The sequence below is a fragment of the Lissotriton vulgaris genome, chromosome 1_1 (assembly GCF_964263255.1).
Source record: "Lissotriton vulgaris chromosome 1_1, aLisVul1.2, whole genome shotgun sequence".
Lineage (NCBI taxonomy): Eukaryota > Metazoa > Chordata > Amphibia > Caudata > Salamandridae > Lissotriton > Lissotriton vulgaris.
Genome location: NC_141685.1, coordinates 210,690,909 through 210,972,644, shown reverse-complemented (window position 1 = coordinate 210,972,644; position 281,736 = coordinate 210,690,909). Strand labels below are relative to the sequence as shown.

The 281,736-nt window shown below is 47.5% G+C and overlaps 1 protein-coding gene across 2 annotated transcripts; it reads right to left on the bottom strand.

Annotated features, from left to right (window-relative positions):
* Nucleotides 1-56,311: 56,311 nt before the first annotated feature.
* On the bottom strand, nt 56,312-252,577 carry RNF20 (ring finger protein 20). 2 transcript variants are annotated; one of them, XM_086952191.1, is made up of 20 exons: nt 252,455-252,577; nt 248,187-248,321; nt 246,869-247,036; nt 246,549-246,699; nt 241,427-241,612; nt 239,371-239,489; nt 238,818-238,964; nt 237,572-237,649; nt 209,748-209,867; nt 206,113-206,292; nt 205,668-205,803; nt 204,825-204,946; nt 189,031-189,374; nt 155,422-155,539; nt 113,324-113,473; nt 111,369-111,581; nt 101,372-101,497; nt 63,803-63,943; nt 63,306-63,407; nt 56,312-61,263 (listed from the first exon to the last, which is right to left on the bottom strand). In XM_086952191.1, exons 2-20 carry the CDS (start codon nt 248,313-248,315, stop codon nt 61,087-61,089), a joined length of 2,907 nt encoding a protein of 968 aa, XP_086808317.1. In that variant the 5' UTR covers nt 248,316-248,321; nt 252,455-252,577; the 3' UTR covers nt 56,312-61,086. The 2 variants fall into 2 exon arrangements, with proteins under 2 accessions (XP_086808317.1, XP_086808318.1); XM_086952192.1 differs by having other exon boundaries at nt 248,187-248,316; nt 252,455-252,536.
* Nucleotides 252,578-281,736: the final 29,159 nt, after the last annotated feature.

Below are 281,736 nucleotides of genomic sequence, written 5' to 3'. Positions count from 1 at the left end.
AACGCCCCCAAATCGCGTTTTCGCAAGAAAGCGTGATTGACAGCCTCTGTCTCCCAATGGCTAGCCTCCATTTATGGAGCTAGCCAATTGGAAACAGAGGCGGTCCAAACATCCCTACTGAAAACAAAAGTTTTCGATCTGGGAGGGGCACTGCGTGCCCCTCGCCAGGTCGAAACCTAAAAACTGCTCACAGGTGCCACTGCACACAAGCCATGGCGTGCACCGAAAAAAAATGACTCGGAACCCTCGCATTTTGGCTCGGCTCTGAAAGTTTGGCCCCCAGTAGGGTCCTCAGCATCCCTTTCATTGGAGACCAGAACATCCCACTGTTCAGTCTCAGCACTAAAAAATAGACTTGTTCTTTCGGAATCAAACCTTCCTCCATCAAAGAGAAAGCTTCCTCAACCAAAATGCTTTGTTTTCGGTCTGAAATCTCCCTCCGTACCAATCCTCGAGCAATTTCACCAAAAGCTCGATCCAAACAAAAATCACTTCAAATTCAGCCTAGGACAAAAAAAATTATGGTATAGCTACCAAAACAACAAACTCCTAAAAAGCAGTTTTTTTTTTTTTTTTAAAACAGATTTTATTGTGTGAACTCACATGTTATGTACATCTCTGTCACCCAAAGACAAATGCCAGCATCACTGTATCAGCTGTATCTGTAGTCACATTTATAACAATGAATATCCATTACCACCTCCCCTCCAAAAGAGATAGTACCACAGGATGTAATTAAACATGCAACCCCCCACCCTCTCCCCCCTCCCGCACCCTCCCTGCGTGCAAGCTCACCCACCTGTCGCATAACATAGGAAAACATTATCATGCCATGTATAATCCATACCAACTGCCACTGTTCATAGTCCGTGTCCTCATGTCGTCAGGAGGATGTCCTCCTCGGGTGGTGGGTCTAGGTCCAGACCCCGGTAGTCTGCCCACCGTTTCCAGATTTTGAAATGCTTCTGGGGACAGCCCCTCACTTTGGAATACTGTTTGTTCTAGGCCCATGCAGAAATCCATTCCATTCTTCCAAGCTGCGAGTGATGGGGCCTGGGGGCCTTCCATGCTCTCACAATATCCCGTTTGGCCAATGTAAGTCCTAACAACATTAAGTGGTGTTTATACCCGTTTCCCCCGACCCCAGCCATGACATGCAGCAGTGCAAGTTTGGGGTCCCTCTGTATCTTCCAAGCTAAGACCTCATCTAGGCAATGATGGACCACATCCCAGAACCTTCGCAACGATGTGCAGTCCCAAACCGTGTGTAGTAACGTACCAACTTCTAGCCCACAGCGAAGGCAGTCAGGGGACGCTACTAGTCCCGTCTTCCACAGCCGCTGTCTGGTGTAATATGTGCGGTGCAGGTATCTGAACTGGACTAGTCGGAGGCGCGTGGATATGGCCGCTCCTCTGGGGCTTTTGAGGGCCTCAACCAATCCTCCTCGTCCAAGTCCCCGACGTCCCGCTCCCAGTGGGCCCTAAGGCCACCCAAATCTGAGGAGCAATGCCACACCAATGTCTGATAGATACGCGAAAGTTTTTTGTCTGGTAGGTCGCCCATGAAGATTTTCGCTTCGATGGGACTGAATTCAGGGACCTGCTCCAGGCCAACCAGGGAGGGTGCCAGGGTATGGCGGAATTGGAGATATTTATAGAACTGGGTGCGGGGCATCCCGAAGTCCTCCTGTAGGTTCACGAAGAATTTTAAGAGTATCGCCAGACAAAACGTCGCCCAGGGTGGAAATGCCAATGGCGTCCCAGCCCCTGAAGCCTGTCAAGGCATCTGCGGGAGCCTTCCATTGCGCCAGAGGGGGGTCTCCAGTGTAAGGACATTCCGCCAACCCGTCCGCCGCAATGCCTGCCTCCACACGTGGAAAACCTGCGTGGCTGATGGGTGGGACCTCCGAAGGGTGCAGCATACAACAGCGTATGCACGGACGCCGAACCCATTAAGTGTCTCAACGGCGTACCACCAGTCATTTAAAACCAGAAGATGCGGCGCCTGATAATACGAAAGCACGTCCGACGTGGCCAGGCCACCGGAGTAGGTTGACCGAAAACACATCCGTAGAGCCACCCGAGCCACGCCCCCTTCCCACAAAAATACGCTCAGATTTGAGTTAAGCTGTCGGAACCAGCGGGGGGAAGCACATGGGGATGATTCTGTAGCTGGTACACCAGGTGTGGCAGCGCCACTATTTTAAAAATTGCAGACCGACCGAGAATAGATAACGGCATCCGCGCCCAGACCTTCTTGTCCTCTCGTACCCGATCCCACACTGGAGTGATGTTGCGCTCCCGGGATATAGCAGCATCTTCGGATAAGAAGACTTCCAGTTACTTCACCCCATCCGTCGCCAACCGAAGGCCTTATGCCCAGTCCCCAACGCTCTGCCGGTCACCCAGCAGCCAAAGCGTGGATTTGCCCGGATTCATGTACAGGCCGGAGGTCTCACCAAAGACCTGCAAAATGCGCAGCAGTCGCGGCTCGGAATGGTCCAGGGCAGTGAGAAAAACAGGACATCATCAGCATACAACGCTATTTTGTCGGTAAGACCGGGCATGAGTTGAGCATCGATGCGAACCCATGCCGCGAGAGGCTCCTGGACCGGGAACGAGCGAGATACAGCGCCTCCGACATGCACCGATGCCGTAAGACCAGTATTCAGCAAGTGGACATACGCCAGGAAGCGTGGGCCGAGATTCAGGCGGCTCAGCACGGCAAAGAGATACGTCCAGCTGAGGGAATCGAATGCCCTGTCCATATCTGCCAGGAACAGCGCGGCCGGCTCGCCCAATCCACTCCAAGCTGATACCGCCACCTGAGCCTGTCTGATGTTGTGGCGGGTCGCCCGCTGCGGCATAAACCCGGCCTGATCCGGATGTATCAAGTCTGTAATATGCGGCTTGAGCCTGGTGGCAAAGGCCTTCGCCAAGATTTTGGCTTCGGTATTTAGGAGTGATATTGGGAGGTAGGACGCATGACTCTCCGGGGGTCTCCCAGGCTTCAGAAACAATCCTGTGGGAGTGACCCACTCTCGCATGATTCTTCAATGACCGGCCGAAGAAGCAGACCCAGCTGAACCAAAAACCTCTGGAAGAATTCACTGGGGAATCCATTGGGACCCGGCGCCTTGCCCGGGTTTAGTTCGCCCAGGGCGGCACCCAACTCCTCGTCGGTCAGAGGCTGATCCAGCAGGTCCCTAACCTCATCCGAGACGGCTTTCGGTGGGAGATCCCCGATAAAGCACTGAACAAGATCCGCCTCCAAACACTCACGGGGGCCATATAGGGACTCGTAATACCCGGCGAACTCTCCACAATCTCCACTGGATCTAACAAGGGCTCCCCCTCAGGTGGTAACGGCTGGGCATGCATGATTCCCTGACAAAGATGGTGCAGCATTTTGCAGGACTTGTCGCCCCACTTGTAGACCCTACTGCGGGTAGCCAACCAGGCCTGCCTCGCCTCGTCCATCAAAACCGAAGCGTGTTGTTTTGGTCCGCTAGCACCAGCTGACGCTGTGCCGGCCCGCCATCCACCTCTCGGGCTCTGCGCTCCAGTGCCTCCAGCTCTGCCTCCCGTCTCACCAAGCCCCTCCGTCTCTCCCTTCGGGCCGCCGCGCACCAGGATATGTCCACTCCACGCAAGGTAGGCTTCAGGGCCTCCCAGAGAGTGGTCGGGGAGTGAACTGACCCCACATTCGCAGACAGGTAGTGGTCTATTTCAACCGTAAGGTGCGCTTTATTATCGTCCTGGTTCAAGTGCCAGGCCGAAATCCGCCATTGAAACTGCTGCTTAGCCGGGCCCACACGAAGTGCCGCAAGCACCGGCGAGTGATCTGACAGGGCCCGCGGTAAAATTTCCACCGAGGCTATGCAGGAGGCACACCCCCTAGGGATAAGAATGTAGTCCAACCTGGAAAACGAGTCTTGCGCCACCGAGAAGTATGTATAGTCCCGTTGCGCCCCATCTTTGTATCGCCAAGCCTCTAGCCAGTCCAGCTCTGTGATTAACGCTGACAATCTGGTGGTGGGTCCCTCACTACCCTGATCCTGACCCGCTGCACCCCTCCGCCACCTATCAAGCTTTTGTCTACAACATCGTTCCAGTCCCCCCCACAACAGACAGGGAGTCAGGCACCTCAACCCACAGGGATATGATCTTTTCAACCAGTGACCACTGAAGTGGCGGAGGGGCATAGATGCTACCAAAAGTCACTCTTTCTCCACATATCTCCCCCTGCACCACCACGTATCTACCTTGTGTGTCTGTCCAGGCGCGCTTATGAATGTATGGTACCCTGCGATGTATAAGGATCGCCACCCCCGCGAGCCTCTCGTAAAGCCGGAGTGAAATGTCTGTGTATAACCTGAACGCTGCAGGCATAGTGCTTTGGTGCTTAGCAAATGGGTTTCCTGCAACAGAAGAACATCCACGCCCACCCTTTTGGCATACTGAAACACAGCACCCCGCTTAACTTTGTCCAGCATCCCTCTCACATTCCAGCTCATGACTCGTAGTGAACCGGGGCCTACCCGCCCTCCCTCCCTAACAGTGGACATTTGGGCAGTATAACGAGTATAGTACTAGAAGTACCAGCATCCAGCCAGCATGGTACATGGCAAACAGCAGACAACAGAGCGCGCGCAAGCTAGGCCCCCCCAACATCCCACGAACACCCCTCCCCCCATCTTCCTCCCACCCCGCACCACCCAAACATGGAAGCACCTGTCGCGGACGGATGGCGGCCAAGCTCCCAACGGGGGAGCAAACACCTCCTCCTCCAATGGATCCCCCAGTAACAACCCATAAGAACTAGGCCGTCACTCCCACCCTCCCATACTGAACAGGACGGACTCCCAGCCTAAATCATCATTGCACCTACCTGGGCTTCCTTTAACAGCACATAGATTAGTCAACGTTCATGTCTCTCTGTCATCAAGGCACTTCTGGCTGCTGATCCTGTGTCGGGTCGGCCTGACTTGCGGCCGAGCCTGAGCGTGAACTCCCGCCTGAACGCGATCCCCTGCCTCGCTGACGCTGACTCCGTAGACTCTCCCTGGCAAAGCCACTCGAGAAAGAGTCCGATTCTACTTCCCTGGCGGTGTTAAGCCGAATTTTGACCGTCTCATCAGTCCACTGAAACACTTCTTATGATATGTCAAAGAATAGTGTGCGGGATTTGTAGACAACCCGCAGCCACGCTGGGTAGAGTAGCGCAAAAAGCAGTTGAGTTTTGAGGAGGCTTTGGACATTCTTGTTCAACCCCTAAAGAAGAAAAGAAAGGATGGTGAAACTAGTAGATTGCACATTGCCATTCCTCCTTCACCTGTGCCATAATCAACACCTCTACCCCCGCACTCACCACAGTTGTCTGAGGCTGGTAATATGTCTCCTCAGTCAACAGTAGACGAGGATCTAGACATCACAGATGGCACACAAGCAGGAGATCTTCGGGGAGAATATAATATTGTTCCTCATGTTGACACTGATCCTGATTTATATCCTAGCCGTCCATCACCACCCGATGATGCATCTGCTTATCAGGATCTTATAGCCAGAGCAGCTATTTTCCTTCAGGTACCTTTATATTAGGACTCAATAGAGGATAATGTTTTCTTTGTAACTTTATCTAGTACACAAAGAGGGGCACAAAACCACTTTGAAAAGGTATGCTACTTCATGAAGATGAAATTTTCAAACAACCAGTTAAAGGAAGAGTAATTACTCCTTGCAATCATATAAAATACAAACCCCCACCTTCAGACCCCATGTTATTAGATGTCAATTTACTCCTGACTCTTTAGTAGTATCTAATGCTAGGAAAATTCCCAAGCAACTGGAGAGGCACCACCACCAGAAAAAGAATCCAAACTCATGAATGCTTCTGGTAAAAGAGATGCAGCACAAGCAGCTAATCATTGGCGTAATCTAATAGACAAGCATTACTGCAAAGGTACGACAGGGCCTAGTGGGACGAAACGGAGGGCCTTCTCCAACATCTCCAAGAGGAGCACCGAAAAAGAGGTTAATGAAGGCAAACTTATCACCAACAACCCTTAAGTATGCATTAGATGCAGCCGAAACTGCTGCTAGGACTATAAATACTAATGTCCTAATGAATGAATGAATGAATGAATGAATGAATGAATGAATGAATGAATGAATGAAATGGCATTTTTAACGCGCAACTATGCCCATTGGGCGTCAAGGCGCCTAACTCAAATAACTAGCTGTCAGCAATCAGGATCAGTGCTTACTGGTATGCTGTAATGAAAAACCACGTTTTCAACGCTTTCCTAAAGAGGTCAAGTGAAGGCAATGATTTGATCTCAAGGGGAAGTGTGTTCCACATCTGGGGTGCAAGAATGGAAAAGGCCTTGCTCCCCCAGCTAGCCTTCTTAGCACGAGGGATTACCAGTTGGTTAAGCTCCCTCGAGCGTAAGCATCTGTTCGGGACATACCTAGTGAGTAAGGATCCAAGGGCATCTGCCGGACCTGCCATCAGGGCACTGTATGTGAGGCAAAGAAGTTTAAACATAATCCTTGAGGGAATAGGGAGCCAATGGAGATTCTTCCTCGCCAAGGTCATAGAGGACAGCCAAGGCAGGGCAAGGGCAAAACGCGCCGCCGCATTTTGTACAACCTGCAGGCGCTGCAGAAGGCCCTTGTTGGCCCCGGCGTAGAGAGAATTACAACAGTCGAGCCTTGAGCCAACAAGAGCGATCACAACCTGCTTACGTGCCTGTGGGGAAAGATAGTGGACAATTCTTTTCAGAGTCCTGATGACACCTCAACAGGTGGCCACTGTCCTATTGACCTGGAGTTCCATAGAAAGCCGGGTGTCAAAGATGACACCAAGGTTCCTGGCAGATTGTGTAGGAGTGGGGCAGATGCCTAAAGATGGAGGCCACCACTCACCTGACCACATGCCCTGGTCTTTGCCGAAGACCAGGACCTCTGTCTTGTCCCCGTTCAACTTTAGGGAGTTGGAAATCATCCACTCTGCAACAAGTTGCATGCAGGACCTAAAGTTTGACACAGCAAAAAGGCATGCATGGTTAAGGGTGTCAGGTTTAAAACCTAAGGTACAACAGACTGTACTGAACCTCCCATTTGACAAGGAACATCTCCTTGGCCCCCAGGTAGACACAGAAATGAAAAATGACAGAGGTAGCAAAACCAATGGAAGCTCTACAAACAAACACCTATAGAAGTTTCTTTTGTATGCCCAATTTTAAACGAAGGGCAAGAAACAGCTTCCACAGATACCACTGGTTCACAATATAAAAATCAAGGACAAACCTCAACAACTAAGACCTTCTACAGAGTTAACAATTTGAAAGGAAGAGGCAGAGGGAAAATACACGTTCCTCAAATACCAACAATCAATAATGATTCCTTTACCTTTCTCCCACAGCACCAAACACCAGATGGGGGTCGTATTCAACAATTTCTCCAAAACTGGAATTCAATTACAACAGACCAATGGGTCTTAGACTTTATCCAACATGGTTATTGTCTGGAACTCCTAAGAACTGCTCCACATATTCCACCTCGCAAACACAATCTATCTATGCGACACCAAATCCTTCTGCAACAAGAAACAACAGCTCTGTTGCAAAAAGGAGCAATAGAACCAGTTTCACCCCAATTTCACAGGACAGGGGTATATTCACTATACTTCCTTATTCCCTAAAAGAATGCATCTCTCAGGCCCATTCTAGATCTCAGACCACAAAATCATTACATAATATCAGAACATTTCCATATGGTCACTCTTCAAGAAATCATCCCTTGATTACAAAAAGCAGACACCGTGGTAACCTTAGATCTAAAGGACACTTATTTGCATATACCAACTCATCATGCACACCAAAGAGTCCTCAGATTTCTATTTCAGGGAAATCATTATCAGTTCAAAGGTCTTCCCTTTGGAATCACTACAGCACCAAGAGTATTCTCAAAGTGCTTAGCAGTTGTGGCAGCACATCTGCGCAGGGAAAACATTCATGTCTTCACTGTGAACCTACGAAAATCTCACCTACAGCCAGCTGCTACTCAAGCGTTTCTAGGGTCCACACTCAACACAAATTAAGCATTAGCATCCCCAAACACAGAAAAAATGCAATATACTAGCTTTAATTCAACAATTTCAAACAAGAACTCATATTCGAGCCAAAACATTTCTCAGGCTTCTGGGCATGATGGCCTCTTGTATTTACATAGTCCCACATGCCCGACTCAACATGAGACCTCTACAACAAAGTCTCTCCCAGCAATAGACTCAGTCACTGGGTCAACTTCACGATCTAGTGTTGGTAAACAGCTGCACGTATCTCTGTCTGCAATGGTGGAAACCACAAAATGTATCCAAATGGTGGCCGTTTCAAGACCCAGTTCCACAAATAACTTTAACAGATGCATCTGTAACAGGATGGTGAGCACATCTCCAACACCTTACTATTCAGGGTCTATGGTATTCCAAACAAAAGAATCTCCATATCAATCACCTATCTAGCGAATAAATCTTAATTCACCTACAACACAAAGTTATATGAACAACAATGTATTCTTTACAAAAACATGGGGGGGGGGACACACTCTCTTCATTTATCTCACTTAGCTCAGAAAATAGGGAAGTTAAAAATACACCACAACATTCATCTGTTAGCAGAACATGTTCCAGGGACAAGCAATAAGTTCACTTATGGGAAATTTACCCTAAAGTTCTTCAACCATACTTTTGCAAGTGGGTATTTCTAGAGATAGACCTGTTTGCAACAAAAGAAAACACAAAATGTCCACATTTTGCAAGCAGATATCGCCACCATCAGTCCAAAGGCAATTCTGTATGAATGAACTGGTCAGGGATATTTGCATATGCTTTTCCACCTCTCCCACTACTTAAATTAGTGATCAGGAAACTCAGGCAAAACATCGCTCATCATGATGCTAATAGATCCCACATTGGCTCGACAACAATGGTTTTCAACTTTCATGGAACTGTCTCTAGTCCCACATGAGAAGCTTCACCTCAACCCAGACCTTCTCATGCAGAACCATTGAACATAAAGACATTTCAATCCCAAAGAAATGAGTCTTGCAATTTGGCTCTTGGAGTCTTAGAGATAGGATATTTAAATTTGCCTCAAGACTGTTTAAATATTCTTAAAGAAGCTCATAAACTAACTACAAGGCAATGTTAAGCAGCAAAATGGAAATGTTTTGTTATATTCTGTCAAACAAAACTTTAATCCATTTGAAGCTAAGGTACAAACACAAATTTTATACCTAATGTATTTACAACTTGCTGGATTCGCATATATTTCTATAAGATTACATCTTACAGCTATTGCTGCATATCTCCAGAATAGACAACAATATCAGTGTTTAATCCCAAGCTCACCTGATTTATTCTGGATGTGGAGTTTTTTTTACATGTAGTTTGGGTATCCAACGGCAACTTTCGGTGGAGCTGGTGATTTTTGGTTGTCAAGGAAGTCCGGCCAGTGTTTGGTCGGAGGCCGAAGAAAGGTTCATTTTTATATGTATGTCTATTTTTCGTTAATGTATTACATCTTTATGGCTGGATGCCATTGGCAATCCAGACTGTTGTCTATATATCACCTTGAGAAGTCCTTGTATAAAACGAAGGGTGTTAGAAGGAAAATGTATGGGATGAAATTGTGGTCTCCTATAGCAAATTGGATATGAATTTATGAAGTTGAAGTTAGATAATAAGATGTGATCATTTTTTGCTAAATATATAAAAGAATCATGTTGGTGGAATTGGTATAACTGTAAGATCTATGGGGAATGCTTGTATTTATTTGTGATCTGTCTGATCTGTCTGTCTGCTGATAATAAAATCTCAATAAAAATAAAAAAAATAAAAATATCAGTGTTTAAAATTCCTGTTATAAAAGCTTTAATGGAAAGACCTAAAAGGATAATTCCCCCTAGACTTCGACCTGCCCCAGCGTGGAATCTAAACATTTGCCTAACACGATTAATGGGTCCTCCTTTTGAACCATTACATTCTTGTCAGTTGTATTATCTTTCATGGACCTTGCTTTTTAAATTGATATTACTTCTCTTTGAAGATTCAGTGAAATTCAGGCATTAACCCTAAAACAATTACAGAAAGATAGGGTAGTGCTTAGAACTAACCATAATGTCTACCAAAAGAAGTTTCCATATTAATCAATACAATGATTTACCTGTGTTTTTACCACAACCTGACACAGTTGCAGAAAGGGTATTACACACTTTAGATATAAAAATTGCATTAATGTAATACATTGACAGAAATAAATCATTTAGATAAACTAAACAATTGTTTGTTGCCTTTGTACCTCCTCGTTTAGGGAAAGCAATTAACCCCTTCAGCGCTGATGACAAAGCCAGCTCGTCATGGGTGTTACCTGCCCTGCGCTTATGACGAGCTGGCTTTGTCATGAACAATGGTAAATCTGCAAATCCAGCATGCAGCGGGAAAACCCCTAGCAGCCAAGGAGTTAATAAATCAGACATTTCAATATGGATAGTTAAATGCATACAGCCATGCTATGAAATGGCTAAACTACTTTTACTGTTACGCCAAAAGCACACTCCACTTGAAAAATTGGAGCTTCTATGGCTTTTTTAGGGAACATTCCTATTGCTGATATTTGTAAAGCAGCAACAGGGTCTACTCCACACACCTTCACAAGACATTATTGTGTGGATGTATTGCATGCCAACAAGCCAATGTTGGTCAGGCAGTAATAAAGACTCTTTTTCAGACAACTGCAACCTCCACAGGTTAACCACATGGCTGCTGCAGGGATTTTTGCCCTGTGCTGCAGATTCTGCATTCCCATTGTTCATGACGAGCTCAGCTCGTCATCAGCACAGCTCCACTGTGCCTCATGACGAGCTGAGCTCGTCATGAGCATGGAAAGGGTTAACCACTGCCTAGAGAGAGGGACTGCTTTACAGTCTATGCAAAGAATGTGTATCTACGGCACACATGCCTCGAACCGATTATATTACTTACCCTATAAACATCTGTTCTTGGCATACAGTGCTGTAGATTCACATGCACCATCCCTCCTCCCTAAATTCTTGTGTAGGTTGCAGTTCGTATACTTTATCTCAATGTTTACATGCACAGCATTCTTTACATTCTCACCTACCCACGGCAAAACAATCTGAAGATGGCGTCGATGATCATGTGCAGTATTCCCAAGAGGATTCACACAGCCTCTTGTCTCGAAGAAAACTTCTTGGAACAAAAACGTGTAATCATATGAGCCCAACACTAGATGGCAGACTTATACAAAGCATCTGAATCTCTATAGCACTACATTCCGAAAACAGATGCTTACAGGGTAAGTAAAATAATCCTTACTGGTTAAAAACAAAAAAAAAACAGAGAAATAAAGTTAGCAGATTCTATGAAATCTTTTGACTATTTAAGAACATTAACTAAAGGATCATGCTATCAAACCATTTTAGAACAAATATTCGAGCAAATATTCGAGCTACATTGCGGTGTGTTGGAGGTGTTAGAGTTCACAGTTGGGGAGATCTTGCTACTTGGGTTATCCTCCAGGCCAACTCCAAAACCCTCCCCCACTGACCCACCCAAACAGATGCCCACCCCTGATTGCAGCAGTAGGCCTTCTAGGCTGGTCTTGACTTTACCGTGGCACTTTTTGAGAGTCGAGCCATATCCAGTAGTTGCAGCTTGTCGAAGTGCTTCATGACTCTTTGGCACTTTATATTTCAGTGCAACTCATCATCATCAAACCTTACTCGTTTTTTTCAGATAAAACCATAAAAGCCATTTAAACATCAATAAAACTCCACGCTTGTACAAAATAACTCAACAGTGTGAACGTTTTAAAATGATTACAATATGATATGATAATGATTAAAAAAACACTGACAGAATTAATCACAGCTTGACCTGAGCCTAATGGCAGCCCTTAAAAAACTAAGAGTGTACAATGCAGTATCCTTCAGTTTGAATTACTATCGCAGAAACTAAGAAGGATGGCAAAGATAAATAGTAAACCTAAGAACCTCCCACGTCCTCCACCTTTATTGCTATCCTTAAATAAGGAAGTAAATAAACTCGTTAGGCAACAATACCTAAACAGAACCAGAGAAAACGAACTAAACTTAGCCCTACTCAAAAGAAGAAGGAACAGATTAAAAAATAAACTAAAGAAAGAAAAAGAAGATAAGTTATGGATACAGTTAAGAGAGGCATCTGTCAATAATAACTCTAGAGACTTCTGGTCTGTAATAGGAAAAGGATGCGGAGCGAGAACTCTCCCTACTCCAGTTTCTATTGCAGAGGAAGTATGGATGGCATTTATCTCTAATCTTTACGCTTCCAATGGAGTGGAGGATAATAATTTGGAATTTATCCTGAATAAAGATGATAACATAGATCTTCCTACTGAAGAATCTATAGCAGCTGTAATAAGAAGTATGCGCTCTTCCGGAGCCATGGGCCCGGACGAATTGCCCATGACTATGATAAAGCAGGATGTTACTTTATGGAGTAAGATATTACTCCCACTGTTTCAGACATGTTTTATTACTAAATTAGTCCCCAATTCTTGGAGGGGTAGTATTCTGATTCCCATATTCAAAAAGGGAGAACGGGATAACCCTAAGAACTATCGCTTAATTGCACTTTTAGATTCAATAGGAAAAATCTTCGCAAAATGTGTTTTATTATTAATTATGAAATGGATAGATGTAAATGATATTTTACCTATGCAGCAAACTGGCTTTCGTAAAGAGCATGGAACCCTGGACAATTTAACTGCCTTACAGGTGCTTGTAGACAAATATGTCCGAGTTCGAGGAGGCGGAATATATGTGGCATTCATTGATTTTTCAACCGCGTTTGATAAGGTAGATCGGTCAATGTTATGGAAAAAACTTGCCACAATGGGTATGCCAGCATATTTACTAGAATTGGTAAAGTCCCTTCACACCAACACATGGTGTAAGCTGTTACTAGGTGGGGAAAGGGGACTTTCCCAATCAATCCCTTCCCCGAATGGATTAAAACAAGGATGCATATTAGCCCCTATACTGTTCTCCCTATATACAGCTGACCTACCGTCCCAAATAACATCCAGTGGAGGACTAGCCCCAAAAATCGGGGGAGTACCGATATCTGTTCTAATGTATGCAGACGATATACTTGTTCTTGACCTAACTCCGAAGGGCCTGTCAAATCGCCTGCATGCATTAACACTTTTCGCAGAAACACACTTTATGAAGATCAATGCTACTAAAAGCAAGATTATGTGTATTTTCGGTAAGAAAAAATGCAGGTCTGCAAACTACAACTGGATACTAGGAGGACAGAAATTAGAGGTCGTTAAAACCTACACCTTTTTAGGGAAAATAATTACAGCAAACACAAGTGAGACTGCCCACATAGAGCACAATTCTCGTAAAGCATTGTCACATGGGATGGGATTGTGCTCTTTGTACAATGCTACAGGGAAGAGACACTTCACATTATTCCTTGATGTATTCAAAGCTAAGATACCTGCCACTCTCCTTTATGGGATTGAATTAGTGGATATAAAACACTGGGGATTTGTGTCGAAAACAGAAGGAAAGATCTTAAGGAAAATATCATCACTAAATACGGCCTGCTCTGACAGTTCATGCAGGCTAGAATTTGGTTTGAGAAGTGGTTGGGTGCAGGGGTTGATTGCCCTTGTAAGATGGGTAGCCTGTCTGGTTAGAGGAAAAAATGGTTCCCTTAGAGAAGCGATTAAAAGAGAACTTTTGGGGGATCTCAATGACTTCTCTCTATTGGTAAAAAACTTTAGAATGGCTGTTGGTCTACTAGAGTTGGATGCAAACACCTTGTTCTTATTAGACCCTGTTGAACTTAAGATGAAATTAAAAAATGCATCCTGGGAACTATGTTACAAAGTAGATAGGATAGCCCAATCAAGGAAAAAAGACAGACAATCTTTGTTAAATACATACTTGTTTAAACAGCCCCAACAATATCTCATCTGGAACATCCCTCACAGAATCAGAAGGTTATGGTTTTTATTGAGACAAGATCTGCTTCCTTTAAAGTCTCTTCACGCAAAATGGTACGGTGTGTCTCCCGTATGTAATTTCTGTCATAATGGTGTACAGAATCGTAATCATGTTTTGTTTGTATGCAAGGTATTGCGTCCTTTTCGCCTCAAATGGCTGAAACCAATTTGTCTACAGCTAGGAATTTTAAATGTAAATACTTTTCTCCATGCACTTTATAGCCCCCCTAACGAAATGTTTTGCTACAGAATTTTTAACTTTTTAAAAAGTTTTTTAGATATTTATTGATAATGCACGGGGAATTGCTGGGGACTGCTAGACTAATGATTGTATGTGTCACATCGCTTTTTCTAGACTGTATGGTTTTACTTTGTTGTTTCCTTTATGTGATGTATACTGTGTGTTTTATTTTATGTGGCCCTCACTGAGAGCCAAAACATAATAAACTTTGACTTTGACTTTGACTTTGCAGTATCATTGGATAAAAGTTGTAAAAAAATTAAAGCGGGTCTCACCCTCCTAAAACCAGCTTTTTAAAAATAGGAATAATAAAAGACTTTCTGGGTTGCCTCATAAAAACTGCAAAACATTAAAAAGTGCATCATGTCCTGAGGAGACCAATCATCGCAGCCACAGGGCATGAGGCACTGACCTCTATGGGTGCCACGCAGTTGGGCCAACAGGCAATGAAAAAGGTCGAGCCTAAATCTGGTAAGCAAAAAAACTATCATGATTGCTTTCGATCCCCAAAAGTTATGGTTCAGTGGCTTGTACAGTTTTGAATCCAATGCACATAGGTACACTTGGCTTACTCAGCTCTATTGCTTCTCTATCACAATGACGCCTACTAAAATAAAAAATAAAAACTCTCTTGCCCAGGTAAATTCCTTCTTGCATATGCCCTCTGGGTTATCCAATAAATCCATCCTTCCCAGGCTTTGGAGGCCACCTCTTACATACTTTAGCCAGCTGATGCGATTAACATTGTCAAGGGACAGACAATCCTTTAAAATATCCTTGCCAAGGACAGTGCAACTCACTTTCAGCAGAGTTGCCGTCTGGCTCAATAACAGGGTGTTTTTGTGCGGCTACTGCTAGTAAGACACGTCTGTGACCCAGACCACCTGCTCTATACCTTGGTGAGGGGCACACTCCCCGTCACAGTAATGTTGATGGGTTAGACCCCTTGAAGTCCTCACTTCTTCTGAGTAGTGTCTTCTTGCAAGGGCACATCCCATACCCCTCCTGAGCAGTCAGCCATATCTCTCAGTCGAGATCTGATGAGGCTACCCCTCGCGCAGAATGGTCAGATGTTCCCTAGGTTCTGGTCCTAAACATGGAAAGGGGAGTTACCAATCAGCGCCACGTCACTGGAGCCCAAAGTATTCCCCTAGTCATCACTGATGTGGGACCCCAGGCTCCAGGTGAGAAAATATTGGGATTTACAATGACTGGAGATTTCTGTTCCATCTTTATACCCAAGTTGCAGACAGACTTTGTGCATTCTAGTAGTTTAGTTCTGTGACCAGTTTGGGGCAGTTCAGTATCTTTGCTATTGCCTTGCAGACTGGTGCAGTCATGGTCTTTGTCAAAAGTGTGAGCAGGGAGGTGAGAGACAGCATGGAGTCCTCTTACAGGAGAAACCACAACTTAGGGGGCTAAATATATGCAAGCTATACCACTGAGCTATCTGTTAACCAGCAGGGTAGGGATGGGCTGTTGAGGGGTGGCGAGGACAACAAAGGGCAGGGGAGAAATCCTTAACATCCAAACAACCTGCTGCATCCTCTTCTAAATGCTCCTCAATCAGACAAGATTCTCCAAGTCACATCAACTTTCTTGGCTCTCTCCCTCTATCTTAAGGGCCACTGGATTTGGCCCTTTTAGCTAGGGTAAAATACACCACAAATACTTCATGCACAAACATAGAGCTCGTCTTGCACATGGATGGTTAAAGGACCTGGGTGTAGTGAGTTGCAGACAACTGAAAAACTGGGGGATGCTGATAATTGCTCTTTCTAGCAGGTAACAGGTAAACTAAAGAGGTACCCTGCTTGCTAGGTATTGCTGCCACCACTGCGGACCTCAACACACTGCATCATGCTATGAAGTACCCGTGGCGGGGGGAACACAGCGGTACAGAGGGGCCATTCTCCACCCCCAACTGAGGGACTGTCGAGATTTGGGCAACAGTTCTCCTGTGTTCGATAGACGGCGGAGGAGGCGGAAAGGTAACGGATCCAGCTGAGCAGTGAATGGGAAGAGAACTTCCTGGAATCACTGAAGTACAGTCGCAAGATTAGCTGGACCGAACTCTGGCCCCATCTGCTTGTCCAAGAACTCCATGGAACTTGAACCACTAGAGGTGGTGCCATATAACACATTCCTTAGCTGTATAGTTGATAGTCTTACACCAAGAGGATCTTCTTCTTCAGTCTACTTTAACGCCTTCACTGCACGTGTCGCGAGTACTACCTCGGTAGTGCTGTGCACGTCTGTTGGCCGACGCCCGCACCGTGGCGGAATTTGCACCGTGGTAAAGCGGTTAAGAAAAAACATGAAAATGACAGTCCACCTGCTCCCTGAGGTTCTTTCTCTTCATCATCCAAGAAAGCTTATACCACTCATTCATCCTTCGCTAAAGGACAATCCCTCCAAAATCAGCATCACAAGAATTTTTCTTTTAATAGATGACACTTGTATCGATTTTAAGGGTATGGCAGGGAGACTGGTATATCCTGAATCGTGCTTCATAAAAAGGTTGAAGAGGATATGGCTTTGTACATTATGTTCAAGTGAGCAAGGAAATCTTTGTAGATGAGACCTTTATCAACAGTAATGTGGTTACAAGACTGATGTCGACAAGGGTAGAGTTGTACCTGGCCTTTTGGTTAAGATGTCTTTGATGGCGGAAGAGGCTTCTGCGTCACTGGCAGTGGTTTGGAACAGCTGATGGAGCTGCATTAGATTCTGTCAATAGAATAGTCAAAGAGGTATCTTTCAGGGTCTCGGTAACCGTTACAGAGGGCTCTGAAGCCAACCGAGCAATACTTCATTGGTGGTGGGAGACCACCGTAAACAGATTCCTGACCTATAGAGGCAGCTTGAGCATCAAACACTGAACTCCTTCCATATCACAGAAGGTTTTTGCAGAGCAAACTGTCACAATTCTGATTAACACGATCTTGGAGAGAGGCAATATAAATTGACTAACATTGAGATTGTGAACAAAAAAATCATCTTTGTCCCGCAATTTATGTAGGTCTTCAAGATGGACTAGAGATGCATGGAATGAATCTTTGTGAAGACTGAAACCGCCAAACTCTCCCTGGACTCTGCCTACCAGAAAGAAGGAAGAAGTGGAGATGAAGTATATGAAAGAAGCAACCCTGAAGCCCGCTGGAAAAGCAAGAGAATAATATAGCCAACTGCTGAGGCCTATAGCGATTATTAAAGGACATGAACCTGAGTTAAAGGTCCAAGCCACAGGTGAGGGCTTTTTACGAGGTAGAGGGCCTTTAACGACCTGTGTAGCCCAATGTAGAAGGGATATAAGGCTATTAGAACATTCCGCCCACTAAGGATAGAAATGTTCTAAATTAAAAAGGGAGGAACACGAAGACAAACATTGGAAGGCTGGAGCGCCGGGCTTATACCAGCCATTATAAGCCCAGAGCTACTCCATTGTCTTCAAGAGAGCTCTCAACATTCCAATCTTCTACTATAGCCTAATAGCCCGCCGTAGGGGGCTATACCGGCTATTAAAGGCCCGCTCCCGTGTTAAAGGCCCGAGCCGAAGGCGAGGGACTTTAACAAGGGACTGGGACTTTAATAGCCGGTATAGCCCTGCTACGAAGGGCTATAATGCTATTAGAACATTCTGCCAATAGAGGGCAGAATGTTCTAACAAATAAAACAAAGGCCTCTCGAAGCTCGAGGGGATATAAATCCCCTCGAGCTCCGAGTGGCCTTTGGAAAACATTGGAATGTTGCTCTGCAGGCCTTTACCGGCCCGTAGAAACAGGGAGCACTCCATTGTCTACAATGGAGCTCCCAACATTCCAGTGTTCTACTATAGCCTTATAACCCACCATAGCAGGCTAAACCAGCTATTAAAGGCCCGCTCCCGCGTTAAAGGCCCGAGCCGAAGGCAAGGGACTTTTATAGCCTTATAGCCATGCTTTCGAAGGGCTAAAAGGCTATTAGAACATTCTGCCACTAGAGGGCAGAATGTTCTAACAAATAAAACAAAGGCCTCTCGAAGCTCGAGGGGATTTAAATCGAGGTAGAGGGCCTTTAACGACCTGTGTAGCCCAATGTAGAAGGGATATAAGGCTATTAGAACATTCCGCCCACTAAGGATAGAAATGTTCTAAATTAAAAAGGGAGGAACACGAAGACAAACATTGGAAGGCTGGAGCGCCGGGCTTATACCAGCCATTATAAGCCCAGAGCTACTCCATTGTCTTCAAGAGAGCTCTCAACATTCCAATCTTCTACTATAGCCTAATAGCCCGCCGTAGGGGGCTATACCGGCTATTAAAGGCCCGCTCCCGTGTTAAAGGCCCGAGCCGAAGGCGAGGGACTTTAACAAGGGACTGGGACTTTAATAGCCGGTATAGCCCTGCTACGAAGGGCTATAATGCTATTAGAACATTCTGCCAATAGAGGGCAGAATGTTCTAACAAATAAAACAAAGGCCTCTCGAAGCTCGAGGGGATATAAATCCCCTCGAGCTCCGAGTGGCCTTTGGAAAACATTGGAATGTTGCTCTGCAGGCCTTTACCGGCCCGTAGAAACAGGGAGCACTCCATTGTCTACAATGGAGCTCCCAACATTCCAGTGTTCTACTATAGCCTTATAACCCACCATAGCAGGCTAAACCAGCTATTAAAGGCCCGCTCCCGCGTTAAAGGCCCGAGCCGAAGGCAAGGGACTTTTATAGCCTTATAGCCATGCTTTCGAAGGGCTAAAAGGCTATTAGAACATTCTGCCACTAGAGGGCAGAATGTTCTAACAAATAAAACAAAGGCCTCTCGAAGCTCGAGGGGATTTAAATCCCCTCGAGCTCCGAGAGGCCTTTGTAAAGTAGGGAGCACTCCATTGTCTACAATGGAGCTCCCAACATTCCAATGTTCTAATATTTTATCTGAAATAGAAAATCTTTAGGTGGAGCTCTAGAGAAATCCCTTTCACTTGACAAGGTTCAGTAAAAAAATCAGAGCTTTTGAAAGCCTATGTGGATTAAAGGGGGGGGAGGGGGTTGCGGTCTAGGGTGGTGCAGAGCCCCTCCCTCTCAGTGGCCAGAGTTTAGGTCACACAAAAAGGATAATAGGATGTACAGAGGCTATGTTAAATGATAGTTAAAACTGCTGTTAATATGTGTATGTTATCACTGCATTAACGTTTGCTAGTGATGATCCTTCACCCTGATGATGGTGGGTAAAACAAGCATGTGGATCTATTAAGCTTCCAGTGTTGGAGAAAGACTGATGCTTATGATCTGTGTGTGGGGGGTGCTGACTATCTTGGTGCTGGATGCAGTGTAGGTGATTCTACTTTAGCCGTTTAACACCGCCCCGATCTCCTGACCTCAAGTTCCCAGTCCATTTTTATTCCAAGTCTCGAGAGCCTCTCATCAGATCAATAAGTTGGAAGCTTATTAATTTTCATCCCTGGGATTGAATTAGTGGATATAAAACACTGGGGATTTGTGTCGAAAACAGAAGGAAAGATCTTAAGGAAAATATCATCACTAAATACGGCCTGCTCTGACAGTTCATGCAGGCTAGAATTTGGTTTGAGAAGTGGTTGGGTGCAGGGGTTGATTGCCCTTGTAAGATGGGTAGCCTGTCTGGTTAGAGGAAAAAATGGTTCCCTTAGAGAAGCGATTAAAAGAGAACTTTTGGGGGATCTCAATGACTTCTCTCTATTGGTAAAAAACTTTAGAATGGCTGTTGGTCTACTAGAGTTGGATGCAAACACCTTGTTCTTATTAGACCCTGTTGAACTTAAGATGAAATTAAAAAATGCATCCTGGGAACTATGTTACAAAGTAGATAGGATAGCCCAATCAAGGAAAAAAGACAGACAATCTTTGTTAAATACATACTTGTTTAAACAGCCCCAACAATATCTCATCTGGAACATCCCTCACAGAATCAGAAGGTTATGGTTTTTATTGAGACAAGATCTGCTTCCTTTAAAGTCTCTTCACGCAAAATGGTACGGTGTGTCTCCCGTATGTAATTTCTGTCATAATGGTGTACAGAATCGTAATCATGTTTTGTTTGTATGCAAGGTATTGCGTCCTTTTCGCCTCAAATGGCTGAAACCAATTTGTCTACAGCTAGGAATTTTAAATGTAAATACTTTTCTCCATGCACTTTATAGCCCCCCTAACGAAATGTTTTGCTACAGAATTTTTAACTTTTTAAAAAGTTTTTTAGATATTTATTGATAATGCACGGGGAATTGCTGGGGACTGCTAGACTAATGATTGTATGTGTCACATCGCTTTTTCTAGACTGTATGGTTTTACTTTGTTGTTTCCTTTATGTGATGTATACTGTGTGTTTTATTTTATGTGGCCCTCACTGAGAGCCAAAACATAATAAACTTTGACTTTGACTTTGACTTTGCAGTATCATTGGATAAAAGTTGTAAAAAAATTAAAGCGGGTCTCACCCTCCTAAAACCAGCTTTTTAAAAATAGGAATAATAAAAGACTTTCTGGGTTGCCTCATAAAAACTGCAAAACATTAAAAAGTGCATCATGTCCTGAGGAGACCAATCATCGCAGCCACAGGGCATGAGGCACTGACCTCTATGGGTGCCACGCAGTTGGGCCAACAGGCAATGAAAAAGGTCGAGCCTAAATCTGGTAAGCAAAAAAACTATCATGATTGCTTTCGATCCCCAAAAGTTATGGTTCAGTGGCTTGTACAGTTTTGAATCCAATGCACATAGGTACACTTGGCTTACTCAGCTCTATTGCTTCTCTATCACAATGACGCCTACTAAAATAAAAAATAAAAACTCTCTTGCCCAGGTAAATTCCTTCTTGCATATGCCCTCTGGGTTATCCAATAAATCCATCCTTCCCAGGCTTTGGAGGCCACCTCTTACATACTTTAGCCAGCTGATGCGATTAACATTGTCAAGGGACAGACAATCCTTTAAAATATCCTTGCCAAGGACAGTGCAACTCACTTTCAGCAGAGTTGCCGTCTGGCTCAATAACAGGGTGTTTTTGTGCGGCTACTGCTAGTAAGACACGTCTGTGACCCAGACCACCTGCTCTATACCTTGGTGAGGGGCACACTCCCCGTCACAGTAATGTTGATGGGTTAGACCCCTTGAAGTCCTCACTTCTTCTGAGTAGTGTCTTCTTGCAAGGGCACATCCCATACCCCTCCTGAGCAGTCAGCCATATCTCTCAGTCGAGATCTGATGAGGCTACCCCTCGCGCAGAATGGTCAGATGTTCCCTAGGTTCTGGTCCTAAACATGGAAAGGGGAGTTACCAATCAGCGCCACGTCACTGGAGCCCAAAGTATTCCCCTAGTCATCACTGATGTGGGACCCCAGGCTCCAGGTGAGAAAATATTGGGATTTACAATGACTGGAGATTTCTGTTCCATCTTTATACCCAAGTTGCAGACAGACTTTGTGCATTCTAGTAGTTTAGTTCTGTGACCAGTTTGGGGCAGTTCAGTATCTTTGCTATTGCCTTGCAGACTGGTGCAGTCATGGTCTTTGTCAAAAGTGTGAGCAGGGAGGTGAGAGACAGCATGGAGTCCTCTTACAGGAGAAACCACAACTTAGGGGGCTAAATATATGCAAGCTATACCACTGAGCTATCTGTTAACCAGCAGGGTAGGGATGGGCTGTTGAGGGGTGGCGAGGACAACAAAGGGCAGGGGAGAAATCCTTAACATCCAAACAACCTGCTGCATCCTCTTCTAAATGCTCCTCAATCAGACAAGATTCTCCAAGTCACATCAACTTTCTTGGCTCTCTCCCTCTATCTTAAGGGCCACTGGATTTGGCCCTTTTAGCTAGGGTAAAATACACCACAAATACTTCATGCACAAACATAGAGCTCGTCTTGCACATGGATGGTTAAAGGACCTGGGTGTAGTGAGTTGCAGACAACTGAAAAACTGGGGGATGCTGATAATTGCTCTTTCTAGCAGGTAACAGGTAAACTAAAGAGGTACCCTGCTTGCTAGGTATTGCTGCCACCACTGCGGACCTCAACACACTGCATCATGCTATGAAGTACCCGTGGCGGGGGGAACACAGCGGTACAGAGGGGCCATTCTCCACCCCCAACTGAGGGACTGTCGAGATTTGGGCAACAGTTCTCCTGTGTTCGATAGACGGCGGAGGAGGCGGAAAGGTAACGGATCCAGCTGAGCAGTGAATGGGAAGAGAACTTCCTGGAATCACTGAAGTACAGTCGCAAGATTAGCTGGACCGAACTCTGGCCCCATCTGCTTGTCCAAGAACTCCATGGAACTTGAACCACTAGAGGTGGTGCCATATAACACATTCCTTAGCTGTATAGTTGATAGTCTTACACCAAGAGGATCTTCTTCTTCAGTCTACTTTAACGCCTTCACTGCACGTGTCGCGAGTACTACCTCGGTAGTGCTGTGCACGTCTGTTGGCCGACGCCCGCACCGTGGCGGAATTTGCACCGTGGTAAAGCGGTTAAGAAAAAACATGAAAATGACAGTCCACCTGCTCCCTGAGGTTCTTTCTCTTCATCATCCAAGAAAGCTTATACCACTCATTCATCCTTCGCTAAAGGACAATCCCTCCAAAATCAGCATCACAAGAATTTTTCTTTTAATAGATGACACTTGTATCGATTTTAAGGGTATGGCAGGGAGACTGGTATATCCTGAATCGTGCTTCATAAAAAGGTTGAAGAGGATATGGCTTTGTACATTATGTTCAAGTGAGCAAGGAAATCTTTGTAGATGAGACCTTTATCAACAGTAATGTGGTTACAAGACTGATGTCGACAAGGGTAGAGTTGTACCTGGCCTTTTGGTTAAGATGTCTTTGATGGCGGAAGAGGCTTCTGCGTCACTGGCAGTGGTTTGGAACAGCTGATGGAGCTGCATTAGATTCTGTCAATAGAATAGTCAAAGAGGTATCTTTCAGGGTCTCGGTAACCGTTACAGAGGGCTCTGAAGCCAACCGAGCAATACTTCATTGGTGGTGGGAGACCACCGTAAACAGATTCCTGACCTATAGAGGCAGCTTGAGCATCAAACACTGAACTCCTTCCATATCACAGAAGGTTTTTGCAGAGCAAACTGTCACAATTCTGATTAACACGATCTTGGAGAGAGGCAATATAAATTGACTAACATTGAGATTGTGAACAAAAAAATCATCTTTGTCCCGCAATTTATGTAGGTCTTCAAGATGGACTAGAGATGCATGGAATGAATCTTTGTGAAGACTGAAACCGCCAAACTCTCCCTGGACTCTGCCTACCAGAAAGAAGGAAGAAGTGGAGATGAAGTATATGAAAGAAGCAACCCTGAAGCCCGCTGGAAAAGCAAGAGAATAATATAGCCAACTGCTGAGGCCTATAGCGATTATTAAAGGACATGAACCTGAGTTAAAGGTCCAAGCCACAGGTGAGGGCTTTTTACGAGGTAGAGGGCCTTTAACGACCTGTGTAGCCCAATGTAGAAGGGATATAAGGCTATTAGAACATTCCGCCCACTAAGGATAGAAATGTTCTAAATTAAAAAGGGAGGAACACGAAGACAAACATTGGAAGGCTGGAGCGCCGGGCTTATACCAGCCATTATAAGCCCAGAGCTACTCCATTGTCTTCAAGAGAGCTCTCAACATTCCAATCTTCTACTATAGCCTAATAGCCCGCCGTAGGGGGCTATACCGGCTATTAAAGGCCCGCTCCCGTGTTAAAGGCCCGAGCCGAAGGCGAGGGACTTTAACAAGGGACTGGGACTTTAATAGCCGGTATAGCCCTGCTACGAAGGGCTATAATGCTATTAGAACATTCTGCCAATAGAGGGCAGAATGTTCTAACAAATAAAACAAAGGCCTCTCGAAGCTCGAGGGGATATAAATCCCCTCGAGCTCCGAGTGGCCTTTGGAAAACATTGGAATGTTGCTCTGCAGGCCTTTACCGGCCCGTAGAAACAGGGAGCACTCCATTGTCTACAATGGAGCTCCCAACATTCCAGTGTTCTACTATAGCCTTATAACCCACCATAGCAGGCTAAACCAGCTATTAAAGGCCCGCTCCCGCGTTAAAGGCCCGAGCCGAAGGCAAGGGACTTTTATAGCCTTATAGCCATGCTTTCGAAGGGCTAAAAGGCTATTAGAACATTCTGCCACTAGAGGGCAGAATGTTCTAACAAATAAAACAAAGGCCTCTCGAAGCTCGAGGGGATTTAAATCGAGGTAGAGGGCCTTTAACGACCTGTGTAGCCCAATGTAGAAGGGATATAAGGCTATTAGAACATTCCGCCCACTAAGGATAGAAATGTTCTAAATTAAAAAGGGAGGAACACGAAGACAAACATTGGAAGGCTGGAGCGCCGGGCTTATACCAGCCATTATAAGCCCAGAGCTACTCCATTGTCTTCAAGAGAGCTCTCAACATTCCAATCTTCTACTATAGCCTAATAGCCCGCCGTAGGGGGCTATACCGGCTATTAAAGGCCCGCTCCCGTGTTAAAGGCCCGAGCCGAAGGCGAGGGACTTTAACAAGGGACTGGGACTTTAATAGCCGGTATAGCCCTGCTACGAAGGGCTATAATGCTATTAGAACATTCTGCCAATAGAGGGCAGAATGTTCTAACAAATAAAACAAAGGCCTCTCGAAGCTCGAGGGGATATAAATCCCCTCGAGCTCCGAGTGGCCTTTGGAAAACATTGGAATGTTGCTCTGCAGGCCTTTACCGGCCCGTAGAAACAGGGAGCACTCCATTGTCTACAATGGAGCTCCCAACATTCCAGTGTTCTACTATAGCCTTATAACCCACCATAGCAGGCTAAACCAGCTATTAAAGGCCCGCTCCCGCGTTAAAGGCCCGAGCCGAAGGCAAGGGACTTTTATAGCCTTATAGCCATGCTTTCGAAGGGCTAAAAGGCTATTAGAACATTCTGCCACTAGAGGGCAGAATGTTCTAACAAATAAAACAAAGGCCTCTCGAAGCTCGAGGGGATTTAAATCCCCTCGAGCTCCGAGAGGCCTTTGTAAAGTAGGGAGCACTCCATTGTCTACAATGGAGCTCCCAACATTCCAATGTTCTAATATTTTATCTGAAATAGAAAATCTTTAGGTGGAGCTCTAGAGAAATCCCTTTCACTTGACAAGGTTCAGTAAAAAAATCAGAGCTTTTGAAAGCCTATGTGGATTAAAGGGGGGGGAGGGGGTTGCGGTCTAGGGTGGTGCAGAGCCCCTCCCTCTCAGTGGCCAGAGTTTAGGTCACACAAAAAGGATAATAGGATGTACAGAGGCTATGTTAAATGATAGTTAAAACTGCTGTTAATATGTGTATGTTATCACTGCATTAACGTTTGCTAGTGATGATCCTTCACCCTGATGATGGTGGGTAAAACAAGCATGTGGATCTATTAAGCTTCCAGTGTTGGAGAAAGACTGATGCTTATGATCTGTGTGTGGGGGGTGCTGACTATCTTGGTGCTGGATGCAGTGTAGGTGATTCTACTTTAGCCGTTTAACACCGCCCCGATCTCCTGACCTCAAGTTCCCAGTCCATTTTTATTCCAAGTCTCGAGAGCCTCTCATCAGATCAATAAGTTGGAAGCTTATTAATTTTCATCCCTCGGGGGAGTGGGCGGGATCAGTGAGGAATCTGCAGGTAGAAAGAGTAACCACATTAAGATCATTACCAAAGGGCAGTAACTAGTTCTTCTGATGGATACTTTTACCTGCAGATTTCTTTCCTTTTTAATAGATACCATAGCACTTCTTTCTTCCAAGACGGAAAATTCAGACTGGATATCCTGCAGCATGGCGTCAGTGAAACAGCTATCCCTTCTCACTTCTGAAACTAAGCAATAGAGCTTCGCAAAAGTGTGAAGTGAAGTTCCTGTTGAGCAAACCTCTGCCACAGGAACTCCTCTGCCAAGTGCTATGGTTGAAGCCTTCCCTCTGGTGGAATGCGTTGTTCCTTCTTAATAAGGGTATAACAGATTTTAATGCAGAGGATGGTCCATTGTGATAAAAATCTGGACCCTCTTGCTGCCTATACCTCACAGAGCTGGTTGTCAGACCTGAACTCTAGTCCAGTCGATGTAAAAACTGACTGCACTACGAGGATCCAGCAAATGCGATGATCTCTTCTGCTCGTTGGTGGGAGGAGTCGACGAAAAAAGGTAGAAAGAGTAATAGACTGCCCCATATCAAAACAGGTCATCATCTTGGGCAGGGAATTTGCATTAGCACTCAGGTCCCTTTTTTGCAGGTAAAAGCACATAATTGGTGGAAGAAAACTCATTGTTTTCACCGCGCTGACACATCGTGCTGAAGGGATGGCCAGTAAAGACAGGTATGAGGCTTAAATATATGAACTGAGTAGAGGTTCACACAGTACCCTACATGCATCTATAATCTTAGAACCAAATAAGGGGAGTAACAAATGGTGAAGGAGGAATCTTGCAGGTAAGCACCTTCAAAATCTTGCAACAATCGGAGATTTTAACCAAAGATGGATGATCAGGAAGACAAATTAATGCAGAAAAGGCTGTATTGAACTCTATCACAACCCTACTGGACCAGATAAAGAGAGAAATGTAACACATCTGACACGTGTGCCTTCAAGTGGGTCTGCATTCTCCTTTCAATCAATCAGGACATTTATTAGGCACGCTACATACCTGTAAGGGTCTCAAGGCACTGGGGGGCGGAGGGGAGGGGTGCTGCTACTGATCGAAGAGCCAGGTTTTGAGAAGTCTTCTGAAGGCCAGTAGATCTTGGGTCTGCCGTAGGTTGGTTGGGACGGTGTTCCAGGTCTTGGCGGCGAGGTGGGAGAAGGATCTGCCGGCGGCGGTTGTTCTTTGGATGCGGGGGAACGGTGGCGAGGGTGAGGCCGGCGGAACGGAGCTTGAGAGTAGGGATGTAGAAGCGGAGTTGTCTGTTGAGGTACGCTGGGCCAGCGTTGTGGAGGGCCTTGTGTGCGTGGATGAGGAGCTTGAAGGTTATCCTCTTATTGAGCCAATGAGGGTCTCTCAGGTGGAGGGTGATGTGGCTGCGGCGGGGGATGTCGAGGATCAGTCATGCTGAGGCATTCTGGATGCTTTGTAGCCATCTCAGGAACTTGTTTGACGCCCCTGCGTAGAGGGCGTTTCCATAGTCGAGCCTGCTGGAGACGAGGGCCTGGGTGACTGTTCATCTCGTTTCAGTGGGGATCCACTTGAAGATCCTGCTGAGCATTCGTAGGGTGGAGTCGTGGATGACCCCCAGGTTGCTTGGGTGGTCGGTGGATGTCAGGGCTGTTCCCAGTGATGTCGGCCACCAGGAGTCGTCCCAGGATGAAGGGGTGGAGCAGAGGATGAGGACCTCTGTCTTGTCTGAGTTCAGCTTCATTCGGCTGTTCTTCATCCATTCGGCAATGGCCTTCATTCCTTCGTGGAGGTTGGTTTTGGTGGTGTTAGGGTCTTTGAGGAGGGAGATGATCAGCGGGGTGTCGTCGGCGTAGGAGATGATGTTGAGGTCGTGCTGTCAGGCGACGTGGGCGAGGGGTGCCATGTAAATGTTAAACAGCGTTGGTTTGAGGGAAGAGCCCTGGGGTACGCCGCAAATAATCTCGGTGGCGGTGGAGCGGAAGGGTGGGAGGCGGACGCTCGGAGTTCTGCCGGAGAGGAAGGATGTGGTCCAGTCCAGGGCCTTCTCTTGGTTCCCGGCGTCGTGCAGACATGTTCATAGTGTGCGGTGGCAGACCGTCTCGAAGGCGGCTGACAGGTCCAGGAGGAACAGGGCTTTTGCACATCAGACAACAGAACGGTTCCACCATTTGACGTAAACAGACTTCGTGGAGGAGTGACAAGCTGACAGGATCACATCCAATCTCAGGCAGCAGGCGAAAGAAGCTCAGGCATCCCAAGTCATTCTACAGACATGAAGGTGTAGGCTTTGTCGGTTGTGGTGCAGAACATGCCCCTCCGACTGTGGGAGATGTGTGGGAGATCTACTGCAAGAGATCACTGAAGTAGAGTACACAGGAAGAGTGCAGGTGCTCTGCATATCATACCCTCTTACCCAGTCAGGAGCGATCAGAACAGAGTCTCCACCAGATATGGTAGTACTGAAGGAAAGCAACTTGTTAATCTGATAGAGACTTCTAGTCGTGGTCACTTCTCTTCCTTGGAGTGTTGTGGTGGAGCATAAAAAGTAGGCAAGGTGATGGACTGGCCTACATGAAAAGGAGTGACGACCTTCGGCCAGAAGGAAGCTCTAGTGCGTAGAACCAGCTTGTCTGGATAGATGTTCAGATATGGAGGCTTGGATGTCAAAGCCTGAAGCTTGCTGACCCTCCAGGCAGAGGCCAACAGGAAGGCCGTCTTGATGGTAAGGAGCCTGAGATAACAGTTGTGCAATGGCTCAAAGGGAGCGCACATCAGTTAGGACTAGATTATGGTCCAATTGAGGCATGATGAAAGGCAAAGGTGGAAATGTGTGCCCAAAGCAGAGCCCTACTGGGAAAGAGAAAGGATAAAGAGAAGGACCTGAGAGAGGGGAGCAGAAAGAGGCTAAACCTGTTTCTCTGCACACAGTGGCACATACTTGCCTCAACATCAGGCATACACAGTCTTGGTGGAGGGTTGTCTGGCTGCCAAGATAGCATTGCAGACTTCAGGCGGAAGGTCGAAAGCTGCCAACTGATGTTGCTCAAACTCAACGCATGGAGGCGGAGCATTGCCAAATTCGGGTTGAGAACACTGCTGCTGACAAATGATCCTCCCAAAGAATCAGCCTAACTGGAGAGCTGATGGCCATGATCAACAGCTCAAGATATCAAACTCTCTGATACCATTCTAGAGCCACAAGGATGACTTGGGCCCGGTTGTTTCTGATCTTCTTGAGATCTCTGGGCAGGACTGATATTGGCAGAAAGGTGAACAGAAGGTTCCACTCGAGATGAAAAGCGTCTACGAGCGAGAGCTGCCTTGGAAAATCCAGCGCTCAGAACTGCTGATATTGCTCGTTCTTGGCGGTAGTGAACAGACCTGACCAAGGATCTCCTCACTGCTGAAAGAGAACTTGCACCACCTCCAGATAGAGACTCCATTTGTAATCCGCTAGGCATCTTCAGCTGAATTTATCCACTGTGACATTCAGACAGCCCACAAGGTGTAGAACCACCAGGGACATGCCCTGATGTACCAGCCATGTCCAGAAATGCAAGTCCTCTTGGCAAGGGGTCCACGACACAACCCCACCCTGTTTGTTACAGTACCACATAAAGATCGTGATGTCTGTGAACACCGGCACTAGCCAGTTTAACTCAAAGAAAATCCCGATATGTCTCTGCGATGAGTGATCCCGCAAACCCTTTGTAGGAAGCTGGCTCTGTATATACTATACCTAAATAAGGTTTAGTGTGCACAGCGTCCAGTGGAACACGAACGGTAAGCAGAGGTAAATTTAGATAGCACATCGCTCTCTATTTTTGGTAGTGTGGTCTAGCAGTAAGGCTTTATCAGAGGACAGTGTTAAGCATTTGTTGTACACAGTCAGCAAATGAATTCACACTCAAAGACTGAACTTCAGACCAATTGTTTTTTTTTGTTGGTTTTTTTTTTGTTCCTCATCTCAACCATGGCTTAGTCCGTCAGTACCGTGGACAGGGAAAAATGGAATGTGAGAAGTAAACATGCTGTCTCAGTCCAAGACTGGTTGGGGTGTAATCGTAATACGAATCCGTCAAAACCCTACAGCGATGTCATTCTCCCAAGTGATCTCTGCCCCTTGTGTACCGTTTGACAGATAATTGCCATTAACCAGATTCCACCGTTGCTATTACCACAAGTTCGCCTTAGAGAAAGGGCAAGGGTGTTAAAGCGAAGAGAGTGTGTCATGGCTTCGTAATCATTGGAACTGGGGGGGAAAAAACAACAACAACAAAACGCAGCTCAAGTTATTGGGACCAGTCGAGTTTCAACCAAAAAGCTCTTTTGTCAGGTTTTCCAACCCTGGAAAGATCCATTTTTGATATTTGTAGCATGGAGGAACACCAGTCATGTAACGACGGAGGAGAAACCTCTTTCCACCACTTGCAGATTTCACGACGAGCCACCAGCATTGAGTAGAACAAAAGGTTGTTATTTGGACTACGCTTTTTGTCAACTACTCCAAAAATGACTAGCCGGAGATCTATAGTCACAGTGGAGCCGATTGAAGATGTTAATTTATTGCCTATTGATTGCCAATAAGATGTTAAATGTGGGCAATCGTAGAACATATGCGCGTCTGAGGCTGCCACTTGGCCGCAACGGGCGCAGGCCACTGGTTCGCCTATTGAAAATTTGGACAACCTCTGAGGTGAATAATAAGCCCTGTGAAGGGTATAAAGGTGGTTTCTACGAAGCCAAGCAGGTTTGACAATATCCCAGAGAACATTGCAGGAGGTTAACCATAGTTCAGCTTCAACTAGGTGTGTCTCCTGGAGTATAATGACCTGCGCATCCAAAGCACGCATATATTGTAAAAATCGTGTTAGATCTAGATTTGGTGCGCAGGCCATTAACATTCCAGGAGAGAATCTTAATGGTACTCATAGTTAATATATCTAGTGAGGCTGGACCCTGCTAACTTACACCTCTTGGTACTACTTGAAGATGCAAAATCCGTCCATTTTTCACATATGAAATTGTCAACCGCCAATTTGGAGATGAGAAACTTTTTGTATTTATTTACCCTAACCCTCACCCACGTGAAGCCCATAACCCCCCCCACCCCCCCCCCCTCCCGAGGAACCCTTGATTGACCAACCGGAACAGGTCCGGTTTGTGATACCCCTGACCCTATCTAGGCTCAGGCGAAGCGTTAGTAACTATAGTGTTGAGGACTAGGCTAATCTAACTAGAGTTAAGCCTGTTGTGGCCACACTAAAAATTAATTGAGTTGCATTGAATTATAACTCTACAAAGGTTTTAGAAGTTTATGGGTATATGTATTCCCGTTGTATTTTTACTTTTTATCTCTTTTTTTTTTAAGTCCTTTTTTTTTCTACTTTCTTCTTTTATCTTTTTTCTACTCTTTTATTAGGGAGGTTTATATCAACCTAAAGTTATAATATATTCATTCATACATAAGCTATGTAGGCAACAGTAGAAGGGACCCCCAAATTTTTCAGTTTAGGTCTAGCCTATCGTCAACTTTTAGAAGTGCCGATGCTCATCAGTAGCTCATCTGCAGCCTGAACTGTACGAACATTGAACATTTTGTTGTTGAGCATGATCTTCAGTGCCGTAGGAAAACTTAGCTGAACAGACGCCCCAAAGTTCCTAAAGGCCTCCATTCTCCTACCCAATTCCCACTGTCTATCAAGGGTTGCCCTTGACAGATCTGATCGTATTTGGAAAGAAAAAGCCCCTCCAGTCAGGGATTTTTGTTTGAGGGCTAAGTTAAGAATGTGATCCTTCAATAGAAAAGTGTGAAAGTTCACCAGGATCTTCGGGGGCTTGGTCCGCTGCGGATTCCGCCTAAGGGATCCCTGTGAATCTGCTGAATGTCTGCATTCAGTTCCTCCTCTGTATGCATTAAGTTTAGAGATGTTTTAAGGAGTTGGATGATATATGACTTGATGTCAGCTCCTTCACTTTCTTCTGGTACATTCAAGATGCGAATATTACAGCGCCTCGCATTATTTTCCAGGACCTCCATTCTATCAGCCAGTGTGATGTCCTCTCTTTTGAGTTTCGCTATTTCCTCCTTGGCACTTTCTAATTCTAGAGACATTGCCACAGTTGTTTCTTCCAATGCCCCTGTTCTTGAAAAAGCCCGTCTATTTTGTTATCTAATGATTCACAGTATGTCCTGATCTCTTTCTGAATTTTGGATGACTCCTCAAAACTACGTTTGATATCAGCCGACAAATTAGAAAACATAGTTAGTACTGAGGAGAGATCTGGGGGTATAACACAGGCAGTAGTGCTGGCAAGTAATTGTGTATCAGGACTAGGGGAAGGGCTGTGAGCTGGTTGCAGCTGAATATTCGGATTCACATTTAAGGAGGCCTCAAATTGTAGTTGATAATTATCTAACTCTACTGGCTCAAGACATGTGTCCGATTCCGAACCGGTATGCTTGCCGGGGAGGCTACAGTCTTCCACTTCCATGATACTAGCTGATACCGCCGGTATCAAGACAGGCTTGTTAAGACTTGAAGGGCTGTTGCTGCTATTAATACGCTGCTCAATTAGTGCCTCTAAGGAAAGGATAGTTGGATCTACTAGTGTAATGTCTGCCGGTGTAATATCTGTAGATAAGCATCCCTTCTCACCAGGTTGACTCTCAATGTGTAGCTCCCCTTCCATGTTTTGGGTACAAGAGACTGAAGAGGCCACACAACTAGATATAGCTGAGCTAGAACTTGTGTCTGAAGATACACAAGCAGGGGGGGGGGGGAACTACTCTGCACAAGGTTCAAAACCTGAGGTATAGCCTTAAAATAAGATCGCAAAGAGGGTGTTATCTTTGAACCAGAATCCAAAACTGATTTTACTACCTTGTTTTTTTTTAGGCTCGTTTAGGTTTGACCTCTGAGGAGAGGTAGGAAGAGGGTTTGGATGGCGTTTTAATGGTGCTGCTGGCACTACTGCTGGTGTTAGCAAGTCTTGCGCTGATTGGGTTAATTGGTTTGGGTCCCGCAGCAAATTTGGCCTGATCCCCTCCCCCCCCATCTCCTGCGTAATTTCCAGAGCTGAGGCACCAAACGAGTTCAGATTCCCACAATTGGTCTTCTCCCCCTGGTTATGATGTAAGTTCGAGTTTTTAGTGGCCCTTTTTCCTCTGCGCCCCTTATTGGTGACTGCTGGGGCCAATTTTGAGGTGAACTCTGGTTGGTTTGAGTTGTAACTTGTGAGGGAATATGGATTTTTAACCAAACTAGTCTTCTGCTTTACGGACCCTGCACCCAGTTTTAGCCCTTCCTCAAGCCCAACGAATCCCTCTTCAAATCCCTCTTCAAGCGTCTCTTCTAGTGCCCTCAGAGACCGAGTAACCACTACCCTCCCCTCTCCTTGGCTCCCATTCACCTTATTCACTGTTGGCCTGGGTTTTTCGAAATCCACTGCCGCCGCCATTTCTGTTACTGAAGCCAAAGCTGACGCCGAGGTAAATATGGCTGTGCCTCCGGATGCCGCCTCGCAACCTTTCCTGCCCGCAACCTCGGAGTGAATATTTCTGCAGAGGGAGCGCACTTGCCTCCCGCGACGGAGCTCCAGGGCGGCCCGGTGCCACTTCCACGGGACCACCGGCGTCCAAATCCGTATCTGCTGTGGGAACAGAACCGGCAACGAAACACTTGGGAGAGCAGACGCCGAGTCAGCCTGAAACACGCCCCTGAGAACGCGCATAGAAAACGAAAGGAGACCGGATCAGATGGTCTGACGATCGGAGAAAACTCTTCGTTTCGGTGAGAAAGGGGTATTTTCGCAAATAGAGTGTACCCAGAGATAGCAAAACTGCTAAAAATGCTGATGCTCGAAGGAAGCCCTCATTTGCAAGAGAGAAAACACAAACGCTCCCCTAAAGCCCAGAGCGGGGTACAGCGGCAGCTAGCCTGCTGCCGCCATGTTCCTCTGCACGGAGCCCCTCAACACAGTCTCCCCAGACCAATTGTTTTTGTATACAAATATTCTTAGTTATTTTATTTTCTAGAACCAAGCAACCCTGGCACAGGTAAGCAATAAGTACTTTACAGTAGTAATGCAATTGAAAAACAGTTGGAATGATCATTGTACATGCACTTTGGTTTGATTTACAGTATGGATGCAGAGAAATGCAATACTTAGTAAATGCAGTACATAGACTTGAATAGGCCTTTTCAGTAAAATAGCAGGTAAGTAACTTTTGAGATTACTAAGATTACACAGAGTAGTATACCTAGATACTACTCTGGGACATTTCCTAAAAAACTATTTCTTTAATTCTTAAAACTCTGCACTTAGAAACTTTTCACAGAAAACAGTCAATGTTATCCTATAGAGGAAAGGAAAATGTTACTTACCCAGTATGCATCTGTTCTTGGCATATAGACCTGTAGAGACATATGCTTTAGCATACATCACCATCTGGTGTTGGGTCCGGATGTTCATACTTTGTTTTTGTTCGATGAAGTCTTTGCAGTCACAAGGTAGGTGACTCCTCCTTTCGGTGATAGTGCGCATGGGCATCGACTCCATCCCCAGATTGTTTTGCCGTAAGGGTAATGATGGAGTTAGCAAGAGTAGAAAGAGATGTCTATGTATGATGTATCTAAGTAAGATAATACTGCAACAGATATAGGTACCCGAGGATGCGGGTGGGCGCATATGGCGCTACAGCTCTATATGCAAAGAACAGATGCATACTGGGTAAGTAGCATTTTCCGTTCAAGACATATGAGCTGTACATCATATGCTTTAGCATAGACTGTACAGCAGTTACTCCCAAGCGGTGGCTAACCTGCATCTGTTGCAGTGGTCTGGAATAGTGTTCATAAAACACCCTGGCCCACACTAGCTTGTTGTCTCGCTTACACACCTACACGGTAGTGTTTTGTGAATGTGTGTTGCGTAGACCATGTTGCAGCTTTGCAAATATCATCTACGGGTATGTTCAAAGAATGCCATGGAAGCCCCTAGTTTGTGTGTAGAGTGTGCTCTAAGGGGAATTGTTAATCTGTGTTTAGCTTTAATGTAGCATATTTGTATGCAATTAACTATTCACTGTGCAATACCGGCTTTTGATATAGGTTTGCCTTTATGTGGTGGTGACAAAGCAACTAAGAGTTGTTTGGTTTTCCTAAAAGATTGAGTTCTTTCAATGTAATAAACTAATGCTCTTTTAATATCCAATGTGTGAAGAGCACGTTCAACCACTGAGTCTGTTTGGGGTAAAAACATTGGTAACTCAACAGACTGGTTGAGATGAAAGGCAGAAACAACTTTGGATAAATATTTGGAGTTAGTCCAAAGAACCAGTTTATTTTAGTGAATTTGTAAACATGGTTCTTGTATGGTTAGTGCCTGGAGCTCACGAATTCTCCTAAGGGATGTGATGGCTATAAGGAAGGCTACCCTCCATGTCAGAAATTGTAGCTCACATTTGTGCAACGGCTCAAATGGTGGGCCCATGAGTCTTGTAAGGTTCCACACAGGAGAAGGTGGAAGTCTAGGAGGAATGATTCTTTTGAGTCCTTCCATAAAGGGTTTGATAGCAGGTACACGAAACAAGCACAAGTGTTTTCTGTTTTGTAGGTAAGCCGCTATTGCAGCAAGATGCAGTTTTATTGATGTAAATGCTAAGTTAGCCCGTTGTAGGTGTAACAGATAGCAAATGATGTTTTGAATTGAAGCATCAAATGGATTGATTTGATTGTTATTACAATAAATGATAAATTGTTTCTATTTTGCTGCATAGCATACTCTTGTGGTAGGGCGTCTAGCCTCTTTAATGACGATTTCGGGTGCCAGATCGCAAGGTTGAGTTAACTGGGATCTGGATGCCTTATGTCTCCATGGTTCTGAGTGGGAAGCTTGGGGGAAAAGTGTAGTTTTTGATGGGGAACTACTGATAGTTCCAACAGGGTTGTGAACCAGGGTTGTCGAGCCCATGTGGGAGCAACTGGGATCATTGTGAGGGAATGTTGCTTGAGCTTCCAAATATCCCTGACCAATTGATCCATAGCGCATCGCCTTTGGACAATGGGTGTGGATACCTGGACGCGAACTTTGGGCATTTTGTCTTGAGGTGTGTAGCGAACAAATCTAACTCTGGGTAGCCCCACATTTGAAAAAATGGGAGAAGAACTTGAGGGTGTAGTTTCCATTTGTGGATCTGTTGTCTTTGACGACTGAGCAGATCCGCCATTTGATAGTTTACTCCTGGGAGATGTTCTACAAGGGAATATATTTTTGGAGGTATGGCCCATCTCCATATGCTTTGAGCTAGGAATGAAAGCAGTAGATAGTGTGTCCCCCTGTTTTTGTATGTAGTACATTGCTGTCATGTTGTCTGTACGAACTAGGACAGCTATGTCTACTAGATGTATCTCAAAAGCTGCTGTTAGCCCTATCTGTGGAACCGGGTAAACGAAAGGCCGCCCCTTGGAATGGTTTTGTGTATTCCACCACTGCAAGGAGCGGTGAGTGTGGCCGTCCACCAACACCAGATCGGTTAAATGACCTTGAGCCTGGTTCCACTGACATGCTAAGCATTCCTGTAGGGGACGCATTTGGAGTCTTGCTTAAGGAATAATTAGAATGCAAGACGCTATCATTCTGATCAACTGCATAAACACACGGATTGTTAGTGAGTGCTGCAGTTGAAATTGTGAGATTAGGGTCTGCATTTTGCGTATTTTGACTGGGTTGGGGTACGCTAGAGCTTTGCAAGTGTCTATTGTGGCTCCTAGGTACGCTTGCGTGTTGAAGGGTTGAAGATGAGACTAGGTGAGGTTGACAGTGAAAACCAAGTCGTGAAGCAGCTGAAATGTTTTGTGAGTGTGGTGTATGCAGCTGTGTTACGACTTGGCATTTATTAGCCAGTCGACTAAGTAAGGGAAGACGTGAATGTGTTGTCTTCTTAAATGTGCTGCGACTACTGCTAGACACTTGGTGAAGACTCTTGATGCTGTAGTTACCCCGAATGTGAGGACCTTGATTTAGAAATGTTTTGCGTCCACCAAGAATCTGAGCTATTTCCTGTGAGCTGGGTGAACGGGAATATGGAAGTAGGCGTCCTTTAAATCTAGAGTGGAAAGGAAGTCGCCTTACTGAAGCAATGGGAGCACCTGTTGAAGGGTGATCATGTGGAAGTTGTCCGATTGAATGTAGGGATTTAGTTGTCTGAAGTCCAGTATGGGCCTGAGGGAGCCGTCCTTTTTCAGAATCAAAAAAGTATAGGGAGTATACTCCCGTCCTTTGATGATGTGATGGAACCTGTACTATTGCATGTTTGTCTAACAGAGAGAGGACCTCTTGTTTTATCAGGGTGAGGTATTCTGGAGTTGTTGCACGCTGTCTCAGTAGGATTGTTGGTGGAGTACTAGTAAGTTCCAGACAATAACCATGTTGGATAATCTGTATTACCCACTTGTCTGAGGTGATTGACTCCCAGACAGGTAGGAACTGTGAGAGACATCCCCTGACAGGAGTGGAATGATCGGGGTAGTGGAGGGAAGTCACTGTTTATTGGCAGGGGAAGTGCAGGTGGAGTTACCTCTGCCTCTTCCCTTGTTATTATTTCCTCTGTAACCTCCTCAAAAATAGCCTCTGAAGGAGTTAGATTGGTTGTTCCCTTTGTAAGAGGAGGAGGGATTTTCTGACAGCAGTGTTTTTGTGCCAGCCCTGTAAAAGGAGAGACAAAAGCAACCCCTACTAGAAGGTAATTGTAGGGCTCCCATGGCTTTAGCAGTTTTGGTGTCTTTCTTCAATTTTTTCTTGTGAAGTATCTACTGTTGGCCCGAATGCTCTTTATCAAAGGGGTGATTAAGTATGGAGGATTGTACCTCATGCTTGAATCCAGAAATTTGAAGCCAAGCGTGTCTTCGCAACAGAATGCTAGTGTTGATAGCACGAGAAGCTGTGTCTGCTGCATCTAGGGCGCATTTTATGTAAGTGTTGGTGATGAGATTGCCTTCTTGAATGAGGTCGTTACCCTTATTTTTATATTCCTCTGGCAAACGTTGCATGAGTTTTTCTAATTCATCATAACAGGACCCTGTCGTAGCGTGCTAACAGAGCCTGAGCATTGGCAATGCACCAGTAATTGGCGGCCTGTGAAGCTACTCTCTTGCCAGAGGCATCAATAAGTTTTGACTCCTTATCAGAAGAAGGTGCGTCGCTTGTAGTTAGAAAGTTAGCTCTCTTGCTGGTGTTAGAAACAACAAGAAAGTCCAACGGTAACTGTCCTTTTATGTATACAGGGTCTTTAGGAGCGGGCTTGTATTTTTTATCCACCTAGGTGTCAGTATCCTGGCTCTAACTGGGTCTTTGAATAACTCATCGGTATGTTTTAACATGCCCTTCAGCATGGGTAGAGGGTTAGTAAACCTTTGCGAGTGCGTGAACGTTTCTACCAGGAAATCCTCTTCTAGAGGATCTGTATGTAGTTGCACTAGGTGATATTGGGCAGCCCTGCTGATAAGTTGTGTAAAGCCAATGTTGTCATCAGGTAGGGAAGGTCTGGAGGGATACAGGTCAGGGTCATTAGGATGACCTGGATCCTTATCATAATCACCTCATGGATCAGTGTCATGTGGTATGTCCGGATCTTCTGGGGTGTGATAATCGTTATCCCCATTCCCGTCCCCATCCCCAAAATCGTCATCCTTGAGTCAGGTGACATTGGAGGTGGTGAATTTGAAGGTGTAATGTGTATGGGAGGAGGAGAGATGGTATATAAGGGGGAGAAGGGTTAGTACCCATATCTCTTTTTTTCTTCGTAGGTATAGGGACATCCTGTGGGAGGTCTAAATTCCGTTTTTTAGGAAGAGTAGCCAGAAGGTGTCCTATTTTTAGATCAATACTAAGCCTTTTTTGTTTTAGTTCCAGAGGTGTGTCTTTGGATAGAAGTTCCTCGGAAGGAGTATCTGTTCCCTTAGGAGTGGATTTCGGCATCGAAGATTTGGGCTCAGTGTCTTTGGGTGCAAGTGTTTTGAATCCAAATGCTTAGTTTTAGCCAGTTTAGGCTGTGGAGTCTTTGGAGTGGTATGTTTAGACTCTAAACTTTTCGGCACGGAGGGAGTCCACTCCGGGCTTTTACGTGTGGAGTGTTTTGGCTCCGAGACTTTAGGCGATTTTGTTTCCGAGTCCCTTGTTTTGAAGGGCTTCAGCTCTGAGGTATTCGGTGTCGAAGGTCTCTTCGGTGCCGACAGTGTGGGAAGTGGCACCGGTTTCTCTTTATGTTTCGGTGTCGAAGGTGTTGGTTCGGCACCGGAATGGGGCTGGCTTGAGCCCGAGCCGGAAGGCTTGTGTTTATGTTTCATAGCCAGGCTGGAGGGCGGGGCATCAAACTTTTTCTTGGTGTCGACCGGTGCCCGAGGACAAGGGTGACACCAGAGCCTGATCTTTGGTTTGAGTGGGCACATGGGGATCTGTACTCTAGGTACATTGCCCCAGAGTGACGTTCACATCTTCCTCCGTTTCGGAGTCAGCTTCGGACATGGAGACCAGTTCTTCTTCTTCGGCTTCTGCAACAGGACAGTGTTCTTGTTGTTGACATGCTTCGCAGGATTTTTCTTTGTGTTCCGGGAATAAGCACAGGTTACAGACCTCGTGCAAGTCAGTGCATGGAAACTTAGCATGACACCCGGGACATAGCTTGAACAGTCAGTTCCATCAACTGCTGGAGTGGTCAGCACAGGTAGGCCCGCCTCGAAATTCCCGATCGAAGGTTTTCACAGTGTAGGCGATACGCGTGGAATGGGAAAGAGCAATCGAAAGACAATACCGTTGAGGGTAGAGGATTGCTAGTCGAAGGGGTTCGAAAACGATACCAAACCGGAGCGCAGCAATACACATCCGAACCCGATGACAGAAGAAAACAATCTGGGGATGAAGTCAATGCCCATGCGCACTATCACGGAAAGGAGGAGTCACCTACTTCGTGACTGCAAAAACTTCTTCGAACAAAAATAAAAAGTGCAAACATCCGGACCCAACACCAGATGGCGAGCTTTGCTAAAGCATATGATCTACAGCTTATATGCCTCGAACATAGTGTTATCGGTTTTGAGGTAAGTATTTGGTAGTGGGAGTTGAGGCTCTGGGGGGTAGACTCTGGGGTACCCCAGGGTCAAGGATGCACTCTTGTTACACCCTCAGCAGCACTAGGGCGGCCGGGTACAGAGTGGTGGGACCCAATGTTATTCAATGGGGGACAGGGGGACTCCAGTTGCTGGCAAGAAGGCCACTTGGGTGTGGGAGCACAGTTCCTGGACTTTAGCTCAGGGCAAATGGGGAAACAAATTAGCACCCAAGGTGCACCGTCAGCGGCACTAGGGCGGCCGGGTGCAGGTTTGCAAACGCACTGCAGGCTTGGGGACAAAGGTTTTCTGGGTGCGACCACCACTTCGAGAGGTAAGTTGGGAAGTTAGGGATTGGTTAGGCACCGTCAGTTTGGGCACACAAGGCCGTGGGGTGTCGATGCAGGGGTGCCTTTTGGAGTCGGATCTTCTTACCAGCTCCTGGCCGCGGTTAGAGGGTCCTTCTGCATTTAGACTGCCGGCATCGTCTGGAGGTTTGAGACAGGTAAGGGGTCGCCAGATCTCAGGTCAGGTTCGCCAGGGTGACCTCCTCGTGGTGTTTGCCCACTCGAGCTCGGGCCGTGGACTGCAGGTGCAGTGGCCAGAAGTTGCAGATGAACAGATCCAGTGTTCACAGGAGACAAAGTCTTTGTAGTTGAAGGCAGGCAGGTCCTCTGGGGTTTTCGAGGTTGCTGGCTGCAGGACACACCGGAATTTCACCGGAGCAGGTTCGGGGTGGAGCCAGGCCGGTAGGGCTGGGGCCAAGTGAGTGGGAGTTTTCCTCTTGTTAGCTGTTGCATGGCTGTTCGGTCCTTCTTCTTCTTGTAGTTTCTTCTTCTCTGAGGAAGCATGGTTCAGGGGTGCCCCTAAATACTTAATTTTAGAGGTGTTACAGGTAGGTAAAAGGCAGGGACCAATGGGTCCAATCCCTGGGGTGGGTAAACCCCCTATTATGCCACCCTCCAGTGGGAGAGGGGCATGAGCCTATCCCTGGTTGGCTGAGTCCCCCCATCTTTAAAATGGCGTGAACTGAGAGTTGTGCTTCATCTCGCCTCCCCCACCTGATTGGTGGAATTAGCAAAGGTGAGCACACCTCTCTTCCTCACTTGTTTTTCCTGCCGGTTCTCCCGCCCAAAGTGAGGGTCAGAACCAGTGGGGACCAGTTGCTGAGAAGCTCACAAAGACGGCAAGCCTTTGAAGCTTCCCCTTCATGAACCCTGCCCATCTTTGGGGAGGAGGCTTGGCACTTCGTTTCAGGATGTGCATTATTTCAGGCACCAGAGAGCAACAGGCTCTCGACCCGGGCTCCTGAAACATGTCTGGTGGTTGCAGCTCAAAGCAGCCACTCAGCCAGGAAACTAGTGGTAGGTTAGTTTTCAGGGGGCATCTCTAAGATGCCCTCTGTGCATTTTCCATTAAATCTCCCACTGGCATCAGTGTGGGTTTAATGTGCTGAGAAATTTGATACCAAACTTCTCTGTTTTCAGGGTAGCCATTATGGTGCGGTGGAGTTCGTAATGACAAACTCCCAGCACAATGTTATGTTATGGTAAAATAGATTTATAGAGCGCACAGCTACTCTGTAGAGTATCCCGGTGCTGAGACAGAAAAAAGCAGATGCAGGGTGGAGAGAAAACAAAACCCAAGGGTGAACGGTTATATTGCTTGTTGGAACAACCAGGTTAATGGAAGCACTGCACTTACAATGTCGAAGAATGGACTTAGACACTGTAGGGGACATAACTCATGCACCTGTACCCTCACCACTGGTATAGTGCACCCAGCTAGAGGAGTGACTGACCTATGCCAGGGCAGTGGGTTGTAGGTATGGCACACAGAGATTTGTGCCATGTCGACTCTTCACTTTGTTCTGCACCAAAGCACGCAGTCTGCAAAGTCAGTGTATGAGTGTAATGGTACAGGACCTCTAAGGGTGGCAGCATAAGTGCTGCAGCCCTTAGAGGCATTCTCTGGTCACCGTGCCCTGGATACCTTTGTACCATTTACCAGGGGCTGACCTGTGGCCAAAGTTGCCAATTGGGGTTAGGATTCAATGCAGTTTTAGGGGAAGAACATAGGCCATGGGTACCTGATTAGTAGGAGCCCAGAGCACACTCAGTCAAAGTACATCAGTAATTCAGCAAAAAGTGGGGGCAACCATGCAGAAAGAGAGCACCTTCTCACACCCTTCTCCATTTTACTTTTTTTGTGGGTTTTACAATTTTTATGTTAGGATGTGTGTGTTCCCCCTTCTGAGAGGTACCTCAGTCTCCAGACACATCCGGCTCTTCGATACTTGCAGTCCCTACCAGATCTTAAGGTTTGTTTTGGAGTAGTCACATTCCTTAAATATGGATTATAGCATAGGTGATAGCTGATGTTTTATTCTGACTGATGCTCTGGTTTGTGTACCATGGCTCCTTGTTTTTTATTTTTAGGTCTCGCCTAGACGAAAGCAAAAGCGAAGCTTTTGCTGTCTATGCGAGACAACTTATGTTGCCGCTTTTCTGGGAATATTGTGGACATCAGACTGTGACGAGCCTGTCCTCCTGGAGATTGCAGCTCGTGAGCGCGCACGTCGCTATTCGCATTCACACAAAGGCTCCCGCACGCATGCGCACATACACACACTGCATACACACACACGCACCCCCCTTTAACAGACACACGCGCAGACAGACACACGCACGCACAGACACACTACAACAGACACACGCGCACACCCCACCCCCACTCACCTCTCCTCCTCCGCAACAGTCTCTTCTCTTTGCGCCGCGATGGGGGCGGGACTTCCGGTTGGGGCCGCGCTGCGATTGGCCGGCTGCCCAACCGCTTCCGGGTCGTCGCAGGCAGCGCGGCGGCCCAGCGGGAACTTGTTTGCTTAGCTGTCCTTCCAAGCTGTGTACGGTCTCTCCTGCCTCTCGTCCTCCTTTGCATCTTGAAAGAGTCCCCTGAGACCGCTGCTTTGCTGGCGATATTCCCAGGCCTCAAACGAGCAAATGTGGCATTTCACACTGAAGCAGTTTCTTTTTTCGATAACCAACCCCTGCCCTCCTGAATGGCAGGAGATGGCCAGCTGCTCAAGCGCCATCTCTTCCCCCTGGCAGCCTGTGTCCCACGGAACCCCACCCCAGTCGCCCAGAGTGTCCCAAGTCTGCGCTCTATTAATTTGAGGACAGGCAATATTGTGACCATAGCGAGGAAGGATATTCTCTCTGGGACCGGTCCAACGAGAGGGGTCTCTGGGCTCTGAGAGCACGGTACGTACTACCTGTTTACAGACTTCTCACTAGAAAGTAAATATTGCACAGTGCACATCAGACAGCATAGTACAGAGTGGGCCACAGAGTACCCAATGGATAGCATAATATGGGGACACCTGAGTGCTCGAGCATACACCATTCATTACCCTGAGCCGCCATAGCATCAAGGGGCGGGCATGTCATTGCCTCCTTTTTTTATTTATTTTTTTCCCAATACTGCACAACCTCAGCAAAAAAAAAATTGTTGCCAATGCTGTACAGCCTCGTTAAACAACATTGTCGAAATGGTGAGAACAGTTGACCTTACCAATGCTTGTTTGTATTAGAAAGCTGACAGCAGCATGAAGAACCGCTCTTAGAGGGGGCAAGTGTGTTTTGTAGGAGGCCTTTGAGGAGAGCTTAACTACAGTCTAATCAAGAAATCAACGTAGCCTGAACTGCTAGGTTTAGATAATGTGCAGAGTGAGACATTTTTAAGCTTTTGAGTCTTGAAATATTGCAGACTTGGCGTTTAGCTCGATTGTGTCCCTCGGTGCATAAGCTGGCAGTAGAAAGTCACCCACGGATTCACAATGGTAGCTATTTTGGTTGTATCACTAGCATTTGTAATGGTTTTGAACCAATATTGTTTAATTGTCCTGTCATATTATAGAGCAAGGAGAAGAAATGTAGGGCCTGATGTACTATTCCCATTTGCGAACTTGATGTACTAGCGGGTTTGCGAAGGGGGGTCCAATTTGTGATGGGACCTGTGTACTAATAGTCAGCATTGCACATTGTCCATTCACAGTGTTTTAAAATAACCTGCCTGATTAATATGGAAATGTTTGCAGCAGGCTTAGAGCCCACTGTAATATTTGCCATGCTGTGAACATGTGGTCTGCATGCTATATAGGGATCTCGGTCACAAATCCAGGGCTCCACTGTCATATCTTGTTACTGTTTGAATCGGTCACCTACAGGTTTTACACATGTTCTACAGAAGGCAATTTACCCTCCAAGAAGTTTTAAGACGATTCAAACATTTTACCGGAATTTCCACTCCGATCTCTGCAGCAAGTGCTTTGAACAGATGAGTTTTCTTGCCAGAGTCATACTCCAAGAGTTGAGGTTTACACATACACCTCAGAAGCCGGTGCCTTGTCTTCCTAAAACATGTTACCATTGGTACAGAACTGTCAGACTGGGGTAACAACTGGTTTGCAGAAAAAACAAACACTAGCAAAGTCCGTAGGTCTGGCTTGACGAGCATGCAATGCATTAATATTTATTTGCTATATATTTCCTTCAAACATGAAGTATGCATAAAATTGTCTAACACATACAAATCAATGAAGTAACCCAACAGTCCCGTCACACCACACCTGGCCTTCTTTGAGGTGGCTGTGCACATCTGATCAGGCACACTTCTATCACTCAGGGTTCAGGACAGCCAAGGGATTAAGTAGTCTGAGCCATTGCCCCATGTTGTACGCTTTGGTGTGTGGAAACAAAACATGAATGACAGCTGCATAAGCCAATGATTGAAGACAGATTATCCAAAGCCCCTATGTGTATGTGTTTTCATTATGAATTTTTCTGAAAACAGAAGGCTGACGAGACAGCTAAAACAGCCCATAGGGCACACTTAAAAATTGCTTGTTTGCATTGATATATGTTAAAAAATAGTTCAACAGATGGGTGCTTCTCTTCCAGGATTTTTCTTTAATCAGAAATGACAATACTATATGTTCTATATGTTGGGTGCAATATATAAACAAGCATTGGCATAGCCAATAGGTCTCACTTTTGGGACCTTATAAGTATTTAGTTATGCAGCACAATATCCTTGGTTCAACAGCATCAACTATTGCATGGCTAAGCACTTATAAGGTCCCAAAGGCGAGACCTATTGGCTATGCCAATGCTTGTTTATTTAATGACTTGTGTTTTTAATACTCTGAACGCCCACTATATTTATGATCTCTTAACCTTGATGATGGGGATGACCTGCACTAGCCATCTCTTGATGGAGTGTAGCAAGGCTTTCAATGACAGCCAGATTGCTATCTCTGAATGTTGATGTGGATTCCGGATTCTGCCAGAGACCAGAGGCCTCGGATGTCTACCTCTCCCAGATAGCTGCCCCATCCCGGGATTGATGTATCTGTCACCATTGTCAGATCCGTTTGGGGAAGGGAAAGGGGCCTGCCGCTAATCAAATCGCAGTTTGTTAACCACCACTGCAGATCATTTTCAGTTCTCCCATGATATGGTCATGTGGGAGAGTTTCACTGATGCTGACCCACAGGAACTGCAGGTCCCACAGCAGAGCCTGCATATGCCATCGGGAATGTGTCACAAGCAGGATGCAGGAGGCCATGAGGCTCTGCAGTCTCAAAGCGAGTCTGACCAAAATCCAAGATAAAGGCTGAAATATGGGTATCATAGCCTGAATATCCTGGAATTGCCGCTCAGAAGGATAGGCCCGAAACTGCACCATTTCCAGAACAGCTCTGATGAAAGGGAGCGTCTAAGACGGAGTCAGGTGTGACTTTGAAACGTTGATAATGAACCCGAAGAAGTGCAAGAGGTCCGCCATAGTCTGAAGGTGGGAAACGACAGCCTGGGGAGAGACAGCTTTCAACAGTGAGTCATAGAGACAGGGGCAGGCTGGCACTCCTAATCTATGCAGACAAGCTGCAACCACCACCATCAACTTGGTGATCACCTACAGGCTCCTGTAAGGCCAAAAGGGAGCACAGCAAACTGAAAAAGCTCATGGCCAACTGTGAACTGCAGGCAACACCTGTGGACAGGCAGGATAGGAATGTGGAAGTATGCATCCTATAAGTCCAATACTACCTCCCAGTCTCCGGGGCCAGGGGTGACAGGACTTGCATGAGCGTGAGCATTTTGAACTTCTCCTTTTTGATGAGGAAATAATTGAGGCGGTGGTGGTCTAGGATAGGACACAGGCCTCTGTCCTTCTTGGGCAACTGAAATTTGTGGGAATATCAACCACAACCTACTTCTAACACCGGCACCCTCTCTATGGCTCTCTTGGCTAAGAGAGCAGTCATTTCCTGGCGGAGTAAGGAGATATGGTACTCAGTTATGTTATTTTATTATAACTTTTATATAGCGCACGGCTACTCAAAAAGAGTGTCCCGGCGCTCTTAGTAAGGCAGGCTGCAACACAATAACATAACTCAGTTAAAAAAGAAAAAGAACGGAAGGGAAGATAGCAGATAAAAGAAAGCGGCCTACTGGGTAAACAACCAGGTTTTGAGACCTTTTCTAAAGGCAAGTAGGCTGGTGGCACCCCGAAGAGAGAGCGGCAAAGAGTTCCACAGCTGTGGGGCCAGAAGTCCAAAGGAACAACCTCCCAGGCGGGCTCTCTCCACTCGCGGGACAACCGCCAGGCGCAAGGATTCCGACCTCAGAGAGCGCGACGGATGATAAAAGACAAGTCTCTTTTGGAGGTACTTTGCTCCCACCGCATGGAGGGCCTTATAGGCCAAAGTCAGAGCCTTAAAGGCGATCCGTTTGTGGATTGGAAGCCAATGCAAAGTCTGCAGCAGACCCGCAGCATTGGCACGTCTATTCAGACCAAAAATGGCTCTCGCAGCAGCGTTCTGCACCACTTGGAGCCGCTGAAGCAGATTCTTGACCACACAGGACTTTGAGCCTTTTTTACTAGAAAGACACCGCACCATACTCTCTCGGCTCCCGTGGAACCCTGCCATCCAGGCATCTCTTTCCCCGCCATTGTTGGTTTCGCCATTGTTGGTTTCTCCATCGATAGGACACTTTACTCTTCCTAGAGCGGTAAGAGAGTCATACGAAGCTTACAATTTGTGATTCTAGGTCTCCTTATTAAACTCCCCCGTTGAGACTTATTACCACCTCTATATCCACAGATTGACTGGCCACCTCCCCCAACAACTCTCTGTCCTGGACCACCGACAGCTAATTAGGTGGTAAGTTGTCTTCCACACCAACTCCCCTTCTTAGCAGCTCAATAGAGTATGGCTGCGCTGCAGCGCCCCGCCCTATTAGCACCACTTAGTCCCGTCTGGAGTGTTCTGAATCCATGTTCTACACCGTTCTTGTCGCTTCATAGAGTTCCATTAATACTGGGGTCCCGCTGAGTTTTAGAGATTCGAAAATGTGCTACTAGCTTAAAGATACTTACAAATGTGTCTATCTGTCATGCAATTAACATCTGTGCAATTTTCTTTGTTTAAAAGAAACACTGTTGTTCTCTTTCTTTGCTCAGCTGCCCGAGGCCCTGATGAGAATCTCCAATGAACTTAAGGAGATTCGAAACGCGTAGGCCCATCATCCTACTGGTCTGCCAATTGATCTAAGAGTACACTATTGTATAGATCTCTTGCCATTTATTGCACACTATCTATTGATGTTTAATTTGTTAAGATTCCTTGAAATTGTAAAAACTTTTGATAGTGTTCTATTTTTCAATACAATTTGCAAACAGTGTGTATATACTAAGGCAGCACCAGTTTTTGTTTCCCTGTTGTAAATAATGTACATATGGTATGTGTGAGAGTAGTTTGCATGTCTTGAATGTATGGTGAAAGTGATATGATTGTAGTATCGAATGGTGGTTCGTCCCTGATTAATTGCATTCTCTTGTGTCAGTTTTGCATTCTTGTTTTTCCTCCAATGTTTCTTTCTCAAATGTAAAAATGGTTTTTATAAAATATTATTGAGCATATAATAAAATTGCGACTAAGAAGCATTCCCTTTTCTGAATTTGATTTTCAGTTTGTGGAGGATTTTTCATAGTTCTAAGTTATTGTTATCAGCACTGGCATCCTCCTCTTGTTGTTTATGAAGCAGATACTCTGGCAGGCCCAGGTAAAGAGCATTCGCATAATCTAACCTGGAGCCGATCAGAGCCTGCACCGTCAGCTTCCTATGCTCCTTGGACAAAAGGGGAAGAAACCTCCGCAGCATCCTGAGGAGGCCGAAGCAGGTGCCCGACACCCCGAGGATCTGGGATTTCAGCGTTAGCCCCTTGTCCATCTTGACCCCCAAGTTCTTAGCGATTTGGGAAGAACAAGACGGAGGGAACATATTGATGGGCCACCAGACCTGCCAATCTGGCTCTGTGTCACACCCAAAGAATAGTACCTCAGACTTGTCGGAATTGCACTTGAGGCTGTTCAGTTGGAACCATTGAAAAACAGCCCCAAGGCAATCCCGGATACTCTCCCCGTCAAAGTCTCCTCCTCTCTTACACGAGAAGAGGAGCTGGGTATCGTCTGCGTAGGATACGATCTGGGCCCCAAATGACTCCGCCAACGCCGCCAAAGGGGTCATGAAGATGTTAAAAAGGGTCGGGCTCAAAATAGAGCCCTGTGGGACACCGACTCCCAGAGGCGGCATCACGGCGGAATCTGGCGAGGCCCAGACCGTTTGCCGGCGGCCAGCTAGAAAGGAGGAAAACCAGCTGAGCACCGTCCCCCGCAGACCTATCTCATGAAGTCTTACGAGAAGGCCGTCATGGGGGACGGTGTCGAAAGCCGCCGACAAATCCAGCATCACCAGCATGGCTTTGCCCCCAGAGTCCAGAACCCCTTTAATGGTTTCTGATACCTCAAGGAGCGCAGTCTCTGTGCTGAGATGAGGACGAAAGCCCGACTGGGTGGTGTGCAAGATCTCATTTGTCTCAAGAAAATTGGAGAGCACCGCCTGAACGTGCTTTTCCACAATTTTCGTGAGAGCCGGCAACAGAGAGATAGGCCTATAGTTAACAGGGGCCTTCGGATCTAAACCAGGCTTCTTAAGCAGCGGGATTACCATCGCCTGCTTCCAGGCCTGCGGAACCACTCCCTGGCTCAACGAGAGATTCAATAGCGGGTTCGCCAGCGGATTAACTCAGTCAGCCTGTCGTAAGCAGGTGGCATGGGTGGAGGGAGTGGAGTCACAAAGGAGAAGGAGTAGCCCCTTTGAACAATCTGAAGAACCCAGCGGTCTGATGTTATTGAACTCCAGTGGGGCAGATGATGGAGTATTCTGCCTCCTACTGAGTGTTGATGATAGTATGAGGGCAAACTAAAGGGGTTTAGAGGCTACAGCTGCCGGGAGTGTGGCTGATCAACCCATGAGGTCTGTGAGTACCAAGTCCTCAGTCAGAGGCTGGAAATCTTGTGCACTGTGGTGGCTGGGCAGGTAATGACATGGCAAGAAGCCTCTTCCATGGTTGTGAAAGGCAGACTATGGTTAGCGAGGGGCCATGGAAGGGCTCAAGGACCAGGCATAGCCCTGTTGTCCTTGAAGCGCTCATGTACTGAATCCACCTGGACTCCGAAGAGATGAGAGCCATCAAAGGTCATGTCTGTAAGTGATGCTTGGACATCCCTGGAAAAACAAGTTGTTCTCAGCCACCTACGAAGAAACCGATCTGCCCAGCGAGTTGGTCATGTCCAGACCACAGCGGATCGTGAACTTGACTGCATCTGCAATAGCTTGGGAGAGTAGAACCTGGGCTTTCTCTGGGACCATGGGCAGCACCTACGCAACCGAATCCCACAGTGAATGGGATTGATGGCCCAAAAGGGACACAGTGCTCTTGGACTGCTGTGCCAGGCTGGTGAAAGAAAAAATATTCTTTCCTGAGTCGTCTAGCCTCTTGGATTCCATATCCGGTGGAGTGGTAAGGAAAGTGCCAAGATTTACACGGTAGGTGGATGCTTGGACAACCAAGTTCTCCGGGGTACGGTGTTAAGTGAGGAAATTGGAGTTTCCTAAGGCGGGGCTGTGGGCAAACGTCCTGTTCACAGGACACCCATGACTGTGTCATTAAATGTAAGAAGTGGTTCTGAGGGGGTCACTCCCAGCAGAAGCACCTCGTACCTCTGTCAAGACATTAGTCTTGACTGACACTGAAGGTAAGTTAAGGTCCAGGACCTCAGCTGCCCCTATCACCACCATAGCGAAAGAGGCTCCCTCCTCCATAGCCAAGGTAGTAGAGACCATGCCAGTATCTTGATAGGTGTCAAGTCCACTGGTGTCCACCAAATCCTCACACCAGTCCATCTTTTTGTCTAGAGGCTTATATTCTTCAGGGTCCAGAGACCACTTCCAATCGTCCCCAAGTCCCAGCCCATAGGGATACAGCTCGGGCTCTGGCAGTCGGTGAAGGCGTTGGATGGCGCTCCTCCAGCTCCATGTCAGAGTCTGGATGAGAATAGGGACGGTGCCGGAACTGCCGGGAGCGCCAGCATCAAAACCGCAATGGGGAACTGTCAAGGTGGTATGACTGGCTCTAGTCCTCAATTGCAATGGTTCACCAAATGGGTAGCGGGGCGGCTCCGATACCCAGACGGGGTGCAGCTACTGGACCCGGACCTTGACCGGCTATCCCGGGTATTGCTCAACTTACCACTGCGCAGGGAGGCGCTCACCACTGACGTGTGGGTGCTTTGGCGGTGTTGGCTTCGCCTGGCTAGGAGAATGAAGAACCGGAGGCTTTATGCACCTGAAATTCCGCTAACTATGTGTGTGGCACTCCCACATGGGGGCGATTGGGGAGGACTACAGACCTGGGAGGAACTGGGACTCATGACGCTGGGAGACCTCTATGAAGATAACAACCTCCTACCATTTGCAGAACTTCGCGCGCGGCATGATCTTCCACAAGAGGACTTCTTGTTACATGCAGCTCTCACATCTGCCGTCAGAAAACACTGGGGGTCGGGCTTGACAGAACCTACCACTTCACTGGCTTGTCAGTATGTGGTGATGGCAGCGGGTACCATCAAAGCAGTGTCCTGCCTTTACAGGAGAATCACAGAGGACCTGCGCCCTCCTCTGACAGTATTACGCCAGAAATGGGAGGAAGATTTGGGGGACCCTATAGCCGATAAAGCATGGGAAAATGCGCTTGAGAGACCCTGGAAATGCTGCCGTAATGCTTGGTTCCAATTGATACAGTTCTATGTCCTTCACCGGGCATATCTTACGCCTGCTAAGCTGAACAAATATTTCGGGGGGAGGCGGCTTGCCCGAGGTGCCGACAGGAGGGAGCGGGTTTCCTCCATATGTTCTGGTCCTGTCCGAACCTGATGAGCTTCTGGCAGGAAGTACTGGATTCACTGGCGCAAATAGTGGATAGAGAGATAGAGCGGACACCAGAGGTAGGCCTGCTACATCTTTTCCCCCATACGGCCAAGACCAAGGTCACCAGCAAATTCATGGACCTAGGATTGATTCTAGCGAAGCGCGAGCTTACCTCCAATTGGAAAGCAGCGAGGGGACCTGCGATAGAGCACTGGCGCAAAGAATTTAGCAAATGGGCGGCATGCGAAGGCAGTTGTAGGCTGGGGATGGCAAGGCGCACAAGCAATGAGAAGTCCTTGGAGAATTTTAGAGGTTGGATGGCACTGTTAGAAGACTTGAGACAACTGGGGGTGGAGATAAATGAGGAGACAGATGCAAGGGAGGGGACCATCGTGGCTTCATAGGGAACAAGCACTGAGGGCCCCTAGCTATTGATATATCCCGACCGCTGCCATGACACACACTCCCACGAGCAGGGCGAGGGAGGTGAACACACCTTACAATATTAAGCCTAGGAGGGTAGATGATTTACTATGGTTTACTCACACTGTGGCATGCCGGGGGGTGGGGGTGGGAGTAGGGGGGGCTGAGGGACAATTCGAACCAAGTTGGGTGGTGGGGGGCGGGGGGGGGATTATTCTAAGATAAGGAATCCGTGGCTAGAAGTCTCTATCAGATGCATCTGTTACAGACTGGGTGGTTGGTTTCCTTTGCTCATCTATAATTTCTAGCGGTCATCTGGGAGAGCTCCCCAAAATATTGCTGAATACTGTCCTTGTACACAAGTTCTATAGGACTGTCTCTCCCTACCGTACAAGTTGCTTACCTTCGGTAACGATGTATCTGGTAGAGATGTTGTCTAACTGCAAATTTCTTAACTTAGAACATCCCCAGGCGTCAGACTGGATCTGGAATTTTTTTTACAGCAGCACGTCTGCTCGCCGGCACCACATGACCCTGCCTTGATGTTGTCCACGTACGTGACATCAGCGAGGTCATATAAGTCCCTCCTGGCGCGCTGACGTCAGTTTTCTTCAGAGAAACTTTTCCGCAGCACAAAGTGGAGCCACCAAAAAAAACTGTGAAAGTAGGCGAACAGTGTGCGAGGGATGAAAAATCCATGCATAAAGGAGGAGGATGGTGGAAGACACCATCGCAAAAGACAGAATTAGACACTGCCTACATATGAGTGAAAAAGCCAAGCGAAAGAGCCCCGCAAGCCAAGCAAAGACCCTTCCCTGAGTGCAACAAGAGAAGAGCATCTCAACAGACAGAAATAGACTGATATTACCATGTAGAACTGTGCCGTCCAGAAAGAATGGAGCACAGAAAAAACAGCACTCCACCCTAGGAATGTATGAAAAGACTGGCCCTTTTCCTATAATAATGGAGGTTGGAAAGAGAGCACAACCGACCACTAAAGAGGACGACCAAGAGGAGACCAGGACTCTGAGTCAATAGAAAAGGCGGAAAGAAAGGAATGAAACTGGAGAGGAAAACGAATCTCCTAGTGAATCAAGGGCACCATATTACAGGATAGAAGCCCCTCAGCAGAAGTCAAATGTATTTGGAAACTCTCAGAGGGGTGGAACAATCTGAACTCCCTTGAGATAACCCAATGGCAACTGAAGATGCTAGTGGAGACACCACTCGACAAGGTCCTCGAGGCTGGGTGGGCGTTAAGAAATCTCCGGCTAGACAACGTCTCTACCAGATACATCGTTACCTAAGGGAAGTAACTTGTACATCTGATAGAGACATCTAGCCGCAGATTCCTTAACTTAGAATAGATCACACAGCCATACCCCAAAGGGGAGGTGGGTCTGCGACAGAACAACAGAAAGCGCCAAGCTTCTGATCCGGCAACAGAGTGGCGGATAATGGGGGAGGCTGTGGCGGAACAGCCAGACAGCAATCCAAGAAGCTTGGAAGAGCAGAAATAACAGGATGGCAGACATCCTAAAAATGCCAGAATGGCACTACACCATACCCGTATAAAAATGACAGGTAGAATAGCAAGAGCCATATACCAGAACAAAGAAAGAGAGAAAGAGAGAGAGAGAGAGGGGAAGAAGGCCCACTCTCTGCTCAATGGCGCATAATGAGTACACTGACCGAAGGTCGAAAAGAACCTGAAGAGATGCAACCAGAGCCTAACAGACTAGCCTATAGAAGGAAGGTTGAAGGAGTTGGTGCCAAGAGCCCAAAGCCAAGTGCTAGAAACTGAGCAATGTGTTAAGAATAACAGGCGGGTCAAGAAACACGCCAAGTGCACACCTAAACCCAAAAAAGGGGAAATAGGGGCAAATAGCAACAATTTTAAACCTGCTGAAGCAGGTAGAAGCAGGCAAACGGCAATAGAGACCTTAAAGTGGCTTACACAAGAAGCATAAGAATGCCCGACCGGGCAGTATGAAGCCAAAGTGAGAAACAACCCACAATATAGACTTGCAGGTAGTAGTCCATGACCGCTGCCATCAGAAGAGCTGACCCGCAGGCGCAGCTTTAACAATAGTAGGTGATAATTTAGAAAAAAGGGCATATCCGAAGGAAGTGGCCAAAAATACCAAGGTAACGAATCGTGGGAAGAGTCTCAGAATCTGAGACCAAACACTCCCAGAAAAGACACGTACAGTGTCGAACACCAAAAAGGGAGCGTTTGTTAAATTGGGAAATCACCCCAGCAAGTGGAAGCAAAAGGGACACTATGGGCAACTTGCAACAACTCAGAAAAGCTACCACACACATAGAGATATTGGTCCAGACCTCGCAGCCTCGAAAAGATGTGGCGACGTAGGCAGAGGAATACAAAGGCATCCGGCATGTATACATAAATGTATAAATATATAAATATGTAGAGACAGAACTAGCCAGAAGCATGAACATGTCCATACCGGATTATACTTAATACAGTAAGGGCCGGTAGGAGCCGTTTTTGAAGAGGAGACTATGAAACATACCAAGAAGGTGGATGACCATAACGTAAGAAGATGGCAACAGGGAAAAACATAGAACACCATACAACGGACCACCAACCGTCGCATGGAGCCCACAGGATTTCCAGGCCCAGGTGAGATACGCAGAGCCATATAGTAGCATACCAGTACCCCACATGGAGTATGCACACCACAAACAACGGGAACACCTCTTAGGGCAATAACATGAGTTCTGAGCTGTATGACATTACCGAGCTAAACCACCGGCTCAATACCACAGTCAGAAGACCAGACACAGCAACCTGTGGAACACGGCCACAGCAGGCCAACAGACAGCTCAAAGCAAAACGCATCCAAGGGATGCCAATAAAAGGGTTATCACCCTTGACCACAGAAAAAAGAAGAACGTAAGGCTCACTGCCCATGTTAAACACAGAGCGCTTCTAAAGGATGCTAAATTAAAAAGTACCCCACGGAAGACAGGCCTAAGAAGACCTAAGTGGATAGACGAGAGCCCGCAAGGACCGGATGAACCGTCGATTCGGCGTGAGCATCAAACAGCAAAACCCCATCAAAGGGTAAGTCAACCAGTCGCTCCCGCATATTTTCAGGGAAGACACTATCTCGCAACCAAGCATGACGCCAAAGGGCAGAAGCGACTCCACATTCCCAGATCCACGGTGAAGGACCTCAAGCAAGGGGTCCACAGACATGTGGGCAGAAGGGGGTTGCCTGTTTAAAATGCGAGTGGCCAATGAGACCACTCTCAAAAAAGTTGCACCAGCCTCGGTATCCCTCCGCGGAGGGGACAACAACTCATCAGTCCCAAGACATTGAGGGTACGACCAATGCCCAACGGAAGAGAGCCCCATTGAAGAATGAGGATCCTGACGGGGCTCCTGGGGAGGCAAAGAGCCTGCCGGATCTGGAAGCTCCTGAGGAGGCTCCACAAATTCCAAAGGGGCACTGGCAACAATACCGCCGGCGATGCCAGTCGTGAGGGTGGCGCCGAACTCTCTCCATAGGTCTAGAGAAGAGTCCACAACCCGGCTTCGACACTGTGGCAAAACGACATGTGCCAGCGCAGATCATGCCTCGTCAGTCGCCGACTCTGCTGCATCCGGCGTTGAGTCGGCACCATAACTATGACAAGCTCCCCGACTGCGAGTCAGTCAGAGATCCCACAAGAAGCGGAGGCCCATGGAGACCCCCCAAGAACGGGAGGGGACCCAAGGAAGGCCTGCAAAGCTGTGGCCTTCCATTAGGGCCCGAGTCGCCCCCATACCTGGAAAGGGCGGTAAGTGGAGGGCGACTGTCGGGAGTGCACGTCCGGAATGTTCCGGGAACCAGTGCCCCTGACAACAGAAGAAAGTGAGGTTGAAGACCTCGGCGACAAGCGCCTCGACTTACCAAGTGGCATTTGACAGCAGAACCGGACAGTAGAGGGACCTGCCAGAGATGATGAGGCCGGGGGCGAGACGACTCCAACCAGGACAGCCATGCCGAGAGAAGCTTCATACGGCGCTCCCGCCAAGACTTCGGTTTCAGGTGTTGGCAGGAGTCGCAGTCTGCGGTGTCATGGTGCTTGCCCAGACACTGCTCACTCTGGATCCGCGTTGCACACAGAAAAGAAGGGAACTGATTTCAGCGCGCCGGGAGGGACTTATCTGACCTCGCTAACGTCGCGTATGTAGACGACGTCAGGGCGGGGTCGTGTGGCGCTGTCCCCCAGCGCGCAGAGGTGCTGCTGCAAAAAAAATCCGGATCCAGTCTGACGGCGGGAGATATTCTAAGTTAAGGAATCTGCGGCTAGATGTCTCTATCAGATTCTTTACTTAAGACCCCCTGGAATTATAATAGATCAGTGCAAAGCCAGGTAGTGATCGACATGTGCCACAGGGGGCAATTGCTGTCCCTGTGGAAGGAAATCAAAACGAGACAGAGCGAGGGACAAGGGCTAGAACAATAACACAGAGGAATAAATTGTTCAAAATCAAGTATTTATTCTGCAGTGTCACATAGTACAAAAAATACAAAACTCAAAATATAGCTGTTCAATGTATGGTCAATGGTCACATAACTGAGTTCAGTAAGCCAAGACATTTTGAGGTTGCCACCTTTTACCTTGTCTTCTAAGTTTTCTAGAAGCTCCCAAACATCTACTCCGTCCCTGCAACTCCTACAATCACTGAAAAGTCCAATCAGGCACACATGCACACCCCAGTACAGCTCCTGCAAGCAGTAACCAATCCACCCACAAGCACAAACAACAAAGCCTCACCACTCTATACAACTCCTTCAGGCAATGACCAACAAGCAGGTCTCAAGTCCATGTCACAAAGCTCATCTCCTACGTGTGTCAGAGAAGTTTTAACACAGATGATGACTGACTCAACCTCTATCGAGCAAACAGATGCAAGGGAGAAAGAAGGGAGTGTATCCTTCAAGTATATCCTACTATTTGGTCCTATCTAGAGATCGCTATAGGGGGATTACAATGCAATCCCAAGGTCTCTGTATGGGGATAAATCCTTGGGTTGAAAGTTAATTTTGTATTTACATCGAAGTTCTGGTCTTGTAGTGCTCTTCACTGCCTGCTTGCACAGTGAGTTTGTAAGTAAAGCAAGAACACAACAATTCAGAGCAGTCACACGCGCCACCCCTACATTCTCTTCTGCTGCATGTTACTTTTAGCGTTCTTGGGTGCTCTGCAGCTCAAAAGGACATTGATGCCTACACAAGGTTTCCTTGAACTTGAATGATCAGCACCAAACTAATTCAAATTGAGGTCCAATAAAGAAGTGCCTGGGAAGGCAGTTAATTTGGAATGATCAGGTTTTGATACTATCTGGCTTAGGACTAACTGTAGTATATCAAGTATCCACACTGACTCATGTGGTGAATATCTGAGGCATCCCCAGCACATACTTCTTCTAATCTTTACCTCTAACTTAAAATAATGCCCTATATGTGTTCCTCAAATAAAGGTACTTTTTCGTAACAGGAGATGCAACTGCTGGAACAAACAGCAAGGGTCTACAGAAGTGGAATGAGGTAAATAGTGAAGAGCCCTGTTCATATATAGGTTCTATCAGCTCACCTATATGTAAAATGACTTTCGATTCACATCTGGGCTGCGGTCATCAAGAGTATACAGATATTTTGATCAGTATCCAACTAGCAAGTAATTACCCACTGGATTACAATCTGGGTAGATGGTAAACAAACAGAATAAGAGTTGTGGATCTTGAAGCATCCATTCTGGACAAGGTCTTGAATAGTAGACACATTTTGCATTACACCAAAAGCAGATCACCATCTTCAAGAATCAAACTTTCATTTGAAAACATACTAAAAACTAAATTTAGTGGTGGGCAGCACATTCGGCAGATGGTGGTTATCCTGGTGGCACAAACTCCCCTGGACCCATCATTCAGAACACCAGTGTGTAGAGGTAAGTCTGTGACAATATACTGGAGGAGGCCGGGAGACTTAAAATAAAATCAGTGCCCTTAATATGCTGGGAACCACTGCCCAGCAGTCATGTGAAGGCGAATTTAGGGTAATTTAGGGTACAAATATGTGAGCACATCTGCTACAGAAAATTGGTAATACTAGGTTGTCTGCCAAAAACGTTCACTGACAACAGGATCTTACAATGGAAGAATCAGATATTCTGGTGGAGAAACGTTCCCCCAGATTGACTGTAAATTTTAAATATGCTGAATGGAATATCTGCTCATCAAACTCGAAACCAAGCACAAAGTCTTACCCTAAAATTTAGTGTCATATAGAGGAACCAAACAGAAGAGTAAGTAAACATTTACTTGTGGGTACAGGCTGTAGTTTCAAATATTCTACTGCTGATGTCTGATTAATGAGGATGGAAGGTAGAGGTGTATATCCAGCTTCTTGTGCACCCTGAGCTGGATTTTAGAGCGCACTAATAAGGTCATTTGTTTGTTTTCATACCCAGATCAAACTAAACAAAATCATCCTACACAAGATCGGGTAAGAGCCAGGACGTTTTGTTGCATGTAGTCCATTGTGATAAAAAATATAACCATTTCACAACACTTTTCTGCATTAGGGACTGTTATTTTCTGGCTAAACGAGATTTCTGATACAAAGCAACAGAGTTTCAAATTTATCAGTGGATGGTAAAAGGTAAAACAGCTTTATGGAAGTCAGTGAATACTTTCTATAATCATCACCACTGCCTGGACTTGCATCACAGAATATTCCTCTTGGTGTAGAATGGGCGATGGAGATACATACTTTAAGTGAAAAAAATTATACATCTTCTGTAATGTTACTGACATTTCCCAAAAACTGGTTCTTCAGCTCCCTCCCTTCTTCCTCTCTGCTTCGGGATGGTCATGTGGAGGGCAGTATGCGTAAGTTAGCTGTTTGGCGCCGATATATTTATCATGATTAAGGGTTTTGTAATCTTCACTTGTGAATCAGGACAACACTTAGATTAGGCATATATTAAATAGATAATACTGCATATTCTGTAACAAAAATAGCTCCCACTCTCTTTTCTGTGGAGGAATACAAGCCTGATGAGATAGGCATCGAGCATAAACCTAGACACACATGAATTAGATATAACATTCAATTAGTGTAGACATATGTAGTACATAATACAAGCCAACAAATACAGAGATGATCTCTTGGTGAGTTTGAATATGATCAGCCTTTAAAGTAATGAAAAACCAGCCGACGCATGTTTCGTCGCATTTGGAACAATCTTTCTGCGACTTTCTCAGGGCTGTATTCAACGGTATAAGATCGATGGGCTGCTGCTCAGCCGGTGATAATTCCGACCCGGCCGGGCCCGGGACAAACTGGTCAGCAAACTGGTACTAGACAAGCCATTCGGAGGATTCGTATTGTGTAGTCTAATATGCTTGTAAGCGCATGGCAATCTGAAAATAACCAATGATATTGATTGGGTGAACTGGAGAAAGTTTGTGGTAGAGCTGATACAAGTATGGTGGTTGGTCTCGGTGGGCGCCGTGGGGGAGACATTGAAGAAAGAGTCATGAAAATTAAAGACTGATCATATTCAAACTCACCAAGAGATCATCTCGGTATTTGTTGGCTTGTATTATGTACTACATATGTCTACACTAATTGACTGTTATATCTAATTTATGTGTGCCTAGGTTTATGCTCGAATCCTGTATTGTGAGGGTTTGTTTTCCCTCACTCAATTGGGGGTCTTATCCCCTCACCTAGTTGCACCATATATCGACATCTTTCCTTTAGAACTATTGCATCCACTATAAGCAGAGCGCCTCCCTGGTCACTAAAAAAACCTTTTTCTTGACTAGTATCTGATGAGATAGGCAAATGGCAATGCACTGAATTCATGGCTTTCTTTCTGGGTCAAAGTGGCAAACATCAGTGTTTCCTGTGGTACAAATATTCTCTTCTAGAATGAGATGACATTCTAAAGGAGTTAAAACCCCATATTGGTGGCACCTGTCAGGGCCTCAGCAGTTGTCCACCTGCCTTCTCGCTGCTTCGTGACATGAACTGCCTCAGTTTCTATTTCCTACTTTTCCCTCTTTGTCACTGATTGAACTAGATGACATATGTCCACATCAGTTCCTGTATTAAAGCCATGACTGTCTTTAACAGTCAGTTATTTTTCCCCACACCAGTGGAGCCAAGAGGGTGAGAGGCTGGCTTATGGCAAGCAAGGAAGTTAATGGATTTGGGCAACGAAGATGGTGGACAGAAACCTTAGCCCCAAGAGAAAACAAAAGGGTGTTTGGGAAAAGCATGGATGAGCTGTACTCACGCACGCTAGGGACCAAAAGAAGAAAATGGACTGAAGTAAGGAAGTCGGCATGCATGGTACGTTGGTGGGTGAAGGCATGGCCTTCAGTGCAGTCAGGAACCAAAATGATTAACTGTTGCTTCACAGGGAGAAGTTTAGCCTGCTTTTCCAAAACGGTTGTCGTAAGAACCCATAAATGTGGACTGAAAATGCAAGACCCCTGGTATTTAACTTGGTCTCATAAAAAGGGCTGAATCCAGTAAAAAAAATATTACGCCACTGACCCAACCGCCCGTTCTCCCTTAAAGAATAAATGTAAAGGTATATCCAGCTCCACAATAATTGGATTATTAGTCTCATGTACCAAGATGGTTTTACCCACAGCCTTAGTGACCCTGTTCTAATTTCTCTTTCACATGACCTGGGGATTCAAGCACCCTAGGGATTGGATGCAGGCATGCCACTGTTATACAAAACAACTCACTTAATGTCACTCTTCTAAGTCCACCTCATTTGGCAGGTGCCCGTCTGCTTCCGGTAGTTAAGAACAACACATTTATTAGATGATAGCACAGATGTAAACAAAAAGAAATCCAGTCAGAACGGTCTTGGATGTTGTATGGGCCAGATGCCAGGTTTTTGTGCTCTTTGAATTTTAGGGCACCTCCCTTGGAGGCAAGTTATAAAATCAAGGATAAACAGAAAAAAATATTCCAGTTCCTCCAGTGCCATGCTTTTGAATCCCACATAGGATTGGCATGGGCAGGAAAATATTAGGAGTCATAAAACTGGGCCACCAATGCAGAGTCCCTGCCCTTAGGATGTGGGGCTTTGCAGAGGTGTCGCGCCATGGACTATGGCAGGCAAACATTTGGATGAAACCGAGTTTGAAGCGTTTTCCGCTGGTTTGAAGAGTGAAAAGGATGTCCTGGCAGTTATCTATTGGTGTTTATAGCACCATAATCAGCCAATGTAGATGCGGTGGAAGTCGTTGGCTCCAAAAGCAGCGTTGCACTTGGGGCATTTGCGCTGGCGGGTGTCGTAGCGCGTCTTGACACACTCAAAGCAGAAGACATGGAAACACTTGGTCAGGACAGCATCCATCTTGCGCATGTTACAGCAAGGACAGGTTAGGCGGGCCTGTGAGGAAGACAAGGGTACGAGTGAGAAGACATGGAAGTAAAAATAGAAAGAGGAGCTAGAGAGAAGAGAACAGAATGCGGGAGAGAGGCATAACCATGAGGGAGGAGAATCAAAGCGACTGAGTGAGCTGGGATAGGTGGGGGAAAAATAAACAAAAAACATAACAGAGGCAAAATGAGGATTTGTGAAATGGGGTACAAGGCAGACAACATATTAAGAGGGACAGAGCGATGAGTGAGAAAGGGAGACAATATATGAGATACAAAACTGTGAGGGCAGAGAAGTGTGGGGAAACATGGGAGAGACTAGGGCAAAATGGGGAAAAAGACAGTAGAAAAGACAACTGTGATATGGGTAGAGGTAGAAAGAACAATGTTAAGAGTGTAATCAATGAACAGATCTTCCTCCATAAACCGTGACAATCTACCAAATAGCCTACTGTGACCATGGTCTCCAAGTGAATGGGCCACAGTAAGTAAAATTAGAATTAAATGGAACATGCCCATGTCTTCTGCTGCACAACCATGAGCTCCACGAAAATTGCTGCGCTGACTACTGCTGGCAATTTCAAATTAAAACAAAATAAACAACACATATAAAAATCTGATCAGTTTGAAGCTAACCGGTTGGACAGTAAGTTAGCAATAGGCTCTCTTTTCTCATTAGACCGTAAACATGGCAGCTTCCAGTGTGAGGGAGCCTCACTATCTCCATTACATTGTCTGCCATACAGTTGGTTAACTATCCTTCAGTGCACAACTCCAAGGTGAATATCTGGAGCTCGATATTTTCATGTCCACAATCAGAATGCGCTCCATGAACAAGATTTGTAAATGCCATGATTCAGCAATGATCCAAAGCAAAACAGTAATCAAGGGACACTTTTAACCTGATGCTCAGACCTGTGCATCTCACTCCTCAGCTGAGTCTCAGAATATGCGCATGCAAGTTCTACCCTGTATGTTATCACTTTCAATGACACTGTAGACTGATTCGGTTCTCTGGCATTGCTTTGCCCAATGTACAGGGACAGGCTCAGAGCTCCTGAGTTTTTATCAGGAAAGTGAACATCTGAACGGGTATAAAATTCATGGGGCCAAGACTGGAGGATGAAGAGAGCGAGAACACACAGGACAGAAATGAGTAAGGTGAAGATGATAATGAATGGAGGCTAGGTTACTTACACGTTACTACAATTCTCCAGCTTTGGTATCTTTCATAGATTTGCTGAGTATGATTCACAGGTTGACAATGGTGAATCTATCAAGGATCCAATGCTGGAGAAACAAGATAGACCAAAGGGTGGGGGTGCAGAGGAGTGGCTGCAAGAAGGTCCAAGAAAGAAAAGCAGACCATAATGTAATCGAAAGGGTAAGAGAAATGATTGAGAACAAGGTCAGGCGTGAGGGACATCAAGCGAAGTTTGTGTGAGAGAAGATCAGAGAGGTACAAGGAAGAATGCAAAATGAGAACGAAGGAAGTGAGAGTAAAATAAATAAGTGGAGAGGATAAAGGGCAATAATGTAGAGAGGGCTCATCAATGGCAGCACGCTGAGAAAATAAGTGAGGGAAACATACGTGGTACAATGAATTAAAGAAGATAGCAAAGAAGACAACAGTACAGAGACAGGCATGAGTGAAAGCTAGTCAAGTACAGAACAGCAAGAGCTAAAACACAGACAGAGAAGAGGGGAAAGAGTGAAAAAAGGAGAGAGAGAATATCAAACAGGCACCAGTAAAAACCAAGAGACACTTTGGGGTCTGAGAGAAGGGGGGGCGAGTTAAAGAAGGCAGAGTAGAAAAGGTCTACAAGAGGCCTCCAGGATTGGGAGAGAAGCCACAATGAAACAAGAGGGATTGGAATGAATTCAAGTGGATACGAACATAAAGGCAGCCAAAGAGGCGGACTATCACTAAAATATAGACCAGGCTAGAAAGGGAGCAGAGACAGGAACCGAAGTTGCACTGAAAAGACTGCACAGTCTGTGGCGTGCCTAGTTCTAAAAAGGCAATATGTATCAAAGGGCCCTTATAATCACCTTGTATTCTTTGATCTCCTCCATCAAAATCTCGTCACATTTTGGTCCTGTATCTGGCTTCTTGGTGGTCTCAAGCTTTCGCCGTAGACGCGAGATATCCTCCTGCAAGAGAAGTGCACAGTTACAGCGGAAACCGCAGGGAATAGGGGTGATGCATGGTAGGAGTGGTGACGGGGTCCTGAATTCAACACTCTGGTTCATTACATGCGGGATGAGGGAGGAAAGATCAAGCATATCAGGGATCAAAGAGTTGGAAAGAAGGGGGAAGACAGAAGCACAAGTGAGGAATTAAATAAGATACTTAATGAAGTTTGTGGGAACCAATTGTACTACACCCATAATCCCAAGAGGGTTGACAACAGTGCACAAAAGCAACAAATGGAATGAGGGAGAGACCTGCAGCAGCTTTACAAAGATGTGCCCAACTGTGGTCCCCATTTACCTGAAAGAGTGAAGGAAAAGCAAGCAAGGAGAACTAAAGATGTCCGTTCACAAACCTGCGCACGCTTGTAGTTGAAGGTGTCTTTCTCCTTTGAGACACTGTTTTCAACTATCTCCTCGCGGATACTGCGAAGTTTCTTCTGTAGGGTTTCCAACTGAGCCTTCAGCTCATCTGCCTGCTGGTTGGCCTCCATCGCCTAATGGGCACAAAGGAAAGAGAATGGGTGAAGAGCGTAAACAGGAGAATGCAGAAATAAAGCAGACTGGCAAGGGGCAGAGAAAGCAAATGGGTCAAAGCAGAGAAGTCTGAAAAATGTGAGGGTTCAAGACAGGAAAAAGTGAAAGATGGGATGCGAAAGGGAGATACAGAAAACGAGAGAGTAGTGAATATGAGTTAAGAAAGAGAACAGGAAGAAGGGAATTACAAATACGCATTGGCATAGCCATTAGGTCTTGCTTTTTGGATCTATTGGCATTGCAATACAGTAGACATCAAGCAGCTGCCATTTTGTTTTGTTTTTAATAATCGGTGCAAGGTGGCAGTTGCCGCTACTTGGGGTAGTAAACAAGAAAAAAACAAGCACTGGCAAAGCCAATAGGGCTTGCCTATTTGCTTTGGCAATGTGTTCTGGCCATGCTATACACCAGTGTGGCTGACTGTTGGCTAAAAGTTTGTGGTGTGGAGTGTCCTAGAGTGGTTGGGGGCTGGGGAGTAGAGTGTCGTAGACTGAATTTGTTGGAGAAGAGTGCCGTAGAGTGGAATAGGGGAATAGAGTGTCAGAGTTGAGTAGAGAAGAGTAAAGTTCAGTGGGTCTGAGCAGAGAGTGTTGTAGAGTGCAGTGGGTTGGAATACTATGGAATGGGTTGCAGTGGAGTGAGTTAGTGGGGTAGATTGGACTGGAGTAGATTGGGGGGCATTGGATTGGGGTAGAGTGTGTCGGAATGAGTCGTTTGGATTGGAGTGAGTGGACTGCAGTAGCGTAACAAAATGTGAGTGGGCCTCCCTGCAGGAGATGCTGGAGGGGCTCCTCAAAATCACATCAGTAGGGGCTTTCCTCCAGTATGTGTAGGACTGGGGGCCCGCACCGCAGGGAATGGGGGGGGGCTTTGTTACGTCCCTGGTGGACTGGATGGGGTGGATTAGATTAGAGTGGGGTGGATTGGGGAGGGGTGGGTGGGTCTGGGTTGGGGTGGGAAGGGATGGACTGGAGGGGGTGGAATGGAGTGGGTGGAATGGAGTGGGGTGGATTGGGATGCAGTGGGTGGACTCTATTGTATTCAGGTGAGGTGAACTGGAGTGGGGTGGATTGAATTGATGTGGATTGAATTGTGATGGGGTGGACTGGAGTGGGGTAGATTGGATTGTTGTGGGGTTGAATGGATTGGATTGAATTGGGGTGTGGTGAGGTGGATTGGCATGGAGTGGGTTGTGGTGGATTGGGTTGGGGTGAGGTGGACTAGACTGAGGTCCAATGGGTGTTCTGGATTGGAGTGCAGGGAGATGGACTGGAGTGGGGTGAAATGGAGTGGGGTGGCTTTCTTCCACTGCCACGGCTCTATCATGCTCAGCAAGCAGGGTCTGTAAATGAGCCTGTGTAGGTTTAGACCCCATGGCAACATTCCATGCTGTGCAGAGGCCCTTAAGTGGGGTCAGCTAATTTGTAGGGACCCAGTTTAAGCGCCTTGCACCTGATCAGTTGGGACATTTTCAGTAAATTAGCCAGACTGTACTCTTCCAGGGCAAACTATCTAGGATACTTTTAAAATTCTAATACAATTGGCCTGGGGAATTAAACAAGGCCCTAACAGTTCAAGTTTAGAAATTTGGAAAAATCGACAAAAATTAAGAAAAAACATTTTAACTGATGTGAATTGTGTATTTACTTCATGGAGTCACCTAGTGACCAAGTGGTATCAGCAAATGCAAATGTATCCCACAGCAGAACCACCAACTTAGGAATCTGGCTCTTTATATGGTGGACCTAAACGAGGTACACTGTAAAGACTCCAGGCAAACTTTATTTTTTTTAAAAAGCCCAAAATGTTAACACTAAAGAGGGTCCTGGGAACAAGGGGGCACAGCCGGTTCATCAGCAGCCGGGCTGGAGCGCTCGTGTGCAGAGTAGCAAAGGTTGGCTAGGTTCTATGCATCCTAGGGTCTTGCGATCATCTGTCTCGCCCATTGAGTGTGCAAAGGTCAGGACTGCCAGGCCACTCTGGAAGTGGTTCTGTGAGGAGCCAATGTCCCTCAATGGCTACCCAGTGTTGGTGCTGTCAGAGTCCCAACTGGACTTAAACTGGCCTTGGCTGCTGCAGGGGACCGGGTATTGGCCCTGTGTGACTCCGGTTGGTTCTGGTGTCCTTTCACTCGTTGAGGCGAACAGATCTGACCTATAGGAGAACAGGTACCTCTTTCTGGGAGGGTGCTATGTCAGGCTGGCCTGGCGGCTTCAACTCAGTGAACTGGACTTTGCTTCTTCGGTGCCTGCGTACTGCAGGGGGGTAGCTCCTCCACTCCAAGGGAAACTGCTGCAAATTTGGCGGGGCTGGCAGTCTACCAGGGTTCTTTCTGCAGGACGAGTCATGATTGTCAATAATGGTGCAGGTAGACAGGGTTTCGCGCTCAAGTCCACTGCAGTCTTCAGTTCTCATTGTCTCTCAGCTCCTCTTTGTCCTCTTCGTCTGGATCAGTCGTATCGGATTTCTAGGCATCAGGGGTGCTTCCTATATACTCAATTTTGGGGTTTTAAGGGAAGTGACAGGCAGTAGCCAATGGGCTACTTACCTTTAGCGTGTCAACACTCTCTATATGACCACTTCATGTTGTCATTACCCTGACCCAGAGAGGCTAAATCTACTAAAACCAAGATGGTAAAATTCCAAATATTGTGTTCACATCAAGCAGCCCACCTTAGGGGTGGAACTAGCCTGATGGAGGAACACTCTAATTTTCCCACCTGTCCTAGTTTCAAATAGTCCCGGGGCAGGGGGTGGCATTTCCCCTGTCTCTGGAAGCCTTGGGTCGCATATTTAAGGCGCAAGAGGCCTTTGAAGACTCCTGCCTTGATATGCTGATCAATTAGCCATATTGCTTGGAGGAGGTGACAACACCTCCATCCAGAGAAGTGCAAATGCTACTTACCAGTATGCATCTGTTCTTGGCATGTAGGGCTGCTGACATTCATATCTGTGCATAGACCGCCACCTAGTGTTGGGTCCGGATGATTGCACATTGTTGTCCTGGAAGAGTCTTCGAAGTATCACGAGATAGGTGGCTCCTCCCCTGGACTACAGTGCGCATGGGCATCGCCTCCATCCCCAGATTGTTTTTAGCCATTGGCAGAGATGGAGTGAAGAAAGTGAGTGATGACCATGCTATGAGCATATGTGTTTGTATGAATAAATACTGCAGCTGCTACAGGCGCCGGGGAGGAGGGCGGGCGATATGAATGTCAGCAGCCCTACATGCCAAGAACAGATGCATACTGGTAAGTAGCATTTGCAGTTCGAGGCATGTGGGCTGCTGAATTCATATCTGTGCATAGAATACATAGCAGTCCCTCCATTAACGGCGGCCGCCCGTGCCAGCTGCAGCAGTCTGAAAAAGCGTTTTTAGAACAGCCTGACCAACAGCTGCCTGCTGTTTGGAATGCACGTCTACACAGTAGTGCTTAGTGAAAGTATGTGTGGTAGACCATGTGGCTGCTCTACAGATATCTTCTAAGGGAATGTTACCTAGGAAAGCCATAGAGGCCCCTAACTTCCTAGTGGAGTGGGCCCTCGGTGGGATAGTGAGAGTGCGCTTAGCTTTAGCGTAGCAGATCTGAATGCACTTTACTATCCATCTAGCAATCCCTGCCTTGGAGATAGTGTTTCCCTTGTGTTGTGTGGCAAAAGCAACAAAAAGCTGTTTGGTTTTGCGGAAATCTTTAGTCCTGTCCACATAGTACATCAAGGCCCTTTTCACATCAAGGGTGTGGAGCATGCGCTCCGCCAGCGTCTCTGGGTTTTGGAAAAACACCGGCAATTCAATTGTTTGGTTTATGTGGAATTGTGAGACCACTTTGGGTAAGAATTTAGGGTTAGTGCGGAGCACCACCCTGTTAGCATGTACTTGGAAAAATGGTTCTTGGATGGTGAGTGCCTGCAACTCACTAACCCTCCGTAGCGATGTAATTGCTACTAAGAAAGCCACCTTCCAAGTCAGAAACTGAAGCTCACAAGAGTGCAGTGGCTCAAAAGGAGGACCCATTAGCCTTGTAAGAACCACGTTGAGGTTCCATTCCGGAGCTGGTGGAGTCCTTGGTGGAATGACCCTTTTGAGTCCTTCCAGAAAGGCCTTGATAGCAGGGACCTTAAAGAGTGACAGGTGCTGCCTATTCAGGAGGTATGCTGCCATAGCAGACAGGTGAATGCGGATGGAAGAGTACGCTAGATTACATCGATACAGGTGAAAAAGGTAACAGATGATGTTTTGAATGGAAGCATCTAGCGGGTCAATGTCGTGGTTCACACAGTAGATGACAAACCTCTTCCATTTAGCCGCATAACAAGCTCTAGTAGTGGGCTTCCTTGCCTCCCGAATGATGTCCATGCAATCGGGAGGGAGATTGAGGTAGCCAAACTCTAGGACTTCAGGAGCCAGATCGCCAGGTTGAGCTGTTGCGGATCTGGGTGCTGAATGTCGCCATGGCTCTGCGTCAGAAGGCTGGGAGTGAGATGAAGCCTTTGATGCGGTACCACAGAGAGTTCCAGAAACGTGGTGTACCACGGTTGGCGAGCCCACGTTGGAGCAACCAGGATGAGCGTCATCGAGTGTTGCCTGAGCTTGCGTGCCACCAGCGGTATCAGAGGTGCTGGGGGAAAAGCGTACACAAATCTGCCTGACCAGTTCATCCACATCGCATTGCCCTGTGATTGGGGGTGTGGGAACCTGGCGGCGAAGCTTTGGCATTTTGCGTTCTCCTTTGTGGCGAATAGGTCTATCTCTGGATGACCCCACATTTGGAAGTACGGTTGGAGTACCGATGGATGTATCTCCCACTCGTGCATTTGATGGCTGTGCCTGCTGAGGAGGTCCGCCATCTGATTGTCCTTGCCCGGGAGGTGCTCTGCCATGAGGAAGATGTTCCTCTGAATGGCCCACTTCCACATGCTCTGAGCCAGATGAGACAGCTGTGGAGTGTGTGTGCCCCCCTGTTTCTGGATGTAGTACATGGCCGTCATGTTGTCCGTCCGGATCAACACAACCTTGTTGCACAGATGTACTTTGAACGCCTTTAAGGCCATGAAGATTGCCATCAGTTCCAACACATTGATGTGCATCTTCCTCTGCTGTAGTGTCCATAGTCCCTGCACAGTGTAATGGAGTACATGCGCTCCCCATCCCTGGAGAGAGGCGTCCGTCGTCAGGATAATCTGTGGGACAGGCTCTTGGAATGGTCGGCCTTTGCAAAGGTTTTGTGGATTCCACCAATGCAGAGAGTTGTATGCCCGACCGCTCACCAACACTAGGTCTGTCAGTTGCCCATGAGCCTGAGTCCACTGACGTGCTAGGCACTCCTGAAGCGGACGCATATGTAGTCTCGCGTGCGGGACAACGGAGATGCAGGAGGCCATCATGCCTATCAACTGCATGAACACCTTCGCTGGAAGCGAGTGTTGGGGTCTGAACCGTTGGATCAGCGCCTGGATACTGGCGATTCTCACTGAATTTGGCTGCGCAGTGGCCGCCAGAGTGTTGATCGTTGCGCCCAGATACTGTCGCACGTGGGCGGGCTGGAGATGGGACTTGGGGTAGTTCAGTGAGAAACCCAGATCGTGCAGGAGATGAATGGTGCGTGACACATGGTCTACGCACTGCTGTTCCGTCCTTGCCTGAATGAGCCAGTCGTCCAGGTAAGGAAAGACGTGGACGTTTTGGCGACGGAGATGCGCCGCCACAGTAGCTAGGCACTTCGTAAATACCCTTGGTGCCGTGGTGACACCGAACGGCAGGACCTTGAACTGGTAATGCTGGTCTAAGAGCGTGAATCTGAGATACTTCCTGTGGGAAGGATGCAGGGGGATATGAAAATAGGCATCTTTCAGATCCAGTGTAGCCAGAAAATCCCCCTGCTGGAGCAGGGGAAGCACTTGCTGCAACGTGAGCATATGGAAGTGCTCCGAGAGTATGTACCAGTTTAGGGGCCTGAGGTCCAGGATAGGTCTGAGGGATCCGTCCTTCTTGGGAATTAGGAAATAGAGGGAGTAAACCCCTGTTCCCCGCTCTCGCAATGGAACGAGCTCTATTGCCCCTTTTTGCAGCATAACTAGAACTTCCTGCTGCAACAAGGTCAAATGCTCGCCTGACATAGGACGGCTTTTTGGGGGTATGTCTGGTGGAATGGAAGTAAGCTCTAGACAGTACCCGTACTGGATAAGGGACCTCACCCACCTGTCCGTGGTGATGTTCTTCCACGCCGGCAGGAACTGCTGAAGTCTCCCCCCAACCGGTGTTGCATGGTCGGGGGGCAGTGACAAGACGTCACTGCTTGTTGGTGGTGGTGGACCTGGAGCCATTGTTTCCACGTCCCCTGCCTTTGGTATTATTGCCTCTGTAACCACCTCTACCCTTGTTGTTATACGAGGGCTGGGTGTTACCTTTGTAGTATTGTGCGGACTGGGATGCCTGTCCCCGGGAGGTGCCTTTTGAATTTGAACGGCGAAAGGAACCACCCCGAAACTGCTGACTTTGCAAAGCCCCCATCGACTTTGCAGTTTCGGTATCCTTTTTCATTTTTTCTAGTGAGGCATCCACCTCAGGGCCAAACAGATGGTCAGGATTCACTGTTTGACCTAAAATAGTGGTTTGGATGTCGGGCTTGAACCCCGAAATACGAAGCCAGGCATGACGTCTAAGTAACACACTTGTATTGATGGCTCTAGAGGCTGTATCTGCCACGTCTAGAGCACATTTGATGGATGCATTTGTAATGAGTTTACCCTCCTGAATGAGCATCTCTCCTGCCTCCTTGTATTGGTCAGGCAAGTGTTGCAGAATGGCCTCTAATGTGTCATAATGGGCCCTATCATAACGTGCAAGCAGGGCTTGGGTGTTAGATATTCTCCAGATGTTAGCTGCCTGTGCAGCAATGCGTTTGCCCGAGGCCTCAAAGATCTTGGACTCTTTGTCGGGGGGAGGAGCGTCACCAGTAGTTTGAGAATTCGCCCTTTACCGAGCGTTGGAAACAACCAAGGAGTCCAATGGAAAGTGTCCCTTGATATAAGTGGGATCCGTGGGTGCCGCTTTATATTTCCTGTCGATGCGAGGGTTGACCACCCGCGCCCGGGTGGGCTCTTTGAAAACCTCCGGTGCATGTTTAAGCACCCCTTTAAGCATCGGTAGCGTTTTGACCTGCTTTTCGGCTACCGAGAAGGTGTCGAATAAGAAGTCCGCATCCACGGGGTCTGAGTGCAGCTCGACGTCGTGGTTCGCCGCAGCTCTCTCTATCAAAGCATTGAAGGCCGCCGAGTCCTCTGTCGGGGACGTCTTGGCGGTGAAAAGTTGAGTGACCTGACCCGACTGCGGGTCATCTGTGTCGCCTCCTGCGGCCCAAGGCACATGCTCCTCCTCCGGATCCGAGTACGCAGGATAGTTGTACTCGGCATCTTCCTCGTCCGCATCGGGGGAATGCGTCGGCGAGTGTTCCAAGGCCTGTGGGGACACAGGTTCCACCAGAGCCGAAGAGTCCGCAGAGTACTTTTTATTCTTGAGCGGGATCTTAAAAGGTTCCAACGCCGGCTCCGACGTGATCTTTCGTTTGAGGAGCGACAGTTTCCCGGTGTTGGCGTCGATAATGACCTCACGACGCTCTTCTACCGCAAGCGGTTGGAGCCGAAGCTTCGACACCACCAAGGCAGCTTTCGGCGTTAACACCTCCCCTGAATGTCCGCCCTGTTTCGGCGCGAAGGCCTTCGGCGCCGACTTGGGTGGAAGGATGAAACGAATAGGCGTTTTCTCTTTAGTAGGCTTAGGCGTGAGCGTAGGCACTACAGTGTCCTGATTGGGAACCACTGTGGTCTTTCGGATCCGCTGTAAGGATTCCTCCACTTTCTTTGTAAAGGGTGCCGAGGGTTGCACCTGCTCGAGCGACCCCTCATCTTCGAGAGCCTGATCGCCGGTAGGCTTCTTCTTCGGGGCCGACGCCCCATGCCTAGGCGCGTCGTCGCCCTGACGCTTCTTCGAAACCGTCTTCGGGTCCCCGACCCCTTTCGGCGCCGACGCGGTGGCGTCGGAGACCTTCGCCTTTGGCGTCGACCCCGAGGGCTTCGGGTCGGCCATCTTGGCGTGGCTCTTCAAGTCGGCCATTTTGGATTTCTTGGAAGTTGACGCCTCCAGAACCTTCTTCACCAACGCAACTTTCAGTTTCGGTTTCGCATCCGAGGGTGCGTGACCAGTTGGTTTCACTTTTGTTTTCTTCGACAGAAGTGATGGCTTAGAAATGTCCGTGACCGGGCCCGGAGGCGGGGACGTAGGACTGACAGGCAGATCCTGGGTAAGGCCCGAAGGCGATCCCTCGACCTGGGCCGTATGAAGGGGAATAACCCCTGAGTCTGATTGGGGATGCTCCTCCTCTGAGCTATCTCCCATCGTGGCACAAGCCTGATCGTCGTCCCCTACCTCGTCGGAGACTTCGTCAAGGTCCGCGTCACCCGCGTTGTAGTTGTCCTCCTCGGACGCGGGGCCAGAGTCCGACTCTCGCACGTCGTCTTCTCCCTCGACAGATTCCTGAAAAATGTCATCTGGTGGGGGCGCCGAAGCCGACAATTGAGCCTGGAGCCGATTGGCCCGGCAAATCTTTAAAGTCTTCTTGCTTCGGAACTTCGAACACGCCATGCAGGTGTCTTCGCGGTGATCCGGCGACAAGCAGGTATTGCACACAGGGTGCACGTCGAGGTGTGAATATTTGGAGTGACACAGCGGACACTTTTTGAATGGAGTCCGCTCCATAGCAAAAGTTGTAGTGTAGGCCCGTCCGCGCCGAAGGCACGTGGAAGGGCAGCTAGAGATAGGAGCTGAGAGTCAGAAAGAAACCCGTACGCAACTATACCGACGCCCAGCCTAAAGACCTTTTGGTCTCGAGTAGAAGTTGAACAACTATCGGTTCCGACAGAGGGAACCGAAACACATCCGAACCCAATGGCGGAAAAAAACAATCTGGGGATGGAGGCGATGCCCATGCGCACTGTAGTCCAGGGGAGGAGCCACCTATCTCGTGATACTTCGAAGACTCTTCCAGGACAACAATGTGCAATCATCCGGTCCCAACACTAGGTGGCGGTCTATGCACAGATATGAATTCAGCAGCCCACATGCCTCGAACTTACAGTTTCTGCCCTCAGAGAGCACGGGCTCTCACCTGCAGGGGTCAAAACCCTATCTGTGGGGCAGGCTGGTCTACACCAGTCAGCCAGTACAGTTGTAGTCGGTAGAGTTTCAGGGGGGAACCTCTAAGGTGCCCTCTGGGTGCATGTATTAATAAATCCATCACTGGAATCAGTGTGGGTTTATTAATATGAAATGTTTGATGCCGAACATCTCTAGTTTCAGCGAAGCCATCACGTAGCTGGGGAACTCTTCAGCACCAATGTCCAGCACATGTTCTCAAAATGGCTTCCCGGTTCACTTGTGATACCTATGAATCAACTCAGACATCACATAACCATATTTTCTCATGCAGATATGTCCACACACGTAGTATAGTGCACCCTGCCTTAGGACTGTAAAGCATGCTGTAGGGGTGACTTACCTATATTGCATGCAGTGTTTTGCAGGCCCGGCACAAAGGGATATGGGCCATGTCGTGTTTTAACTTTTCTAAGCACAATGGGACCCAGCCTGCAATGGCAGGTTGCTCTTTAGTCTCCTTGACCAAGGTACCAGAGGCACCATTTACTAGATACTTACAGGAGGTGCCAGAGTAATTGCCAATTGTACAGTTTTAAAGAAAGATCTGGCCGTGGGGACCTGCATAGGAGGAACCAAGTACACTTCTATCTAAATTGCATCAGATACCAATGAAAAAGGGGGAGGGGGTTGTGAGAAAGTGCCATCTCTCTTGCATTAGTATGCCCCCACTTTTTTCTGAACTGCTAATGTGCTTTGACCGAGTGTGCCCTAGGCTCCTGCCAACCAGGTACCCATGGCCTGTGTTCCTTCCCTAAAGCTGTGTTGAAACTAAAAACCCAATTGGCATCTCTGGCACACCTGTCAGCCCCAAGTAAATGATACCCTAGTTACACAGGGCATGGTGACCAGAGAAGACCCCCCAAGGGCTGCAGTACTTATTGTGCCACCCTTAGGGGCCCTGTACCCTGACACCCACAAACTGAATTTGCAGGCTGAGTGTCTGAGTGCAGAACTAAACAAAGAGTCGACATGGCACACATCCCTGTGTCCCATGCCCACAAACCCACTGCCCTGGCATCCATCAGTCACCCCTCTAGCTGGGTGCCCTATGCCAGTGGGGTGGGTACAGGTGCATGAGCCATGTGCCCCTACAGTACCCAGGGCCATTCATGGGCAATATAATTGTGTGATGCCATTAAGAGTATATGGTGCTGGGAGGTCGTCATTACGAACTCCACAGCACCATACTGGCTACACTGAAAACTGACAAGTTTGGTATCAAACTTCTCAGCACATTAAACTCATACTGATGCCAGTGTGGGATTTAATGTAAAATGCACCACAGAGGGCCATCACCTACAATCCACGTCTGGACTGAGTGGCTGCCCAGGCTGCCACACAGCAGACATGTTGCTGTACCTCTGGGTGGAGAGCCCCCCGCTCTCCTGGGCCTGCAACAATGCACATCCTGGGCGAGGTGCTAGGTCTCCTCCTCCAGATGGGCAGGGGGAAGCTTCAAAGGCATGCCGCCTTTGTGAGCTTCTCCAGGCCACTTGCTGTACTCAGAAACTGGCCCCCACCAGTTCTAAACCCCATTCTGGCGGGAAGACTGGTGGGAAACCCTACGTCAGGAAGGGGGGTGTGCCAGTCTGTGCCAACTTCACCCCTCAGGTGGGAAAGGCGAGGTGAAGCACAACCCCGGCCATCTTGACGATGGGGAGACCTGCCCAATCACAGCTAGGCTCCTGCCCCCTCCCACAGGAGAGGAGCAGGTTAGGGGGTGTACCCACCCAAGGAGAGGGACCTATTGGTCCCTGCCCTTGCCCTACCTGTACCGCCCCTAAACTATTTAGGGGCACCCGGAACCTTTCTTCCTCAGATCCCGATAAGAAAAGAAGAAACAAGATCAAGAAGAAGAAAACCTGCTGTGCGGCTGCTCACAACAGGGCGACACCAACTGACTTGGTCCCAGCCCTACCGGCCTGTTGATCCTGGAACCTGCTCCTGCTTAATCCCGGCGACTCCTGCGGACAGCAACCTTGGGACTCCCGGAGGACCTGCCTTCCTTGACCCAATTAAAGATTGGGACTCTCATAAGCAGAGGCTCTGCTTCAACAACCAATCCCCTGGTGCCAGCCAGGAAGCTCAAGACCTATCCACTCTGCACCCGCCGAGCCCGGCCCATGCCCAAGTGATCCAAGACCACGAGGACGTCCCCCCGGCGACTGGGACCCAAAGTCCAGTGTCAAAGACCCTCCTCGATGAACCAGACGCGCCTTCAGCCTCAGAACCAGGGACCCCTCCAACCGTGACCAGCTGAGGATAAGATTTCCCGACACCCAAAGACACCCCTGCATCAGGCGCCCTGCAGCTCTCTGTGCCTTCCTTTGGGGTACCTACCTCTTCTCCAGGATCCCTACTTACTTCTCGAAGTGGTGGAGCCACCTGAAGAATCACCGTCCCAGAGTCTGCAGCCTTTGTTCCCTCTTAACCTTTCCCATTGAATAACATTGAGCTGAGCGCCCGACGGCTCAAAAGCACCCTGCACCCAGCCGCCAGAGTGCCCCTGGCCATGCAACCTTTGCCCTATCCTACTTCCCCATTTGCCCTGAGCAAGACACCAGGAGCCCAGCTCCCACAGCCGCGTGGCCTGCTAGCCGGCAGCCACCAACCGAAGGCCACCTGCCCCTCATTGGCTAACATTGGGCCTAACTACCTCTGCACCAGGCTGCCCCTGTGCCGCTGAGGGTGAACCAACTGTACCTACCTGACCCCGGGGGACCCCTGAGTCTATGCCCAGAAGCTTAATTTCACCAGTAGAGTACTCACCTGGACACCGGTAACGAATATGCTACTTACCAGTATGCATCTGTTCTTGGCATGTAGGGCTGCTGACATTCATATCTGTGCATAGATCGCCGCCTAGTGTTGGGTCCGGATGATTGCACATTGTTGTCCTGGAAGAGTCTTCGAAGTATCACGAGATAGGTGGCTCCTCCCCTGGACTACAGTGCGCATGGGCATCCTCTCCATCCTCAGATAGTTTTTCGCCATTGTGGCAGAGATGGAGTGTAATACAGTGAGTGATGTCCATGCTAGATAGTAATTCTGAATGCTACAGCTGCTACAGGCGCCGGGGAGGAGGGTGGGCGATATGAATGTCAGCAACCCTACATGCCAAGAACAGATGCATACTGGTAAGTAGCATATTCGGTTCGAGGCATGTGGACTGCTGAATTCATATCTGTGCATAGATTACATAGCAGTCCCTCCTGTTAGCGGCGGCTGCCCGTGCCAGCTGCAGCAGTCTGAAAAAGAGTTTTGAGAACAGACTGTCCTACAGCTGCTTGCTGTTTAGAATGCACATCTACGCAGTAGTGTTTCGTAAATGTATGTGTGGTGGACCAAGTGGCTGCCTTACATATCTCTTCTAAAGGAATATTCCCCAGGAAAGCCATGGACGCTCCTAACTTACGTGTGGAGTGTGCTCGTGGTGGAATGGTTAGTGTGCGTTTAGCCTTAGCATAGCAAATCTGTATACATTTAACAATCCACCGGGCTATCCCTGCTTTGGAAATGGGGTTGCCTTTGTGTTGTGGAGAAAAGGCAACAAAAAGCTGTTTTGTTTTTCTGAAAAACCTTTGTTCTGTCTATATAGAACATTAGAGCCCTTTTGACCTCTAACGTGTGCAGGGATCTCTCCGCGACATGTTCCGGATTAGGAAAGAAAACTGGCAGTTCTATGGTTTGGTTCATGTGGAACTGCAAAATCACTTTAGGCATAAATGTAGGGTTGGTGCGTAATACCACCCTATTTGCGTGGACCTGGATGAGTGGCTCTTGAATGGTTAGTGCCTGGAGTTCAGTAACTCACCTCAGTGAGGTAATGGCCACTAGGAAAGCAACTTTCCAGGTCAGAAATTGAATCTCACAAGGGTGTAGAGGCTCAAAAGGTGGTCCCATCAATGTGGTGAGGACCACATTCAGGTTCCAGACTGGTGACGGTGGGTGTCTGGGGGGGATCACTCTATTAAGTCCTTCCAGAAAAGTTTTAATGGCATGCACTCTGAATAATGAGAGGTGCTGCCTGTTCTGAAGATAGGCTGCTATGGCGGATAAATGTATACGAGTGGAACTGTACGCTAGATTACATCTGTATAAATGCAACAAATAACAGATGATGTTTTGAATAGATGCATCCAGTAGGTTAATGTCATTGTTGGTACAATATATGACAAACCTTTTCCATTTAGCCGCATAGCATGCTCTGGTTGTGGGCCGTCTTGCCTCCTTGATGATATTCATACATTCTGGCGGCAAGTTGATGTAGCCAAATTCTAGGACTTCAGGAGCCAAATCGCCAGGTTGAGCTGTTGCGGATCTGGATGCTGAATGTCTCCATGGCTCTGCGTCAAAAGCCTGGGTGTGAGGCGTAGCCGTTGATGCGGTACCACGGATAGTTCTAGAAACGTGGTGTACCATGGTTAGCGTGCCCACATTGGAGCAACCAGGATGAGAGTCATCGAGTGTTGACGTAGTTTGCGTTCCAACCAGCGGTATCAAAGGTGCTGAGGGAAAAGCGTACGCAAATTTGCCTGACCAGTTCATCCATATCGCATTGCCATGCGACTGTGGGTGTGGGAACCTGCTTGCGAAGCTTTGGCATTTTGCGTTTTCCCTTGTGGCGAACAGGTCTATCTGTGGATGACCCCACTGCTGGAAGTACGGTTGGAGTACTGATGGATGTATCTCCCACTCGTGCATCTGGTGGCTGTGTCTGCTGAGGAGATCCTCCATCTGGTTGTCTTTGCCCGGGAGGTGTTCCGCCATGAGGAAGTTGTTCCTCTGAATGGCCCACTTCCACATGCTCTGAGCCAGTTGAGACAACTATGGAGAGTGCGTTCCTCCCTGCTTCTGTATGTAGTACATGGCAGTCATGTTGTCCGTCCGGATCAACACGACCTTGTTGCACAAGTGTACCTTGAAAGCTTTCATCGCCATGAAGATTGCCATCAGTTCCAGAAGGTTGATGTGCATCTTCTTTTGCTGTGCTGTCCATAGTCCCTGCACCGTGTAGTGGAGTACATGAGCTCCCCATCCCTGGAGAGACGCGTCCGCCGTCAGTACAATTTGTGGAACTGGCTCTTGGAACGGTCGGCCATTGCAAAGGTTTCGTGGGTTCCACCAATGCAGAGAGTTGAATGCCCGACCGCTCACCAACACTAGGTCCTTTAACTGTCCTTGAGCCTGATTCCACTGACGTGCTAAGCACTCCTGAATCGGACGCATATGTAGTCTCGCGTGCGGGACTATGAAAATGCAGGAGGCCCTCATTCCTATCAACTGCATGAACACTTTCGCTGGAAGCGAGCGTTGAGGTCTGAATTTCTGTATCAGCAATTGCATGCTGTTTATTCTCACAGAATTTGGCTGTGCTTGGGCTGCCAGAGTGTCTATTGTCGCACCCAGGTACTGTCGCACGTGGGCGGGCTGAAGGTGTGACTTCGGATAATTCAGTGAGAATACCAGACTGTGAAGAAGATGAATGGTGTGGGACATGTGGCTGGCACACTGCTAGGCCGACTTTGCTTGAATAAGCCAGTCGTCCAGATAAGGGTAGACATGTATGTGCTGTCTCCTGAGGTGTGCTGCTACTGTTGCCAGGCACTTTGTGAACACCCTGGGTGCTGTTGTTACTCCGAAAGGGAGGACTTTGAACTGATAATGTTGATGTTGAATAGTGAACCTGAGATACTGTCTGTGTGATGGGTGTATGGGTATATGGAGATACGCATCTTTTAGATCCAGCGTTGCGAGGAAGTCTCCCTGACTGAGTAACGGCAGAACCTGTTGCAAGGTGAGCATATGAAAATGCTCTGACAGAATGTAACTGTTTAGAGGCCTGAGGTCCAGTAAAGGTCTGAGAGACCCGTCCTTTTTGGGTATGAGAAAGTAGAGAGAGTACATCCCTGACCCTTGGTCTTCTACAGGCACGAGCTCTATGGCCCCTTTTTGCAGCATGCTGATGACCTCCTGCTGCAATAAGTGTAAGTGCTCTGCGGACATAGGACGGTGTCTTGGTGGGATGTTGGGTGGAGTGGACCTTAATTCCAGACAATACACGTACTGCACAATGTCTCTCACCCACCTGTCTGTGGTGATGGATTTCCAGACCGGCAGGAACTGTTGTAGTCTCCCCCCGACAGGTGTTATATGGTCGGGGGGCAGTGACAGGGCGTCAATGTTTGGTATTGGCAGAGGATCTGGAACTGTTGTTTCCTCTGCCTCTGCCCTTGATGTTGTTTCCCCGATATCCACCCCGGTTGTTCTTATTGTAGGTGGATTGTGTGCCTCCCTTATTGTATTGTGTCTGTTGCGTTGACTGGCCTCTTGAGGGGCCTCTAATACTGGAGCGACAAAAGGAGCCACCCCGAAACTGCTGTGACTGCAGAGCCCCCATAGACTTTGCAGTCTCTGTGTCCTTTTTGAGTTTCTCAAGGGTGGTGTCAACCTCAGGTCCGAATAAGAAGTCTGGGTTAACTGGCTGATTGAGGATAGAAGTTTGAATTTCAGGTTTGAATCCTGAAATCCTCAACCAGGCGTGTCGTCTTAGCATAACACTAGTGTTGATGAACCTGGCTGCGTCTAGAGCGCACTTGATAGAAGCATTGGTTATGAGTTTCCCCTAATGGATGAGTAGCTCTGCCCCCTCCTTGTACTGATCAGGTAGGTGTTGCAATAGTGTCTCAAGGGTATCATAATTTGCCCTGTCATATCTGGCCAAGAGTGCTTGAGTGTTGGCAATGCGCCAGATGTTAGCCGCCTGCGCACCTACTCTTTTCCCTGAAGTTTCCATAACCTTCGACTCTTTGTCAGGAAGAGGAGCATCACCTGTAGTCTGGGAGTTTGCTCTCTTACGTGCATTAGAAACAACCAATGAATCCAATGGCAACTGTCCCTTTATATAAGGAGGGTCCACAGGGGCCGGCCGATATTTCTTCTCAATCCTTGGGTTTAACACCCTGGCCCTAGTGGTATCTTTAAAAATGTCAGCAGCATGCTTGAGGACCCCTTAGAGCATGGGTAGGGTTTTGACTGCCCTTTCTGAAGTTGAAAAAGTGTCGACCAGAAAGTCCTCGTCAACAGGGTCAGCATGTAGCTCGACGTCATGATTACTGGCTGCCCTCTCAATAAGGGCGTTAAAAGCAGTTGTGTCCTCAGTAGGAGACGTTTTCACACAGTACACATGAGTGTCCGGGCCAGTCTGCGGATCCCTTGAGTCAGCAGGGTCCGTCCCTTGTTGGTCTTGATCATCAGGATCAGTGTCCACATGATAGAGGTCATCCTCATTGTCATTATCCCCTGTCTCAACATCTGAGTATGTTGGGGAAAAATTTTGAGGTTCCTGTCCATAGTGATGGAGGGGTTTCACAAGAGCTGGAGACGTTGTAGAAAGTCTCTTTTTCTTCAAGGGAATCCTATATGATTCCATGGGAGTCTCTGGCATTAACTTTCGTTTGTATATGGACAGTCTCCCAGTTTCCGAGTCGATGAATTGTCTCGGCTCTTGGTCTACAGGCCCTTCCGTAGCCTCCATTTCCGTCGACACATGTTTAGTGGCGCCGACAGATTGTTTCGGCTCGAACATCTTCGGACGCACCGACGGTGGTAACCCAAACTTGATAGGTGTTGACGCGGTCTGAACTTGTCCGACCAGCTTCGGCGTCGGGGCCTTCTTCGGTCCGACCGATGTAGCCTTATCCTTGATGCGCTGAAGCGACTCAGACACTTCTTTGGCTATGAACGGACTGGGTCTCATCGACTCAACAGGGTCCTTGGAGCCAGTCTTCGACTTGTCCGTAGGCTTCGACCGAGGATCGATCCCATCTTTCGGTTCACGCCTTTTGTGCGAATCGACACCCTTCGGCGTCGGCTTCGATGGGTTGACGGCCTTGACCTTGGTCTTCGGCGCCCCAACCATTGGCTCGACGACCTTCTTGAGTTTTCCGGTATCGACGGCCATTTTAGTTTTCTTCGGCTCCGAGGGGTGTGAGGCCTTGGAGCCGACGAGAGGCACAAGCACTTTCGGTTTCGGTTTCTGCAAAGATGCTGTCGGTTTCGATTTCTTTGTATTGACCGATGGCGGTTTCGAAACCGCAGGCTCTTTAGAAATGTTCGAAGCCGGGCCTTTATGCGGGGCTGTAGAACGAGATTGTGGATCTTGGGTAAGGCCTAGTGGCGATCCCTCGACCTGAGCCTTATTGAGTGCGTTATCTTCGGCACCTGTGCGGCCGGGTTGGCCTAGCTCGTCGCCAGAGCTATCTTCTACGGCCCCAAGGGCCTCCACGTCGTCTCCTACCTCATCGACGACGTTCTCATCTACGTCTTGTACCTCCTCGTCTTCGGCGTCATACTCGGAGTCATGGCCCGAAGCCGGATTGGAGCAGTGTTCCTGATCCTCCAGATCAACGACCTCCTCGACTTCGGTGCCGAAGATGTTCATGGGAACCGGCGCTGACTTCGACTCCAATCGAGCCTTCGACCTGAACCGGGCACAGGCCATACAGTTGGCTTTGTTATGGTCTGGGGACAGGCACTTGTTGCACACCGGGTGGACATCGATGTGCGGGTATTTTGCATTGCAAAGGGGACACCGCTTGAATGGACTTCTTTCCATTTCAGATATAAGATCGGGTAGAGAGTGGAAAGAAAAAACCTGTTGAGTCCTCGATGTCCTCTAAGCAAAGGCACCGATACCGAACGAAACGATACAGACGCTATCGAAAGCCTTTTGGCTTTGTAGAAAGTTCACCTAACTTGAGCTAAGATAGTAACATCCGAACCCAATGGCGGAAAAAAACAATCTGAGGATGGAGAGGATGCCCATGCGCACTGTAGTCCAGGGGAGGAGCCACCTATCTCGTGATACTTCGAAGACTCTTCCAGGACAACAATGTGCAAGAAACAAGTTACTTACCTGTAACTTTAGTTCTCCAGTATTGGTAACTTTCATAGATTCCCATTGCTTGTATCATTCCCCGTCGTCGGAATGGGAGCCTCGGTAATAATATATATATATATATACCTAGGTAAATACACCCTAATAGGTGTAAAAAAGGTAAAAAATTAGGCCTAGGCCTCATTATCTTTTGTAGCCTATTGGTGTCATTATGTAAAAAGACCCAAAGCCACCTTAGCAACCAATCAGATCAGCCTCACCCTGTAGAACCTTCCTGAGAAAGCTCTGAGCCTCAGATTTTCATAGCCGTTGCTTTGCCACATAATCACCTAGCCCTAAAGTGAGCTTTCCCAGGGGAGGCGGGTGGGCGCATGGGAATCTATGAAAGTTACCAATACTGGAGAACTAAAGTTACAGGTAAGTAACTTGTTTCTTACTCCAGTATTGGAACTTTCATAGATTCCCATTGCTTGTATCAGAGTAGATAGCAGTTAGCATACCTCAAACATTTCGTGCACAGTTACAGAATCATTATAAACTAATGACATCACAGATTATAACAACCATAAGGCAGTAACAAAGCATAAGAAACGAAATGTTTGAAAAAACAGGAGGAGGGAAGAGAGGAAAGCTCACCTCTTATTGGAAGAGATTTCTCAGGACTGCCTGTCCTACAGCCGAATCCTCCTTCGAAGCCGCCTCCAGGCAGTAATGTCTCGTGAAGGAGTGCGTACTGCTCCAGGTGGCTGCTCTGCAAATATCCTTTATGGATACTCTAGCAAACAGCGCTGTTGATGCTGAGATCGACCTTGTGGAATGTGCCTTCACCTGTCCTTGTAAAGGTTTGCCTGCCGCCTGGTGGCAGAACCGGATCGCACTGGTTATCCATCTAGATATCCCTTGTTTTGACAAAGGAAATCCTTTCCTTGGGGCTCCGAAAGCCACAAACAGTTGGGGTGTTTTCCGAAATCCAGCTGTGCGTTGTAGATAGAATTTCAAACATCTCTGAACATCCAGAGAATGAAGTGTCCTCTCAGCCTGGGTTGAAGGTCGAGGAAAAAAAGACTTCAAAACCACTGGTTCATTAAGATGAAAGTCTGTCGTTACCTTCGGAATGAACTTGGGGTTCATTCGTAGGATCAATGTATCATTCTTGAACTGCAAGAAGGGTTCTTTGATGGTTAACGCCTGAAGCTCTCCTACTCTCCTTGCAGAGGTGAGTGCCAAAAGAAGCGCCACTTTCCATGATAGGAACTTCAGGTCCGCTTTATGTACTGGCTCAAATGGCGGTCTCATCAGCTGAGCCAGGACCACATTCAAGTGCCATACCGGAGGTGGGGGCTTAAATGGTGGAAAAACTCTAAACAGTCCTTTCAGGAATTGTTTTATTACTCTTGCCGACAATAGAGAGGGGCCCGATCTTGTCCTCCTATACCTGGAAATAGCTGCCAAGTGGACCTTGATAGAAGCATGAGCCCGACCTGCTTGTGCTAACGACAGAATGTATGGTAAGAGTTGATGCGGAGCTGACGAGAAAGGATGTACTTTTTCCCTCTGACACCACAAATGGAACCTCTTCCATTTCGCTCTATATGTCTTATTAGTGCTAGGGGCTCGTGCCTGTGCCAAGATGGTCCTGCATTCCTCTGGGATGTTTAAATCCTTAAACTCTCTGTATTCAGGAGCCAAGCCGTCAACTGAAGCGAACTCGGGTTCGGGTGAAGAACCTGGCCGTCGTACATCGATAGAAGTGTCTGTTTGGGTTGCAGAAGAATGGGTTGTGTCTCTGATAGAAGAAGCAACTCTGTGTACCAAAACTGGCGAGCCCAGGCAGGCGCTATTAGTATCATCCTGCACCTGTCCATCTTGAGTTTCTTGAGGACTCGAGGAATCAGGGGAAATGGCGGAAAGGCGTAAACAAACGCGCCTGACCAGGACATCGAAAGGGCATTCCCCAGTGACCCTCGATGGTGTTCCCTGCTTGCGTAACACCGGCATTTCTTGTTTCCTGGTGTTGCAAACAGGTCGATCGCTGGGGTCCCCCAACGGAAGAAGATGTCTTTGATCACTGCGTGCTCCAATTCCCACTCGTGCGAGACTGCTCTCAGGCGGCTTAGCGTATCCGCCTTCGTGTTGCATACTCCTGGAAGGTGTTCTGCTACGAGTGTGATGTTCTGCGCTATCGCTCATTCCCACAGTATTTGGGCTTCCTGTGAAAGCAGTGGCGATCTTGTGCCTCCCTGCTTGTTGACGTAATGCATTGCGGTGGTGTTGTCCGTCCGCCCCAGGATTGCTGAGTCTGTAATCCTTGGGAGGAAAGCCAACATTGCCAATCGAATAGCTCTTAGCTCCAGAACGTTGATATGTAGGCAACGCTCCTCCGGAGTCCAGTGACCACTGACCTGGAGGTCTTGCATGACCGCTCCCCAACCTTGCAGAGAAGCGTCCGTGGTAATGACGTGAGGAGCCCGTGCAGCCTTGAAACTGAGTCCCACAGTGAGGTGAGATCTTTTCATCCACCATGAAACCGACCGTTTCATTCGCTGGGTAACCGTCACCCTGTCGTCGAACGAACCTTCCACTTGTCTCCACTGAAGGTCCAGTTCCTCCTGCAAGGGGCGCATTCGCAGCCTGCAATGCGGAATCAATTGAATACAGGATGAAATCGACCCTAGAAGAGATTTGTACATCCTGACTGTCATCCAACTTCTCTTTTGCAAACGAGTGGCTGACGATATGAGTTTCATCTGTCTCTCTTCCGATGGGAAGGCTTTGCACACCTGAGTATCTAGTATCGCTCCCAAGAACTTCACCGTACCTGCCGGCTGAAGAACTGATTTTTCCTTGTTGAGTTGTAAGCCCAGATGAATAAAGAGGTTCAAGCATGTGCTCACTGCCTTCGATGCCTCTTGTAAGCTTGGGGCCTTCAGCAGCCAGTCGTCTAAGTACGGGAATACTTCCAGCGACTGTCTCCTCAGAAATGCTGCTACCGGTGCCAGCACCTTTGTGAATATCCGAGGAGCGGACTTTAATCCAAATGGGAGCACCATGAACTGGAAGTGACTCTTGCCTACTGTAAAGCGAAGGAAACGTCTGTGAGCTGGATGGATCGGGATATGAAAATAGGCATCTTCCAGGTCTAATGTTGCCATGTAGTCGCCTGGGTTCAAGAGGCGCAATATGTCCTGGAGTGAAATCATCCGAAACGACAGTTTCGTGAGATAGGTGTTGAGCTCCCTCAAGTCCAGGATAGGACGCCACTTCTGCTTTGTTTTGCGGATCAGAAAAAATCTTGAATAGAAACCTTCTCCCCTTTGAGATAGGGGAACACGTTGGATCGCCCCTTTTTGAAGCATTTGTTGAGCTTCCTCTTGAAGAAGGTTCAGATGTTTCGAAGTAGTGGCGTGGGGAGCTCTTGTAGGTGGAAATTCCTGGAATTCTAGAGTATGCCCATTTCGGATGATGTTTAACACCCACTGATCCGATGTAATCTCTTCCCAGCTGCTCAGATGTTGTGATATCCTGCCGCCCACTGGAGATCCCAGAAGCGGAGGAACAGTTGGCAGAGTCAGGAGGCCGCTATTGACGCTTGCCAGCGTCCTTGCCCTGACGCCCCTGTCGTCCACGAGCGTTCTGGCGAGAGAAAGACTGGGATTGCGACTGCCGCTGATAGTATTGATTGCCGTACTGAGGTCTGTACGACTGCGACTGCTGTGAATATCGCTGTTGCTGGTAACCTCCTCTAGGTGAAGTGAAGCCTCTTCCTCGTGCTCCACGGAACGGTGTCTTCCTATATTGCAGGTTCCCCAGAGCCCTTGCTGTCTCTGTGTCCTTCTTTATACCCTGCAGGGTCTCATCGACATGTTTCCCAAATAACATGTCCCCGTCAAAGGGCAAGTCCAAAATCCTATTCTGGACTTCTGGCCGGAAGTATGTAGCTCGCAGCCACCCTTGTCGCCGAAGAACCGCTGCACTGCCCAGAGCACGGAAAGAGATGGTGGCGATGTCCATCGCGCAATCAATCATCTCTGAAGAGGAACGTTGTCCTTCTTCCAGAAGTTTCTGTGCTTCCGCTTTCTGGTCATCCGCTAGCAGATCCACATAGTGTGCCACATCACTCCACATCTGGCGGTCGTATCTTGCTAGGATCGCCAAGGCATTCGCCGCTCTGACCAACAAGCTAGCCATCGACGAAAAACGCTTCCCAGCGTTGTCCAACCTCCTACCCTCCTTGTCTGGCGGAGTCGTGAGGGTGGCCGAAGGATTCCGCCTTACGGTATGCCTCTTTAAAATCGTATAGGAAACAATCCGTAGAAGTTGTAGGCATCGCTAACTTAAAGCGCGCTGTGGCTCTTTCCATCAAACTGAAGAAACCTCCCACATCAGCCGGAGGCGAGTCGACCGGGTCTGGCACTGGTGAAGCCGGATCCGGAGCTATATATTGGTTCCATTCACTATCCTGGTCTTGATCTTGGTTCTGACCCGTTTCGTCTTCATCCGAGGTATCCACTTGGACTTGCCGAGGATATTCCCTCTCATGTTCTTCCTGTGCAAGCCTTACTGACTGTGCTGCCACCACCTGCGGTTGAACCTGTGCTTGACTTTCCACAGGTTGCGACCCTTGTCTGCTCCTATACTCTTCCAGCATTGCCCTTAAGTCTGCCAAAAGACTCATAGGCATCGTTACCATGCCCTGCTGTGGTTGGGTTTCCTGGTATGCAACTTGCCTTTCTGGCCGCTGTTCCTTTTGATAATAATACTCCTGATCCAAATCCGAATCATGGTACTTCAGATTCAATTGAGATGGACTGTAAGCATCCCCATACATCTCATTCTCCTCCTCTGAGTAGTCATCTTCATCCAACAAAAGGGGTGGAGGTAATGAAGGTACTTTCCTTGGAGAAGTCATATCTGGGGTTATCCTCCTTCTTCAGCTGTTTTCTGGCGCTCCTGTCGTCAACGGCGTTGAAAACAACTCCACCGTTTCCTTATTCTGCATCGTCGTCGACGGGACCGTCGACGAGAGTCCCATCACCGTCGACGGCACCGTCGACGGAACCGTCATCGTCGACGGACTCATCATCGTCGACAGGATCGTCGACGGAGCTGTCATCGTCGACGGGCTTACCATCGTCGACGGGATCGTCGACGGAGCTGTTATCGTCGACGGGCTCGTCGTCGTCGACGGGATCGTCGCCATCGAGATTGCCACCGTCGACGGAATAGTCATCGTCGACGGGATGGTCTTCGTCGACGTGGTGGTAACCGTCGACGTGGTCATCGTCGACGACGCCGTCGTCGATCCAGTCTTCGTCGACGGAATCGACATCGAGGTCCTCGTCGACGCTCTCGTCGTCGTCCTCGTCGTCGCTGGATGGCTCGTCGACGACTGAGGAGAAAAAATCACCTCAGATGCTTTAGAGTCCTTCTTGACCCCTGTAGAGGCCTCTACAGTCGGTTTTTTGACGGACTTGGCTACTTTAATCTGGTGGGAAGGCCCAGCCGAGCTCTCATCCAGTTTAGCCTTTTGCACCTGCAGTGCCTGCCTTTCCCTCTCCTTTACACTCACGTGAGGAGATTCGATAGGCCCTGGCTTGCCAGACCTATCAGAGGTCCCACGCATAGCCTTTAAGGGGGGTTCAGTTGAAATCTCCACAGACGATCCACCCCTCTTCAATGAAGTCTTTGAAGATGATGATCTGGCATCTTCATCATCACCAGAAACCACTTCATCCCTCCTTTCCAACTTCCTAAGCCACAGAAGCAGCCGTCCTTCACGATCACGGAGGGTTTTCACAGACATTCTCCTGCATATACTACACCCATCAACCTTATGGTCTGGGTATAGACAGTAAATACAGTCCTTATGTTGATCTTCTGTATAAAGTCGTTTTTTGCCACAAGTGGCACAAGACCTGAAAAGGCTCTTCTTTTCCTTATCAGCCATGACAAAGCTGAAAGAAATCCTTCAAGAAAAACTGTTTAAACAGTACCTCAAGTTGAAGTTAGAGCAGAGCTCTAAGGAGACTCCCTGTCACCAACGAAGCGGTAGAAAATCTGAGGCTCAGAGCTTTCTCAGGAAGGTTCTACAGGGTGAGGCTGATCTGATTGGTTGCTAAGGTGGCTTTGGGTCTTTTTACATAATGACACCAATAGGCTACAAAAGATAATGAGGCCTAGGCCTAATTTTCTACCTTTTTTACACCTATTAGGGTGTATTTACCTAGGTATATATATATATATATATTATTACCGAGGCTCCCATTCCGACGACGGGGAATGATACAAGCAATGGGAATCTATGAAAGTTCCAATACTGGAGTAATCATCCGGACCCAACACTAGGCGGCTATCTATGCACAGATATGAATTCAGCAGCCCACATGCTTTGAACCTCACTTACCTGCCATTGGATAACATTGACTGGTTTGACTCGAAAAGTCTTTTAAGTGTGAAGTTTTGAAAACTTAAAATATTCCTATAAAATCAGCCGAATTCCAAAGAACTCACCTGTGATCAGGAGAGAAGCCAGTACTGTAATCTTGTAGCCCAGTACTGAACCACAAAAGTAATCCTAACCGGGTTTACAAGTAACCTGAATTTTCTCCATAGGAATCCGATGTCTGCTCTTCTGTGAAATTTCTTTTAAGTGTCTACTTTTGACAACTTGAAATATTCTTTAGGAATCGTACTAACTATTGAAAAGTAAATACTTACCTGTCTTTAGTAGAGATCCCAGTGCTGGACCTAGGAGCCCAGTACTGGATTACAAAAGTAACGAGAACATACTTTACCTGTAACCTGAATTTTCTCCCATTGGGTAACTTTGCCAGATTTTCACTGACAAGTTTCTAAGTGTGAACTTTTAAAAAACCTTTTTATTCCTTAAAAATCATTGCAATAACGAAAACGTTTTTACTAAACTATTTCCAGCTTAGACCCCAGAACTGAATCTAGGATCCAGTCCTGGACTTACAGCACAAGTTATTTACCTTCGGTAACAATATATCTGTAAGAAGCAGTAGTTAGTGTTAGATTCCTTACCTTAGAATATCCCCAGGCGTCAGACTGGATACGGAAAGTTTTGCGTAGCAGTAACCCGGCGCGTCGGTAGGTGTAGTCCTCGGCTCCGCGTCCGTCGTCGGCACCGGGATGACGTCGCCGGAGTACTTAGACGCCGCCCTCACGCGCTGACGTCAGTTCTTATACACAGCTTTTCCGCGCCAGGAACGCAGAGCCATGATAAAAACCGACACTGGTGCCATAAAACTCAGAGCCATAGATATCAGTTCGCAGAACGGGGAGGATGGGTGGGACGGTAAGGGATCTAACACTAACTACTGTTTCTTACAGATATATCGTTACCGAAGGTAAGTAACTTGTGCAACTGAAAGAAACAGGTTAGTGTTAGATTCCTTACCTTAGAATAGATACCCCAGCAATACCAACCCCGGTGAAGGGTCTGCGAACCAATGATCACACCAGAGTCCTGGAGAACGGAACGGCTGAAAAAGCCATCTCTCCAGACTTGGCTGTTCAGGCAATAGTGCCTAGAGAACGAGTGCAGCGAGGCCCATGTAGGTGCCTGACAGATGTCCTGCAAGGGGACATCCCGACCCAGGGCAGTAGTAGCCGCCGTGGCCCGAGTGGAATGGGCCCTCAGCCCAACAAGGGGCTCCTTTTTAGCTAAAGAGTAGCATACCTTGATGCACAACACAACCCACCGAAAGATGGTCCGTTTGTGCACCGCCCGTCCCTTCTTAGCGCACACGTAACCAACAAAGAGCTGGTTGTCCACCCGGAAATGGGGTGTGCAGTCCAGATAGATGAGAGCGCACGTTTTGGGTCCAGACGGTGGAGCCTCTCTTTCTCTTTCGAGGGATGCGGGGCGGAAAGAAGGTGGGCAAGGTGATGGACTGCCCGATGTGGAAGGCTGTGACTACCTTGGGCAGGAATGTGGGACGCGTTCTCAAGACAACTTTGTCCGGATGGACAGAAAGGAAAGGAGGTTTGGAAGAAAGAGCCTGGAGCTCACTAACTCTCCTGGCAGAGTTGATGGCAACCAGGAAGGCAGTCTTAAGAGTGAGAAGACGAAGAGGGCCATTGTGAAGTGGCTCGAAAGGAGCGCACATCAAATAAGTAAGAACAAGGTTCAAGTCCCACTGAGGCATCAGGAAAGGAACAGGAGGAAACATGTGAGTGATGCCCTTCAAGAATCTATTTACAACAGGGGACTTGATAAGAGAAGGCTGATCAGGTAGCCTTAAAAAGGCTGAAACGGCAGAGGTAGCCCTTGATAGTGCCGAGAGCAGAGCCCTGCTGGGTAAGAGAAAGAAGAAAGAGGAGAACATCTGAAAGGGGGCAGAAAGAGGATCCACAGCCTTCGCTGTGCACCATGCCACACATGTATTCCACCTGCAGGCGTATACCGATTTTCTGGAGGGACGCCTGGCTGCCAGAATCACATCACAGACTTCAGGAGGCAAGTCAAGTGGCCTCAACTGTCGCTGCTCAATCTCCACGCATGAAGTTGGAGACTGGACAGGTTCGGGTGGAGGACTGTCCCCTGCTGCTGCGACAGAAGGGCCTCCTGAAGAGGCAGATGAATCGGGGGATCGACTGACATGCTGAGTAGCTCGGGATACCAGTATCTTCGTGCCCACTCCGGAGCCACAAGGATAACTTGGGCCTGGTCGCACCTGATCTTCTTCAGCACTCTGGGCTGAAGTGGTATAGGTGGAAAGGTGTACAATAGACCGCAGCTCCACTCGCGACGAAAAGAGTCTCCGAGTGAGTGCCGCCTTGGAAATTCCAACGCGCAAAACTGATGACATTGCCTGTTCTCTTCTGTGGCGAATAGATCCAACCAAGGTTCTCCCCACTGCTGAAAGAGACCTTGCGCCACGTCCGAGTTCAGACGCCATTCGTGATCCATCATGCACCGACGGCTGAGTTTGTCCGCCCTGGCGTTCAGGGAACCTTCCAGGTGTTGAACCACCAGGGTCACGCCCTGATGTTCCAGCCATTGCCAGAGGCGCAAAGCCTCCTGACACAGGGTCCACGACCCCACCCCGCCCTGTTTGTTGGAGTACCACATGGCGGTGGTGTTGTCTGCGAACACCTGCACTACACTCCCCCTGACAGAGGGGAGGAATGCTTTCAGTGCAAGTCGGATCGCCCGCAGCTCCAGAAGGTTGATGTGGAGCCAGGACTCTGCCGGAGACCAGAGGCCTCTGATCTCCGCCTCTCCCATGCGCCCCCTCCCAGCCCAGGAGGGACCCATCCGTCACGACTACGTGCTCCAGTTGGGGTAGGGAGAGGGATCTGCCGCTGACCCAATCGCGGTCCGTGAGCCGCCGCTGCAACTGTCTCGCAGTGCCCTCCAAGATCAGGAAATGGTCGGACATGTTGCCTTAATGCTGGGCCCACTGAAACTTCAGGTCCCACTGCAGAGCCCGCATCCGCCACCGGCGGTGATGCAACAGAAGGATGCAGGAGGCCATCAGTCCCAGAAGCCGCAGCGTCAACCTGACCAAGACTCGGGACAAAGGCTGAAAGATCGGAATCAGAGCCTGAATATCCCAAACCCGCTGTTCGGGAGGATTAAGCCGAAACCTTGCCAAGTCCAGAACCGCTCCGATGAAAAGGAGCTTCTGAGAGGGGCACAGGTGTGACTTCGGCACATTGATGGAGAACCCCAGCAGGTGCAGGAGGACGGCCGTAGTCTGGATGTGGTTGACGACTGTCTGGGGCGAGCCCGCCTTCAACAACCAGTCGTCGAAATAGGGGAAGACTGGCACCCCAAATCTGCGCAGATGAGCTGCGACCACCACCATCACTTTCATGAACACCCGAGGGGCGCTGGTAAGGCCGAAGGGGAGCACGGTAAACTGAAATTGCTTGTGGCCTACCGTGAACCGCAGGTAGCGACGGTGGGCCGGCAGGACAGGGATGTGAAAATAAGCGTCCTGCAAGTCCAACGCCACCATCAAGTCTCCATGTCCTAGGGCAGCTAAGACCTGAGCCAAAGTCAGCATCTTGAACTTCTCCTTAGATAGCGTCTGTGGGCGGGCAGGATGGGAAAATGGAAATAGACGTTTTGCAAGTCCAGAGCCACCATCCTGTCTCCAGGGTCGAGGGCAGATCGGACCCGAGCCAACATGAGCATTTTGAACTTCTCCTTCTGAAGGAAGCGGTTGTGGTCCATGAGGTCTAGAATAGGATGCAGGCCTTTGTCCTTCTTGGGCACCAGAAAGTAGAGGGAACAGTAACCACAACCTTTTCCTGGAGCAGGGACCCTCTCAATAGCTCCCTTTAGCCAAGAGAGCTAAGACTTCCTGGCGGAGAAGCGCCAAAAGAAGCGACATGCGATCCAAAGATGGTGGCATGGAGTGAGAGGTAGTCTCACAGGGAAGGGAGTAGCCCCTTCGGACTATTTGCAAAACCCACCTGTCCGACGTGATGGATTTCCAGTGGGAGAGGTGATGTTGAATCTTGCCACCCACTGGCCGTTGATGGGCCTGAGACATTTGACTAGGAGGGCTTGGAGGCGGCTTGGAGGGGGGGAAAGGGTGGACTGGGCTCATCTTCAGTAACCACGAAAGGGGCGAAAAGCAGACTGGGGTGTTAGGGAAGGTGCAGCAAGGTCCAAAGATCTGGCCATAACCCGAGAATCTTTAAAGCGTTACAGCGCTGAGTCTGCTTGGTTGTCAAAAAGACAACAGCCATCAAAGGGCATGTCTATCAAAGTAGAGAGGACATCCCTAAAAAAGCCAGTTGTCCTCAACTAGGCATTGCGCCTAAGGGCTCCGACGTGGCAATCGTTCTGCCTAGTGAGTCGGTGGTATCTAGTCCAAATCCGACTGTGAATTTGACTGTGTCTCTCCTATCCGCAACTGCCTGGGAGAGAACAGCCTGGGCATCCTACGGGTACTGAGGCAGTACCTGCGCGACCGTATCCTAGATGGTATGGGAAGATTAGCCCAAGAGGCATGTGGTATTCACGGAACGCAGTGTTAAGCTGGAGGAAGAGAACATACGCTTCGCAAGGTGAGCCAGCTTCTTGGATTCCCTTTCTGGGGGAGAAGAAGGGAATGCGCCTTTTGAAGAAGAGGCTTGCACCACCAAACTCTCGGGGGAAGGGTGTTGGGTTAGGAAAATTGGGTCGCCCAGGGCCAGGCGATGGCGGCTGGCAATCGTACTTTCCACAGGAGCCCCTGTGCTGTGATTGGACCAGGTACTCAGGAGGACGTCAGTGAGGGCTTTGTTGAAGGGCAGAGGAGGATGCTGCAGGCTGTAACACCTCTGTCAGGAGGTTAGTCCTGACTGCCACTGAAGGGAGCTCAAGGGCCAAGACCCTGGCCGCCCTTCGCACCACCATAGGGCGCTTCCTCCTCCGTAGCCATGGTAGAGGGAGAAAGCATGCCTAGGTCTGGAGAGGTGTCCAGACCACTGGCGTCACCCAGGTCCTCTCTTCAGTCCGGTTCTGCTAGCTGGTCTGCTAAAGGGTCGCGCGATCTCACCCAGTCCTCATCACCACCTTCCGGGCGGAAGGGGACACCAGGGATGTACAGGGGAACAAAAGTACTCTTCGCACCATCTCAGGAGTCAGGATGGGTGCGGCGCTAAGTGGTCGCACAGCCAGCGCAGAGGGGTGTCATCGTCTGGATCGGTGCTGGGGAGAGTCGAATAAGATCGACCAGCATCGATCCAGATCCCCTCTGGGGACAGAACCGCCTGCATCAAAGGCCAAGGCCCAGAGCAACTCTGCGGGCCCAGAGACGCGCCGGCAGAGTCGGGCTGCCCAAAGACAAGGTGGAGGGACTCGTAGAACTTGCAAAGTTGGGCAAAGGATGCTCTGGCTCCTAGGAACAGGGGCGGGGAGTCGTCCCTTAGGTAGGCGACGGAGCCTTAGAGCGAAGACGCTCCAGGTCCCACGTCGCATCATCCGACCGACGAGGAGAAGGCGAAGAGGGCGATTGCTCCTTCACCTTCTTCTTCTTGGACTTACTTGAAAACCTCGAAGACTTGGCGTGTGACGAGGTGTGGATGCTCTTGAGACCTACCTCTCGAACGGGAACGAGAATGACACGGAACCGATCGCCGGGCCTCCAACAACTTTACAGACAGCTCCTGCAAAGATTCGGGATTCATGGCCCGGCAGTCGGTGCACGACTTTGGGTCGTGGTCTTGCTCCGGACACCAAAGACACACGAGATGCGGCTCCATCACAGACATCCGCTTGTGACTGGAGTCGCAAGGCTTGAACCCGGTCCTTCGTTGGGATATCCCTCGGGCAACCAGGAATCGAACAATCAAAAAAGAAACCGACAAAACGTCAAAAAAGGCTAGTCAAAAAAATGGCGTCGCTCTCTCCGGGTATGCGCTAGGCTGGCGCGGAAAAACAAAGCACTGATGTCCGTGCGCAGGAGCGGTGACGTCATCCCACCGACCACGACAATAGACGAGGAGCCGACGACACCATCTACCGACGCGCAGGGGTACTGTTAAGAAAAAATTCTCCGGATCTAGTCTGACGCCTGGGGTAATTCTAAGGTAAAGAATCTATAACGGTCTCTTTCAGATCTCTACGCCACTCTATTCCACTGTACACTACTGCAATCTACCCTGCACATCTCTACTGTACTGCAATCTATGACACTACACTCTATGCCACCGTAATCTACTGTGCACTTTACATCTCTCTTCTCCACACCACTCTACTGTATTCCAGTGCACCCTACCATACTCCACTGCACTCTTTGCCTCAGCAACACTTTATTCTATGCCAATAGACTCTGACACTCTACTCTGCAAGAATGCACTCTTTGCCACTGAACTCAACGTCACTCTCCAATGAATCACTGCACTTTATGCCACTGTACTCTACCCTGCTCCACTGCTTTCCATTCCATGCCACTACACTCTACACCACTATGCTCAGCATCACTAAACCCTATGCCACTCTTATCTATTCTACACCCCTGCACTCTAGCCCATTCTACTCTATGCCACTGCACTCTACACCTCGATACTCTATCCTGCACCATGCCACCGGACCCAGGTCCACTCCACTTCATTTTACTAACAATCTGCGGCACTCTACTCTATGTCACCGAACTCCACGCAAATGGACTCTACCCCATTTTACTCAAAACCAATACACTCTACACCAATCTACTCCAAGCCACTGCACTCTACACCACTCCACTTCACTCTACGTCACGGCAGTCTACTCTGTACCATTCTACTCTAATTTACTGCATTCTATACCAATGGACTCTACACCACTCTACTCAAATCTATGCCACTCTACGATACTACACCAAGTACCACCTGTGTTCACAGTCACCACATTTTTCTTTATGGCGGTGATCACAAATGGACCCATGAACTCAGTCACGCCTTTCCTTTCCCACCTTAGGTTTGTCACCAAAACCAAATGTCCTACATTCCATTTTTCCCTTTTTACTGAGTTCTTTCCTTCAAATCTAAGCTTGTACTTTTGTTGATATGACTCCTCTCAATCTCATCTATGCATATTGATTACTTGGCAGGCAAACATTCAGGATTTAATTTGGATACCGCCACTCTTATTCTTAAAGATTCAAAAGGTGATGTCTGTGTGATGTTATTCGGAGCAGTATGGTGCACCCACCACATGTCTCAGAGCAGTCCCTGAAGAGAAACTCTCGACTCGATGGCCCTCTGCACACCAGACTTACCCATTCTGTTCATGCGCTCAGCTAGACCATTGGCTTGTGGAGCATAAAGGGCCGTTCTTTAATGTGATATTCAAAATTCAGTAAACAAATTCTGCATTTCTAGTGATGTAAACTACTCTTTAAAAAATTCCCTTACAGTTCTAGTATTCATTGTGTTCCCAAATTTGCTTGACACCCATTTAGAGGTATAATCCAATAACAACATCACAAACATCTCCGTACGCGGAAGCAGTTCACAAGGCCCCATGATGTCCAGACCCATCTTTGTCCATGGATCATTAGGTACTACTGCAACTGGTGACAGTGGAGCAGAGCTGGTAATGCGAGTTTCATTATTGGTAGCACGCAAGTAACACTCTGATTACATTCTCAATTTGTAGATCCATCCCGGGCTACCAATACCTTTCGCTCACCTTAGCGTTTAGTAAAGGCTTTTTCCGAGATGACCTTTGTGACCTAGGTAAATCACCTTGTCTCTTATGTCACAAAAGAGATAAATTCCGCCACCTGTCATGAAAGCGACTTGAAACAATGTAAGTTAATTTCTCATAGAACAGAACTGTTTCAATTCCTGGTTCAACCCATTGTAATCCAGCCAACCCTTCACTACATAAATTCTCAAGGTAAGGAATTATACATCTTCCTCTATGCTCTTTGCCCCAATCATCCTTATAAATAGTAGATTCAATGATCCAACTTACACAACATACACCATTACCGACACCATCATCTTTGCTTATTACAGGTAGTCTTGATAAGCAGTCAGCAGCTTTATTCGCCGCTCCAGGCAAGTATTGTAATTGGAAGTTAAATTCCTCCAACCCTTAACTCCTTAACTCCAGCGATGAAGTCTGGGAGTCAGCCTCTCCCTTTGACTGCATGAAAACAACTTGTACCAGGGGATGATCTGTTCTCACAAGGAAGGGAATGCCCCACAGGTAAAACTTAAAATGTTTTACAGCCAAGCTATAGCAAAAGCTTCCCTTTCTATGCACAAATAATGTCCCTCACCCTCCTCGAGTGCACCTCAGGCGAACACAACCACTTTCTCTCCATCCTCACTCAACTGAGATAGTACCACACCTAATTCTTTGAGACTTGCATCAGTTGTCAAGAAATTCTTGTTTCTGGTGTCAAATGTTCTAAGGTAGGCCTCTTGCTAATCTTAAACTTGATCATTCTAAATGCTTCATCACACTCCTTTGACCAGCTGAAACAAACTATTTTCTTCAACAATGCCCTGATAGGTTCCACCACACTCGCAAACCCTCTCTCAAATTTTGAGCAGAACTCCGCTAGTCCTAAAAACAGCCTCACCTGCTTCCCCTAAAATAACGTGACCCATATAAGTGACAGAAGTCATCCTGATCTTACACTTTTGTTCTTTCAGTGAGTCCACTAGCGGACAGTTTCTTCAATACTGTCCTCATATAGTGGTCATGCTCACATAGATCCTTGACATAGATCAATATATAATCTTGAAAAAACAAGACATTAGACCCCACTCCCCACCAATGGTACTCTTTTCATAACATGTTGGAAACAGGCTGCCGCCGAAGCTAACCCACAAAGCATCCTGATAAAACGGTAAGCACCCAATGGGGTTACAAAGGAGATCAAATGTCTTGAGTCCTGATACATCTGCATCTGATGATAAGCTGAGAAGAGATCTAAGACATTAAAAACTTTAGCATCTTTCAACATGGTGATGGATTCATTACTATTAGGAAGCGGTTTCCAGTCGACCCAGATCCACTTATTTAGGCCGCGCATGTCCACATACATTGTGATGAACTTCCCACGATCCTTGGGTGACAGAACTACAGGGGCCAACCATTCGGATGCCTCAATCTTCTCAATGACCTTCATGTCTAATAACCTATCCAACTCCCTTTTCAGTGGCTCTAGCATCATGTTAGGAACTTTGTGCAACTTGTGCACGCAAGCTTTGGCATCCTTTTTTAGTACAATGCAATGCTCAAAGTCCCTTAGTAAGCCAAATTCATCTTAAATACTTCTGGGAACTCTTTATAAATTTGCTCTAACTCTCCACAATTGTCTACTAGCATGACTTGACCACATGGATTATGCGCATTGGGATTTAGAATAATTCCTAAATCCCTTTGATGCCTCCAACCAAGGAGGTTATATCCCCTTTTTGCCACGTAGATTTTACCTAACGTCTCTCTATCCCTGAACTCACTGCTCTTGACCACATAACAAAATACATCAAGGTGAGATCTTCCCCCATAACTAACAGGATTAATAATCAGGGGTTGCAGCTGTTCTCCTTAATTGCCAACGTTTTCATCCTACTCTTCGTTCTCAATCATAATAAAGGGAGAACCTTTGTCTGCCAATACAATGAACATCTTCTCACCAATGTCAACTTCACACTCCAGCATGACCACCACACCCTCATCATCATTCTGGTCATTAACGCTCAGGACCACTGTCCTCACATTTTCAGATACATTTTCTACTGCCCTTACTTTTTTAGTTCACTTACAAATTCTTGTATAATGTTATTTAAGTCCACAATTGTGACATACTGAATTCCTTGCATTGCAACTAGGACTATTGGACATGTGACCAAAACTTCCACATCTATAACATTTAAGTTTTTGAGTATCCTCAAAAGATTTTGGTTTCACTGACAAAGATAATTTATGAATATTCTCTTCCATGAACTGATTCAGCCAGTCTTCACAATTTCGTGCATTCTACTTTGTACAGGAGCTTTATCAGACACTCTTGCATTGCTTCTCATTTCATCCACCCATTCAGACATGCTTTCCATTCCATCTACAATCGCAATTGCTTCTTTGAGCATAGGATTTCTGTCTAATAACTTTGCAACCTAGTACTATTGGTGCATCGCACAAGTTAGTTCCGCACCAACGAATCTGTCAATTCACCAAATTCACAAGTATGGGCTGATGTTTTCAGGGACACAATATAGTTGCCAACCTTCTCATTAGGTTCTTGCATTCTGGTGAAGAACTTATGTTGCTCTAGGACACAGTTAATTTATGGGCCAAAATATTGTTCCAGCACTGACATGGACATCTCAAAAACGTCTGAAGGTTCTGCTTCACCATTACCCACTTGTATCTCATCTAAGCTCTCATAAATGTTGCATCCTTCAGTTCCAAGGTAATGATAAAAAATCTGGAGCTGTGAAATGCTGCAGACCGACATTTTATACAATACTAGTACAAAACAAATATGTGCAAAGAATTAAAAGTTTAACTTGGAATTTTGTCAAATATTATGCCCAGTACGAGATAAATACTCAGTTCAGCTGTGTCTGTCCATAGCTCACCACAATCCGTCAAGTGTTGCCACAAAATCGTTACTGCTGCTCCACGGTACTAGGTATCAATTGTCCCAATTGAAACTGTTGCTCCATCATGGGAGAGGACGGCTGCCACACCGGAATAAATTGTGCACCAATACAAACTGGCGCTCAACCGCCGTGCGAGATGACGTCCTGTGTTTAGACGTGCACGCCTCACAGCCCCTTGTGTCTTCAAAATCTGCTGGAGTAACTATGGCAACCACAAGAAGCACAGACACTTCTAGCACATGGACACCTCACAGCCAGGAGAGCGCGCCACAGCAAGTCAAAAGTCGGTCAATTCACTGTACCTTGAATAATGCTCCGCCATGAGTCAAGGTAACGGTTCCTCCACTATGCCTTGGGAAAAACCTGTTACGCCGTTAGTCTGTTTCCTTGTAGACCATGAACATTCATAGCATGTGCCACTCACAACTCTTAAAGGAACAGATAGAGGGATGTACAATACAGTGGTAACAGAAGCATGCAACTACAACATAGTACTCCGATTCTCAAGGCCATACGGGGGTTCTTTGCTAGCAGATAGGTGGTTTGAATATGTGGAAGCTGTTTTTATGGGCATAGTTGTTCAGGTTTTTGTTATATTTCATTGGTATCAAAGCAAATGAGGAATAGGGGCTCCCCTGGGTATTTCTATTCCTTTTTCATAGCAATTATTACCACCTTGACACGTTACTATTTGGCAGTGATTTTACACATTGTATAGGTACATCTCTTATAATCACTTTGGTAATTGTGTTATCGGGTTAATTTATGTGTCATCAGTTATGTTTTTGTGAATTGGTTATTTATATAAATCGCAGTGGGGACTTGAAGCTATTTGATGGGCACAATCAGAGATGTCCGATGATTGATAGGTGTGTTTTGCTTTAAATTATACTTGGGGCATTATGATAGATTTCTAAAACCTGTGAAATCGTTTTAAGATAATTTAGAGTATTGTTGATTATAAAGAGGATGTAAAGTAATTTCCTTACAAAGGTGAGCACATGTAGTTTGTTAAGCTTCGATTCATGTTGAGCTTACACTCACAGGACAGATAACTTTTAAATCTAAATTGCACATTCACTGGATGAGCCTATGAGGACGGGTGACTTATATGGGTTTTCTTTTTGAGCTATCTGGTTGTTTTACTTTATAAACTATGATACATATTTGTTGGAACTTTGTGGTATATCTGACATTCATCTTCCTCCATTGGGTGTTTAATACTTAATGGACCATAATTGGGTAGAGAAAATCCAAATGTAGGAGGATATGCTTCCGGAGTTACTCACCATGTTTTCTTATAAAGTGTGCTGCTTCTTTTGACACCTGTGTTCTAGGAGTACCCAAATGGGTGGTGTTTTGTAATAGAGGACATTCGGTTTCTTGATGTCGTCTTGTTTAAGTATGTACCTATATGTTGAACATGAAATGAGTCATTTGTACTTGTATATTGTGTGATTTCCTAGCCCTGAGGAAGTCTTTAAAGAAGACAAAACACATGTTGGCTAGAGCGGAGGAATATGAAATAAACAAGTATTGACTTTGAGGAGTTGGCCTTCTTGCTTTCTTGTGTTTGAGGTTCTCCGTTTCATTTCTGCGTGTTTTGGGTCATTCTGTGACAAAAAATGCCTAGGAAGGTTTCAGTGGCAAAGATTTGAATCCACTTTGATCTCTGCGTCACTGCCCAGTATATTCAATGTGAAATACAACATTTTTGATAGTCAATGCAGATTGATTAAACCCGTGGAAACCAAGTTACAGTCTTAAGATTTAAAACGTACTCTACCCAAAGAAGTAGGACAGCAAAGCAAAGGCAACTGCAAAAGAATGAATAAAATGTAAATTTAGGAAGTTTGTTGAGCACCAGGAAGTTGCTTACTGGTTGCTCTGTATCCTTACCAAAAGGCTAAACACAAGTGTAATACATTCTAGCCGTTCTGCCTCTATCTGAAAAAGTAACAGAGGTATCTTGTAACTCTACATGTATGTGAAAAGGGCTAGTAGAAGCAAAGAGTGGTGGATTCACCATGAGAAGATTAGTGTGTGTAAAAACAAGGATGGTGTAGATCTGTCAACACTGACCTCCCTTTTGTTACTTTCTAGGTCTGGTGTGTGGTGTCCTAGTTCCATGTGTGACCGGAGAGAGGTGGAGAAGTGGGGGGTGGAGGACGGTAGCGAAAATTACTAACTCATTGCACCCACCTTCCTCTTGTTCATCTCTAGGGCCTGTGTCCGGTGGTTTAGCTCTTTCTCCCCAGCGTTAATGTTGCTCTGCAGAAGGTGCTCCTTCTCTTCCAGCTTTCGCACCACCTGTAGCTGAGCATCCACCTAAAAAGGTATAAGAAAAGGCGAGAGACATACATTTGAGAAATGGGGTACAGGGTCACAGCAGGCCAGCAAAATCAACTGAAAATTAATTTTTATAAAAGTAAAAGGAGGAGTCTGTGGTACCATTTACCAGGGGTTGACCTGCCAGACCCCTGATGCACTTTTTTTTGGTGTACCCGGGGTTCCTTCCAATCAGGTTCCCATGGCCTATGTTCTGTCCCAAAAGCTGACCTAATTGGCATCTCTGGCCACAGGTCAGCCCCTGGTAAATGGTACCACAGGTACCCAGGGCACTGTGACCAGGGAAGACCTCTAAGGGCTGCAGCACTTATTGTGCCACCCTTAGGGGCCCTGTACCTTTACACACACACACTGCCTTTGCAGGCTGCGTGTTTTGGTGCAGAACAAAGTAAAGAGTCGACATGGCACACTGCCCTGTGTGAACAAAAATTATAGCTTGCACACCACCTTGTACTCTTGCTTGTTCAGACTCTCTTTTGTGCGTTGTGACGTGCTGACAAACTAGCTCTGTCCCTGATAGCCCGCAAACATAGCTCACTGTATATAGGGCACAACCTCCCGTGCCACTCAGACGCACAGCCTTGTGAACAAAGTCTTTGTTTAACCCCTTCCCTGCGGGGGTAATTCCCTCATGGCGCGGGGGCAGGGTGGGGGGGGGGGGTTAGTGCGGCACTGCGGAGCTTGTGATGAGAATAGGTCGTCATGAGTCACGGTGGAGCTGTGCTCATGATGGCCTAGTCTCGTCACGACCATGCCCACTGATTAATAAGCCCGAACATGCGGCGAATTAACCGTGCGTGGGCGGATCGGCGCCGTTATGACGAGACCAGGTCGTCATGAGCACAGCTCAACTGCGACTCATGACGCCCTGGTCTCGTCATGAGCATGGAAGAGGTTAAACAATAAACCAATGTTCTACTAGTTCAGTTATTTTATATTTAATACATGTCTTTCTATTTATTCGGCTTCAACCAAACTTTATCCAAACACTTGAAAGGCAGGGTTATTCCGCATGTTTACAAATGCCACTGGCATGCCCATCCAGGCCTTATCAGTAGCAAGTGGGAATTACAATTCATTGTTGTTAGCCTCATGTATTAACACCCAATGCATTTCGGGCTATTGCAGCCCTTCGTCAGGGGTTGCTGTAAAAAATCTAACATTTTGCTCAGTTGTCATGAAACTAGATACATCAAAATGGCCTTATAAAAGAAAAAGCATACTGTAACAAAAAATTTTACTAACGCCTGGTTGCGCTTTCCTCATTTAATCATCGCCAAACTTTCAGAAAGTATTGTTAATTCAGCAGATCACCCACCCCAGCAGCAAGACCACGGCTGATCGCATCACTTTGTTTGGTTGCTCCTTTGTAACCTACTAATCACAACTGAATATGTGATTTACCTAGGGCTGTCATCTCCTACACCCTTACACCTGTCCTGATGAAGACCCACCTTAACTTCTTAATTAAGCATTGATTGGGTAGAAATGTCGACAATCTCTTAGGGTCCAGATCTATGAAGGCTCTGGGTGCAAATGATTGAATAATTTGTACATGCATCAGAGTCAATGTATTTGCCGTAATACTCTGGCCCGTAACATTCTTTTCCCTTGTATATATTGTGGTTTTAATTACCTTGTACATAACATATACACTATATTCTACCACTGAGCACAAAAGTCAATTTAGTACACATCACTATAAGCTTCACCTTGTCTTGACAGCCTTTTTTATAAACTTGCGAGTATATAAATGCTTTGATTTATATTAAAAACAAGAATACTCATCAATCCACGTCTGTGTTTTTTGCTATGTGTTCCATAACTTTTCGGAGATCATTAATGAAGGTTTTGAAATAATATGTAAAATAAATAATCCTTCTATAAAGAAATAGTGAGCATGCCCTATATACAGTGAACACATCCGTGTGGGCGATGCCTACAACCCACTGCCCTGGCATAGATCAGTCACCCCTCTAGCTGGGTGCCCTATGCCAGTGGTGAGGGTACACGTGTATGAGGCCTGTACCCCTACAGTGTCTAAGTGCATTCTTAGACATTGCAAGTGTAGTGCTGCCATTAAGAGTATATGGTGTTGTGAGCTTGTCATTACGAACTCCACAGCACCATAATGGCTTCACTGAAAACCGAGAAATTTGGTTTCAAACTTCTCAGCACATTAAACCCACACTGATGTGTGATTTAATGAAAAATGCACACAGGGGGCATCTTTGCCTAGTCTCTCTCTCGGGTGGATAGCCGGGGTTTACACCCATGTGTTTACACCATTTTCTGGATAGAGTGTCTACCTTCTTGTATGGCAATACTATATCTCTAGTTTTATTATGTTCACTAGTAACATAATGCCTGCTCTCTCCTGCAGTATTATACCTCTACCTGTCTTTTTGACATTTTTGCAGTATTATACCTTTACCGGTCTGTTAGACATTTTTGGAGCTGGCGCTCTGTTCACTTTCCTATGTAACACACAGGCTGCTACCTCTTTATTTGGGTTCATACCAATGTATATCCACTACCTCTTGTGTTGAAGACAATGTTTTTGCCTTTGTTAATGTTTAGACAATGTTTTATCTATATTATATTTTTACTTGTATCTTGTACACCTATAACCTGCACCCAATTCACTTTGTCTTTGTGACGCACCAACTGCTACCTCATGTACTCTGATTGCGCACTAATGTAAATGCTACCTCGCATATCACTATTATATTTTTACTTGTATTTTATACACTTGTGTAACCTGCACCCAGTTCACTTTCTCTTGGGACGTACCGATTGATACCTCATATATTTTGATTGCTCCCTAATGTCACTAAGGTCACTCTTGACTCCGACTGCTACCTCATATACTCAGTCTGCTCACCATTGTCACTATCGTTACATGTAATTTTTTGTTTGCACTGGTCTTTTGCTTTTGTTATTATTGTACACCCTCCTACGCCTACCTATACCCAACATGGATCTCATCGGCAAACACACATATAAAATCATCTACCCACCATTACCCAACAAAAAAGCCGCTAAGCGCTTTAAACATAACTTCCTTAGGACCCACCCTGAACCCCCCCTTTGTCGACACCTATTTCTCATTGGGGAATGGATCCATGAATATTGACATCATCTTCCACATCTACCACACCACACGAAGAGTCCAATGGAGAAAAGTGTTCTGCACCTTACTCACCGTCTCCTCTACCAGGAAATCCGCTCATGGCTCAACACTCTCCATCACACCATCTCAACTCTTCCCAGGCAGAATCACCATCTACAATAACGGGATTGTCCTAATTCAATCCACAGACAGGAACCTGGAACTACTAGACAACATGTTCCCCACCTTCAAACAGCACCTCTCCAATCCACGAACCCCCACTCACAGCACCCCCAGTCCTCTCATCCCCAAACGCACAGCCTCCAATCACAACCCAGCTAACATAGCTCAGCTCCAAAACGGCACGCACCTCTCCACTACCCCCAGCACCTTAATAACCCACCCACCTTCTGTAGCTACCCCACACTCCTTAAGCACAGACATAGATCTCTCCCCCTCTACCCCCTGCACCTTAATCACCCACCGACCTATTGTAGCTGCCCCACACCTCTCAATCACAGACATACACCTCGCCCCCATATACACCAGCCGCACCCCATCACAGCTGAGGAACATCTCACAGCTCTCCCCTCCCCAATCCGCGGCAATCAGTCACCCTCCTGATCATACCTCCCATTGCATACCACCCGTTCATATCCCCCAAATTCCTCCATGCACTAGCGAAGATCACCCCCCTTTGCTCACTCCGGTTATCCCCACCCTCCTCACCCCCCACCACTCAACCTCTGCGAACGTCGCAGATGCTGCTGTAATCGTTCACCCATCCGATCCCACTTCCCCACACCCCTCATGCACGGGCGATTATCATCCCCCTTCACACATCACCAATACCCCCACCCTCCTTATTCCCCACCCCTCTCCTCACACAAGTCGCGCAGAACCCACCTCCACCACCTTAAGCATACCTCCCGCGTCCCGCGACATGACCAACCCTCACCCTCTCTCCCCCCCCACTCTCACTCCCCACTACCCCACCCCATCGGCCAGACTCACGGAACACACCACCTCCCTCAACATAACCCCTTATCCTTTATCCCCTCCCATTATTAGCCCCCACCCCCCTATTGTCACTCCTTCCCCCTCCAGTCTACATTCATAACTCAACTCACCCACACCGCCTACGCACGCTATCAACCGCCCCCTGTCCTCATCCCCGCTCCCTGTTCCCAAACTCTCTCATCCTTCGAACGCTACCCCACCTACTCGGACCGCAGAGCCCTGCTCCATTGCGCGCACATCACGTCACATTCGACCCAGTTCCCACCCCATTACCCGACTCAAACACTCACCCACTGCTCTCACTTCCAACTCCATCCCCAATCCAACACTGGACACGATCATCTCCACCCTCCTACAAGTCAAGGAAGAGCTCCATACCATCAAAGAACTTCTTCTCACACACCCCAGGCACCCACTACCCTACTCTTCCCCGCCCAACAAGGACTCCATTCGCCCCTCAAACCGTTCCACCTTGCTCTCCCCGCGTTGGCCCTCTATCCCTGATCGTAAGGCCTCCGGTCGTCCCCGTCGCACCCTAAACACCCTTTCGGGCCGAGACTTACACAATCTACTCTGCTCCTATGGCCCAGGTCCCACAAAAAGCGCACCCACAACACACCTCCCCATACCCACGATTCCCACAAATCCCCTCAGGCCACCCACACTGAACGACAGAAGTTCTGTCCCTTGTAATCTCAAAAATATCCCCCTCTCCTTAGAACATTCCCCCACCCTCCTCACCCCTAGACTAAAGTGTATCCTGCTCAACGGCAGATCGGCCCGGAGACACTCCTCTGGCGTCACAGAGCTCATCTTATCAAGGGGCATTGATCTAGCCATTCTGACTGAAACGTGGTTAACTGAAACATCCACACCCATAATGGACATACTAGTCCCCCCCAACTATCGCATTATTAGACTCGATAGGAATGGCAAGACGGGCGGGGGCATCGCATGCATCTACAGGAGCAACCTAGCTGTCACTGAAGGCCCCTCCCCCTCTCTCTCCTCCTGCGAACTCATCTGCCTCGAGATCTCTAGTGAGGGCAAACCTGTGTGCTCCCTTCATGTTGTTTACCACCCACCCGGTGATAACTTCATCTTCACCCAACAACTAATGGACATGATATCCACCAACGCCGGTCGACAGCTCAATCAAATTTACCTGGGAGACTTCAACCTCCACTGGAATGACCAGAAAGACACTGTGGTGAAGTGCCTTAAGACGTTCCTCGACGCACTTGACCTCACCCAAATCTGCAACGGTCCGACACATGAAAAAGGCTCTATCATTGACCTTATCATCACCAAAGAAGACTCTACCCAACTAGTCGCAATCGAACCATGTGACTGGTCAAACCACCACATCATCACCTTCTTCATCAATGAAAAAGTCAAACTTAACCCGGCGCAACCTGCCAAAACCAAGATTTGGAAGAGGGACCTGAAGAACCTTAACACAAAGTCCTTGCCTGCCCACACAGGCAGTCTCCTTCTTCCCCCAACGGACGTCACTGATGTGCATTCACTGACCAACCTCTACTTAGACTCCATGTCTACAATAATCAATGAAGCCGCACCCTTGCAATTGAAGAAAGTCTCCACCAAGAACTCGAACCCATGGTACGATGGCAGACTCAATGAAGATAGACGTGTGATGCGCTTAGCTGAGCGCGCGTGGAGATCGGACCCCTCAGCACTGAACCTTAGAACGCTTAAGAGTAAGAGAAACACCTACTTCAGAAAAATCAAACGCTCGAAATCAATATTCTTTAGCCAACAGCTGGATCAAGCTAAAAACCGACCAAAAAAACTGTTCGAGTTAGTCAAAACCCAAACCAAAACGCAACCACCACAACCCAACAACTTAACAAAGGCTATCCCAAGTTGCGAAGACTTCTCCGCTTTCTTCAAGCAAAAGAACGACACTATAAGAAGCGATCTCATCAAGGACGTAAGTCGATTCGCCGGCTCCATATGCATAACTAACACTCATGCTAAAAACAATGCTTCATGGACGTCCTTCGACACCTATTCCGAAGAATCAATTCACAAGCTGCTGGTCACCTTGAAACCCGCCAATCATCACACAGATCCCCTACCTGCCAATGCTGTTAAAGTCCTCACCCCCCTGTTCCTCCCACTCTGGACTAAAATCATCAACTGTTCCCTGCAACAAGGGCTCATCCCAGACTCCCTCAAGATTTGGCAAGTCACGCCTATACTCAAGAAACCCACAGCTGACCCGGCCGACCCAAACAACTATCGTCCTATCACCAATATCACCACTCTAGCAAAACTGTTAGAAAAATGCGTACAACTCCAACTGACAAAACACATTGAGCAGTTTGACCTCCTCAACTCTCACCAATCCGGATTCAGAGCAAAGCATAGCACGGAAACGGCCATGACACACATAATAGATGATGCCCTCCAAATCCTTGATCACAATGAGTCTTGCCTCCTCATCCTCCTTGACCTTTCTTCAGCATTCGATACGGTCAAACACGAGAATCTTCTGGAGCTCCTAAATACCAGAATGGGCATATCCGGGACGGTTCTAAAATGGTTCACGTCCTTTCTACACAACCGTTCACAGAGGTTCAAGATCAACAACGCACTGTCCTCGCCTGTGCCAGTAACACTGGGCGTTCCGCAAGGTTCCTCCCTATCCCCCACTTTGTTCAACCTCGTCATGGAACCACTCACCTCCTTGCTTCAATCTTCTAAGGTACATTTCCATATGTACGCCGATGACACCCAGCTCTACCTCAAGCTTCAATCCCCTGAAGACATCAATCTGTTGAATGCCACACTAAGAAACACCCAAGCTTGGCTGGCCGTCAATCACCTCAAACTAAATGCTCTGAAAACTGAGTTCCTTCTGATCTCTCCTCCTGCGAAAAAGGCCATCACCCAAACCTGGCTCAATCATTTAACCGCACTCAATGTCCAACCCACCATCGTGGATTCAGCGAAATCCCTTGGCATCACACTGGACTGCAATCTCGACATGCAGCAGCATATTAGCATAGCAACTAAAGGAGCCAACTTCCAAATCAACACGTTGAGAAAACTCAAACCCTTCCTACCACCCAAGGACTTCCAAACGGTGGTACAAGCCTTAGTCATTCCTCGCATAGACTACGGAATTGTGGCTCTCAGCGGGCTCCCCCTGACAACAACGGCTCCCGTAAGAGCCTCCCTGAACGCGGCCGCGAGACTCATCACTGGCTCAAGAAAACACTCACATATATCCCCTGACTTAAAAGCCCTGAACTGGCTGCCTATTGAAGCCAGAATTCAGTTGAAAATTGCCTGTATGACACACTCGGCCGTACACCACAAGGCACCCAACTACCTCTCTCATAAGCTGACCATATCAGGAGGCTCAAGATCCAACAGAAGCACAAACACTCTCCTCCTGAAACCACGGAGATTCCGGAAGGAAAAAACATACAAACGCTCCTTCTCTGGAATGGCACCTAGGATCTGGAATGCACTCCCGCCAGAAATCAGGCTTATCCCGTCCACTATACTCTTCAAGAAAGAGGTGAAGGCCATCCTTATGGCTAAATACACCTGAACACTATTGATATTGGAACAATGACAGTATTTGGCTCCCTTATTATCAGCGGTCTGAATACTTACCTTTGTACACTAGGACTTGAGTGCCTCAACATCCTGCAACACACCCACTACTGACTATTGCTTTACTGTCAACATTGTGCTTACTCACCCTCTGGGGTGCTATAATCTTATCCGTATAGACATTGTATTGCTTCCATATTATTGTTTCTTGATTGTTATTACTCTGTATACTCTTGTATGATTGATACCCTATTCTTGCAACGCACTGTCTACGGAATCTCATATTGATGTAAGAGTCTCGCTTATCCGACCTACTGTTTCTGTAAAGCGCTCTGATATCTGCAAAGATCTTGTTCGCGCTATATAAAACTTTAAAAATAAAAATAAATAATAAATAAATAAATCTCAGCAATGCCCCCTGAAAACGAACCTTCCACTAGTGTCCAGGCTGAGTGGCTGCTTGTTGCTGCCACCACCAGACATGTTTCTGGACCCCTGGGTCGAGAGCCTGCTGCACTCTGGGGTCTGAAATAATGCACATCCTGGGGCGAGGTGTCAAGTCTCCTACCCCAGGATGGGCAGGGTTCACAAAGAGGAAGCTTCAAAGGTATGCCGCCTTTGTGAGCTTCCGCAGACCATTTGCTGCTTTAAGTAACTCGTCCCCACTGGCTCTACCCACCACTTTAGGTGGGAGAACCGTCGGGAAAAACAAGTGAGGGAAAGAGGTGTGCCCACCTCTGCCAACTCCACCCCTCAAGTGGGGGAGGCAAGGTTAAGCACAACTCTGAGTCCCCGCCATCTAAGGAAGCAAGGTTCAGGGTGCCCCTAAATACTAGATTTAGGGGTGTTACAGGTAGGTAAAGGGTAGGGACCAATGGATCCCTTCCCTGGGGTGGGTACACCCCCTATCGTATCACTCTCCAGTGGGAGGGGGGCAGGAGCCTGTCCCTGGTTGGTTGGTTCCCCCATCCTCAAGATGGCTGGGACTCAGAGTTGTGCTTCACCTCCCTCCACCACCTGAGGGGTGGAGTTGGCAGAGGTGGGCACACCTCTTTCCCTCACTTGTTTTTCCCGACGGTTCTCCAGCCCAAAGTGGGGGGTAGAACCAGAGGGGGCTAGTTGCTGAAAGCAGCAAATGGTCTAGGGAGGCTCACAAATGCGGCATGCCTTTGAAGCTCCCCCTTCGTGAACCCTGCCTATCCTGGGGAAGGAGGCTTGGCACCTCGTCCCAGGATGTGCAATTAGACGCCTTCTCTGGTCACAGTGCCCTGGCTATCTGTGGTACCATTTACCAGGGGCTGACCTGTGGCCAGAGATGTTAATTGGGTTTAGGCTTCAATACAATTTTAGGGAAGAAAAATAGGCCTTGGGTACCTGATTAGCAGGAGCCCAGGGCACATTCAATCAAAGAACATCAGCAATTCAGCAAAAACTGGGGGCATACCATGCGTAAAGAGTGCACTTTCTCACAAATACGGCCACATATTAGCTGAAAATCTTCAAAGTATGGGTCAGGACTTGTGACCTTGGCTTTAGAAAAAAAAGGTGAAGGCTTTCCAAAAGGTCCACTAGGCATGCACATGTGTCAAAAGGGCAGTGTTCTGATCCTGCACCTTAGACAACAGTGCCATTACTAAGCGTACACAGTTTTTTTTTTAACTCAGCAATTACACAAAGTTATTTTTTTTTAATTTGGTAGTCTTCATGGAATTCACAAATAGTGGTAGAAAAACACTGGCTAAAAATAGGATGTCATGAGAAAAACACAGCCTACTTAATAAAAAAAGCTCTCCTAGCTTTAAAAATGAGAAATATGCGCACATTTTTTAATTGCATCAAAACTCTGGTAGAGAAAGTGCAACGTTTGCCATCTCCATGAGCAAGGGTTAACATTTCAGACACACCTGATCGATTACCTGCACCTAATTGCCACGCACAAGTGGATCAGTAGAAGTGGCCAAATATCCTCAGACCTCAACCGGGCAACACACCCAAGGTTGCTAGTTCAGTATCCAACCCTCCAATTACAATCTTTGCAACTGGTCTCCAGATATGGGTCCTTCACACTCCCACCTGATCAGCAATTGTTCACCCACCTCTACTGCGACTGCATTCCATCCTATGTACCTGTGTTTTGAGCGTAAGAAGCTGGTCGGCCAGCTCTTCCTTCTCTTCTTTAAGCAGCTTGTGGATCTGGTTGGACTTAATGCGCTCAGACATCAGTTTAAAGTTAGCGTCATCCTTTTCACGCAGCTGTTGCATAAGGCGGATATTCTGCTCCTGCATGTCCTCGAAGGCCTGTCCTGTGACGTCCATTTCTGAGAGCAGCGCCTCCTCCTCCTGCTCAAACAGAGAAAGGCATAGATAAAATATCCCAATAACTAGCTATCCGAACCCTCTTATTTATTCCATGAAGCAAATGAGATCTGTGCATGCAAAACTGCTTAGCTCATGAACTTTTCCAACATACTAGTACGTCAGTGGGCACATGTTGGTCTGCCAGACCCATCTTTAACCTCCCATATCCACAGGTACAGCTCTTCACTCAAGTTTGAGACCTAAGAATTGCTTTCTAACCTCTTTTGCTTTAGAGACAGGTAAAGGACATGACCCTTTACTCAGCCGTAACCCACATTTCTACTAGCCAACGCCATGTTACATGCAGCTGTCCCCCTCATTTATAGTCGGTTCTTGGATCTTTTAAAAATAGAGTCTGAGAAAAGTGCATTCACCTCCAAAAACTGACAGACCTAACCAAATAGAATCAGATTTACAGAGGGTAGCTACCCAGCAGAATATAGGTTCATCGAAAACTTGTGGCACGACATTGGTACAGTCTATGTACAGAAATTGCCTGTACTTCTTCACAATTTCTTCACACCCACTTAGCTCTACACCAATGTCAATATGGTTCATTAAATCAATCACATTTTCAAATACCACAAGGTAAACGTATAATGGCGAAACCTACATTTAACGCTCTGGTCAAATTGCTAAATCTATGCTTTTGTGTTATTTATCCACCTTCAGCCTGTGCCCTTTGCTGATGAACTTACCTCGGCAGCACAGAATTTAAAATGGCACTGTTACCACGTTGGTAACTATGTAACACTGGTAAGTGCTCTGATGCCACTTCACCCTGGTGTAGAATAAATACAATTCTTCAATAGTAACACTGATAGGTTTTTCTGCACCTTTCTACCTTTCAAATATTATATGTGCGTATTTGAAGACAACCTAAGTAGCCAACACCAAGATTGTTATAATCAGTACTGTTTTGAGCTCATCAATTTTTTTAACTATTATCACAAAACTCTGGAATTGTCATCAGGGTTTTAATCAGGAAGAAGACAAACTTTAAAATTCACGAAAATATTTGGTTGTTCATAGGATCTCTGGGGTAGCTTAGGGTTTCAGGAGGCTCCATAGCTCAGCTTTAATATTAGAGAAAACAATAAGAACTGTAGAATTCCAATCAAAGTTTGGAGAGAGCTCATTGCCTAATCATCGTCACCGCTCTTAAAGATTAGCATGTGTTTATTCTTCAGTTATTTACACTGAGACACAAAATTCAATGGGCAACTAAATTGGGAGACCAAATACACCAAGCTGAAAATAAATTCATGAAGGACAATAGTATGTATTGATGTTAAACATCTTTTAAAAAGGTCATAGATTAATGAAATCACTCTGAATATGGATCAGTACGATTACTTTCAAACTGATTGATGTTCTATAAAAACATACAAGAAACCCTCTTTATGAGCACGGCTAGCTTACCTATTCATTGAGATGTCTCTGGAACTAAGCCTCTACCAATTGTAGCCAGTTTTATTCACCATGTAGTACACTAAGATTAACAACGGATTACGTTAGCAGCATCTTGTATTTTATCCTTTTCTTTTCCGCTGCCATGTTTCGCACTCTTTACTTTGTGCACTCAATATTTTTTATGTGAGGTTTTGCCTTTGGCCTCTAGTCTTATGCAAAGCAGTGGATGTACTAGCTGAGGTGGGCTCTCATGTTACATGCAGCATGTGTTGAGTGAGTGTGTCCCTCATCCTCGAGCCACCTCCCCTCACCTGCTTGGCGATGGCCAGTTTCTTCTGCAAGTGCTCAATCTGCTCTTCCACTGCCCGGATTTTGCGCAGTGCATCCTCGTCAGCCATCTTCTTACTTTCCTTCTTCTCTTTGTCTTCCAGCTCCCTCAGTCTCTGTCTCAGCTCTTCAAGCTATCAGGAGAGAATGGGGAGGATTCAGATGTGTAGAGAACAGAAAAAGAAAACAGAAAAGGGAGACACAGAATCATCGTCCCTGCAATAGAAATGGTATCACTTGCCAGAAATACCAACATTACAGCTTTGCTGACCCACCTCTCTGCATATTGACCAAATGAAGTCCATACAGCAGCACAAACTAAGGACTGCAGTGTCATAAGGTGCAAAAAAACAAGAACACACAACCTTTCTCCACAGTCCCCGTTATCAGATAACAGTAAACATAGCTCTTCTCAGAGAATCCCAGGCATCACAAAACATTGACCATTGCCCATCAACCAATAACACCCAACCTCAACATGAGGGTGTACTGACTATCTAACTGAGGCTTAGGAGACAGATGGTACTTTTGTCCTGATGAGACCCACTCGCCAAAACATCAACACCATTTCAGAGCTGTCCTTTAAAGATATCTCTAAAAATAATGAACAATATTCAAATTGCACTTCAAGTTTATTTTGTTTGATTAATTAAAACCTTACAAAAATAGCTAAAATATCATTAAAGTTAAAACGGTATAAAACAATTATATGAGGTTTATATTTGCAAAAACATGATTATATATGAAATGTATTAGCATAATCCATTAGTATATCAGATAAAAACGTCCAACTTTTTCCCAACAGCACATACAAATTTCACAAATGCAGAATTCATTGGTAAGTCTTCAGAATGTAAACATGCTATCAGGGCTTGCCGACATGTCCCCTCTCCAAGATTATTGAATAATTTCTTAAGAGTGGATTTTCTTTCATTTTCCATCACCGGGCAAAGACACAATAAATGTATAATATTCTTGTGGCCGGATATTCAAATTGCACTTGAAATCATCTTGAACAGGGGACACCCCTGCTTGCATATATGTGTACCATATTGTACAGTTCACAGAACTTTCACTTTTGAGCATGCACGGTCTATTTGTTAATTGTTGCACTAACCAAGGGGAAAACAATAATATAGTTGTTTTACACTTCAAAATGTCTTTGCTGTTTAATGCATTATGAGAAGTGTGCCCTATGCAGTTTCTCACATATGAGAACAGACCTGCCAAGAAACAAGACCCACAGAGCTGTCCTTCTAATTCTTGTCATAGCTCGGTTTCCACATTTGGGCTCTAAGTGTTTTTTGTCTCATTTATATACTACTTCATAAGCTCCTCTGCTCGGAACGATAAACCTCAGCACACACACCTCAGACACTGTACGTGAGGTATCATGAGCTGCACTGTCCGGAACAACAAACCCCAGATACAAGCTTACACACCTCAGACACTGTCCGTGAGGTGTCATCGGCTGCACTGTCCAGAACAGACCCAAGCTACAAGCGCACACACCTCAGACACTGACCTTGAGGGGTCAGGGGCGACACTGTGCAGAACAACCCACAGCTACAAGCACACACACCTCACACACTGTCCGTGAGGGGTCATGGGCTGCAATGTCCAGAACAAACCACAGCTACAAGCACACACACCTCAGACACTGTCCGTGAGGGGTCATGGGGGGGGGGGGGCACTGTGCAGAACAAACTCCAGCTACAAGCACACACACCTCAGACACTGTCCGTGAGCGGTCCTGGGCTGCACTGTCTGCAACGACATACCAGCCACAGCATCTATTATTACCCAACAGTGACTATCAGGCTGTGATAGTCACTGTTGGCTAATTCCAACAGTGACTATCACACTGTGATTTAACCTCTGTCTTGCCCTCATCAGGCATCATGAGATGCATCGCCTCATGCAGCAAAGCTCATACGACCTCAAACAGACAATTCCTCAGTCCTGGCCTCCTCCTGCGACATGAGCTGCATCGCCTCTTGCAGCAAATCAACCAACTGTAAACAGACAATTCTTCAGCCCTGGCCTCCTTATGCAACATGAGCTGCATTGCCTCATGCAGCAAATCAACCAACTGCAAACAGACAATTCTTCAGCCCTGGCCTTCTCATGCAACATGAGATGCATCGCCTCTTGCAGAAAATCAACCAACCGCAGACAAATCCTCAGCCCTGGCCTCCTCATCAATATGAGATGTATCGCCTCATGCAGCAAATCTCATCCGACCTCAAACACACAATTCCTCAGCCCTGGCCTCCTCATGCAACATGAGATGCATCGCCTCTTGCAGAAAATCAACCAACCGCAGACAATTCCTCAGCCCTGGCCTCCTCATCAATATGAGATGTATCGCCTCATGCAGCAAATCTCATCCGACCTCAAACAGATAATTCCTCAGCCCTGGCCTCCTCATGCAACATGAGATGCATCGCCTCTTGCAGAAAATCAACCAACCGCAGACAATTCCTCAGCCCTGGCCTCCTCATCAATATGAGATGTATCGCCTCATGCAGCAAATCTCATCCGACCTCAAACAGACAATTCCTCAGCCCTGGTCTCCTCATGCGACATGAGCTGCATCGCCTCATGCAGCAGATCAACCAACCGCACACAGACAATTCCTCAGCCCTGGCCTCCTCATGCGACATGAGCTGCATCGCCTCAAGCAACAAATGTCATCTGACCTCAAAAAGACAATTCCTCAGCCCTGGCTTCCTCATGCGACATGATTTGCATCGCTCATGCAGCAAATCAACCAACTGCAAACAGACAATTCCTCAGCCCTGGCCTCCTCATGCGACATGAGCTGCATCGCCTCATGCAGCAAATCTCATCCGACCTCAAACAGATAATTCCTCAGCCCTGGTCTCCTCGTGCAACATGAGCTGCATTGCCTAATGCAGCAAATGTCATCAGACCTCAAGCTAACAATTCCTCAGCCCTGGCTTTCTCATGCGACATGAGCTGCATCGCCTTATGAAGCAGATCAACCAACCGCAAACAGACAATTCCTCAGCCCTGGTCTCCTCATGCGACATGAGCTGCATCGCCTCATGCAGCAGATCAACCACCCGCACACAGACAATTCCTCAGCCCTGGCCTCCTCATGCGACATGAGCTGCATCGCCTCAAGCAGCAAATGTCATCTGACCTCAAAAAGACAATTCCTCAGCCCTGGCTTCCTCATGCGACATGAGCTGCATTGCCTCATGCAGCAAATCAACCAACTGCAAATAGACAATTCTTCAGCCCTGGCCTCCTCATGCGACATGAGCTCATTATAGTACATTTTAGATTTATTATGCATATTACCAAGTAGGAGATACTTTAGAGACGGTGTACAGACAAAATATCGACTCCAAAATATCGACTGGACATAATATCGAGTTTTAAATATAGACTGGACAAAATATCGACTGGACATAATATCGACTACAAAAATATCGTTTTTCAGGTAAGTGAAGTAATATCGACTGTATAAAATATAGATAGCAAAAATATCGAATTTTTAATAATATATAATATTTTATAGTGTATTTTTATGTAATAATATGTGTGAATAGTGTGTATTAATGTTATAAAATATTTTATTAAATGAATTTTGTTTTTATAATAATTGCGTAATGTAATTCTGTAGCGGGTTGTGGGTTTATAGGGGAATAGGGTGGGAAGTAATGTAATAATAATTAATTAATTAATATATGTTTGTTAATATTTTTAATTAATAATTAATTGATAATTAATTAATATTAATTAGTTAATTAATTAATATAATTTTGAACATATTTTGTATTAGTAATTAATTGTTAATTAATTAATTGTAATTAGTTAATTACATTAATTAGAGTAAATTTTTAATATATATAATTTTGTGTTATTTTTAAGTAATTAATTTGGAAAAAATAATATTAATTATTAAAATAATTACAGCTAATGTTCTAATATATTTACTTTATTGTTATTGTTAATTAATAATTAATTGGTAATTAAATAATATTGATAAATTTTGGGTAAAGGAGCATTTTTAGGGTTCAGGGTCAGTTTTCAGTTTTAGGGTAAAGGGGTATTTTTGGGGTTCAGGGTCAGTTTTCAGTTTTTGGGTAAAGGGGCATTTTTAGGGTTCAGGGTCAGTTTTCAGTTTTAGGGTAAAGGGGTATTTTTAGGGTTCAGGGTCAGTTTTCAGTTCATGGGTAAAGGGGTATTTGTTAGGGTTCAGGGTCAGTTTTCAGTTCATGGGTAAAGGGCTATTTTTAGGGTTCAGGGTCAGTTTTCAGTTCTTGGGTAAAGGGGTATTTTTAGGGTTCAGGGTCAGTTTTCAGTTTTTGGGTAAAGGGGCATTTTTAGGGTTCAGGGTCAGTTTTCAGTTTTTGGGTAAAGGGGTATTTTTAGGGTTCAGGGTCAGTTTTGGGTTTTTGGGTGAAGGGGTATTTTTAGGGTTCAGGGTCAGTTTGGGGTTTTTGGGTAAAGGGGTATTTTTAGGGTTCAGGGTCAACAAATAAGATTGTAAAAAATTATTTTTATTATTTTCATTTATTATTTAATTATTATAATTTAATTTAAGTAGTTTTAAGTATATTTTAGTAATTAAAATTTAATATTAATTTAATTTAACATTGTTTTTAATAAAGTCGATATTTTTTACATCTATATTATTGTTAACGATATTTTGTACTCGATATTTTTGTACTTACCTGTTTGTAGATACAAACTCGATATTTTGACTGTCGATATTTTGTCCACGATATTTTGGCAAGTCGATATTTTGTCCCTCGATATTATTTCAGTGATCCTTTAGAGACATCAAACCCCAAAGAAGGAACCCTTCTTTAGACCTGTCCTGCTACAGGCAAAATCCCTTCCTCAAGTACTTCATCTGGGTATGTTTATACAATCAATGCAAGGCTATAATGTGTTAGAATACTTGAATATGACAAACAGTACACAAAATGATAACAGCTCATTTGTGCATGTGTTGTGTGCAGGTTTGCACCCAAAGTGGGGTGATGTTAACACCTTTTGATTCATTTGAGCTAGAAACACATTTGTCTTTTTTAGTAATGTTGGAACAAACACCCTCGAGCTGTGCCACCCTGCCCTAATATGTTTTAAGAACATTCTTGTTTTTTTCTCCCCCGCAGCACAGTAAACTTGTAAGTCCAGTAGAGATGTTCTACATGCACAATTTTGGTTTGCTCTTATGTCAGGAGTATACCCAAAGTGAACCTTCATTCTGAGTGAGAGTGGATTTATCCCCACAGCCCAAGCTAAGCAGGGACTGAAGATGACGTAACATCATTCTGGTCAGGGACAAACGTTTTTTTTAATTCTACTACTACCGAGGAAGACTGCCTTCCAGCAATAGCCTGTAAAAGGTCTGCTCAGAGTTCATAAGTGGAGATATTTGGCCTTCACATGTTTGGGAGATGTGTGAAAGATATTGGTTGTATCTTTGGGAATGTGCAAGTTAATAATGGACTCACTACAGAAGGGATAAACTAAATACCGTATTTGTGGGCTGCGCATGGTGGTGATCTCCTATGGGCTGGGCTAGAGTTGGCCATCAAACTGCACATACACTCTACATATGCCCCTTCTGAAACCTGGTCTTCTGAGAGGGGTTTGGAGAGCAGTCTCAAGATAATTACCTCTGTCTTAGAGTAGGTTTCTGTGCCTTTATGAAGACCATACCTCCTGCATTTCCTGAGTTGTGGCCAACTCCCCTGACTAGGGGAACAGAACTAGCCTTCAGACAGAGGAGAATATACATCACACCTGGATCAGACACAAACTGCCTCATTTGGACAAAGGGCAGAAAGCCCACAAATATCTGGCATCAGCAACGAGAAGATGCTCCCCCTGGACGGTAGGAGCACTTGAAATTTCAAATGTTCAATACTTTCCGATGTACAGCCCTTTTAGCCAAAACTGGATTCACCTTCGCCAAAAGGTACTCAGGAGGCTTACAAACCCTTGTAAGGAAAGAAGGCAATGTACCAGGAGAGGAATCTTTGCTGGGTTCCTAAAGGATATAATAATATCAATGTCATAAATAAGGGCTCTTTTAAGATGTAAAGGGCGCAAGGCTATTTCAGCAACAGACTGAAGTTGAGTGAAAAAACCTGGTTCGACAATGGAACCAGGACACGCCCTTAGGCAGAAAACAATGGTGTTTTCTAAGGACAACTCAATCTTTGTGCACTTGAATGAATGGCTCCTTTGCCATTAGGGCTTATTGTTCACAAACTCTACAGAGGAAATTGATTGCAATGAGGAAACAGACTTTTAATGTGACAGAAATTACATATGGTTAGAGTGTAATTACTCATATGGAGGCTCCATGAGCTGTGTAAGAACAATGCTGAGGTCCCATGGAGGGCCTGCTGTCCTTGTAGGAGGGATCACTCACCCTTTAAAGGCTCACTAGAATGGCCGTAACCATAGATATAGAAGATTGTCTGTGGTCTCTATTTTGCATGTAATCTGCTACAGCGATTAAGTGTACCTTTATTGCAAATATAGTAAATAATTGATGATATCCTGCAGCCTCTAAGGGCTGCTTTTGAATCTTGCAACAATAGCGGTAAACCATTTCCATCTGTAGTAGGATTTTGGCTTCCCAGAGCAATGGTTCTTAACCTGTGGTAGGGGGAACCTACTCAGGGGGTCAACAACTGCTTTGAAAATAATTAATATTAACAGATGAATAAAGTGTAAATATATAAAGAAGCAAAATGTACAGCTGAAAATGTTAAAACGCGGTGTAAATTTCAAGAAATTTGAAATTGGGGGTTAGAAATGTATGACTAGTATGGACGAAAAGTGGCCTCAAATTTAGAAAAACTCTAACCTTCTGTTTAAAATATGATTTCTTTGTAATTTGTTAGTAAATTAAATAAAATACATATAATACTTTTTGTATTCGATAAATGCTTGGTTCTGTATTTTTTGTGTTGTTTTCAAGCACAAATCAACAAAAATGCTTAGGGTGGGGGCCCCCAGCTTCCACTAATGATTCAGTGGGAGTCCGGTCCCCGTGTTCCAGTAATGATTAAGTGGGGGTTCACACAAGTAAAAAGGTTAAGATCAATTGTCCTAGAGAATATGCATGCACACGCCTGGAAGACTAGGGTACCCAAATTCAACAACTTTAAGTGCCAAATCGAAAGATTCAGTGCCCTCAAATTGGAATGTTGCACCTGATCTAGGGGCAGTGTCGGAAAGGCTGGAGTAGAGGCAGTTTTTTGTGGGAATGCATCAACATTTCCAGAAGCAGCGAGTAGCACAACTGATTTGCCCAGATGGGTGCTACCAGGATGAGCCTCACTGGTGCTTGCCACATTTTGCTCATTACATATGGAATGAGTGTTAGTTGAGGAAAACCATTAGCAATATCCCCACCCAACTCATCCATAGAGCATTGCCCTTAGAGTGGTGGAGTTAGTAACTGGAGGAAAAGTTATGCCATTGTGCATTCTTCTGCATTTCAAATAGATCTACAGCTGAAGTTCCCCAGCAGAGAAAGTATTGTTTAATCATCTGCTCATTGATTTCCCATTTGTGTTTTTGTTGATAGGTCCTGCTAAGAAGTAAAATTGCTCTCCGCTCCTGGAAGTTGTCCCACCAGGAGTAGAACCTGATGACAAAGGGCATACTGAGATGTGCACTCCCGTTGTTTTCACAGGTAGCTTATGGTGGTCATGTTGTCCGAGTCAATGAGCATGTTTGTTTGCAAAATATTTTGTAAAACACTCGGAGTGATAGCTGGACTACCTAGTTTGAGTAATATGATGTACAGATTTTGTTGCTGAATGGGTAATTGGCCTTAAATAGTGTAGTAAAAAGCTCCTTTTTGACATAGTCCTCCTGTAAGAAGCTGGATTTCTGTTGCAGTAACCCCCCACGTTTTGCCAGACTACTGATGCACTTTGACGTGCTGTATCCTGGGTCCCTGCCAATCAGGTTCCCAGGGTTTGTGTTATTTCCCAAAACTGTACCTTGTACCCCCAATTGGCACCTCTGGCCACATGTCAGTCCCGTGTAAAAGGTACCTTGGGTAACAAGGGCACTGTGGCCAGGGAAGGTCTTGAAGGGCTGCAGCAATTATTGAGCCACCCTTAGAGGCCGTGTACCTTTACACCCACACTGGCATTGCATGCTGCGTGCTTTGTTGCAGAACAAAGTGAGGAGTCGACATGGCCCACATCCCTGTGTGCCATGCCTACAACCCACTGCCATGACATAGGTCAGCCACCCCTCTAGCTGGGTGCCCTATACCAGTGGTGAGGGTACAGTTGCATGAGCCCTGTACCCCTTCGGTGTCTAGCAATTCTTAGACATTGTAAGTGCAGTAATGCCATTAAGAGTATATGGTGCTGCGAGTTTGTCATTACAAACTCCACAGGACCATAGTGGCTGCCCTGAAAACTGAGAAGTTTGGTATCACAAGCGAATGCAGTCAATTGCATGTTATTCGTAAAATACATAAATATGTGTACAAGATTAGTGACCCTAAAGGAAGGGAAGGGCCAGGGTGGTGATGGAAAAGTGTAGGAAAGCTAGACAAGTGACAAATTGATGGTCAATTTGACCTTAATACATAAAAATTCAGACAATTCATAATAGCACATGACCAACGGTTCACAAATAAATCAAGACTATCTCATACTTCCAAGGAAAAGGCAAAAATGACAAATAATGGCGGAAGCTGAGGTAAGGGGAGTGTGTCGACGTTTCGACCCAAAATCGTTGCAGGTACTGAATGGGACCTTGTTATGTTATGTTATGTTAAAAGTATTTATTCAGAGCACGGACATCAGACGGTTTCATGGCGCTAGAGACAAAGGGATGATTGATGGACGTATGATTACTCGTGGGCTTGCCGGAACAGATAGGTTTTAAAAAGTGTCCTGAAAGGGAGGTAGCTGGGGCAGAATCTAAGTTCGCTCAGAAGTGAATTCCATAGCTGGGGAGCCAGGAAAGAAAAACTAAGGCCATCATTTTTTTTTCGTTTATATGAGGGGATAACAAGCAGGTTATGGTGAGAAGAACGAAGGGCCCGAGCGGGGACATAGCAGTGAATTCTGGAGGCAATGAAGGCAGTGCCCTGATCAAGGAGGGCCTTAAAGATTGTACACCCCAATTTGAAAATACAGCGTTTGGCCACCGGGAGCCAATGAAGGCTCCTCCGAAGTGGAGAGACATGTTGATGTTTAGGCTGGTGGAAGACAAGCCTGGCAGCCTGATTTTGCACCAACTGCAGACGGTGGAGCTGGTAGGCAGGAAGGCCAACATAAAGGGCGTTGGCGTAATCAATGCAAGAGATGATTAAGGCCATGATGACAAGGATAAGAGCCTCCCTGGTTAGGAACCTACAGATTTTGCGAATTCTGCGAAGATGAAAGAAGCAGGAAGAGGTAACAGCATTGATCTGAGGTTTCATAGATAAATCTTTGCAAATGATTACGCCAAGACTCTTCACCAAGTCCGCGGGGTGGGGGAGAGAACCCAAAGGGGAAGGCCAAAAGCTAGTGTTTCAGGGGTTGGCATGCCCTCCGGTTAAAACAAGCTCAGTCTTGTCAGGATTGAGTTTCAACTGGCTATGATACATCCAATCGCTAATGGGCAGCATGGTGGATTGGAAGTTAGTGCGGGACGCTGAGGTGGAATCAAGTTTGAAAACCAGCTGAAGGTCATCCGCGTAGTTGAAAACGGAGACCGGGCTATTGCAAAGGGAAGTTATCAAGGGGTGCATGTAGAGATTGAACAAGAGGGGTGATAGCGCAGAGCCCTGAGGGACTCCGCAGGTCAGGTTGGAGCGGGATGCCACAAAGGAGGAAAGGTGAACCGCCTGGGAACGATGATGCAGAAAGGATCTGACCCACTCTAGTGCTAGACCGTGGACACCAGCGTTATTGACACGATCGATCAGAAATTAATGATCGACCGTGTCAAAGGCCGCCGATAAATCCAGTAACACCAGAGCCTAGAAGATGTTGTTGTCAGCGCCCTTTCTAAGCTCGTACATCACCGCCATAATGACAGCCTCGGTGGAATGGGCCGGCCTGAAGCCAGCCTGCTGAGGGTCAAGAAACTGAGATCTTTCAATAAATTTGCTGAGGCAATGAGTGACATGTGCCTCCAAAATCTTCCCGAGATAGGGCGGAAATTACTTAGAATTAAAGGGTCGGCATTGGTTTTTTTTTTTTAGAATAGGGACCACTACCGCACATTTGAACGAGTCTGGAACTATGCCAGTTGCTAAGGAATTGTTAAGCAAGGCGAGCGGAGGGTCCGGACAAGCAAGAAAAGCCTCCTTAAGAATCTGAGGGGGGCAACAATCGTGAGGCGAGCCCGAGCTAACTTTGTTCAAGAGAGCCTCAAAATCTGTCTTGGAGATCGGGGGGAAGACATCTAGCGAGAATAAATTCTTGCTAGGCAGAACTGGGATAGCAGAGGAGAAAGGAGTGGGGATGTTATTTTTTATAGTGGCTATTTTACAAATAAAATAGGAATTGAGTGAGTCACATAATGTCTGGGAGGGACTAGATTGAATGATCACCCGATCGGGCAGCGTGAGTTCGTTAACAATAGAAGAGATGTCTTTAGCCCGAGAGGCCGAGTCCGTGATCTTTTGTGAAAAGTATACTGTTTTAGCCTGAAGAATGGAATGTTTATATTGTTTTAACAAGGTAACATAGATGGATTTCTCTTCGGAGGTAAAAAGATGTCTCCAGCGGCGCTCCGCCTGACAGAGGGCCAATTTGTCCCTCTTTAATTGTTCGGTAAACCAGCGTTGGGCGTCATGGGGACGTTTAATTTTTATTTTCCTCAAGCGTGCGACCTTGTCACTGCCTACTTTCAGCCAAGATTCAAGACTGGAGGCTTGAGCAGAAACAATGGCTTGATCACTGGGAAGAGAGGCAGCCAAAAAAGAGTGAAATTCTTCTAAATTGGCACGTTTCCAGTTACGAGCCACAAGGTTACTCACAGGAGTCGGGGAAGTGGGGGGGGAGTATAAGCCAAAGTAAAAGAAATGAAAAAGTGGTCGGACCAAGGACAAGGGGAAATAAGAGGGGAAGAGATGTCTATGTTCAAAGTCCACACTTGGTCTAAGATGTGCCCCTTGATTGATTACAAGTTGGGAAATTAGATCACCAAAAAGCTGGGGGAACAGGGGCATATGGTCAGGGGGACGATAAAACACGGCACAAACAAATGAAGATCGTGAGAAAGAAAATTTTAAAATAAGGCTGTCCACTCTAGGGAGAGTAACACTTTCCAGGGTCGTGAATTTATACTGTTGGCGGATAATAGCTGCTAACCCGCCTCCCGCTTTGCCCGAGGGTCGATTGGTCTGTAGTAGGTAATATCCAGCAGGAATAGCCGCTAGAGGGTTTTCATCAGGACGGTGGAGAGACAGGTGGGGCAGACAATCTGAACAGAAACATAACGGAAAAATAAATAAATTAATCAATTATGGTCATGGTGATCCACATTATTCCTATAAGTACATTGTCAATGGTCAGGAGGGTGATTACCAATAAGTCGTGAAGATTCCGACTGTGGTAAAAACAGAGGTGCTCAGAAGGCGTGGAACATCGATGGACGGCACTGATGAGGACGGAGGGCCCTCGCCAGGAGGCGGCCCGGGAGACGCGGCCGCCATTTTGAGGTGCAGAGCCAGTTCCCGAGTGGCCTGGAGAGACGGGTGAGCCCGGGACGCATTGGCTGGTGGGGGCCTCCGGAGTGGGATACTGGCTGAGTGACCCCTCCGTGGACTGACACTGCCGGTGGTGGCTGCCTGCAGGACCAGCGACGACTTGCTGACTGCGGTGAGCGGTGGGGCCAGGGGGGCGCTGTGGGGTGTGTTGGCACTTCTTCCCCCCTCCCCTCCGCCTTTTGGATGACGGTGCTGTTCCCCGGTGGTGGGGCTCGGGGGCCAGGTCGAGCCCAGCAGAAGGACTGCGGAGCCCTGGGACCGGTGGGGTGTCGCTGAAGTGGGGGCCCACTGGGACTGCAGCTGGGGCCGGCGAGCCTCAATCTTCTGACCTTGTTGCTGGTCCGGCGCTGTAGCTACTGAGACTCTGCTCTGGTGTGCCTGCGGGATGAGTCCAACGGCCTGTGAGCGGTGGACCTGCTGACTTACCTGTCGCCCTGCCTGACCGCGGACTTGCCAGTTGAGACTGTTATTGGGGCCATCTAACGCAGTCACGATGACATGAGATCGCGCTGGAGGCGGCCACTCCAAGCAGGGGACCCTTGATAAATTCACAGAGGGGAGTCAGGCAACCGGCGCCGTGGGTTCGCAAAATCCGACACCTCACAACGTGACATTGTTAGCAGACCGATCAGGAGCAGCAACACGTAATGAAATGATGTCTTAATCCTTAATCTTCCGCACTGAACTGAATGTATGGTAATCTTAGATGCTCAGGTGCGCAGTCTTTGGGCTGGGTGCCTGACTCCGTAGGTGTGGCGGGGGAGAGGGAGTGACAGCTCCCCTGTTATGGGTAGTTACCGGGGGATCCATTGGAGGGGGTGGTTCTTGGTTCCCCGTGGGGGACTAGGCTGCGATCCGACTGCGACAGGTGCTTCCATGTTTGGGAGGTGCGGGGTGGGGGGGGGAGGTTGGTGGTTTGGTTGGGGGCTTTGTTTGCGCTTGTTTTGCTGCTGTATGTTTGCCATGTCAACTGCATGCTGGGTCATCGAGTCGCCTGCTGCCTACACAGTACTATTTTCACATGTCAGCTGCTGAAAGGGGAGGGCGGGTAGCCCCTGGCTCCCTGCGCATAGTGAGTTGGAATGTGCGGGGAGTGTTAGACACGGTGAAACGAGGGGCGGTTCTTCAGTTTGCCAAGAGGGCCGGGGCAGATATTCTGCTACTCCAGGAAACTCACTTCCTTGGTACAAAAGCACTATGCCTACAACGCTTTGGGTTCACACAAGTCTACCACTTGAGGTTTACGAGGGGCTCCAGGGGGGTTGCGATACTCAAACACCGTAGTGTCTCCTATGTGCACAACAAACTTTGGTCTGACCCCCAGGGCAGGTACATTTTTGTCCAGGGCAGGGTGGGGGGAGACAGGGCGACCCTTGGCAGTGTGTATGCCCCGCCGCATTTGCAGTGGTCATTAGTGGAGAAGATCATGACCCTTTGGAGTACTATGCCGGATACACTTTCCATTGTTGGGGGGGATTGGAATGATGTAATGGAACCAAGCAGGGATAGATGGCGGAGGGAGGCGACTGACGGGGGAATGGGGGTCGGGGGACCTGTTACCAAACGGCACGCCCTAGCGACGGGACTTGACTGGACGGACGCCTGGAGATATAGGCATGGCTCACGTAGAGAATATACTTATCTCTCCACAGTGCACGACTCGTTCTCCAGACTGGACTACATATTTGTACCTAGGGGATTGGCCCACAGGATAGTATCGACAGATATCTTTCCAAGAGCATTGTCCGTTCACTCACCGGTAGCCCTTACCTTTAGCATAGGCCCGGCCAGAACGCCGTTCAGGTGGCGTATGTCGGGGAGGCACCTTCTGCACGACGAATACAGGGAGCACATGACCAAAGAAATTGATTTTTATTTGACCTTCAACGTAGGGTCCGTGGACTCCCCGACTACCCTCTGGGAAACCCTAAAACCCACATTGTGGGGGGTAGATATCTCCTGGTGCGCGGCAGCTCGTGGGGAGAGGCAGAGGGACTTGGTGCGGCATGAGGCGGACCTGGAGGCGTTGGAGCGCAGGAGTCGGGAGTAGGGCATAAGACCTATTAGGCGACAGTTGTTTCTGGCCCAGCAGCAGTACACCGCGGTCCTGCTGGAGGAGGCAAACAGGCCTGGCTGGCTACACGTGGCCGGGTGTACCAATGGGGAGATAAATCATGCAAGATGTTGCACCGTCTGTGTCAGGGCACTCTACATGCCCAACCACTGCCCCAGCTATTGGACCCGGCGGGGACGCCTATACTGGAGCACCCTGCAATTGCAGAGAGCTTTGCTACATACTGTGAGAGGCTGTATGCACAACAGGAATGCTTAACAGCCGAGGTAGTCCAGCGATTCATAGACGATCTCCCCCGCGATCGGTCTTGGACGGGGTGCGGGACCTATTGGATAGGCCCCTCACCGAGGAAGAATTGGGCACGGCCCTGGGTGAGCTGAATCCTGGTAAGGCACCGGGCCCAAACAGCTTCCCTTGCAAATTTTTCAGGTGGTTTCATGTGCAGTTGGGTCCCCGCCTTCGTCCGGTAATTGAGGAGGCGCATGGAGACACGCCGAGTTGGTGGTCTTTCTGAAGCCGGGTAGACCCCCGGAGTGCCAGGCGTCCTACCGTCCGATCTCGCTGCTCAATACGGAGGCTAAGGTCCTTGCTAAGGCTCTGGCCAATAGGCTTAAGCCCCACATTACAGACTTGGTTCATCCGGACCAGGCGGGTTTTATGCCCCGGAGGGCGACTGGACATAATATTAGGCGTGCCCAGGTAGCAATATCAGCCTGGAGGTGTTTGGGTGAGCAGGCAGCCTTATTTTTGGCGGATATGGACCGTGCCTTTGATTCCCCGAGTTGGACGTTTTTGTTTGCCCTGTTGCAACGTCTTAATTTGGGCCCGCGATTCCTGGCCTATATACAGTTGTTATACACCGACCTCACGGCCTCGGTGCGAGTTGGGGGTGCGGTTTCTAGGTCCTTCTCGGTTCGGCAGGAAATGCCCCAGGGCTGCCCCCTCTCCCCCTACTTATTCGCGCTCGCGATGGAACCCCTGGCGGCGTGGGTGCACATAGACACCTAGCTTAAGGGCTTTCGGTGGTCCCCGGGTCTCACGGACAAAATAGCGCTATATGCGGACGATACTGCGCATCGTGCAGATATTTGGTGAATCCTCTGGCCTCTATATGAACCCGGGTAAATCAACGTTATGGATACTCTGTGGGCAGCGGTGGGCTGGAACATGGGCGTCGGGCCTGCAGTTGGCGTCGGGAGGGGTGAAATTCCCGGGGGTGTATCTGTCGGAGGAGGCGGTTGCCTCCCGGGATCACAACCTCACCCCGGTATAGGATCGCAAGAGCGATGACATGAAGGCGTGGTCCCGTATGCCTTTATAGGGAACAGAAATGGGTCTTTACACTGGGGACTAACAATGGAGGACTCAACGATGACATTCCTTGGTCCATCCTGTGAGGGACTCTATTCGGTCCTGTCAGGTAATCACTTATGGCCCGAGTAACCATGAGGTCACTGCATGAGCATCCTGCCTTAGTTTACTGACTAGCGAAGGCTATGAGCCTCTTGCATCACAGCCTGGTGGCCATATTCTATTTCTCTAGCATTTGGGCGCTTAAGATCTGTCCCAGCCATCTGACCCTCTGAGCGAATACTTCATAGACATCAGTTTTGGTGTATCTACCATATATATCTCCCATAGATCCATGGTTGAGATGTACCATCTTAATATTATTACTGCTAATTTATACAACAAACCCATGGGTCTTGTGTTAAATAATTCACCTGCTCCAGCGCTGTGTTCAAATATAATGATTTTACAATTGAGTGACATCACAGCGTTGTTTTCTCGGACCGTAATTACGCTCGAGATTAATAATATCAAAATACAAACGAACATGTGACTCCGATCAACTTATGAGAACATCACATCAGAATGAGGCTCTACTTCCTAGAAAAACATAAACAAAGAGGCGGTTCTCTAGCGGTGCCATGTGATTGTTAGAACTAATCACGGCACCGCTTTTAAACGAGGCTCCTTCTCTGCCCCGGTACCTCCCCAGTCGGCTCGGAAGCCGGCAGAGAAGTACAGACGGAAAGGTAAGCCCGGAATTCTTGCTAGCTTGTCCGCTCCTGACAAAGGTTAGCAAGCAGTAGCATTGTGTCAAGCAAGCTTTATCCATCTGCGCCCGCTGCATGCTAATACGCATTGTATGCCTGGCATTTTTTCACTACTGTTACTTTGCTATTCTAAACTGTAGCTTGACGAGCACTTAGACACATTACCATCTACAATCTGACACGTGATAGAAGTGTTGCCAGCTCTATCGTTGTGGATTACAACATTGATTATCATGTGCACTAAGGTCTTTTAGAAACGCCGTTTCTTTTCTGCATCATGTACTATCAGTTAGCTGGAGACGATGGGACCAGTACGAGTATGCGTAGGCAGCTAATCGTGTCTTTTAGATATCTCACACGGTTCCGATGCATACCAGGGCTGTTCTCTAATCAGTTAAAACATCTACTTACCAACCATCATGGATGTACTGATTCACTTCATTGTATACTGTTCATTTGACAGGCAGCAATCACATATCCCTGTGTTTTTTGCCTCCTTTTTAACCAGAGCGGTGCTTCCCTCATTGCCTGAGCCGCTGCCAGGTGGGGTGAGGTCCTCAACTCCTATGACTTCGGTAAGATGGAGTTTGTTTCACATGTAGGAATGAAAATTCAATACCTTTGTGTATCAAAATGACAGCAAACTTTAATTTTGCCTATGATATACTCATTTTATAGTAAAGTATGGTTAGAAACTACATCTTTAGTTTACACTGTCTACCACTGTTACTTGTATGTACACTTACTGTGTGTCTGTGTTTGTTTGTTTTCCTATCAGTGACATGCAGACTCAACCATAATAGGCTAAGAAGACACCTAGGATATCAGGTGATCTTTTTCCTTGTCATAGCAAGATATTTATGCAGTCACTTTATCTTATTTATTTTTGCACTTTCACCCTGCAGTAGCATAAGTTATATCCAGGTCCTGATGAAGGCAATAGACACAGGTGCCCAACATATTTGCTGAAACATGTCGACCACTTTTTACATCCAGGCAGTTATTTGTTAAAACTGCTATTGCTGCTTTTTTAATATTGGAGGAGTGAGCAGGACCAGAATAAAATTCCACATTGCTCCCTCACCCAACTTTATTTTCACCACTACTCACATTTTCTCTCACATGCACTGCAAATCAGTCTCATATCCACTTGTACTTAGACCATACTGGCAACTACCCGGTGTTTGGAGGTGGTTTGACCAAGGCTTCCTCGATTACCGGTAGTTCTCCAAGTGGTTGGTCTCGAAGGAATCCCAAATGATGAAGGGCAGTTCCGTGTGGAGACTGATGGGTATCCTTTCCAGATAAAAACCAAAGGAAATGATGGATGGAGCGTTGACAATGCAAGCACTCACCCCCAGTCAAGTGATCTGGGTTTAATCCATCACCGTTCTTTAGCCCACTCTGCCACCCCAGTGACATGTCCATATGCAAATAAGTCTGACCCTGTGCCTCATGGAACAGTCCAGCCAAAACTGCCAAGCCATGCCTTCCCTGGACCGGAAACAAGCTACCGAGGACCGGTTTCTGGCATTTCAGATGTCTTCAGCCCGGCTTGCTTGAATCCAGTGGCAAAGTGAGCCAGGGACTCGCGTCTGAGCATACCCTGCCAACTTATGGCGAACAAAGAAAAACCAAAGGAAATGATGGACGGAGCGTTGAAAATGCAAGTACTCAGCCCCAGTCAACTGATCTGGGTTTAATCCATCACAGTTCTTTAGACCACTCTGCCACCCCAGTTCAGACATGGGCTAAAGAACGGTGATGGATTAAACCCAGATCAGTTGACTGGAGGTGAGTGCTTGTATTGTCAACGCTCCGTCCATCATTTCCTTTGGTTTTTCTTTATCCTTTCCAGATCACATTGAGATCAGGGTATCCTTCACTTTTTCTTGTTTTTCACTTTTCTTTGGTAGGACATCATAGGACAGTCAGGATACATATTTTGGTAGACTTTTTAATGCTTTGTAGACCCATCACACTTTAGTGTTATGGAAAAAGATCTGTTGCACACCCAAAGAAAGTACAGAAATGATGTCTCAATGGACATTTAAAAGTTCAAGAATGTGCCGGTGATAATTCCAACCCGACCCCGCTCGAGGCTTGGTCTGCACCCAGAACCACGGCAGGAGCACCCGTCCTGCGTATCGTCTCCCGCAATACGGGAACCACACTGATGAGCCTTACATTACCTACATTTTGAACAAGTGGATGCTTTTTCAATCCCAGTCATTTCGACACAGAACTCGATTGGGATCTTCAAATAACGCACTTTCAAGTTCGCCCTTCATACTGAACAGTGACTTTGGACTGGACCACTCGTCCAGACGATTACTTCTAGTGCACCTGGTCTCGAGCGGGGCCGGGTTGGAATTATCACCGGCACAGTGACATGTGGCCATATACTCATCAACTACAGGAACCACACTGATGAGCCTTACATTACCTACATTTTGAACAAATGGATGCTTTTTCAATCCCAGTCATTTCGACATAGAACTCGATTGGGATCTTCAAATAACGCACTTTCAAGTTCGCCCTTCATACTGAACAATGACTTTGGACTGGACCACTTGTCCAGACAATTACTTCTAGTGCACCTGGTCTCGAGCGGGGCCGGGTTGGAATTATCACCGGCACAGCGACCTGTGGCCATATACTAATCAACTACAGCCCTGAGGAGTCGCCAAAGTTCTGTAACCTCTTGGCGACGAAACACGTGTCGGCTGGCTATCCATAACATTAAAGAGGAACCAGATTACCAAACGTCCTCTTTCTTCTGCGAATGTGGATTCTTGAACTTTTAAATGTCCATTGAGACATCATTTCTGTACTTTCTTTGGGTGTGCAACAGATCTTTTTTCATGTACTTAGTGTGTGTCTTGGCACACATGTTTGGAGGGGTTTAGGGCTTTTATCCCCTCACCTGTATGCACCCTCACCTATCCACACCTGTGTTACTTCCGTGAGCAGTGCGCCCAGTATTTCCCTCAACTGAAAACCCTGGTCTCAATTGTGTCACTTTTGCGTTATGGACCCGTATGCCGTTGACGAATTATGGTAGGTCAGCTATCTTCAAAATGGTTGCGCTCCCGCGTCTGGTGTATCAATTACAGAGCCACCCACATCCGATTCCGCCCCGCTGGTTCCAACAAGTTAACTCAGCATTGGGAAGGTTTTTATGGGAGGGAGGGATGGTATGGGTGGCATTAGGGACATGCTTCTTATCTTCCTATAAGGGGGGGTCGCAACGTCAGACGTACTTTCTTATTATCAAGTGGCCCGCCTGTTGGTCTTGAACGACTGGTGGTATGGGGACAGGAGTGATCCAGCCTACGCGGTGGAGTGGCATTTTATGGGCTCGGCGTCTGTCCATACACTGTTATACTCGGCACCGCTTCGGTGGGATCTTCCATCTGCCACGCAGGTGGTCTTGTGTTTGGAGGCAAACGCTGCGCAGAATGGGATGGTGGAATGTACTCACCCAAGAAACTCCTCTTTGGCACAATGGCCGCCTGCCCCAATTAGATGCTTTGCTGGGTTTCAGGGGGTGGGATGCGATAGGAATCTCCTCACTAGGGGACGTGATGTCGGGCTGCTCCTTGAAGTCCTTTCAAAACCTACAGGACGAATTCGGGATGCCCCGCTCCCAGTTTTTTTAAGTACCTCCAATTTCGACATGCACTAATGCCATATTTGACTGACCTTGAGCAACTTCCCGAATTTAGCCCGCTGGAATCCAAGCTGTTCATGGGGGAGTTGCCGGACAAAAAACTTTCCCCCGGATATATCAGACGCTGGTTTGTCATGGTTCTTCCGACTTGCAGAGACTTAGGGCTGCGTGAGTGGGGGACGTAGGGGATTTAGAAGAAGAAGACTGGGCAGAGGCCTTACTGAGTCCTAAGGGGGCAGCAATTTTCACCCGCCTACGATTAATACAATTTAAATACCTGCATCGCACCTACATCACCAGGGAGTTTTTGCAGGGCGGGCATGATAGGCTCCCCAGACTTTCTAAGGTGTGGATCAGAGGTGGGCACACTTTTACACACTACATGGGAGTGTTCAGCGCTACACAGATTCTGGAATGGAGTTTTGAGATGTTTATCCGAGGTGCTGCCTTGGGAGCTTCCCCGGGACCCGAAACTGGCCTTGCTGCATGTCATGGAGGGGGTGGGCGGTAATCGATATAAACGTCATATGTTGCTACTTGGCCTGACGTTGGCTAAACCAGACATTGCTAAAGCTTGGAGGCGCCCCGGGCCCCGGGCCCCGTTGTGGCCGCCTGGAAGAACGGCATGGACTTCTGCGTGGGGCTAGAGCAACCCATCTTCCTGGCCAGGGGGTGCTCCCGCAAGCACTTTAAGATATGGAAGAGATGGGCCGACTACTGGGGGCTGGACTTGGACCCCCCCCCACCCGAGAGGGCCATCCTCCCTACAATCTGACAATCTGACAGATGGACCTTTAGCTATGCTCAGGTGGCGATCAGATGGACTTGGCCTGTCCTTGTTTTAGACATTGTTATTTTACAATTCAGTAATGGCAGCAGCGCAATTGGGGGGGATGGGAGGGGTGTTTGTATGTTCTGTAAAAGTCTGACAATGTTATTATTGCTAAACTACTGGATGCAGCAGACTACGGGGATCGGAGCTATGCATTCTATGTACGTGCAGACGTATAAAATTTGTTTAAAAAAATATATAAATACCCTGTAATATTAAAAATAAGGATGTGTTATTGTGAGAAAGTGCCTCTTTTGACATGGTTAGCCCCCTCCCCTTTCTTCCCCCTCCCACACACACTTTTTGCCTGGAATATTATGTAGTTTCTATTGAAAGTACACAGGGTCCCTGCCAATAAAGCCCCCTTCCCTAAAACTGTACCATGTTTGGCACCACTTCAGACCCCCCTGTAAGTCCCTAGTAAATGTTAACTCTGGGTCGTAGGGCATTGGGACTGAAGAGAGTCCCTTAGGGACCCCTCACCAAGGCCTTTCAAACTGCCACTGCAGCCTGCTAGCGTTGCTGCAGCGAAAAAAGACACAACGGCATAGCACTCTGCCTGTACGCCATGTCAATCAGCACTGCCTAAGGTATTGGTAAGTCACCCCTCTAGCAGGCCTTACATGCCCAAAGTCAGGGTGAACTATATCTCAGGTGTGGGATAGCTGCATGAGCAGATATACCCCTACAATATTTAAGTCTATTCTTAAGATTGCAAGTGGCAGTGAAGCCATAGAGTACATGGGCTGGAAACTCAATAAACTAGAGTTCCCCAGCACCATGATCCAATCAGGGCTAGGACTATGCCCCCTCCCACAGGAGAGTGTCATATTAGAGGGTGTAGTCACCCCAGGTAAGGGAACCATCGGTCCCTACCTGTCACTCCCCTGTAACATCCCTCAATCTACTATATAGGTGACACACCCAGACCCTGAAAATTGGATTCCTGATGACCTAAAAAGCCCGGATACTGAAGAGCCGCAACAGCAAGAAAGAGGAAGGACCAATGACTTACTCTGCACCAGAATTGCCGGCATGTCTGCTGCATTTCGCCCCTGCTACAAAAGTCGACTCGTCGTGCAGGTCAAGCGACCTCCAAAACCTTGGGAGAAATGCCTGCCTTAAATAAAGACTCATAATCTACAGTGGACAGTGGACCTGTCCAGAATAAACCATCTTTAAAAACCATGAGCTCTCCTGAGGAATCACAAAACCACCTACTGGACCCACCTCTGCATCCAATACAAAGTCCATGTGGCTCACCGGTACTGCAAAGGTTCCCCAGCGATTCTGAGCAAGAGTCCATCATGTGTCGACCCGTGCTGGACTCCCTGTGGACGCCTGCAGCCTCTTCACGACAACTCCCCTAACCGCAGCCTGCTCTGGTAAGCCTTTTCTGATGTCCAAAGACACCCCTGCACCTGAAGCCCCTGGGCCTTTGGGAACCTGACCAATGTTGTTCCTATGTCCCCCAGCATCAGTTCATATCTGGGCATCTGTTGATTTTCTTTGTCTGGCTTCCTAGCCAGAGCCTGCAGACTTTTTCCAAAACCAATCTTCCGTACTGATTTACATTGGGTGCCAGGCACTCTGCCCTCAGCCGCCAATGTGCCGCTGAGGGTGTATGTTTGGTGCTGCCCTGTGGCTCCTCGAGTGCTTGACTAAACCCCCGGAAATTGATCCCCAACACCGCTTTTACTTACCTGTAAAAAGCGCATCTTCAATCACCCCTAGCCTACATTGGTTAACATTGGGCGTCCGACTCCGAATTTAACCTCTGAACCCGGCCATACCTGTGGCGCTGGTGGTGCAGTCTTTGTGCTAACCTGAACCTTGCCTTGTGTTGACCTGAAGCCCTGAAAACTAGATATGTAAGATGTGTACTTACCTACAAAACTGCTTTCTTATTTTCCTCCATTTTGTTAACATTGCTGAACTGAAAATTGCACTGTGCCCACTTTTTAAAGTGAAACGTATTTCTTTTAAAAAAACGTACTCACCTTTGAACATAGATCTTGGTCTTGGAAGAAACTTATTTTTTTCTGAAATTGGAATGAATCTCCTTTTTGAGTTGTGTATCATTTATTAATCACAGTGTGTATAACTAATATCTTACAATCCTCTGTGTTAGGCCTAAAGCTGCTCGTCCACATTATCACAAATAGAGCACTTTAGGTTTGCATAGAAGCCCTGTACACTTCTGGAGGAATCTCTAGACACTTCACACAATATAACTAATTATTGGTACATCACATAAAGAGCCTGCTACCTACAGCGATGGAAAAAAATATTTTAATAGGATCAAAACAAATCAGAACACTTTACTTTGTGATGTGCACATCATAAATATTTGCTGAAACCCTATTTCCTTAATATAGGTTGTACGCTATATAGTTTATTAGTAAAACTGCATGTCAGTGGGAATGTTTGTGGCTATTATAAATGACAGTGCATTATGCTTTAGTAATATACCTAATAAAAGTACGAGTTTTTAAAAACGAACTGTTAGACCTGACATTTTTTGCTGGTTTATCCCCAGACGTTTTGCCTCCTAATTTTCTGACCCTGTTTTCGTCGGCTATAGGACTCTGGGCACTTGACCACTGCTGATCATGCCAAAGTGCACCTTCTCTCTGTGTAAATTGTGATTATGACTGGTTATCCATGACTGAAATATTTGATTTACTGGTAAGTCCATAGTAAAGTGCACTGAGTGTGACAGAGCCCATAAATCAAATGCTACTAGAGCGCTTGCAAAAAAAACAATTAATGGACAGAATGCAGAACAATGTCATCATTCACCCCAGTACAGAGATCTGGGTCTAAATCCATCGGTTTTTTTGCTCACCATGCCATTCCAGTTCGAATACACTTCTTAAATGGAGTCCTTTCCATGAGCCAGATGTAATGGCCTAGGTAGGCCCAAAGGCCTGCGTGGACGACCGGAATCGAGACTAGGGATCGCAATCGAAACAATACCGTAGAAAAGGGTGAAGGATTACGCATCGAAAGTTGAATTGGTAACGGCACCGAACTAGAGGCGCGATAAACACATCTGAGCCAGATGGCGTATAAAAACAATCTGAAGATGGAGCTGATGCCCATGCGCACTATTATCCAAAAGAGGAGTCACCTATCTCGTGACTTCCAAAGACTTTTCCAAGACAAAAACAAGTGCAAACATTCGGGCCCAACACCAGATGGCAATCCATGCAAAGTGTGTGATCTGCAGCTCATATACCTCGAATAAGGAGTTTAGTGTCTCTGAATTCAGAGTTTAATAACACCCCTTGTAGTGAAGGTGAATTTTAAATTTTGTGTTTTAAAATGCCCCTTTTAGAAAGAGGCTGTTTTCTTGCTTTACTATTCTGTGTGCTTCTGTTTGTGTATTCACCGTCTGGTTTTGGAGTGGCAGGAGCTGGGGATGCGTATTCACTCTAGACAGTCACAAGGTGGGTTGAGGTGTGCCCTGCCTTGCCTGGGTGACTCGTCACTGGGATGAATAGAACTGTTCTGCATTTAGAGTGGTGGGAGGAGTTTCGCTAGCACCTGAGTAGGCTGTGTCTCCTTTGCACAATGCTGTCTCCACCCCCTGTGGTCATGCTGGACCAAGGACAGGACTAGTTTGGACTGGGCTCAGATACCCTTGCCTCAAAGAGAACAATGTGAAAATGGGGTGTAAGTTTAAGACCTTAAACCCAGAACATTAGATTACTTCTGGAATCATAAGAAACCTCTGCCAAGGAGAAAGGCTGAAGAGCTGTAAGGAGGAGTACTGCCACTTTTCTGGGTGTTGCTTTGTGGGGCTGGCTTGCATTTGCTGCTTCTGCGCAGGACAGGACAAAGACTTGAACTTTTTCTGTGAACCTGGTTGTGAAGAATCTCAAAGGACTTGTGTGTGCTTGCCTCCTGTTCTTAAGTCTCAGGAACACAAAGACTTAACCACCAGCTTCCGTGAACTCTACTGCTGGGAATTCTGACCTGCCAGGAGGTGCCTGCTCCAGTTCTGGGCCTTTGGAGGATGTTCCTGTTGCTGGGAGCAGAAAGAGCTTGAAGAAACCAAGAAAACTCACCATTGCCCTTCTAGCGCCAGTTTTTCCGATGCAGCACTGCCAATCGGGAACAATTTCCACACTCCGCTGTTGTGCAGCCGAAGATTTGACGCAGCACATGCCAGCGGCTGAAATATTGCTGCACGGTGAGTCCTGTGCACCGATCTCCGAGGTCCAAGGTCACCGACTCTAACGCAGGTCTAGCTTAGCGGCTTAAAGAATCCATGCATCAGAAGCCCTCAGCTGAAGAAACAGACGTAGCACCTGTTTGCCACCGTTGCATCGACCACCAGCGCGTCCTGGATTTCCACACATCGCACCTGTGCGTCAATTTTTCTGACGCACCACATGAAGACCAGAACCATCTTGGAATCAACGCATGATTTCCCCCTACAGTCCGGAATTGACGCATCATTTGCGTGCAGCACAACTGTTGCATCGCCGCCCTAAGAACTCAGGACTGACGCATCACTGTGTTTTCCAATGCTTCCCCTCTCTGTGGCTGCTTTGCCTTGTGGATTTTGACGCATCTGAGGTACTTTGTGTAACTGTCACGCATCCATAGTTTTCTATGGACAGCATTTGCTTGAAACCTTTTAAAAGCCATATTTTGATTTGTGTATGTTGGATTTTTGTCATTTTGGTCTTGTTTGGTTTAGATAAAGGTACTCTATTGTTCTAAACTGGTGTGGTGTCCATTTGTAGTTTTTCACTGTGTTACTGAGTATCTGGGTGAAAAGGTTTTACACATTGCCTTTCAGCTCGTGCCAAGCAATCAAGGGGGTGAGCAGGGCTTATCTAAAATGTGTAACTTCCTTATCCCCACTAGAAGCAAGGGTCCCTACTTGGACAAGGTGGACACCTCTGCCGACTAGAGACCCCCATTTCTAACATGAACTTAGAAACATTCCTGCCCCGCCCTGATGACAATGCTATTGATGAACCAAGAGGCGAATGAGGGGTCACATGTACCATTTATGTGGGCTAGATTTTTGTCATACCTGGTGCAAATATTTAACCTGTTAAATCAAACATAAGAGTTTTTGTAAAGCAGACATGCTGAACTCACATATTTGATGGTGCTCTCATAATTAATAATGAAGAAAAAGGTGACTCAATGAAATAAAATATTTGCCCAGGATCACACAATTTGGACCAGTTTATGGGTCAAGTGCATTACAGTTCGGGAAAGTAGATTATGCAAGTCACTAGACCTGCATGTTTATGTTTTTTTAGGCCTGCCTTAGAGGTGCCCCCTGAAACCCTACCAGCCTTTAGTGTGCTAGCAAACTGGTGTCGTCCAGTCTGCCACCACAGACAGGTTATTTACCCCTTGCAGGTGATAGCCCCTGCTCTCTGAGGTCAGAAACCTGCTCCAGCAAGATTGCTAGTGATTTGGCATATCTGGGCGCAGACTTCAAAGTTCCTGCCACCCTTAATATGCTACCTTGGCTTTCCCCAGACCTGGGAGATCCTACCCCCTGAGGTCCCTTTGGCACTAGAAGAGGTGGGAAATTGGATATGCAAGGAGGCATGGTGCACTACAACCATAATAATTTACTATTCTATCTCCAAATGCAACTAAACTCAGGGAAAGTGCTGGATGGTAAACCATAATAATGTACTATTCTTACTCCAAATCCAACAAAACTTAGTGCAATATCGGTGTTCTGCAACGTTATACTACAGAAGAAAGAACAAGTTCTGCAAGCAGGTACAGTACATAAACTTACAGGACCAATCTCAAGGAGATAAGGTGAGTGGTGGGCAGGGTCCACGGCAACACAAGCAGGACATCACCAGCGGCATGAGTGCGCCAGGGTGCAAATCAGCGTCGGGAGCCCAATGTGCTTCAAAGGGGATCGGTCACTGTAAAAAGAGGCTGCAGGCCCCGGCTAGGAAGCCAGGTGGGCTGAAACAGCAAGTGGGCTCAGGCCTTGCGATACTCAGGGCGGGGGCTGCACTCCTTTGGCCCTCTTCTCCCAGGCCAATGAGCGACAGGTGCAGGGGTGTCCTTAGGCGTCAGGGTTTTTACCACAGCAGTCGCAGTTGAAGGGGCATGCATCCAGAGGCTGCAGGCAATGTCGGGGAGCACAGGAGGGGTGAAACCACAGTGAACTTGTACTGTAAAGGGCTGGAGAACCTTGTCGACACCTTGGAGGAGACAAGTTTAGTGGTGGCTTTAGGTGTTGGTTTTTGTCGATTCCGGAGGCCTCAGAGTCTTCTCTTTTGGAGCTTCTTAAGACCAGAACCCCTGTTCACAGGAGGCCTTGAGCCTTTTTCCAGCCAGGCAGTCCTCCCGGGTTTCTGGAGTCAACAGCCGCAGGGCAAATCATCTTTTGCACAGATTTCGACGAGAGATGCAGACAAATTGGCAGGGTTGGTGCCAGGTTGGTTGCTTCTTCTCTCCTCACTGCTTTTGTGGTTCTTTGTTATCCTCTCTCTTCTTATTTCATCAGGATCTGCTTAACTGGTACCAGAGTCTCCCCAAAATACTGAATTTAGTGGAGTGTAGGGTAGTAGCAAACGGGCTACTGACCCTTGGGTCACTACGCCCCCTGTATGACCACTTCATAACACTGTCCCAGAATTCCTACATATGCCATCAGAAAGATGGCTACATAGGAAAAATCTTACTAGCCAGGAGGTGGCAAGCCTACATGATTAGCTAATCCTGTACAGGTGAAGGTGGGATCTGGACGGGGGTGGCTTCCTCTCCTTTGCGAGGAGCCACATTCGCATTCCTAAGGTGGTAACTTGCTTGAAGCTTTCTGGCCCAAGGAGGCTTATCAGCAGGTCATCCTATGGGAGGGCGTTTTACACCCTCGTTCGGGACAAGCTTTTGTTCAGGCTCTCACCCTAGGAGGTCAGAACAGCATCTTGGGTGGCAGGCTGGCAGAAAACCAGTCAGCAAGTATACCAGAGCTTGTAGGTTTTCAGGGGGCACCTCTAAGGTGCCCTGTGGGTGCCTGTATTGATGTGAGTTTACCAATATGATACCAAACATCCCTATTTTCAGTGAAGCTATCATGTAGCTGGGTAACCCGTTTTCACCACTAGTTTGAACAGCACAAGTCCTAAAGTGCCTTCCCTGGTCACTTGCACTAGCAGCAATGGAACGGACCATCACAGGGGCATATATGCAGATATACCCTCATATGTAGTACTAAGAACCCTGCCTTAGGGATGTCAAGCCTGCTGTAGGGGTAACTTACAAGTATCACATGCAGTGGTAGATGACGGGGCACACAGGGATGTGTGTCATGCTGTTTTCACTTTTGTCTGCACCAACACACACAGCCTGCGATGGCAGCTTTGCATTTAATTGATGAGGGGTCCCTTAGGGTGGCACAATTTGTGCTGCTAACCTTAGGGACCCTCTTTAGTAACACAGGCCCTAGATACCAGGGTTACCAATATGAAATGTTTGATTCCAAACATCCTTATTTTCACCAGTTACCAGACCATGTTTTGAAATGGCTTCCCTGGTCACTTGTACTGCCAATGGGACTGACCAGCACAGGGCCATATCTGCTCATTCAGGTATGCCCTCACATGGAGAAGTGTGGCTCTATGGTTAGAGCGGCAGACCCTGATACAGAGGTCTGGCTCGGGACCAGGGTTCAATTCCCGCCTCGGCGGCTCTTGGGCTCAATTTCCCCGGACCTGATAATTCTCGCCTCGGTGCCTATTCTAATCATGGGTCCCACTCTGCAACTCTGGGCAATAGCTTGCTTAATCTCCACAACAGCCCCAACAACGCTAGGATGCCTGGCTTCACCTTGGGGGTGCCCAAAAGTGGCACTTCACAGGGAAAGGCCAGGAAGGGTTCTTCAGCGGTATTCGTACAAGTGCCGAGATGCCTCATGGTGATTCGTGCGCTATACAAGTACCATTACATTACATGTAATATTCAGCACCCTGCTTTGGGGCTGTTAAGCTTGCTGTATGGGTGACTTACAAATATTAAATTCAGTGGTAGGGGACATGGCACATACAAGTGACATGTTGTGTTTTCACTTTTGTTTGCAATAAGACACGCAGCCTGCAATGGCAGTTTTGCATGCGCTTGATGAGGGGGCCCTTAGGGTGGCACAATTCGTGCTGCTGCCCTTAGGGACCCTCTTTAGTACCTCAGGCCCTAGGTACCAGGGGGTACCATTTACTTGCTAAAGGTTCTGCCAATTGGGTGAGCAATTGTACCGTTTTTAGGGAAAGAACACAGGTACTTGGGATCTGGTTAGCAGGAGCACTTCAGTCAAAGTTGCATCAATTTCCAGGCAAAACTTCGGGAGGGGGGATACTGCAACAAACTCCCAGGTTTCTACACCCACGAAATAAGGAATCCACTAACTTGAGTTTGGTGGAATTACAAACTCTGGATTAGGGTTTTGCCCATTCCTCATAGGAAGTGGTCTTATACCGGGGTGTAGTGACACCAAGGGCCTATTGGCTACTGCCCTTCACTCCCCTAAATTTTGTATTTAGGTTGCCCCCTGACACCAAGAACTTATATTCGATGGACACAAGAAGAAGAGCACAAAGAAGAGCAGAGAAGCTAGAAGTGAGCATCAGCTGTGGACTTTTTGGCCCCAAACGCTGCCTACCTGCACCTGTCCTGACAAACGCAACAAACCGACTCATCCTGCCACTGTGCATCTGCCAAGAACGCTGGTGGATTGACAGTACTTCGCAAATTGCCAGCAATCTCCCTTGGAGTACAGCAGCAAAATCCGATCAGCGGTTCTGCCGCCTCCTAGTACCAGCAACGCAGCTGCCGCCCAGGAAGATTTTGCCATGCTCCAGAAGGTCAGATCCATTTCCACACCAAGTAATAAGTCGTCTGGACCAACCAAAGTGCAGAGCACCAATACTTGGGCTACCCGACCCCTTGCAGCAACTAAAACCTGTTTTTTATTCCAATACAGACTTCAATTACTCCAAGACAAAGCAACCGTTGAGGGACACTCAAAGAGTGGCCCTTTTGTCCCTTCAATGGGCAAAGAAGAACTGCTGGTGATTCTTTGGGCCTTGGCCCCTCACCACCCTAAGTCCCGAAGGGGACCCTGGAAACCTATAGCAAGTAACTATATGCAGTATATTCCTTTTTCCCCCATACAAAAGCATTACCACATAAAGAAAATGCTACTTACCCAGTATGCATCTGTTCTTGGCATATAGAGCTGTAGCTTCATATGCTTTAGCAAAGATCGACATCTGGTGTTGGGTCTGGATGTTTGCACTTTGTTTTTGTTTGAAGAAGTCTTTGCAGTCATGAGGTAGGTGACTCATCCTTTCGTGATATGGGTGCATGGGAATTGACTTCATCCCCAGATTGTTTTGCCTTAAGGGTGATGATGGACTTAGTAAGAGTGGATGTCCATGTATATTGTATCTAAGTAAGATGAAACTGCAACCGATAACGGTGGGCGCATAGGACTCTACAGCTCTATATGCCAACAACAGATGCATACTGGGTAAGTAGCATTTTCCATTCGAGGCATAGGAGCGGTGGCTGACCTGTATCTGTTGCAGTGGTTTGAAATAGTGTTCTTAAAATGGCCTGACCCACACTAGCTTGTTGTTTTGCTACACATCTACACAATAGTGCTTTGTGAATGTGTGTGGTGTACACAATGTTGCAGCCTTGCAGATGTCATCTAGGGGTATGTTCCCAAAGAATACTATAGATGGCACTAGTTTGCGTGTAGAGTGCGCCCTAGGGGGAATTATTAATGTGCATTTAGCTTTAATGTAGCATATTTGGATGCACTTAACTATTCACCTTGCAATACCTGCTTTTGATATGAGATTGCCTTTATGCGGTGGTGAAAAAGCAACAAAGAGATGTGTAGTTTTTCAAAAAGATTTAGTTCTTTCAATGTAATATAGTAGTGCTCTTTTTACATCTTAATGGTGAAGAGCCCGTTCTGCCACTGAATCTGGTTGAGGAAAAAACACGGGTACCACAACCGACTGGTTGAAATGGAAGCCAGAACGACTTTGGGTAAAAATTTGTGATTGGTCCTAAGAACCACTTTGTTCTGATTTATTTGTAAAAATGGTTCTTGAATGGTTAGCGCCTGGAGCTCACCAACTCTTCTAAGAGATGTGATGGCTATAAGGAAGACTACTTTCCAAGTGAGAAACTAGTTTACATTTGTGTAAAGGCTCAACTGGTAGGGCCAAGAGTCTTGTAAGGCCTATATTAAGATTCCACACTGGAGAAAGTGGAAGTCTAGGAGGGGTGAATCTTTTGAGTCCTTCCATAAAAGATTTGATTGCGGGTTCTCCAAACAAAGACAAGTGTTGTCTGTTTTTTAGATAAGCCGCTATTGCAGCAAGATGTAAACGTATAGATGTGTACGCTAAATTAGAGCGCTGTAAGTGTAACAGCTAGCAAATTATATTTTGAATGGAAACATCTAGTGGGTTGATTTTATTGTTTGTGCGCCATTTATTTAATAATTTATAAGTTTTGCACAGCGCGAACATGACCCAAGTGGGTATCAGAGCGCTTCATATAAGTTGAAGAATAAATAGGCACACAGCTCAAAGAGACAAGGCAAGGTACAAGTAGGACAATGTGCAACAAGAGCAAAAATTACATAATGGAGGGAAATAGGGAGAAGGCTAAGGATAATAGTTAGGATATCCAAAAAATCTCAAGGTAAGGGGAGCAAAGTTTCTAGATCAGTGCATTGTTCATTAGTAGTGCTTTCACTTCCCTTATGAAGATAAAAATGGATGGAATAAGCCTTGTCTCCACTGGGAGCGTTCCAGATTCTTGGGGCAGTGCAGAGAATGTACGATTTTAGTTTTTAAGCGTATTGAATTTCTTTGGCTTGAGTAGCAAGGTGCCGGTGCTCCTTGTCGGCCGGGAGCCCCCAAAAAGTCTCAGCATATTTGCCAGGTAAAGTGGGGTATTAAAGTGAAGAGCTCTATGAATCATACAAGCAATCTTTAATTGGATCCTTGCCTCAAAAGGAAGCCAGTTGAGTGATTTCAAGTCCAGCGAGATGTGGTTGTTCTTCTTGGAACCCGTGATGAGTCTTGTAGCCGCATTCAGCGAGGCTCTGATGGGGGCTAAGCTGAGTTTTGGTAGTCCGCATAAAGTCGCACTGCCATATTCTAGTCTGGAGATGACCAGTGCTTGCACTGCCGATTTGAAGTCCTCATGGGGCAGGTAGGGTTTGAGTTTTCTTAGGATGCACAGCTGGAAGTTCGCTCCTTTGGTAGATGCTCTGATGTGATCTTGCATGTTTAGGTTTTTATCAAGCAGAATTCCCAGTGATTTTGTGGAGTCCATGAGGTGTGGTGTGCAGTTGAGCGCAGCGAGATTAGAGAGTTATTTCACAACAGTAGGGGTTTGTCTAGCCGGTGCAACGAGGAGGAATTCCGTCTTGAGGGCGTTTAGTTTGAGATGGTTGGAGGTAAGCCAGTTTAGGGTTTTGAGCAGGGTTCTATTGAGAGCATTGATGTCTACGGGGGAGGAAACGTTCATGTATAATTGGGTGTCATCTGCGTACATGTGATATTGGATGTTGGAGGCTTTAAGAATTACCATCAGTGGTTCCAGGAAAGGGTTAAAAAGTGTGGGGGAGAGTGAGGACCCTTGAGGAACACCCAGCATGCAGGGACTGGGGTTGGATAGAGTCTGATTGGATTTAACTCCGAGTTCAATGTTTGAGGAAAGAGGCAAACCATCTAAGGACCGTGCCACATAGTCCCATTCTGCATTCAAGGAGTTGAAGAAGATTGTCATGCTTGACAGTGTCGAATGCAGATGAGAGATCGAGAAGAATTAGTACGCAGGCTTCATTCTGGTCCAGTAAAGTGAGAGCGTCATCCACTATGTGAGTGATGGCTGTTTCGGTACGGTGGCCAGTGCGGAAACCCAATTGGAATTGGTAGAGGAGCTGGAATTGTTCAATGTGTCAACACAGTTGTTCATGAAGACATTTCTCCAGTAGTTTAGCCAGGGTAGGAATGTTTGTGATAGGTCTGTAATTATTCAGGTCTTCAGGGTCAGCTGAGGGTTTTTTAAGGATGGGAAGCACTAGCCTCCTTCAGGCAAATGAGGCAATCCGGGACCTCGCCTTGACGGAGAGAGGCGTTTATGTTCTTGGCCCAGAGCAAGGCTAATGAGCTTATCATTTCTTTATAGAAGTTGGGGGGGGGGAGGGGGTCATTGAAGTGGTTTGAGGGTTTAATGGTCAAGAGAGTGTTGAGGATGGTAATGTCATCGAGGGGTGTGAATTGACTCCAAGAGGCATTGTTTTTGGGAGAGCAAACAGACTGGCTGAGGGGGGGCATGGAGAGGGAGGAAGCAGGAGGGAGTGTGTCCCAATAGATCTGGGGGAGGGGTATGACACACTCTAACTTTGTCCTTTATAAAGAATATGGCAGGACTACCGGATAGTGGGGCTTTGCTTTTTATTTTTATCGTGCCAGAGAAACAAAATAGGTAATCAATAGTAAAATAAGCCGTTCTGAGAGTCCTCGCTGGTTTTCTTGTCCTAGTTGTGGGAGTTCACATGGGTTACTGGGGCTTCTTGCGCCAGCCACGCTCCTCCTGGAGTGTGTGGGGACGACGCATGGCGTATCTGGTGTCCTGAAGTCTCTGGGTCGGTCAACACCTTCACAGAGTCTTCGGACCTTTCCACCGGGCGGCGGCTTCCTTCCGTCTCTCCTGGCGTCTTCGACAGGCTCTCTGTCTTCCGCCTTAACATCCGGCTCGCTCCGTGATAGGGTGGCTCGTGCGTACGTCGCCTCGGGACACTTCTCCTCTGGTCCTTCTTCGCTTTCCTTAAAAGGGGACGCTTACACCCTGTGTAGGAAGTGGTGGTACATCAATATTCTGGTCGGACGAGTCCCGATCCCCAATGACTGTTATTCTTTTTAGTTGTAGGGGGGCCGTAGCATTTAGCGCAGAGAGTAAGGCATTGTTCAGTGAGGTCATGCACGTCTGTCATGTTTGCAGGCGGTGGAAGGGAGTCATTGCAGTGCGTTATGAGATCATTAGCGCAAGTGTTGAGAAGCGATCTTTTCCAGTGTTTTAATTTTAGTGGATGTGATCTATTAGGGATCCAACATTAAAGGATAAGGAAGTTGATATAGTGATGGGCCGACCAGTCACAGGGAAGAATAGATTCGAGATGAATGGTGTTGAGGTTGGAAATGATTAGATCAGGTGTCGAGCCTAAGTTGTGTGAGGGTTTGTCACAGAATTGAGATAGAGAGAGGTCTGTTAGGAAGTTCTTGTAGGTGTTAACCGCCTGATCATGCGGGTCATTCCAGTGGAGGTTGAAGTCACCAAGGAAGATCTGTGGGTAGTGACGGCCCAGATTGGAGGAGATGGTTTCCATAGTTTGTTCAATTAGAGGGAGGTTATCACCAGAGGGTGGTAGAAAATGTGAAGGGAGCATAACGGTCTGTGTGCACTAGCGATGTCTATTCCTAAGTATTCACAGGAAGAGAGATTAGCTGAGGAGGATTGTTTTGCTGTGAGAGAGTTGCGGAAGATGCAGGCTATGCCACCTCCTATTTTCTGACGCGGTCTAGTCTGATAATGTTGTGGCTGGGAGGGACTAGTATGTTGAGGATAAGGCCAGATGCGTCGTTGAGCCAGGTTTCTGTGAGGACATTGAGGTCCAGTTCTTGGGCAAGGATGAGATCTGCAAGGTCTGCAGCATGTTTATCCGCTGACCTGCAGTTTAGTAACATGCAGTTCAGGTGAGGTTTGTGCAGGCTATCAGTGAGCGGTGGATGTGTGAAGGGGATCTGCATGAGATTATTGATGTTTAGGGCATTGGTGTTGAGTCTGGGTGCTCTGTAAGGGTTAGGTGTGATGCTTTGGATGGGTTCAGAGGAGCTTTGCTTAGGACCGTTTGAGCTGGGGGCAGGAAGTGGGGCAGTATGTGCTGATCTAGAAGGGCCTGAGGTGAGTGAGTGCGGAGAGGTGTACAATCTGAGCAGGGAGATAATATCTGGTTCAGAAAAAGGATTCAGGGACCTGGTGGGTCAAGATGGGGCATTCGGGTAGGGGGTGGTGTTCCAGTTTTGGACTGAGAGAGTATCTGGTACTGAGAGAGGATTCATGTTCCTGGAGGTTCTAGTGGGGGCATTAGTATAGGGGTTGGCATTCCAGTTCAGAATTGGGGGGTTCAACTGAATCCTATGCGGGGTTTCCTGAGAGATTTTGTTGGAGGAGAGTTCAAGTGCCAGCTCTTCGGTTGACTCAATAAGTTTTTGAATGATCATTTTGAGAGATAGAAGTACTCCGTTTATTTCCATGAGTTTTGCAGCAGGCTCTGAGTGAGGATTATGTATCACGTGGAGGCGAGGCGGAAGATTGGACAGTGGGAGGGGCGGGGGGAAACAGAGAGGAGAGGGAGGGGAAGAGACCACAGGGTGTGTCTAGAGAGTGTGCTGTTGATCAGGCGTGGTCAATGAGGATATTTTTGGTGATGTGGTAGAACGTGATCATACCTTAGTGCAATCATCATGTTGTTGGCGCTCTGCGGGAGCTCAGCAGGGGGAGCAAATTACTATTAAAACCAGGGGTTGCCACTATGAGCTGGGAGCGGCAATGGAGTTATCTGGCCCAAAGGGATATCTTGATAGCAGTAATCCGGCACCTGTAAGAGCAGGCCTCTACCAGTTTTAGCGTAAGAACAGATAGTGTAGTCAAACAGTCAGATCTAGAAATACATTGAAGAGCAGGAGGCGGGCTTTAAGCATCCCAAGTGTCCAAGGAGCAGCCTATTGGAGAGTTCCGTGATCTGCTGAGTTGTTGTCAGATGCTAGGACCCATTATAGTATTCCTGAGAGCGTGGGATGGGGGTCAAGATATCAAGCCTGAAATAGTAATGACGAGCAGGTCGCATTCATTAAACATCCATTATGATCAGTGATTAGCAAGTAGGATAGTTCAGGAAAATGCAGAAAACAGCCATGTGCTAGGTCATGTGAAGAGGTCTAGGTGCATGGTACTGGGGTCATGTAGAAGTGCCCAGCTATATCACTACTGTACCTGGCTCAGCTATAGCAATACTGAGTAGGTAGCGGCCATTTTAGAGGGGTTCTTGAATAATGAAGGCTGTGTCCTGCAGTAGGCCCAGTTAATAGAGAAAGGGGCAGAGGCCATTTCAGAGCACTCAGACTCGCTGGGAGATTGGGAGCAGGCAGTCTTTCACGAGCAATACAAGCGTGTAGCTATGGGCACTTACCCCCGCATCCTTAAGTGTCGTGCACAGCAGCCAGCAGAATTCAGCATAGACAGCATCATTCCTCAGAGGGCGAGCTCCGTGAAAAAGAGGAACCCGCCGCAGGAGCGTCCTTCAGCGTCCATTATCTACAGCGGCCTGCAGCAAGCTGGCGGCCTCCAGAGATCAGTGAGATGCCCGATCACAATCTGACAATCCGCGAGACGGTCGAGGGCATCAGTGTTGTCGGAGAGGGGGGAGGTGGGGGGGGGGGGGGGGGCACAGAGCAGGGGGGATGATCGAGATCCACCGCTGCCCCGGCAGCCAGCAGGACAGCAGGACTCTACGCAGACATCCCAACTCGCCTGAAAAACGAGCTCCGTGAAAAATCAGCAACCGGAGCGTTCAAGGGCATCAGCGACTTCCGCTGATGCCCTTGTGCCAAAAAGGTACTCTCCGTAGGGGCCCGCAGCAAGCCGCTGGCCTCCAGTGACCAGCGGGAGCCTGATCACAATTTGTTACGAACAGTTTCCACTTTGCTGCAAAGCATGTTCTAATGGTAGGACGTCTAGCTTCCTTAATGACGTTCACGTAGTCTGGCGTGAGATTTAGGTAGCCAAACTCTATGATTTCAGGTGCCAGATTGCAAGGTTGAGTTGACTGGGATCTGGATGTCTTATCTCTCCACGGCTGAGTGAGAAGCTTGGGGGAGAGGTGTAGTTTTTGATGAGGAACTACTGATAGTTCCAACAGGGTTGTGAACCAGGGTTGTCGAGCCCATGTGGGAGCAACTAGGATAATTGTGAGGGAATGTTGCTTGAGCTTCCGAACCACTAATGGAATTAGCGGGAGAGGTGGAAAAGCGTAAGCAAGTTTCCCTGACCAATTCATCCATAGAGCATTGCCTTTGGACAAGGGGTGTGGATACTTGGACACAAAGTTTGGGCATTTTGAGTTGAGGTGTATGCCAAACAGATCTATTTCTGGGTAGCCCAACATTTGGAAGAATGGGAGGAGAACTTGAGGATGTAGTTCCCATTCGTGGATCTGTTGTCTGACGACTGAGCAGATTTGTGACCTGGTTGTTTACTCCTGGGAGGTGTTCTGCAAGGAGATATATTTTTTGAGGTATGGCCCATCTCCTTATGCTTTGAGTTAGGTGTGAAAGCTGTAGAGTGTGTGTCCCCTCCCTACCCCCCCACCCCGTTTTTGTATGTAGTAAATTGCTGTTATGTTGTCTGTACGGACTAAGACAGCTTTGCCTTGTAGATGCAGTTGAAAAGTTTTCAATGCCAGAAAGAACGCTAGTAGTTCTAGCTGGTTTATGTGGAGTTTTTTCTGTTGTAGCGTCCACATGCCCTGAATAGTATATTTTTGGAGATGAGCTCCCCAACCAGTGAGCAATGCATCTGCCGTTAGCACTATCTGTGAAACCAGTTCGAGGTCTGGCCGCCCTTTGGAAAGGTTTTGTGTATTCCATCACTGCAGAGGGAATGGGTGCAGCCGTCTACCAACACCATATCTGTTAACTGACCTTGCCTGGTTCCACTGACGTGCTAAGCATTTCTGTAGGGGACGTATTTGAAGTCTTGCTTAAGGGACAATTAAAATGCAAGAAGCCATCATTCCGAGCAACTGCAAGAACACTCGGGCTGAAATTGCAATACGAGATTTAGCATGTTGTGTATCCGGACTAGATTGGGGTATGCTAGAGCTTTGCAAGTGTCTATTGTAGCTCCTAGATGCGCTTGCATGTTGGACGGCTGAAGGTGAGACTTGGCGAGGTTTACAGTGAACCCCAAGTTGTGAAGCAGCTGAACTGTCTTGTGAGTGTGGATTATGGAACTGTGTTGTGTTTATTAGCCAGTCGTCCAGGTAAGGGAAGACATGATGGTGTTGTCTTCTTAAATGAGCTGCGACTACTGCGACGCACTTGGTGAATACTCTGGGTGCTGTAGTTACCCCGAAGGGGAGAACTTTGAATTGATAATGGTGTCCGTCCACCATGAACCTGAGATATTTTCATTGACCCGGGTGAATAGGAATATGCAAGTAGGCATCCTTCAAATCCAGAGTGGATAGAAAGTCGCCTTGTTGAAGCAATGGGAGCACCTGTTGGAGTGTGACCATATGGAAGTAGTCTGATTGAATGTAGAGATTTAACTGTCTGAGGTCTAGTATAGGCCAGAGAGAGACGTCCTTTTTTGGAATTCAAAAGTACAGGGAGTACACTCCTGTCTCCTGGTGATGGAATGGGACTGGTTATATTGCATGTTTTTGTAAGAGCAAGAACTTCTTATTTCAGGAGTGTGAGATGTTCTAGTGACATTACACGTTGTTTTGGAAGAATATTTGGGGGAGTGCTGGTAAGTTCCAGGCAGTGACCATACTGGATAATTTGTCTTACCCACTTGTCTGAGGTGATTGAATTCCAGACAGGTAGGAACTGTGAGAGACGTCCCCTGACAGGAGTGGAAACATTGAGGGAGTAGGGGAGGGAAGTCACTGTTTGTTGGCAGGGTAAGTGTGGGTGGCGTTACTTCTGCCTCTTCCCTTATTATTATTTCCCCTGTAGTTCCCTCGGAAATAACCTCTGGAAGAGGAGGAGGGATTATCTGTGGACATAGTTTTTGAGCAACCCCTATAAAAGGAGCAGCGAAAGGAACCTCTGGTGGAAGGCAATTGAAAGCCCACATGTACTTTGTAGTTTCCATATCTTTTTTCATCTTTTCTTGGGACGTGTCGACAGCTGGCCCGAAAACATGTTGTTTATCGAAAGGTTGATTAAGTATGGAAGAGTGTACCTCCTGCTTAAATCCAGAGATTCGAAGCCAAGTGTGCCTGCGCAATGGGCCTAGTCCGCAACACAACCTTGTCCGGATGGACAGAAAGGAAAGGAGGTTTAGAGGAAAGAGCCTGGAGCTCACTCACTCTCCTGGCAGAGGTGATGGCAACCAGGAAAGCAGTCTTCAAAGTAAGAAGGCGGATAGGACAGTTGTGAAGTGGCTCAAAGGGAGCGCACATCAGATAAGTAAGAACCAGGTTCAAGTCCCACTGAGGCATCACAAATGGAACAGGTGGAAACGTGTGCGTGATGCCTTTCAGAAAACGAGTTACAATAGGGGACTTGAACAAAGATGGTTGATCAGGCAGCCTCAGAAAGGCCGAAAGGGCAGAAAGCTAGCCCTTGATAGTGCCCAGAGCAGAGGCCTGCTGGGCAAGAGAAAGAAGGAAGAGAAGAACCTCAGAAAGAGGGGCAGAGAGAGGATCCACAGCCTTTGCTGTGCACCATGCCACAAATCTGTTCCACCTGCAGACGTATACCGACTTAGTGGAAGGACGCCTGGCTGCCAGAATGATATTACAAACTTCAGGAGGCAAGTCAAATGGCCTCAACTGTCGTCGCTCAATCTCCAAGCATGGAGGTGGAGACTGGACAGGTTCGGGTGGAGGACCGTCCCCTGTTGCTGCGACAGAAGGTCCTCCTGAAGAGGCAGACAAACTGGGGGATCGACTGACATACTGAGTAGCTCAGGATACCAGTACCATCGTACCTAGTCCGGAGCCACAAGGATGACTTGGGCCCGGTCGCGTTTGATCTTCTTCAGCACTCTGGGCAGAAGTGGTATAGGCGGAAAGGGGTACAACAGACCGCAACTCCACTTGCGCCGAAAAGCGTCTCCGAGCGAGTGCCGTCTTGGAAATTCCAGCGTGCAGTACTGATGACATTGCGCGTTCTCTTCCGTGGCGAATAGATCTAACCAAGGCTCTCCCCACTGCTGAAAGAGGGCTTGCGCCACGTCCGAGTTCAGACGCCATTCGTGATCCATCATGCACCGGCGGCTGAGTTCGTCCGCCCTGGCGTTCAGAGAACCTGCCAGGTGTTGAACCACCAGGGTCACACCTTGATGTTCCAGCCACTGCCAGAGGCGCAGAGCCACACCCGAACCCCCGGCCGCATCACGCGAGCATCGGGGGGAGTCGGAAGAGCGATGACGTCTCTTCGACTTCTTGTGCTTACCTGACGACGACTTCGACCCTGAGGAGTGATGTCGACTCCCGGAACTATGATGGCTCCGCCCCCGCGACCGGTACCTCGACCTCTGTCCGGACCGGGACCGCTCACGGCATGGGGCCGACTGCCGGAGCTCAAGCCGCTTGCCTAGCCTTCGAGGTTAAGGCCCGACAGTCCGAGCAGGTCTTGACGTCATGATCGACACCGAGACAGTGGAGGCACCGACGGTGAAGGTCGTGACTGACATCAGTCGGTCGCAGTCCCCACAAGGCTTAAAACCTGGCATCCCAATCGGCACCGATCGGAGTCGAAGACTTGAAGAAATGATCAAAAAGATCTCAAAAAAGTTAGTCAAAAAATGACTAAGGTACCACTTTTTCCGGATCTGCGCTGCTGGCGCGGAAAAAAGAAGAACTGACGTCAGCACGCGGAGGTGGCGTCTAAGTACACTGACGACGTCATCACGGCGCCCACGACGCCGACGACGGACGCAGAGCCGCAGACGACGCCTACCGATGCGCAAGGGTACTGCTACGCAAAAAATTTCCGGATCCAGTCTGGCGCCTGGGGATATTCTAAGGTAAGGAATCTAATACTAGCCTGTTTCTTTCAGATAGGACATGTAGCTTTGTTTTAGGAAAAGTTGACAATGTGATGATCTGCCATAAGCTAGCTGCCTGTGTGTTCGTTTCGTCAGACGGAGATGGTTTCATGGGATACAGATCTGGACAGTCCATGTTATACTCCTGCTACCAGTGTCATCCGTGGATATTAGATCCTCACAAGGTTCTGGCTGATTTGAGTCTGACTGGTCTGGGGACTGGGACTGAATAGCTCAGAGTGTGAGTGAGGGTGTGGGCTCCCAGGGTTTTGTTTTTTATGTGAATGGAATACATCCTGAGCTCTTCTAAAATTGCTGCCTCAAACTTACGGTGACATTTTTTGGCGTCATATTAACCAGCTGGAGGTGGCTGTGCCAAAACGTGACCTGAGATAAAATCTATATAGATCCTACTCTGCCTTACTTCCGGCTGCTCGCCTTTGTCTTCTGCTGCTGGTGGTGGTTTGCTCAGCATTGAGGATGCTCTCAAATTAGAGTTCAGATTTTCAGGAGTCGAAGTCGGCGTTCTGGGACAAGATGGCTGCAAGTGGCCCAGACTGCCAAGGCTTCTTTGGAGGCGGCTTGGGGCTTGGCTCTCTCTGTGCTGTTCCTTGCCCTGGAACCAAGGCTCTGTTTAAGGTCGAACCCCACAGGAAAGGTCTTCTAAGTATTGGGCATACGTTTCATCAACAGCACTCGAGAAGAATGTTCTCCAGAGCCATGAGATAAGACATAATCTGGGCTCTGCTCCCTGAGTCTCCAGAGTACAGGGTGGCCCACCTCTTTCACTATCCGTGTAGGTTCCTCTACAGCTTGTAGGTTCCTCTACAGCTTCGAGGCTGTCTTCTATAGTGTGATAGTGCTATAGTGCACTCACCCCATATTACTTGTGTGCCACTTTGTCTTTATACACCGAAAGTTGGAACAGGTTGGTTCTTTGTGGTCCCTTGGGAGACAGATGTTATAGACCCAATGAAGGTGAAATTACAGTTGCATTTAGAGCAGTAGATAAAAGGTGCATTCTCCATACGCTCCCGCTATGAATCATTCTCTTTCGGCATGGTTCCAAAGTAATCAGTTCAAATAGATTCCAAAACGGTGTTTTGTGTGTTGAGGGTATCGATTCAAGTGCCTTGATGTAAAAAATGACGCAACCACAGCGTTAACAGTCCTGTAGCTGTCAGCGATGGGCCCAAATAGGAAGGTGGAAAAAGACAACCTCAGGGTGCAATCACTGTCCTAGTGAAATTATGTGTTTCGGGTTTCACTAGTCACCTCAAATATAAAACCTCTACATCAAAGAAAAACTGCTTGCATTTTTCTCGACAAACACTAGATGGCAGGAGTGTACAGAGCAGCTGATCTATAGCAGCATATGAATATTTCCCCCACAGGGCAATGCTAAATAACATATGATGAGCCCAGGACCACAGCCAATGGCCTCAGAGTAAGAATCTGCAAATGTATGCAGCAGAGTGTGAATTATTAAGTAAGTGTAGCAAATGTGTTTATGGAGATTTCATGTATGTATGCATTGGTATCTATATAGCACAAATCAAGCTATGAAGCAACGGAGTTGGAGTGCTGTACATTACGTAAGGGGTCGGAAAACTATCAACAAGACTGAGTACTTCAAGTTGGAAATACACAAGTACATTATATAGATATTTAGGCACAGAGCGATTAAGTGATTTTTCCAGAATGACACAATGTTAATCCTAGCACCGAGACCGGGATTCAAAAGTGTCCGTTCGAGCCGCTAGGCCACACCTCCATGTGCAGCACTGACTAGCACAACAAATATGGGAAAGATGTGCACAGCCAGACATACCTCAGCTTTGGATTTCTTCTCTGCTGCCATCAGTTGCACTTTGTCTCTCTGCTCCTTGGGCGCCGAGCGGTACATGTCCAGAAGAAGTTTCATCTCCTTCTGACTTTCCTGAGCTTTCCTGCCAATGAAAAGAACAATAACATAAAGGCCTGAAAAGAGAGAAAGGGAGCTGAAGAGAAAGAACAAGAGAGCCTGAAGAACAGACTCCTTTCAAAGAGCATACCCACCCCACATGAGATGAATCTATGGATAACTTCCCTCTCTGTAAACAATCATGAATCACATCTCAGGGTTCACATAGGCTGTCCAGCACTCCATTGCTTTTATCAGATACATTTGTACAATTCAAGTGCCATTAGTTAGTGGACACACAAGCACACACATGGGTTCATCTTGATGGTGAAAGGAGTGACCCATATGGCTATATACATCTGGCACACTAGTCCTTTGTGACTTGGCTTTCTCTCAGGGGGACTAGAATAGATAATCAATAGATGCCCTGGGCTCAGCACACCAGTAACAACTGCCCACTGCGGGCAGTCAGAGTTGGAAATTCTGCAGAAATGTGCAGTTTTCTGATCACAGTTTAAATTAGGAACCTGTTTTGGTATGTCATAATGAATAGAATACTGAATATAACGTCACATGGACACTGTATCATGCTAGCGTGGGACAACAGTTTCACACAACCATCATCACTAGCCAATCACTGTCGAAAAACAAGTCAAGAATACATAAAAGGGGAGCACCGATGATTTTCAAAACTAGGTTCATGTTTTCCTCTCCATGGACCTATGGTCTGCCCAGTGGCAAAATTAAAGTATATTGTACTTGTAGGAAGCTGGCTCTGTATAAGATATGCCACTATGACTAGGTGGTCATACCGTGCACAGAGTTCAGAAGTTCCCCAAATGTGTACAGGACTCAATGTAAACCAAAAGTGCTCTATTTGTGGTAGTGTGGGCGAGCAGCCTTAGGCCTAACACAGAGGAGAGTAGTGCAAGACATTTGTTAAGCACACAGTGACTGATAAATAACACACAACTCAAAAAGGAGGTCTACACCAGCTTTAGAAAAATAAGCTTTGCTCAATATTTATTCTAAGACCAAGATCTTCTTAAAAGGTTAAGTACGTTTTTAAATAGAAATTCTTGTCAGTTTCAAAAAGTGTACACTATGACATTTTTAGTCTTTGCAATGTTAACCTATGGAGGAAAAAAACAATGCAGTTTTGCAGGTTAAGTAACCAACTTACAGTTCCAGTCTTCGGGTTGCAGGGTCAACAAGGTTCAGGTAAGCAGAGACACTGCACAGGGGCGGCCAGGCGCACAGGTCAAAGTTTAAGATCAGGCCAAATGTTATCCAATGGAGACTGGGGGTGCTTGAAGACACACTGCTGTGCAGGGGTGTCCTTTGACGTCAAGTTTTCTTACCGGAGGCAGTCGGTGACAGCCTTCGGATTCACATTTCAAGGGTCGTTTTGGAGTCCAGGAGCCATCAGCCAATGTTGGAGTTGGACTCAGTATCGCTCGGGAACCTTTTCTGGATCAGTGGGCCACCTGGACACAGGCCGGAGGCGTCTGGTGCAGAGTGGCCAGAGATTGCGGATCCTCTGGGCACCAGAATCCTTTGAGTTGCTTTCTTGTAGACAGAGCCGCTGTCTTTAGGAGTTCTGGTCTTTCACAAAGCAGGCAGTTCTCCCAGGGGTTGAGGAAGTCGCTGGCTGCAGGGCAGGAGTCGTTTCTTCGCTGGTTCTTCAAGCACAGCAGGCAAGCCAGTAGTGCTGGAGCCAAGTCAGTTGGCGTCCACAGTTTTTTGTGCACAGCATCTTCTTCTTCTTCTTAGGTTGACAGGACTTAGTTTCAGGGTCTGGGGGAGCCACCTAAATGCTAGATTTAGGGGCGTTTTAACCCCTTGGCTGCGGCGGCTATTCCGCTGCAGCGCTAAGGGGGAGGCAGGGCTGCGCGGAGGTCCCGTGCTTGTGACGGAACTGCTCCGTCACGGCCCGTGGGTGAGCTGTGCTTGTGACGGAACGGTTCCGTCACGGCCCCGCCCGCTCTTCAGAACGTCAGCGCAGGTGCGGAATTCGCGCTGCGCAGGCGCGGCGAGCGGGCCGTGACGGAACCGTTCCGTCACCAGCACAGCCCACTCGAGGCTCGTGACAGAACGGTTCCGTCACGAGCATGGGAGGGGTTAAGGGAGAGACAGGTAGGGCCAATGGGCACCTTACCTGGGGTGTTTACACCCTCAAATATGCCACCCTCCTGTCGGAGGGGGCATAGCCCCAGCCCCGATTGGAGGAGTCCCACCATCTTCAAGATGGCGGGGACTGAAAGACGTGCTTCACCTCGCCTCCTGCCTCTTAGGGGTGGAGTTGGCTGAGTTGGGCACACCTACTATTCTTCCTAATTTTTCCCACCGGTTCCAGTCCACAGTGGGGGTGTTAGACCTGGCATCCTTGGCGTGGTTTCCCCTGACTTTTTGCCTACCTCCTGTATTTTTGACACTGTGCTGGATTTCGTTTTTGCTGGTTTAGATGCTTTGGGCACTTTGCCACTGCTGATCAGTGCCAAAGTGCAAGTGATCCCTGTGTAAATTGTTATTATGATTGGTTATCCATGATTGGTATATTTATTTTACCAGTAGGTCCCTAGTAATGTGCCCTGCGTGTGCCAGGGCTGGTAATTTAAATGCTACTAGTGGGCTTGCAGCACTGGTTGCGCCACCCACATGAGTAGTGCTGAAGAGAGGTCTGAGGCCTGCCACTGCAGTGCCTATGCGCAGTTTGATACCCGCCATGTCGACCTGGCCAGTGCACCCACTTGCCAGGCCTCACCCTTCCCCTTTCTTACACATTGGACACCCCTATAGTAAGCCCCAAGGTACCCCCCTGGACAGGGTGCAGTGTATGTGAAAGGTAGGACATGTACTAGTGTGGGTAAAATGTCCAGATAGTGAAATACCGCCAATTTCAATTTTCACCATTGAAAGGCTATCTTGCCCATAGGCCAAAATGGGGAATGCTGTGTAACATGTTTACCTGCATATCTTTCCATAGAAGCAAGATAGAAAATTGGAATCTGGAAGGATGGTTTTTAAATCCTGTGTTTGAAAATAGCACTTTTAGAAAGTGGCTATTTTCTTGTTCAACCTTTCTGGGTGCCTCTGCCTGTTTGTGGATTGACTGTCTGGTTTGAGAGTGACAGGGGCTGGGGTGGCTCCAGGAGTCTGGGTGAGTCAGCACTAGGCTGAATAGACCTATCTGCATACGGAGTGGTGAGAGGAGTAGCACCTGAACTGGTTTGGACTGGGTCCAGGACCCCTCACACATAGAGAACAAAGATTTTTGGGGTATAAATATGAGAGCTTAAACCCCTGAAATTTAAGACAACTTCGTGATCAAGAGGAACCTGTTGCCAAAGAGGACAGCTGAAGATACTGAGGAGAAGTACTGCCCTTGATGTGTGTCTGGGGCTGGCCTGCAGTTTGCTGTTTCTGCTGAGGAGAGGACAAAGGGACGTTGCTGTGTGCTGTTTTCCCTGCTTGAAGAAGGACTTTGCTGTGTCTATCTGAAGAAAAGAGCTGGCTTCCTGTTTTTTGAAGTCCCAGGGACAAAAGGACTTCCCCCCTCAAGATTCCCTGACTTCCTTGCTGGAAGTTCTGATCTGGCCAGAGGTGCCGTTAACTGTGTGTGAGGCCCTTGCTGTTGGAAGCACGACGCAAAGAGAGAGAAGCGGGATGCTGCTGCAGCCGTCGCATCGCCGAGGAAGCGTGTCATTGCTGTTTGCCATCGCATCACCGGAGAAGCATGTCGCAGGGCCGTTTCATCGCTAAGGAAACGTGCCGCCGCTGCTGCTGATCGCCATTGCATCACTGGAGAAGGGTGTCGCAGAGCCCGTCGCGGCTCAGGAAACCACTGATTTGGCCACACGGCCGTCGGGCGTGCACACATCTCATCAACGTTGTTGCATCGCATCAGAGACGCCATTTTATTGCATCACACCGGACCGCCGCAATGCATCGAGGCACCATCTTGTCGCTCGCAACCGGAGTGCAGGATGAATCGACGCATCGCCTTCTCTGCGACCCTTTTATGTGTTCTGTGTTACGCATCTAAGGTGCTTTGAGAGAAAAGTGTTGCATTTACCATCTACAAGTTTATTTTTGCAACAACCCTTTTTAGGTCTCCCTGAGCCAGCGCATGAACTTCTCTGGCGAGACATTTAGTAAGTGGGCTTTTAAAAGTCCGACCACAAGCTTTTGCTGGCCTCAAGCTTGCGGTTACGCGTGCATGCACGCACGCGCACAGCCGCCATCTGCCCGTCATGGCTCATTAACTCTACATACACAACCCGTCCCCCCTCTTTTCCTCATTAAGCATGAGATCACTTTCACTTTCGCGGCCACGCGCCCAATGCTTGTTGGGGAAGTTGTTGTAAAGGAATTTCCTGTGTGTGCAGACAGAACTTACTGACTCGGAGGCTTCTTGGGAGGGAGAGAGTTTTTTTATAATGAAATGACAAATGAAAGACACACGGTTCTTGAAAACATTCTATTCAGAACGGAGGCAACGTGCGCCATGTCTGTACCCACGCAGTGGGCGGAAGTAACTATGAAGCGAGCGAGCGAGCTTGCTCCGGCCTATCCCGCCCCCACCCATCCCCAGGCCCACTGTAAATATTAGATATCTACATGAAAGTGCACCCATGCTTTTTCTCTTCTTTCTCCTTTTTATTTTTCTCTTGAACGTGCTTGGTATGTTTATCAGGGCAGTGCACTAGAGTGAATCTACAATCAATGCATACTTTGTAAATAAATAGTCTACAAACCGTGCCCTAGTAGCCATTTGCCGACCCTGCTGAACACCTATGCTGCTTAGTCTTGATTCTACCTCGTGCACCTTTCTTACAGTCTGAACTTCGTGGCTCTTATTTTTGCTCTTCTATATTTTTTCATCCCTGCTTTTACCCTTTATCACTGTTTCTTATCTTGTTCTTCTCCCTTCATTGTCCCTTTTCTGCTTTTCTCTTGCTCGGAGTCAAAGTCTGATGATGAAAAAATAAGATCTCTTCAACAATAAGGAGTGTTGGTGTCCCCCACTGGCAGTCACCTGTAGAAAATAAGCAGTGCCTGCATACCTGGGAAAACATTTGTGTCTTCATGCAGTGAGTAACTAAGTTTTCTAGATCCAACCCTTAACTACCTGAGGGAAAACAACAATTACACCGCTACAAGTATGTTTTTTTTGTAGGATCAGAGCTGGAGTTAGAAATTTAAAAATACTTCAGTTGCTAAAGCTTGCTTTTATTTCCTCTGCAACTGTTATCAGAGGGTTAGCCTTTCAAAGACCCTCTCAATCACTAACGCCGTTCACCAAAAGGTGGTATCATCCATTTATACCTATTACTGTTAACGTTGTAAATTAACATCATGTCAGAAGTCATAAATTATGAGACCTGAGCGGCTAAGAAGTGGACTCTTCTTTCAGCACAGCACTAGAGGCAGTCAGATCTTTTGAGATCCTGCCTCAGCAGAGATGACTGTAAGAGCTGGTCTGCTCTCCCAATGGTCGCCATGAGGACAGGCAGCAAACTGGCCACACACGGGAAGCAGCATTTCACTGCTGTCTGGCCGAGGGGGTGAAGTATCATGGTGAAAACTAAGGTGTATTCACAGAGGAGTCACTGCCAGTCAACACTATGTACACTGTACTCGCGGAGTCGTGATCACTGTCTGCACTTTCAATCTGCACTCATTCACCTGAAACGCACTGACTTTACATTCTTAAATGTATATGTACTCACAGATAATCTGTGCATCGACCTCTCCACGCCTGAGGTTATAAGGCAAACGTGCACTCACACTCTTGCCATCGCCGCACATGTGAGATTACAAAGAAACCTGCGTTGAACCCACTCTGTAGCTTGTGAAAGTGCACCTGCACATCTGGCACAACGTGTACCACAATTCACACACAGGATTATCTCTAAATCTGAACTCACATACCTGTAAACCAGGACTTTCACAAGTCATCACCACGGAAGACACTAGCACGCAACCCCAGGGCATTTCATTTGGCAAAGGTAGCCTCAGGCTGAGGTACACACGTAAGGTCACAGGCCGCAGGCTGCAGCCTCAACTCGAGCAAGGGCAGAACTTCAACCAGGAGTAACTTACCGGCAGGCAGCCGATAGCGCGCTGCTGCTAAAAAGTAAATTTTTAGAGGATTAATACTACCCGGCTGACATTGTCTCCAAAGTGACACTTATTTGCCAGGCAAGCCATTTTGTTTACCGGCCGGCCACCGCCTACTCTGAATCCTTCATCACTGATTTGAATTTACCAAAAACAGCACTGCCATAATTTTTGACGCCTTGCCAGCCAGCCTTCCACAATAACTGTAGCTGCTGTAACGTCCCACGGCGCCTACGTCTGACTGTGTCACTCAACAGAAGTCCGTAGATTATTGCCTTGCACTCCTGCGCAGGCAGCAGCCAGCGGCACTCTTGTGTTCCAGGACGTGTGGTCACATCCCCCCCACCACGACGCCACAGAGCCTGTAAAGGAATTACTCTGCAAAGGCCCCTGAGGTGGGTGAACTGGAGCACCCCTTAGGAAGACCAGGGCCACATGTAAGGAGGCAAGGTGATGGAACCCCACCTGGAAAGGTCCTCGCAGAACGGGGAGGATGGGCGGGCGTTAAGGAATCTGGAGCTAGACTGTGTCTCTACCAGATACATCGTTACCAAAGATAAGTAACTCATTCATCTGATAGAGACATGTAGCCGCAGATTCCTTAACTAAGAATAGATACCACCGCTAGACCCTATAGGAGGAGGGTCTGCAACTGTACCCCACTATGTTCCCGAAGAAAGCAGACCATCAAGAGTGTAGACAGAAATAGGGTGTGGTCCGCAATGCCAGCGCAGCTGACACCAGACCCCAAAGGCTCAGTATTACCAGCATAGCTGACACCAGACCCTGAAGGTCAGGGTGGTGCATAAGCACGGGAAGCAAGGTACCACAAGTCATCAGAGGACAACACGAGTCCACTGTCGCCCAGACAAGGACGAAATGAAGGCACAGGACCCAAAAAGTCAGTGCACAATGACAGAATTCCACAAATTTCCACAAAAAGAGGGAAACTGGGTATAGGACCCCAGGGTCCGAAAGAGACAAAGGTCCAGCGAAGGGCATGTCAGACCAGAGGGCATCATGCCGAAACACACAACTATAACTACCAGGAGGTTCATAGATGTGAATGACAACAATACACGAAAACAGGTAGTGTGTACCTTGAGAACCACTCCACACAATGGAGAGCTCAATGAAGGGTAACAACAACATGTGCAGGCCGACCGAGATGACGGCACAGCACCAGGTAGCCAACCAGGCAATCGTACCCCTGGGAACAATGACCAAGGGCGACCGGCACGCCGAACATGTCCAAGACTAGCTCCCCTGGGGGAGAGAGTGGAGAAAAGAGACAGAAACAAATAGGGGACCTGGAACAATCCCCAGGATCCACCGCAGGGAGCCCTGCACGCCTACTCCCTCGTGTGCGGACACAGCACACCGAAATGCTGGAAAAGTCAGGAATTGACAACCAAGGGTAAACCAGAAGAACGCCCTTAGAGAATGGACAGGCGTCTGAAAGGTAGAAACGGAATCGCCATCTGTGTACCGTAGAGGGACAACAGTCCAATCACAAAGAGGACAGCCCAACCCCCTGACCAGGAGGGAGACCAACCCCCGCGACACAGGCGATAATACTGACTATTACACCAAGAAGATGAAGAAGTAGAAGTCAATTACATGCAGACATATAAAGTCTGATAAAGGGACATATGTAAACAGGATGAATTCAGGGATCATCCGGAGAATCTGTTGAAACTCGTCGCAGCAGGCTGGAAAAGAATACCTATGCCATGTGTGACAAGGTCAGTTCTGGTAAAAATTTACCACTCATAGGCCAACCTCCGAAAGGGTGTGCCCAAGCCTTTCCCAACACCAGGGAAGAAGGCCAAAGCAAGAGAGCACATGCAAGACAATGGCTCAAGGAACCCAACGGGTCCCCGCTGATAACACATACACATAGTACAGATCACAAGTGATGCCAGAAAGAACCGATCTGTAGTGGAATAGAGCGACCACAGGGACGCGTACCCATGTCCAAGACCTCCAACGGCCCTTAGGGTAGAAAGACGGCAGAAGATGAGTCAAAGCAAGGCAGGGGGGACGAGAAAATCCCTATGGGGCGAGTCGGATACGGCAGAGCCCCAACAAGACACCGGAGCCAACTGCGTCCACAGACGCCTGAGAATGCCGGAACAAATGTAGGCAGCGATTCAGAAGCACCAGGAGAGGACCACGACAGTCCGTGGGACCAAACCGAGGGTACGTTCCACCACAGCAGGAAGCATGTAACAAGGGGAGATGGAGTAGTTTCTTACCTGTAACTCTAGTTCTGTAGTAGGGGTATCTCTGTTATAGTAATAATCTAGAGAATAGTCCGCACTTGTGCGTGGACCCCGGAGCAATCAAAAATAATTCTCTTAAGCGGTCTTCTGTGCAGTCCTGCATAGACACTTAAGAGAAAATTAAAGACAAATAATGCAGCCTTTACCTACAAGGCTACACTGTCCAGTACTTCAACTAGAAATGAAAAGGCTATTCCACCAATATCACATTGAACCCAAACTGCCAAGTTTCACCCAAAGAGAAACTTCCCCTTCACAAATTCCTTGGAATGATAGAGATAAAGGGATGGACAGACAAGCCCCCATAGGCTGCCATTATGTGTCTGGAAAAGGGATACCATGCCTTTAAGGAACTCACCAGAGACCCTCGGTATCCCAGAAGAACAAGTTACTTACCTCCGGAAACGCTTTTTCTGGTAGATACAGTATCTGCCTGTGGATTCCTCACTTTGTGAATATCCCCCTTGCGTCAGCAACATTGGAAAATTCTTTTTGTAGCTTCGCGCCGACGTGGACGACGTCATAAAGGCACGGCATCGCGCGCGACTCCGCTGACGTCACCGACACCATAATAGGCCCACGCCGGCGTGATGACATCAGTTCCGCCCTGCCACCTGCCCTGCTTATGCGACATGTTTAAATAAAGTTTCAAATGAATTCAAACTATGTTGAGGCCTTTTCTGCCCACTCGGCGTGTATGAATAAAGTTTTCATTGTATTCAAATCACGGAACCCCTGAGTATACACTTCTGAGTTTCAGCGCATACAAAGGGAGCCTGAGAGCGTGACTCGGTTTCATCCCTCTGAAAGTTAGAAGCGGGAACAGGCGTCCGGTTCTCAGTAAACACTTGCAGTGAGTTTGGAAGCTTTGAAGAAACCAGTGTCGGGTGAAGAATGTTAATTGAAAATACGAGCCTTTAGGGAGGAATGAGGTTACTGTTTGCTGTGCCAGGAAGTACTACGCCAAAGTGAATCTAATAGTTATGTAAATTTTATTAAGAAACCATGATCACGTTTAATAGCTAAAAATAGAGAAGTATGCTGGGCAAATACATGGGCTTTTATCGAGTATTAAATGAATTCATTATAGATTGCGCTCATACGGACAGTGAATATGTTTAATTAAAAGCCTGTCCTCTATTTTGAATTATTAGAAAAAGACCCTCCGATAGTATTTTCCACGTTTTTGTCTCATGAGTGGTTCATAAACAAAGCCACCATCCACATTATACAAATGTGGGACATGCAGGCAGAGGGTGAGATGGTGCACTAGAGGGGAGATGGTGCAGACAGAGGGAGAGATGGTGCAGGCGGAGGGGAGATGGTGCAGGCGGAGGGGAGATGGTGCAGGCTGAGGTGGTGATGGTGCAGGCAGGGGGTGAGATGGTGCAGGCGGAGGGGAGATGGTGCAGGCTGAGGGAGAGATGGTGCAGGCATGGGGTGAGATGGTGCAGCGGAGGGGAGATGGTGCAGCGGAGGGGAGATGGTGCAGACAGAGGGGGAGATGGTGCAGTGGAGGGGAGATGGTGCAGACAGAGGGAGAGATGGTGCAGGCGGAGGGAGAGATGGTGCAGGCGGAGGGAGAGATGGTGCAGCCGGAGGGGAGATGGTGCAGACTGAGGGGGAGATGGTGCAGGCTGAGGGGGAGATGGTGCAGGCTGAGGGGGAGATGGTGCAGGCAGGGGCTGAGATGGTGCAGCGGAGGGGAGATGGTGCAGCGGAGGGGAGATGGTGCAGCGGAGGGGAGATGGTGCAGGCTGAGGGGGAGATGGTGCATGCTGAGGGGGAGATGGTGCATGCTGAGGGGGAGATGGTGCATGCTGAGGGGGAGATGGTGCAGGCTGAGGGGGGGATGGTGCAGGCTGAGGGGGAGATGATGCAGCGGAGGGAAGATGGTGCAGGTGGAGGGGAGATGGTGCAGGTGGAGGGGAGATGGTGCAGGCGGAGGGGAGATGGTGCAGGCTGAGGGGGAGATGGTGCAGGCTGAGGGGGAGATGGTGCAGGCTGAGGGGGAGATGGTGCAGGCTGAGGGGGAGATGGTGCAGGCTGAGGGGGAGATGGTGCAGGCTGAGGGAGAGATGGTGCAGGCAGAGAGTGAGATGGTGCAGTGGAGGGGAGATGGTGCAGACAGAGGGGAGATGGTGCAGACAGAGGGGAGATGGTGCAGACAGAGGGGGAGATGGTGCAGACAGAGGGGGAGATGGTGCAGGCAGAGGGGGGGATGGTGCAGGCAGAGGGGGGGATGGTGCAGGCAGAGAGGGAGATGCTGCAGGCAGAGAGGGAGATGGTGCAGGCAGAGGGTGAGATGGTGCAGGCAGAGAGGGAGATGGTGTAGGCAGAGGGGGAGATTGCGCAGGCGATGGTGCAGGCAGAGGTTGAGATGGTGCAAGCAGAGACATAGGTGGTGCAGGCAGGGGGTGAGATGGTGCAGGTAGAGGGTGAGATGGTGCAGGCAGAGGGTGAGATGGTGCAGGCAGAGGGTGAGATGGTGCAGGCAGAGGGTGAGATGGTGCAGGCAGAGGGTGAGATGGTGCAGGCAGAGGGTGAGATGGTGCAGGCGGAGGGGAGATGGTGCAGGCTGAGGTGGTGATGGTGCAGGCAGGGGGTGAGATGGTGCAGGCGGAGGGGAGATGGTGCAGGCTGAGGGAGGGATGGTGCAGGCTGAGGGAGGGATGGTGCAGCGGAGGGGAGATGGTGCAGCGGAGGGGAGATGGTGCAGCGGAGGGGAGATGGTGCAGACAGAGGGAGAGATGGTGCAGGCGGAGGGAGAGATGGTGCAGGCGGAGGGAGAGATGGTGCAGCCGGAGGGGAGATGGTGCAGACTGAGGGGGAGATGGTGCAGGCTGAAGGGTAGATGGTGCAGGCTGAGGGGGAGATGGTGCAGGCAAGGGCTGAGATGGTGCAGCGGAGGGGAGATGGTGCAGCGGAGGGGAGATGGTGCAGCGGAGGGGAGATGGTGCAGCGGAGGGGAGATGGTGCAGCGGAGGGGAGATGGTGCAGCGGAGGGGAGATGGTGCAGCGGAGGGGAGATGGTGCAGCGGAGGGGAGATGGTGCAGGCTGAGGGGGAGATGGTGCAGGCTGAGGGGGAGATGGTGCATGCTGAGGGGGAGATGGTGCATGCTGAGGGGGAGATGGTGCAGGCTGAGGGGGGGATGGTGCAGGCTGAGGGGGGATGGTGCAGGCTGAGGGGGAGATGATGCAGCAGAGGGGAGATGGTGCAGGTGGAGGGGAGATGGTGCAGGCGGAGGGGAGATGGTGCAGGCTGAGGGGGAGATGGTGCAGGCTGAGGGGGAGATGGTGCAGGCTGAGGGGGAGATGGTGCAGGCTGTGGGAGAGATGGTGCAGGCTGAGGGAGAGATGGTGCAGGCAGAGAGTGAGATGGTGCAGTGGAGGGGAGATGGTGCAGACAGAGGGGAGATGGTGCAGACAGAGGGGGAGATGGTGCAGGCAGAGGGGGGGATGGTGCAGGCAGAGGGGGGGATGGTGCAGGCAGAGGGGGGGATGGTGCAGGCAGAGGGGGGGATGGTGCAGGCAGAGAGGGAGATGCTGCAGGCAGAGAGGGAGATGGTGCAGGCAGAGGGTGAGATGGTGCAGGCAGAGGGTGAGATGGTGCAGGCAGAGAGGGAGATGGTGCAGGCAGAGGGGGAGATTGCGCAGGCGGAGGGGTGATGGTGCAGGCAGAGGGTGAGATGGTGCAAGCAGAGAGATAGGTGGTGCAGGCAGGGGGTGAGATGGTGCAGGCAGAGGGTGAGATGGTGCAGGCAGAGGGTGAGATGGTGCAGGCAGAGGGTGAGATGGTGCAGGCAGAGGGTGAGATGGTGCAGGCAGAGGGTGAGATGGTGCAGGCAGAGGGTGAGATGGTGCAGGCAGAGGGTGAGATGGTGCAGGCAGAGGGTGAGATGGTGCAGGCAGAGGGTGAGATGGTGCAGGCAGAGGGTGAGATGGTGCAGGCAGAGGGTGAGATGGTGCAGGCAGAGGGTGCGATGGTGCAGGCAGAGGGTGAGATGGTGCAGGCAGGGAGGGAGATGGTGCAGGCAGAGGGGAGCTGGTGCAGCCAGAGGGAGAGATGGTGCAGGCAGAGGGAGAGATGGTGCAGGCGGAGGGGAGATGGCAGAGGGGGAGATGGTGCAGGCAGAGGGAGAGATGGTGCAGGCAGAGGAAGAGATGGTGCAGCGGGAGAGATGGTGCAGGCAGAGGGAGAGATGGTGCAGGCGGAGGGGAGATGGTGTGGACACAGGGAGGGATGGTGCAACCAGAGGGGAGATGGTGCAGACAGAGGGGAGATGGTGCAGGAAGAGGGTGAGATGGTGTAGGTGAAGGGAAAGATGGTGCAGGCAGGGGGTGAAATGGTGCAGGCGGAGGGGAGATGGTGCGGACAGAGGGAGAGATGGTGCAGGCAGAGGGGACATGCTGCAGGCAGAGGGTGAGTTGGTCCATCCGGTAAGTTGTGAGGGGGTGACACCATATGTTACCCGCACCGGGTGACACCAACCATAGTGACGCCACTGAGGGAGTTACCACCTTATGCAGAAACGCAGCCCTGGTCCTAAGAACCATTCGCTCAGCATGAATGGTCAAGAATGGGGGCTTCGAACTAAGAGCTTTAAGCTCACTTACCCTCCTTGCCGAGGTAATTGCGACCAGGAAGACCGTCTTAAAAGACAAAAGTCTCATGGGACACTTGTGCAAGGGTTCAAAGGGAGAACCCATCAAGTAGGTTAAGATACGATTTAAGTCCTATTGAGGCACAATAAAGGGAGTAGGAGGAAATTTATTAGTGAGACCCTTCAGAAACCTTAAAACCACAGGAGATTTGAATAGAGACGGCTGATCCGGCAAACAGAGAAATGCTGACAATGCCAAAAGATAACCTTTGACTGTAGCCACAGCAAACCCTTGCTGCGCCAAAGAAAGAGCAAACTGTAGTATATCAGACAAACGAGCCTTCAAAGGTTCAACAGATTTCTCTCCACACCAAGAGACAAATTTAGACCATCTGTACGAATAGATAGATTTAGTGGAGTCATGCCTGGCCGAAAGAATGACATCCACCACATCGTGTGGGAGAGAAAAGGAATTCAGATTGCCCTGTTCAATCTCCAGGCATGAAGGTGTAAGGTATGGAGGTGGGGGTGTAGAACCTGCCCCTCCATCTGAGAGAGCAGATCTGCCCTGAAAGGGAGACGGAGCGGCGGGCACGAGGAGAGGTGGAGAAGATCTGTGTACCACACTCTTCTTGGCCAATCCGGGGCGACCAATATGACTTGGGCCCGGTCTTGGCGAATCTTCCTCAGAACCCGAGGAATCAAGAATATGGGAGGAAACGCGTAAAGGAGCCGTGAGTCCCAACTCAACTGAAACGCGTCCCCCAAGGCTCCCTGCATCGGATACTAGAGGCTGCTGAATGACTGGCAGTGAGCATTCTCGCGAGTGGCGAACAGGTCCGAAAGACGTGACAAACCAGCTCCGGATGAAGCCTCCACTCGTGGTCGGCCGAGAACTGCTGACTGAGACTGTCTGCACGCACGCTCAGAACTCCGGCCAGATGATTTTCCATCAGACATATCTGACTATCCTGATCCCAAGACCAGAGACGCAGAGCCTCTCTGCAGAGACACTGCGACCCTACTCCTCCCTGTTTGTTGACATACCACATCGCGGTGGTGTTGTCCGTCAGGGCTTGAACCGAACGACCGCGAAGGGAAGGGAGGAAGGCCATGAGTGCCAAAGGGAGGAAGGCCATGAGTGCCAAACGTATCACCCGCAATTCCAGAAGGTTGATGTGAAGCAACATTTCCTCTAGAGACAAAAGACCCTTGACCTCCAGATCCTCCAGATGAGCACCCCACCTCTAGAGTGGATGCATCCGTTATCACTGTGGCCACCATTGGAGGCAGTTGAAAAGGCTTTCCTTGAGACAGATTGCCTTCCACTCCCCACCAAGTCAGATCCGCTGCAGTTTCTCTGGAGATCCTCACAGACTCCCTGAGATCTCTGTTGTGCTGATACCACTGCCTGCGGAAGCACCACTGGAGCGCCCTCATGTGCCAGCGTGCATGATTGACCAACAGAATGCAGGAAGCCATCAGACCGAGCAGGCCAAGGACCTTCAGGACTGGAACGACCGCTCCATTGTGAAATAAAGGAATCAACTCCTGTATGTCGCGAATCCTTTGAGGTGGAGGGATGGCATGACACACAGTTGTGTCCAGTACCGCACTTATGAACAGGTTGCCCTGGGAGGGCACCAGGTGAGATTTGGGTACATTTATCGAAAAACCCAACCTGTGTAACAATTGAGTTGTTTCTTGCAGATGATGGAGCACTACCTCTGGAGATCCGGCTTTGATCAGCCAATCGTCCAGATACGGGAATACCGGTATCTTCGATCTTCTGAGATGCGCCGCCACCACAGCCATCACCTTGGTGAAAACTCGAGGCGCAGTAGTAAGAACAAACGGTAGGACCACAAACTGGTAGTGCTGTGAACCCACCGTAAAACGGAGATACTTCCTGCAGGATAGGGATGTGAAAATATGCATCCTGCAAGTCTATTGACACCATCCAGTCTTCTTCCATCAGCGCCTGAAGAACCTGTGCAAGGGTGAGCATCTTGAACTTCTCCTGTTTCAGGTAAAGGTTCAAGATCCTGAGATCCAGGATTGGACGAAGCCTGCCTGCCATCCTCCTTGGGTATCAGGAAATACCAGGAGTAGCATCCCTGACCCCTTTCCTGCTCTGGAACCAACTCTATTGCACCCTTTCTGAACAGTGTCTGCACTTCCTCCTGCAGGAGTAACAGGTGTTCCTCCGTGCAAAACCTTGGCAAGGAGGGTAATTTGGTGATAATTTTCGAAAGGGGAAGAGCATACCCATTTTCTACGAGATTGAGAACCCAAAGATCTGATGTATCAGATTCCCAATCCCGTAGAAAATAGGTAAGCCGACCTCCTACAGGACCCGCATGATCCTGAATGGCGGATCTAGGGCTGCTTTTCTGTGCTGGGGGGTTGGAAGAGGTGGAGGAGGAGGATGCCTGACATCCTCGAGGACGTGCTCTTTGCTTACACCTGTAAGACCTGTACAGGGGATTTTGCTGCTGCTGCTGCTGCTGCTGTTGATCTTGCCGGTAGGGGCGAAAGGAAGAACGTCCAAACCCTCTATACCTTTTGGTAGATGAACCCCTAGTCTGAAGCCCCAAAGATTTGGCAGTAGCCCTACTGTCCTTAAATCTCTCTAAGGCTGCGTCAGCTTTTTTTCCAAAAAGTCCAACACCGTCAAAAGGCAGATCAAATAATGCTGCCTGAACGTCCGCCGAAAAGTCTGATGACTTCAGTCAGGCAGATCTCATAGAGGCAACAGCGGTTCCCATGAAGCGAGCAACCGAATCAGCAGTGTCCAGCCCACTCTGGATCACTTGGCGTACAGCCACCTGAGGATCAGTCAACACTTCCTCAAAATCCTTCCTGTTGTCATCAGGAATTTTAGAAGCCAACAGACACAGTGAATCCATAAGGGCATGAATGTATCTCCCCATAAGGCAAGTGGCATTGGTTGACTTTAAAGCCATACTTGCTGAAGAAAAGGACTTCTTAGCAGTCTGATCCTGTTTCTTGGCTTCCTTATCCCCAGGCACATGAGGAAATGCACCCACAGTCTTTTTAGAACTGGCTGCCTGAATAACAAGACTTTCCGGCAAAGGATGCAACGTTAAACATTAAGGGTCCCCAGGTGCAACTCTATCCTCCTTGCAACACTTTTAGACACTGCAGGAGCTGTTAGAAGCTTGTCCCAAACCTCCAAAATAGGCTCAGGTAAAGCCTCATTCAAAGGGAGCAACGGCTCAATTACAGAACTTGGGGAATGGAAACCTCAGCCAGAAGATTAGATTTAAATTCGACCGTATGCAAAGTTAAATTCAAAAGTTCTGCAGCCTTCCTCATGACCATGTGGTATGGCTGAACATCCTTTGAAGGGGCATCAGATACAGATGGCAGCTCCAATTCAGGAGAAAGCTCCAGACCACTAGCCTCTGCTAGATCTTCAAAACAATCATCCTGAAGCTCACCTTCTTCCATTTCAGCCTCAGCCTCCCTATATCTTTGTTCTTCCAAGAGGCGCTGAGCATCCCTCCTAGATCTCTCCTTCAACAACAGCGCCGTCGGATCCGTGAACAACTCCGACGGAGCCAGGATCGACGTCGGGATCGAATCCGTAGGCCCAGGGCGCTGTTCACGAGGTCATCTCGGGGGCAGCCGACGTAGGTATCGGCGTCAACGTCCTCGGCGGAGCCGAGTACTGCCAAGGTGGCGTTGGAGCCGGCATGAAAGGGAGCTGGAGCATAGGAGTGGGGAACTCCTAAATAAAAGCCAGAGGACCCATAGGACCCGAAGGTGCAACAGAGGGGTACCATGGTCTGGAAAAGACACCATACATAGCATTTAAAAATGCCGAAGGGTCTTGACCTGGGGTTGGGAAAGGAGGGTGAGAACCCTCAGACTGACCCTTTAGAGGTTCCGGATTCGCCTCTTCTTCCACAGGTACTGAAACCTCATCCAAAGGGACCTCTTCATCCTCTCGAGCCGGGGACGGCGCCGGAGATGGATTCGGAACCGGAGTCACGACTCCAAAGGCGAAGCCTCACCTTCTGGATCCAAGACTTCCGGCGATGGAGACATAAAATCCTTACCATGCTTCCACTTAGGCGACTTCGGTCTCGAGTCCGAATCCTTACCGGAGTGATGTCGAGACTTATGCCTTCGTTTCTTATGTTCGAAGCATGACCAGATGAAGACTTCGAAGGTGACGCCGTACAGGATCTTGACCGCGACCTCGACTTAGACCTCGCCCTTCTCGAACGTGATCTCGAAGTCTTCTTCTCTTTACTACCTCTCAACTTCGCCATCAGAAGCTTGGTCTCCCTCTCACGAAGCGCCTTCGGGTTCATTTTTCTATACGAAGAGCAGCCGTCGACTTCATGGTCCGAACTCAGGCACCAGATACAATCCTCGTGCGGGTCCGTTATTGACATCATCTTGACGCACTCTCTACGAGGTTTGAACCCGGTCTTCTTAGTCGACATCGTTAAAGACACAAAGAAGCAGGAAAATCGAGAAAACAGTTTCAAAGTTACCAACTGCTACAGAGATTCCCCGAAAACGTTAGCGTCGACGACGCGGAAAAAAGGGAACTGATGTCATCACGCCGGCGTGGGTCTATTATGGTGTCGGTGATGTCAGCGGAGTCGCGCGCGATGCCGTGCCTCTATGACATCGTCCACGTCGGCGCGAAGCTACAAAAAGAATTTCCGAATGTTGCTGTCGCAAGGGGGATATTCACAAGGTGTGGAATCCACTGGCAGATGTATCTATCAGAATGCACAGCCAAAGTCCTTTTACTTTCAGTTCTTTTTGAAGGTGCATAAAGCAAAGCATACAGTACAGTATCAATTTCTCCACCGGGGAGGAGGGCAGGCGTTTATGTAGGGGATCTCTATGTATAGTCATAATCTAGTGAATAGAATGGCAAGCCCATCCCAACAACTAATCCGGTGGTGGAGAAAAAGACCACACCACTACTGTGCAAATAGATTTCTTAACTAAGCCTGCTCAACCTGAGCATCTGCTCTGGCATCAGAGTCCAGACAGTAGTACTTAGCAAAGGTATGGACCGACTTCCACGTGGCAGCCCTGCAGATCTCTGGAATGGGAACATTATGTAGTAAAGCAGTCGTAGCCGCTTTGCCCCTCGTGGAATGAGCCTTAGGCTTACCCCCTAAGGTCTTATTAGCCTTTTGGTAACATAACTGGATACACAACACAATCCACCTAGATATGGACTGTTTAGAGGTAGCAAGACCAGTCCTGACCGACCCATAGTTGACAAACAATTGGTCTGACCTACGAATATCCTTGGACTTATCCAGATAGAATTTCAACACCCTTCTGACATCCAGGGAATGAAGAGATCTTTCCGCTGGAGTGGAAGGGTTCTGGAAAAGTTATAGTCTGATTGACATGGAAATCAGAAAACACCTTAGGAAGGAACTTAGGGTGAGTACGCATCACAACCTTAGCAGCGTGAAAAACAGTATAAGGTTCTTGACAACACAATGCTTGAATTTCACTCACCCTGCGGGCCGATGTAATGGCCACAAGGAATGCCGCCTTCCACGATGCTGCAGTGAAGCCTTATGAATAGGTTCCGAAGGTTCCTTCATCAATCTGGACAGCACCACATTCAACTCCAAGGAAGGCGAGGGACTCCGAACAGGAGGGAACACTTTCTTCAGTCCTTCCAAAAAATCCTTAATCACAGGGATCTGGAAGAAGGAAGTCAGTGAAGGACATTTCCTGTACACAGTTAACGATGCGAGGTGAACCTTAATAGATTGAAAATTAAGGCCAGACTGAGCCAAATGTAAGAGATATGGAAGGACCACATCTTCCTTGCAGGTCGTCGGATCATAGTTCTTAGAAGAGCACCAGATGCAGAACCTCTTCCATTTGTAGTCATAGGACGTCCTAGTGGAAGGCCGCTTAGCCTCCTTGAGAATATTCATGCAATCCTCAGGCTGATTCAGGTGTCCATATTGCACTATCTCAGAAGCCATGCCGCCAAACTCAACGATGAGAGGTTGGGGTGCACCATCTGCCCCCCGAACTTCGTGAGAAGGTCCGGCCGACACGGCAGTCGCATGTGAGGCAGGAGAGACCGGTGAAGCAGGTCCGTGACCCACCAGTGTCTGGGCCATTCCAGAGCGATGAGGATCATCCGTGCGTGCCCTGGACTGAGACAGCTTGATGAGCACCGCCCGAATCAGTGGAATGGCTGCAAAAGTGTACAGAAAGCTGTTCGACCTTCTGATCCATAACGCGTTCCCCAGAGTCCCCGGTTGGCAATACCTGGAGGAGAAGTCTCTGCATTTTCTGTTTTCGGCGGTGGCGAACAGATCCACGTCTGAGCGCCCCACCTGGCGAAGATGTCTTCTAGCACCTCGTCGTTTATGTCCCACTCGTGGTTTTCTTGGATCATCCTGCTGAGTGTGTCCGTCTGAGCATTCTGCACACCTGGTAGATGGGTAGCCGTTATCGTCAGTCCTTTGGCTTGCAGCCAGTGCCAGATCGCCTGCGCTTCTTGTGACAGTGTGTCTCGAGCCCCCCTGCTTGTTGAGGTAATACATCGTGGTTGTATTGTCCGTCGGTACAAGCAAGGAGTTGGTCTGGAAGGACAGATGAAAGGCCTTCAGTGCAAAGTGAACAGCTCTGTGTTCCAGGAAATTGATAGGATACGTGGATTCCGCTGGGGACCATGTTCCCTGGATCTGTAGATGGTCGGAATGCACTCCCCAGCCATGGAGAGAAGCATCTGTGACGATAGTCTGAATGGGAATGTCCTTGTGGAATGGAACCACTTTGAGGAGATTCTCTGCAGAGCACCACCATCTCGGGGACTGTTTAGCGTGAAGGGACAGCCGGATCCTGTCGTCCAAGCTCCCCCGCTTCTGGTCCCACTGATCCTCCAGACATTCGTTCAGCGGCCTCATGTGGAGGCGTGCGTGTGGCGTGAGGAAGATGCAAGAAGCCATCGACCCCAGTAGCGAAGACACTGTCCTCACTGTCGTAGATGGAACCGCCATGAGAGCCAGAGCCTTCTGAAGGATCGATAAGCGTCGCTCCTCCGAAGGAGACACGCTTGCTGATGAGTATCAATGGAGGCTCCCAAGTACTGTAGGCACTGGACAGGAGTCGGAACAGACTTGGACATGTTTATGTGCAACCCCAGCTGGCTCAACAGAACAGCCGTCCTGTTGAAGTGCAATCGCGCTTCCTGGAAGGTGGAGGCTTTGATCAACCAGTCGTCCAGGTACGAGTAGACAGACACCTTGTTCTTTCTCAGGTGAGCCGCCACCACAGCCATGCACTTTGAAAAGGTCCTGGGCGCAGACTACAGTCCAAAGGGTAGTACGGTGTACCGATAGTGATTGGTGCCAACCAGAAATCGAAGGAACTTCCGATGTTTCTGTCCAATGGGCACATGGAAGTATGCATCTTGCAGATCTATTGCGCAAAGCCAGTCTCCTCTTTGCAGCTGAGGATAAATCTGGTGCAGAGACAGCAGGCGAAACTTCTCCCTGCGAATCCATTTGTTTGCTTGACGCAAATCCAGACTGGGCCTGAACTCGTTCTTGTCCTTCTTGCGCACCAGAAAGAACGGGGAGTAAAGGCCCTTTCCCCTTTGAGACAAAATGACGTCTTCTATCGCCCTTTTTCTTAACAGGGTATCGGCCTCCGCTTGGAGCTCGAGCAGCTGGAACTGCGAGCAGACTGGTGGAATCGCTGGAGGCGGGCTGACGAAACGAAGACTGTATCCCTTGCAAACAATATTCAGCACCCACTTGTCCTGGTCCTGAGTAATTTTTCTCCACTCTGCCAAATAATGTTGTATGCTTCCCCCCCACCGGAGCAGGTAACGGACGAGGAGGAAGTAGCACCTCAGGGCCTAGACCCAGCCGGGCCCTTGGGCGTCGAGGACTGCTGGCCTCCTCTGCCCCTCTGGCGCTTCTGGAATGGCCGCCACTGGTACTGCTGCTGCTGTTGTTGTTGCTGCTGGCCAGCCTGACGACCTTACCCTCTTCCCTGGGCACCGAAACATCTCTGGAAGGGACGGAAGGTCTTCCTCTGCTCTTTTGGCTTTTCTAACCCGACAGCCATCGGGGTTTCTGCCTCTGCCTTCATGCGAGCCATCTCCTCATCCGCATGCTTTCCAAAGAGCGTCGCCCCAGAGAACGGCAAGTTGGCAACTCTCTGCTGCGCCTCTGGTTTCAGCGATGTCAGGCGCAACCAGGCATGGCGCCTCATGTTAATCCCGTGGCAGTAGCCATGGGCCGCCAAGAGAGAGGAGTCTGCAGCCGAGCTGATCACCTGATTGGATACCATCATTGATGATTTCTTGGAAGTCCTTCCTCTTGTCCCTAGGAAGGAGCTCCAGAAACTGCTGCAGGGACTCCCACAAAGACCGGTCGTACCGACCCAAGAGAGCCGCGGCGCTAGCGGCCTTCATGGACGTTGCAGCCGTCCCGCAGACTCTTCTACCCGCTGAATCCATCTGTCAAGCTGTTGTGCCAGAAAGCTGCCCTACCTTGCCACGGAGCTGTGGACTGCCTGAGCCCTCGACCGCGACCTCGACCAGGTTTCCCTCCCGCCGCCGCTCGAGTCCCTCTCGCGGCCGCTGAGCGGAGGGAAACTCCAACACCCAGCCTGCCTTGCCTTGCGACCCGGAACAACATCCAGGGGTCATCGCGCCCGGAGGCGCTAGAAAATCCCGCCGTCCTCGGTGGAGCGGGTGTTGTGCCAGAAAGCTGCCCTACCTTGCCACGGAGCTGTGGACTGCCTGAGCCCTCGACCGCGACCAGGTTTCCCTCCCGCCGCCGCTCGAGTCCCTCTCGCGGCCGCTGAGCGGAGGGAAACTCCAACACCCAGCCTGCCTTGCCTTGCGACCCGGAACAACATCCAGGGGTCATCGCGCCCGGAGGCGCTAGAAAATCCCGCCGTCCTCGGTGGAGCGGGTGTTGTGCCAGAAAGCTGCCCTACCTTGCCACGGAGCTGTGGACTGCCTGAGCCCTCGACCGCGACCAGGTTTCCCTCCCGCCGCCGCTCGAGTCCCTCTCGCGGCCGCTGAGCGGAGGGAAACTCCAACACCCAGCCTGCCTTGCCTTGCGACCCGGAACAACATCCAGGGGTCATCGCGCCCGGAGGCGCTAGAAAATCCCGCCGTCCTCGGTGGAGCGGGTGTTGTGCCAGAAAGCTGCCCTACCTTGCCACGGAGCTGTGGACTGCCTGAGCCCTCGACCGCGACCTCGACCAGGTTTCCCTCCCGCCGCCGCTCGAGTCCCTCTCGCGGCCGCTGAGCGGAGGGAAACTCCAACACCCAGCCTGCCTTGCCTTGCGACCCGGAACAACATCCAGGGGTCATCGCGCCCGGAGGCGCTAGAAAATCCCGCCGTCCTCCGCGTCGCGGGACGCGAGCGGGACGCCCGGACTAAGCCCGGACAAAGGGCGGACAGTCCAAGACTGGCCACGACTGGACTGGACCAGGACACTAACATCTGTTGCACCGTGAGTTATTTGCCGCAGTATTTACTTACTTTTGACTGTGTATACGTACGGGGGCTATTTAGCTACTCTACTCTGCCTTCTTGATTAACCATGTCAAAGCAGAAAACACCTATTACCCCTGCCAATACCATGGAGAACTACCTAGTACACAGGGTGACAAAAATAATCAATGATCGGAGGTCCTCCCTAGGGCTTAATGACTCCCCTCCCTGTGCTCAAACAGAAGTGTCTTGCTTAATCGATTTGGACATAGAAGCCACGAATCTAAGTGATGCTGAAAACGTGGAAAATGTTGTTTGTTCTGCACTAAATGCTTCTATAAATGTTTCACAACCTGTTACAAATACCGAATCATTAATGGTAGATGAATCCAACCTGCACTGTAATGATTTAGTGTTAGTTGATGGCGGTATCACCCCGCCAACGCCAGTCCCTGCTCCAAGAGCAGTTAAGAGGTCCACTAAAGTTCCCTCTAAAAGACCAGGACTACGATCGAATAGTAAAAAACCATCAACTCCGCCTAACACTAAATACAAAAATGTAATTGATGACATAGCAGAGGAAGGGAGTAGCACTATAGATTGGGATGACTTGTTATCGAACAAATTTATGGGCATGTTAGAATCTAGGATTGTACGAATAATTAAACCTCTTATATCCAAAATAGATCACTTGTCCGACAAAGTACATAAACTAGAGTCCTTACTAAAAACAGCAAACGATAATATGGGGGACATTCCGAACTCGATCATAAACAAAATAGATGAGCTTCAGGAAAATATGATTGAGAACGTAAAAGCTACATCTGCACCAACGCAGACTGGTGCTCTTAGTGCCACAAGTGATCTTATCAACCCCACTGTTGTAGTTCCCCCTCCAACACAAGAGAATGGTTTTATATCTGACTCCCACCCTGACTCAAATCCTGTAGAGTTGATAGTGGAAGCGTCACCTCTAGTGTTAGTACTTGCCAATGTCCCACTATTGAGAAAAGATCAGATTGAGACCCCAGACTCCCTCCTAAATAAATCATTGCAGTGGCTAGGTAATAATATCCAAGCAACTCCTTGGGGTAAAGAAAAGTTGTCTGAGGATTTGTTATCAGCAAGAAGAGTAAAGTGGATAGGGTCTAAACCCAAGAAATTTGCCGGGGATTGTGTGGTATTAAATCTGAAGGGTCCAGATGTATTGCCAGACATCCTACAAAATATTCTTCCACCCCAACGCAGAACGGCAGAAATAGTCCCGCTAACGTTAGACTTCTTCTATAGTAGAAGAGGTCTACTAGCAAAACCAACTATCCTTAGAACCAAGTGGTCAGTGGTTGGATCTAGAAGGGTTAGGGGTGGCCCTAGCGGTGACTGGGGGTTAAACTTGGAAAACTGCTTTTCGGCTCTATCTGATTTAAACGAATGTGATTGACTCGAAAGCCACGATCTAGCCTCTCATATTAGGCCGCTGCAGCAAAAACATGGAGGAGATGGAAACATAAAATGCTCTAATCTGGTTAACCCGAATATAGAGAAAAAGAAATCACCGCACTTGGTATGTAATAACCCCGCTCCAAAAGAGCTAAAGATAGCAACCGAAGTCTATATATGTGCTACTGGGGCTAGAGAGACCAAGATTATCCCAAGGGATGGAAAAACATCTTTATTAGTAGTGCCAACCAATGCAAGCGATCAGAAAGAAGATCAGCTATTAGATCAATGTAAAACTAATATACTATCCCTTGTATCATGGAATATTGCAGGCATAGCAAGCAAGATAAACACTCTGGAATGGGCTGAATATATTAATCAGCACGACATTATTATGCTGCAAGAAACCTGGTCTCTTACCCCAACATTCAAAGTGGGATATTTAAATTATTACATCCCGGCAACTAGAAACCGCCTCGGACGCCCTTCCGGAGGCTTGTTAATTTGGGTACGACAATCTTTAAATGTCATCATAACACAACTATCAATACCATCAAATGACATTATGGCCCTTACTGTCAGATGGGATAACGGTCAAGAGCTCAGCATCTTTAACGTTTATGCCAGGGGAGTGGCTAGGGGTCAATCCTCTAACACTTTAGCAGTTTTAGAACAGAACATAGAATTATTACCACCACAAAATCAAATAATAGTAGGTGGTGACTTCAATGTAACCTATGAGCCCCTGGGTGAAGAGGACAGGATTTTGTCTGAGGAAGAGGATGCCAAGTGGGGAATCCCCCAGTTGGATTTGCCTGCCATTAAAAAATGGAGTAATGTGGCAATTCAGTTAAAAAGTCTCTGCTTAGCCAGAGGATTGAGAGCGGCAAATGGGCGCTCGCCATCTGATCTAGTAGGTAATAATACGTTTGACAATGGGCGCTCATCTAGTAGAATCGATTATATATTAATAGATGTAAAATTTTGGAGCAAAATGCTAGACATGGTCGTAGAACCTAGACTAGAAAGCGATCATAATCCCTTAAAACTAACCTTTTTTTCCCACTGCAAGCCCACATCGCACTCTAATGACAATGGAATGGTGACGCAGGATGTAGTATGTTCTAACAACCTGCGCCACCTCAAATGGAGAATGATGATAAAAGATAATGTAAAATTAGAGGCACTTAAAGTGTTAGTAGTAAACGAAGTAAACAATATTAAGTCTAAACAAGGGATGCCTAGCTTCCAAGACTACATGATGGAGGCCCATGAAAAACTTTTCTCTGAATTGCAAAGTTTTTTTACCAAAAGAGTAGATTCTAGTAAAGAGGGTAAAACCCAACAGAGACAAGGTTGGTACGACAAAAGTTGCAGATTGGCACGACTTAATTTGAGTTTAGAACTAAAAACTGGCAATGCAATAGGAATTAGGAGAGCAAGAGATGCATACAGACAAGCCCAAAAAAAGGCCAAGAAACGCTGGGATGAAGAAGGGTGGCAGGAATTGAAGGAAGCTTGCGCTGCCAAGGACTCCAAGCGCTTTTGGGCTATTGTAAAATGGGAGAGGGGAGGATTAGCTGCCCAGCCACAAAATAATGTCCCTATTAATAAATGGACTGAGTTTTTTAAACCACAGTACGCCCGCAATCCGGTCCATGCTTCTGTCCAACCTCCGCCATCTATTTTCTTTAAAAATCAAATATTCGATGAGAATGAAGTAACTAAAGCACTGGATGGCATAGCAGGAGGAAAAGCGCCAGGCATGGATGGCATCCCGGCCGACGTATTTTTGTCGGACCGGAATGCGTGGTGCTCATATTTTAAAATGCTGGCTAATGCTGTGGCAATGGGGGGGAAGTGCCCCACTCATGGAAGGGAGCAGAAATAATCCCCATATTTAAAAAAGGAGACAAAACACTAGCCCAAAACTACAGACCAATTAGTCTCATAGACACAGCGCAAAAAGTGATGGGTCGACTAGTCCAGAATAAGTTACAACAATGGATTGACGACAAAAGTATACTATCCCCATATCAGGCAGGGTTTCGCCCACTGACTAGTAGTGTTGACCAAGTTCTCTATTTCTTAACAATCTACTCGAGAAATGTCACACTCAAAAAGGGATCGTTGTACGCTGTCTTTGTAGACCTAAAAGCAGCCTTCGACCTAGTCCCCAGAGAAAAATTGTGGCAAACCCTGGCTGATGTAGGTCTAAGTCAGGAACTCATTACCCTCCTTGTCCGCCTCCATGACAATAACTTTGCCAAAATTAGATGGGGCAAGCAAGGTGAAGCCACAGATCCCTTCCCAGTAGAACGAGGAGTTAGACAAGGCTGTGTGCTAGCTCCAACACTATTTTCAATTTATATTAACGGAATTGTTGACCACCTAATGAAATCCCCAAGTGACGCCCCAATTATAGCAGGTCGCCACGTTCCAGTTCTAATGTTCGCGGACGATACGCTCCTACTCTCACGCACTCCGAGCGGTCTCCAGAAAGTGGTTGATGCCTTTGGGGAATTCTGTGATAGTAGAGGACTTGAATTGAATACTACTAAAACTAAATTCATGTGCCTAAACTATCAGTCCTCTTTCAAAGGAGTAATCAAATATAAAGGTATCCCTCTAGAGAAAGTGGACGCTTTTACCTATCTAGGCATCACCATGCAAGGAAACATGAAGTGGCAATCGCATATTGATAATACTCTATTAAAGTTTAACCAGCTTGCTGGTGCAGTAGCACTGAAACATCGCAAATCACTAACAAAGCCGGTTAAATCTGCACTAGAGATATACAATATGAAAGTATTAGGTGCCTGCTTGTATGGGTCTGAACTGTGGGGGTTTTCAAATCTGAGAGAATTGGGATGTGCAGAAAACAGGTTTTTGCGAGGGCTAGTCATGGTCCCACAAAGCACACCCATGCTCCCTCTGAAATTGGACCTTGGCAAGAAAAATATTGAGGATATAGCCAGACTACGGCCACTCCTATACTGGAGGCGCTTGATGGTGACCCCAGAGCTGGGCCATTATGCTGAAGCTTTGAAGGATGTCATTGAGTTTGACCGTTTCCACTGTATCAAATGGTTAAAAGAACTCAAGGGGCTTCTTGTATTGTTAAAATTGGATCATCTATGGGGAAACTATGATGTGGCTAGCTTTCCATCGAAAGCAAAATTGAAAGAACTGTACTGGGAAATGGTGTACGCAGTAATGTTTTGTAAAGGTTCCCAATCCGCATTGACAACTCGCTTCTGGGACATTAAAATGTATCCGTCATGTGAAATATATTGGGATATTATAGAACGCCCTTACGATAGGAAATTGTATTTTCAATTCCGCATTGGAACCTTACCAGTAAATGCTTTCAAAAAACATTGGTCTCCCATGTGGGATGATCATTGCTATTTCTGTAAGGACCAAATTGAACATATTTCCCATCTGCTGTTTTGTTGTCCACTATATGCTACCCCTAGACGTAAATGGCTGAAGCCAGTGTGCCAAAATATCGGCACACGTAGTCAATCAACAGCCTTGAGAATACTTGAAACGGATTGCTCAACACCCCTTGTAGTTGCCGTAGCTAAATTTCTTGCCTGGGCATGGTCAATACGCACACGCACTTTAAAGACAAATGTGAATATATTAGGAATTAGTGTTGTCTACCAAATTATCCTATTGCATTGTATGAATTGTTCTTTTTTATAGAAACTAATTGAATTTTAACCTTATAGTATTTATCATGTAATATTCGGCTGTCAAAATGTTTAATATGTGTTTTAAAATTATTTTTAAATATAGTATTTATTGTATTATGGATAGGAAGGATGCTTTTATGACAATTGTCGAATAAAGCTTTACAAATTGAAATTGAATCCATCTGAAGGCTCTCCTTATCTGGAGGCACCGTAGAAGTCGGGGCAGTAGCGTGCTGCTTCCTGGCCGCAGTGATGATTTACTGAATCCGGCACCGGGTCTGATCTAAGGAACGCCGGATCGGAGTCTGGGGGTCTGTACTTTTTCTACAGCCGGGAAGGAGCGGATTTCGTTGACGGCAGAGTCAGGAAGAGCTCCATAGCCGGTTCTTCCAGCCCTGGTACCAAGGGCAACAAAGGCCGAGACAACTGCCGCTTTTGCAAGGTCTCGAAGATTACCGATGTAGAAGGTGTGGGTACCGTTAGAGTAATCACCAGCTTCGCCGGCCCTCTCAATAATACCTCCTGAAACGATACAATGTCATCCACCGGTGACAGTCTCGTATGTGGGGAATCCGATAAGGTGGGCGAATATTCCCGGGCACGGGAGGAGTCCGTACGACGGAACGGGACCTCGACCTGTCCCTCCGGTGATCATTGCGGACCGTGTCGGAGATAGACGGTCACTCCTTGAACTGTGTCTCCGCCTGGACCGTGACCTAGACCTCCTAGGCCTCGGGCGATCCACTGGCCGTACAGGAGGCGGAATCTGAGGAGGCAGAACCGGAATCCTAGGCTGTGGCGTCCCCTTAGGAAGCGACGGAAAGCGCGGCAGAGATAGCGACCGTGGAGGCGGCCGCGGTGGAGGAAGAGGATGATGAGGAGGAGGAGGAGTAGGAGGACGAGGAGGCATCTCCTTAGGCAATGGAGGAGGTGTAGGCGTCCTAGGCCTAGAAGGCGAATAGGTCTGAGAATAGACAGAGTCCGGAGACCTAACCACTCTCCTCTTCTTCTTCTGCGCAAGTTCTCGAGACTGACCTCTTCTCAGACGAGCACCGGCGCCATCTCGACCGTGGGCTCGTGGATGCAGAAGAAAGGCTGACCACTGAGGCATGGGACACAGTCCTGGCCCTTGATCGCCTCCTCGACGTCTATTTCTCCTTCCTCAACGCCGACCTCTTTTTCGACATCGAACGTCTCGATGTCGACACATCCCTCGACGTCGACCCTCTTTTTCTCGAAGTCGACCCTCTTTTTCTCGACGTTGACCTTCTTCTTCTCGACGTCGAACGTCGACCTTGACGGCGAACAACGGTGTTGCCTCGACGACGATCGCGGTTGCCTCCTGGACCCATCTCAACGTCGATGGCGTCTCGACGACTATGAAGTCCTCGACGTCGACCTTGTCCGAGATCTCGACTTCAGTCCCCTCGACGTCTAGCGGCGACGTCGTTTCGACCCTGAGCCCTGGGACAACGGGGAGCAGATGGTGGTCATCCCTCTCGACGCCGAGGCCATCGACGTCGATGGAGATCTGTGCCTCTTCCTGGCCTTTTCTTGACTGGGGAGCCCCCCAGAGGCCAAAGCACGGGCAGAGGATGAAGAATGAGTCCCTCCATGCCCAGACCCACCTGGTTCCTGAAGTCTCCTTAGTCCTTCCAGGCCTTAGAGACAAATTTTCTCCCTGTCCCTCAGGGTCCTCTTGGACAAGGATTGGCAAATCTCACATTCTTCAGGGACATGGGAGAAAAGGAGACATCAGATACACACTCTGTGAGCGTCTTATTAGCCTTCTTCCTGGCACACTCAGGGCACTTGTTAATAAGGCTGGCATGTTCGACAAAAGAGTGGGCAAAACTGGCCAAAAAAACCTGCAAAAGGAAGAAGAAGCAGTCAGACATCGAGTGAAACACTCAAAACACTTAAAAAGTGACAAAAAATTGAAAAACACACCCAAAAAGGGAGAGCTCAATGCTCCAGGGTCCTGCTAGCAGGAGCCGGAAAAAAGAACTGAAAGTAAAAGCACTTTGGCTGTGCTTTCTGGGATACCAAGGGTCTCTGGAGAGTTCCTTAAAGGCACGGTATGCTTTTTCCAGACACATAATGGCAGCTTATGGCGGCTTGTCTGTCCATCCCTTCATCTCTATCATTCCAAGGAATTTGTCAAGGGGAAGTTTCTCTTTGGGTGACACTTGGCAGTTTGGGTTCAATGTGATAATGGTGGAATATCCTTTTCATTTCTAGTTGAAGTACTGGACATTGTAGCCTTGTAGGTAAAGGCTGCATTATTTGTCTTTAATTTTCTCTTAAGTGTCTTAAGTGTCTATGCAGGACTGCACAGAAGACAGCTTAAGAGAATTATTTTTGATTGCTCCGGGGTCCACGAACATGGGCGGGACTATTTTCTAGATTATGACAATACACAGAGATCCCCTACTACAGAAACAGCATAACCCACAGGAAAAAAACAAACAGAGGGGGTTGATAATAGCAAGAGAGCTACACAGGAGCGTCGGAAACTTCCTGGCAAGGAAAAGCTACACAATAGCAAACAAATACCCCACATGGGGTACGTCACATCCCTATGAAAGCAAGGGACACCTCTTGCAACAAGCGCATAGGCAGAGGTCAAAAGAAACACAAACAGCTGGCCCAGCTGCAGTAAAGTAAGGGAAAAAACCACTGGCTGAACAGCCATACAATCGTTCTGGGACAAACCTCTTGGACCTAAAGACAAACAGAAAAACCGTGACAACACCGTCACAGGAAAACATAGATCCACCATAGTGGACTAAAACCCAGGAAGTCAACGAAATCCTGAAAAGAGACACTGTACTGCAGATTCGGCATTGTCGTCAAACAAATGAGCCCCATCAAAAGGTCAGATCTCTGACTCGCTTCCGAACATTTTTGGGGAAACTGCCAACGCGTAGCCAAGCATGACGACGCAGGGCGCCTGAGCTGGCCATAGCGCGACCCACTGAGTCAGTGGTGTCCATGGCCGACCGGATGGTAAACTGCACCATGTCAAAGTCATCCCGAACCAGCTGGAGCAGGTCAGCACGAGGGCCCTCCGGCAAGTAGGGAAGGAGTAGCTCGGCAGAGTCCCAAAGGGCATAAGTAGCCCGAGCAAACACGCAGATCGTGTTGAGGGAACGAAGGCCGGAACTGGTGGACTCAAAAACATTGCAGCCACACGACTCCAACCACATAGACTCCCAAGTGGGAGGAAGCAACAGTGAAGGAGAGGAAGGAAGTGCAGCCTGGACTACCAGTTCATGAGCCTTAGGATGAAGGGACAAACAGGCAGGGTCATCTGGAGCCGGTTGGTGGTGATGCGCCACAGCACGAGCCACAGGGTCACCAGACGCGGGTCTGGCCCAAGTCCCCAGAAGAACATCATATAATGACCTGCCAAAAGGCAAAAGAGGCTCCACATCCACCGAGCCCTGGTGAAGAAGATCCAACAAAGGATTCGAAAGCAGGGAGACACAGGCAGGCTGCATGTGTAAGACATGGGCAGCCCTACTAACTGCCCACGCAAAAATGAACACTGGCCTCAGTGGCCATCCCAGGTGGCGGTAGCAAGTCATCCGTTGGGGAAGGCTCCAGGCTAATCCGTCCGCCCAATGACAGCCGCCTTGCAGAGAAATGAGCCGGACAGTGCCCCATGGGATTCGGCTCCGAGGCGCATGGGAATATCTGTGCGGGGGTGGGGAGGGGGGAGGGGGGGACCCACTGGGGTTACGTACTCCAATAGAGGGACAACAGGGGACCGAACTGGCGTCGACTGACGACGGAACGGCGTCGGCGCTGATGGCCTCCGAAGAGGGCTCGACCACCAGGTGTCGGACCAGCATCAACTGGCATCCACTAAGGCCGGAGCCGGCGGGGAAGAACGAAGTCGACTCGGATTCGACTGCGCGCTGCAGCCACATCCAACGACGATGCAGGAAGCCCCGCAGGACTGTGTCAAGATGTGTCAATAGGGCTGGACGATGGAATGGGATGCCCATCCGGGCTATGTCCCGATGTCACAGCGACTTCGGCGTCAAGGCACTCAGTCAGCACGGAGGGCAAACCCGCCGGCGAACCCCCGACCTGAGCCGAAGGCGCGCCAGGGAGAGAAAGTGACCCAAAGATGGTCTGGAGAGCCCTAGAATAGGCTTCCATCTGGGTCCTAGTGGCCCCAGCACCAGGAAACGCTGGATAGGCAGGGGCCGACTCCTAAGGGCTTGCGTCTGGTCAAGACCAGGAGCGGTGGCCCCCAGCGCCATGCTTGTCGAGGTCGACGACCTCCGTGACTTCTTCCGATGCTTACTTGAGGCAGGCGAACGACGTCCACGGGAACGACTCCGGGATCTGTCCCGAGGAAGAGCCGTACCTTTGGAGCCCTCGACTGGGGACGGCTTTCGGCACCACGAGGACTCCGACTGGGACATCTGGGCAAGACAACAGTTTCATCTGTCGTTCCCGTAGGGACTTCGGCTTCAGCTGCCGGCAGGCGTCGCACTCGGCGGAGTCGTGGTGCTCGCCCAAGCACCACATACAGATCTCCTGTGGATCTGTCGCCGACATCTGCCGTGAGCAGTACGCACACGATAAGAAGCAGACAGGCATCGCACACTGTTCCAGATGTGAAAGGAGTCGCGAAGGCCTGAAAACAAGCCAGAGAAACCGCTTAACACCAGATCCGCCTTGGGAAGCGGAAAAGAAGAAAACTGACGACAGCACGCCGAGGGGGTCTTGTATGGCTCCATTGACGTCACTTCCGTGGACGACGTCAGGACGGAGCCAGGCGACGCCGTCTCCTGGGGTGCAGAGTTACTGCGGGGGGAAAAGTGTTCCGGATCCAGTCTGACACCTGGAGATATTCTAAGTTAAGGAATCTGCAGCTAGATGTCTCTATCAGATAAATATTTACTGGCTGACCGCCGTGACTGCAGAATTGTATACCGTTGCAGTAGGTATCTATGACCTAGTATGAGGGTACTGCTAACCTCGACCTGGAAACATACATTTTGCTGGAATCACTCAAAGACTGCATATTTTGTAATTATTTAGAGGGAAATGCACAATTTTGCCAACTGAACCAAGAAGGAGCTGTATCATTCAGACAAAATCCGTTGTATATTTCAAGAATTACATACTTATTACAGACTTCACCCACTTTAGTCCTGTGACAACTGCAAAATTCAAGGCCCCTGTTGACATGATGCCACAGTCACAATAATAAAGAACTAAGGGCCAGATGTAGGTAAATCATATTTACTGACTCTGAAATACCGAATTTTACCGATTCGGTATTTCAGAGTCGATAAATATGAAGGGGGGAGATGTAGGTATTTCCAGATGTGGAAATACCGAATCGTTAGAATTCAGTATTTACCGATTCGGTAATTACCGAATCGGTATTCCCTATTAATTCCTATGGGCTGTGAAGCCCATAGGAATGAATGGGAAATACCGATTCGGTAATTACCGAATCGGTAAATACCGACTTTTGCAAGGGTGCAGGGGGTGTCACTTTGACACCCTCTGGCACCCCAAAAATAGGCATGTGCGCCATGTGGCACACAGACATGCCCTAAGGGCATGTCTGTCTGTCACATGGCTATTGGATTGGATGTTAAAATACCAAATTTGTAGGGCCTTTGGGACTCAGAAGAGTCCCACCTACATCTGAGATTTACCGAATCGGTAAAAATACTGATTCGGTATTTTCCATAATCGGTAAATTTACCGAATCGGTAAATTTACTGATTCTGTAAAATAATGCCCCTACATACCATTTCTGAAATACCGGTCGGTAACGGCCGAAAATACCGATTTTCGGCCGTTACCGACCGACCTACATCTGGCCCTAAATTGCTCATCCCCTGTAGTACTCACTTAAGATCCGTTTTCAGCTGCTTGATGACATCAGCCTCCCGCCTCTTCCCGTCCTCATGTTTGCTCTTTTCCTTCGAGGACGACTCCCTGTCCTTATCTGGCTCCTTTTGCTTTTCACGGTGCTTTTCCCGCTCCTTCTCCCGCTCACGCTCCTTCTCCCGCTTGTCCCGATCACGGTCTTCCTCCTTCACTTTCACCTCAGGGACATCATCAGAAGGTTTGGCTACTGCCCCGGGGGCTGTGAAAGGCTCCTCTGGGTCCGCCTTGATCTCAAGTGCTTCCTCCTTCACATCTTCCGTGCTGGACTGGGATTGCAGAAGTTGACTGTTGCTACGCTGACGGATCTGTGCAAGTGAGAGAATGCCAAAGACTAAATGTGGGGGAGCCAAAAGGGGATTTAATATGAGAGAATAACAGGAGGACAGGAAGGAAGAACAGTGAGAGAAAAGAGGAAAGGGCACTGGAGGCTTAGTTAAGAAATGGAAGAAGGTAAACAACACAAGTGAGAGAGATGGAGGTTGTTGGTGAAAAAAGGTAGAAAAGAAGAGAGAAAGATTGGTATAATAAAAAGAGAGAGAAAGGAAAAGCAGAAATAGAGAGCAACAATGAGAGCAGGATAAGAGATCGTCAATCCAACACATATATAATCCATGAGAAAACATCACCCTTACATCATGCAAGCCTCCTAGTTCCAGAAGCATCAAATCCCACCCTTGTTTACAGTCCTCTGAAGGCACTCTATTACAAGTTACAACTAATTTAACATGATGTCAGTCCCACGCCTCGTACACTTAACAAGTCTAGAACCAGCCAGAATCCTTCTTTCATGCACAGACATGAAACCTCTAGTTCTGGCATAAGATCCCCTCGTCAGCAGCCCCACTCTAACATTCCACTGATTCTCCAATGCACACATAGCATCTTTGGTGACTTTTGTTTATAAGATGATAGTGGTGGTGTCACATGGACTGGTATAAAAACATATCTGATCCCTTACAACACTGCACAGCTCAGTGAAATGTAACATTAATTGCAGAGTGTTCCTCATGTAATGGATACAAATATGTATTTTTGAAGTATCAAAAGCCTCTTTTTAATGATAATAGGTAATTTTACGTAATTTAAAACTGAATGTGAACTAAAAATGCAAACATATTTGTTTTATTGGTAACATCGAGCAAACCAGAACTTGGAATTCCTTGTAAAAACTAAACTAGAACACACCGTCCTGTGTCACTCACTTAAATATTAGGTGTAACTAATAGATTTCAATGTCTGTACTAAACAGTAACGACCAATCCAAACAAAGGCATACTTCTTTCACTTCTGCTCATGGGATAGTCCCATATTGTTGTTTATTGCAAATTCAGTTCAGTGGTGAAGCAGGATTTTTAATAAATATTTAAGAAGGGTGACTTCTTAAAAATTAGATTTTGTCTGCCTTAACCTCCAAAATGCTAATTAGCATTAGCCTGCTGGCAGGCAGCCCTGCTATTGCTTCTCTGAATGAGGTGTGAAAACTGCTCTTAGAGCAGAAAACATGGCTTAGGCCTTTTCACAGACTATCTGCGTGCAAGGTGTGTGGAACATATCAGCTCAGGAAGGTCAGCTGGTGAGGGCTAAGGAATGTCATTAACTGGATAAAGACCAGGGTGATGTCTACCAATTTATAGGTAATTGTAAAGGGAGACCTGGAGAAGAGATGCCTTTTGTCTCTAAGACTCTCTGTGGCCAGTTTGACTCCAACCCAATGGGAGGAGGAACAGTCCCTAGAGCCAATTCGTTGCATCTGAGAATAATGCTCATTCCTCTAAAAACACCCATGGCAGGCACACAAGTTGTTTTGTGGGTGTGGGGGCTGGATTCTGCCATTTTGGAATAGGGCACTGTGGGATAGTTTGCAATAAGGCTGTGAAAAAGTGTCTCTTTTTATATAGTTAACCCCCACTTTTTGCCTGGTATTTCATGTAGTTTCGATTGTAGTGCACAGGGTCCCTTCCTACCAGGTCCACTGTGCCTGTGCTTCCTCCCTACAACTATTCCACATTTGGTCCTTCAGGCCCCCTGTAAGTCCCTAGTCAATGGTACCAGGGTACCAAGGGTATTGGGACTGAAGAAGGTCCACTTGGGACCCCTCACCCTGGCCCTGCAGTCTGCCACTGCAGCATACATGGCCTGGTGCTGATAAAGCAACTAAGTTGACATGGCACACTGCCTAAGGTATAGGTAACTCACCCCTCTAGCAGGCATTCCAGCCCTAGGGCAGAATGTACTAGCTGTGGGCATCTCTGCCTGAGCAGATATGCCCACACAATTTTTAAGTCCATTCTAAAATACTGTAAGAACCATAGAGAGTACATGGGATGCGAAGTCGACAGCTCGAGTTCCCCAGCACTATGATGGATTCTTTGAAACCAGGAGTGTTTGGTACCAAACTACTCCTCTCAATAAACCCACACTGATGCCAGTGTGGGATTTATTGGACCATGTACTCAGAGGGCACCTCAGAGGTGTCCCTTGAAAACCTACCAACACCAGTGTGGTCACAGACTGGCTTTAGGCAGCCAGACACCAACAGGCATGGTTCTGGACCCCTGAGCCGAGAGCCTCTGCTCTCTGAGACCAGAAACAATGCATATCCTGGGCACAGGTGTCACTACTCCTCCACCAAGATGGGCACAGTGCTCGAGAGGTAAGCTTCAATGGCATGCCACCCTTATAATGCGACCCTCAGCCTCTGCTGCTAGCAGCAGATGACAGCTCCTGGTTTACGCCCCCAATTTAGGTAGGAAAACCGGCAGGAAAAACTAAAAGAACAGGAGGTGTGCCCACCTCTGCCAACTCTATCCCCAAGGTGAAGGTGACCAGGTGAAGTACACTTCTCAGTCCTTGTCATCTTGAAGATGGAGAGATACATCCAACTAGGGCTAGGACTATGCCCTCTCCCACAGGAGGGTGGCATAATTAAGGATGTAGTTATCCCAGGTAAGGTGCCCATTGACTCTACCTGACAAGCTCTTAAAACGCACCTAAATGTAGTATTTTGGTGGGTCCACCAGACCCTGAAACCAGTTCCTACCGACCTAAGAAGAAGGACGAAGAAGACGCCCTGCAGCGAAGCCTGAGGACGCCTTATGACTTGGGCCCAGCCCTACCAGGCTGTCTCCAGCTACGAAAAACCCTACAACACCTGTCCTGCAGCCAGCCTGTCCTGCAGCCAGCCAGACCCCAAGGAAGGCTCTCTGCCCTTTGACAAATACCAGAACTCCTGAGGACAGCAGATCTGTTCCCAAGGAACCTACACAAAGGACTCTGGTGCCCTACAAAACCGCGAGTCCTATCCACTGCACCGAATGTATGATCGCACATCGCAAACGATTCCAATGCGTGCTTTTACCACGCGTCAAAAACATTGCAAAGACCATCACATCGGCATTTTTAACAACGCACAGCGTTTCAACGCCAATGCGGTGTTTCCGATTGCCAAGAAGAATACATCGCACACTGTAAAAGCGCACGCCATTACAACGCATATGTGTCCAACCACAGTTTCAGATGTTTTTTTTTTTAAAATGCGTGCTCCCGCCTCTAACCGCCGGCCCCCACTGCCCCTGTATCTTTCCCCATTAAAAAAAAAATGAAGAATAAGGCTGGACTGCTGCTGCCAAAGCCATATGTCTTTTTTCCAGCTTGGGAGGAAGAAAATTGTGTATGTTTCTTCTTCCCAAGAAACAATCAGGTGTGCAAAACGCTACCAATCCTGGATCAGGCTGAGTAAAATTCCATTCAGTAATTTTGCTCTGCTTGACTCAGAGTTGGGGCCTGTGTGTGGCTTCACAGCTTGGATGGCAAAGTGTGCGTGTGCCGATAGAAGACAGGAGCACAGTGTGCCCTCGCTCGCATTACACTACTTAACAAACCCACGATGTAGCTCCGTTTTCAGAAGCTGTTTTTCCTCACATCCTTGTGAGAAAGTGAGTTTCTGTTGCAGTACTCCCCCACTTTTTGCCTGATACCTGATGCACTTTTCCTTGGTTTGCCCTGGGTCCCTGCCAATCAGGTACCCAGGGCCTGTGTTCCTTCCCTAAAAACTGCACTAAAGCCTAAACCCAATTGGCCTCTCTGGCCACATGTCAGCCCCTAGTAAATGGTACCCTAGGTACCCAGGGGATTGTGACCAGAGAAGACCCCTAAGGGCTGCAGCACTTATTGTGCCACCCTTAGGGGCCCTGTACCCGGACACACACACACTGCTTTTGGAGTGTCCTGATGCAGAACTAAACTAAGTCAAGTCAAGTCAAATGATTTATATAGCGCGCTACATACCCAGAGGGTCTCAAGGCGCTTGAAGAAGGGTGGGGAAATTACTTGTCGAATATCCAGGTTTTAAGTTGCTTTCTGAATGTTAGGTGGTTCTGAGTGAGGCGAAGGTGAGTGGGAAGTGAGTTCCAGGTTTTAGCTGCCAGGTAGGAGAAGGATCTGCCTCCCATGGTGGTTTTGTTGATGCAAGGTACAGTTGCAAGGGCTTGGTTGGAGGATCGTAGCTGGCGGGAGGGGGTGTAGAAGGAAAGTCGTGAGTTGAGGCATTCGGGTCCAAGTTCGTAGAGTGCTTTGTGTGCGTGGGTTAGGAGGCGGAAAGTAATCCTCTTGTTAACGGGGAGCCAGTGGAGGTTTTTCAGGTGTCCAGAGATGTGGTCTTTACGCGGGATGTCTAGTATGAGTCTGGCTGAGGCGTTCTGGATGCGTTGGAGTTTTTTCTGGAGTATTGCGGTGGTACCGGCGTATAGGGTGTTTCCGTAGTCCAGGCGGCTCGTGACCAGTGCGTGGGTGACCGTTTTTCTAGTTTCGATGGGGATCCAGCAAAATGTTTTTTTGAGCATGCGAAGAATATTGAAGCAAGATGATGAGACGGCGTTGACTTGTCTGTTCATAGAGAGTGAGGAGTCCAGGATGACACCTAAGTTCCGTGCGTGGTCCGTCGGGATGGGTGCTTTTCCAAGGGCCTCTGGCCACCAAGAGTCATCTCAGGCGGAGGGGGAGGTACCTAGGATAAGGACTTCTGTTTTGTCTGAGTTCAGTTTTAGACGGCTGTGCTTCATCCACTCGGCTACTTCTTTCATTCCTTCATGTAGTTTGGTTTTGGCGGTGTTAGGGTCTTTGTTGAGTGATAGTATCAGTTGAGTGTCATCAGCGTAGGAGATGATGTTGAGGTTGTGTTGGCGTGCGATGGCCGCGAGGGGGCTCATGTATACGTTGAAGAGGGAGGGGCTGAGTGAAGATCTTTGTGGCACGCCGCAGATGACTTCGGTAGCTTCTGATTTGAATGGTGGAAGGCGGACTCTCTGAGTTCTTCCGGCAAGGAACGAGGTGATCCATTCCAGTGCTTTTCCTTGGATTCCGATGTTTCTGAGGCGTTGTATTAAGGTGCTATGACAAACTGTGTCAAAGGCTGCGGAAAGGTCGAGGAGGATGAGGGCGACTGTGTCTCCGTCGTCTAGCAGAGTTCGAATGTCGTCTGTTGCTGCGATGAGTGCGGTCTCAGTGCTGTGTTTGGCTCGGAAGCCGGACTGTGAGGAGTCGAGGGATTTGTTGGTTTCGAGGAAGGCGGCAAGCTGGTTGTTGACAGCTTTCTCGATGACTTTGGCCGGAATGGAAGGAGCGAGATGGGGCGGTAGTTTTTGAGTTCGGTGGGGTCAGCTGTGGGTTTCTTCAGAAGGGCGCTGAGTTTGGCATGTTTCCAGCTTTCCGGGAAGGTGGCGGAGTTGAGGGAGCAGTTGATGACGTCTCGGAGGTGCGGTGCTATAATGGAGTCTGCTTTGTTGAAGATGTGGTGAGGGCATGGGTCTGTGGGGGATCCTGAGTGGAAAGAGTTCATCAGGCGGATGGTGTCCTCAGTGGAGATTGGGTTCCAGTCATTGAGGATGTTCAAGGGGGATGGGGGTCCTGCAGAGGGTTGGGTGGGTTGGTCTTCGGGTCAGTTGTCGAAGCTGTTGTGGATGTCTGCGATCTTGTTGTGGAAGAATGAGGCTAGGGAGTTGCAGAGGGCTTGAGAGGGGGTGATGTCGTTGGAGTTGGCTGAGGGGTTGGTAAATTCCTTGACGATGTTGAATAATTCCTTGCTGTTGTGGGCGTTGTTATCTAGTCGGTCCTTGAAAGCGGCTTTCTTGGCGTTCCGGATCAGTTGGTGGTGTATACGGGTGGCGTTTTTGAAGGCGTCCTTGGTGCTGGTGTTTGGGTCTTTTTTCCAGGCCTTCTCAAGGGAGCGACAGAGTTTCTTAGATTTCTTAAGATCATCGTTGCTGCCTAGTTTTATTTGACGTTTTTTCAACGGTGCTAGGATGTCGGCGCTGTTGGATAGCCATTGGGTGAGGTTAATGGCTGCTTGGTCTGGGTTTGAGGAGTGGGCGGGGGGGTTTTGAAGAAGAGATGAAGAGATCTGGTCAATGGTGATTTTGTTCCAGTTTCTTCGCAGAGTGGGTTGAGGATGGTTGTTGGTTGTGGTCTTATTGTAGGTAAAGTGAACGCAGCTGTGGTCCGTCCAAAGGAGAGCTGTGGTGTGGCTGAAGGAGACATGTTTGCTGGAGGTGAAGATAGGGTCGAGTGTGTGACCTGCGGTGTGGTGCGGTGTGGTGCGGTGTGCACTGCCCTGGCATACATCAGCCACCCCTCTAGCTGAGTGCCCTATGCCAGTGGTGTGGGCACAGGTGCCTGAGCCCTGTGCCCCTACAGTACCCAGGGCCATTCCTGGGTACTGTAAGTGCAGTGATGCCATTAAGAGTATATGGTGCTGGGAGGTTGTCATTACGAACTCCACAGCACCATAATGGCTACACTGAAGGCTGACAAACTTTTCAGCACATTAAACCCACACTGATGCCAGTGTGAGATTTAATGTAAAATGCACTACAGAGGGCATCTTAGAGATGACCCCAGAAACCTAACCTACAATCCACGTCTTGTCTGAGAGGCAGCCTAGGCTGCCACACAGCAGACATGTTGCTGGACCCCTGGGTGGAGAGTTCTGCTCTCCTGGGCCTGCAACAATGCACATCCTGGGACGAGGTGCCAAGCCTCCTCCCCCAGGATGGGCAGGGGAAGCTTCAAAGGCATTCCGCCTTTGTGAACTTCTCCAGACCACTTGGTTCATTTAGGCCCCATGTGGGCGCTCTTCGGGGTGCTGTCAAGTACTGTGGGCTTCCGTGGACCATCTTCAAAGCCTGGATGCAAGATTTGATCTTATCAGGGCCACACAACAGACATGTTTGCAGATTTTGCTAGTTACGGTGTTTGCTTAAGGACCAAGTGAAAACACAGTTTTAAGAGCTAACAGTATATGCCCCCCACCCTGCACTCCGTATGATAACGTTTAGTCTGCTGTGTCTGTTGTGTTCTGTCGTTTCCAGCACCAGCAAAACGATTTTCCAAGTTTATAGTTCCAACATTCTTTGTTTCGTTCCTACTTAATAAGCCTTGCATGCAACGAATTACATTTTATTTCTCAACGTCAGTTAAGCCTCTGAAATTGCAAATGCTATTGTTTTCGCTCATGTTTATTATTTCAGTCAGCCAGCTGTGCTTTGCTGTCACACAATCTCCTATCCGGGATACATTTCCGCTCAATGTTTTGAATTGTTCGCTCAAGTATATACAAAGTGCGTCAACACCAAGAGGTGGGCCGTATAACTGAAGTTACATTACAAAACAAGGTCCTTGCTGGTATTCCTCATCACTTCTGTTATGGCTGAAGAAGTAATGTTCAGTTTGCAGTTTGCTCAGATCCTCCTTGGCGTTTCATCATGCCTCTACCATGCCAGTGACAGCTCAGGCAGCACCCCATACCATCTTCATGCTGCCAATCTTGCTCTCGCACTACAGAATGTCACTTCAGTAGTCCTACATCAAAGGGCATTTTATGAGTAATTACCATTGAGCCGACAGGTTTGTAAATGCTGCATCTCTAGTCTTCCTTTGAACAATATTTTGCACAAAATGATCTCTTTTCTTCCATTGGTAGCTCGGTGTCCCCTTCTGAATAAAATATTCTTATTTTTGGGGGTGTGTCTATGGTTTGAGCGATTACGTGGCCCCCAATGACATATTGTTCCAAGTATCCACAGATTGGAGGCAGAAATATAACAGGCACTTTAGAGCATGCCTCTGCCCTTCTTGCATTCCATGTCTTGCCTGGCCCTATTTGTGTTTTACAGCCCAACAGACAATCGACTAAACCAAGCCTGTTTTCCAACTTGATGTGTGGGCTCATCCAAGCCAGGATTTTTCATCAATTTCTAAGACATGTAGTCACACAACACCACTCAATACAACGCCTATCCATACAACCACATCAGGCAACATAATTACAATCCACATAATACCACTCAACACCACATCATTCTACTCCACCCAATTACTCACTAATCAATACCACATAAGTATACCCCAAAAACCCACACTATACCACATAACAATCCACATAAAACACTCAACACCATGCCACATAATTCCACTCAACATAATTTCACTCGATACCACACTGTTCGGTGCAACATATTCAACTCCACACAGTCATTCCACACCAGATTATTAAAATAAAAAAACATTATTCCACTCCACAACACAATTTCACTACACACCACATATGTCCAATTTGCAACACATAATTCAACATCATACTATAAAATTCCACAACACACCACATAATTAAACTCCACTAAATAACACAACACAGCACAAAATATCACCATAATTCCAATCCACTACACACAATACCATGCCACATAATTCCAATGTACTCAAAAACACAAAATTACTATCCAAATACAACTGCACAGCATACCACATAATTCCACTACGCAAATCCACTCTACACCACACAATTCCATGCCACACATTGCCACAAGTAACAATTCCAGTCTAACCTACATAATTCCACTACACAACACATGCATCCACTCAAATCCATAACATATAGATAAGAAACATTTACACCGCCAGTAGCTCTAACTCTCTTTTTTTGTTTTTTAACACCAAAACACACAGATCTGGAGATTTGCTCCTACCTATTTCTTCTTTTTCGGCACCAAACAGGTAAAGCTATCCACACAGTTCCACACCACACAATTCAGCTCCACACATTTTGCAATCCACACTACATAATTCGACACCAAACCACATAATACAACTCAATAACCCAATTACACACCACATACATCTAATACACACCACACGATTCCACATTGTGCCACAAAATTCAACTGCACACCATTTTATTAAACTCCACTACGTACCACTCACTCCACAACACAAAATGCCATTCCACGCAATTACACTCCATAACACAGTCCCACTCCAAATAAATCCAGCACACTAAATTCCAGTTACTATCCATATAATTCCACAGCACACCATTGCACATCATTCCACTACACAAATCCAATCCGTTCCATACAATTCCATGCCACACAATTACATAACTAACTAATCCAATCCAACACACATAATTCCATTATACACCACATACATGCATTCCATAACACATAGGTAAAAGACATTGCCATTTACAATGCCAATAGCTCTAATTTAAACAAACACGAGACCTATTGCATTTTCAATGCTTGTTTGTATTTGCTCAAGACCTAGCTTTTTGATGGAGAACTCACATCCCAGCGTCCAGATACCTCCAGAGGTGACAGCCGGCGCTCTACAAATGCTGCTTGGTTGTTTGATACAGTCATATGTTTAGATGCTGCTGCCATGCATCTTGAATTTGGTGTTATAGAACATCCTATGACATACCTTTATACAACATTGTCTCGCTGCTTTCTGCAAAGCAATCACAAAAAAACCCTATACTGGGAAGTTTTAAAAGAACAGGACCACAGAGACCTTGGGATGGGTGTATTTGGTGCTCCTACCTCTAGAAATCTGGCTCTTTATATGATATATCAAAATGAAATATATCATGCAAAGAGTCCAGGGGTTACCTTATGAGTGGACAGGGCCTGGCTCTAGCAAATAAGGTGCTTTTCTAGGGGGTAGTGTGGTCAAGCAGCCTTAGGCTTGTCAGAGAGGAGCGCAAGCCAGCTGCAAATACAGACAATAGTCAATAAATGAGACACACGACTAAATAAGGAGATCCAAACCAATTCATAAAAATAAGAGGTATCTTTATATATGTTTGGGCACCAGAATCAATTTGTTCAGGTAAGTATGTTTTTCAATAGAATGACTTTTGTATTTAAAAAGTCGACAATTAGGATAACATTGCAGCTTCTGAAAATGGCACTATGGGAGGAGAAGCAAGTGCAGCATTCAGTTGCAGTACAGCGACATATGGAACCAGTGTCCAGGAATTACAGTGAGTGATGTGGAAGGTCTAAAGCAGCACCAGCAGAACAGCACCAGCAGAACACCACCAGCCGCGCTACGGCGGCCGGGTGCAGGGGTGCAAAACAGGGTCGGGTGCCCAATGTTTAGATGGATTGGTCACGGTGTAAAGAGGCTGCAGGTTGTAACTGAGAGGGGCCAGTCATCTGAACCAACAGGGAAAGCTCACGCCTCACGATCCTTAGGGACACAGTGATACCTTTAGTCCTCTTTTTCAAGGCCCAGGGGCAACAGGTGCAGAGGTGTCTGTAGGCGTTATTTTTTTGTTACTGGGAGCCGTCGCGATAGAGGGGGCCTGCGGGCTGAGGCTGCAGGCGACGTTGGAGAGTTCACCAGGGGTGAAACCAAGGTGGACTTGGTCTCTGGAGGGCAGAAGGACAACGATGGCACCACTGGCCCACTTCAACTCCGGCTTGGTGCAACAGGTGCAGTAGTGTCCTTTGGCATCGGATTTCTGCACTCACAAACTCCTCTCAGGAGTCTTGGGGCGCCTGCACGATGTTGGGAAGCAGGCTCGCTACTTCTTGGGAGGTCTTGGTTCCTAGGTGAAGTGCTGGCAGGTCTCCCGAGCTTTGGACAATTCATCTTTTAGTGCAACTGTTATAGGCAGACCGGCAGGGTTGGTGCCAAGTCAGTTGCTGCAGTTGCGACTCTTCACATCCGTCTTCAAATCGGTCTTCTTTCAGGTCGGCAGTATCTGATTTTCTGGTGCCCAAGGCTCCCCATAAAACTGAATTTAGATGCGGTAGGGGAATGAAGGGTAGTAGCTAATGGGTTACTGACTCTTGGGGTCAATACAGCCCCTATTTGACCACTTGCTGTGGGAAGTGAGCATAACTCTGTCCCAGAATTCCTAAGTTTTTCCATCACAATGATGGCCACTTAAGAAAAGTCATGTCTACCTCAGATTAGGCTACCTGGGGGTGAGGTTTGGGGACTAAGGCCTCTGGGCTGGCCCAGGGACTTTCAGAGGACTCAGTTACCCCTAACTCCAGCATCTTCCTGACTTCAGCTCTGGTGTTTTACCTGATTTCGTCAGACTGTCTATACAGTTTACTTTTAACAGACAGACACATCATGGACACACGTTAGTCTAACCAGGGTTAAGGAAAAAGAGCGCGGCATACTGTTCCAGTACATGCCTGCAGACAGGTTGCTGTTGAGTAGAGAGGATGTCGGACATGATTATTCCATCTACTGACCAATCTTTGGGGCTGTTGGAGTGGAGGTCAGGGAGAAGCTCGCTCTCTTCTTCCTGATCTTCATTCGTGACCATAATCATGGCCACATCAGCCCTGCCAGGCGGTTTACATGTGTAACTCTCTTGAGATTCCTGCAAGAGCCAAGGTCCACCAGAGAGGAGACCTCACCATTTCTTTCTAGGTTAGGGTAGGGTCCACTCCATTTGTCCTGGTGGGCCCTAGAAGCTTCAGGCTCCAAAACCCACACCTCCTGCCCAAGTTGGAACTCCACCAGTGCAGCCTTTTGGTTATACCATAGCTTTTCCCATGTACTCTCCAATCCTGGATCAAAGGCCAAGCACATAGTCCTCAATGTCTTGCTTGGGTTCTTTGAGAAGTCTCTCTCAATCTTTCTTCACTAGACGCAATGGTCTGCTGACAGGATGACCAAACAGAAGTTCAAAGGGGGAAACTTCTCCTCAGTTCTGTGGTACTTCCCTGTAGGCAAAAAGCAGGCATGGTCGAAAAACATCTTATCTGCTTTTGAGTTTTTCAGGGAGTCCAGCAATCATACTTTTCATGATCGGTTGTATGATGGAACAACGCATTCCGTTGTAATGCATGCCTTCATCACGTATCCGTTACAACCTGCATGCCTTTACCATGTATATCCTTTACCAAGCTTGCTTTCACAATGCATTTTGATGTAAGGCATGCATGGCTAAGGCCTATGCGTGTTAAAAGTTTTCCCTAACCTCTGCCCTCAGTCCTTAAGCCGGTTCCCTAAACTCAAATTATAGATCCCCAGTGCGACCCCCTCCCTGTTAAAAAAATTCCAGACCTTCCCCAAACCCTAAATCTAGACCCCCCCGCGCGAACCCTCCCTGTTAAAATATTCCAGAGCTTTCCATAAACCCTAAATCTAGACCCCCAGCATAACCCCCTCACCGTTATAAAATACTCAACCCTTCCTAAACCCTAAATCTACAACCCTGCGCGATCCCATCTTAGCGTCCAGCCCTTTTAAAAAATACCCAGCCCCCATCCTGAACCGTAAATCTTTCCCCTGCCCCCCTGATCGTTTAAAATAAAGTCAACAAAACCCCTTACCTTTTCCGGTCCAGGCACTGCACATACATCCTCAAAAGGAAGCGGAAGGATCTGTTCACTCTTCTAACAATGCCACTAGCCTTTACCACACAGGTACCGTTACCAGCATATGCCTTAATCACGTACGTTGTTAAAAAAATGCTTTGTGAAGGCTATACGTGGTACCAGTGTATGCATGGCAATACCTGCGTGGAAAAGGCCCTGCGTAGAAACAGCCACGTTGTAAGGGCTGTTGCGGAATCTCTCAACAAAACCATTTGTTTGTAAGTGGTATGGGGATGTGAACTTATAGGTCACTGCACATTCTGCCCACATGTGTTTCAGGTAGCCAGACATGACGTAAGTACCTCAGCCTGACACCACCTCCTTAGGAAAGCCCACTCAGGCAAAGATACCAATGAGGGCCCTAGCCACTGCAGGAGCAGTGGCAGTCCTTAGGGGAATTGCCTCAGGGTACCTGGTAGCATGATCTACTACTACCAGTATGAATCTGTTCCATGATGTAGTTGGAGGGTCTAGGGGACCAACCATGTCAATCCCTACCCTTTCAAGGGGAACCCAAACCACTTGAAGTGGAATTATGGGGGGGATTTGGGTGGCCACCTCTCGCAACTGGCTGGACAGGTGGCACAGGAGATACAAAACTCCTTCACCTTCTGAGACATTCATGGCCGTTTGAAGGGGGTGACTAACCTAGTTCAAGTTTTGGCCTGCCCAAGAAGCCCAGCTAGGCAGATGTCATGAGCCAATGTGAGGAGAAACTCTCAATACTACTGAGGCACTACCACTCTCCTAGTGACACCAGGTTGGGGTCTCAGGCCTCAGTGTAAAGGCGTCCCTCCTCCCAATAGGTTCTGTGGGAGCCACTGACATCTCCTTTTTTCCTGTTCAGGACCCTGCTTTCTCTAGCTTTCAAGACTAGGGCAGGTTTTGGGTGGAACTGGGATAAAGTGAGAGGAATCGTGGAGTCCTATGGTCTGTGAGAACAGCAAATTGGTTTGACAATGTTTCTGTGCTACATAACATTTCATTGGTGAAACTGTGCCGTAAAAGCAATAAAAAGATTTTTAATAAAAAAGTGTAGGGCAGGTCATCTGTCCCTGACACACATCTTCCCTAGAGGGTCACCCTGGGCCCATGCGCTCAGCCGTGCAAGGCCCAGGTTCCTGGAGCTCAGTTCCCTCTGGGGCTGACAGGTCTTCTCCCGAAGGAGAAAGAACCTGAGTTGGTGTCTGTTTAGAAGCTAGTTTCACAGTCTTCTTGCCTTTTCTCTTGGAAGGTTGGGCCATTATTCCAGCTCTTCTTTTTCATCCTGGGTTTTGCATTGTGGTCTTGTTTTTACACACACCCATTTGGGTATACTCAGCATAGCTACCTGGGTCCTTCTTTCCAGCTCATCCCATGCTGAGGACTAGTAGATATTCTACAGGTATTGTAGAGAATACCACCACCTTCTTTTGGCCGGTAACCTCTTCCCATTCTAAGGATGACATGCGATGTACCTTAGCCTGATTATCAGCGTTGAGGACCGTGAATGACTCACCAGTCAGGTATTGTCCTGAGATATCAGTTTCTCAGTCACCATAGTGACACTTGTATCCCTCATTGCTTCAACTCTAACCTCATTGATATGTGGCTGTTGTCTGTATTTCTCCAGGTTACTGGGGCAGACAGCCTGGGCAGCTACATCCACCAAACCCTCTGAAACTAAAGTTGCTTCAGTGAGCTCTCTGACATGGTCAGGGCTCACCTGGGATCCCATCTGGACACTTACACTGCATTCACTAGAGGAATTATTTTTGTTGAGACAGCCAACGTCTCCAGTTTGGTGCTCATTGGTCTTACAATCAGAGCACGAAGCCGTCTCGGGATTACCCACGTTTTTGGAGGCCCTTAGAAGTCTATTTGTTTTTATCTTTAGCCTGTAAACTATTTTTCCCTTGGTGGTGCTTAGCAAACCCCTTTCTTATGGTCACCCCAACCAGTGGTAGTTTTGGTCACTCTTGTCTTGACCCAGTGATCTGCCTTTTTCCCCAGCTCTTGAGGAGAAAGTAAATCTAGGTCTACCAGGCACTGATGTAATTTCTCATGAACACAATTACTCAACAGATACTTTTTCATAATTACATTATAAAGCCCATCAGTCGTGCCATAGCTGCCTTTTAACTAGCCACCTATTGTCTTCACTGAAAAATTCAGACTCTGCATTTCTTGAGTCTCCCTGAACCTGCTCCTGTTTTCTTCAGTGGTAAGTCCAAAGCCCTCAATCAGGGTGTCCTTCATGATGTCACAGGACTCAGTATCTGCCTCATTCAGTTTCAGGAGCCTATCCCTACACTGTCCAGAGAACAGCTCCCACAGAAGAGAGCCCCAATATTTCTTGCTGAGCTGCCTCATTTTACCAGCCCTCCCAAAGGCTGTAAACCATTTGGTGATATCACTCTCCAAGTATTTTGGGACAATCCCTTTGTGGATTTTAGGGTTGAAAGTTGCATCCTTCTTATTTATGATTTTGCTGCCACCAGAGATGGGTCCTAGGCCCATCTCAGCTCGTTCCATTTCTATAACCTGGAGTTTAGCCTCTAATGCTATTCACTTGGCTAGTTTATATCATCAATAGATAAAGGCTAATCCTATTATCATTTATGACAGTCAATTGTTTACATCACAAGATGTTTCGTAGCTAGTTAAGCATCAATGCTGAAAAAAAGCAAGGTTAACAGCACAGAGTTTCTATATACAATCACATGACACTGACAGCAGCCATAACTAGCATGCAGTCCATCCACCTTAGAATGCGTCTCGAGTTCTGTCCAATGAAATGGAGTGCAATCAACTCCAAAGACTTCATGAGCTCAACTTTCCCCCATCAACTTACCCTTCTGAATCTGCTGAACTGTCACAGTCTGCTTAACTCCTGGTTATCTGCAGAGATCTTTAAGGCCGGTCAGGTCTGCAATTTGCCACTGGTGCCTGAGTTCTCAGCATGTACTGTATTTCAACCCTGCTCACATTGCTTAAATCCCCCTGAATCACATAGTTTGTAACAGCCATAGTCTATGCCTTCTCTTCTATAAAGAAATTCCATGGGTCTGTTGCAGTCTATAGCATACTTGCCTTGTTTAAATCCCCCTGGGCCTCTCGCAGTTTCCTCTTGTATCTAAGCACCTCTCCCTTCAGCTGGTGGTTGTGGTTCTGGAGGCTGCTTATCAGGTGTCGCATTTCCCTGTTTATAGGACCTGAAACAGGGAACACACAGGGAGATCTGCAAAGGTTGGACTCAGCATTAACAAAACCTTTGGCAAGAGGACCACGAGAATCATAAAAGCACACACAGATGTAAAATTAGAGTAGGTCAGGACTGACACCAACATTTTTACACTTCAAAAGGAAGGGATCATTAAAAACTGATAGCATGAACTCAGATCAAATAAAAGCTTCTGTAAGGTTCACAAAGACACACTTGCACTCAGTGTCATGAAATGTTCCACCTCTCATATTTAATAGGGAGATTTCACCTCACGCTGAGTACCACTGAAGCCAAAACAAATGTAAACATCCTGAAATTAGTCAGTATTTGAGCGAATAAAAATGATGCAAGGATGGAGGAGGGAAGATCCTCAAGAAAAAGAACCACTCAGCGATGGGTTTATGCATTCACAATACCTGTATCTAATATTCCTAGTAGTACTGTGGGCCATTAGAATGATCAACAAACCACCAGTTCCTCACTGTATCACAGTTCCTCTATGTACATTAACTATAGAGACAATTGTTGACAGTCTCACAGTAAATAAAACAACAGTGCAAGAGGGACCTAAAACTACAAAATGTGCTGTGTGTTCTACTGAGATGATAACATATCATGGAAGAGCAGAGCTGTGATGATCCACAACAGAAAAGCCAAGGCATCATTAGATATGCGTGGCAAGACATGCTGAAGCCTAGATCTGGACATACCGGCTTGCTCGTTGGCAGCAAGTGTCTGCTCGAATTCAATCCGCAGCATCTCGTACTCTTTCCGCACCTGGGCGAGGGTGTCCTCCAGCTGAATCACCTCAGTTCTGAGCTTTTTGTGCAAGGTGACCTCATCCCGCTAAAAGGCAAAGAGAAGAAGGAAATATTACATTTCTTGCATCCCAACAAAGAAAAGGAAGAAGAAAGCTATTGAACAGGTGATGGTGCAGAAGAAAGAGGGCAAGAGAGAAAGCGGACCTCTATCATCCAAAAGAACACAAAAACAAAGACAGTGGGAGAGAACATTAAAAGAATGCGCAGCTAGGGGTGAAAGGAAAAAGCAGTCCTGAGGCAATATTACTAAAAGTACTACTCAGAAGAAGATGGCCTAGTGCACCCACTGTAAAATCGGAATAAAGCCCAAAGTGGCAGAGATGTGGGGCATTACCTCTATGAGATCGACCTGCCGCTGGTGGGTGAGCCGTGTGGCATGCAGGAGTGTGCGAGCCTCATCTAGCTGTGTCTTGAGCTGCAGGCTCTCGTTGTAAAGGACAGAAAACTGAGACTGCATGCAGCGGTACTCTGGGGACTCCTTCACAACCTCTTCTACAGCCATCCGCAGCTCTGCCTGGAAAAGAAACAGAACAGCGTTTTTTAGCCTTTTACAGTCATCATGCATAGCCTTTACTTGAGTTCAAATTTAATTGAAAGCTTCCAAATCTGTCCTTTCGCAGGGTCCTTTTATTAGTAGGAGTAGAAAAACCCACAAATGTTACAGAAAGATTTGTACCAGTATCCATGTTACTTCTTTACTGATTTCAGCAGCAAAAGCAGTCTGTTAAGCTTTGGTTGTAAGCTTTGGTTGACGCCTTGTTTGAAAACTCGCATCTTGTTAGCAGAAGAGCTTCTGGACTTCAAAGAGCAGTCCTGCCACTCTGACGTTAGGCAAAGTCCAAAGCTTGTGCTCCAAACTAGGCCTGCCACTAACCCTCTCTTTCTTTGACTACTGCAATACCCTCTAGATGCCTTTTAAAGAAACTGATCCCGATACATGCAATACATTCAGATCCAGACAATGTCAAACACTCAGACGGGTAGTGCATTAATCTACTCACAATACAGAACACGCCTACTACGTAGAAATTCTAACAAGCATTGTTCAGCAAGAACACGCACAATGGACAGCAAAAATGGCACTCTACAATCTGTACAATGAGCATGACCTGGTGTGTATTATTTCTCTTTCATCTATTTTGTCTCTTGCTGCCCTTGTCTGGGACAAGGAAGCGGGAGATCCTTGTAGATAGCTTTTGTCTAATTAGGATGGGCTAAAGGTACTTAGTATCTTTACTGGCCAAAAGAAAGGCTTCCCAGATATAGAAATCTTATGGTAGATCATCTTGTATTTGTATTGTAGCGGGAAGCCACCACTGAAGCACTGTAGAACTCGCACTAAATTCTAAAGTGCCACGAAGGGAACACTGTGGGTGCTGTGTCCATGAAGTCCTCAACAGACTATAGACCAGTGAAAAGCAGTTTAAAATATCATCAAATGCCATGAATGTAGAGGGGGGTAAATATTTGCCAAAATGAGGATGAAGCCTGTAAACATGCTGGCGCTACGGGAGTATGACCACCAAAGTATTTAGGATCCTATGCCAGTCTGACGTTCCTTCCCAAAGGTGTATTCATAGAGCTCAGTGGAATATTAATATCAGGTTTGTGGTGAACCGGAAAAGCAAACACTGAAAATCTCTTCAGGGCCTAGTCAACAGTCAACAATCAATCTGTTCAGGCCCAAGAGGCGGGCCTGTGCTATATAGTGTCTCAGTTATGTTATGTTATGTTATAACCTATTTGTAAAGCGCACTTTGACCAAGGTTTCATGGCGCTATTTCGACAGCCATGTCTTAAGCTGCTTTCTAAATTGAAGCAGTAGATAGCAGGAGTACAGCAAATTGGGATTTTAAGGACAACGCAGTGACAATTGCACCTATGATATCTTATACTAGATTTACTAAAATGGTTGGCCTTCACTGGCACGGAAAAGCTCTGGAAGTTGACTGGACAGGCAGATGTAAGTGATGTCAGAGAAGGTTAAAGAGAACAGGATTTGTTTGGGAAAGAAGGGCAATGACCTGTCTGTTTTGTACACACCGTAAACTCCTTTTCTCTTCAGCCAGACACTTGAAACCTACGTCTTTCAGGGGATTCAGAACCTGCATTGAGGTGTTTCATGGACCGATGACAGACGGTGCAGTCACTGATCATGCACATCTGACACAGTCATATGCGATGTTCAGCTAAAGTAGATTAACACATGGAGACTCCAACTAAGAGAAACATTCAGAAACCGTTAAGTGAAAATGAAATTAGTGACCTCAGTTCCAAAAGGCTTTAACCATAAGAAAGTACAAGAGGGTAAAGGCCTGTGCAACACCTGAACAAGGGGACATCAAAATGTGGCGTCTACAACCATAATCTGCCACATCCCAAATGCAGTTCTGCTCCTTTGCCAAAGGTGGGCTCCATCCTGTGTAGCTTCTCTTGGTTAATAAAAAATTATGTTTCATCTAACTTATGGATTGTTGTAAATGGTGACTGCTCTCTGTGATGAGTTCCACACTAATTAAATATCTGAAATGGAGAAATAGTAAGGCAGATTACAGGCCTGAATCCATTCTCGCATTGAGCAGGCTTATGGAATTGGCTTGAGGGAGTAATGAGCCAAGGCAGTTGCTTGGGCATACTCTCATTCATAATTCACAACATATTAGATGTTGTGCACTAATATTCTCTGAAATTAACTTCAAAAGCTGCCCACCAAGCAACTTACATTTGCATGCAAAATGTATGAGTTATCATTCTAGACACTCGACAATTACGATTCTTGGGAGATGGCGGATTACTCTAGGATTTAAGGTTTTCGCCATAATTTGGAATAACCTCTAAAATATTTTTGGTGCAGTTTTCACAATTACAGGTGAATTTTGGCCATCACCTTTTTTTCAGGTTGATCCTGGGAATAAGTGTTTCTCTACCGTGACAAGGAACTGCCAACCTCGTAACTGAGTGACATGCATTTGAGCCACACATCACAATTATGCCAATTACAGAAAAAATATCAAAGTAAAGTGTTTGGAGGTGAAACTTGTCTGAGATTCAAACAAGTGTAAGGTTTCCACAACAGACAGACAGACGTGCTAATAAAAGGTACATCAGCATAACATTACTATTTGGTCAGCGAGTACCAGTATGAGACCACTAGTCCATACAACTGCACATTTGCCTTGTGTGTGTTTGTATCAACAATGAAACAAAGCAGTCTTGCTTTGCTAACACATTAATAAATACAAACCCAGTTAGTACATTTTATGGGGTGCACAAGCTTAAAACAGTAAGCACTTGAATGGGGAAAGAGTTAACTCTTGAAACAATCACAGACATTAAGGTACAGCATTTTGATGCAAACTGAAATCAAAATATTGCAAACAACTAAATGTGCTTTAATGGAGATTTGATCTCTTAAAGTGATAGTGGCAATTAACATGCATTTCTGACAGGATTGGACTACAGTAAGTGCATAAAATGTAAGATCGCCAATGTACCACAAACACTGCAATCACACAGCTGTCGCTCTCAGGCTGGGTTTAGGATTAGGCCTGGACAATCATCCAACGTAGGCGCCAAGTAAGATTTTCTCAAACTTTTAGTTCATGAGTTCCAATTTGCCTTCAGTAATCTTAACTTGAAATCACACTTTGCTACCTTTATTTCCAATAAACCTAAGTTTGTAGTTACGTGATCCTGGCCTGTAAAGTGACCCTACTCCAGGATACTACTGACCCCACTGGCATCTCGATCTGCGGGTATCAGTACCCTAAGGGATCTATGTGTTTGCGACATCTAATGAAGCCACGTTTTAGCATATCTTCTGCAGGTCTGACACAGCCTGAAAACAGTGGCGCTCTGAGCAATCATGTAATGACACTCTGCTTTCATCCCAGCACACCGACACAGTCATAAGGCAAATTCCCTGACATGAGGCACCCTTACCCTATGCCACCATAGGAGGAGACTCACCTTGAGCCCGTCGTTATGCGAGGTCACCTCATCCAGATCTTGGCGTAACTTCTCCAGCTCTGTCAGGCGGTTTTCTGCCAGCTCTTTGTTCTCCTCAAGCTCCACTGACATCTCCTCAAACTGGTTTCAAGTTTAAGAAGGGTGTGAAGAAAAGGGAAATGGATCAATGATATTGGAGCAATGAACAGAAGGAGAAAAGTGCAAAGGGGACGAGGACTAGTCAAACATAGAAATAAAGTAAACTCCTCTGTCAGGAGCACATTAGGGTACAGTACTTACTCCAACTACATTTTACTATTTTCAAGTCCATGCCTAAAACAGAATGACTGCATCGGCCCCTTCTGCCCAACTATGGGTTGTGGGGAGAAGGAGAATAAAGGTGTGTGAAGCAAGAAGCGGATGTTAAGCTGTGATGGGACAGGTGTCTGAGTTTCAAAGAAACAAGGTACACATACAGTTAACACTCCTCTCTCCCCTGACATCACAGCTCCCACCCACACTCCTCTCTCCCCTGACAGCACCCTCAACTCTGCCCCTACCAACTCTCGGACCTCGACACACCCCATAAAGACTCCTCGCTCCCCTGACATCACAGCTCCCACCCACACTCCTCTCTCCCCTGACATCACAGCTCCCACCCACACCCTAGCTCAGCTCCGGAACGACACACACAACAACAATTCCCACCCTTTATCCCCTCCCATCCTCAGTCCCCACTACCCTCGGACTAGACACGTAGAACACACTTCCGCTCCCTACTTAACTCCCCTACCTCTCAACAGGTCCACCATCAAGCCCACTTCCCCCACCCCCACACTCAGTCCTCACTACCATTACTGCACCTCCACCACCTCTAACTTACACCCAGCCTCCACCTTGCTATCTCCGCCTTCCACCAACCCCCTCTCTACCTCATCCACACCGCCCCTGCCCAAACTCTCTCCCTTCCCTAACTTCGTCCCGTACATGGACACTGACCCAATGGGGCCCTGCACTAACACCAGCCGTCCCCCCTCTTGCTCGCCAATTCACAGGTCAGTCATTCACCTCTGATCCCCGCCCCCACCTCCATCGCATACCCCACGCTGGACAAGATCATGGCCACCCTCATCCAGGTCAAAGAAGAACTGCACATCATCAAAGAACTTCTCTCCACAAACCCCATACAACTCTCACCCAACTCAACCCAACCCACCAAGTAGTTCAAGTGTACTAATTACACTTGAACTTGACTCTCAAAGAATATGCACAGGCCTTACTCACTGTTTGACCTTTTTGTTTATTTGTACTATCTGCATTTTTGATCTACATCGTTTTGTGCGGTTAGCTTTATTGACTTAGCTGTTTGATTAGGATCATGTACTCTCTCTATGTAAAGCGCTCTGATATCTGCAAAGATCTTGTTCGCGCTATATAAAACTTTCAAAATAAATAAATAAATAAGGTGGCTCATTGCTTAGTTACCCATTTTAAGTTAAGTTTCATGTTGCATATACAACATACAATTAATCATTATGGGTGCTTCAGCATTGCCTAAAGGATAGATTACAAGCGAAACGGAATAGAGCAAACTCTGTAACCCAAGGACCTAACTAACACATTTGCAACAATAAAATGGTGTCATGTCACATAAACAAGCACTTCACGGGCATGACCAGCCTATGCCAGACACATGCATATCAGTTATCATTTATAAGAGAAACAAACAAGGAACAGAAGGATTGAAACAATACTAATAAATATTGAACTCAAGCGATGGTGCAGTATTCAGTGTATCATTTGCATCTCACACAGAACTTTAGAGGTGTCTGAACAACAAACACAGGAATAAAAAACATTTTTGACTGCTTGATTCAATAAATGGCCTGGGGCAGAGAAATCTATAAGAAACTCTATCTTAAGTGATTTTAATCAGGGCTAAAGCTCCTTAGCTGGGCAGTTAAAAAAATTAATAGCCTGAAAAAAACACTAAAGAAGATAAATGTTAAATAAAAGAGATTTTAAGTCTTTCCTGAAGCAAACGTTTACTGGGATAGTTCTAAGGTTTGGAGGCAGAGACCTCCATAACAAAGCGGCGAGCAGTGAAAATGCATGTCTGCCCTTGGGAGACTTACAACATCTGAGCATGTGTAGTAAGGGCAGGTTAGAAGAAGAGAAGGGAAGAAGCTTCGCTAGAATGAGAAGGAATCCTCTAGCTCTTTAGTGCTGAAAGGAACTTTCGGTTTGCCTTGGCAAGGGGTGACAGAAAATGTGGAGCGTTGAACCTGGATGTCTTAAGGAGAAGGAGGGAGGACGGGCTTATATCTGATCTGCAGAGATAGGGCAGGGTAACACTGTAGAACTGTTAAGTGTGGGTGGGGCCAGCTTTGTACGTTCTACAGGCCGATGCATACCATCTTTGGGCGGCACGGACCCGCCGACATGCCTTCGGGCCCCGCGGAACTGGTTGGGGGGGCCTAGGCCTTCTCCGTCGATGGCTCCGGCCCCGCAGGCTCCTCTCCGATCCAGGCCTGGATCTGGATCGGCGCTGGTTGACCTCATTACACCTCCACCGGCGCTGCTTCATCCGGCACCATTACCGCATTCGATGCCGGTCCCCCCCGCCCCCAGCCGGCGTCAACCACGGCCTCCATCCTGACGTGGACACGGAACCAGACCGACGTCGCCCGATGCTGGATCCAGCGCAGAGAGGGGTTTTTGTGCCCCTGTTCACTCCTGGCTTCTCTTTTCAAGCGCAGAGAGGGGTTTTTGTGCCCCTGTTCACTCCTGGCTTCTCTTTTCAGCCAGAATGGCACCCAGATGATGAGGAGGAGGACTGGGAGGGGTCAGGAGACCCTTTAGCTCAGGGGGTCTCCAAACCAGTCCTGGTCCTGGAGGGCCGGATCTATGCCAGATTTTTCGGATATCCCCACTGAGATACATGTAGTTATTTTAAAGATCTGGCATGGATCCGGCCCTCCAGGACCGGTTTGGGGACCCCTGCTTTAGCTGATCAGGTAGAATCTGAACAGGACTGGAGAGAGGAACTGGGGGATGCCAGTAGTCTGGACACCTCCCCTGACCTTGGCATGTTGTCTCCTCCTACCGTGGCTACAGAGGAGGGAGCTTCGTACACAGTGGTGTTGCGTAGGGCAGCCAAGGCTCTTAGCCTCGAACTCCCTACCGTGGCAGTCAGGACTAACCTCCTGACAGAGGTGCTTCAGCTGGCAGCGACCCCTTCGGAGCCCCTTAGGCCTCTCCACCTGCCCTGTGCAGTCAGCTTTTGCCCCTTTCGTGGCTACGGAAGGGGTGCCCCGCTACGTCCCGCCCAGAGCCACAGGCCGCAGCAAGTTCCCAAACCTTTGCATGGCCGGGGACGTGGGAACAACCTTTGTGGTTCCGGGATCCAGCGAGTGGGCCTGCCACCAACCACCCCCCCTCTGAAGCAACCTCTAAACCTTCCTAGTCGACATTTCAGGCCCATCAAACGAAAGTGGGTGGCAAGATTCGCCTTCACCTCCGCCACTGGTGCGCCATCACGTTGGACAGGTGGGTTTTGCAAATAGTCCGAAGATCTACTCCCTTCCCTTCGAGGCTACCCCTTCAGCCATGCCACCGCAATACCACTGCATGTCGTAGGATCACCTGGCCCTTCTCCAGCATGAAGTTATGGCTTTCTTGGCCAAAGGAGCCATTGAGTGCGTTCCTGTCCCAGAAGTAGGTTGTGGTTGTTACTCCCACTACTTTCTGGTCCCCAAGAAGGACAAGGGCATGCGGTTTATCTTGGATCTCAGGAACGTCAACCGCTTCCTCAGCGGAGGAAGCGGTGAAGTAGTGTGGCTCACTGGTTAGAGGCGGCAGACCCGAGAGCAGAGAACGGCCCGGGACCAGGGTTCGATTCCCGGTGCGGCAGGTTTCTGGACCAGGGTCAGCGGACTCGATAATTCTCTCGCCTCGGTGCCCACTCTGATCAGCGATCACACTCGGCAACTCTGGGCATTAGCTTGCCTCATCTTCACTAACGGCCCCACCAGACCGCCGGGGATGCCTGGTCTCACCCTGGAGATACCCATTAAGGGACCATCTCTCAGGGAAGCCAGGAAGGGTTTCGCAGCGGTCGAAGCGCCTTGGGACCCTACGGGTAAGTAGTGCGCTATATAAATGCCAATACATTTACATTTACATTTACATTTACAAGGAGAAGTTCAAGATGCTGGCGCTTGCTCAGGTCTTGTCTGCCCTCGACCCGCAAAACTGGATGGTAGCGTTGGACTTGCAGGACGCTTATTTTCACATCCCTGTGTTGCCGGCCCAGCGGCGTTACCTGCCGTTCACGGTAGGCCATGAGCATTTTTAGTTTACCGTCCTCCCCTTTGGCCTTACCAGCGCCCCTCGGGTGTTCACGAAAGTGATGGCGGTGGTCGCAGCTGATTTGCGCCGATCAGGGGTTTCAGTCCTACCCTATCTCGACGATTGGTTGTTGAAGGCGGGCTCGCCCCAAGCACTTGTCTCCATACTCCAGACTACTGCAGACCTCCTGCTTTTGCTAGGTTCTCAATCAATGTGCCGAAGACACACCTGATTCCCTCTCAGAAGCTGCTCTTCATCGGAGCGGTTCTGGACACAACGCGGTTTTGGGTCTATACTCTCGAACGGCGAGGCCGGAATATTCGGACTATGATGCCGATCTTCCAGCCTCTATCCCGGGTTTCGGTCAGAATGACTCTGAAGTTGCTGGACCTCATGGCCTCCTGCATCCTGCTGGTCGATCATGCCAGGTGGCATTTGCGCGCTCTGCAGTAGGACCTGAAGTTCCAGTGGGCACAGCATTAGGGGAATCTGTTACAGCGTCCAGATCTCGGAGGGCACTGCTCAACAACTGCAGGGGTGGCACACGAACCAGGATTAGGTTAACTGCAGATCCCTCTCCCTTCCCCAACCAGACCACCCAGTGGTGACGGACGAGTCCCTTCAGGCATGGGGCAGCCACATGGGGGAGGCGGAGATCAGAGGCCTCTGGTCTCCGGCAGAGTTCGGGCTCCACATCAACCTTTCGGAGCTTTGGCCGATTCGTCTGCCACTAAAAGCATTCCTACGCTCTGTCCGGGGAAGAGTAGTGCAGGTGTTCACAGACAACACCACCGCCATGTGGTACTGCAACAAACAGGACTAGGTGGGGTTGTGGACCCTATGTCAGGAGGCTCTCCGCTTCTGGACATGGCTGGAACATCAGGGCATATCCCTGGTGGTTCAACACCTGGCAGGTTCCCTGAACGCCAGGGCGGACAACCTTAGGTGCATGATGGATCACGAATGGCGTCTTCACTCGGAGGTGGTGCAAGGTCTCTTTCAGCAGTGGGGGGAGCCTTGATTAGATCTGTTCGCCACCGAAGAGAATGCGCAATGTCCACAATTCTGCGTTTTGGAATTTCAAAGGCGGCACTCGCTAGGCGACACTTTTCGTCGCGAGTGAAGTTGCGGTCTGTCGTACGCCATTCCACCTATACCACTTCTGCCCAGAGTGCTGAAGAAGATCAGGCGAAACCTGGCCCAAGTCATTGTTGTGGCTCCGGATTGCGCACGAAGCGTCTGCTATCCCGAGCTGCTCAACATTGCCATCGATCTTCCGATCCGACTGCCTCCTCGGGGGGGATCTTCTGTCGCAGTAGCAGGGGACGGTCCTCCACCCGAACCGGTCAAGCCTCCACCTCCTTGTGTGGAGATTGAGCGGTGGCAGTTGACGTCGTTTGACCTGCCTCCTGAAGTCTTCAATGTAATCTTGTCAGCCAGGCGTCCCTCCACTAAGACGGTATACGCCTATCGGTGGAACAAATGTGTGGCATGGTGCACAGCAAAGGCTGTGATCCCCTCTCTGCCCCTCTTTCTGAGTTTCTCTTGTTCCTCCTTTCTTTGGCCCAGCAGGGCTCTGCTCTGGGCACTAGCAAGGGCTCTCTCTCGGCCATCTCTGCCTTTCTTCGGCTTCCAGATCAGCCTTCTCTTTTCAAGTCCCCGGTTGTCAATCGCTTTCTAAAAGGCATAACTCACCTCTTTACTCCTATTTCTTTTGTTATGCCTCATTGGGACTTGAATCTGTTTTTGACCTTTTTAATGTGTGCTCCCTATGAGACGCTCCACAACTGTCCTTTAAGGCTTTTCATGCTTAAGACTGCCTTCCTAGTTGCCAACACTTCTGCCAGGGAAGTGAGTGATCTCGAGGCTCTTTCATCAAAACCTCCTTTCTTGCCGGTCCATACAGACAAAGTGGTCCTTGGAACCCGTCCATACTTCTTGCCAAAGGTTGTTATTGCCTTTCATATCGGGCAGACCATCACTTTGCCCACCTTCTTCCCGGCTCCGCATCCTTAGAAAGAGGAGGAGAGGCTCCACCGTCTGGACCCAAAGCATGTGTTTTCCTTTTATCTGGATTGCACAAAACAGTTCCGGGTGGATGACCAGCTCTTTGTTGGGTATGTGGGTGCAAAGAAAGGTCGGGCCGCACACAAACAAACTATCTCCCAATGGGTCGTCTTGTGTATCAAAGCATGCTATTCTCTGGCAAAGAAGGAGCCTTCAGTGGGGCTACGCGCCCATTTTACCAGGGCGAGGGCAGAGACTCCTGCTCTAGGACGAGGTGTTCCTCTAAATTACATCTGTCAGGCAGCTATGTGGGCCTCGCTGCACACGTTTACAAAACACTACTGTCTTGATGGTCAGGTCCGGAGAGACGGCTTCTTTGGCCGTTCTGTTCTCCAGGACTTTGTGGTGTGATCTTGGTTCGCAGACCCACCACCGGATATTGATATTGCGGGGTATCAATTCTAAGGTAAGGAATCTAAAACTAATGTGTTTCTTTCAGATGAGCTTGTTACTTACCTTCGGTAACGATATATCTCTAAGAAACATTAGTTAGTTATAGATTTCTTACCGCTCCACCCATCCTCCCCGTTCTGCGAACTGATTTGTAGGGTTAAGGATTTTCCTTTCCGGGCCCTACTGTTGTGCACCAGTGGTCAGTGTCTCGGATGGCTCTGCGTTTCTGGCGCAGAAAGTTGTGTACAGAACTGACATCAGCGAGGGCGGCGTCTAAGTAGCTGCCGCAACGTCATCCTGGCGGCAAGACGTCAACGAAGGACACGGAGCCGACCGACGCCACTTTACGACGCGCAGAGGTACTGCTGACGAAAAAACGTTCCGGATCCAGTCCGAAGCCTGGGGTAATTCTAAGATAAGGAATGTATAACTAATGTGTTTCTTTCAGATTTAATTTTCATATTAAGCCCCACTCACTGCTTGAGTCAGATTTAATCAATCAATCTGCATTTGCAGAGAGCAGCACTGTCACCTCAGGGAGTATCAGGGTTCTACGGTGTGAGGTCTCTGTCGTGCCAACTCCCCCACGACACCTCCTGAGGAAACGGCATGAAAGGGAAAAAGCACCCAGAAAAGGCCGAGAGGGCAAAAAAGGCAAAACAGAGCAGAAGAGGGCAAAAGAGAGGGCAGAAAAACAAACAGAAAAGGCACAACGTAGGGCAGAAAAACAAGCAGAAAAGGTAAAACAGGGCAGAAAAAGGAGCAGACAAGGCAAAACAGAGCAAGAAATGAACAGAAGAGGCAGAACAGGGGGCAAGAGGTGGACAGGCAGCAGAGGGTGTCGGACTGCGGGCAAGTGGACAGGAGAACTATCACAGGGAGAGCTAGCAAAATGACCTGATCAATGGTGTCGCACTCATGCTTCCATCAAGTAAGGGAGGGCGGAGAGCTGGGTAGAGAAAGGAGGGAAATGGCGGGAAGTAACGAGCCGAAATTGCAAAAAAAGGGCAGGAAAATGAGCCGAAAAGGCAAAACAGAGGGCAGAAGAGTGAGCAGAAGTGGCAAAATAGAGCTGAAGAGAAAAAAAACAGAGGGCATAAAAACGAGCTGTAGGAAGCAGGCTCTGTATATGGTATGCCACTAGGTGTTTATACCGTGCACAGAGTCCAGGGGTTCCCCAAACATGTACAGGGCACAATGTAAAACCTAAAGTGCGCTAGTCTTAGGCCTAACAGAGGAGTGCAAGACATTCATTGTACACAAATGACCAATAACTGACACACAACTCAAGGAGATCCACACCAATTTTAGAAAAAGAAGCTTTGTTTGTAGTTTATTTTAAGACCAAGATCTTCACAAAGAAGTAAGTACGTTTTTAAATAAAAATACTTTTCACTTTCAAAAGTCGACAACTTCTGAACAGTTCAATGTTATCTTATGAACGAAAACAATAATATGGTTACACACGTAAGTATGCAACTTACAATTCCAGTATTCTGGCCCAAAGGTCAGCAAGGAGCAAGGGTCAGGTAAGTACCAACACTGCATCATCAGCGGCACAGGACCCAGGTGCAGAGTTTAAAATTGGAGTTTATCCCAATACGTTTTAATGGAGACTGGTGGTGCTCGAAGCCACACTGCTTGGAGGTAAGTAGATCGGTTGCAGGGGCCAAGCAAGCACAGGGGTGGGCCACAAGACAGCCCCAGTGGCACGGAGAAGCGGGTGCAGGGTGCAATTTCAGCGTTTGGCACCCAATGCTTTTCAATGGAGATTCTGCTTTCAACAAACAGGCTTCAGGAGTCCCACCAGAGTTTGAAAGAGGGAGATGAACGACAGCAGAGGTAAGTAGAGATGTAGGGAGCCATAGGGGCACCATCGATTCAACGCACCAAGGCCCAATCAAGCGCCTTGGGACCCTACGGGTAAGTAGTGCGCTATATAAATGCCTATACATTTACATTTACAATGGCTTCGGGTGCAGGGGTGCCTTATGACGTCAGAGTCTTTTCACCAACGCCGGTTGCAGTCAGGGGGAGCCTCTGGATTCAGGCTGCAAGCGTTGTTGTGGAGTCCAGGAAGGGTCAGCCAACACTGGATTTGAGGTCATGATCGATTGGGAACCTGATCTGGGTCGGTGGTCCACCTGGACACAGGGTGGAGGCGTCAGGTGCAGAGTGGGCAGGACTGGCGGATCCGCAGGGCACCAGCGTCCTTGGTGTTGGTTTCTTGGGGACAGAACCGTTGTCCTCAGGAGTTCTGGTCTTTATCAATGTTCAGGCAGTCCTCCTCTGGTTTCTGGAAGTCGCTGGCTGCTTGACAGGTGTTGTCTTCTCGCAGGGTCTTGGAAGCAGGAGACAGGCCGGTAGGGCTAGGGACAAATCAGTAGTCGTTTTCAGGCTTCGCTGCCCAGGTAACTGGTTTCCAGGTTGGGGGGCACCTAAATACTAAATGTAGGGGAGTAGCAGGTAGGGCCAATGTTCACCTTACCTGAGGAGATTACACCCTCAAATTATGCCGCCCGTCATGTGGGAGGAAGCATACACCTAGCCCTGATTGGAGGGGTCTCCCCATCTTCAAGATGGTGGAACTGAAAGATGTGCTTCACCACGCCTCCTCCACCTTATTGGTGGAGTTGGCAGAGGTGGACACATTTCCTATTCTACTAAGTTTTCCTGACGGTTTTCCTGCCTAAAGTGGGGGAATAAACCGGGGGCTGCCATCTGCTGCTAGCAGCAGAGGCTGGGGGTCGCATTACAAAGGCGGCAGGCCTTTGAAGCTTCACCTTTGAACACTGTGCCCATCCTGGGGGAGGACGTGTGACACCTTTGCCCAGGATGTGCCTTGTTTCTGGTCCAGGAGAACATAGACACTCCACCCAGGGGTCCAGAAACCTGTCTGTGTGTAGCAGGCTGCCTAACACCAGTCAGTGAGAAGACCAGGATCGGTAGGTTTTCAGGGGGCAACTCTGAGGCGCCCTCTGAGAACATAGGGTAATAAATCTCAAACAGATATCAGGGTGGATTTATTACAAAGAGTTGTTTGGTACCAAACTTTCTAGTGTTCAGCTAAGCCATCATAGTTTTGTGGAACTCAAGAAAAACGAGCAGGAAAGGCATAATGGAGGGCAGAGAAACAAGCAGAATAGGAAAAACAACCAGCGGAAAACAGACAAGAAAGCCAAAACAGAGAGCATGAGAAGAGCAGAAAAGACAAAACAGAAGGCAGAAAATTAGCAGAAAAGGCAAAGCACAGAAAGAAACGAGCAGAGGAGGCACAAACAGGGGGCAGAAAAGGCAAACCAGAGGGCAAAAAAAAAAAAAGCAGAAAAGTAAACAAGCATTGGCATAGCCAATAGGTCTCGCCTTAGGGGCCTTATAAATGTTTATAAAGAGGTATTGGCTTTGTTAAAGTCTTTAATCTGTTTTGTAGAGCATTGTGAATGTTGTGTAAGAAATCTAAGAAACTCTGTCGCTCTCTCGAGAAGGCCTCGAAAAAAGACCCAAACACCAGCACCAGGGACGCCTTTAAAAACGCCACCCGCATACACCACCAACTTATCCGGTCTGCCAAGAAAGCCGCATTCAAAGACCGACTAGGTAACAACGCCCACAACAGCAAGGAATTATTCAACATCGTCAAAGAATTTACCAACCCCTCAGCAAACTCCAACGACATCACCCCTTCTCAAGCCCTCTGCGACTCTCTAGCTTCATTCTTCCACAACAAAATCGCAGACATCCATAACAGCTTCGACAACCAACCCGGAGATCAACCCACCCATCCTTCTGTCGCACCTTCACCCCCCCTGAACATCCTTAATGACTGGAACACAATCTCCACTGAGGACACCATCCGCCTGATGAACTCCATCCACTCAGGATCCCCCACAGACCCATGCCCTCACCACATCTTCAACAAAGCAGACTCCATCATAGCACCACACCTCCGAGACGTCATCAACTGCTCCCTCAACTCCGCCACCTTCCTGGAAAGCTGGAAACACGCAGAACTCAGCGCCCTTCTGAAAAAACCCACAGCGGACCCCACCGAACTAACTACCGCCCTATCTCGCTCCTTCCATTCCCGGCCAAAGTTATAGAGAAAGCTGTCAACAACCAGCTTGCCGCCTTCCTCGAAACCAACAAATCCCTTGACTCCTCACAGTCCGGCTTCCGAGCCAAACACAGCACGGAGACCGCCCTCATCGCAGCAACAGACGACATTCGAACTCTACTGGACAATGGAGACACAGTCGCCCTCATCCTCCTCGACCTCTCCGCAGCCTTCGACACAGTATGTCATAGCACCCTATTACAGCGCCTCAATAACATCGGAATCCAAGGAAAAGCACTGGAATGGATCACCTCGTTCCTCACCGGAAGAACTCAGAGAGTCCGCCTCCCACCATTCAAGTCAGAGGCCACTGAAGTCATCTGCGGCGTGCCACAAGGATCTTCACTCAGCCCCACCCTCTTCAACGTATACATGAGCCCCCTCGCGGCCATCGCACGCCAACACAACCTCAACATCATCTCCTACGCTGATGACACTCAACTGATCCTATCACTCACCAGAGACCCTAACACTGCCAAAAGCAACCTGCATGAAGGAATGAAAGAAGTAGCCGAGTGGATGAAGCACAGCCGTCTGAAACTGAACTCAGACAAAACAGAAGTCCTTATCCTGGGTACCTCCCCCTCCGCCTGGGATGACTCTTGGTGGCCAGAGGCCCTTGGAAAAGCACCCATCCCGACGGACCACGCACGTAACCTGGGCGTCATCCTGGACTCCTCACTCTCTATGAATAGACAAGTCAACGCCGTCTCATCATCTTGCTTCAACATTCTTCGCATGCTCAAAAAAACATTTCGCTGGATCCCCACCGAAACTAGAAAAACAGTCACCCACGCACTGGTCATGAGTCGCCTGGACTACGGAAACACCCTATACGCCGGTACCACCGCAAAACTCCAGAAAAAACTTCAACGCATCCAGAACGCCTCAGCCAGACTCATACTAGACATCCCGCGTAAAGACCACATCTCTGGTCACCTGAAAAACCTCCACTGGCTCCCCGTCAATAAGAGGATTACTTTCCGCCTCCTAACCCACGCGCACAAAGCTCTGTACGAACTTGGACCCGAATGCCTCAACACACGACTTTTCTTTTACACCCCCTCCCGCCAGCTACGATCCTCCAACCAAGCCCTCGCTACTGTACCTCGCATCAACAAAACCACCATGGGAGGTAGATCCTTCTCCTACCTGGCAGCTAAAACCTGGAACTCACTTCCCACTCACCTTCGCCTTACTCAGAACCACCTAGCATTCAGAAAACAACTTAAAACTTGGATATTAGATAAGTAATTCCCCACCCTTCCTCAAGCGCCTTGAGACCCTCTGGGTATGTAGCGCGCTATATAAATCACTTGACTTGACTTGACTTGACGTGCAGCATGCTGAAAAGTTATAATTAAAAACAAAGTGTAATAATTATTTTTGTCACCCTATATATAACTTAGAAAACATTATATGCAATTGAACTACCCTAATAAAAACCAGATTTAACTTAAAACTTGTGTTCTAGTTTTTGGCCATGCAATGCTGGCAACCTTTACCTGCCTGTTTTAATGGCGTGTTAAAGACTGCGTGAAGGTTGTGGCGGTGCAAGGGCCGTGGCGCTTTCAAGACTGCGTGAAGGTTGTGCATGCAGGGTGCGATGGTGGGAGGGCCATCTGTAAAGATTGTGACAGTGGAAGGGCTGTAGCGTGTTAAAGACTCAGTTATGGTTTAGAACGTGCAAGACTGCATGCAGGTTGTGATGGTGAAAAGGCCTTCTGCTTAAATATTGCATCGGTTTAAGGGCTGGTGGCGCGTTAAAGACTGCGTGCAGGTTGTGATGGTGAAAGCATTGGCATAGCCAACAGGTCTCGCCTTTGGGACCTTAAACGTTTTTAGCCAGGCAGTACACTATCCTGGGTGCTACAATATCTACTGTTCTTTAATATAGAAGCTTTGACACTAATAAGCATATTAAAGAACTGCATTGAGAAGTGCGTATTTAAAGTGTTATTTTTGTATAACTGGAAGTATGAACTTGTATATTGTGAAGTGCTTTTCATATGCTATGTGAAATTGCAGCTAGACCTGGTCTAGAAATAGCAATGACAAATGCAATGCTGTCTATCGAGTTACATATGCAGGGGGAACACCCATAACGGATGCAATTTTAAGACTTAACTGGAGCCTTTGGTTCCTCATGTTCTAAGCCTAACACTGTACCCTTGTAATATCAGCGTGGCGATTATATTGCGATACCGAAGAGATGAAATGTTGAAATACGATACCAGTGGCCAGCACTGGGTGCATAGTGGGGTTTATTTAAGTTCCAAATAACAGTAATATGCAGGTTTCATACAAATAACTTCTGAGTACCTCCAATCACATAGGGATAACAATATTCCTGTACAACACCTAGAGTCTTTCAGGATGTAAGAATGTGCCATTAATTGTCCTTGCAAAAAACACAGTTGATGGACAGAATGTAGAACAATGTCATACATTCACCCCAGTATAAGGATCTGGGCCTAAATCCATCGTTCTTTTGCACTCCACACCACCCTGGGTTAGACACTGGCTATATGCAAATCAGCTCTGACCCTGTGCCTCATGGGAACAGTCCAGTCCGAACTACCAAGCCATGTCTTTCCCAGACCGGAATCAAGCATCCAAGGACCGGTTTCTGGCTATCCTTGACATAAGAATCTGAGGTTCCAAAAGTTGTTTGGTCTGCTGGCCCAAAGTGTTTAATATGAAGCGTTTTTCATTCATTTTGTTACAACTCATTCAGAAAAACCGTAGACCCCTGTCAAGTATGAGTAGCTGACACTAATGTTAGTGGATTGTGGTGGATCATTGACCAAATATAGGCACAGAAAAGAACGTCCCTTATTACACAGTGTGCCACAAGAGTGAAAGAAACTCCGCAAATATGTTTCCCTCTGGTTCTGAAGATAGCCCCCCCACAACCACTCCCCCAAGTTTAAAATTACACCCCTCCCCCCCCAAAGTTTGTGTCTAATTGCGCCCATGACAGCAGATGCAGTGTTTTAAATTTTTGTTATGTGAGAGTTGTGGCTGGAGTTCTGCATGCACATTAGTGTACACAGAAAAAAACAAAGATACCAGTAATTAGATCGCTCTGGGGCCAGCGTGCTTTGGTAGGGTGTGATCCCTGGTCACTAGTGAAGAATAACCCACGTGTGCCACACATGCCAGGAGGGACACCACTGTAATTAGTCTGGCCAGAGGGAGAACACGTGGAAATGATGCAATATAATAGAGCTTTGCAATGAGGACAGGGGCAAGTGGAATGGGGAGGGGTGCAGGCGGTGAAGTTTGAGAGTGAGCCAAATAAAGCGAGGAGAGATGAAGAGAGGAGTAGGTATTTTTAGCGAGATGTAGAGGGAGGGAAAATGGAGAGCTGTGAATGCAAAGGAAGATGTAGTGGTGAAAAAAGAGGAAGAGATTTCAACGATTAGGTGATAGGAGGGAAAAGGCAGGGGGAATGGATAAGGGGAGAGGAGGGGTATAAGAAGTGAAGCTGGCAAAAATTAAGGAGCAAGAGGGGTGTATGCTCAGAGCTTTATCTTAATGTGTGCAATTAATCGCTAAAGTGTGGTACGTCTTGATGGGCAGTGCTTATCAACACCCAAACACATGGCTTGTGACTTGTGTCGGTATGTACAGATTTCTATCAGATGTTTTTAGTGTTTAGCATTATTGGGGCTCCGTTGTCATTTAAGGCAGATCTGGGGTGTGCTGGCAGATTTGAAAGTAATGTGCCCAAATAATGGTTTTAGAGAATGCTTCCTGCTAGATTTACGCCGTTTCACTGCAGGATTCCACTCTCTTCACCATTAGCTGCTCTACAGATAAAGACATGGCGGCAAACCTGCAGGTTGCCAGCTACTTTGCAGCTTCTCCCAGTTACCATGGTTAAGTATTCATGGGCACTTAAAATAGGTTACAAGATGAGTCCATATTACAAAGGAACAGGGAGACAGATCTGGCTTTTCTTTTCACGTACTAATGCATTCTAGTGTCTTCTTTGTTAACGTCAGTGTGCATTTAATTAACACCATTAGATGTCAAAGTACTTTAGAAATATAGTACACTTCTTTTTAAAAACTGACTTGTCTATTATGCAGTGAGGCAACTGCACTGGCTAACAGTTTTAAGAATGCTAATAAAAAAAAAAAATCGGCATGCAAAGCCAGGCGTCTCCTCTTCGTACCGCCCACTAATAGAACATTGTTCCCACAAATTTTTTCATTTTTTTTTTTTAACTGCACGTAACCAGTAAACTCCAGAATAAACAAAGCCCAGTTCACTTGCGATTTTACTGTTAAAGTAATAGATCGATAATTGAAGTCGACCTCTAAATTCCATTTAAAAATATCTGACAGCATCAAATTTTACATTTAACATAACAAGTTGCACTCATTTAAAACAATTTATTTAATTTCACATTTGATGGCGTTTAACATCCCTTCCTTTATAATAGCCCTTATAAAGTTTCAGAATAAAGTTTTGGGCTGCAGGTGTGTATAAGCTTGAAGGGAGCTCTCAGGGATACGGTACAGAGTACAGATGGGGGGGGAACGCTCTGGTAATGTGCAATTTCAGATTTTGCCTGTCACTAAGTGAGACCCACACTCTTGTGACTTGCACGCTCAGCTGTAATGGTGAAGGGGTGGGGTCCCTGCGCACACTACCGCTTCAATAATCATGGCAGACGGCGGCCCCTTTAATTGGATTAGGGCCTGGCCACCTTCCAGCTGCTCATCAGAGTCCCACAGGCAGAGCTCCCCCTGCGAGTCCTCTGCATGCGCGGCGCATGGGCTCTTACTTCTGCGTGCTCTCCAGCAGGATCCCGCTGAAGCTCCGCCTCCATGGTGTTAATACAGCTTCCTGCTCCCCTGTGCATTTGAGCTTCACAGTTTTCGGACCCCTGCACCGTAACCTACCACCCCCACCCAGAGTAGCTCCCGGGGTGACGTCCCTGCCCCGCCCCGCACAAGTGCCCCGGAGAGCTGGCGAGACCCGGGAGCGCAGGAGCGGAAGGAGGAGGAGGCAGGGCGGCAGTGGCCGGCTCCAGAGTGACCTGTCGCCGCCGCCACTTGCACTACACCGGCAGGCCATGGCGACGGGGAGGAGGCGGCGGCGGGGTGCCTCCGAGCCAGGGAGCTGTGGGTCGGCTCCTGGTTCTCCGTGCTGCTAGAGCAAGTCGTGAACAAGGCGCTGGTGGTGAGCTTACAATGGGGGTGGCGACAAAACGCATGTTGCACTGCTGATTACTACTAACTGAAACAGGCGGCAGCAGGGGAGGGAGAGAGTAAGGGGCCTGCGCGATTCCCTTGCGGGAGCGAGCCAGGGGCACCATGTGATTGTAAGTTAATTACAAACATATGGTGCCAAGCTCGCTCCCGCAAGGGAATAGCCAGATGTGCACGCGATGCCATTGAAGGCAATGGAAAGCATGCACGTTTTAGCCTGAAAAAGGCAATCCATGGCTACAGGTCTCTTTCCTATCCAGCGCGCAACGCATGGCGCTGCATAGGCGAGACCTAAAAACGGAGGATAGAAAAACGAATAGGAATGGCAAACAGAACAGAAGAGGGAAAAATAGAGAGCAGAAAAGCCAAAACATAGGGCAGAAAAATGAGCAGAAAAGGCAGAAGAGAGCAAGAAACGAGGCGAGGCGGCGCACACAGAAGGCAGCAGGTAGACAGGCAGCAGAGGGTAGTGTACTGGGGGCAAACTAGACAGGAGAACTATGCAGGGGGAGCTGGTATGAGGACCTGCTCAACAGGGGTCACACTGCGGCCTCTATTAAGTAGGTCCTGGGGAAGGGCGGGCGCTGGGTAGCAAGAGGAGGGAAACGGCAGGAAGACAGAAGAACAAGCAGAAAAATGCAAAACAGAGGGCAGAAAAACAGGCATAAACTGGCAAAACAGAGGGCAGAAAAATGAGCAGGAATGGCAAAAGAGAGCAAGAAACTAGCAGAGGAGGCACAAACAGAGGGCAGCAGGCTGCGGGCAAGCGGCACTGGAGATTGTCGCCAGGGGAGCTGGCACAGGGACCTGCTCAATGATGTTGTGCTGAGGCCTCCATTAAGTAGGTCCTGGGGCGGAGAGTTAGGTGGAGGGAGGAGGGAAGTGACATAAGAAGGGAAATGGTGGGAAGATGGAAGAAACAAACAGAAAAAGGCAAAACAGAAGCAGAAACAGAAACAATAGCAGAAAAGGCAAAACAGAGGAGAAGAGGGCAAAACAGAGGGTAGACAAATGAGCAGAAAAAGGCAAAACGGGGTAGAAAAACTAGCAGAAAAGGCAAAACAGAAGAAGAAAAATAGCAGAAAGGGCATAACAGAGGAGAAGAGGGTAGAAAAACTAGCAGAAAAAGGCAAAACAGAAGCAGAAAAAAAAGCAGAAAATGCAAAACCAAGCTAGAAGTGAGCAGAGGAGGTGCAAACTGAGGGCAGCAGGTAGACAGTCAGCAGAGGGTAGCAGACTGCAGGCACGCTGGACAGGTGAACTGGCATGGGGACCTGCCCCTTGTGCAATAATTAAAATAACTTTTAGGTGAAGGGCAACTTTACAAAGTTGCCACTTCTTTGCCCGCTTTTACCGTGGCCGTCTTTGAAATACCCAGCTGCTGTCCCCAAGACAGTATGATGCCCCACTAAGGAGAGGTGTGAACAACTCAGGAAAAGAGATAAAAGAGCTGCCCAAGGGAAAAGGTGCGACCTCTTCCTGGCAGAGAGGTGTGAGCCACGGATGGCAGGCTTCAAAGGGGAAGCCGCCTCTGTTGACCAAAGTTGTATTAGTTGGGAGCTCCTCTTTTATCCAGGCAGACAGGCTGGCATCTCAAAAGGAAAACTCGTTGTCAAGCCGTTTTTTTTCAAGGGGAATGTAGCCCCCAGGTAGCCACATCTATTGGCTGGTATAGGAAGCTCACGCAGGAAAGGAAGAGTCTGGCCACATTGGTAGAGGGCAGAATAGTCCCCTCTGGGAGATTTTGATGCCACACTTCTCGGAAGTGATGTAAATTGGGAAGGATTGCCCTATGGGAATTGTTGACCCACTGGGTAGAGAGTCCTCCCTCGCACAAATACGAAGGTGATATAAGTTACACCCCTGGCACTCAGTCCTCCTATCACTATTGGACTGGAAAGAAGACAGAAGGACTGCCCTGCTGCTCCCTGGACCCATCAAAGAGAGGGTTGCACCAAAGACTGGACTGCACCTGCTTCACAAGAGGAATCCGCAAAGAGGACTGTACCCCACACGTGGAAAAGAGCTCCTTTGGCGCCAGGACTGAAGAAGTGACTACAAAGTCTAGGTGGCTAACTCATATCAATAATGTATAAACACTGGAATACCAATAGATCTAGCTATAATGTGCTGATGTATGCAAGCACAGGCAAGAGCAAAAGTACACTTGTACATGCCTACTTTTCATGCATAAGCTCATTAAAGCCAAATCAAATGGCTGCCAGTGCTTCTGTTTTTTAGCTGTCACACAGAAGAAGACAGAATCTCTGCAATGCCTAATATTGTTTCGCATTTGAGTGACTGATTTATGCCTAGCATTTGTAAGCAATAGTTTGGAATTCTATACAATATGTGCTTGTGCAAAGGTAACCTTACAGTAAAGAGTTTAAAACAAACAGGTTGTGATGTGGTCAGAGGGAAACTAAGGGTCTATTCTCTATTGAAAGGTATGTTTTGCCTTTCTTGGAAGGTCTGAAGTTAGCATTTACCCAACGGGTAGATTCACGCTTCCAAATGTTTGTATATTTTTTAATGTAAAAAGTACAGCTGCTACAATAGTCTCCTGAAAATGGCATTAGATCCACAATGCACATCAAAGTGAGACTACGTTGTCACTCAATGTGCTATTACGATATAAACCACTTGAGGTTTGAAGCTCCGTTGTTGACAACTATGGACATTCATAAAACATTTTCGAATGTGCACCGTTCACAATTATAATAATAATAATAAGAAGAAGAATAATAATAATAATGGAGCTTGTAAAGCGCCTGGTTACGCCAGATGGCGTGTCCCCGCGCTATAGTGAGTAGCCGAGTGAAACCCCCCCCTCCCCCCAACCCTGCAGATAACAGCATGCTCCCCTATTTTCAGAACAGGTACGTTTTGAGCTCTGATCTAAAACTGCCCTCCGATGGCTCCAGCCGGAGCTCAACGGGAAGTTCATTCCACTTCCTGGCCGCCGGAAGCCTGAAAGACCTTCCACCCATCCGATCCCTCTTCACTCTTGGGACGAGTACCAGACCCGCTCCACTAGATCTAAAGGACTGTGCGGGCTTGTATAAGGTAATGCGACTTAAAAGATCTCTGGGGCCCCTGACTTGGACAATGCGGTGGCACATACAGAGTGCTTTGAACATAATTCTCTTCCTGACAGGAAGCCAGTGAAGAGTGTCCAGTGCTTTTTTAGAATCAGTTCGCCTCAGCACAAACCGTGCAGCAGCATTTTGCATCACCTGGAGCCGGTTCAAACTTTTAACCATAGCACCCAGATATAAAATGTTGCCATAATCCAGGCGGGACGTAACAAGTGCGTGCACTAGCGTCTTCCTGGCCTCAATCGGGAGGAGATCCATGGTTTTTCGCATGCTTTTCAGGACACCAAAACACGTCCCCTCCACGCGTCTGATCTGGGATTTAAAAGTTAGATTGGAGTCTACCCACACACCCAAGTTCTTTGCCAGGGGTTTTGGTGTCAGAGCAGGACCCAAATCCGATGGCCACCATACCGATGACCAAATAGAAGGGCCCCCACCCACCACAATCAACTCCGTCTTGCTGCCATTCAATTTCAGGCAGTTGTCCACCATCCAAGTGGCATGCTCCTGCATACATGCTCTGAAGTTGGATGCATCAACACCCGGCGCCCGCGATAGCGAGATGAACAGCTGTGTGTCATCTGCATATGACACAATCCTGACTCCAAAGCCCTCCACTAACCCAGCCACCTGGGATACATATAAATTAAATAGGGTAGGACTAAGGCCCATCACTCATCTTCCCCACTGTTGTCATAGATTGCATGGCCCACCCTACGATGTGGCTCGCTAGTAGCCTGCAGGTTAAGAATAAAATGATAATAAAATAGTTTTATCATTATTTTATTTTTCATGTGTTTAAATCTGCTGCCACCTAGTGGAGCGATGCTCCTCCGTCATAATGGAGTCTCCGCCCCTGTCCAGAAGAGGACCTGCAAATTAGCATTCCAAAGCAGGGAGCTTCAGAGAGGCCACCGCCTTTGGCATGCGAATCCGGCTTCTCTCACAGGGAGGATGCTGACCCTCCTTGACCAGGGCCCATTTGGCGCATTGGCAAGGTGGAAAAATTAGTAGTCAGATAGGCATGCCCACTCTCGGGCTTGTACCACCTCTATGGTGGGCTACCTCAAGTGAATATGATGTCTCAGAGTCTTCCATCTTTGTGATGGCAAACTTAGGAACTATGGGTCAGGGTTATGCCCAATTCCCACAGGAAGTGGTCCTATAGGGGGCATAGAAACCCCAAGGGTCAGTAGCTCATTGGCTTCTACCGTACACTCCCCTAAATCTGGTATTTTGGAGAGTCTGCCGGCACAATGAAATCAGATCCGGTCGACCTGAAAGAAGAAGGACGTGAAGCATCGACTTCTCCTGCAGCTGCTGTGTCTCCAAAGCCTGGGAGAACTGCTAGCGCTTGGGCGAAAGAACCAGGACTCCCGTGGAACTTAGAAACTGCTCCTCTGCACCTTGCAGGTACCAAGAAAGAACTGTGAGACTCCAAGACAGCAAAACCAATGTTGGAAAGTATCACTGCATCCGAGTCACCTAGCCTGAGATGAAGTGGGCCAACAATGTTCACAGACCCTCCAGACTCCAAGCCCAACTTGGCTTTCCCAGCTGTGGACTTCGCCACCGCCTGCAGCCTCGGTTTGAATGCCCCCTCTATGGCGACTGCTCCTGGTTGACAAAAACTCGATGCATAAGGACACCTCTACACCCATCGCCCCTGGCCCATGAAGAAGAGGACCAACAGTGTCCCCACGTCCCTGAGCATCGCGAGGCCTGAGCCCCCCTGTTGGTTCAGCATGATTGGCCTTCCAGCTGATACCTGAAGCTACTTTTCACAAAGACCGATCCCCAGGGACACTGGGCACATAACGATGTATTGCACAACTGAACCCGGCTGCCCTAGGGCCGCTGGAGGTGACCCGCTGCCTTGGATCTTGCCCCATACTCACCTTAAATCCAGGCGCTTGGTCTCGTAAGTCGAAGTACTCTACCTGTATGCTGTATTTTTTTTTTCTACCCTAGGTTAACATTGCAGCCTCTGAAAAATGTATTGTCTGCTTTTGAAAACCTAAAGTATTTTGAGCTTGAAACTTATTTGCCTGATCATATTGATTCTGGTGCCTAAATATATATAAAGATACCTGCTGTTTTTATAAATTGGGATGGATCTCCTTATTGTGTTGTGTGCATCATTTATTGACTGTGTGTGTATTTTGCAGATGTCTAACACAGCTCTGTGATAAGCCTAAGGCTGCTCGACCACACTACCCACCTAGAAGAGCACATTGGGATTGCTAGAGCAAGCAACTATCCATTCATAAGGGAATACTTGGATTCTTTGCACAGTATAGCTCTTTTTGGTATTATATATATATATATATATATATCTCTTTGGCTTTTGCTATGGTGCTCATCATGTCAAAGTATTATTGGGAGTATTGGGAGGCTGTTTCACCTTGACCTTTCTACTCTAATGTATTCACAATGGTCCTACAAACGGAAATTGGTTATGTTGTGAAGATAAAGGAAAATGTTACTTGCCCAATAGACATGGCATCAAGTACTGTAGATTCATATGCTTTGCATACTCCTACCATGTCGTGTTGGGCTTGGACATAGGCAGCTTGCGTTTTTCTTCGAAGAAGACTTTCGAGTTATGAGGTATAGTGACTCTTCCCTTAACTGGTAAAGTGCATGGGCATCGACTTCTCTGATAGATTACTTTTGGCACAGCGGTTGAGGATGGAAATGGAGTTTTTGAAAAAGATGACCATGCGAGAAAGAAGAGAAAGCATTTGCAGCAACCTGAGGTATGCAGGAGGGGGGCCGGCGCATTAACAGCACTACATGCCACGGAGAAAATGCTTATAGGGTAAGTTACATTTTCCGTTCTTGGCATGTGAAGCTTGAGATACAGATGGGTAGGAGGTGATGTCATTAGAAAGGGACGGTCACACATGGCAGAATTCTGTATCTGTGTCCCCTGAGGAACCAACATTACAGTCGTCCCACAGCTCGTCTCTAAGGTCAGGATCAAATGGGATCTCATACAGAGCTAAAGGGTACGAGGAGCTACCCTCTCCAAGGGAAGAACGTGGAGAACCCTCTGGGAAAGGAGGCAGAGGTGGTCGATGTTGTGGTGATGGAGGTAGAGGGCACAGGTAAGGATGAGGAAGAGAAGGAGGAGCAGGGGGATGAAGTGATAGAGGACTGGTGCCAGTCTTGGGCTAAGGTGGAAGTGAAGGCTCCAGTGCAAGTTGCTACTCAAAAATCAGCTTCCTCTTGCAAGAAAGACTCTTTTGCACCTTAGGAGGTAGCTTAGTGATGATCCTCCCAGTTTGTGGGAGGATGCAGTGTACTCAAAGATGCTTGAGGATGGACTGCTGCAATTCCTAAGACCCCAAAGATGGTGGGCTTTGGGAGCCAGGTGATTCAATGCTGAAGGAGTCTCTTGGCCTTTTCAGCTCTTCCTAGGTGCCGCGGTCCCCAAACATTTGGGAGTGTAGTCCACTAGTTGGTGCTCCATGGTGCTTTGAGCAAGGAGTCAATTGTGTCAGTATTATAAGATCTCCAGGTGGAGCAGGGGGGTCTTGTCATGCTATGGGGAAATAAAAAGGTTGCATACCTGTTGGTGGTCAGTCGAGGGGTATTTGGAGTGGCAGGGAGGACAATAGTGAAACTGAGGACAATACTGCAAATCATTTTTTTTCCATCACAGAGTCTGCATTTTCGGAGAGGAGGAGGGAGTACGAAGCTCTGGGAATGGCAGGGCCTCGAAAAGGAGCTTCAAGAGGAAACCCAGCTGCAGAAACCGGCACAGGTCGGAAGGAAGAGTAAACCGAACACAAAGGAAGATGGATTGCGTCAACGGGACGAACCAAAAGCGTCCGACCGCGCGCACCAGAAGGTGACGACCCGGAGCTCCGGTGATACACGACCGAACCCAACGACAAAAAGAAAATAATCGATAATGGAGCAGATATCCTTGCACATGACCAGTCATAGGAGGAATCATAACTCGTGACTTCAAAGACTCCATAAAAAAAACAAATCAGATTCCAACACTAAATGGCAGCAGTTATGCAGACCATGTTTATCTACAGCTACACACGCCACAAACCTGAAATAAAAAAAATTGAGCTGCAGGAACTCATGCATAAAACACACAAACTATTAAGTAATAGTGATAATATAGAAATCCATCTCATACATAGTAAGAATGTAACACCGTACAGTCGTGATTTGGACATGAATTTGCAAATTGTACGCTAGAAATATAATCAAAACATGCCAAGAGGCGGCAATTCAGACATACCCTGGAGCTGTCCATGAATTGTATTTGCAGAGGAAAGATCTGCATTGACACTGTTATGGCCAGCTTTAAGGTGATAGCATTTCTATTCCTTGAAAGATGCTTTGTTATTGCGTCAGGAACATAAATTTTGTGGTGTAAGACAGTGCCCTCTTTTTGCATGGTAGCCCCCACTTTTTGCTAAACTACTGATGTACTTTGACTGAGTGTGCCCTGGCTTTCTGCCAAACAGGTACAAAGGGCCTATGTTCTTTCCCTAAACTGCATTGAAAACATAACCCACAGGCACTGTGGCGAGGATAGGCCTCTAAGGGCAGACAGACAGACACACACACGCAAACACACACACACACGCACGCACACACACACACACACCCAGATGGCTGAGAGATCAGTCACAGACACTTGGGGACTTCCGAGAGTAACAGGTCATTTCCCATGCTCCAACTGCAGCATCTGCCATTCAACAACACACATTAAAAACCTGAATCTTGAACCTGGGAAAATATGGACGCAACGGGTTCACACAAACTGTAACTCTACTAACATAGTTTATTGATCACATGCCCATGCCAATTGCGGTACGTGAGAATGACTACATGCAAAATCAAACAGAGAGTATGTGAACATAAAAGTAACACCAGGTGCCGCAAAGGTACTACTAAGATGAGTGAACATTTCCTACAGGAGAAACACACCACTAACGATCTCAAATGGACCATCATCGAGCAAGTTTGTACTGGGAAAAACATCCCCCAAACATTGTACGAAAAAGAACAAAGGTGGGTCTACCGCCTATGGACTCATAAACATGGCCTAAACTATGACATTCCCTGGGCAACAGTATTAAGACACTAATACACAATGGGTCTAACCTTCATCCATCTTCCAGCCCACCCCCTTCGCTGGTGCCCCTACCAGGCTATGGTCAATAGTAACATCCTTACTGTACCAGTTCCAAATCCTGCCAACAGTACGCTGACGCGAATTTGGGATTCAATGACATAGCCCTCCTGTTATTGGGCTTCAGTTATTTAAAATGCCTGAAACCTTCTAAAAGAGGCACCTAGTTAGGCCTCAGATGTAAACCCTTACCCTGTTTATCTATCTCCCTGGCAACATTACGAGTAACTTCATCAGTTGTGAATCCTCTTCTTTTGCCCCAGAGTTTCCCAAGTAACATTACAATTTACTTCCACAGCGTGGTTTCCGGCTTTGTGCCAAGTAGGTTAACTACAGACCTTTATCCATTGCTGTTTATTTGCTAGTCCCTCCTTCCCCTGCCAGTAATAATTCTTTTTTTAGCCATCAGTGTGCCACATTTCGCGTCGCTGTTAACTTCAATGCGCTTTCATTTTGAGTAAAGTTTATTTAAACCTTTTTCTCCTAGGTAGCGTTCTAGCCTATCGACGCTACCGGCGCTTTCCTCACCTAAACGCGCCCCGTGATTGGTGGTTGAGGCACGCCTATACGCCGTGACGTATACGGCCGCGCCCCCTGCCACCACGAGGATGCGCCAGCCTGCCTGGATTTTACCTACCTTAAATACCACGGCCAGACTGGATCTCACATCGACGGGGTCCGGTAGCGGAGGGCTACACACAGGTACCAAGCAAGTGCCTGGTGACGCGGGTGTGAGTTCTTCTACGGATCTTCAGCTAAGTAACCAATGCTACTAGCGAGCTCTATACTCACCCTGAGAGCCCTACCTCTCTTGTTTCCTTCGCAGAGTGTGCCACTTTCGCCACCACCCGAGACCCATGGTGTGAGGATTTCTCCCATCAAACATGAGACTTTAAATTACGTATTTGTTCATAATTTGTTCTGATTTTGTGCATGTGTTAATGTGTTTGGTGTCACACCGCAGAGGCTCACTGGCCATTTTTGGCCCTTTGATCGTTCACCAGACACAACATTTACCGCTAAACGCCCTAGCTGGCGTGCAGGTGTTATAATACTTCTTGAACATTGTTCGCCCAAACCATGCCCACTGACTAGCCTGACCATTCTGGCTAGCAATACCAAAACTCATAAGATAATGAGTACTAGATAAACAGCAGCTGATCAGGTCAGCCTGAGCACCAGTGCACCTTATTGAGAGCATGGTATACCTGTAACAAACCAACTGCACAAGATCGTAACTAATTGTTTGTCTTGTCTTTTCTCTGTGTGTTTGTAACTGTCATTTTTCTTTACAGATGCAACTGGTTCCTCTAAATTAGAGGCTAACCACCCATTTTTTCTAATTGCACTTTTTACACCTATTTTTCACTTTCACGTCCTCAGGTCAGGGTGGGCCTTAGCACGCCCATACTGCCGAGGTACAACTCATAGGTCCTGACGAATGCCAGGTTATTTAAACCACGATGGCAGAAACATGTTGACCCCACTTAAGAGGAAGTGGCCAAACAATTTATTTGGCCCCCTTTCCACACCTTGTTTTTAATATGTCTGATTGGCCACCCAATAAACTTTTTGTGACACAATCCAGACATTTTTAAGTAAAACACACTGTCACCCTCCACTCTTCACAACACAAAAAACCAGCTCCGCAGTAACTCTGGCGTCGAAGCACACCGGGGAGGCACTCGGTCTCTCCCGGTGGGGCCCGATGATGAAGCATGTCACCAACCAGGTTGGTGAGAGAGGGCCTTCTATATAAGTATAAATAGATTCATATATCTATCCCCATGCTCCTTTTCTTGATGTTACAGTAGTCACTCTCTTTTGTTGTTTATACTACTTATTGGGGGACCAAGAGTGTTTTCTCTACATTATCCCTCTCTCTCTTGTTGAATATGAGTGCTTCAGAGTATTCCCAAGTCTATTCTTGAGCATCTCATCCAGAGCAGGTTTTTTCTTTACATCCTTGTACTTATTGATTACAAGTAACAGAAGGCAAATAAAAAGCCTGGATTACTCAACAGAGGCATAAAGAAACTTTGAAGCGTTGCTGCTGTTCAATGTTTACTATGGTGCAGCCTCTTAGCACAAGTGTTTTGTTTCTTGAACCTGTTTAGATGGAGCTCTACCCTCCTCGGCTTTTGAATTCAATCAGGTTGTATGCTGCTCGACACCTCGCTCGTGTTGCATGCCTGGTGCTTTGCTAACTGAGCTATATGTTGTTCATTATGAGGGGGTAATATATAAAAGTAATTCTGGGCCATAACATGCCCCAGTTGGGAATTTCAATTGAATTGGGGTCTCTTGTGCCTCTTGGAATTCGATCGTCCAAGTTACTAATTGGTCTTTAATGACACATGTGGAGCTTCTATTCAGCACTCCTCTAAGAGAACATTTAAGTGCTTCTCTTTCCGGTATGTGGCTGATAATCGTCTGGTGCTACTAGCAAGACTAACAGACATCACACTCCTTTCTGATTGAATTTCGTATGCATTTGTGCACTAAATATTGCCATATTTTTTTTGTATAGAGGCCATTATTGGTCAGCCAAAGTTCTTTTGTGACACATTGTCCTGATGATGGCCTTGGTCGATTTCACTATTGGGCTGAAACGTCGAATTCTATCCATATAATACTGACTTCCTGATGTTCTGTTTATTTACAGGATCTAAATTCTGTATTAGGATTTTGATCGATTTTCAATATGTATGAAGTGATCTTTTTATTTATTTTGATAACATAGATGGCAGCGTATTACACTTTATAGTTTCTATCAGCACTATTTGCGTTGCTTATAAAACTAATGTTTTGGTATTAAACGATTTCAGAAAAAACAATTTTGGCATGTGAATAATTGAACTGCAGTGTTATATGCAACGTGTTAGTCTACATGGGCTTTTCCCTTTTCTTCTTGGAATAGATGTTTTCCTCTTCCTTTTCTCTGGGTTCTAAAGGTCACTTAGTTTAGTGAACTTTAACCTCTTCCATGCTGATGACAGAACGGTTCCGTCATCAGCTACGGGTGAGCTGTGCTGATGACGGAACCGTTCCGTCATGACCACACCCAATTCTGAAAATGCAGCACAAGAGGAAAATATCCCTAGCAGCGATGAGGTTAGAATACTCTGTGTCAACATTTGTTGTTTATAGTTTGTCTATTTCAGCTGAAACTATCCCAAGTGAACCATAGTTATTTGCTGACATAACTTGAAAATCCAGGCACAATCCTCGAAAAGTGTGCATAAGAGTGGGAAGGCTTTTTCCCCCTCTTCCAGCTGCTACACCAGATCTCTGTTAAAAATCTGTTTTAAGAGCAAGACAGTACCAGCGCTCCAGAAAGGAGTTCTGGTGTTGATATGCACATGCTGATCATAGGCTTTGTAAGATAATGAATTCACACTTAAATGTACGAAAGTAATTTTAGAAATATATACCTTTCGAGCATTGATTGTAATGGTCCCACCATACACACTGCTCCCTGCTCCGTAAACCTTGTAGCCTTTCGAATTTACCTGCAGGTTGATGAGAGACACGGATTGGAAAATATTAGGTTAAGAGGTTATTGAAAGAAGGCGGTCACAATGTTCAATATCTTAGAGCTAAAAAAAAATCAAAAATGATTTAACTAACTTATCAACAAAACCATCAAGTTGATTCTTTATACCAGGATTCAAAAACACGGTCCATAAATATTTAAACCACTGATTCAAAAATAAAGGACAATCTTATAGTAGGTGCAATGATGAGTATGACATTCTAAGGAAACAAGTACAACTGTAGTAATTCTTAAAAATCCTTTCAGGTGCCAAACATGACAGAATCCCAGACTCCATTTTAGGACTACTGTTCTTAGACGCACGCCTCAAAATGTCATGCTTTCACCGGACTTCCCAATCAGCTACAGCAAGCCGGGCTGAGGGTTTGGTAGGCATATATCGTCTAATATTAAGATGACTGAGACATTTCATCTCCATTTTAATAATAAATTTGACCATAAAATTCCTTAGCCACTGTGGTATATTGATAGCAAAATGAATTTAAGTAAAACACGATTAGCCTGGTTGGGCTTGTACACACTGAATTGCACACTGGAAGGAAAAAAATAGCACCTGGTTCGCTTACGCTTCTTTGAAAGAAGAAATGTATCTACCTCATGCCAAATAGTCTCAAGAACAGGAGTTCAGTTCCAGGCGAATACCTTGTACAGGTACTGATGTGGGAAGTTGGACAACTATCTTCAGGACAATCGAGCTTTCTCTACAACAACATGAGTGCCCAGTCATAAAGGGCTGGTGGTCTGTCTTAGTCCAAAATGCTCTTATTAACAGAGAGAATAAAAAAACGCCAAGTAAACATATGCCACCCAATAATCAAAATGCCCTTTTGTTTCTGAAGACATAATATGAAAGCATAGAGGAGAATGTGAGTGAAATATCTGCAGCCATTCCTCTGCAATGAACACTTCAGAAAATGCTACAAACAAAAATATTTGGAAACTGTAGGTCTCTTGTTCTCGGCCAATCTCTAGGAGCATGGGGGTCTATCTGTCACACGAGGTCTTATCTTCCTTTGAGTATCCACTTCACTTATTTTTAAGCTCTATGAATGACAGATAATGCTCCATGGGTCACCTTCTGATCACAAATAAAGTACTGAGCGCCCCTCAAGCACTGCACTCACCCTCTCCAGCACTTCCGCTAAGTGGCGGTTGAGCCTCTGTTCCCTCTTCCGGATCTTGTCAATGTCCCACTGCAGATCTTCCATCATGGTTTCCAGCACGGACACGCGAGACTCTGCAGTTTCCACCTTCTCCTGCAGTTTAGAGAACTAAACAGGAATTGGTGACAAAGAAAGGTTGATCAGCTATAAAGGTGACCTCTGTCACAATGCCTTAGTAATCCTGAATTGGGGCATTACCATAGTCTGCAGATTCACTGCATACTGAGCTTCCATCCCCAATGGTGCGCACAATCCCACACTATTGAAACCAGGCCCTGAATGATTTCAATCAAGCTTCAAACAGAGGGTGAATCAACCCTATAATACAACAAATATAAGTGTGCGGTATGGTTTTAAAAAGCTAATAGATTGTGCTATGTTTTATCTAATGTAGAAGGCACAGGGATGAACATCTGTGAATTTACTGTGTAGCATGCGTTTTACGTCGTTCCAGTATATCAAGCACTTTATCCAGTACAGCAAGCCCTATCCAAGCTGTGATCTTTTCATTTACCTCCTGCATCATTCCATTGTGTTTCTCCTGCAGAAGCTCCGTCAGTTCCTGCAGGCGGCCGTTCTCATGCATCAGGAGTGCATTCAACTCTTTCACAGTCTGCTCCTCCATGCCGGGGTCTGGAAAGAGATTTGTGGCCAATTAATGCAGAGAACATGCTCTAAACACATGGGCAGATGGATAGTAGATATAAATGCTATTTTTTTTATAAATGCTATTCTTGATTAGAGAATGACAAAATCATTTTTAATCACTTACATTCTCTTTCTTGAACAGTCTCAGGACACTAAAATCTTCAACAAACCAGAGCAAAGAAGCACACGACATGGAGACAAGAAGAGCGCAAAGAACCCAAGTAGAGAACAAGAAAACACCAGGGATAGTCCAATGAAAGACACCCAATGAGATGACAAGCACAGACACCCCAGGCGAGCAAAAGAAAAGGCCAAGTAGAGTGCAAGAAAACATGCTGTATGAGAGGGCTTCAATCCCAAAGAAAAGCACAAAATAAAGCAAGGAACCTCCCACAAGGAGAAAGCAGAAATGATCATTAAAGGCGAGCACAGCTAATGAGCTAAAAGGGGACAGCAAGAAAAGACCACCTCCATCCAACCCCCTCCCCCCCCCCCCAAAGAGAATGAAAGATCACAACCATGCGAGACTCCGGTGACTGATCACTGCTTAGCACGGTCTTCAAACAGATGAGCTCTCTGATAATGAGCCAATCGTACATTTGTGCCCTCTTCGTTCCTTAGGAATGTCACAGTGTGGACTCCAAGGAAACCTGGGCCTGATGGACCCAACCATTTTGCGATTGCAGCCCTGTGATTCCCACAATCCTAGGGTATGTATGAAAATTAGAAAAGCATATCCAACTCGCAAAATAGGTTAACTGACCCATTTTGAATATCAATTAGGAAGGGGTGAGAAAGAGGCTTCCCATCGTAACTGCAATTTAGAACAGTAAGTAGCAACGGCTTGCGACTGCAATTGGGTATAGAACAACTCAAAACTCCTAAAAGAACACATTTGACAAAGTTTAGAGAATCATGTCAGGCAACCTCACAGGGGATCAGGCAGTAGACCAAGGTATTACTCTATGACCCTCCCCACCCCCCCGCCTGTACCCATCTATCGGGCGTGCTCCAAATGAGATTTTTTTTTTTAAAGCAGCACCAGTTCTTTTAAAGAACACAGGCTCCCATTAAAAAAATAAAAATCCTGTTGGTGAATGCAAATAAAGGAATGATGGACTGCTGTTTGTTGCAGGCTGCCACCTATGTGTTGGTAGCCAATCATAGGGGGTCGCAAACAGCAACCTTGCTAATTAATACCGCATGCAACTAAACATTTTGCGGTGCCACCTATATTTGGATCACATCACAAAATTTAAACTGGTCGCAAATGGACAAGCCTGAAAACGTAGGATTCCTTAGAGGTGCTCAAAGGCGGCGTCAGGATGCAGCTTGAGCACAGTGTTGCAGCCATCCAGATGGGACAGGAATAAGTACACCACTGCTACTTTGATGTAGGTTTTAGGTAAGAAGGTTCCACTATTTTCAGGAGCATGAGCTGTTACCACGCAGTCAGTGTTTTCTTGGTGATGAATTCCTTGAAGGAGAGGTCTTCATCAAAGCTGCATCTAAGTGGTTGTGCATTTGCTGTCGTTTGGAGCCCGATGCAATCTAGCCACATATCAGAAAGACAACTACGTCTCTAGCTCTCACCTTTGCGGCTTAGGTTGTGAACACCATTTCCCTGATGCAACAAAGATTAATACCTTTCACTTCTGCTATTCAGATTGGAAGTATGGAAATATTGTCTCACAACTGTACCTCTCAAACCTGATTCTTAATCTTGAGACATCATGTGGCCATCTTTGTTAAACTCGGCCCAATCTTGATCAACAGATTTTTGGAGACTGTTTTTCAACTCATTGATGGATATGCAATGCTCACCTTTACACTTAAGTGGCTGGAGAGCGAATAAGCCACTATGGCTGATCTGTCTCTTTAGAACGTTGAGTTTCCCCCTCAGGTTTGCAAGTACAACTCACCTTTGCTGTTTAGGTTGCGAGACAGGGTCTCTACCCTCGCTTGCATTTTGTCATACACTGCTACAATCTGCGCCACAGCCCGACGAGAGGACTCCACACGTTCTTGCAGCTGGGTTTCAATCTCCTCACTGCTGCTGCTTGCCAGCGTGGCCAGGAAGGAGAATGCCGGCTCCAGCTGTCCCTCAACTGCAAAGAACAAGAGAAAAAAGAAAATGTCAGAGACGTGTAGGGACCTGGAAGACAAGGAAAAGAGGAGAAACCAGGAAGCAGAAGCCCAGTTTGGCTGGAAGGATGAAAAGAATTTGTGATCCTTCTCTGGATGGGGCTGTTTGAGAGGCAAATTGGCAGTGAGAATGGAGTTCAGTAAATCAGTCAAGGCTTTTCCCAAGTTATGTTGATTCTAAATACACATGCCATCCTCAACGCTACTAAAATCGCAAAAATGAGTTTAATACCTGAAATAAACGTCAACAATATCGAACAGTGTAGTAGAAGTCCGCAAACTGTGAGCATGCATGGAGGAACACGAGAACCACAGCATAAAAACACACTTCACCCTGAGCCCTTTATTTAGTCTACTAAATGTACATTATTCATGCTGGGAAGTGCATGTGCAACAAGTGAAAAAAATAGAGGCCAGTCTCCTTTGGTTGTAAATTGCAATCCACAATTGCCTTTTCTCATAAGTGAATGGCTGCACAGCTGTAAACTTTAGACCTGAACGCCATCATCCTCAGCCCATTGTGGGGAATAAAGACCTTGGGTAACTTCCAAAGGAGACCAAGCGATAAACCAGTGTAGGGAGTGTCTTTTGACTTTCTAAGAAAAGATCAAGGATTTGACTAGAAATGGAATTACATCTGGATGATCATACCAGAAGAACAAAGAAGAGTGAACAGTAATATTGTATCCTGGATTTGTTTCAGACTTAAAAATGTGCTCAATAATAACTTATGACTGTTCTTTTTCACAAATCTAAATTGGAATGAACACAAAAAAGCTATTAAATCCAGAGCACTTTTAAACTCAAGCTCACTTATGAAGTTCAATTCCAAACATGGACAGATGTCACTCGCTGCTGTTGAAAGCAACTGTGCACAAAACCTTTCCCAAGCACTTTAAGGATCGGAAATATTTTTTATTTGAAGAAGTGATATTTTGGACCCTCTGAATAGCAGTTGTGAGTAATTGATCCAAAGCATAAGTTGTGAAATGAATTTATTAGAGTGGTCACGGGTACTTGGTATACGTTTTTAAAGTGTTTGAATACATTTTCACCAGACGGTGGAGTAATGAAATGATCCCACATATGCTAACTGGGAGCACCATATAGCGAGCTCAAATGAGCAAGGGCTCTTTTGAAAGATACAAAGGTTACCAAGGAGTATTTTGGTACTCAGTGGCGTTTGGAAGGGAGGCATTCCCACATAAAAAGTCACCTAATGAGAGAGTATTTTCTTTGTCCTTGCAAAACCATAGGATGTATTTATCCAAAAACCCTCGATTAGGTTACCATTGCAGACCCTGGGTAATCTTGATGGGCTTCCGAATCTTGTTTATCTGCCTGACCCTGCACTTCGTCACAAAATTGCAAGTGCAGATTAGGATGTAACCCCCATATTGGGGAGTCCCGCGTGTGGCTGCAAAAATTAAATAAAGGAGAGGGTTTTTGTGCATGCCCTTTGAAGATGAAAAGGACTATTATCCATGTTTTCATTAATTGACCTTTATTTTTACATTTGCACCATAAAGGTTTAAAACCTTTGTTAAAATATGGGGCTTACATCAGATATAATGCCATCAATTTTTTTATCCAATATACGATGTTTTGATGTTACAGTCAGATTGCGATGCTTTTTAAAGTCCGTGAAAAATTTTAATAATTGTGAAACGTTGTGATAGGAAACTGTATTGATTTATGGACAACGGTCCTAATAAACATATCGTACTACAACTACTACTTTAAATAATATGTAATTTGTCATGTATGCTGGGTTATACGAATACTTACATTTATCATGAATTTCACAACATACAAAACAAATTGGGGGCACTAAATAATATCACTACCCAACAAACGAACAGTATTTTATCAATGCCCTAAGAATAATTATTTGTCTAGAACCTGCAGGGCTGCAAACTTACTAAAAGCAGGGCCAACCTGTGCGCTTGCATAAGGTGTGTAACCCAACTAGTTCCCAGAATCAGAACTTATGAACTGCAGGCTGCACTAGGAATAATCATGGGAGCCCATGGAGTTAATAGTATACTCTGAACCTTGGATCTACGGTTTGCACGCAGTGCTGTACAAAAGAAATCTCAACATTGAAACTCAACTGTAAGATGTACATGTAATGTAAATGTATAGGAATTTATATAGCACAAATCACTGAGCGGTTTCTAAGCGCTTGCTTAGGGAACCCGTCCTGGTATTCCCCTGTGAGATAGCCCCGGCAGGGTATCCGCAAGGTGAAAGCCAGGAGATTAAGCAAGCTATTGCCCAGAGTCGCAGTGTGTGAACCCGTGAGACGAGTAGGCACCGGAGCGAGAATTGTCGAGTCCATGGACATTTTTAGGTCTCAAGACCCCGCCGAGCCGGGAATTGAACCCTGGTCCCGGGCTGACCTCTGCTTCCAGGTCTGCCTCCTCTAACCAGTGAGCCACACTTCTCCTACTGGGGTAACACGTTGCATGTTAAATAGGCATTGGCAAAGCAGACAGGTCTTGCTTTTCAACATGCAATGGCATAGCTAATGGGTCTGGCTTTTTGTTGGAGGAAGTGTTTGGAAGAACCAGAGTAAGTAACCTTTTGGAAGCTGGGAGTGAGGTCCCTCTGTTGAATAGACTGCATTAGCAAAGTTAGGCTGTATCCTCAAAGAAGTTTGTTGTGAAGTCAGAAGATGAACTTTATATTCTAACTTAAAAGGCACAAGCAACAAATAGTGGACAGATAATTTTCACTTTGGGTCAGTATTTTTGTTGCAGCCTCGGAAAGCTTACATGTGTGCATATCTATATTTTGAGTATAAAAAATGTGTAAAGATAGCGAAGTAAAACACAAGAACTTGCAAGGGTGATTAGTGAGAAACCTTAGGCTGTCATAAAGACAAACAGGACATGCTTGCTAAAAAACGCAGCCATAAACCAACAATTAAAATACCGTGACAGTAAATACACTAAACACACAGAGACTCTGAATTTCAAACTATATGTCATGTCGCAGTTAAACAAAAGGACTACTTGAGCACCATCACCAAGGGAAAAACCAACCGGCCACTGCAACTAACCAGAATATGTTGTGGCCTTGATGGACACACTATCCAAGCAATGGCAAGCCATGAAAAACCCAATGGTTGAAGTAGGTCCGTCCAAAGCCCGCTGTCTGCAGTACTACTTCTAGGTTCTTTTTAAAGCATTGTTAGCATTCTGCCTCCAAGAATGCTCAAGCTGTCTGGAGCAGGGTGTGAACTGGATAGGGCAAATGTGAGCATGCCCTCTGTGAGCAATCAAGGTTTCTACAGAGGGGACGCCACGTTCTCACTGGAGGGTTTGAAGTCCAGGTTTAACTTGAAGCAAAGGTAGTATCCTGGGAGCTGCACTTCAGTAAAGTCGCTGGATGCGCAGTAAATACAGGCTTTGCTAAGGCCAGACCAGGAAAGAGGCTCAGAGGGCCAGTAATAGGTGTCAAAAGGGAACTAACCGATCTTATTTGAGGATATCAAAGAGCCAGTGTAGACAGTCTGAGAGTACGTTTAAATGGTTTTCACAGCTTTGTGATCGACTCAAAGAGCCAGTAGAGACAGCTAAGGGAATTTGCCAGGGTGGGCCAGGGAGTCTTTTAGGGCTGGCTGGAAGGTTATGAGGGTCATCCAACACCTTGAGAGAGTTAGATATGGGTCATTTGGGGCTGATTAGAGGTCTCATAGGTCCTCTGAGGGCTCGTAGATGTGGCTTACGATAGGCTGAGGTCAACTGAGGGTTTCAGAGGGTGGCTCAAGCCTAGAAGAGGGTGATTAATGGACTGAGCACCGGCAGCATGTGCCTGGGCAACATCTGAGGGTCAATGGGGGGAAACTGAAGTCTGGTAGAAACTCTTGGTGCTAGCTGAGTATTCTGGATGGTCAAATGTTGGTTCCCGAGGACTGTCTGATGGTCAAAGGAAAGTGTCTGAGGATTGCAGGTGGTCTTTGATGGTGTCTGAGAAATAATTTACGATTGGTTGTGCTCCAGCTTTGATGAGTGTATATACAGGTCAAATTAGAATGCGTGACAGCTGGTAGAAATAATCGACTAAGCCACTGAAATCCAGCAGAATATAAGTGATGGCAAGTTGAGTGTGAATTAATCAGCTGGAGAAGGCCAAGTGGCTCTCAGTGGGCAGCTGAGTTATTGGCCCTAGTGTAAGATGTCTACAGTGGGTCAGACAATGAGGTTAATAGGGATTGGGTGGAGGGACACCCTCTACCAGTCTATGCTCCCAGACTTAAAGCAGAGCATGTTGGGGACAAGACAAACATGGAGGGTCTGCTGCTTCAACTGTCTCTCCAATACACGCTATCGGGGCATAAACGCCCCATAGAAGAGCCCTGCGTTCACTGCTTCATGCAGACACTCTAGGGGTGAAAAGTCCCAGCACTGTAGAGCAGTCTCCCTGTGCATGGGTCTATATAGCCCTGGCAACAGCTGCTCTCCCTAGGATGCAAGCTTGCATACTTCCTGCTCATGCTGAACCTCTCTGTGAGCGAGGGAAGCTTGCCCAGCTGCATCCTTAGCTAGAATATCTCTCCTGTTCAGTTTTCAGGGGCAAAGCTTGTGTGGCTGTTGCCGAGGCCTTGGTCGTTTTGTGTGTGTTAGGGACGTTTGTACAACTCCTAGAGTGTGTAACAGAGATCCCCATTGCCACCCGCCTTGTGCTGTGGATGGTCTGGCACACTTTACATGTATGGGCACGGACGCCACTATATATCAGATGTGAGCAGGTTTCAACAATCAGCAGACAATGCTTTAGTGAGTTATGTGAACCAGGAGGTGGTAATGCATTTTTATGTAAGAGGTCCTGGGCACCAAAGGATTAGAAGGCAACTTGGTACAGAAGGCCTCTGTCCCTGGCGCTTTCCCTCACCTCGCTCCCGGTCATCCTTTCGCTCCTGGTTGCTGTCGGAATCCGGCTCCGGTTCCGGCACTACGAGGGTTTTTTTGCCCTCAGACAGCAGGTCCGCGAGCCCCTGCTCCATGTCATACCGCTTCAGGATGATCTTAATGTTCTCGTCGAACTGTGGGGAAAGTAAGGACACGTCACCACTGATGGGATGGGCGGGGGGGGGAGAAGAGTGACAGAAGTGAGAGAGAGAGAGAATGAAGAAAAGAGAAAGAAGAAGAGAACGAAATCAGGAGTAAAAGAGAACAAAAAAGAAAGGAATCAGTCGTGCGAGAGAAACGCACCTGACTCCAGTAGCGGTTGACGAGGAGCAGCGAGGCGTCGTCCGTGGCCTGGCGCCGCTCCAGCTTCTCAATGTGCTCACGCAGCTCATCCTCGATCGCCTGACGCTGGTCCAGCATGTCAGCCAACTTCCGGTTCTTGGTTTGCAAAGTGCGGATGTCCAGCTCTTCCTGGATGAAGAAGGAGTGACATACATTCAGAGCATAAGGGTTGACATACCATCAGAGCATAAGGGGTGACATACCATCAGAGCATAAGGGGTGACATACCATCAGAGCATAAGGGGTGACATTCCATCAGAGCATAAGGGGTGACATTCCATCAGAGCATAAGGGGTGACATACCATCAGAGCATAAGGGGTGACATACCATCAGAGCATAAGGGGTGACATTCCATCAGAACCCATCAGAGCAAAAGGGGTGACAGACCATCAGAGTAAAAGGGGTGACATACCATCAGAGCCAAAGGTGGGACATACCATCAAAGCATAGGGGGTGGCATACTATCAGAGCAAAAGAGGTGACATACCATCAGAGCATAGGGGTCGACATACCATCAGAGCAAAAGGGGTGACATACCATCAGAGCAAAAGGGGTGACATACCATCAGGGCCAAAGGGGTGACATACCATCAGGGCCAAAGGGGTGACATACCATCAGGGCCAAAGGGGTGACATACCATCAGGGCCAAAGGGGTGACATACCATCAGGGCCAAAGGAGTGACATTCCATCAGAGCATAATGGGTGACATTCCATCAGAACCCATCAGAGCATAAGGGGTGACATACCATCAGAGCTAAAGGGGTGACATACCATCAGAACATTAGGGGTGACATACCATCAGAGCATAAGGGGTGACATACCATCAAAGCATAAGGGGTGACATACCATCAAAGCATAAGGGGTGACATTCCATCAGAACCCATCAGAGCAAAAGGGGTGACATACCATCAGAGTCAAAGGTGGGACATACCATCAGAGCAAAAGGGGTGACACACCATCAGAGTAATGCAGTTTGACAAGCCCCTAAGCTTTCAATGTCAATCCTGTTCATCTGAAGTATTAAACCCAATTAAAGAAAAAGCTTTAAATCTGATCGGACTATGTATAACAGGAGCTGTCGGATTTGTGCACTTCTACTCAATTATAAAAGAACGTCATGTGAAAAAAGCCTAAACTGTTCGAAATTGTTAGGGGGAAATATGGAAACAAGACCCCACAAAAACAATAGTGGGGCTCTGCGATTACATGCACACAGGAGAAACAAAGACAGATTGAAAACATTGGATTTAGGAAGTCAAGTCCAAGAATGCACATACCGTGGATGAGACTCCACCAAGTTTGATAGTCTCCACTTTGGTACCAGAGTCCTCGACTGCTGCTTTCTTTTCGGGGGGACCAGAGGTGCCCCCATCACTGCTGGACCGCTTGCTGCCAATCCCCGACATCCTGCTCTGTAAAAGAGTAAAACACAACTCAAGTAGTGAGATACTTCCCAGCTCAGAGCCTTCAGAGTGATTGTATATGCTCTCAAGGCATATTCCGGGTTCATCAGAAACTACAGGAATGTCATAATTAAGGCTCCCAGTTTTCCATTTTTACTGGTGTTTACAGATAAATACAGACAGAAAAAAAACTGATTGTATTTATTTTTAAATATTTAAAATAGGTTTTCTTTAGTGCGATTCTCACTACTGTTAATCATGCGTGCTTGGTCAACAGCTGTGCAGACTTACACATAGCCTAGTTTAAACAAAAAAAAGGTTTCCTTGTGACCCTAGTTTAGCTGCTTAAGCTGTTCTACAGTGCAAATGATTGCAGATGACTACATTGTATTGTAAATGGCTATAACTCATTGGACATTCAAAAATGAGTAAACATTTTTCGGTTAATAAACGTGGAAATATGCTCATTGCAGCTTCATTTTTTACACTGTGTGGGCTAAAAAAAGGTGATGGATTAAACACAGATCTCTTGACTAGGTGTGAGTGTTTGATTGGTTCAGATGCTCCGTCCACCACCACCCCCTTTTGTACCGCTTTGTTCGCCATAAGTTGGCAGGGTATGCTCAGACGTGAGTCCCTTGCTCACTTTGCCACTGGATTCAAGCAAGCCGGGCTGAAGACAGCTGAAATGCCAGAAACCGCTCCTCGGAAGCTTGTTTCCGGTCCAGGGAAGGCACGGCTTGGCAGTTCGGGCTGGACTGTTCCTATGAGGCACAGGGTCAGACTGATTTGCATATGGCTATGTCTGAACTGGTGTGGCAGAGTGGGCTAAAGAACGGTGATGGATTAAACCCAAATCTCTTGACTGGGTGTGAGTGTTTGATTGGTTCAGATGCTCCGTCCATCACCACCCCCTTTTGTACCTCGTTTTTTACACTAAGCACAAAATAATTATGAATATGTACAAATAAAATTAGCTAAAAATAAATATGGATAAATACAGACAAAAGTGTAAAAATATATATGTTGAATTCACAAGAAAGATTACTTCACTCGCGGGGGGTTAAATCAAGACGGATTTATTTCACACAGAAGTAACAAAGTATATATATATATATATATATATATATATACCATAAAACCAGGAGCCCTAGTCACAATGAATTCTAGTGTACTTCGTTGGGTTACTGCTGCAGATGTGAAGCATCAAAACTTGGGAGAGAGGTGGGTGATGTGCTACTGTAAATAAAAGTTTGGTATGTCGATTGCTCTGTGTCAACATTCACGGTTTCTTCCATTTACTTTACAGAAGATATATATTCGAACCTCATCTAATACTTTAAATACAAAGAATGTCAGAAACAGGGAACCTTCCCTCCGCCCAGCACACACACAACACCATAATGAATGGATCTCCTTTGAAACAGCAAATAAACTTCGATTGGACCTATTGAAAAGGTTTAAGTTATTAAGTCAGTCCATATGAACTATAATAATGAACGATATTTTTATATATAAAAAATAACAAAACAATTTACATTAAATATAGAGTGTACATTGATAATTTTAAAAACAATTGGCACCATTGTTAAATGAATAGCGGTTTCACATAACGTGATGCGGCCACAGTTACAAAAGTGCATTAAAAATAAATTCAAAATCATATATAACTAAATCTTGAACCACCGTCCAATACAGGACGCAGATGAATGCTCGGGCCTCCATAATACTGCACTATAGCTAACGCAGATGTCAAAGCTCATCCAGCGCTTTCCAATAACACAGGCAATTTTTCCTCCGCCAGCAATTTGTGCATAATTTATTTCCTCCATCTAACCACTGTAGTATTTGGTCCTGTCCCAGATGATGCCTTGTGCCAAATACCTCCAAGCCAACAAAAAGATCTAGGCGGTAGATACCCATTTTGTTTGTGGTGCATACTTCCAGAAAACATATTTATTTATTTATTTATTTATTGGGCTTATTGAGTGCGACAGATACCCAAAAAGGGCTTCCCGGCGCTAAAGCAGAATACTGAACCAGAGAGACAGGAAAGGGTTATAGGAGGAAAACCTGAACAGGTCACTGGTTAAAAAGCCAGGTCTTAATGGCTTCGCGAAAGTGAGTGTACCGAGTTTCTAGACGGAGAGGTTGCAGAAGGGAGTTCCAAAGCTTTGGGCCTAGGAGGGAGAAGGATCTACCTCCCATCCTCGTACGGTATGTTTTAGGGACACAGAAAAGACCTTGGGTGGTAGATCTCAGGCATCGGGCAGGCGTGTAGGTGTGCACGAGGGTTTGAAGATATCTGGGAGCATTGCCCCACTTTATCCTGTGCATAGAGGTGTAACCATTGCACTAAACTGCCAAGGCCTTATCTTTTAAAGCTTGTTGGAACTGGTGGGTGGGTAGAACAACTACTGTCACCCACCGCACTTTGCATCACATCTCCAGACAGGGCAGCTCCGTCCTGAATAACAATGTAAGACACACTGAATTCACTGCTGTGAGAAAGGTCATGTTTATGTCACCACTCTGCTAATTATTATGCTAGTAAGTAATTGCATTACCTTATCGTCCCCTCCTTCGCCTCCCTTCATTAAGAGAGGGAAAAGGGCTCATGCAATGCAAGTACCAGTAAGTCATTGAAGCAAAACCTGAAAAAGCATACCTCTTTTGGGTCACAGAATTTCGGCATATATGAAATCGTAAGCGTGTAATAACATGCACATATGCTGTGCATCATGATTAGAAAGAAAACTCGTGCTGCAGAAAACAAGAGAAGCAAGGACATATTAGCCTTATATCAGGTCATTTAAGACATAAAAATGTTGCCTTTATCCTGCACCTGAACCATTGCCCAAGCTCCAGAATGAAGAAGTTTAACTAGTGTCGCTAATAAGAAAGTGATACCGTATGATCCCAGTTTATTCCATTATCTGCAGCGATTCGCCAATGTAAACAATGAAGATAGAATCACACGCCACAATGGTTCTCCTCTTACACGGAGCCCCGTGCGAGATGCAATAGCAAAAGGATGAATGGCTGTCCATGACCCGGGCTACGTCTTGTCTGTTCCGCAGGTATCAATTTTAAAATAAACCGAGAGAAGGGGAGGGTGCGTGAGCACGGCAAGCAGAGAAGCTTAGCTTCCACTGGTAAAGAAGAAGAGAGATCTGTGGCCTAAATGCATCATCCTGATTTTGGCTCCTAAAACTCAATGCGATACATTCCACATTTTGAACACTCAACAGAAGGCAGACAATTTAGAGGTTTGCAGCATGAACATATAATCCCTGGCAGTCCAGTGACATAGGGTAACTAACATTTCCTTCACATATGTTTCTGGAATAAACGCACAAGAACTCGCACCGAATGCTTTACTGGGGCTGCAGTCTAGAGCTAAATGCAACAGTGGTACCGTCTAGATGCAGTGTTGGTACAGTTTCAAGGGACGTGCTCGCTGCAGGCCTCGGAGCACTGCGGTTGCAAAGCTTCAGACCAGAGGCAATGTTGATGCACTTCTAAACGAAATACGTTTTCTGTAGTAGATGCCGAGCAGGGACACAGCTGGCTGCAAGGTGCACTGCAAGGGGGTGAATTGTGGTGCAGTACTTGTAGATTGTATAATGAAATGTTTAGTGTAAGATGCAGTGATGGTACATTATTGTTGTCAGTTGCACTGAACTCTGGTCCAATGTTTGGTGCAGTGACACGTGCAATGCTCGACTGGTCTAGTGCCAGAGGCAATGTGTGGAGTGAGCTGCAGCGTTAGATGCATTCATGCTGCTGCGCTAGGTGCAGGTGCAATGCCGAGGCATCAGCGTCTGCACAGCTAGTGCTCTAATAAATGCAATATTAATTGCAAAGCTGAAAGGTGTCACTTTATATTCAGTTCTCGGCTCAGTATTTGCTACTCCTGGACGTAGCATTAGTAATGAGGTAGTGTCCGACGCATTTCTAGATACAGAGCAGTGATCCAGACGCAGCTCGGTGGGTGAAGGGGGGTGCCAGGGTATCCCAGCTGCGGTGGAGCGCAGGTGCTCGCTGCATACAGTGCCGGAGATAGTGCAGCGCCAGGGACAACGGAGTGTGATGTGCTGGGAATATGCGGGTGGTAAGGTGACCACCTATCTGTTACTTACACGCTCCGTCGGTTACTACAGGTTAACGTCAATTGCCGGTTATCGATCTTTCCACAAACGACATTTGTCCCCAGCTCCAGTACTTCCAGGTCACATGACAGCCAATCCCAAGGCTGAATACATTCAGCCGAATTGAAGTGTGAGGGACTCGCAGTGGGTAACGTGAACTAGGATTGGAGAATCCCCTGTCTCCGAAGCCAATCCTAGACCGCCACACAGAATTCCGAATTGCTGATTGGTTGCACCGTGCGCACGTGCTCCGGTGAGGTACACAAAGTACCATCTCTCGAGCCGAGCATCACCTGTAAACAGTGTAGGACAGGCGGGCGCTGGCTAGGTACCAAGGGCGAGGCGGCGGTGACGCCTGCCGGGCCTTAGGAGCGACAACAGGTGGTGTGTAGGAGCAGTGTCAGCTCAATGACTCAGGGCCGGTCCTGGGATTTTTTGGGCCCTGGGCAAAAAGGGAAAGGTAGTGTCACCCCCCTAATTGGCATATGGCGTGACGTAACATTGATACTATAAACTGGCTATTAATCCTGTGGCGTTGTTGAAGAGGTTTTGCATGAAGCAAATTTACTGTGATGCAACATCAATAGAAACATAAATAATTGCATTGAAACATAAGTTGAAATAAACCACTTGGATGCTGACATTTGACTTTTCCCATTATTCATGACGAGTTCACTTTGTCATTAGCATCCAATATAATATGTGGATATACATATTATTCACTGGGAAAAAAGCTTAGCCCAGTTGCTACAAACGATATATCTTTACTCTAATGTTAACATTTACTCCGGTCAAGTACAGTATAATATGTATAGGTATTTGGTATTAAGATAGTGTAAACCAAGCACAAAGGGATTGAAGAGCTGTACAGGGTAAAACAACTACACGGTCAATGTGTGTGAAAAGGGGTATGTACTTAATGGACTGTTATAATGGTGTGATCTTTAAAGAGGTCAGTATTCGTCTGTTGCCTCAATTGGAGCTGGGTTAGGAATATGCCGACGGATATCATTCCAGATCATTGGTGCATCGATGGAGAAGATCTTTTGCTTTGTGTTTTTGCACTTCTTTGTCATTCTACTGAACTTGTCTTGGCTGTGGGTGTGCGCAGAGACCCCTGGAGATTGTAAACTCGACATCCAAGTAAGTAAGCAGGGGTGCTGTCCGCCAATAGGAGACTATGGAGTTCCATCAGGGAGAACTGATGTGGTCATTTTTCTCCAAGCCATAATGAGGCATGATGAAGCATGTAAAATGCCCTCAAGGGGTGGTTAAGTGGATCGAAATTCCAATGCAGTTTTCCAGATAACTAGTGCAAGAGAAGGCATGAGGCGCAGATGATTTTTGACCAAGAAATACATAAAAAGAAACAGAACAGTTGAAAATAGCTAGAGTCCTATTGAACGTTTCACTCAAGTCACTGTAAAATAAAGCAATGGGATTGAGTGAGATCACTCTGAGTACTGATAAATTCACATTTTCATTTAAAATGTTACAAAGCACAGGCTATACCTGTGAAAAGGGCACCGGAGTGCTGCACAAACAAAGCATTATTGTCTAAGGTGTTCTCTGCCAGTAATTAGCATTCTGGGAATTTTCATCCCAAGTTTGCACTATTAAATGTGAATCTACCAGAAAAGGTAATGATATGTAGGCTTAAAGATTGTTATTGGCATGTGCCCTGAGCCATGGCTACAAGATTCCTGCCAACCCCTTCTACGGCCCTTAAAACTTCTAATAATATCAGTGTCCACTTACAATTTGGCAGCACCAAAGTACATTTGCCCCCTTTCTTGGGCCTCTAAGGGACTTATTCACAAACAAGCCCATTACTCCGCCAGTGCCTTACTTTTTAGGACTTTTTTGGGGAGCAATGGGCTTGCCCAAATTTACAAGGCCACGTAGAGTCAAGTCACCCTGCATGACTTTTTAGGGCCTTGTAAATATTGGCCCCTTTCATACATTACTCTGCATGAAAGGAACATTCCATGGGTACTGCTGTAAGTGTTCCCACACAACAGCTATGGAACTTGACGCGTTCCTAGATTTACAACATTTTCGAGAACTAAATGCTTCAGTGGGCCAATGAGGAGTAATACTTTTATTTCTCCTTCTTTCTAAGAGGAAAATGCCATTAATTATTGTTTTTGTACAGGAAGGTGTCTCTCCCCACACAAAAACAATCATCTCTGGAGAAGTGTGGCTCACTGGTTAGAGGAGGCATACCCTGAAGCTGAGGTCAGACCCGGGACCAGGGTTCGATTCCCTACGCGGCAGGGTCCTGAACCCAATTGTCCACGGACTCGATAATTCTCGCTTCGGTGCCCACTCTAAGCACAAGTTCACACTATGCAGCTCTGGGCAACAAGCTTGCTTAATCTCCACAACGGCCCACCCGCGGCGGGATGCCTGGCTTTCACCTTGGGGATGCCCAGCACGGGTGATCTCACAGGGAAAAATCAGGACGGGTTCCCAAGGCAAGCGCCGAGATGCCCAAGGGTAAAATCGAGCGCTATATAAGAACACACATACATACATACATCTCTGCAGCACATACACCCTTGCAGACTGACGCATGGGTGCCTGCGCTGGCGCATGGCAGCCAGTTGTTCACCAGTACAGGGGAATGCACAGGGATACGTTGCATTGTTGTTAATACGATGCATCCCTGTGCTTTAAAAATGACGCAGTGGGGGGCGTGGCCAAGATGGCGGCGGAGTAGGACATGTTTTTAAGTCCCTCCGGCGCCGCTTCTTCTGCGCTTTGATTAGCAACCTCCTGGACGGATTTGGCCCAAGACCCGCTGTTGCCCTGATCCCTACGAGACCCGGTGCCGAAATCGGGACCTCCCGGGGTGCCGACAACAGTGGAGACGGACGGGAAGCGAGACCGGTGCTGGGAGCTGGGCCACCCAGTACGGTGCCTGACGGAGCCTACACCCTAACTCCATGCCCCGGACCGGCCCGTAACAGACCCTGGAAGCCGGCGACCCACCTTCTTCTGGCGGCGGAACAGCGGAACTGCTAACTACGGTGAGCGGGTTGGACGGGCGGAGGCGCGGGAGCTGTGCAGCGGCCCGGATGCACGAAACTCTAGCCCGGGGATCTCCGCCCTACATTGCCGAAGTTTGGTGGGCTTTCGGCCCTCCTGAAGTAAACCCCGCTTCCCTGCTACCTCTCGGATTGTAGCGGTCTGTGGGGGGTAGCCGGGCAGTGCCTTTCCCCAGCAACACTGCGGTAGCGCCCCTGTGCCCTGAGGGACTCCTAAGACAAGACGCCGCCGGTGCGAAAATCGAGCCCAGGGATCTCGGGCCTACAACCCATCGGGACCTCCGGGGCAAACCTGTGTCACGGCCTCTGTGGGGGACTTTCGGGGGCAAGCCTGTGAATGCTGGGAAGACAGCTGTAGAATTGCCTGGACCTTGGGCGAGCAGTCCAGTGCCTAGCGGACTGCTGCACCCTGGTGGTCAGCCTGGCTGGTGAAAACGACCAGGCCCGTCCATAGCCCCCCCTACAAATAAGCTAGCTCCAGTTGGCAGAGAAGGGCGCCAGCTACCTACGAGGTGAGCCAATTTAACGGACCCACTCCTCTGGCTTGAATGACCTACCTGTGTTGGGGGGTGCGACCGTGTGGTGGAGAGTGACCTGGGCACCCGGGAGGCGACCCACCTGGCTGTATCCCCCTGCAAAGGAGGATTCGGTGCCGCCTAAGGCACCAGTGTCGGAGGGGCCCCTGGGGTCTGGAGCTGACCCTCAAGGGAAGAGACGCTAGACGGGGCCTGACTCAGAGGCGGGGTTCTGGCAGGGGGAGCGCTGAACCCAACGGACTGAGCCTGAGCCACGAGCCGACCAACGTTGGATTGGTTGGGTTATCCCCTGCTCCTGGATCGGAAACTTGCTCTCGGGGTGCTCCTGGGCTCGCGGCACAACAGCCATGGCGTCTAACAGGACGAAGAAGGAAAAGCCTGGGAAGGAAGGGGTCCCGAAGGGAGCGGCGACATCTCCCTTGCCTGCCCCGGAAAAAACCCCTCCCAAAAAATCTGAATCCGAGGAACCTGCCACCAAGGCCTTCATGAGAGAACTCTTTGCAGCAATTAAAGAGGACATAGCTGAGCTACGCTCGCAACTGGCTTCTGACCTTCGCGAAGGGATGGGGACGAAGTGGGGGAGCGGGTAGCGACTTTAGAGGAGCACAATGTAAATACCGCTGAAGACATCCACCAACTCCAACAGGCTGTGCTCCGCTTAACGGAACAAAACTTGGACTTACAAGCACACACAGAAGACCTAGAAAATAGTTCCAGGCACAATAATATCCGCATCCGCACGGTCCCCTGGAAAGGTGAGGGAGCGGATCTGAGAGACTATGTTGAAATGCTCTTCACACACATCCTGGCAGAGGAAAACATCCAGACCATTCGCATGGACCGTGTGCACAAGGTGGGACTGCCACGTGGAGCTCAGGCACCAACTCCTGACATCCTAGTATGTGTCCATGACTTTCAACTGAAGAAACGGATGCTTCGCAAAGCACGGGATATGGCTCCCCTCCACTTCCGAGACCATCGCCCCTAACTGTATCAGGACCTGGCAGCTTCCACCTTGCAGAAACGCAGGACCTTCAGACCTGTGACCACCTTTCTCCAGGAACAGAAGGTGCCCTATTCCTGGGGACACCCGTTTCGCCTCATCTTCCGCTGGTAGAACAAGCTAATCCAAGTGCGCTCTCTGGAAGAGGCGATGACCCTTCTGGGCCTGGATCATGCCGAGCCGGCGTCTGGGGGTGATGGCCCGACCAGTAGACGACGGCGAAGATCGACGGAGTGGCAGAGAGTGGGCAAGCAACAGCGGAATGGGGGTCCGGACCTCTCCGCAAGACTCCATGAACGAGGGGCAGCGGTCGCTTCGGTGGCCCAGGTCACCGATGCAGGAGCGGAGCAGAATGAAGAGGCTTCGTGAGTCCGAGGAGGCCAACAGCAGGTGCTGGGGGGGCTTCCACCCTGAGGTAACTTTTGTACTTCCTCTCCATGACCGGGAGGGAGCCCAACGACAAGTTTTGGAGGTTCCGAGCTCGGCCCCATGGTCCCAGGTTCCTCAGACTCTTTTTATTTAGTTATCTTACTTTTCTAGGGGTTGTGTTGGGGAGGGGGAGGGATGGAATAGTGGTGGTAGCGGGGGTAGGTCTATAGCGTCTGTCCGAGGGGTTATAATGGCTGCACGAGCTGGGCGGGGAGGGGGGGAGTGGTGGATCTGGACGTTACATGTGGACTGGACTGCTTTGCTCATGGGCGGTGAAATGTATGCTGAATTAGGTCCATGGGACCGAGATGAGAGGGAGAGGTTTGCCCCTTTGATCCCCCACCGGGGCACCCGGGGTCTCCCGCCTTCTGTAATGCTGGTTGTTATACCCTCCTAATGACACCCTTAACTTTAGGTACCTGGAATGTGAAAGGGCTTAACTCCCCTAGGAAACGCCAGAAGGTCTGGAAATATATCATGGACCACCACCTCGATATAGAGGTACTCCAAGAGACTCACCTGCCCAAAAAAGAAGAATCTCGCCTTAGACACAAGAAGTTCCCATTAATCTATAGATCTTCCGCACCTACAAAACACAGAGGGGTGGCCCTTATGTTCCGCTCAGCCCTGCAATTTCAGCCTATGGGGGTACAGGGTGACAAGGAGGGCCGTTGGATCATGGTTAAAGGCCTTCTGAGGGGTAGGCTCTGCACCTTTTTAGTTCTATATGCACCTAACACGGGGCAAAATGCCTTTCTACATACATTACTGGAAGCTGCGGTGGATTTCGTAGAGGGGCCTTTGATTGCTATGGGAGAATTCAACATGGTCTGGCTCCCAGAATTTAGACTGCACACACTCTCACAGATCGGCGATGGGTGTGTTCTCCCCCGACACGCAACAGCAAATCTTTGACCTGGGCCTTATAGATGTCTGGCGCTCCCTCTACCCTCAGTCTAAAGATTTCACTTTCTACTCACACGTCCATCACACCTATTCTCGGATAGATCACTTCTTCGTGAGCCAGTCGTTGAGGGGAGATTTGAGAGAGGCCAAGATATACCTGCTCTCTGTCTCAGATCACAGCTTGCTTGCGATGGGACCCCAGTGGAGGGTGCGGACTATAGGCGGCTCTAAGTGGTACTTCCCCGCTTCCCTGGTTAGGGATAAACCCTCCTGCACCTCCTTACGGGAGCTTATCAATGAATACTTTACACTTAATGCCCCCGAGGAGACCTCCATAAACAACACTTGGGACGCCTTCAAGGCATATCTTCGAGGGCACTGCATTGCTTTAAACGCCAATCTTAACCGGCAGCGGGGTCCGGAACGGGAGCAACTAGAAGCGGAGCTCTCGACCCTTGAACAGACCCATAAGGAGAGGCCCTCCAAGATCGGGCTCCGGCAATTGACAGCCGTCAAGGGAAAACTCAAGGCCCATTATGACAACAGAGCTGAATTCACCCTACTGAAACTTCGCCGGCTCTCCTACTCGCAGGGCAATAAAGTGGGACGCTACCTTGCCAGGCAACTAAGGGATAAGAGGGAACGTGAATATATTGGGGGCATTCAGGATGCCCGAGGCGAGGTGACACATCACGATGAGGCGAAGGCGGGGCTATTCGGGGACTTCTACAAGTCCCTCTATACAGGGGAATGCTTGAGTGACGCTGCCCAAGACGAGTATTTGCAGGGGCTAACACTACCCCAGGTGTCGCCAGAATGGAATGAGGCATTATCCGCTCCCTTCACTAGAGAAGATGTGTTGACGGCCATTAAGGCCTTGAAGCCCCACAATGCACCGGGTGCGGACGGGTACACGGCCGTCTTCTATAAAACCTTTGCCTCGGAACTCTGCCCATATCTGGTGCAACTATTTAATCGCATGGCTGAGGAGGGCGGGTTATCCCGAACCATGGCGGAAGCACTTATCTCCGTCATCCCCAAGCCAGGTAAGAACACTAGTCAGTGCACATCCTACAGGCCGATTGCCCTCCTGAACCTGGACGCAAAGCTCTATTCTTCCATCATCGCACATCGACTCAACGACCTCATGCCGGCTCTTATAGACCCGGACCAATCGGGGTTCATCAAGGGGCGCCAGGCTCACGATAATACCCGGAGGGTGATCCATCTTATCGAAAAAGCCACCAAATTTTATATACCCGCGGTCCTAGTGGGACTGGACGCCGAAAAGGCGTTTGACAGGGTGGACTGGGGGTTCCTCTTTAAGACCCTGACTGCATTTGGCTTCTCCTCTAAATTCATGACGATGATTCGGGCGAACTATCTCGCCCCCCGATCCAGGGTAGCGGTGAATGGTCGACTCTCACAATTCTTTGATCACTCTAGGGGCACTAGACAGGGTTGCCCACGTTCCCCATTGCTCTTCGCCCTTAGTATCGAACCCCTGGCAGTTGCGATTCGAGCCAACCCTGACATCCGCGGGATACCCTTCACGGGGGAATCCCACAAAATCACACTCTTTGCGGATGATGTCTTGCTGTCTCTTTCGGATCCGGCCCATTCTCTCCCGCAAGTACAGTTAGCACTACAACGCTTTGAGGCAGTAGCAGGCTTCAAGGTCAACTATGATAAATCCTACGTCCTCAACCTCACGATCCCACAAGCAGAGATCCCTACTCTCCGGTCGCTCATCCCCTTGCCATGGACCAGTTCCTCCATTCAATACCTGGGCGTCCACTTGACCCCCACTCTGGAGAAACTATATGCTGCCGACTTCCCCCCGCTACTAACCAGGATCCAGTCAGATTTGGCCAAATGGAAACCCATGTTTATCTCCTGGCTAGGGAGGATACATGCAATCAAAATGACCCTCCTCCCCAAGCTCCTGTACCTGTTTCAGGCCCTTCCCATAGATCTAGATGCAGAAATTTTTCGACGCATACGGTCAATGCTACTGCGCTTTATTTGGCAGGGAGGACGTGCGCGGCTATCTTTCACCACTCTACGCAGACCTAGGGGGGAGGGAGGGGTGGGACTGCCAGATATGCATCTGTATTACAAAGCTGCACAACTCCGCATTATAGTTGAATGGTCGCAACAAGAGTCAGAAAAACACTGGTTACACATGGATAGGAGCGTGGCGGGGAGGTCGATCTGGGATTTGGTGTGGAAGCCCAAGTGTGACCGACCAAAAAATGTCTGCCTCAGCACCCCTACTAGCACAGTATAGAAGGTCTGGAACTCTATCACCGCTGACGATAGGTGGACCACCTTTCCGTCCCCCTTCACACCCATTCACTTCAACCCAGCCTTTCCCACGAGGGGCCTTTCACGGCATGGAAGGACGGTGGTTGCCGAGCCTTAACCCACCTGTTCCACACCTATGACCCACTCACTTTTGAAAACTGCAAGAGAGACTACGGGATATTAGAGACTGAACGATACCACCACGCCCAACTACTCCACTGGTCTCTTTCGCCGCAGGTTCGGGAGGCGGCTACCCGACCCCTCACACCATTCGAGAACTTTCTGACCAAGACAGCGTCTATGAAGGGGCGATCACTTTCATCTATCGACACCTCCTCACTACGACTACTTCCCCTAGGCCTAGGTACATGCACACATGGGAAGGGATCATCCAACGCGACATCGCTGACAATGAATGGTCTCACCTATGGTCCGACATTGCTAAATTCAGCCACTCAGTGGAGCTAAGCGAGGCACATATGAAAACAGTAATGGACCCAGCAAAATTGAAACTAATCTTCCCGAGCACTTCTGACAGGTGCTGAAGGGGCTGTGGGTTGCTGGGGGACTTCCAGCATATCTGGTGGGACTGCCCCGTTATACGCCCATTCTGGGAGGAGATCCTGGCACAAATTAAAGATGTTCTGGGGTACCCCATTCCTACCACAATGGCTGCCACCCTACTGGGCCTACGGGTCCCAGAGCTCGAACACCAGACTAGGGCAGATAAGAGAATAATGTGGCTTTGCATTGGGGCAGCTAAAATCACTTTGGCAGCAGCCTGGAAAAAGAAGGAGGCCCCGGCCACCTCGCTTTGGCATTCGAGGTTGTGGAAATTACTCAGTCTGGAAAAAATGGCCGACATCTTTCTAGATGACTTCAAAAACGGTGAATTCCGCTGGGGGCCGCTAGTGAGGTTCCTCTCCAAGGGCCTACTCCACCTGTTCCAGGTTTGAAACCCCTGTCACAACTCAACTTAACTAATTCTTTGCCTACGTTATATTGCTACCACCACTAAAGGAAGGTTGGGGGAGGGGGAGGGAGGGAAGGGGGGTAGTTCTATGTGGTTTTTTGTTGACCATTTCATCCCACTAGGTGCACTGTTGCACTGCAAGCATAGATTCCTTGCATTCTCATATGTCATACGTTCCGCCTGCTGGGGGGCTGAGTAAGGCACCCTATTGATTGCTTCTGGTGCATCTCTGACTCTTAATGCACCGCCCAGGGGATCACTGACTAATATCCTATATACTGGCAACGTGGCACTACCCTGGGCGCCCAGATGCTGACACAGCCTTCTATGCGACAGCTAGACCTGACTCAGCTGGGCCGCGCCTGGACTCATGAGCTGCATACCCCTGCGTGGGTTGTGTTGCGGGATTGTCGCTTGTTCTTTCCATGATTCCCCTTCCCCTTTTTCCCATTGATCAATAAAAATACTTTTAACAAAAAAAATGACGCAGTAGGGCGCAGCTAAATGACTTACGGCGCCACGCTGCATCATTTTCATGTAGATGAGGCCCATTGTCTTTGATCATGGCTGTGAGGGCCAAGGGAGGAATGTGAACTCAATAAAAAAGGAGTTGTGTGCAAAGGACCTGCAGGAGAACCAGAAGAGTATAGCTAAGGTCTGGGCAGGTGGTGCTTGCAGTGAAGCTAGGAGAGTGTTACTCAAGCCTTGGGAGACATGAATATTAATGTGGCTCGTATAGTTGCACAGCTGTGCTATGAGATAATCATATCTGTGTGCAGTTGTGGCAGCAGATGTGACAAGACATGAACCATCTTTGACCCTCCTTTTTTTCTCTCTGTTGACCGTTTCCATCCGTAGATCCTTTCTCTCTCTCTCTCTCGCTCTCTCTCTCTCTCTCTCTTGTTCCACTTTCTCTCTCTAGTAGCCAAGCATGTGTCTGCTGAAATGAACCCCAGGAAGTTAAAGAAAGTGAAAGAGGTGACCAGAGCACCCTTTGGCCTTCAAAAATGGGCTAATGAAATAAAGGAGCAGTGCAGCCCAGAACCATCGAATATGTCCATGCATCCATTTCCTACCAGTGACATTGCTGCCTGTGTGGCCTGCCCTATGATCTAGACAGACCATTTCTGGCAAAAATGCAAAAACAGTACAAAGTGCAAGCAAATGGTCGGAAAGTAAAACTATAAGTAGTTTAACATACAAGCGTGTTCGCTAAAAAGGCAGAACTTTCACACTGACACAGGAGAGCACATTATTATGTCCATTTACATGGATAAATTATGGCATATCATTTGGGACATCACATATAGAAATTGATCATACCATTGCACGTGCCACCAACCGAGCTTTCTCTAAATGCTAAAATAATTGGAGTCTCATTTCATCAACTTGGGAGATGCCTGGCACTTGGCAGGTGTGCAGCCTGCCTGTGGGTGACCCTGCGGGCGATTGACTCCATTAAGGCCCACTTTTCAATACTCCACGGCATGGGGCCGCAGTTTTCAAAGACTTATCTAGTATTGCTGGAGGAATTTTGCCTCAACGGCTAGAGCTGCTGACTTTACAACTGAGGAACCAGGTTTGAACGCTAGCTACAGCAAAATATCATATGGTTCTGGGCAAATCACGTAACTTCCCTGTGTTTTAAGACAACAAAAAATGTGCTACATACGGCTCATGTAAGGTGTTCTTGAGCCAAGATTGCACTACATGCAGCTGCATAAATAAATCATGTCTCTAATCTTTTACCTCACCTTATTTTTCTATCTTTTAATTTCTAGGTCATGACACTTGGCGATGTGAACTAAATAACACTGATCTGTTAGTAATACCATTAATGGTTCTCATTTTTCTCTTTTTGAATGTATCTGTGCAGCTATATGACTAGTGTTTTTAACTTTTGTGTATTTTGTATCATTATAAGTTTTTGTTGAACGGCCCCTGTGGGCTTTAAAACGTTGTAGGACCCTTGCACAATATTGATATATGTTCTTTGTTTACATGCAACCTGTTTAGGTCTCAATGTTTATGTACATGGTTTCCTGAAGAAGGCGTACAGCCGAAACGCGCGTAAGACACAAAATCTCAAGAGCCATTCCAGAAAAGAATGTCCTCTATACAAAATGAAGTGATAACCTGTATATCTCTAGATCAATATTGAATCATTTGAAATATCTGTATGCATAAAGACGTGTACTGTTGACACTGTGAGAAAAATGTATAGAATAGTGTCTGGATTCATGATAGGAAACATAACCATTTCATGTAATCAAAATTGTAATTACAGTGCATTATTGATCGTAGAGGACAAAAAGTTCTCTGTTTTCTCTTTGTAATCTGTACATGAAGAAAATTGTCTATATAAATAATTAAAAAAATATATATATTTGATACCTAATTCTAGAGGGTGTACGTATATTATATATGTTATTTAGGTCCATAATTATTTTCAACATTCCTAATTTCTTTTGTTCACACCCCATGACTGCGTGTGCAGACTGCCATCACAGGACTGTACAAAGGCATTGAAACCTGTATTAGTTAAACCTATGTCCAGCCTGTAGTCGCTTAAGTGGGTGGGAAAACTTGCACCCTTGCTGTTGAGGACTATGTATCCGTCTTCCCGTTGCAGATTGGTGTGCGCACTAGCTCACGTGCGCCCAGGTAGTGAGGAATACCTGTCTTTTTCCACTACGTATGAGGCTTGCTCTTCCTTTAAGTTAACATGGGGAAACGGTTGACGCTACTTCAGGTTGCAATAGTGGACTGCAGTGGAGCAGCCTCATGATGTTTCCCTTCAATGGATTTGCCATGCCAAACCCTTTCCAGTGATAAAGCTGGTTTTGGCATAAATCTCATAAAAATGACACTTGTAGAATATGGGCATATCTAAGCTCTAAGAGGCTCTATTGCCATGGTGCCAGGGGAGAGGAGAGCACATTTGTGCATTCCCCAGCAATAGCCATTAACCACAGACATACAATGGGAACGACTGACCTCAGCCATTTGACAGTTGGCTGGTATAGATAGGAGAGAGAGGTTTTGACACTAGCCCTCTATACCATCTACCTGACATCTATAGAGCGGTGCCCTCTCAAGTGCCCATATCGGCTACTAAATACCAACAGGTAGCACAGTGTGAGCATGAAACTAAGACTTGTCTCTAAAGACCGTATTCTCTAGTGAGGAACCCCCTAGAAATCTTGTCTACATCCAAGGCGTGTGGTTCCCGTCTCGCAGGAACCCTGACACTCGTTAGCATCTTGTTGGTGGTGAGCGGATTCACCGGTTGCGTGATGCAGTGACCCGCTTTGCTGATTATGCCACATCTTTTGTGCGTCATGATGACTGCATACTCATTGTGTGCGGTGTCCGATTCACAGGCTGTGACCCTCAAAGGTGGAGGTTTACCCATTGTAGTGCCTCATTCTACCTTATGCGGCTCTGCTGAACTTGCTCCTCTGTGTATGACCGGAATGGTCTGGTGCAACCTTATCATTGTGTACTGGACGTGATGTCTCCTTTCAAGGGAGGTACGGAATTTTCAACTCTTTGTTGTGTGTGACCGGAATTGCCTGGTGCAACCCATATCAATGTGCACCGGTCATAGTCGTAGATTATGAATTGTCCCCAATGTGATTACTATTGATACCATAACAATACGACTATGGGGGTTGTTAGGATGGCGGGCAGATCGCCCCTGGTGGTGGCGATCCGCCCGCCATCCCAACCTGATTTACCCCCCGCAATATTATAATGGCGGTGGGTATCGCTTTTCCGCAGGGTGGTAAACGTCCCGTTTGCCGCGTTGGAGAACTTGGGCCTCAATATGGTGGTGGTGCCATCCATATTAGGATGCTGGGCCTCAAGGCCTTTCCATGAAAAGCTGGCGGGGAATTGCAATGGGCCCCCGGGGGTATGGGGTTGTGCACTTGGGGGGTACCCATGGTACCCCCCTCCATTTCCATGAACAAGGTGGCAGGCACCGCGTGGTGCCTGCCACGTTGTGCATGGGAATGCACAGCATGGCACTATGGCATTGTGGCGGGTGCTGCTTACAGCAGCACCCGCCGCAATGTCAACAATGCGAAATGTGACCGCCAGGGTGGCAGTCGCATCCTAATTAGCGGTGCGGGACCGCCGCACGTCTGGCGGCCGGTCCCAGCACCGCGAGGATCCTTATTCCCCCAGTGTGTGTTGAATACAAACGTTTTTACATACATCATGTGTGAAGTCTCTTTTCTGACGCTCATTGTATTTATCGTGACTGACTGCTGTGCCTTTGCTCTACATATTGCCTCTGAATTCAGCCTGATTGCTCAGTGCCAACCTACCCAAGGATGAGCACTGATTATACAGCGAGTGTAATCCCCTGCCCTTTACGAGAGTGGTAAGTTCTGCCTAGCTGGGGGCATCCCTTCTGCCAACCAGAAAGTGCCGGTTCCAACAGAGACTATGGGGCATATGTATCATTCCAGTTTGAGATCGAAATTGGGCTCATTGGTATTTATGAAAGAAAAACTGCCTTGCAAAATAAGGAATCGCAAAATTTGTGATTCCCTATTTTCCAATTGCATTTAAGGAATCGCAAATTGCTATTCCATAAATGCAATGTAAGAAGCACAGAAAACGTGCAATTTAGCCTTAAGGAATCGCAAATTACCACCAACTTCAAGTTGGTGGTAATTTGCGATTTTTCTGAAAAATGCACTTTTTTGCATTTTTCAAAGTGCCATTTGGCGCACATACATGCCCTTAGGTCATGTCTGTGTGCCACATGTGCACACATGCACATTTCAGGGGTGCAACAGGGTTTCCTTTTGACACCCTGGCACCCTTGAAATGTAATTCTCGATTTGCGATTCTGTAATTGAGAATCGGAACTTGAGAATGTCTTTCCATTAATGGGGATATATTCCTTAATTGTAAATCCAATTTGCAATTCGCAATTAAGGAACATGTAGGATTCACAAAAGTATTTGTAAATCCTACATACATAGCGTTTTGCGATTCTCAAATATCGATTAGCAAAAAATCACAATTTGAGATTCGCAAAATCAGACTTTGATACATATGGCCCAATATCCTTAAAGTGGGTAGGGAAACAGCACAACATACCTTTGATAATTACAAAATAGCAGTTTATCCTGACTACAACAGGGACATGCAGGCGCAGAGAAGATCCTACATTTAGGTAGGTAAAACAAAAACTCAATGTTCTGGACCTCCAAAATATGCTAGTCAATCCTGCGCGCCTGAAAGTTACAGCCCAGGTAAGAGCCATTGTTGGAGCAGCCTGAAAGAGGTGAGATCTGCCTTGAAATTTGGGACTCTGGAAGGGAACTTTTTCCGCCCTCAGCAGGATGATTCAACCAAAGGGTGAAGAGAGGAGGAGAAACAGAGGGACATCCTGCTGCCGTAGAGCTATATCATGACAGACTCCAGTAGTAACAATTTGTGAGGATAACATGATGGGGAGGGCTGAAGAATCCTCTTCCTAGGGACTTGGAACTCCCTCTGACTGCCCTGAGTCTACGATGGTTAAAGGTGTGGGAACTATAGATGTGGAGCCTACTCCTCCAAAATTACCTGATGTGATTGAAAGAGCACTATTGACGCCTTGTTCGTATAAAAGAACATGGTATTTCAATGTATAAAATGTGTCTGGGTGGGATGAACGCACTTGATTTGCTGGGAGGCTGGGCTATTGGGAAGAAATGTGTAAGGCTGGTATCTTTGTGTATAATAACTAGGGGTGGTTGAGTGAACTGTTATAACCCTTGTAGTCCTACCTCTGATGGAGGGGGAATATTCTGAGCTCCCTTTTGACCCAGCTGGGGCATCAGAGCTGACAGACTTAAACCAGTTGAGGGTCCCCTGATTTGGATCGGCCATTGAATGGTCAACCACTGCTTGTAGTTTCGTTCTCTTCATTTTTTAGCTTTGTTGAGTTCAGATGGGGTTTAAGGATAGTCACTTGAGTAGAGGGTCTGGGGTGGGACTAGTACACAGCCGTTCTATATTCTAGATGACTTAGTGTTACACCTGGGTTGAAAGTCAGTTGAAGAGGGTTTTGAGTCTTTCTTTGGGAGGGTGAGGGGGGTGTTATCAACTCCACTATAGGGCAGAAATGTTGAGTGCTTACAATTATGTGCAAATGGACTGTTTGTTGTGGATTACAATGGGTAGGAGGTACCAAACAAATGCAGCAGCCAGGACTTTTACGGGCACAAATCGTCTCTCACTTTCTAAGTCCTGACATAAACATGGCATATCATTGTATATCCTGTCATCCCCCATCTGCGTGCTTCTGTGAGGACATTGCCCTCCGCATGCGCCTATTTCAGTGGCGTGTGGAGCAAGCACAACGTTTCGGGAGGCGTCTGTGACTTCCAGGACATGGCATTCTGATGTTTGAATAGTACCAATGCCAGGTCCACAAATCTGTGGGGATATTTATCTGTCAAATTACATTGAGGATAGCCTCAATTAAGAAGATATCCTTTTAGAAAGGTTGACTAAAAGATTAGCCCTGGAGGATAGACTCCTGGCTATAGAAAAGTAAAGAGCAGAAATGGGTCTGGCACCCATAAATGGTGGCAGCAATATTATACCTAGGGACAGAGAGAATTCTTATGACCCCAAAAACTCCAAAGGGATTGTCCCCAAATATGAAGAAGGTAATGACATCACCATATGGTTCAAAACTTTTGAGAGGGCCTGTGGAATGAGAAAAGTGAAAAAGTCACACTGGGGAGCATTGCTTTGGGAACTGCTCACTCATAATTGCAGGGACAGACTCCTTGGCCTCACTTAGTCAATGCTGAGTCCTATCACCTCAAGAACAGCGCCCTGATTGAGGGCTTTGGACTCATCACTAGGGAATACAGAATAAGATTCAGGGGCCTCACAAGTCATTCCTGGGTCGACTTCATAGACTAGTCAGTGAAAAGTAAGAAGACTGGGGAACCAGCTTCTGTACAGCAAAAAGCCCAGGACCCCTCCCCTCAGGGAGAGGACTTGTCGACCCAAGAGGGAACTGAGCCTATAGAACTTGAATCTTATCAGGTTTAGTTCCTGGGGTGGGCCCAACTTTGCCTTTGATAGGGGGCCTGTCCAACTCTTGAAAACCTGCAACAGCAAGCTGCTGTACAAGAAAAGGGAGATGTCAGAGGCTCCTACAGGATCTATTTGGAGGCAGGACTCCTTTACACTGAGGCCAGAAACCCCAAACCTGGTACCACTCAGAGAGTGTTAGTGCCTCAACAGCTTACAGAATTGCTTCACACATTGGCCCATGAAATCCCCCTAGCTGGTCATTTTGGCCAGGCAAAAACCTGGGCTAGCTTGTCCGCCATATCTATTAGCTAAACATGTCCCAGAAAGTAAAGGGTTTGCAGCTCCTGTGTCATCTGTCAAGCCAGTGCAAGACTGGTGGGCCCCTTAATTCCACTCCCAGTGGCTGGGATTTCCTTTAAAGGGGTAGGTGTTGACATACTGGGTCCACTTGAACCTCCCACAGTGCCAGGAAACAAATTCATACTGTTAGTAGTGGATCATGCTACCAGACATCCTAAAGCAAGTACCCTTAGGACGACTACAGCCCCTGCAGCAGCTAAAGCCCTCATTGGTATCTTTACCAGGGTAGGGTTTCCTAAGGAGGTAGTATCAGACACAGTTTCTAACTTCATGTCCGGAATCCTGACGTGTGGAATGAGAGTGAGGGGACCTATAAGTTCCCTACGCTTTAACATCCACAAAATAATGGCCTTGGTGAAAGGTTCAACAAGACATTGAATGGTATGATCAAGGGACTCACTGAAAAACTCAAGAAGACATGGGATATCCTTAGAGGTGCCTCTGAAGGGAGTAGGGTTTTCCCCCTTTGAACTTCTGTTTGGCCATCCTGTTAGGGGACCTCTTTGTCTTGTGAAGGAAGGTTGGGAACAGCCTCTCCAAGAACCTAAAGAGGATATTGTGGAATTTGTACTTGGCCTTTGCTCCAGAATGGCTGAGTACATGGAGAAAGCATCCTACATCCTTGAGCAAAGAGCTCCAGAGATGCTGGTATGACCAAAAGGTTGCATCTGGTGGAGTTCCAACCAGGGCAGAAGGTATAGGTTTTGTAGCTGTGGCATCAAGGTCCCTCCAAGACAAATGGAGTGGCCCTTACCCTATCATGGAGAAGACAAGTGAGGTAGACCTGGGCATTAGCAGGAACCCCAAGAGGGTGATCCATGTGCACCGCCTGAAACCTTTCTAAAACAGGGCTGATGTAACCATGTTGATGGTTACTGATAAGGATCAGGAGAAAGAGTGTGAGCCTCTCCATGGCCTCCTCTCCTACAGTCCAAAAGATGGATCAGTTGATGGAGTTGCTACTCAGGCACCCTCTCAGCAGGCTGACTGCAGGGAAGTCCTATAGCAGGACGCTTAACCCCAGGACAGACACTCTGGTGTACCCATGGTGTGGGCACTGGGGACGGCATCGCTGTCAAACTAAAGATCAATTAGTAGTCTGACCGCGTTACGGAGAGCATCAAAGCTAAAGAAAGCAAGATGCTGGAATGGTTCCGTGCTTTCTTGTCGGACAGATCCTTCTAGGTGTCAGCACCGCCTTTTCTATCTCAAGCCCATTCCATCTGCAAAGGGGTTCCTCAGGGATCTGCGTTGAGCCCGACGTTGTTCAATCTTTATGTACAACCATTTGCGGCTGTGGCAAGAGAGTAGGGCCTAACGCTGGTATCGTATGCTGCCGATACTCAGCTGGTTGTCACCTTGGCAGAAGGCCCTTCTGCTGTTGCCACAAAGTTTAGAGACGGGATGACTGCAGTTGCTCAGTGGATGGCTGACAACTGTCTACAATTGAATGCCACAAAAACGGAAGTGATGCTGGTAGGGAAGAACATCTCCCTCTGGAACTAACACTGGTGGCCGGCTTCCTTAGGCACTATACCTACAGCCAAGCCAGTGGTTAAGAACTTGGGAGTTTGGCCGGACGCGGATCTTAATTTCCAGTGCCACACGAAGAAGGTGGCAGTGACGTGTGTGGGCCTGCTGAGAGGCCTCCGTCCTATTCTGAGGTTTTTTAATGCGCCTGTCCGGCAGCTCATTATCCAGGCTACAATTTTATCACGCTTGGATTATGCCAGTGCTCTACTTCTTGGCGCTAATAAAGCTGAGATCTTACGTCTCCAACGATTTCAGAATTCGGCAGCCCGTGCTCTTGTGGGACTCCCACGTAGATGTTCTGCTAAAGCCACTATTAGGGCTTTACACTGGCTGCCGATTCATGCAAGAATTCAGTTTAAGACGCTTTGTTTGGCGTTTAAGATTCTCAAGGGTACTAGCCCTGAGCTACTCTGTCCTCTTTTAACCCCTTATATTCCCCAACGTAACCTGCGTTCCTTGGGCCAACACCTGGTGATTATACCCAAGTTCAGACTTTGTCGTGTTGGTGGCCGTTCTTTTCGTCTACTTGCGGCCAAATTGTGGAATTCTTTGCCTGTATCTATTCGTTGCATTGACGAATTACTATTATTTCAGAAAGCCATTAAGACTTTTCTATTTCCTCTGAACTAGGACTTTCATCTTCTCAGCCTATTATGTCTCCTGTACATATGAACGGTCAGCGCCGGGACGCCCCTTAACTGGGGCAGCTGTGCGCTTCAACAAAAATTTAATATAACATAACATAACATAGGGGTTATTGAACCCTCTGAGAGTCCCTGGGCCAGCCTAATGGTCTGAGTACCCAAGCCTCAGTCACAGGGTGGAAGGAGAGGAAATAGGTTTTGTATGGACTACAGAGGTCTCAATGCTGTCACTAAGACAGATGTACACCCTATACCCAGGGCTGATGAGCTGATAGACAAAAATTAGGTGCAGCCAAATTTCTCAGTGCTTTTGACTTAACTGCAGGGTACTGGCAGATTGGCATTGCCCCAGGAGCCAAAGAAAAGACAGCATTATTTACACCAGAGGGGCATTATCAGTTTTCTCTTTTGCCCTTTGGCTTAAAGAATGCCCCTGCAATCTTCCAAAGGTTGGCGAATCAAGTCCTTACTGGGTTGGAGCCTTTTAGTGCAGCATATGTTGATGATATTGCTGTCTTTAGCTCCTTCTGGTAGGATCACCTGGTCCACCCGGGGATGGTGTTACAGGCACGGCATTCTTTAGGTCTATTATTAAGGCATCCTAATGCCAGATAGGGCAGGGTACTTTTGTATACGTGGGCCATCTTGTAGGTGGAGGCCAAGTGCAACCCTTACAACCCAAGATCCAGACAATTCTGGACTGGGCTGCTCCAACAACCCAGACCCAAGTCAGGGCATTCCGTGGCTTGACTGGGTATTGCAGGAGGTTTGTGAAGGGGTATAGATCTATTATAACACCCCTCACAGTACTCACCCCAAGACAATGCCCAAGAAATTAAACTGGACAGTTAGTTGTCAAAAGGCTTTTGAGACCCCACTTCCTCATTCAAACCGACCACAGACCTTTCAGATGGTTTATGAAGATGAAAGGTAAGAACCCAATACTTTTTATGTGGTCCATCTTCCTACAAGGAATGGACTTGTCAGTGGAGCACAGACCTGGGACTGCCCATTGCAATGCAGATGCACTTTCTAGGCTATTCCACTTAGATGAATAAGACTCTCTTGAGAAAGGTTAGTCTCATCCTTTTTCGTTAGAGGGAGGTTGTATAGGAAAGTGCCCCTTTTTGCATAGTTACCCCCAACTTTTTGCCTGATTTCCGATGCACTGTGAATGTGCACTGCATACCTGCTAATCAGCTTCCCAGTGCCTGTGTTCTTTTCCGAAACTGTACCTTCCACAATTGGCACACCTATAAGTCCCTTGTAAAAGGTACCACTGGTACAAGGGCCTTGTGACTATAGATGATGTTGAAGGGCTGCAGCATGTATTGTGCCACCTGCAGTGACCCCTCACCAAATACATACCCACTGTCATTGCAGCCTGCATGTTTTGGTGCAGACAAAACTTAAGAGTTGACATGGCACAACTCCCTCTATGTCATGCCCACATATCACTGCCTATAACATAAGTAAATCACACCTCTAGCAGGCCTCACAGCCCCAAGGCGGGGTACACTATACCACCAGACAGCTGTATGAGCAATATGCCCCTACAGTGTCTATGTCCATTCTTAGATATTGTAAGTGCAGTGAAGCCATATTGAGTACATGGGCTGGGAGGTTGTCATTACAAAAAGCTCCATGATGGCTTTACTGAGTGCTAAGAAGTTTGGTATCAAACTTCTCAACATAATACATCCACACTGTCGCCAGTGCTGGATCTATTACAAAATGCACTCAGAGGGCATCTTATAGATGCCCTCTGAAAAACGACTATCTCCCTAGTATCCAGCTGACTGGTCTGCAACAGCCTGCCACACTCAGACATTCTTCTGATCCCCTGAGGCGGGAGCCCTTATGCTTTCGTGGGTCAGAAACAAAGCCTGCTTGGGGTAGAGGTGCTTGTCACCTACCCCTAAGAGGGAGCAGCATTCAGGGCGGTGAGCCTCAAAGGCTTCCTGCCCTTTGTTATTATAGCCAGGACCTCTCCAGCCAGTGGAGATGCCCGCCCCTTGGAACAAGCCCTGCTTTTGGCAGCAGGGGCCACGGGAAAATTGGGAGTCAGGAGATGTGTGTCCCCTCTCAGCCAGGACTACCTCTAAGGAGACCCCCTTGTAGAAAATCCTCCATATTGGATGAAGGGATTTTAGCCAATAGAGTTAGGGGATAACCCCTCCCTAAAAGGAGGGGACATACAAATGGCGTAGTTACCCTAAAGGTAAACAGTCCACTGGCTACCACCTGCCAGTATCTGTAACACTCCTAAATTCAGTATTTAGTGGCACCCCTGAACCTTGATCTTCAGATTCCCAAGACCTAAGAAGAAGGACGAAGAAGACGCCATGCAACCAAGCCTTACTGGCCTTCCTGCTGCTTAAAGGCTCTGCAAAGACGACAACGCTTGTCTTGCAGCCAGCGACTTCCAGAAACCGGAGAAAGACTGCCTTCACTTCAACAAAGACCAGATCTCCTGAGGACAGCAGCTCTGTCCAGAACAAACCCACTCCAAGGACTCCAAGTACAGCTGGAACCACAATGGCTGCCCACGCTGCATCTGAACCCCACAGCCCAGGTCTGAGTGGATCACCTGTCCATTGAAGTCTCCCCAGCAATACTGACCTCTAAACCATTGGTGGTTGACCTCTCCTGGACTCCACAAAAATGCCTGCAGCCTCATCTCAAAAGTCCCCCCTGACCTGAACCGGCTCTGGTAAAGAGGTTCCGATGTCCAAATTGACCCCTGCATCCTCCCCCCCCCGACTTTGGGGAACCCAACTGACAGTGCCCAGGCATCCACTGACACCTCTACTTACCTGCCTAGCTGTTGGTCAAATTCGTACAGCCTCCTGGTCCAAGCCTGCAGCCTCTTTGTACAACCGAGATTCCCCCTTCAATTGGATTGTGCGCCCGACGTTTGTTTGCACCCTGCAGCCGGCTGCCCCTGTGCTGCTTCTGGCGTGTAGTTGGTGCTGCCTTCTGGCCCCCCTTGCTTTCCTAAACCCCCGGGGCCTGTGCCCTGAAACCGTTGGTGCCTACCTCCAACCAGCACCTCTGTGGGTACTCCCAGTCTCCATTTACTAACATTGGGCTCAATGGCCTCTGCACCCGGCTGCCCCAGTGGTGCAGTATCAATCTTGATCTGACCACTACTCAGTGTTGGTCTAAAACCCAGAAGACTGGATGTGTGAGTTGAGTACTTACCTGTAAATGGGCATAACTATTTTCCTCCCATAGGATTTCATTGCATTGCTTGATATTTTGCCTGTCTTTCTTTTAGAATTGCCAAGTACTGCTACTGTTTGCCGCCACAAGTTATTTTCTATATCACTGTAAAATATTTGTGTTGTCTTTGCAAACACATTTCTTCTGTACCTGAAAAGTATTGCTATTTTTAAACTGATACTGACCTGAACTGAGTTCTGCTTGGTTCTGAAATAGAAGTAGCAAAGCAATATTTTCATACAAAACAATTGGTCTTGGATTCAGTCATTGAGCATGTTTAACAATTTCTTGCCTGAGTGTGTACAAGTACTTAACACAGTTCTCTGATGAGCCTAACTGCTCAACCACACAACCACAAAAGAGAGTAAGGTATTCTCCAGTATTAGGGGTGTCTTTCATAGATTCACATGCTTGAATATTCCCCGTCGTCGAAGTGGGAGTCCCACAGTACATAAAATAGTAGTAAATATATATATATATATATATATATATATATATATATATATATATATATATATATATATATATATATATATATATATATATATATATATATATATATATATATATATATATATATATATATATATATTTTTTTTTTTTTCATACAAACTGTCACAAAAAACAGAACAGATGATTGTACAACTAGGATGATCACCAGTTACAACATGAGATCCAACGAACTGGTGCAGATATTTAACAAGAACTGGCACATCCTAGGTACAGACCCAGTGCTGAAGAGAGTGATACCAGAAAGGCCGTCTATTACCTATAGACGTTGCCAATCCCTCAGTGACCATCTTGTAAAAAGCCACTATGTAGACCCCCCCAAAAGTATGAGAAATAAACCCATCAACGGTTTCTTCCCATGCATGCAATGCAAGGCATGCAAATACAGCAAAAAAAGAACCAAGTATGAAGGGAGGACCAACGACCCACGGCCAATGAGAGAAATAAAGAAATTTCTGAACTGCAATTCAGAATTTGTAGTTTATTGCCTGGTATGCCCATGTGCCAAAAGGTACATTGGAAGTACCATCAACCAAGCCAAGAAACGCATCCTGGAACACATGCGTGCCATCGCAAATAAGGATAAGAACTACCCGGTGGCACGTCATTTCGAGACCCACCATGGCAGCAACAGGGACCTATTGTCCTTCTACCTAATAGATCAGCTAGATAGAAGGGAGCGAGGTGGGGACAGGATAAGGCTACTGAGAGCGATGGAGTCCAGGTACATCATTGACCTCCAGAGTATGCAGCCAAAAGGGCTCAACAACGATGAAGAACTCTGGGTACATTTAGAATAGTTGGCGCTTACTCCCAAGCTGGTTCAGGAAGAAATACCCACACTGCAAAAAGAGCTAGCAAACATTGTTAACTGAGATGAGTAACTTTCCAGTTGGCAGCAAAAAAACTGGTAATAGGAAATAAGATTAATATGGATCCTTGCCCATTCAGGGCTCCATAACGTGTGTTGGTTATCAAGGCTAACATATCAATTGTCCACCGAGCCCATTCAGGGCAGAATCATGTGTGTATATATATGAATTATTTGTAAATAACCTCAATTTTCACTTGTGGAAATTGTTAAAATGAAAATGCATTATACGAGGTGGATGCAAAATATGTACATGCACTACAGACATTTTTTTGACAATATCCCTTGTCACTCAACCCTTGTTTTTAATATTTTCTTGTCTAATGAACTTTTGCACTAGCACTTTTTCTAAATGCCATTTATCCCCCTGTTAAATCTGTAAACAATGCTACAAACGAGATGTGAATTTGCACGTTTGAATATGGCCGCCGCAAAACATCCAGGCGAGCACCAGTCCACTTTCTATCTTTGGGGAAGTGGTAGGGGATTTAATGGCAGTGTGCACAATGTATGGCTGACACTGAGGAAGCCAAATTGGTGAAACGCGTATGTCAAGGGGGCAGGGGGGTCTGCCAATAAACCACTTTGGTTGAACACCGACTTGGAGTGCTGTCCTTCTTTGACCTCTGGGGGAATCACGGAGGTGTGTGGAAACATATATATATATATACACATATAGAAAAATATATAATTATACATATACATAGGAAATGTAATACATCTATACTAATATAATAAAGAGAGAGCCCAAACCTTTGAGGCGGGTAATCTCAGGAACCACAGCACCAATCACAACACCCAATACAGCGTTGGAAAGGGCAGTTGAAGCAGAAGGACATAGGCTATGCAGACGCCCACCATATACATTTTAAAAATAAAAGAACCATAGCAGAAAAGTAGTCCCTTGTGGGCGTGTCTGCGTTGTGCTGTGGGTTTGTGCTGGGGGGGCGTGACAAATGCTGGGGCGTGTGGTACGTCCCTCCCTTCGGGCTGGACTGTTTCCATGAGGCACAAGGTCAAGGCTGATTTGCATATGGCCATGTCTGAACTAGGGTGGTGTGGAGTGCAAAAAAACGATGTATTTAGGTCCAGATCTCTGTACTGGGGTGAATGTATGACATTGTTCTGCATTCTGTCCATCAACTGTTGTTTTTGCATTTGTCACCCCGAGTGGGATGGGTATGCTCAGAGGTGTGTCCCATGCTCTCCACACCACTGGAGTCAAGCTATCCTGGCTGAAGACGGCTGATAGCCAGGAATCGGTCCTAAGATGCTTGAGTCCGGTCCAGGAAAGATATGGTTTGGCAGTTCGGCCTGGAATATTCTCATGAGGCACAGGTTCAAGGCTGATTTGCATATGGCCATGTCTGAACTGGGGTGGTGTGGAGTGCAAAACAAACGATGGATTTAGGCCCAGATCTCTGTATTGGGGTGAATGTATGACATTGTTCTGCATTTTGTCTATCAACTGTTGTTTTTACATTCTGCCCTTCATGCCATGTCTCATATCGTGTGCTGGGGGTGTGGGTGTGTGCGTGGCGCGCGTTGTGTCAAATATTTCATAGTTTTTCTTCCCAGGTTCTGTACATTCCGGCTCCGGGTGTCCACCCTGCTACCTTTAAATACCCCTGCACCCCATAATCAAAACCCACACTTACTCCTTAAAATACCCCAACACCCTTATACACTAACCCATCTTAACCCTATAAATATACCCTATACCACAAACCTATACCTAAATCCTAAAAATACCCCTGTACCCCAAAAACCAAACCTACCCCTGAACCCTAAAATACCCCTGTACCCCAAAACCCAAACCTAGCCCTGAACCCTTAAAATACCCCTGTACCCCAAAACCCAAACCTACCCCTGAACCCTAAAAATACCCCTGCACCCCAAAACCTAAACCTAGCCCTGAACCATAAAAATAACCATGTACCCCAAAACCCTAACCTACCCCTGAACCCTAAAATACCCCTGTACCCCAAAACCCAAACCTAGCCCTAAACCCTTAAAATACCCCTGTACCCTAAAACCCCAAACTACCCCTGAACCCTAAAAATACCCCTATACCCCAAAACCGAAACCTAGCCCTGAACCCTAAAAATACTCCTGTACCCCAAAACCCATACCTATCCCTAAATGCTAAACCTACCCCTGTACCCCATTACCCAAAACTATAACTGAACCCTTAAAATACCCGAACACCCCAAAACATATACCTCAGTACCCCAAAACATATACCCCTATACCCATACTTACCTTATCCAAACATTAAAAAAAAACATGCTTTTACCATTCATTCATTTACAACGAATTTCGTTGAAAATGTATGCGTGGTAAAAGCATATCAAATGTAATGCCATGCGTTATAATGGCATTGCGGAGTCATGGTACTTTCATAATGAAAGTATGAGGAGTGATGGTCTGCGGAAAGAAAGTTGCGGAATAATGGGTGTTTACCCTCCCCCGGTAAGTACATTGGTGACACGGCGGCCCACATCTCCAGCAACATACTCATATTTTTTCACCACCGATTTGAAAAATGCACAGGTCTCTCTCATTGATGGCCAGCACCGACATACACTTTTAGACACACCTCCCGCCACAAGTTCTAGAATTGCGAAATTTAGAGCTGGGGAGCTACGTTCGAATCTCGGCATCAGGTCAACATCCTGTGATTCCAGGCAAATTGCTTTGTCTCCCCGTGCCTACCACAAATTAATGGGTTCTTCTGTAATGTAAATTGTGCTCATGCCATGTTGTCGAGTTCGCGCTATATAATATTGCAAGGAAAAATAAAGTAGGGAAACTCGAGTTCACACACTACTGAATGCGCACTCTTAAGTGCATCAGCAGTGAACTGTGAATCGGAGCGTTTCACAGGCCTGTCACAGATAAGAAATGCTATCAAAACGAAATCCTACAAAACAATAAACTACTGGCCGACACCAATTCATACCCGGACAACGTCGGGACGGGCTGCTAGTATAAAATATATAACGTAAAGTTAAAAGTACCATAGAACTGAAAAAAGGCCCATAGAAGCCTTAAAGGGAGAATTCACTTTAGTAACATATCATAGTCATTATAATAGTCCACATTCCAGCTAATCAGGCAACAGCACCCTCTAGAACCTTCTCCTCAGAAGCTCAAGCCCTCAGATTTTCTACCGCACGTCGTGTGAAGGGAGTCTTCCTGAGCTCTGCTCAGTTCTTCAACTCTTTTGCTTATTTCAACTCTCATGAAGTTAAAAACTGCAAGTTTTGCAGGACCTTCTCCTCAAAGACCTTAAAAGATAGAGAGACCCGTCTCCTTCTGTGGCTACAGAAGTTGAAGTCTTCCGAAGATCCTGTTTCTGACATGGAAAGCTTGTCTTCTTTCCAATCTAAAACCTCTCTTTAGCGTGGGTCAGAGACTGAGGTGCCTTCTCCTTTCCTGAAGAGAAAGAAGCTCGTTGACGCTTCTAAATCTGTCTCCCCACGGGATTTGCCAGCCTCCACGCCTACGGGACCTGGTTCTCTGGCGTCGCAATCCCAAGCTGTGTCCTCGTCATCTAAAACGGGCGCCAGCTCGTCAATGGGACCGTTGACGCGTCCGTCGACGACTACGAGATCCATCGACGCTGTACCAACGTTGACAACAACGTGTTCTATGTCAATGAGGACTACGGCGACGACGTCTACCTCATCGTCAACGCTTCCAGAGGTGAGGCCTATTTCCTCTATTCTTAAGATATCGTTGACGGCCACTAAACCTGCCTCGTCGACGCCTGTGGCTAAGAAGCTTTCGTCGTCGAAGGCCTCGTCGACGCGCCCATCGTCGACGGTCACATCTTCTTCAACGGCCACATCATCGTCGACGGCCAAGACCTCGTCGACGGCCAAGACCTCGTCGACGGCCAAGACCTCGTCGACGGCAAAATCTTCGTCGATGGCTGCATCCGGAGGAGCGTGGCTCAATGGTTAGAGCGGCAGACCCTGATGCAGAGGTCTGGCACGGGACCAGGGTTCAATTCCCACCTCGGCAGCTCTTGGACTCAATTTCCCCGACCTGATGTTTCTCGCCTCGGTGCCTCGTCTAATCATGGGTCCCACTCTGTGACTCTGGGCAATAGCTTGCTTTTTTTTGGTTTTCTTTTCTTCTAGGCAATAGCTTGCTTAATCTCCACAACGGCCCCAGCAGCGCTTGGATGCCTGGCTTCACCTTGGGGGTGCCCAGGAGTGGACATCTCACAGGAAAGCCAGGAAGGGTTCCACAACGGTATGAATACAGCGCTACGAGACCTCTGGGTAGAAGGCGCTACATAAATACAAACACATTTACATTTACATCCTCGTTGATGGTTACCAGCCCATCGACAGCAACATCCTCATCGACGGTGCCGTCTACGCTGACGATTCCACCTTCGTTGAGGACTGCCTCGTCGACGGCAAAATCCATGACGACAACTTCCTTTTCGTTGATGGCTCCATCGACGGCACGCAAATCTACGTCGATGAAGACAAAGGAGAAGATATTATCTCCGTCGCCGGCTCGATTGCCATCTACATTTTTTTCCACTGCCACCTCGTCGACGGGACCGTCGATGACACAGCATTCACTTGCTACTGCAACTACTTTCACAGTGGTCACAGCTTCAGTGGTCAAACGCCCAGTTCCACTGAGTCCTATAACTGATGCTACTACTCTTCCAACACAATCATTTGAGTCGGCAGGAGAGGATTCTGATGACGGTTCCTATGTGAATGACGTCTTTCGTCCTGCGTCCAGTCCATCTCAACTCAATGTAAAGTGCCAAGAAGATGATAAGGATTATGAGGAGGAGGGATGTGCTCTCTTTCCCGTCCATGATGCTCGCTTTGCTGCACCTCATGAGGAACAAATGACTCAGATACCGTCCTCATTGGTGACCAACCTGCAGCATATGTTGGACGATTATAATCGCAGATTCCCTCCATCTGCACCTACTTCTCCAACTCCTCAACCTGCGGCGCCATCAAAACCTATGTAGACACCGCGATCGCCGGTCCGTCCGCAGCAGGATACAGATGATGATGCGGATGTGAACCAGGACACTGATCAGGATTTAGAATTAGTCCTCACGGATTGGGATGATTACAGAGCCCAAACACCATCTACGCCACCGACATCGCCTTTGCCTTCCCCGCCGGTGGACATCGGAAGCTTTCATAATTTAACGGTACGTGCTGCCCAACGTTTCCATTTAACCTTGGAGATGCAGCAAACAGATTGCTTCCTCTATGACTTCAAAGATCAACCCCTCAAGCAATCCCATACCATCCCAATTATTGATTTTATTTGGGAAGAAGGTCTCAAACTTATGGCTCGACCAAATTCCATCCCTGCTATGTTACCACGTCTGGACAAAAAATACAAGGCGCCTGCAAACTCTCCAGCATGCCTTGTTTCACACCCTAAGGCGGATTCCGTCGTAACGCAGGCTGCCCAAAAACGTTTGAGGAATCCAGTCACTCCGCTAACCTCCCCTACGGACCTAGAAGGGCGCCGATTAGACTCTATCGGCAAGAAATTCACCACCATGGCTGCCACAATGGTCAGAGCGGCCAACTCCCTGGCCATCCTTGGAAGATATGCCCGCCAAATGTGGTCAGAAATCGCAGCCTTGATTGACCAGCTCCCAGATTCCGTCCTAGCCGAGGCCCGAACGATAGTCCAAAAGGAGAGATCAATCAATCAATCATGGACATTTATAGAGCGCACTACTTACCCGGAGGGTCTCAAGGCGCTTGGGGGAGGGGGGGGGGGTGCTGCTACTGCTCAAACAGCCAGGTCTTGAGCTTCTTCCTGAAGGAGAGGTGGTCTTGGGTCAGGCGCAGGTCGGT

Coding starts and splice junctions, on each gene's coding strand:
- RNF20 (XM_086952191.1), bottom strand. CDS start 248,315: ATGTCGGGGATTGGCAGCAAGCGGTCCAGCAGTGATGGGGGCACCTCT. Junction 246,700..246,868: donor TCAACCGCTACTGGAGTCAG/GTGCGTTTCTCT, acceptor CTTTCCCCACAG/TTCGACGAGAACATTAAGAT. Junction 101,498..111,368: donor TTCTTACGCTCAAAACACAG/GTACATAGGATG, acceptor ATACCTTTTTAG/GTGGATGCTCAGCTACAGGT.